At 31.6% G+C, this 288,358-nt stretch overlaps 4 protein-coding genes across 5 annotated transcripts; all 4 read left to right on the forward strand.

Annotated features, from left to right (window-relative positions):
• Nucleotides 1–249: 249 nt before the first annotated feature.
• On the forward strand, nucleotides 250–2,904 carry LOC130892238 (uncharacterized). 2 transcript variants are annotated; one of them, XM_057797501.1, is made up of 5 exons: nucleotides 529–730; nucleotides 837–1,503; nucleotides 1,589–1,856; nucleotides 1,938–2,190; nucleotides 2,264–2,904. In XM_057797501.1, the coding sequence occupies exons 3-5, from the start codon at nucleotides 1,616–1,618 to the stop codon at nucleotides 2,355–2,357; spliced, it is 588 nt and encodes a 195-aa protein (XP_057653484.1). In that variant the 5' UTR covers nucleotides 529–730; nucleotides 837–1,503; nucleotides 1,589–1,615; the 3' UTR covers nucleotides 2,358–2,904. The 2 variants fall into 2 exon arrangements, with proteins under 2 accessions (XP_057653493.1, XP_057653484.1); XM_057797510.1 differs by lacking the exons at nucleotides 1,938–2,190; nucleotides 2,264–2,904 and adding an exon at nucleotides 250–490 and having other exon boundaries at nucleotides 647–730; nucleotides 1,636–1,693.
• Nucleotides 2,905–3,839: 935 nt separating this feature from the next.
• LOC130900489 (solute carrier organic anion transporter family member 5A1-like) lies at nucleotides 3,840–81,157 on the forward strand. The gene is made up of 10 exons (XM_057811139.1): nucleotides 3,840–4,118; nucleotides 62,698–63,134; nucleotides 66,712–67,285; nucleotides 68,018–68,122; nucleotides 68,690–68,941; nucleotides 69,494–69,658; nucleotides 69,981–70,343; nucleotides 74,819–75,038; nucleotides 77,097–77,434; nucleotides 78,460–81,157. Exons 2-10 carry the CDS (start codon nucleotides 62,730–62,732, stop codon nucleotides 78,684–78,686), a joined length of 2,649 nt encoding a protein of 882 aa, XP_057667122.1. The 5' UTR covers nucleotides 3,840–4,118; nucleotides 62,698–62,729; the 3' UTR covers nucleotides 78,687–81,157.
• Nucleotides 81,158–83,844: 2,687 nt separating this feature from the next.
• LOC130900493 (ceramide glucosyltransferase) lies at nucleotides 83,845–143,684 on the forward strand. The gene is made up of 7 exons (XM_057811152.1): nucleotides 83,845–84,135; nucleotides 84,225–84,366; nucleotides 100,602–100,806; nucleotides 101,044–101,156; nucleotides 104,167–104,432; nucleotides 133,615–133,804; nucleotides 137,327–143,684. The coding sequence occupies exons 1-7, from the start codon at nucleotides 84,047–84,049 to the stop codon at nucleotides 137,504–137,506; spliced, it is 1,185 nt and encodes a 394-aa protein (XP_057667135.1). The 5' UTR covers nucleotides 83,845–84,046; the 3' UTR covers nucleotides 137,507–143,684.
• A 45,966-nt stretch (nucleotides 143,685–189,650) lies between these two features.
• LOC130900497 (homeobox protein Nkx-6.2) lies at nucleotides 189,651–258,135 on the forward strand. Its single transcript, XM_057811169.1, has 3 exons — nucleotides 189,651–190,490; nucleotides 228,800–228,984; nucleotides 256,869–258,135. Exons 1-3 carry the CDS (start codon nucleotides 189,851–189,853, stop codon nucleotides 257,031–257,033), a joined length of 990 nt encoding a protein of 329 aa, XP_057667152.1. The 5' UTR covers nucleotides 189,651–189,850; the 3' UTR covers nucleotides 257,034–258,135.
• The last annotated feature ends 30,223 nt before the right edge of the window (nucleotides 258,136–288,358 follow it).

The raw sequence follows: 288,358 nt of genomic DNA on the forward strand, positions 1-288,358 counted from the left end.
GCTTTTACACGTACTCGCTTAAAGTATTCCGGCCATTTTTTAAGCATCGTAGGTTAAACCAATGATCGTTGTTTGTTCGGATCGAGTACTTTCTTCGCCTTTCAGTCTGACAAGATGTTTGGTTGTGTTTTATCTCTTTTTATTCCACCTTAATAAAAAGAGATAAAAGGCAATAGCTGATTAATCGGGTTAATCGGCTAGTCTGGCTCTCTGTTTCCGTCGTAAAAGCACAAGGTTATTTATTTTATTATACATTATCAGATGGTCTGTGTTGATTTTGGCGTCCAGCTATATAAATAATAATAAAATGCCCACAGAATCGGATTCTTCCGTTTCCTCTGACGAAATAGACTGGTTAGGGGAAAATTGTGGAGTTTATGAAGATATAGTGGAATGTTTAATTGAAACTACAGATGAAAAGCCGCAATCACCCGTGGTGTGTGTGAACACGGACAATGACAATAATAATCACATTGCTGAGAATTATTTGGTAAGGTTCTAATTATTTTAAACGTAACTAAATTTTCAACTGCAAATAGTAATGTAATAACTAATAAGGCTTCTGTCCAGTCTATCTTGTAGCAGTGGAGGTCTACGAATTCTACGATATAATTATTGTGCTTTATATCATATGGTATTTTTTTAGACAAATAAAGCAAAATCCCCTCCAAAAAATAAACGGTCTGCTGAAGATGAAAAGACAGTGGCACAAAACAAAGGAAAAAGAGAGGTATGTGATTAAAATGCATATAAGTAGAACAACTGTTTTAAGTAGATATTTTTTTAATTGGGTAGATACTCATATATTTTGTTTAACATTTTATTTTTGCTTTTAGGGTTCGTACAAGTTTTGGTAAACCAAATACGCTGTCATAAAAGGAAATTCACAACACATGGCAAAATGCATGTTGTGGGAGTGTCAGGTTTCAAATGGCCATAATGGCGAAGGTGACATTTTAAGGCATAATAAAACCATCAAACATCTTAGAAATATTCAAAAAAACCGCAAACTCACAAACACTCAAAACTATTTTTTCAGCAAGCAGAAAGTTCAAAGTAACTTACAAATTGCTGAATGCGGATTTATTTATCATTCAGTGCAACAATCACACAGTTATTTGTCAGTAGACTGCTTGGTAAAAATACTCTCAAAACTTCTCCCTGATTCACAGACGGCTCAAGGAATCACACTCGATAGAACAAAAGAGACAAAAATTGTCACTAATGTATTGGCTCCCTATACACAGAGTAAAATATTAGAAGATTTGCAAATTCATCACCCATTCTCAATATCAAGTGATGCATCTAATCATGGGAACATAAAAACATTTCCTCTGGTACTAAGATACTTTTAAAAAGACGAGGGGATTAAAACAATACAGCCTATTGTGCTGATAATGCATCAGTGAATTTTGACAAAACCAAAGTGTTTTTACAGAAATTAAGAAAATGAACGACAGCATAACACCAATTGGTTGTGTATGCTATATACAAACCTTTAAGGTATGGCACCATTCGTTAATTTATATCAAAATTTGCATTTATCAAGTTTAAAGAAAATCTAGAGTCTAATTAAAATTCATTTTAGATACGATATTGAACTGATTGTGATTAAATGCCACAATTTTCCAGCAGCACGAAAAAAACTGAGGAACTCAAAGATTTTTTTGAATTTTGCGATTATGAGTGGAGCGAATTGTTAAAATCTGTGCTAACCAGGTGGCTTAGTCTTATACCAGCAGCAGAAAGGCTTCTAAAGAAGTTTCAACCAGTAAAATCTTATTTTTTGTCAATGAACTCACTACCAGCCATTTTACAAAATTTTTTTCAAGATGAATTTGCTGAGGCATATTTGGGTAAACAATGCTACTTTAATTAACGAAAAAAACCATTGCATTTTGGATGAATTAATTTATAAGTGATTGTTTATTTTTTAGGATTTTTAGTAAATGTTGGTTCCACATTGCAAACCACCATTCAAAAATTACAATCAGATAAAGCTTTAATACTAGAACTTCATGAAACAATGATCTTTTTAAGAAGAAGTCTACAAACTAAATTCAATCAAGAATTTTATGGAGCCATAGCAAGAAATATAATACTAGAACCTGAGAATAGTGATAAAATTGTACAGTTCAAGAGACAGGCAAATGCTTTCTTGGAAAGGACAATATCTTATTTGGAAAAATGGTAATATTTACATTTATGGTGCATATGTGGATTACCTATCTACTATTATTACGTTTTGTTTTCTTAATTTTAGGTACCAATACAACAACAATAGATTTGAAAATCTATTTTGCATGATTTTAAAGAAATCACAAATCTTGTCTGTAGAAAAATTTATTAAAATATAAAATAGACATAGATGAATACATGCTCTTTGAAGAGTTTATCAGACTGAAATATTTTATTGAAAATAATTTCAATGAAGAGGAAGATATAAGTCAAAGATGGATGGCATTTTTTAAAAACAATTTTCCCGCAAAAAATCTTGAAAAAATATGTAATACAATTTTATCAATTCCACATTCAAATGCGTTTCCTGAAAGAATGTTTAATGAATGCCGCTTGGAGAAAGGAAAGAAATAAATTAGATATTAAGACTTTGGAGGCGGAGCTTATGGTTAAAAATAATTTTAAAATGAACTGCAGAGAGTTTTTGCTATTTCTGAAAAGTGAGGATGTGGGCGCAGATGATATAGTAAAAAAGGTATCATCATGTCAAAAATAGGAAAATTAATTAAATGGTGCTAAAGCTAAATAATGTCTATTATAGTGTTATTTCATGCTTATGTTGTGTTTTATATTGTACTTAGGCGTTAATTTTGTGTGAGAAATACAGAGACATTTAAGTACATATTTTTGTAGGTTTTTGTTTTCTAATAAAATTGATATTTTTCAGTTAGGGGGTCATTTTTAAAATCTATCTTTGCAGTGCTTGAAAAGTTTGCTAAATACAATTATTGTGTAAATTGGTAAAGGCGCGCACAAAATTAACCCCCCTCCACTGGCCCCACTCAGGGCAACGAGTAAAAAAGGGCCGATTTTAAAAAAACAAAAAGTGCTTCATCGTCACTTAATGTCAAAGCGAGTTAATCGGTACACAGCTATTGGTTTAATCCACGTCGAAAGTCATAGAAAATCAAAGAAAACATAAATGTTTGCGATTTAATTCCGTTCTTTGACCAAGATGAATGTTTCAAGTACCTGTAAACAACTCAAATAGCACTCTTATGACAACACGTTCTGAATACGTTTAGCATTAAAATCGTCAAACTTTATGATGGCAATGTCAAATTTGACATATTCACATCACATCTCAAAACTTAAGTAACAACCCACGTAACAATTTTCGTTACCTCCCCACTTAAATAATAATAAGTCCTTGTGCATAAAAAACTATGTGATATACAAATTCTTCAACAAGAAAATATAGAAATACTCAGTAATTTTGTTTAATTATGCATTTGAAAAAAAAAATGATTTTTTAGTATTATACCGCCATCTGACAAAACGTTTTCCTCATCCACCACTATAAATAAAAAAAATTATAATCTTTGAAACCACCGGAGTAATGGAGTATAGAAAAAAATAAATATTTTTTATCTGGTAAATTCAATCAGTCTCGTATTCGTAACTTTACACAAGCAATCGATATAACCGTATATACTATACATTATTCATTAATGCATTGCTAGTTGCTAGCATAATATGTGAAAAGATTACTTAGTCTCTTTTTTTATAGATGTCGCATTAGGCAGTTATGAAGAAATCTACTCTGAATATTTAACTTGCTGATTCCTGTAATAAGGTGGTGTTAGAAGTTGTTGGTTTTTGTTCTCTCACATAAAGAATATTACGGACAGTCTTTTCACTTCAGTCAATTTATCGCTAGGAGTGAAATCGCACTGACAGTAGACAGCTGTGAATTAAGTGCATGTGCCCTCTGTTTATTTGGAAGGTTTAACATTTATTAATGAACGGTACAACTTTTTAGATAATTCAAAAAATGACTAAACTTTTTTCTGTGATCTTTCCCGGGTTGTGATAAATTAAAAACAGCTTTTATAAAATAAGTGAGTTTTCTAAGGCCCATGGTGATTGACCTCCCACAAGTAAGTATACTGTTTCTTTATTGTTCATTTGTAAGTCTTCGATATTTGGTGACATTTCAGTATATTATTCACATACTGTTAGGTTTATGCTAAACAATTGTTGAAGTTACTACATCACAAGGTATTACGATAACTTTTGTTGACATGATAGCAAAACCGTTCCTTTCTTTTAACGGATCTACTTTTACAATTGACCACACTTTTCCGTTAGATGAAAAATTGAATTAATGAGTTCTATAACTATATTATACAATAAACCTCTAGCATTTTCACTGTAACTTGTTCACTGTTTTTGGTGATCGTTTGTAAAATTATTGAAAATTAATATACCCATATGAAATGTCTGTATCAACATATTCATTGCTTGAATATGAAACATTCATTTATATTAAAGAATTTTTTGTTGATTTAGAAGAAAAACAAACTCGGATAACAAAAATTACAAAATTTAATTCACCAAATTTTAAATGAAGGAATTGAAACATTTATATTTTTGATAAGATAAATTGCAACAGTATTTCTAAAAACTGTGCCAATTGAATATAATGCTAATCAGACTGTATAATTGTATTCAAGACTCTTTTATAAAATCATATCTTAAACCACTACAATTTTTTTGGAAAATTTGAACAATATATTTAGAATATAATTATTTACTTTAATGCAAATTTAATGTATTTTTTGGCAGTGTGCCAAAAAATTGAGATCCTTTTCTTGTCTTGGAACGAATACAATTTACAAGACCGCAAAAAAAGATATACGATCCAAGTCTTCCAGTTTTGACCTCAACCAGACAATCACATATGAAGGATGAGGGGTATTAGTTTCTTGTAAACATACCGAAAGAAATATGGATTGCTTCTTAAGAGGTGTGAATGAAAAAATACATTTTTATTTGAACATTCTTTTAAAATGTAGACAATGACAGGTCATACTTAACTAACTTGCGACAAGAAAGAAACCGCCACTCTCGGAATGCACGTCAACCAAATCACTAAGTGGCGGATCCAGGAAGATGTACGACTATTTCATGTCATTTTCGTATACTTTATATAAGATTTTCAAGTATTATTGTCTAATTATGGTTGTTAAATGAACCAAATTTTATATAATTCATAATAAACAAACAAATTAAAGAGAAATATTATTATAACCCAACTTTATTCAGCATATATGATACAAATTTCGTGATATGGAGCTAACTTACCTAAGTTTACTTATTTACTTACTACGTGAAATCAATTATGAAATCCACTTACTAAGTTATAATTTCTGGAACCGTTGATGATATTCATACTGAATACACTGTTTACAAAACCACTACACCAACACTCACGATTATACTGTCTGACGCGTGTAAGGTAAACTGTTTACTTTCAGGCTCTGAAGACGATAACTTAGTTATCGAAACACGCATCAGACAGTGTAATTGTGAGTGTTGGTGTAGTGGTGGTGTAAACAGTGTATTCAGTACGAAATACACTGATTAACTAGTGAATTAGTACTATGTCTACCTCAAATCCATTGCAGGTTTCATTTTCTCCAATTAATAAGAAGGAAAAGGATGCTAATAATATATTATAGATTTTTTTTAGAAACCACACTTTATAAATAAAGTAAAGAATGATAACAGATAAGAGGTAGTGGCGGACAAGGTTGGTACGTATTATAATAGTACCAAGTGTTTTGTTTTTGAAAATCTAGCAGTATGTAACCGCTTTTTATCATTCATTCGATTATCCGGGGTTTCGATTATCCGAATGTTCAGTGATATTTATTAATCGAAACTACAGTACATTTAAAAAAATGTTTCATTGATAATGAGAGCAAGGCGTTGGTTGCTTGGTGAAGTTTCATTACAAATGTTACTATCACGAAAATTTGTAATTACTTTTCGTATAAAGCAAATATATTTTACTGAAATTCATTAGCAAGGCACACAGATTAAAAATTTTTTATATCAGCAATTGTTTACCTTGGTTAAACAATAAAGTTCATACCTCGACCTCTAATTAACGTTAAATTAAATTGGATTTTTTTCATAAATTAGCTCTCATGTTAAAGCATCATAAAAAAGGAAATGGGCGTTGAAGCATAACAAACAAAATATAATTGATTTCAAACAATTTGAATATAGTACAGAAAAATTAGACATTTGAAACATTATGCACAGTCGTCTTAATACTAAGTACATTGTTTTTGCTAGACATTATGTAGCTATTTTAATCTCCTTTATTTTAATCAATATATAGAAAGTATATGTACAAGTAGGTTTCATTTTTTTTTAAATCTGAATCTTTGGTATAACCTATCACGTCTTACAAGTCAAGTCAAGATACGCATGATGAAAAAAGCAGGAATAATTGTGTGAAGGCGAGAATACCTTAAAAAAATTGAGAAATTTTGTGAAGAAAATGGAAAACTTTAATACCCAGCCGAAACATGGGTAAACGCACTGAGTATCAAGTTTGGGTGGACTTTCACAAGGCAAGCATTCTTGGTTTTAGCAATAAGATGCTATATATAATCATTGAAAAAAGTATAGATTCGAATATTATCAATATCTGATTTTTAAATTAATGTAATCCTTAATTTTGTAGTAATGATTGTGCATAATTATTAATGATTTAATTAAATTAATCTGCTGCGGAATATTTTTCTTCGATAAATAGACTTTAGAATGTAAAACAGATCAAACAGAAGGATTTAAACAAACGACGGAAAACGTGAAACTACTTAGTCTATTATATAAACAAGCGGACACCAAATTTCTAGTCAATAGAACTTGAACAAAATGGCAAAAAATTGTGTCTGACTATAATCAAACAAACAATAAAACATTAAACGTTAAAACCTATGTAACAAAGGCTATGAAAATAATAAATAAAGTGAAAAATGTAACATTATTATTCACAAGACTTATTCTTTCTCTTAGCTCTATCGTTTTATACTCTTTGAAGTGCTGTTCCTGAAACTAACATACGTATACTCTCATATCAATTTATTTTGTTAATTATCCTCAATATTATCTAGGAGTAGGTCCTCATCCCAATCAAATCCAAAAGTAAATGCCATCGATATAGAAGATTTACCGCTAAGACTTGCTAACGTTCGATGGTAGTTAAATGAACAAATCAATGCTATCAATTCGAAAATTTTCGTTTGAGATAAGCCGATGTTGCACTAGGCGGTACAATTAATTTAAGTACAGTATGCCCACCATCGACCAAAAATCCGGACGGATAGAGGTAATTAAAAATCACATTTGCATATTTCTCTTAACCCTTGTATGTCCAATATAATGCAGTAAAAGTACATGCTCAACCGTGATCCCCGATCCGATTTCTTTTGATACTAGCCATTGACATTAAAAAAAGAAAATATTAAACAGGTATATAGCAAATCTCTAGTCAATCCTTCCCAGAATAGAATTTGAACAAAAAGGCACTTGAATTGCAAGAAATTGTGTGAGAAAATTTCAAAAACAGCGTTAATATATATAATAAAGTGAAGAATCGTTTGTTCACAAAAGTTATTTGGTCTAAATAAAATCAATTTAATTCTTCCTTCTTTTAGTTTCATACTTTTTAAAGTTATGATGGAATTGTCATGAATAAAAAAAATGTTGATTTTGGTAGTCGTGTTTTTCGCAGATATAGTATGGGTCTAAAATATTCCGAAGTGTTTTTGGATTACTAAAAATATTTTCTTCAAATCATGTAACACGATTTGTTAATGACACATTTTAATTTGCATCGAAAAAAAATTCTTGAAACATTTGTAACATAACATCACGTGAATATTCTAAATCTGGCACATTATAAATTGTTTAAACCGTTACCCCATATAATTGGAATAAAAATTAGTAAATCATCAACTGTATATATGTACAAAACTGTACTTACGCAAAAATCTGTCTTCGTGTCAACTATTTCCCGTTAATTTTGAATACAATAAACTTAATATAGCTGGTAGAAATAACAGTCTCGTTAAGATGTTGAAAGTTGAAAAATTATCATTTCGCATGCACCACTAATTGTACTAGGTTTATATAGTCAAGGTCAAAGAAATAGTCGAGGGGTGTGTCAATAATTTTTTCGTTGTTCAGTATTCCCTGTTTGTTCGAAGTAGTTCTAGTACAAAAATATCGTTTTAATAACCCATTTACTGTCTCTTCCTAAAAATGAATTCAATAAGTTATTGTAAGCAAAACTACCATATTTATCCTATGGATAAATCTTTCATTCCACAGATTGATATGTAGACTAAGGTCTGTAGTAAGTCTGAACTCGTGAATGTCACATCGAATAAATTTTTTAAAATGATTTTTTTCTTGATTTCCTCAGTATTAGTTCAGTATCAATTTTTGTTTTTTAGACTATATGTAAATTAGGACACCTATCGAAAAATGCAGGATTAATTTATATTACGAGGTGGGACCGCGAAATACGTGAATTTTATTGAAAACTAAAGTGAAAAGTATTTCTTGAAGGCTTCTTTCGGAAAAATTTTCATCTGCTGTTTGGTGGCCTTCTTAATATCTTCTTAATTCTCTTTTAGTACATTTCTTATATTCGGGAAGAGGCCGGAGTAGCTTGATGATAAATCTAGTGATTAAAGTGTCATGATGAAGGGTGACCCATTTTCTCATTTACACAGTTTCTGCTGTTCCTCGGCTTTAATGGTCTCATTAATAAAACCCTTATACCACATGTAAACAGTCTTTAAAGTTACTAAATTACCTTCATGGACATGTTTTAAAATTTCTTGAACTTTTTTGGCCCTTTTTTGAACTCACCCAAGATCTCACTATAGCGGCTATAATGACAGACTGACAAACAGGAAAGAGTTTAACTTGTCACCGTGTTCCAACAGATGAGGGTATGAGGAATATTAGTTGAAAAAATGTATAGATTACTTCAGTACACTCCTCATTTTGGAGTGTATAATTTATTTGGCAGACTGTTTTCCAAAAAACTAGTAGAAGGTTTGTCGTGTCTTTTTCATTGATATAATATTGGAACGGTTCCCACACAAAAACAATATTGATCACTAAGAACTATTGTAAAATTGTATCGAGGTCTTTACTACACTGTTTGATTTTACTTAGGTATCGCTTTCACCATATCTACAAAAACCAAAGATTGATACAATTAATAATTTTTGAAAATATACACCTATTCTTGCACACATTTAACTAACAACCAAAATTTAATTGACCAACAATATTTTCTTTTAAATAACTAATATGGTAGGTATTAGTATAGATTATTATTTCAATTATATTTTTATCTTTTATTTTTGTGCATATTATATGCTAGCCGTCCCTTGTTTGTAATAATTTTTTATCATTAAGTCTTAAATATTAGATTTCTGTTGTGTCTTCTAAAAACAAAATGGTTAACGCAATATAACAAGTTTTAAAACATTTATATTTTCCTCCAGGTTATTACATTTGACATTATCCAGAAAACAGATATCGTATTTTCTAAGATTTAAAACTGAATTAATTTTCCTTTGAATATAAAAGTAGAAACTAAAAACACGTGTAAATCGATTTATTTCACGTAAATAATCAATCAAGGTTAAATTGAAGGTAGGAACAGGGAGAATTTACATGTTTCCAGTTATATCGGGAATCAATATATACCTAGCATTATACAAATTGCTAATAACCGTATGTATGTGAAATGTATGTATACAATGCACGATCTTTTACTATATAATTTGAATGTAAATGATCTCACCACGTGGTTGATTATTTCAAAAGTAATTTGGGTTTGTCACATTGGTTGAAATATTCCAATTTATTTTAGGGATACAGAGAACTGTTTTTACATTTGAAGTTCAATTGAGAAAATATATGGATGAATACTTACGTAAGACTAAGTTTCAATTATAGTCATCGGACCTGGAACATTATAATTTTTATCAAAATGATGATTAAATAAATCCGAAACTGATTCCTGAAAAGCATTTTCTTGGTCGTAACTGTATTATTTAACCGATTGTAGATCAATAGTACTAGAAGTGAACAAGAATCCAATAGTAGACATATTAATTTTCTTCGCCGTTAGTTCTTGGTTGTTTGTGATGAACATGTTACCAGTTTAAGTTGAAATTGTAATTTTTCATTTTATTTGTCACTACTGAATAATTTTTCTTCATTTATGATTATTGGCGTATAAAGAATGTTTGTTCTTGCGAATAAGTTGCAATGTCTTGATGAAACACTTTCTTCTTAGCCAAATGAGGCCGTTTTGCTTTATTTCTCCGCTCAAACTTTGCAATAAGTTCGCATAATACTCGCCGATGATAGTTTTCCTTTTTCAAGCATCCCAAACAACCGACCCCATGACCTTGTCTGCAGAGGAAACAGTCTTCTTTTGAACCGGTTCTCCCTTTTCGGCCCATTGTTTTGATTGTTCTTTTGTTTCGGGTGTGAAGTCATGGATCCACATTTTAATCCATGGTTATGAAATGGCACAAAAATTCGGCTTGATTTCTGTAAAACATTGTCAACGATTATCCAGTACCGCTTTGTGAATTTTTTTCAACTTTTCTGGAGTCTTCACCTCATTTAGTGCTGGACCTCGCAGGTCGTACCGTCTCGTTTAAACTCTGCTACCCAATATTTTACTGTTGATAACGAAAGATTAGTCTCACCCAGGTTGTGCTAATGCCTTTCAAATAAAAGTATTGTAGCACATAACGTTAACCAATTATTTCCATGTTTATAAATTCACTATTGATGGCTGCCAAACAAATACTAAACATCGTGGCGTCTTCAAATTTGAAACATATACTGTATAGATTGTCTACTTTCTAATAGAGTGATATTTTTCAAGCAACTACCGCCATCTCTAGGTCAGACCAAGTACTTCTGGGACCAACCTCGTATCAGCAAAGGAAATAAAATCTTCATTGGCATACGGTGCCGAAACGGAGGAGGAAGATTAGGAAATTAGATACACGCCAGAACTACAATCGATAAAAACGAAAATAAATAAGCATAAGATAGTTAGACTGTGTTGATACTTGAAGACGACTAATTCACAAAGCATTGTTATAAGCAAAAATATGAAGATAAAAGTAGCACGAGAAGAATGAAGGATAGAAGAATTTGTCAAAAAACGTCAATATGACTCTTGGAAAGATACGAAGAATCAAAGAAAAGAGTTATTATTGAATTGAATAGTTTAGTGAATTGAATTGAATGAATTATTACTTTTATCGATTATTTTACGAAACATTTAAAAATCTATTCATGTATACTTGAGCCTTATTTTAAATTACGTAAAATTTTAGCGGATTGTATTAAAAAAAATAGATAATTCCTTTTTAAATGCTCTATATTCATGTTAAAAAATTAACATTTACCCCAACTAAACATCTCTTAGTAACATCCATTGTTTTGTTATTGAAATGAAAAACCAACAGCGTAGGTAATACTAGTCTGAACAATAAAATGTTGAAAGTGAATGTGAAATTTGGCTAACGAAAAAGTAGGTCCGTCCTTCACTTGTAACAATCTCCAAGTGACATTCAAATTGTGTCAAAACGCCCACGTAATATACAGAGTGATTAGTTTGCAATTACTTTCGAGAAAATAGAGGCATTGCTTGTAGCGTATAACGTTTTATTTAAAAAAAAGGTGTTACTGCACCGTCAAGAATACTAAATAGCGAGGTTGACCTCTGCGATTAGTAGTCGTTTTAAATCCGGTTTCGCCTGAATTTTTATTCCATGGCGACAGCTTACTCTGTTTCGGAACTACCAATCTCAGTATGAAGGCAGACACTCATTTTTCGCTTAAGTAGTACTATGAAAAATCAATGAAGCCATTATTTAAATGATTATTAAACTTAATTAATTTGATTTCTGTTCTGTCAACTAATTTTGATTCCGAACAAGTCTTTGGGACTCTGAAAATATAAGTTTTAATACAATTTGTGTATTTTAATTTGCAAACTAAGCGGACTAACAATAAGTGAAATTTAGAAAAAAAAAAGAAAATTATGGAAGTTGAAACTAAATGTATGTATAAGTAGTCACCAATTATCCATATCCATGGAAATAAAACAAACATTTGAATGTTTGAATGAATAGAAATATCATATTTCTACTTTAAACCAGATACTACTTCCCTTTCCGAATTAGTAAAACATTATTTGTACCTCATTACAGCAAAAATATGGAGAAAATCTATTCAAAATAAGATATTTATATTTGAAATATTTTTTACACAATAATGAGTAACGAGAATCTACAGAAAAACCCCAAATTTATTAGCTTGTTGCCAACAAGCATAACATTCTATAGTTATATAGTAGTATATAGGCTAGGTTCTATGGTAGGCTAAGAATTTTCCAATATATCCTCGTATACCTCCGGCACAGGTCAAAATTGTTTATATTGCTGCTTGGAAGATTATGCTTGGAACGCCGAGCCGTTGAGTCCCTTCTTTCTTGAACCGTCGCTACATAAAGCTGCTCATGATCCCAGTTCTGACTTGAACTCATCTGTAAAAAAAGGCGCCGTACTACATATCAGAAAAAAGAGAATACGTTGAACGCGTATTAAATTCACATCTGTATTAAAAGGAAACGTATCGGTAGTGGTATTATACTTTTTCTACTATCATATCCACCCACTGTCTACATTAATACTAGGAACTGTTCTTACTTATTACTGTATACATAAGTATCAAGAATCAATTATATTTCCATCAGCACAAATAGATTTTTGAGATTCCTTAATCTTCTAACAGCTTAACACCTAGACTTAGATTAGATGGATTTAATTAGAAATTTACATAAAATAATAGAAAATGTTTTGTTTGACGCATGTTTAAAAAAACATCAATATATTTTTACTGTATAAAACCCAGTAGGTCAAATATAGCAATTACAGAAAGATGTTAATGAAAAATTTTCTGCCTACACATTCTAAACAGTCCAGTATGTCTTTATGACCTTGGGATTAAACTGAAATGATTGACAAAAAACGTTGATAGAGAAAACCCTTTGGAAGCTTCTTACATTTTTATAAATAATTTTACCCTAAGACAAATCTGAGCGGAATGTTATTGAATCGCCGTTATTTTTTGATTTTATGATATATACAGAGACTTTCAATCTTTGACTGCATCTGTTAAATTGTCCTTTATGACTGTTTTGCCAAATTTCTATTGACAGATATTACGTTCAAGATTGAGAGAGTGTGCCGGAGAATCCGGTAATCGATTTCCTGTCGCTCACAAGAGTCCAGTCGTTCTCACACATGTTTGTGAATTTTCCGTTTGGACTTTGGCCTCGCACAAAATTCCAATGACCCAGAAGTTGAAGACAGGACGGACGTGTATTCGCGGAATTGGCTCTATAGCAGTTGAAATCTGTCTCTCATATTCACAGTTTTCAGCGATGAGCTGCAATTCTGTAAGAATGAGTGAATCAACTAAACTATCGATTTGTGGTCCAATACATTTGGAAAAATACCACTGTTTAGTGTTTGGTGTGGATTGGGAGCTGGGACATCGTTGGCCGGATCTAGAGGTCGATGGCTATAAACTTCTTTCGGTCCAAATTGATACGCACACAAACAACATATGGTTTCAACAGGGCGGCTAACAGCCTTATAGCTCATCCATATTGATTATTCTGCACGAGCGATTTAAGGGCATTGTCAATTTACATTGAGATGATGTCATAAATAATAGAAATTTCGATAAAAACTTTGTTTCTTCAAAATTTAAAGGTTTTGCTTATTGATAGTTTGATGAGCGCTGAGTGATAAATATTTATCTGTACCAGCCTACATAGAACTCGCTAATATATTGATTCTTTGATATATCTCATTTTACAAAAAGCACATTATAAAAGATTGTGCAGTGAACAATGTTGAAATTGATAAGTACTTGTTGCTTTGAGTACAGTTCATTTCTTCTCATTTCTCGAAGTTAATCTATTCTCTAGAATCATTAAAGAATTTATTTTCAATAATTGAAATGAGTTTTTAAATATTTTAGATATAAAAAATAGATTTTATGTGTTTCCTCACACATTCAATTCAAATCGCTTTGGATATCGTACTATTCACTTATACAGCCGCGATACTATTCTGGCAAGCTAAAATAATACAGGGAGGAACCACAATTTCACAGTTTTGATCAGAAAACTAATTTCTCATTGAAATAACGTTATCTCGTCATAGATACATAAAATAAATATTTGTCTATTTGTTTTGATTCCATTGAATGATTTTTATAGTATTATATGGTAATGGACTTTAAATAGACATTTATGGTGAAACGATATATTGTTAACAATTGTTCGAACATTGCCCTATGTAATTGAAATGTTAGAATGGACTTATGTGATAAGAATTTTGTCTATTGAAAAATTCTTCAAGAACAAATTGCTATGAGTTAACAATAGTGAAACTTTTAGTTGGAAACGTGTAGTAACAAAGATATAGATCAACGGTTATATTAAACTGGCTAATTACTATCAAAAATTATTATCCACTTTTTATTTACATGATACGTTATGTAATAGTACAATAAGCAATTGTTTTGAAATTGATTATGAGCGAAGTGATTAAATATAAATATGGCAACAATTCATAAACATAAAGTCATTTTAAAATAGTTAAATACTAAATGGAAAAAACAAAAATTCGAATGTAATAAACTGACTTCGCAAACGCAAACGCTTGGAAACGGTAAAATCAAATAGTTCAGAGGTCTATTGAAAGTGTTGAGTAGTACAAACGGTTATTGCGTTTCCGTTTTTAATAGTTCGTTTTGATTGTCTGAAGAATTTTCACTTAAGTGATAGGTTTGTTTTAGAATTCTGCAAAAAATTCATTGCCTATATAATTATTACTATACTCATTTTTCCACATCATATAGGTAAGGAATATTGCAGTTATCAATACTGATTTATAATTAAAAAGGAAGAGGTTTTCGGAAAATATAACTATCAACTCAGAATGAGATTTAGGTCATAGTTTCGGAAGGTCACGTTCAATTTTCGGTAGAAATTTCAAATTTGAAACATGATCTACAAAAACTTCTATTACTTTTTGTGCGTTAATTTTTCCATATTTACTTAGTTGTATAATAGATTCTAGATGTTTAATAATTGTTATTGAGCTGTAATTAAAGATTCGCCCCCTCTCAGAGATTTCGCTTTAAAGTTTAAAACTGATTATCTATTTTTATGCTGAAGTGCCGAAAGTATAAAAACCGCAAACCTCAGTAACCTATCAATGACAATAAATAAATAAATAAATAAATAAGTTCAAAAAAACCATAGACAACCGATACAATTCATCAACTGATTGGTGATTAAATTTATCAGTTTCTAAACAATAATGAACGTGATCCAGGTTAGTTTCTGAACATTCAGTCTTGAAATATGTTCTGACTATATGGCGACAACCAGTGGTAATAAAACTATTGAAAAATATGACGAAATTCGAACTGCAAAAAGTTAATTGTTAAATTCTTACCGCAGTTTTTACACAACTTAATCTACTATTTGGTGTGGTGTGTAATAAATAAGTCATGGCCATGGATAACCGCCTATAAACATAAATTATTTCTCAATAGATCGTTATTGAAATAACAGTAAGCAGTTTCAAGTAATCATAACAAAACGTGATTGATAAATTATCTTGATTTTAGGTCTTCTTCAATTAAAATTTCGTTTAGAAGCAAATAAAATTTTGACGTTTCGACCTATTGCGCTCTTTATCAAAATATAATTTGACATAGATTATACGAAATATCTTTGCGAAACAGAGTGACGAAATAGGCTGCAGCCTATTTATTGGAGCGTAGGGATTATGAGTAGTACTTTAGGCGAAAACAGATAACGAATAGATTCTCTAATTTTACTATGAATGGATGTCAATAATACTATTTGATAGAAAAAAATGTCAAATTGTATGTTTTAATAAAAACCGCAATAGAAACATCAAGATTTTATCTAAAATCAAGTTAATTCATAAAGAAAACTATATAAAAAGGTGTAAGAAGTAAATAATTGAAGAAATTATTATTTTATATAATTTTAGTTTTAACTTTCTTCGTAGTAAAAAAGATTTAAGCAAAACAATTGAAAAACTGTATGGATTGCCAGTAACCAGGCCAAAAATACTTGAATTACATAATCTTTTCCAAACCAGGTTCAGTATTTATAGTCTCTAAAGCCATACTGTTTCCTCTAGTATTAATTTACCATATTTAAAATTTATAACGCAAGTTAGTAACAACATTCTTTGAAATTTATGTTAGCAGGAAAAATTGAATAAAACCAGTTTAATCCTAAGATTTGTAGAGCAGTGTATTTCAAATAGGAAAAACAATTGCTACATTTTTTAACCCAGTTTTTACAGCCCCGAAAAAAAAAACATTTCAATAGGTTCTGTTAGTAAGGTCTTCGACAAATTTGAAGGACATGGCACACGGAAGGTCTTGTCAAGTAAATTTTTCAAACGACTATAAATTATTGGGAATTTTCTTATTTCTGTAAGAAGATACACATTTTTCAACGGTTTCAGACCCTCAAAATCACACTGCTCCAAGAAAAACCATTGGTAGGTTTCTGAAAATAGAAAAGTACCATCCGTATAAGATATATATTTTCCAGAGCTCCAGAAAGATCAATATAACAGGCGTATGCAATTTTTGTGAGGAAATTATGAGATGGGACGAGAAGTTTCTACTAAATATACTATATATACTATCTTTGGATAAGATTTTTTTAATTTGAATGGGGTAATCAACATGCACAATTATCGTTTTTAGAGTCAGGAAAACCTATACTGGATATCTGAATCTCATTCGCAACATCTTCTGAAAGTTATTGTTGTGGAAGGTATCATCAATGGCATATCACCCATACTACTTGGACTTGAGTTTCTCAACGAAGTAGTTCCAAGTGTCTCCAGTAAACACCATAGTTTCAATAGGATGGCGCTCTCCATATTTTAGTATTATTATTAGAGTAAATCACGATGAAAACTGGATTAAAAGAAGAGGTATAACTGAATGGCCAATATCCTCAAATGTAATCCGATTAAATTATTAAATTATCTGAAAGATAAGGTTTATCAAAATATGCCGGCTAACATTGAAAATCTAAGAAACAATTAGAGTGGCATCAAATAACATACCGGCTGGAGCTATTTGGAAAGCCATAGACAATATTCAAATGACTGGTAAACAAATTATTTCACAATGTTGTCTTAACGGAACATTTTGAATCAGTTCAAAAATACATAGATTACGGTAGATTTCAGTAATTTGTTATCTGGTTCATTGGTAATAAGCTACCGGTATCATCGAAATATGTAAATAAAACCGCTTAATCTGAAATTTGAAGAGTATTATAAGGTTCCAACCCGTACGTTTACTTAATAACTTGTGTTCTCAATACTACGAACTAAAATTAACAATTAATTAATGAGATAATTTATGATAAATTATAATACTGGGTCACTCAATGCTACATGTGAGTCACCTTGTGTTTGATGAAAGATGTCAACATACGGTGTACGCCAATTGACAGTATATAACGAACAATAATCTAGGTCATAACACACGTAGATAAAGTTTGCCGTACGAGCCGCAGGCCGCGGTTTTCGTCCGTATACTGGATTTTAGACGGTAAATGATGAAGCCCAGGTACTCAATCCATATAAAATCTCTTCCGCTACCACTGTTTTGCATGCATCATTTATTTATCCTCCCTATGTCATCATCCATATCTTCTTCTACGAGCCATGTCTTTTGATTATATTCCTATTGGGCTCACATAAGACTAAAGGGTCTTATTTTCCGCAACAACTAGCATTAGTAGGTCATGTGCTGCATATCTTCTATCGAAGTTCACTTGTAGTATCTTACCTATTGTAAAGGAGTAGCTCTCTACGATATTTTGGGAGGCCCGTTTTTCTGATGGCCGACACTACTACCATTTCTACATAACATTGCTCTGCCTGGTGCGCTACAGTTGTTTACTAAATGATTTATTCCCCAACATCCATAACAAATTTTTACACTCACCCTTAATGTATGGCCAAACTAATTTTACCAGTTTGAATTAGTCTGCTTGCAACATTCTTCGTAACGTGCGGTATAGTCGCTTGCATCTCTCAGTATTCTAGCCGCAGCAAGCTTATTCTGGCTTGTTTAATCTGGCCATGAAATCTTTTATAGCATTCTCCCTGTCTTATTTTGTTGTTAGTGCATCTACATCTTTGGTGGGAAACTGTACTCTCCCTGTTTTCTGACAGGGTATTGATGTATATTTCTCCATTGATATTTATTAGCGCATTGGCTACTTTGGAAGCATCCCCTCCTTTAGCCCTAATTGTAAGCAGTAAATCCATACTTGTGCATTCTCCTGCTTGGTCTTGCCCTTGTTTGAGGCCATCCCGTTTACAGACTTCGTTGTAAGTATCAATGATCAATGTAAATGATTCGTCAAGTCCAACTAGCAATGTTTACCTTTTAGCTTCAGTTCCTTCTGCTTCCTCGAAAAGCACTTTGCTCTTGTTTATAATATTTGCCACTGTTGGGGCTCTAGTTTATTTTCTTACGTTATCCCCTGAATTTGTGGAATTTTCTCGGCCACCTTTTTTATAGTATTGGAATTCTGTACAGTTTTCATATCCTAAAAACAGCTGAATCTCTATCGGTCAAAAGCGACTGTAGCCTATGCCCAGCCAGTTATTTTTCCTTATATATGTGTCTTTCTGCCTGACATTTCTTTTGTATATCCATCTGTGGCAGAACGAGGTACTGATAGGTTGTCGTTGGTTATCATTTGTGAACCCGAACTCTGAGTGCAAACTTCCTCTGTTTGCTTGCTTCCATCATATATTTAACTTGGTTTTGTGCTCGCGGTATTGGCATTTCTTGTGCTCCTGTACATCAATTTCAATTAACCGCTCCGTGAGTCTCTGAAGATCTTTCGAATCTGCCTAGTGTTAAAACTTTTTGTTACGGTTTATATATACGGTTTTTCTTTGCTACTTCATGCCATCTAATGTCTTGAAGAAATTTTCAAGAATTTCGTTTTGTGATCCCTAAAAATTTTTTTTCTTAAACATACATGCTTGATAGCAAAACAGCGGGATTTTTATTTTACATTTATCTGAAATTGGAGGGATTCTTTGGCAGTACTCTCTTATATTTTCGTTTTATGTCAACATAAGTTCCTCTTCATTAACCCTCATTTCATGACCGGTGTCTTGATCAATCGATCTTGTTCAACATCGTCAACTAAATGTTAAAAAATCGATAAACTGTCTCGTAGTGAATTTCAAACACGACGTATTTTTTAATTTAAAAGTATGAAGGTTTTTAAAAAATTAGTGAGACGGAAGTGTAACAAAAATTGCTACGCTGTATCGTTGACGCCGCTGAGTTTTACGACAATAGCAGCAACAGAACAAAGGAAACTTAAGTTTATCATTTGAACCGAGAATACTGTGCATTTGGTAATTTCATCTTTGCCTGTTTTTATGGAAACTGAATAAAAATATCTGTCAGATACATGCACGGCTAAGAGACGGTTAGAGAAATCACTGAAAAACATATTTAAGGCAACCTTCAAATACAGGACTTCCTTCAAATATACAAACTTTGCAAACAAAAATTTTCATTTGGATTTGTAAGAAAATAATGTGCTAAAATCCATACCCTATAAATCTCCTTATTGGCAATTTCTTTTCTATATGGATTTTGACTCGAATTAGTACTTTATGATTTTCCAAGTAAAGGGTGATCCATTGATTACAAATTAATAATTTAATATTCATTAACTCATTATCTCCATACTAGTTTGAAGATTAACGACTTGTCAATAATAATTTATATGTTAAACAAACCTAAAGTATTGAAACTTATTATTGGCTGTTTTTATTGGTTTTAAAATGGCGAATTGAATACTCTAGAAAACGGCTAACAGAAAAAAAGACGTTTAAGCCTTCATTAAGCGAAAGTTTCCAATAAAAATAGTAATAAATGAGTTTATTCATGTCATCGACAATAAAATAATCATATTTAGAATCTTAATTTATAAGATTTTTTTAAAAATTGTTTAACCGTTTGCCGAAGGAACACAGCTGCAACGAAAACCTCTTTCAGAGATAATAATTATGTTCCTCCGTGCTTCCTATTTCTCTCAATTTTATTAAAATGTTTGTCATTGGACGCTGTCGATAGTAAACATATTTGCTATAATTCTACGAAATAAACATGTAACTGTATAATATAAGCAGATTTTAAGCTTTTTCTGGAGATGAAGTGGCAACTCTTCGAATACTTCGTCCAAACAACTTATCAATTGGAATTGTAAGTCACCGTAAATGTTTTTCTCTCTCCAAATACTCGAATATATTAGTCAGCATTTGTGTGTTCGATCGCATAAATTATTTTCGTCTTTTTCACTTCAAAACCATCTTAATGGAGTACTTTTTGAATCTAGTATTTCGTACGGAAAGAATGTCGTTTGTATCTCGAAGGCGGCACTTCTGACAAGCCCAGGTACGTATTTTTGGTTAGGTTGATACTGAAAACCTCGACCTAGATTAGTCGAGGAGTAGAAACTAAACCACCCTTCCACCTTTTTCAATTTAATAGCTTTTTTTAAGAATTCTCAACCCAGTTGTCGATTTTTTACTTTTTGTAATTCTGCTATTTCTTCGTGACAAGCTCATGTCGTCTCCCAGCCTTTGACATCAATTTTCCGTCAAAGCAGGGAACCAGCAGAGCAGACGCTCCATTTTTTCTTCGTCTTCGTAACAATGAAATAGTTATTTCCATTTCTGGAATCTTGTGCCCACAGTACAACGTCCAATGATCACTCCATGGACTTCTGGCTTGAGTGTTTCGTTCTTATTAGTTTTCTCTCATTAATCCTTGCCTAAATCTCTGTGGATATCGTGTAATCACTTTTTTTAGCCGTATATTCTGATGTTTCCCTTCTGATGATGATTCTTGTGTCAATGACATATTTTTTCGGTAATAGCACTTTCATTATCTCTACGACATCCTCCTTCCTCGCCTCACTTTTTTAAACCTATCTGCTTGGCAGTTTCTCCCACTTTATAGTGTCCTGTCATCCTGTATAGTGTCCTATCACCTAGGGGATTGCATCGGGATAGCTCATTACTTCTTTAGATGTTGTCGTGGTGATGTTTCTTTTGAGGCTACCGGGCTATTATTAATTTGTTGTGTTTCTGCTTGATTCATCACTTTTCCTTATAGATCTAACCCCCTTCTCTATGTTATATAGCAGTTGAAGCTATTTTTAGGAACAATAGTAGGGATATTTTTACTCTATTTTTACATTGAATATATATTATACATTTAGATCATTTTTCCATAAAGTAGTGGTATAATACTTTTCTGATTCGATGATTCAGCAAAAAATAGAATAAAATTGCAATGCAATTGTAAGAAGCTAAATGTGAAATGTTATTTCTATTTTTGGGTGTTCCAAGATTTGTAAGGCACATCAAGCATATATATGTATATATATTTTTCCATTTTTCTAAGTCACTTTAATCTAGTTTCAAGTTTAAAAGTTCTTTAGTAAGAAAAAAGCAGATAGCTAGCGAAAATGCCTTATTATTGATTTTATATGTAAAAATAGATGTCTCAATATCAATAAATTGAAGGACCGGAAATATGGAGTACAATTATTGAAGCTGAAAGTTTAATTTGTTTATCCACGTGTTTAGTCGAGTGTCAATTGCAAGCGGTGAACTAAAAAATCAATGTTTTGCTAAATCTATCACGTAATGACACTTTCGTTCATTCACATGATTACTAATTGATTTCACAGTGCTTGCGTTAGAAATTTATTTCCAAATAAATCTGTTTGTTGGACCATTAATTAAAAATTGTACCACAATTTACTACTCAGTTTCTATATATTATTTTGTGTCACTGTTACGCATTTCTTCGTGTTCTAAATTCACTCCGCCCTTATATTTATTCTCAATAGAAAATACATAAGCTATACAAATTTATTTATTTTGCACATATGAACTACGATAATTACAAGGCATACATCGATACACATGAAAAATAAATCTTTATATATAATCTATAACAAAAATAAAATTGGGTGCTCATCCTACTGAATACCGTACATTTATTTGTTGATTGCCTGGTATAATGGTCATTATGTTCTTATCTTCCTCGGCACGTTTCACGAGTAGGTAATTTCTTAGTAGTCTGATTAATAGTATTGATAATCCAACAAAAGATTTTTTACAATATCATGCAGTAGAAGCGTAATTTCAAGTTTCCGTATCTTTTACTGATATTCATATAACGTTTAGAAATTAGAAATTTTTAGAAATTGAGACCTACCTTACTGCAACACGCATTTGTATATCCAACAGGCGCTTGATCGATTTGCATTTACTTTTCATCAAAATAAGACATTAAGTTGTATAGTTCTTCCAATATCAATTGCAATTATGCCAGGATAAAGCAATATTTCATAAATACGCACGGCACTTACACCAAATTAAATATGAAAAATAATGTTTACTCCGCGTATAAAATTCGGTAAGCTTCTAACAAACCGTCAGTTCACGTGGACTTACCATCTACAGTGTAGATTCTACACTGTTTACCAATGAAAACATCGAATCGTAAACATAAATGCGTTTCTATTGGCAGAAGCTGTATGTATACTATTTCTTCAAAATATTCCTGTCAGAGACAGTTTGCGACCAGTGGCTTCGTTTGGTGGGACTTATTAATTCGTAAATTTCTCTAACTAAATAGAAATATAGCGTTCTTTAGACCATGGGCGAATAAAGACAATGAAATTGCACAGTGTAGTGAGAATAAAGACAGCAAGTTATTTTAAATATACTCGAATGTTTAAAAAAGGAGAATATTCAAGCAATATGATAATGTAATCATAATAAGTATTGCTGAATTAACTAGAGTAAATAAATTTTCCATTTATCGCGTAGTCACAATAGGGGTAGCTGTGGATCATTCAAAGAAACGAAAAACAATTTTTAGTTTATATAAGGTGAAAAGGGTTGCGATATTAGTAGTAATACAACAAAAGGTAGCAAAAGGTTATCCAGAATACAGTTATACCAGTTAAGAAACATTACGTTTTGTCAGCATGTGGTTTTAAACACAGAAAACTAAATAAACGGATGGCAATAACCGAATCGTCAAGGATCGTTCGATGGCGACAAGATTATTTGCGTCAGATAAAAGACAACAGAAGTTCTAATAGACACATAATTTATCTAGATGAAACATGATTTGACAGTAACGATGCAGTGAATTGAATGGACCATGCTCTAAAGGGAAACATTGTAATATTAAACGCTGGAAGCGAAGACGGTTTCGTGCCTAATGCTTTATTAATATCTGATAAAAAAAATTGAAAACTGTGCAGCTGATTATCATGAAGATATGACAGCAGAATTATTTGAAAAGTGGTTTAATGAACAACTTTTACCTAACATTCCACCACAGTCAGTAATCGTTATGGACAATTTTAGTATTTGTCTGAAAAAATATTCCTATTCCTGTCGGCGCTCAAAAGACCTAACAAACAAATTACTTACTGTTACTAAATGCCTAAAGTTAGAGAAAATTTATTATATTGACAAGCTGTGTAAAGAACAGAGTCATACTCTTCTCAGATTACCTCCTTACTATTGAGTATTTAACCCTTTAGACTTAATGTGGACAAACGTAAAATTTTAATTACGAAAACGTAATCAGTCTCCGGAAATGAGTAAAGAGGTTGTAGAATTCGTAATGTAAGTTCTAGCAACAGATCGCCAAAAGCTTTGGAAAAACTGAGTTGAACATGTTATCAAAGAAAAAAATGAGTATGTGGTATCACACTCATCTTCACAACCCTTCATAATTCAATCAAATGATGACTCTAGTTCAGACGATTCTGATTACCATTATTATTCATAATTATACTTTGGAATTGGAATGTTTTTTTTTGTTTTATTTGCACAAAGAATTTATTTTCCTTTATGGGTTTTGCTTTGAAATTTCGTTTTCCAGAAAAAAAAACGAATGAGGTAAAAAAGGGCTCAGTTGACGTCTTTTACCCTGTTTAAATCAAATTCCTTTACAGACAGGTACATTTTACTCGTCTATTTACGTTTTATAATTTAATATTCAGTTGGTGCAAGTTAACGAGGTATAATATATAAGTTCCAAGTAGGACTCCAATTAAGTGCATCTGTCTAAATAATGGCGTCCAATTTGTAATGATTCGATTGCGTTTTAGCAAACACTTTCGCATAAGATATATATTTTTAAAAGTTAAAAAATTTATTAAATTAATAAATTTTTAAAATGAGGTATCTACGCCTTTGGTAGATCAAACAAAATTTTTGGCAAGGGTTTTCAAGTTTTTATAATCTGCGATTGATATTGGAAGAAGTACATTTTGAATATACTTTATTGAAATAAAAACTAAAACTTAGATTTTATAATATAAATTGTGAAGATCAAAAATGGAATTGTAACCTTCAGGCTAACGACACATATTTTAAAAGTTATTGAAAAAGCCTGTTCAAGATTATACTTTTTCATTGTATTTTTACTTGAAGGACTGTAAAAAGTATCTATCGAAGAATTCCGACGACAAAACTGATACACCGGAGCAGTTTCAAAGAAGCACCAAAAAAAGTGAATTCTAGTATTTCACGTGTTCTTGGTAAAATCGGTAAAAAAACGTGTAATCAAAGAACACACATTCAGGCTTTGAAAGAGAACACCGTTACACAAATCAATTGAAATTTACAAACAAAAAAGTAAAACTGATGTCTACAATTTTTTTTAATAGTCGAGTTTCTAAACTCAGTCAGTTTGTTAATTATCTCAATTAGGCTGTTTGTTTAAGATGCAAAAAGTTTAACGAAATCGACTCTTTAAGAAAAAGTTGAGAAATGAGATTCTTCAAGTTTTTTGGGTCGAATAGAATTATGACCTGGCACAAAGCCCTCGAGAAGATCGTGAATTTGTCTAAAACTTGACACGTACAAGTCTCCTATCCCCCTCTTTTAACGACGATAAGATTAGAAAATTTAAGAAAATGGTGCTTAAAAATTTTAAAGCAATGAAACAAATAAGATAGTGTAGGCCCCAATAGAAGTTGGGTATTAAAAATGTTAGATTGGCCAAATATACTCAAATTCTTTCACCTTAGACACTTAACGAGAGAAAAAATCAGTTTTATAGCAGCTGTGCTGGTTTCTTTCCTTTTTCCCCAATGTGCACCTAGTTGCGTCGTAGCAAACGTGTGTTCGCTAATGAATATGGATTTGAGATAAAAATCTTTGCAACAGAGGTTTTCTAATCAAGCTGCTACTTAAAGCTCATTAATATTCACGTTTGTCAAAAAAACTATTCGTGGAAGGGGCGTGACTGTATCACACTATGCAGGAAAATCACCACTTTCGTTCAAATGACTGTACATTCAAGTATGTTTTGAACAAAAAATTAGATGTGCTTATACAAAATCTCAGGCTATTGTTGACAATGTGTTGGCATCTATCGTCGGTGTAAGAGTTAGTTAGCCAGTGAGTCTAAATAGGTAGATCACCCATCAGCTGATAGCGAAGTCTCGCTCAGAACAAGATTTAGATCACAATTTCCTTTCAATTTTCGGTCGAAATTTCAAATTTAAAACGTGATCTATAAGAACTTCTATTACTGTACGTTGATTTTTCCATTATATTTATTTAATTGTATAATAGATTCTAGATGTTTAATAATTGTTATTGGACAGTTGTCAACGATTTACCACCTCACACGGATTTAACAATTAACCACAATTAACAATTGACAACCTGTTAGCTGATCACATTTACCCACCGGTCTACCAGGGTAGAAAGGATCACAACATATGACTATGACCTCATTAACTCGATCATAGTTTACGAAAAGTCTTTTTGATACCACAATTATTAGAAGTAATATTTTTAACCATAATTTGTATTTTGTTCTCAAATATGGCATCTTGTTAGCCATGAGTATCTTTATTGTAACGAAGAATGAATGATCATCAACAAAAATATCATTAAAACACGTTATGTATATTCAACTTAAACAATATATTATTAAATAGCAAAAATAAGTCGAGAGTTACATACGCCGCTTATCAAGGAAACTTAAAAGCGCAGCAGAAACATTATACTTTCTGAGAAATTGTTACTTAACAACATATGTAGATAAATCTTACTTTCTTGTAATATCATTTAATATAAAGCATTCTCTGTTCAGATCTCTAACAATAAACTTGTAATTGCTAGAATAAATATATTTTTTAAAAACGAATTTTTCGTAAAGAAAACCAAAATTGGCGCAGTCAGTAGGATCGCGCAAGTCGTAGAAATCAAAAATCACTAAAACGTTTACGGGCATACAGTGCGTAACAAAATTTCGGATCGTGCGAAATAGTTTAGTGACTTCACGGCTTTAACGTTTCAACGTTTTAAGTGCGAATACAACGAACAATATTAGACTAGCAATTATCGTGCAATAGCCCTTTAGTGGTGAACATTGGAGGTAACAGGGAATCATCGAAGGAGAAGATTTTAAAAGCCTGTTCTTCAGAAACGTAAGTGCCTTATTGTCCTCTTCTTGCCTTTCCTACCTTTTTTTTGGATTTCGGAAAGATAGTATTGATTATTAAGTTTTAAAGTTTCAAAAACGAATATAATTAATAAAAAAAAAATCAATTTATGAGTGAATTAAACTCTAGTAATCTCGATAACATAGTTCAATTGTTCAATAATATTTCTTTAGTCGAAAATAACGTAGAACAAACTGATACTAACAAAATGGCTCCTCCTGCAATGAATTGGGATCTTTTCAAATCCAAATTATCAAATATTAAACCTTTTAACGGTGACAGTGAATATTTGAATAAATTTATTACAAGGTGTGAGCATTTAATAGAGTCATATAGAATTTATAATGATGCAGAATTAAATTTACACATTATAGAATGTATTCAAGAGAAATTAGAAGGTAGAGCAGCCTTCATGGTCGGTAACAGAGTTGAATTAAATACTTGGCCAAAATTAAAAACGGCCTTATTACAGTGTTTTGCTGATAGAAGGGATTTAAATTGTCTTGTGCAAGAGTTGATCAGAGCCAAACCATTGAAAAACGAGCATCTTATTGATTTTGGAAGTAGACTTCAATTAATTCGTAGTAGTGTAATTCAAAGAATTAGCAATGACCCCAATATAACTGCTGAAGAAAGAAATTGTCAAATAAATCAATACGATAAAACCGCTTTAAATACGTTTATTGCAGGGTGCGACGGTACTCTGAAAAATAATATGCATTTACGAAAACCACATTCTTTAGAAGACGCGATGGCCTATGTGGCTGAATTCGAAAATTTTGAAAGACTGTACGGTTCTTTAAACGATAAAAATAATCGACAAAGTACACCTAATAATGCTAATAGAGAGCATGCGCATAGCCAAAATTCTCAAAGAAACAATTCAAATTTTTATAAAAATCCTAATACGTATCAAAATTTTGTACCAAATAACAGACCTGTTAACAATTACCCGAATTCTTATAGCAATCGACAAAACTACCAACCAAATTTCGTACAAAATAGAGAAAGTTGGCCAAATCAGCCGATACCTATTCAATCCATACCACAAAATAAAAGATATTTTACTAATCGACAAGTATTCGGCCCTCCCAAAAACGTATTCAAACCTAACCAAATTCCACAAAACCAATTACCAACACCTGAACCGATGTCCACGACATCACGTAATTTTACTGAACGTACTCGAAAACCTATCAATAATAATAATAATAATAATAATAGATTTTTCCGATCAAATCCAAACGCTAAACCAAACTTCGTTTCCGAAGAGTTATACTTAAATCAATATGCCAATTCAGACTATAATCACGACAATCAATATGATGAATATGACGAAATAGAATTTGATGAAAACGACGAAGCCAATCGCGATGAAAATTTTCAAGCAGCTCGTCCATCAGACGGGAAAACATAGAAATAAATATACTTTCAGTTAATCCGCTACCATATATAGAAATTGCAAATCCAAAAATTAAATTGCTAATCGATACTGGTAGCTCTAAATCAATAATAAGACCTTCTATTGCCGAAAAATACTTTCCAGATACAATTTATCATTCTGATACTACTATATCTACTAGTCTTGGAAGTAAAAACGTTAGGTATCGAGCGCTTATTCCTGCATTTCCTGAACTAAAAAATAAAAACTATCAAATCGATTTTATACTATATGATTTTCACAATTATTTTGATGGAATTCTCGGTATTAAAGATTTAATAGGTATGAATATAAATATTGATCTAACTAATCGAGAACTATTAGGACCTCACTTAAGATTACCTTTTAAGTATAGAAAAGTAAACGATATTGAATTTTCCTTTTCAATAGACCCCGGAGAAAAAACGATAAAGAAATTACCCGTAAATATAGATAATGGGGATATTATTGTAGACGCTCGAAAAATAGAAAACATAATAATTCCACAAATTTTATCTACAGCGAGAAACGGTTTCGCACCAATAGAAATTCAAAATCACACTAATAATTCGATAACGATAACATTACGAAAACCAATTCAAGTTACTCCATTTAAATATTCACAATATGAACTCTTTAAATTTGAAAGCTTTGCTAATGATTTTGATGAAAATAATTTTATAAAACCTAATGACAATATTACCGAATTAATTCGTACAAATCACATGAATAAAGAAGAAAAACAAAAAATTATTTCGTTGTGTAAAGAATATTCTGATTTATTTTTAAAACCAGGGGATAAATTGACTTTCACTTCAAATGTTAAACATATTATAAGAACCAAAGACGAGGTACCGGTTCACACTAAATCTTATAGATATCCCTACGTCCACAGAGAGGAAATTAGGAGACAAATTCAAGAGATGTTAGATAAAAACATAATTAGACCGTCCTGTTCCCCTTGGAGCTCCCCGATATGGATTGTTAAAAAGAAAATGGACGCATCAAATACCCAAAAATGGAGACTGGTAGTTGATTACCGGAAAATTAATGAAAAAACAATTGATGACAGGTACCCGCTTCCCAATATATCCGATATATTGGATAAATTAGGTCGAGCCCAGTATTTTACTACCCTCGACTTGGCAAGCGGCTTCCATCAAATACAAATGAGCGAATGTTCTATAGAAAAAACGGCTTTCAACGTAGATGGAGGACATTACGAGTACCTTAGAATGCCTTTCGGTCTTAAAAATGCCCCTTCTACATTTCAAAGAGCTGTAAATGAAGTCCTTAAAGACATCCAAAACAAAATATGCATGGTGTACATGGATGACATTATCATATTCAGTACTAGCCTTCAAGAGCACATACAAAATCTGAAATTAGTATTTTCAAAACTACGCCACGCAGAGCTTAAGATACAACTAGACAAGTGCGAGTTTCTTCGCAAAGAAGTAGAGTATCTAGGTCACGTTGTAACTCCTCAAGGGATAAAACCTAATCCGAATAAAATCAAAGCAATTCAAAATTTCCCTATCCCAAAAACCGCTAAAGATATCAAATCCTTTTTAGGACTAGTAGGTTACTATAGGAAGTTTATAAAAAATTTTGCTCAAATTACGAAACCGATGACGATATGTCTAAAGAAGGATCACATAATTAAACACACAGAAGAATTTATTAATTGCTTCAATACTTGTAAAAACATTTTAATTTCAGAACCAGTCCTTGCATATCCCGATTTCAGTAAACCTTTCGAATTAACTACTGACGCTTCTAAATATGCCATAGGTGCTATTCTATCTCAAAATAATCATCCTATTTGTTATGCTAGTAGAACACTTAATTCCGCAGAAATAAATTATTCTACAATCGAGAAAGAGTTACTTTCGATAGTCTGGTCGTGTAAATATTTTCGACCGTATCTATTTGGTCAAAAATTCACAATTTTTTCAGATCATAAACCATTGCAATGGCTCATGTCATTAAAAGAGCCCAATTCACGTCTTGTACGCTGGCGCCTTAAACTTGAGGAATTTGAGTACGATATAAAATATTTGAAAGGTAAAAGTAACAAAGCAGCTGATGCATTATCTCGATATCCCGATATAAATGCATTAGAAACTGCATCGATGGATGTCAATTTAAGTGACATCGATGAAATAATGAATGAAGAATTTGAAAGAATTAATTCCTGTACTCTCCCGAATTTAGATAATTTAGATCTTACAAATATATTAGATTTAAATAAATCTAACCAAAACGATTCAAATCTCGTAAACAATAATTTACCAATATTACCTATAACGGAAGAACCAAATCCTAATAATAACGAAGACATTGAAACAGTACATACATCTGTTGAAAATCCTATTCTATCAATTCCAATTACCGAAAAACCATTAAATATGTATAAAAATCAAATATATCTTACTAATGGTCAAATAAATACCTTTAAAGTTAGAAGAGAGAAAGTATTCGAAAATATTCGTCTATACGTTACATTACCGGTAATTGACATCGAAAATAATATAATAACCTTCATTAAAGAATATATTGACCCCAGAAAAAATTATGCACTTTATTTCCAGAACGAACCCTTATCGAGAATATTTATTGTAACTGCACAGAATATGTTTAAGAATTCTGCATTTAAATTTACAATGTGTACCAAATCAGTAACAGATATTGAAACAAAAGAAGAGCAATTAGAAAAAATTAAATATCATCATATATATAAATCAGGTCATAGAGGCATAAACGAAGTTAAAACATCTCTTAGTTGTAGATACTACTGGCCGAAAATGATCGAAGATGTAGAAAACTTTATCAATAATTGCGATACATGCTTGAAAAATAAATATGATAGGAATCCCCCTGTAGTCAAATTTAGTCTAACACCCACAGCGTCTAAGCCTTTTGAGCATGTACATATGGATGTTTTTAAAATTGCAAATAAAATTTATCTAACAGTAATTGATTCTTTTTCGCGTTACGGACAAGCTTACCCCATAGTAAGTGTTACAGGATTTTCCACAGTAGACTCTTTACTAAATTTCATAACTCACCATGGACTACCTCAAAAGATAACAACAGATAGTGGTTCTGAATTTAAGAATTTCGATTTAGAAGACTTTTGCAAACTTCACCATATAGAATTGCATCATACCACAGCGAAAAATAGCAATTCCAATTCGCCAGTTGAACGATTTCATTCAAGTATTTTAGAACATTATCGATGTATACAGGAAGATAATAAAAATTTGACACCGGATCAAATAATGAAACACGCGATTCTTAGTTATAACAATTCAGTTCATACAGTAACAAAATTCACGCCTTTCGAAATTATAAAAGGACATATAAACAATCCTGACCCGTTTGACCTGAATGATCATTTAGTTATATCTCAATACGTTCAAAATCACAAAGAAACCAGTAAACGCTTATATGAAAAAATTAAACAACAAAACGAACAAACTAAACAAAAGGTTATAGAGAAATTAAATAGAAAAAGGTCCGAACCTTTAGACTATTCAAATCAAAAAACCGCCTACGTAAAAACTAAATTAAGAAATAAAAAACTCCCTAAATTTAAACAAACTAAAATAATCAGAGATAAAGGTATTCTGCTAAAAACCGATAAAGGTACGTATCATAAAAGTATTGTCCGAAAACCAAGAAGTAATGTTCGGAAATTGTTACAGGATGTCGACGAGCACGCGAATCCTGATGCTTTACCTGATTCTTCGCGTATTTCAAGCGACCTGTAGTGTAGAAGACATACAGGTTACGAAAATTCAAAACTTCCTTCTTCCTATCCAATTAGGAAACGCTAGATTAGTATATAGTAAACACACGTTTTTACATTATTTAGATTTAAGCCAACTTATTATGCAAATAGATAGTCTAGTTACGCATTTCAATTACATAAAAAATAGTATTACAACTGTAACCACTACAAATACTATATCCTATCACGCTTTAGCACAGAACATGTTAATAAGAACCGAGTATTTGATCAACGTTGTACAGAAAAAATTCGAAAATTTGAATCCTCATATCAGAAATCGAAGAGGCTTACTAAATGGCGTTGGTAAAATAAACAAATGGCTATTTGGAAACCTCGATTCAGATGACGAGATAAAATACGATAACGCAATTACTTTATTACAACAAAATCAAAACAACATTATCCATGAAACTAACCTTCAAATTTCTCTCTATAAGAAACTCATTGATCATTACAATAAGTCAATTACTATTTTAAATAAAAATCAAGCAAACTTTAATAATGGGTTACAACTATTTTCAGCCTCTGTATATAACAGAATTGAAACACTAGAAAGTTATCTAACGTTTCAAGGTATGTTGTATCAGATTAATTTAGACTGTCAGTCAACAATAACGTTTATAGATAATATTGAGAACGCAGTTGTATTTTCGAAACTTAATTCTGTACATACGTCTATAATTTCTAGTTACGAGATACTGGACATAATTCAACATTTAGGAAAACTATATTCAGAAAAACAGATTCCTAAATTTTCTAACATTTTAACATACTATCAATTTCTTGGAACTCAAGTATCAATCATTGATTCGAAATTAGTCTTTGCTATCCACGTACCTATACTCATCTCCGAAACATTTGAATTTTACCACCTTTTTCCAATAATCCAAAATAATAAAATGTACACTCCTAAATTCCCTTACCTGGCACGAACGCAAAATGAAACCCAATCTGAAAAAGAAGAATGTCCACCACTCGAAGGTACTTACTATTGTCGTCAAAATCTTGTCCAAAGGGATAATTGCACCCTTAGTCTACTTGAAGGGAACACTCTCGATGATTGCCAAATTCTAGAAGTCAATATCGAAGAAACAATCATTCAACAAGTTACAGCAAAAGAAGTCCTAATAATGCCGATTCAACAAGAAAAAATACTTTCAAAATGTCAATCCGATCGATACCTCGAAATAGAAGAACCATCACTTGTCAAAATCCCAAAAAACTGTGAACTATGGATCAATAATCAACGATACATCAATGACGACGAAATCAGTTACGGTAAACCATTTGTCCTGCCTAAATTAGAAACAAACAAATTATCAACTTCAAAACACTACGAAAAATATAACATAACAAATCTCAATCTCGATGATCTTTTCCAAATCAACGAATTGTCAAGAAAATTGAAGCCGATCCAAGAAATTTCCAATACACAGAGTCATGTAACAATAATCGAAAGCCTTTTAGCGATAATATTCATTATTTTAATAGCAGGTGTTTTGTTCAAATTCAAATCAAAAATTTTAGTATGCAGAAAACACACAAAAGAAAAAAGTCAAGAAAACCTGGAAAGGGCCCAAAAATCGAAAAGTCAGTCCATACTTTTCGAGACTTAAGGAGGGAGGAGTTACATACGCCGCTTATCAAGGAAACTTAAAAGCGCAGCAGAAACATTATACTTTCTGAGAAATTGTTACTTAACAACATATGTAGATAAATCTTACTTTCTTGTAATATCATTTAATATAAAGCATTCTCTGTTCAGATCTCTAACAATAAACTTGTAATTGCTAGAATAAATATATTTTTTAAAAACGAATTTTTCGTAAAGAAAACCAAAATTCGAGACTGTCTCGTGATAGAAAAAGTGTAAAGTAAAAACTCACTTTGTGCCGACGCGGGGGCCTCTTCCTTGTGTTCTATTTTTTGCAGAATATGATTGTTGTAAAAACTTCGCAACTACTATTTAACTGCGTTTTTTGTCTTTGTTGGCGTTACGTTGAAATTAGATGTTTGTTTTCAAACGAACCACGATAAATGTATTTTGAGACGTCACACTAAAGGGCCCTCTACACTATCAAATTGTTTGTCAATTTTCTCTTAAACATGTTTGTCAAATGTTTTGAAAACACGTAAAGATTTGATTTGTTTGGTGGAAATTTTGATTGTCGATGTTTGTCAAATAAGATCTCAGTTATCGCCTTGAAACCATGAAGAAAACACTTGCGAGGAATGACAAATAAAAAGCGGCAAAGTTTTTGGAAAAGAATATGGCAGCTGATGCTATCAGGAATTAAATCAAAGGATTACACGGATAAACTCCAGAATGTTGATAAGTCTTCAAATGTTTAAGGTCCATGCGCAGCCAGATCGTGGTTATTTGGTACTGTCCTCACTATTTCCCGTATCAAATTTTCGTATATTTATCCCGTTATTTCAACCACTCTCTAGATTACTGATAACCTTCTTTCTTTTCCGTCAAATAAAGTGTTAGTATCAAAAAGCCTTATCTGTATCAATACTCATACATAACGATAGAAGATGAACACGCGAACGTTTACTTTGAGGCAAGTAGAGAACCGAAATATGGGCAAGTTGAACAAATTCATTCGATCTATTTGTTTGATCGTATAATATATGCTTTTGATTTTTTGTTGAAATTAAAAAACAAATTTGATCGTGTACTGTTCGCTAAACGCTCAAATGGCTGTTAATGCTATCGACTGTGGTACCGTCGAGCGCCTTCCAGTCGTTAATGTGATTATACTTGAAGACGGTAACCACCGCAAATGGATGAAATATTTTCCAGTTAGGAGTAATGTGTATCGTTTAGAACGCGTCGAGCAACGAGAGAAACAAGTAAGCTGACGCTAAGCGATCTGAAGAAAGCTGACATGCGCTGCAGGCGACTACGAACTCTCGCATTATGCACTCCGCCATTGTTGACATTCCGGTGTCAGTCGGCGTTGTGCCACAGCCACATAAACATGTCTGCCATTATTGATGTTCCCGCTAAATGTGATTCGTTCTCTACAATCTCTTCGATGATTATGTCGAAAAGTAACCGTAAGTGTACCAATCCTTTGGTAATAAAATTATTGTTTTATATGAACTATGAACTTTTCTTTTATTTATAGCCTATCGTAGGTTGAAAAAATAACGGCGGTCTTAACGTTCGGCAGTAATGACAAAGTACAACAGCAGATTTATAATGAAGATTAGAGTGCACCAATGAAAATTGTATTATTTTTACGGAGTATACCAAATAAACAAAGTAAAAATATGGCTGGCAATCATTAATAACTATGCATACATTCTATCATAATCATATTACCTAATGCTTTTTGTTTTAGTTCTAATATGAATTTAGAGAGATCGTTGAAATTGTTTGTTGTGGTTGAAGTCGGTTTCGACATAATTATTCTGAACGTTGTAAACCCTACCTAATTAGGAGAATTACAGTATAATTTTAACAAATGTAGCATTAAATTATATAAACCGTTGTTAAGATGTGCCTCATCAAAGATCAGAGGTTATAAGTAGACTTCTTATTAAATAAATTAATTATCTCTACTGCGATTTGTCATCACTTGTTTATATCCGAAATAGTAATATCATATACGTAATTTTCAACTCTGTTTTTGCCTTGATTAATATTCATTGGAAAAGGGGAAGAATACTATCTTGATCAAACAATCTTTGCGCTAATGTTTCGATACAGTTACACTCTTAAATACATGTATCAATTAAATATAACTGTTTATAATTGAAACTGTAAATAATATGGAAATACAATCGATGTGTCTCAACATATGTTAGTAGGTTCAATATTAGAGACAGGTAATGTTTCTTAAAGCACTACCACGAAGAGCTATTGTGGTTCGGTTCACTTATAGAATAGTTACGTCTACATAGCATGAAAACCATGGCGATGCAACTTAACGCCGGAATCATTTAGCTTGTCTCAGAGTAACATGTATATGAAATACGGGGGGGGGGAGTAATAAAAAACCCTTAAATTGAGTCCCCAATTGGATTGGGTACGTGTGAAGCATTGTTTAGAAATGTTAAAAAAGTCACTCATAAATGATGAAGATATAAGATTCACTGCCAATCTCAACTAGCATCAGATCGTTAGCGTTCGCATAGATTCTGAAAGTTCCCCCGTGGTTGCAATAAGAGGAGGATTAATACAAGGGTGCATTTTATCTCCATTGCTTTTTAATTTGTACTCTGAAGAAATATCTAATGAAGTTTTAGGGATAATTTCTTGGTTAATAGAAAACTTCACACCAATATACACTATGTTAGACAGCTCATTTGTACAGAGGCTTATAGACCATCTTCTTTAAGTCTGCCAGAATGAGATACTAGCTTGGAGATGATAGCAAGAATAGCCAAAACGATAGCAAGTTTCATGAATCGAAAAAAATCTTTTGCAGCCATGATCTTAACTTTTATTTGCTCATGAGGATTGCAAGATGTTATGTTTTTCCTGCACAGAGGTATGGAGACAGAAAATCTGCTAAAACGTACGAAATCGTTTGAGATGTTGGCTTATCACCGAATTTTAGATACCGAAGATAAATTGAGTCAATAGAGTTGAAAACATCTAGGTTTTTGAAATAACAACATAAAGAGACTTAAATTAAAATACTTTGGTCATGTAAAGTACGATATTCTTCACTTAGTGATGCAACGTAAAATGATAGGTAGGTAGTGGAAGCTTAGGTCACATTATGATTAAGACTTCTTCATCAATTAATCGGAAAATCAACAACTCAGCTATTCCGCGCCACAGTAAATAATGTAATGATAATCATTATGATAGCCAACATGGGAGCCAATAATCGATAATGGTCAAGGGACTCGTAAAAGAAAAGAAGGAGGTAATGCTGCAAGTATATGTCCTTATAACCAACGACGAATGAGTTTGGAAGACGAGTTCAGCTGGGTCGAGTACTTTATCCTTATGGAGATGGCGATATTATGATTTGGTCATTATTATGGTCACACTGAGTTGTATATTATGATACCCAGAATGGCCTGATATATCAAAATATTTTAAATGTCATTATTGGGTTTGCAGAACTGTTAATTGCAAAAAGTCAGTATTTAATAAAGATTCAATCACGAATAGTTTTTCCTGTGATTAATTTCAAAAGGTGAAAAAACAAAGCGTCTTTGAATTAGATAAAAAGTGAGTTACTTATTTACTTTAATTTGAACACAAGCTGTAAAAATGCTGTGCGATTGTTCAGTAGAGATACTACTTAAATACTAAGTTCAAAAAGCGTTAAATATATTTTTAAGCATAATATTAAATTAAAATAAATTGTACTTAATTTTCGTACCATGTACCTTTTTTCGTAATATAACAGCCAATGTACTCTAATTGCAAAAAAGGTGGCAAGCAAAATTACGATCACCATGTGGCTTATTGTTATTAACATTTGACTTCATATTTGTTTCAAAAATATTTCACTATCTCGTATTTTTATATAAACATCTTATTTTTATCAAAGTAGAGTGTAGTATACTCTAAACATAAATAAAAAAAGAAATTAGGTTTATAGTAGAGGCTTAAGTTCTGATTTGAGCTCATTATTATAATATTACCAGATTGTTGTCACTAACTTATTATGCCATTTTTTAACGATTTCCTCAAGCACAGAATTTTAGAAATTGAATCAGAAAGTCACGTAATAGCTCAGAGGTGGGGGATAGAAAATGAATGGATCAATATATCTCTTGGCAACTTATTAAGGCATTTGTTAACAATTTCATTCAAGCACAGTATTTTAGAAATTGTGTCTGAATCTAGAATTCATCTTGAAAAAATTAATTCATGCCTTGTATCTAATAGGTAACAATTGACGCTTAACAGCAACAACGCGCACCGTTGACAACTGGCGTATAATATGATTGGCGGATTGCTTTTTGTTTCCAGTTGAGCGTCAAATATTGTCGAGAAATTTCTGATACACCAACGCACTGTTTTCTTCGTAACGATTTTTTTTATAAAATAATAGCCAGTATTTACCGGACATTTATGGATTGAAGATATCTTACATAATAATATAATTCAAGAGAAACTTTGTTCTATTGATGAGTTTAGTTACTTGCAGATCAATAATATCCCTCAATACAATCTTCATGTTCAATATACAATTATTATTAGTTAGAACTAATGAAAAATTCATGAATGTTTTCCATGTTATAAAATTCAAAGCCCTGTAAGTTGCTAATAATGAATGAATCTAATAAATAATGTTATTACCTCAAATTCATCATTATTGACTTATTATTAATGTGAAGAGATTTAATTCTATATATGGACTTGATTACTTCATTTCTGTTTACTATTGAGTAAATTTCATATTATTTTCAACAAAAAAGATTTTACCTAGGGGAACATTTTTTCTTAAGAGATCATAAGTACAGAAGATAGAATGAAAGGGGTGTTACGCTTCAACAAAATTCGCGGTTCCTAGGCTGGACATAAAAGGGTATTCATATCCAACCCTCATCAAATTAATCGTGGCTTGCACAGATCCTACAGAAATTCCGGAATTAAAACTGACATTTTTTTTTGGGAAAAAATTAATTAATTTTCGTGCTGCTTTAGTTGGGGTAGGTAATTGAAAATAAACGCGTTGTTGTATAAATATATCTGAAAACGACATCTCTTAAACAACAGGTGATGTGGAGGTTTCATTATAGAAAATTGAAATGAGAAATTGAGAAGCGGAATAATAGTAATTTTGTACCAAGTCGCTGTAAAATATAAAATTGATTTAGATTTGATCAACTAGCCGAAAATAATAACTGTACTTCATAGTGAATGAAACAATTCTTTTCAATTCTTAGCCTAATATAGAACCTAACAAAATTTCAATTTCAAAATATTTTATCATTCAACATATTCTCCTCTTAATTGGATACATTTATTACAGCGAACCTGCAACGTCTCTAGACCTTTAAAAAAAATATTTCTTGCTCTGCAAACTAAACCTCCACAGCTTCTATTACCTCCTCGTTGGAAGAAAATTTACGACCTTTTAAACTTTTTTTCAGTTGAGGAAAGCAGCCAAATCTGGTGAATAAGGGGGTATTCTAGTAATTCAATCCCTAAATCACGAATTTTTTACATGGCAACATGAGATTTGTTTGCAGGGGCTTTGCCCTGCAAAAACAAAACACCTTTGGATAGCTTTCCGCGTTTTTTCTCTTTAATTTTTCCCGTAGAGTGGTCAGTAATGTCAAATAGTAATCTCCAGTTATTGTTCTACCCTTATCCAAAAAATCATGATTACTCCATGGCAATCCCAAAAAACTGAAGCAAGAAGTCTACATCGTTTGCAAATCGAGCACAGATCGAACGCGATGCTTCTAACCTTGCACGCTTTTGGTCAACATTCAAACATTTGAGGATTCATTTTGCAGCAATTTTTCTCATGTCGAAATTGACGTGATCTATATGATGAACACGTTCGTATGAAATAGTCTGTGCTTCAGATATCCGTTTTAGTCCAATCCAACGGTCTGATAAAATCATGTCATGCATCGATATTTTCGGGGACTGACACAGATACTGGCCTTCCCGATCGGTCATCATGTTCAATCGAAAATTTACCTCTTTTGAAGCTTGCAGTCCAATTTTTCACGGTCGCATACGAAGGACATTGATGACCAAGGGTATTAAGCATATCTTCGTAAATCTGCTTACCTCTTAACCCTTTTAAATACAGGTACTTGATGATGGCTCGATACTCCAATTTTTCGAATTTAACAATTTCGGTGGACATCTTTTTTCTTTTAATTTATTGCTTAACTCTTGTTTACTTTTTTGACGTCAAACTTTACACTGACACTTCTAATAAGTTATTGTTCGTTGCTATGGTAACGCAATATTTTGTTTATACATGAAACTGGTCTAGGCTAACTAGATATGAATACATCCTCGTATTATTAAAAACACACTTTGAAAAAAACTAGGTCACCTTTCGGATATACAAACAATAATTCGATTGCACAAATAATTCAATATACCGTTTTTCACGCTTCATATTAGCTTCGCCTGTGTGTATGTATCTATCTATGTAACGGAAACTCGATTTTCCCTCACTTCGAAACGTCGGATTGATTCGAGTGAAATTTTGCACACTTATTTAGGACGGATAACAATTTCATAAATTCGTACCATTATCGTTCCCAGGTTCACAAGGATAGTATGAAACAGAACCATTCGGTCCAAATATCTTACAAACTTATTGAGGACCGATGGCATTAGAATAATTTCATTAATTCGTATCATCATCCTTGAGGAGGTTAATTTTAACTAAATTTTTGAACTTTATTTCTTATACCCATATTAATCAATCAGGTGAATTTAGAGATTGGTACAATTGTGACGAATCAATGACACTACAATAATTTCATAAATACGTACCAGAATGACATGGAATCTTTGTGCTGAATTTTTGACGCATTTCAAACGATCAGAAATTACTATCCCTCCGGAGTTAATAAAAAAATCACGAAACTTGATAAATATTCAACGATGTAAGATGGCGCTAAATTAATAGAAAAAATTATCGGTTGTAAAATGTCGGATATTTTCAGCTGGACAAACTTATGTAGTAGCACTTAACCTATGCGAATAAAAGAATTTCGATATTAACAATTAATTTGATGGGAGTATTTCCTATTATGCTAGGTATTTGATTTATTATAATTTAAAATATATAATTTTTATAATACAAAAATCTAATATAGTTATTCTAATGATCAATATACAAGTTTAGGTTCGAATTTTGGTTGTACGCATTCATTTGTAAGAAACGTTAAATTTTATTACATTTAAAGTTTCACAAACTTAAATTCGTTGTAATTAATTTTGAAATTCCTTTTCAGCAAGCTCTCATCTTAACACAGCTACGAAATTTTTATATACGAAATACTAAAAAGGTATATTGGATCGTTGACCTTAAACCCCAGACCTGATGTTACATTTTTCAGACTAAACACACGTCAGTTTGCTTTTACACTAAATATTACTTTGTTGTCTTTGAGACGACCTTTGCTTATTCCACAATTGAAGCTTTCAATCCGCTTATTTTCAAAAGCATAAAGGATCGCATAAACCAAAGCGGGAGCAGTAGATACTTAAATAGCTATTAACACTTTTACAACCTTCTGTGCGTGATTTGGGACTCATTCCGTTTTATTTTTTCAGTTTACATTATAACTACTTTCAGAATTAATATAAATAAGTCTTCTATAGATTCTCCTAAAAAGACTAAACATCTATATACAAGGGGTAAATGTAAAAACGTGTCACCTTATAGAAAATTCAAAAATATGTTAAACCACATTACACTTATATTTAAGTGGACCAGAATACCCCCAACATGTTGCTAAAGCAATGAACTTTCTATTATTTACTCAAACTTCATTTTTTAGTATATTATTACATATGTAGGTGTATGACAATTGACAGTACAAAATGGCGGTTTTAACTACCTGTCAGAACGACTTGAAAATCTAATATGCGCGCCTTTATTTCATGGCCATTATCCCTTTATAACATAATAATTTACCGATGAATTGAGCTCCTTGGAACAAGAAGAACTAGTATTATTTGTCATTAATTCACCATCCATTGGTAATAATTCAATTGCCTGCTTACCTTGCATTAAGACAAACATAGCGATGTATAAGCTCTTTAGTCGGTGCAGTTTAAACAGCATGTTGGTAAGATCCAGGCAACGAAATTAACAATCATTCTGTCCACCTAGGGTTGCCAAGTCGCCAAATCTGATAGCCGGTCAGCTAGTTTGGCCGGACACCCTACATTATTGAGGACTGGTCTCAGTGTTAATATGTACGAGAAAAAAAGTTTGTTCTAATTGAAAACAAAAATAATCCAAAACTTTTCGTTAAGTTAAGTATAGAACAAAAAAAACTTCTTTTCTTTGAGTTACACAATAAAAAAAATTATTCATTTTTTTGGTTTACCGAAAACTGCTTTAAGAGCTCAGTTTCTTTACAAATTTCAAATGTTATAAATTAAATTCTACAGCCAACATTTTGGCAACAGTGTCAACATATAATCTGTTGCGTTCTTTCGTCCATTGCTGACCTATCAAGAAGAAATCTCTTACAACGTTTGCCTTATATAATGGGATATCAAAATAATACCAAAGCTACCCATTTTTTATATGCTAACAGCTTCTTGAAATGAACGTGTTCAGAAAACGGGCGAAGGGCGGTACTTGGGCCTACGTGAGCGACAAAAGCCGGACAAGCCGGGCACGCAATCAAAAAGCCTAAGTATGTCCGGCTTTATCCGGACGCCTGGCAATGCCATGTCCACTGCGCTATCAATCGTATCGACACTAATTTGAAGGCGAGCTTACGAGATATTTAAGTCGTTTTGTCAGGTATCTAGAACTGCCATTTTTTTCTGTCAACTATCATATACACCTGAAATAATCCGCAAAATAATATACTAAAAAATAAATCTTAATTGATAAATAAGAAATTCATTGCTTCCACGACAGGTTGGTGGTATTCTGCCTTCCTCTTAACCCCAAGAGAGTGTAGACAGTGCGTTCGTGTCCTCTCGACATTCCCCGCTGTTGCCTTCCTGTCGCTTCGAGTTGTGTCGGTTTTTGGAGCGCGAAGAACGTGAGGATGAAAATAAAGTGAATGACTAAAGTATGGATCACCCCGTTTCCACTCGACATGGCTCGAGTCAAGAGCCTCTAGAAGGCGCCTGGCGAGTGCTGGAATCGGGTATCAGAAAGGTCCAATAAATCTAGCAATGTTATCAATAATTATTGGCATGTCTACTGAATAAAATGAAGGCATGTATCATGCAGAACCTAAAAACAATAATTTTCTGATAGTTTTTGTTTATTTGCCACTAATAAATAGATTAATTAAATCAAATGAATCATGTGGATGCATTTATATCACTTACAAAGTGCAATATATAGATATTCGCACTCCTTTCTGTTTGCACATAATTAGTTTTCGAATACTAACCCAGTTTCTACTGCACCATATTATATTTCTGTATGTATGAAAAATATGACTAAAAAGTCGATAAAAAGCACATGCAAACATGATTGTACATGAACAGGTACAAATCATTTATGCGTAACTTTTAGTTTAGGTTGTTAAACACGTTATGACTAAATTAAAATTGAAAATGAACTACCTGCCTTTCTATAACAATACGGGGCTGTAATATTTTCTGAGTCAATTTCACACACCGGAATACTTGATTGAAATTGAGTTCAACAAACTTCACTTTAAACTTACCTCCAAACTTCAACCTTATTATTTACACATTTAATGTTTGAGTCATTCGTTAACATTTCTTTCCCCATATTTAAACTATCAATAAAACAAAACTTATTAATAAAACAAAAAAATAAAGCAAAAATCTTATAAAAATTTAGTTCGTACATGCAGTGCAAAAATGTAGTAGCGTATTTTATAAATCAATATATTTCAGCGTTCAGTTTTGTAAAATGGAAGAAAGTCAAACATACATTTCTCTTAACAACCAATTGTATGTAGTGTGATCAAAAAATACGGTGAATTGTTTTATGTAGAATACAGTAAATAGGTAACATAAAGTTTAAATAAATATATCAATATCAGAAAATCAGAAAAAGTATTTTAACGTTCCTCATTTATCTTATTTGGTCATTTTGCTTGAAAGTGCATAATGTTAAATATGGTGAGTTAGGTGGATGTAGACGGACATGAGGATTTTCTGCGGCCAAAAAATCCACGTGGGGCACGGTTAGTTATCATGAGAAGCCTTCGTCCCATTTATATTATCTTTCTCTTCATATAACATTCAAATATCTCAACCGCTACTATGGTTGAATGTTTGTCCACTTTTTGGATATTTTGCTTTTTTTAACTCTAGGATTCCTTATCCTTATCTGACTCATTTCTTGTTTAAATCATTCATCGTATATCACAATAGATAGATTTCAGTATGAAGTAAAAATCTGTAGCAATTTTTTGCAATAACAAATTTTATTGTTAATTGCGTGATCAGCACGATTTTATTAAAGTGGCAGCCTAATCATCCGGGACGGATTCAAACTTGTTACTATTACTAGTTAAAATAAATGCAGCGTCAATGAATAATGCTATGAAAATTAATTCAGTGTTTTTTTAATCACACTTCATATATTTATTATTTAATAGCAAAGTATCCGTAACCTCATTATCTAGCACTTCCATTCATTTGCTTTTTCTTTCTTCTGAAACTACGAGGCCCGCTTTTTTATCAATCTCCGATAGGCTATAGATGAAAGACAAGTTCATATAAAATAATAATTTTATTACCAATAGATTGGTACACTTACCGTTACTTTTCGACATAAGAGATTGAGACATTTGTAATATCTGTGGACAAGCTTTTCAATACCCTCTTCAAACAAATTGCCGCCAATGTAGCCCAACCGTTCAATAACAGTAGAGTACAAAACAGACTTTGAAACTTCTGGAAATTCTGTAGACAAAGCAGTATGGTGAATCTACGGTTTTCTCTTTAACCATTCTGTCAACTGGTTGAACCAGGTCATCTGAAACGACAGATTTGCGCTCTTGTCCCCCTTCATCATGCATCATAACGACCATTTTTAAACTTTCGACACCATTCACGCACAACTCTATAACTCATGAAGTTTTCTCCTCATACACACGATTCATTCTCCGATGGATATCTGCATCACTGTGGTCTTCAGCTTGTAGAAAACGCGTCACACTCCGCAATTCACACTTGGCGGGAGCATCAATAATGGCGGACATGTTTTCATGGCTGTAGCACAACGCCGACTGACTGAATGTCAATAATGGCGGATTGTGTAGTGCGAGATATTTGCAGTGGCCTACATCGCATGCCCGCTTTTTTCTGCCCACGTAGCGTCTACAAGGAGTGATCGGAAGTTGAAAAAAGAAACGGTCTTCGTATATTGTGAAATTTCTTAAAAGTTTTTTTGTCTTTGATAATCGACAAAACATCCCATTTTTTCTCAATTGTCTCCTTTTATTTGCTTATCGTTTGGTATAAGATTTATTACCGCCGCAGTTGCCACATTATTTATAGAAAATACTTTGCACTTACTTACTACGAATAGAAAGTAATTAGATTTTCAGGCATATCAAAACTTTTCTTATGGTTGCATAGATTTAGAAACTGGAAATCAGGGTTCGGGAATTTACATCGTCACTACATTTTTTTCAAGTGAAGAAAATGCCTGGAGTGCGCAGAATTTGTCAAGAGTCTTAGCTAAATGACTTTTTAAGTGATGGAATTATTGGGTTACGTGAAGTTTATCTATCGATTAGAAAAATTCCCATTAGGTTCAACACGCACTATACTACAGAGCTTGGCTTTTAAAAGGTCGAGAGCCAGAGATGTGGACATTGTAGAGCGACCACACACATAGTTTGCATCCATACTAGGTGTCACCTTTTAGGATTGAACATCTTCATAGCTGTCTACTCTGTATAGAGAGAATTCAATGATTCCAGCAATGAAATCCGTCTCTTGTTTAGGAATGTTGATCGGAAATAGGTAAGACAGCGACTTGGCAGGCATTGTGTACACCATTAGGTTTTAATAGAGATAACATGACGTTAATTGGAGAGCTATGGATCAACACTACATCACCCTTTTAAACTGGCAACCAATATTGCCCAATCTGTCTCCAATTAATCACAAGTTTGACTAGCGCATTATCAGCAATTTGAGGTAGCTTCGCACCGGTGAGAATTGCGAATTCAACTTGTTTATAAAAATGTAATTAAATTGGATAACCAAATATGTGTGTTCACCTATTTTTGGAATTCAATGAATATTAGAAATATGTTATATAAAAAACACGGAATTTTTATTCCAACAGCATATTTCAAAATCAAGGTTCAATACATGTATACAAAAAATAGAATTGCTTGCCAACATCGTACTCTAGGCACCTGTTTTCAACTCCTGAAATATGCAACAAATTATGTGATTCGAATTATTAATTATATTTCTAAGAAACGATTATTTGGAAATTCAGGGCATTAAAAGGGTCATATTAAAAACAGAATGAGACTACAACACGCTATTTATGCTAGAAAATGAAACCATTTCAATGGATTTTCAATAAATTGTCCCAATTATCTCATGCATAACATAAAAAATATTCAGCGATAAATACTAAATATCTACGATAATGTTTTATGAGATTGAATCAGGTCAAAGAATGTAGAAAGATTACTTAATATTTCCAACAAATAAATTTGTTCAAATAAGTCCATTTGTTATTGCGTGTTTTCCTTTGTTTTTACTACAGGTATTTTATCAAAAAAATATAATCAAATTGATCAATGACTCACATTATACCAACCAATTTACTATTACCAATCCAATTATTAAATTATTTAGAGTTTTCTAAAATTTTTGTGCAAATTCAACAGACAGTACATGGCATAACAGTTATAATTTTATAGTTATAGTTTTCAAACTAATAACTTTATAATAAGTTGTCAATTTATTATTAAAAAGATATTCAAAGAATAATATAAAACATTGAAATGAAAAGCATCTTGGAAGTAAAGAGATAAGAATATCTACTCGCCTCTGCCAGGTAGAGATAAATAATTTTTCTTACGTGATTCCCGAATCATTTTTTTTCTTAATCAATTCGTATTTGGAATTAATGAGAACAGTTTCGTTATTCTTATGCCTCATCAGTGGCGTGTGGTATAGCTTTTTTTTCAGTTACCGGTATAGTATATCTAAAAAGTCATATCTGTTACATTTATAGAGCGTAAAATGGCCAAACCTCATCTGTGACTTATACAAATCGACTTGAATATTTATTACGGCATATAACCCGGATGGTAGTTTTTTCAGATTTTAAAAATGTTTAACACAAGTACAGGTCCAAGAAGAAATATTTTGCTACGTTTTATATTAAACAGTGAATTTAATTTTACGTGAACACTATTGTTGAGAAAATCAGTGTTTATCATATTACTCCTATTTTCCGTGAAATATTGAACGTGACGTCTACCAACAAAAGATTTCTAAAAATAGGAATATGATGAATGAGGGTGAAATTGGAACAGAACAAGCACCATGAACAACAGAATTTTTTTAATATGATGAACATTGTACAAGGTAAAAACTTTTCCGAAATCGATTAGTATACAATCGATTTAGGGATATTTCAATAAAGCCAAAAAATGTTTAATAAATATCAGAGAATAATAGGTATTAAAGGCGGTTATAATGTTTCTGTAAGCGTAATATAATTAGGCTAGTTTCAGTCACTCTTACTAGTATATTTTCTAAGATGCAATCACTTTTCATTTCTATGGTATCACAATTTCGAACTAATAAGGATTACGTATAACAATTTCCAATTTCACCAAAATAAGCATCGCCAGTAATTCATGATTCTCAACTAATGATAATTGATTTTGTTGGTATTGTAACATTCGGTAATAAAACATATAACTATTCGGTTTTTACAAAAACATTCCGTCTTTTGTGAAATAACATCGTTCTTCCGAGTAGTCTCGAAAAGTTTCGGAGCCAATGACCCACAAACTATTTCCCTGTAACATCTCTAGACAAATATTCTTTACGGCATTGATTAGATAATTCAGAAAAATTTTCAAACATTTTTAAAACTGTCTCTCGCACGGATTTCCCATAATTAAGGAAAAAATATAACTATTCTCCTCCAACGTTGAATCCATGGCAGGAAGCATTTCTGGAAGACTTATTTCTGTCGTGATATTTTCAATATTGAAGGGTCTTCATTTTAACACATTTATTTTCTAGGAGTGCTAAATCTCGGTGAGTAAGGTGGATGTGAACAGGCAATAAGAGTTTTAGCGGCTAAAACGCGACTTGATGCACGGTGCGTTGTCACGATGAATAAGTCCGTTTGTCGGATGTCTTCCTTTGCACATCATTTAGCAAACGTTCCCCAATGTAAAATTCGGAGTTAAATATTGTACTCTTTAGAATGATTGAGGAAACAATGCTTCTTACGTTGATTTTTGAATTTGATTGACAGGAATAATAATTTTGGCAATGATTACGGATCTGCAGAAAGATATTATTCCCATTTCTTGAAAATTGACACATGATTTACTTTCTATTCATAAGTCAAATATCTAGAAACATATTTGGACCTTTTAGTCTCATTTTCAAATAATATGTTAAAATTCACTAAACTTTCAGTGGCATGTTTGTACAAACAAGTTTGTCCTCTGTTAGTAAATTTTCTGTTTTGAAATCTGACCATTCCTACTTAACTCTTTGTTTCAATTTGAAACAAAACTAAATGCATTGTTCAAGATTCATTTTCTACATATAATGCAAATACGATCTCACTAAGGCGCTATAAAAGTAGGGGGACATTATGAGACTCCGAATCATTTTATTAGAAATAGGTGTCGCGTTAATAATTACTGCTATAAAAATTTTTATCACACCTCGTAAAATATCAGACACTTTGTTCAAATGGTTTAAAGTTTTCATTTTTCCGAGTCACTGAATATCACATTATTTGGATTCAGAAGGTATACCAAAGTGCCACAAAACAGTACACAATAGATGGAGTTCGAGTATGGGGTCTCATCATTCCATGAGACTCAGAACACTCTGGAAAATTGGTGCATAAAAATTAAAATTTAATTACTCATCTTTAGCTATGAAACTAAACCCCATCCAATTCAATATAATATGATAGAGTGCTTGAAAATTCATCATCACATCCAAAGATCTTGGTGCAAGATTTAAAACTAAATTAAAGTTTGTTGAGTATATTAATAATATCCTATATTTTCAGGATATTTTCTAATTTATTTGGTCTTCAAAAACTAGAGTATGAGACCGTAGTTATCAATTTCATATTAGCAGAATAAATAATGTTTATATAAAATTATATTGAATATATTCAATTCAAATCTGACATTATTTTTATCCATTTCAAAGCGCACTACTACAACGATTGAACTTATCGATCAAGAGACTAGACGTATGTGTTCTTACTTGATATTTCTTCACAATATTGTGACGAATAAAGTTGACTATCTAGAATGTTAAGAATATATATGAATTGTCTGCCAAAAATATATGATCCTGTAGTTGCCATCCAGTCCCAGTCCCATTCTCTATTCAATTTTCAAATTGCTACAACTATTCTATTCAATTTTTCACTTCATTCATATAAGGGAGTTCTGCATCACTATTTCTAACATAAGAAGGAAGTTTGTATCGTTATCATGAAATTATGTACAACTTTAAGTTTACTTTGTCGTATCCTTATGTACACCAATTATCAAAATGATAGTCAACTTAGTTTCATTGTTTAGTTTTATATGCTTTTCCCACCCAATAGACCCTTCGGCTGTTAACTGGTATTACTAAATAAATAAATAATGAGTCAAGTTTGTATGGAGGTACTATGATCATGTCCACAAACAACGATTTTTCCGAAATAACAACACAGTTCAATGATATAATATCTGAAAGAGTATTCGAATTTTCTATCGTCTATGTGGCGATCTCAATATTGATTATTTCAGTGTTTATGCTGGTCAAGAATGTCTTCAGTCAATTTTTTATTCTTTTGGTATGGTCATAAAAATAGTGGCGCCAACCAGAATAAGTAAGACCAGCTCTGGTACTATAGAATATGTCGTGTCATTTTATAATCCAGAGTTCACCGACTGTACTGTTTTTAATTCAGGTATCTCCGATCATGAAGCAATGTTAACAGAATGTGCGATAAAATCCATTACTAAAAATGCTTCTCGCAAATTATGCCGTATCTTTTCGAAAAAAAGTTCTCAAAACTTTAAGCACCGCTGTCAAACAACTGACTGGAACATGCTCTCTGGTGGTGTGGACTTTGAATTTTTTAAATTCATAAAAACACCAACTAGACTGGTATCCAATTTTTTTCCCCTAAGGCGTATTAAAAATAGGCAAAATAAACTCACTACCGATTTACGTATATCTGCAAAGAACATGCGATGTAGCCTAAAATATATCAAATTCTATAACTCCTGCTCATGATCAGCTTTCATATCTCCCTAATTCTCATGCTAAACTTATTCAGTTTCTTCTTTATGCCCGTAGTTTTAGCAGAGCTTCGCAGTATATCATCTTTTCCCAGATTCCGCAATAATTTGCGGGCATATTTACTGGAAAGTCCCTTCTATTCTGTACACTAATCATAATATTTAATTCTGGGCGTCCTGTATACTGGTTTAATTTTTGGTATGGACTTATATATGACTTATATACTAATTATGACACTATTATCTATAATTTTGTTACTCATTGTGGTTTTCTTCTGTATATTGAAATTTTATTTGATTTATATCTTTATTTACTTATTTTTATGTTTGTTTTTAGTTTTTACAATCTTTTGTCTATAAATTGTAACAATTTTTTGACAATAAATAATTTCTCTTTCTGTATGAATAGAAATAAGAGAAGCCGCTACAGGTACTAATTCCTGATCTACCCTGTAAACTCGAAGCCAGAGGAGATTAATGATAACGTAATATATATAGAATATTTAAACAAATAATGTAATATGAAGTAAATTCACTCAAATAAGTTGCTTTGATCAACCTAGAACCCCACCAAGTCAATTTGTTAATTACTTAGTACAGATGATCAAAATTAAAGTAAACAATAAAAATCCTGCCAAGAAATATGCTATATATGCTGGATTAAGTTTCATGGAGCAGTAGTAACGTTGAATCGTGAACAAATATCAAAATATATGTTGAATTCCACGTTTTTTCGGAGAAAATATTATTAGCTTGTGAATTCGTCGATAAAAGCTTCTCTCGAGTTCTTTATTATGGGTCTGGAATTTGACGTAGCTTTACAATACAAAGAAAGTGCTTGAACTTTAGTCTCTCTTTAATGCATCATTCTTTTTCGTAATTTTCCACTTCGCCATTCCAACCGTCAAGTTAAATTTATCCCAAAATATTGGAAGTCTCTTGACAATTATAAATTTGAAACATTTTCATATTCTTTTTTCCGTAGATGTGTTAAGAAATCATTTAGGGGAACTTATATTAAAACTTTTAAGGTTTTATTTCAAAAATTTGCTATCTATAGAGGGTGCCTCTTAAATTATGTCAGTAATGTTCACTTTATTTAATTTTTTGTTACCAATAATGTCTTTAAAATACACGAATTTCACATTTATCGCATTTCACACTATTTATTATAATCGTCAAAGAAAGTAAAGCAGTTGTACTCTTCATAGAATTAGAGACTAGTCTCAACGAGTTAAATCACATTTAAATTTAGGCATAGGAATTCTCACATATGAAAAACGACATTACTTATGAGTACTGAACTCAATGTTTACTCTATCACTACACCAACATTCAGAATTACACTGTCTGATGAGCTTTCGATAACCAAGTTATCGTCTTTCAGACACAGAAGGTAAACTGATATCACCAACGGTTCCAAAAATTCTAACTCAATTAATTACTTATGAGACCCACTCTGTATTATGTGCCTGGTAATTGTTATAATTTCGCTTGGAATCTATAATATAGTTTCACCCTTACATACACGGGGTTTCCTATCTAAAAAATTTCAAAATAGTCTCAATTTTTATTTCAGTTTCCCCTAGAGCAATAACCCTTGAAAATCCTTGAATGGTATTTTGAAGTTACTTCTAGATTATTGTAAAAGGAAACAACTGTGGTTGTGAAAATTTAATTTTAACTAAAGTACTGTACAGAGCCTAACTCCAACTTACATGTGCAATGGTACAGCTAGCTAAATCTGCTGGTGTTTGAGTTATTGAATTATCAATTAGGTCGTTTATGTATATTTAGGTAATATTTCAAATCTTGAAATATTACCGCGTTTTCTGACAATCCGCTATTTGATACATACGATACAAAGCGATTTCTTCGAAGTGATTTCAATAGCGTTCATACCTGATAGCACGCTCGCGATCACCTTTTTATTAGATGCAGAGCCAGTTACTTGAAATGATCAAACGTTTAATATACTGATTTACTTGCTGTTCCACTTGTTTTTGGTCAAAGAATATAGAATTGACATTAGGATTTTATTCAAAATAAATAAAAAATAAATAACAGATTTTTCAGAAAATAGCTTGAAATTATATGTTACTTACCATATGAGCTTCTTCAAGCGGTGACTCTGAACGGATGAGAAAAAAAGTAATGCAACCAATATTTGCCGATCTATCTCTAATTGATCACATGTAGCGTATTATTAACAAATTGGAACTATGATAAAAAGTCTAAGCCCTGTAAGTTAAAAGTAAAATGTTTGTATTTCTTCAGAATTTGAACAAAACTCGGAATATTTGAAAGTGAAAATTTTACTTGGCTCACCCGATAAGTGCTATTCGCATGTTAATTATTAGTAAAATGTGATGTAATACGAATTTTTAATTTTCTTTTCTTTCACATTATTTTGATGTTAATAAATTTTAACATGGTTCGCTTTCACTCATTTATATTTAGGTAAATTTTAATTACGCTACAATTTATAATAAATAAAGTCTAATATATAAGCGTTATTTTTTATCATTTCCATGCAAATAACTTCTCTAATAGCTCATGTATTTTTATAAAATTGACCTAAATATAAAACAAAATTCGAAAGCTGTAGCTTATGAATTTTCTCTCTATAACAAAAGCATAATCTTTTAATGACACATTTTTGTCACGCCCTATGGTAGGAATAAGTAAAAAATTGTATTTATTTCCGACAACGCCTTCTATGTCTCGTTAACTCATTGATTCGAAATGTCAATGCCAAGTACTCGAAGAATTATTGCATAGGTATAGAAATTTTTATAGTTGATAAGATAAGAAATAAGGAAAAGCATTTATTTTTTTGGACAGACAAATCGTATTTCTCAAAACCAAAATTTTCACACGTTTACCATGCTATAATCGATGTGGTATTCCTTCTTATACCATGTTTGAACCTAACCAAAAAGTGGGAAACCAAGAATATTTACCCAAATAAGAGCAGAAAGAATGATAAGAAGAGCAAAACACAGAATCGGGGTTTCCGTAAGAAAATTCATGTGTGAATAGCATGTCTCAAATAGTACCGTAATGCGGAAATTTCAAAACTTAAAATAAACTAAAAAAAATTGAAGAAGTACAAACCTATAATATTTCGTATACTAAACATTTGGGGGTTTACTCATGGCCCAGATTTATTTTTTTTTTAATTGAACAAGGACAGGAACAATAGCTACAATGCCTCTAAACTATTTTTAACATGTGGGTGACGCTCTATATTTAGAATACAAGGGAACTACTAGACTTCTTAGGAAAATTATTACTTTTATGTTGGAAGTAATCACTATCTTCATCAATGCACTTTTGTAACTTTTCCACAACTTAAAAGGTTGAAGTCACTCATTTTTTTTGGATGTTCTCAAACTTGATCGAATCAGGCTAATAGGATGGATCCTCAATGACATTATTCTCACGTAAAAATTCAACGGTATGCAGTGCAGTGTGTGAGGATACATTATCGTGATGCAATATAAACCCGCAAATATTGACTTACTGAAGAACTGTAGGTAATCTTGTGGTATACCAGTTTTCTCTAACGGTACGTTGATTTTAAAGCTTAATATTAATTACTTTCACTAATCGTGTACTCTTGATATATCTATGCTTTTTCGCCCTTTGTTGGTGTTCATGAACCTATACACGGCTCTTCTGGAGGGTAGGAATACCATAAAATGGTATGCTGTTGCATCGTCTTTCACTATTTTAGAAAGAATATTATCTTCAATATTATTAGGTACAAGATTGGGACTATAGGACGGAAGAGGAGTTCTCCAAGTTTGGACTTGTTTTGAGCTGCTCTCCTAAGTTAAGAGTTTATTGTGATATCATGCTCCAGAAAATAATTGAAAAATACTCATTGTGTGTCCCAAATAAATCTTCCTTGTTGACAGAGTTTGCAAACATTTTTTTAGTTTTTTGAGACAATTTGTGTGCCTCAACTTAGAGTGTAATTGGCGCTTCCCATTACCAGTTACGATGCAGTGCATTAATGAATCACCATGTGTGTTGTAGGTATCCATGAATATCGAAGCCGTTTTTACGCTTTACGGTGGTTTCTAATAAATTTTCACACTCATCTTGCACATAATTTGTGGTAGCTTGGTATTCTCTTAATAATTTCAAACAACAACGTGAAACTTGTAAAAATCGAAGGAAAAGTTCCGTTGTCGTGAGACAACGAATTTCACGAATCTCTTCATCAACTTTCGTCACGCTTGGACGCCCACGTGAACGTTATTTCGGCCATATTTGAATTTATTGCACAATTTCCAGGCGGAACTTTCATTTATTATTTTGTTTCCGTACACTTCACTGACTTGCCGATAAATTTCCATGAGTTTTAAACTTTTTGCCAACAAAAACCTTATTACAGACATCGTGGAAATGTTTCTGTTGAAATGGCTGGATGCATACAGAGATGTTTTTCATGCAGGCCACAGAAGGAAAAGTTTCGTACTTTCTGATTGACTCTATAATACATATAAACAGATTTAAGTCAATTTTCTCTTATTTACAATTCTTATTTTTGTGTTTTTCAATTTTCAAATCGTAGTTATGATATTTCCCATTGTTTATTTACTATGGGACTATTGTATTGAAATAAAGAATCTCCAGATAAATTATACTTTATGCCCTCAATATATTACTTGAAATATCTCTTTATGTAAATTTTCCAAAATTTATTTGTTCAATATTTCAGCGTAATACATAAATTGCTGTATTACATATGTTTCGCAATGCAGCTTTTATAATTTAATTGTGGTGATTGTTTCCAAGACTTAAAATTGAAAACAACAATTTCTAACTCTGACATTATTGTATTCGCTTTGTGTTGAACTATGTCAACTATGTTTTTGATTTTGGCAAACCCGATGCACTCAATTCAATAGGGTAATCAAATTCATATTAAAAAATACTGAATAGAAACAATTCGCATTATATCAATAATTTCTGTTACTTCAGGCAATTACTTTTTAACGTACCACGGAAAATATTTCGATGAACATTTCTAGATATAAAATCATTGTTAACGGGTTACATAATTTTATTTATATATTCGCAACGTCGCAACCAGTACCTCGGGCCGTTCACAAATCACAAGATGTAAAATTATTCCAACTGAAATTATTTCCTACGAGAGATTTATAAAATGGTGCAGAGAATATTATTTAATACAAGGCACAAGATCTGTACTATATTTTGAAATTCGGGAAATCTCCTTTTATTTAAAGAAACTGAGCTATGTAGTTAGAGAAATACGATATGCAGAAATAAATTTTCAATGTCCAATTCCCGTTCAGATTACTTAAAGATCTACTGGTTTTAATTGTGTCCATTCTTGATCCACCACTTGTCTGTTGATATAGTATATGTTCCAAAAATGGCACTTAATTAATAATTCGTCAAATACACACACGCATAGTGGCTGACTGGTCTAGATTGAAGCTACAGAAATGACAGAAACGAAAATAAAATATTTCGATATAAACGAGTTTGTACCATGTACGTAGGAAGACAAAGCGTTAAATTTCTGCCGGACACGGTTACCTAAGATACCATCTCCATGCTATAGGCATCAAAGTCCATCTGGAATGCTACTAATGCTTGAATGAGTAAAAAACAGTAGACCACGTCATAACACTTTTACGTGCGAGGCTCAAACATATATGGGAAAGTCTTACAGTTTGCAAATGTGCCTGATTAGCTGTAATTTTAAGTGAGACCTATTTGCGCAACAGCTCTTGATTGACCACTGCCTCAACTATGAACATTAGGGAGCGGCGCACTAGGTTGGTTTTTCAAGTTACACGCGGTCCGCTTGCAATCCGCTCGTGTCTTATCACCTTCTGTCGGCTTTTTAATGTTCTGCTTCGTATGCTTGTAATTCAAATTGAAACGGTAGAGAGGTTTGTTGTTTTCCGTATATAGTAATGGAGTGGTGAGAAAAAAATTTGATTATGCTCTTCGGTGTCCATCGAAGCAAATTCTATTGTAGGTTTCAAGTTTCATTTCAAAACATAAAGGCATATGCCTGGAGAGTAACAGGAGAAGAGGTTGAAATATCTGTAGAAAGAGAAAAAAAGTTATTACTTGCATTCTCTTTGGAAATATGAGGACCAGTAAGTTCTCTAAGTTTGCTATTAAAAGAGCCGCACTACTCATTACTAACAGTGCATAATTCTCCCCACGAGACAGAGATATGATAATATTTAAATGATCGATGCATGTTTGTGGAATTGCTACGGGACGTAGAAGATTTGTTGAAATTACATATGTAACAAGGAGCAAATACACAGCGCTCCTCAAGCGTTTGTAGCGCAGCGCGCTAATGTAAATGCACTTTGAGGATTCACGATCGTCATAATACCACATTCTGAAGTTGCTAAAAGGAGTGAGAATAATAGTTCAGCCGTTAACACTTAGTATCCCTAGTGCCACAGCTCAGAAAGGGGACACAATAGATCCTTTGGGTCACAGAGTACATGTATGACTCCCTAATCACAACATACAAGGTCTCATTCTGGAATTTCTTAATTACTAATCAGTTTTTTCCTTTTCCACAATCTATAAATTATATGAATATTTTTTCTTAATTTTCATCAAAATATTTCGTAATCGATTACACCACTGTTTTCCATTATTCAAAGTAGATGTATATTAGGTGTTATCACTGATTAGGTAAATAAGCGGGCTCAATACCCAAACAATAATTCAAAATTAATATTGATAGGTATTACATAATTATTTAGTAGGTGTAAAAATGATCTACAAATCATTTAGAATGCTTTAGCAACAGAACCAAATTTATTTTGGGAAATTATCGTTAAAATTAATGGTGCCGTGCTTTATTTTAATTAATAATTTTCTTGCGTTTAATCATGATAGTATAAAGCTGTTGTAGCCAAAAATAGATAACTACAGAATATATCGTACATAATTATAAAAGGAAAATTAGTGTTGGTTTGAATGTTTTCAGTAATTACTTTTAGATAAACGTTTTTGTTATAATTTTCCGAACAAAATTATCTATATAAAGCTTTCAAATTTTACGATTTGCAGAGACCGACGTTCTAAACACTTATTGCATGCGACTGGAACGAATTATCATAGAAAATTGATAAAAGTCAAAAATCCCTATAAAACTAAAAAAAATTTTTGTACACCTGCAGATCTAGTAGAAAGAGAAAACATTTCAAAAAAATCACCGGTGATTTGCTGGAAATTACAGGGCCACTGAATATTTTGGGATACCACGAAAGTAGGGAAGTTAGAGCTGGTAACAATAAATTTTTTAATTCTCCTATCCTTGAGTAGTAAATTAATTGTAGTTGAGTCGCTGCTATTACAGAGTTTGTTCGTATTAGGGATCTATTGTATCCCCTTTCCCTGCTGTGACACTAGGAATCCTTGGTGTTTAGAGCTGATCTATTAATCTCACTCATTTCAAAAAGTTTTGAATCTGAGACGGTTCCAGCTGCCAGATATTGTAGTCTTCTATTTCATACGCTTAGAGGTGTAGTTCTCTGGAAAGTCTCACACTTCGAGAGAATATGGATAGAGGTTTCGTCCTTAGCGCAATAGGATCTGCACGTTGCATTTTCTGCTAAATCTAGTGTCTTCAGGTGTCCATTGAGACGACAATGCCCTTACAAGACTCCTGTCAGTATTCGTAGGTTGCTCTTGCCTGGGTTGATACATTCAACAGATATTCTCTAGTAACTGGTTTTATCTCTATCTACCTTTTTTTCCAGTGCTTTCTCTATTACTCTATAGCTGATACCACAAAAGGTTGAGGTCTTTTGAAGGGTTTATTCGTCCATTATTCTACTCACCTATCTAATCTAGCTTTCCTAGCCATTCTCAAACTAGTTTGGATTTTACGACATTAGAGCTTAGAGATCTATTAGCGGCTAGGCTATCGGACCATATGATGATCTCCAGTTTGCGAGTTCTTTCTAGATTGAATTGGAGCAATTTTTCAATTGGATATATTTCTGCTTGAAAAATATGTTGCTGCGTAGGCTCTCAGAGTGTTTGATTCTAAGCCCGTACACTCCTATTCCGGACATGTATGTTGTTTTGAAGCCATTCGTATAATATTTGATGGTATTTCTGTTCACTCCCTGTATGACGGCTTGATCCCATTTGCTTCCACAGCTTAGTTTTGAAGTAAATTTGTTGTCACACATCTGAAACTTTTTCGATATTTCGTCCTGAGGCATGTCCCATTTTTTGAGGACTCTTTTTTTTTTATTGTTGATTCCTTCTTTTAAATTTGTGAGTGACGTTTTTCTGCCACGTTCTATAGTGAGGTGGTAGATTTTAAATTAGTTGTAGTGCAGCTGTTGAGCAAGATTTTATGGCCCTTCTTGAACATATGAAAGTCTTGTACCTTCGAGATATCGTTCCTCGTGATTCTGACTAGTTCTAGTACCTCAAATCACTGCCATTTACGAAATAATTGGTCTCACTATTGCTGTGTACATCCACAATAGTTTCTTTGAGTTTCAACTGCTTCCTTCGAAATTTCTGCACACCACCAGGGCCTTAGTGGTTGTTATCTATTTTTCATGTTTTTTCCAGAAAAGTTTACTATTTAGTGTGAGCCCAAGATATTTTCTCTCTGTTTTCCACTTCATAGCATACCCATTTATTTCAGAGTAAATAGTGGTACATAAGATTTGTCATCTAAATATGGGTTTGTCAAGAGACCATGTCTCTTGTACGGTTGCAACAAGCATTTGGTGATGAACGTTTTTACTTACAACTGATCTCAAGCACATAATTAAGCCACTGGTTGTAGTTAATGGGACTTTAACTACTGATTAGCTTATAAACTAGAATTGCTATACTTTGCGTTATTTTTTAGCATCGTGGTCCCATGTTCATTACGGAGTAGTATATTTTTTTGAACTAAATATAAGTTTTTAACATAAAGTTTACCATTAAATTAAGTAAAAGTATATTAAATTCGAAAAATGATCTCTTAAAATAAAGTACTCAACGACAATATTTGACCTCGTTAACTCCCAATACTCCTAATATATTTATAAAATACGGTATGGTAGAGTGATATATCGATCACCGTGATCGGAAAATCACTGTCTTTACCGATGATTGAAATTGTAGTTTGATTTAAAAAAAGCGCAATCTCGCAGGATCTCCCCTTACCGCCCCGTTTTATCGGTCTCCTGGTGAACATATTAAATATTTTGAATAATCGAATGTATTGTATGTATAACGTTTTTATTTTATTCTTCTTAATAATGATATTAAAAATTATTATAGTATGATTCAATTACGATATAATTCAATAACTATTTAATGTTTTAAAATACACTTTCCATGATAAACAATCATCATTGGTGACTGAAATCATTGTTACAAATTATTTATAATTATATTTCGCTGCTCCACCGGGTAGTCGGAAATCATGGTATTTCCCCTACTCTAGTATTAATGATTAGGAGTACATAGTTGGTTGATATAATTCAACTTTCTGGAGTAAATCTATTAATATTCATGTAACATTCCTGTAAGTATTATCTACTTCCAGTAATAAGTCTCAAATCACATGAAATAAATTATTAATAGCATCTACATAATATACTGGACAAACTTTCATAAAATCAAAACATCTATGAAAATGATGATTCGGGGTATAATCAAGATACACTGCTCAAAATAAGTATATACTGATAGACTCAAGTCTTAGTAATATTCGTAACTAAACGATCACGTACTTAAAAAACAACAAGAATTATATGGGGTAAGCAATGAAACGATTAATTTGTAAATGTAGTGTACTTTGGAATAGTGAACAATTTTGACAGTCCATCAGCATTGTCAAGGTTAACATCCAAATGAACAATGAGTCATTCGTGACGTTTCTACCGAAAATAATGAAATGCATATGTTATTCATTGTGTTTGGGATGGATATGTAGAAACCCAACGATGAAAAGAATTGTGCAGCATTATAAAATTCCTATATTAGCGTTTAAGTTTCTGACCAGATACCTTGAAAGAGAATCAACTAATACCAAGAATACTAGTACGTATATTTTTTTCAATTTTCCTTGTCAACATGTCATTTATTAATTTCGACAGATTAAAAAATAGATATTGTTGTTATTCCATGAAGATTTAACTCTCAACGGTATCTCGATATAGTTCTGATGAATCGTGGCAGCTTGTGGTATGAACCCGAACTTTGTTTTTATGCAATACCTAATACTTCGGCAGCAACCATTAACTTCCATCAATACCAGTCACCTCTTTGCTGGCATTTTTAAGTAAAAATTAATTTTAAATCGAATCTTGATTTATTTCGATCAACATTTATTAATCAGACTGCTTTTGTGATGTAATGAAGAGACCTTGACGTTCCTAATTGCCTGACTAGTATTTGCAATTCCATAAAGGCTCTTAAAAATTGAAGATTCCTTCTGGGGTTGCTAGCTTTAGTAAACACTCAAACATTGAATGGAATGGGTATTTTAGCGTCTTCTTCTATTCCTGAAACTGGCAATATTGTCCAGCGATCCTGGTTGTGTTGTAGCTGTGATTACCGATTTCCGAGTACACTCTGAATAGATCTACTAAAGTTTTTTCTTCTCCTCTGTTTAGCTGCATTATTTTAGACGGCCACCACGCAATCTAAATGTTAAAATGTAAAAACACATTGAAACTAATTAATGAAATACTGAATCTATGAATACTGTTTAAACCTACAAAAACTGAACAATTAACGCGGAATCAACTTATAATAAATCAAACCTGGTATAATTAATACTTTCTGGAAAAGGTTAATCAACTTTTAGTAATACTTTTAGGCAGCGTCAAAGCTGCGCTTGAAGGAATCTACCTAGGCAATCGTTGTTTCAAAATCTTTTAGCCAAATTTTTTGCGAATTTTCTCTTTGTCCCGTTATTGACCTTAGGCCACGTTCTATTTTGATTGATTGTAATAATAGACAAGCTTGACCATTGATAATAAATGACGCCCAATTTCCACTTAAGTATATATAATAGTTGTGCTAACTTCAGGATCGAAAAATTTCTTCAGTCTATTTTTTAAATGTACAATATTTTTTGCTACAGTGTAACTTTATATAATTTGACCTATATATCAAAACTGAACTTAGCTTGAAATCAATAATGTAGAACGACGTTTACGATTACAACAGCTGTACTTGAAACTTGAAACATATTCTTGTTCTCAAATCTACATATTCTGCAGTCGAAGGAGTGGATGAATTTCAAGTGAGTTCCTTAAATTGATTAAATTTCGTCAAATTTCCATCTTGGAGCAATTACTTTGAAAAATCGCCATATTAGTACTATAACTTCTGTAATAGATTGCATAGATTAAATCAAATAATACAAATAAGGTGTTATAAAAAAAGAAACGGATGGAAATACTCGTTCAACAATTCTTTTAAAATAAGAATGCGATGCTCATGCGTTGTATCGGTGTATCTGTGGTCACGTATGCGGAATTACGATTGCCACAATTTTTGTCTAGCTAGAAAGGCAGAAACATGTCAGTTCCGCTATCAGATAGCATCAAAGACAGGGTCTACCGTGCGATTTGTTGGTCAATAAGTGAAAGCCAGTGATTCTAATGAAATGCTATGGTCTAACATCAAAGGTTTTGTTGTTGCATCATAACCACACACATCCCATAACATAATCCACAGGTTGGACTTTGAGACCCTGCAACACACTTCCTACAGGCCAGATCTCGCTCCCTCAAACTTTTATTCATTTGGATCCTTCAAGAAAGCTTTAGGAAGTCGACCGAACTAAAAACCTTCTACCAGGAAGCCATATGGAAACTTATGAATCGTTGGACCGGGTGCATTGCTAAAGATGGAGAGCATAGTGAAAAAAAAATTTGTTATACAAATGTCTTAGTTTAGTAAACTTGGAAAACTAACAGTGTGATGAATTTTTAATTCACCCTCGTACATTAAAACACTTTAGCGAAGACTGGTATTTTAGTATAAACGGGGGCTATTGTTAGATTAATGTATTTTCGTGAAACGTGCCAAGTACTTTCGAGTATTTATTGAATAATGTACGAGTTTTACAATAAGTAGTAATACTACATGACGTAATATAACGGTAATGACAATTATTGATAATTATTTTCCATTTCTATAAACAACAAATACGTTTTATGTTAGAGAACATGAACGTACAAATTTATTTCAAATCACATTTTAGTTAATAATTTTTCAATCCAATGTGCTTAACGCTTAATTTTTAAATAATAATAAATATTTTTCACGTTAAACTGTAAAAAAGTAATATCTCCTCAATGACTAAAATTATTAATCGAAGTGGATATATACAATGTTCAAGAAACAACTTCAGCTATATAATAATTTGTTATACGTTACTTTATAAACATTCCAAGTATTAAATACATTTATTTCACATTTCATCTCGTAGTGAAAGTATTATAAGTCCTTTCCTAATATAACAACTGTGGAAGTGTTATTTATCTACAATTAAATTTTCTTTTGTTTCAGATTGTACGTAGAATAGCAATGAAAGAAAATAAATGAAAGATCCAGAGCAACTGCTCAAAATGACTGGCAACGGAGGAACTACACCAACTGCAGCCTCCGGAACTGACACAAGCCATGGAGCCTCGACGTCCAGCTCCTCCGCACAAGGGGGGCACTGTAAGGGGCACCGTAGACAAGAGTCCATGTATACAATGACTGGTCTCTATTCAGAAACCATCCCAGAAACGACAGAAATCGCTGAAACAAAATGTTCAACGAACTTTTGTCATGACACAGTTATTAAATGCCACAGTAGAAATCCTTCAGCTAGTTTTGATAGAGATAAAGCTGCACATACCGCGACTTACACTGAAACACCTGTGATATTAAAAAATACAAAAGAATGCGGCATTTTCCAATGCCGGCCTTCGTTTTTACAAAAATATGCGGGAATTAAGGTGAGAAAAATATTATAATGAAATAATACTTTATAACAAAAAAAAGTAACCGCGCTTATGGAAATCGACCATTATCTATTTTTTCGTAATTATATAAAATTTACTCAATCTCAAATTCTTTAACTACTTGAACATATAGAAATAGAAACAAAAAATATCAAAATATAGGTCTCTGAATCTAATCTAGATTGCTACTTTTTCTCAAAGTAACCAACCTCTAAATATATATAATTAAATCTTTAGAGGTAGGGCTCCAGCTTAAACAGTCTAATTTTTTTTTCGCGCAATAAATGTTCTTCTTAATTACTCCGATAGTTATTTTAAGGGGGGAATGCTTGTATTTCCCATTATAACATTATCATTGACTTTCAATAATTATTCCATGGAACTACATATAATCGTTTTTCTACAGCAGCAGCTTAGGTAACATGATTTATGTTAGGTTAGATTCATATTATCATAATTTCTATTTATTATAATAATATAAACCCAACCAATCTACATCACACACAAAAAAGAATATATTTTTTGATATATTTTGATTGAAGGTAAATTTGTTTTCCCACTGAAAATATCCCTTCAGATGGGTCTTAAGTGCAAAAAAATTAGAATTAGTTTGGGTTGGCGCCCCACTTCTGAATATTTAGAAAATTAGTCAATACCGCTCCACATGGTATAGCTTTAATGGCTCCTCGATAAAATCACTATAAAACATATTGTGAACATTAGTTTTTTTCCTGATTATCAAATCAATTTTGTATTTTGTTTCTTTTCTACAATCATCTGTTTTACAGGATATAAAACTACCTGCCAAGTATTTGAATAGTTTTTCGTAAACCTAATCCGATCTATAAAATTTATGTGTTTTGTGAAAAGTTAAACAACATTACCAAATATTTTATTTATATAACATGCTCGTTTGCTCCAATTTGTTAATTAAATGAATAGAATTATTAATAATATCTAATAACCTTCACAAAAATCCAAATTATGTTAATAACTATGATAATGTTTATAAAGAAATATTTGGAAAACGCTTTAACGCAGAGTTTCAAATATTCAAACAAACTTTTATCAAATCAATAAAACACGCGTTAACGAACACGTTACAGATAAAATGTAACCTCAAAATAATAGAGAAGTATTTATTTCAATCATTAATTGTTAATCAATCATTGTTATCAAAAATTTTAAGCATCTTTGTCAAAATAACTGCTAAGTAGGAAATAAATTGTTTTATTTTTAAATAGCAATGACTTATGCAGTATTACTATTACGAATACAATCAAGTTTTACATACGAGGATGGTCCCACAAGTTCCTGGCCCAATAAAGAAAACACAAAAATTTTGGAAAAAAATATATTTATCTATTTTGCTCTCTTTTCCCAGTGATGTTAAATAAGTTCGATACCCTTTTTATAATAAAAATTGTCAAACTCCTCAAAATATCAAATAACTGCCTTCTCATTGTTGGAAAATCTTTGACCACCGAGCCATTTTTTCAAGTCTGGAAACAGAAAATAATCCGAGGGGTCTAAATCTGGCGCATTCAAACTTTAATTCATTAATTTTGGCAATTGCAATAGCGGATGTGTGAGCTGGTGCATTGTCTTGATAAAACAACACTTTTTTATAAGCCAAATACGACCGTTTTGCTTGATTTCTTCACTCAAACGTTGTAATGAGTTTGTATAATACTCGCTGTTGATAGTTTTTCCTTTTTCAAAATAGTCAATGAAAATTATCCCACGCGCATTCCAAAAAACCGACGCCATGTTCTTGCCTGCAGATGGAACAGTTTTTGACTTCTTTGGATCCAATTCTCCCTTTTCAGTCCATTGCTTTGATTGTTCTTTTGTTTCGGATGTGAAGTGATGGACCCACATTTCATCCATGGTTGTGAAACGGCGCAAAAATTCGGCTTTTTCTGTGAAACATTGGCAAACACTCGATGAAAACATCTTTCGACGCTGTTTTTGTTCCATTGTGAGCAAACGCGGGACCCATCTTGCGCACAGCTTTCTCGTGCCCTAATTTTCAGTTAATATGCGATGCATCGCACTTTTTGAAATGCCTACTATGTCTGCTAGCTCGCCCTTTTAGTCGACGATAATCCAGTACCGCTTTGTGGATTTTTTTTAACATTTTTGGTAATTTTGTCGACTAGTCGGATACTGGTCTTCGCAGGTCGTACGGCCTCGTTTAAACTCTGCTTCCTAATATTTTACTGTGGATAACGAAGGAGCAGTCTCACCCAGAGTGGAATAGAGTTCAACTTTTATATTGGTTCGGCAAACGCCTATTGTATACCATCACTATGACCAATTTTTTCCATGTTTACAAATTCACTTAAAACTTTCACTATTGATGGCTGCCAAACAAATACAAGTACTTGAGAAACTTGAAACATATGCGTATACTTTCTGATATAGTGGTATTTTTCAAACAACTACCGCCACCTCTAGGTCAGGCCAGGTACTTCTGGGACCATCCTCGTACATATCAGATAATTATGGCGAAAAAAAAAACTAATTCAGCTTACCTAATATCTGTTAACGACAGCAAATATTTGTATGAATATTAATATTACTGCTATTAAAACATTAAAAGGTAAACAATAAGAAGAATTATATTTTGTAAATATTTTCCATTTACTTCAATAAAAAATTACTATAGACTTGCTAATTATGTATTATAAAATAGTACTTTTTTATATGTATAGAGATGGGATTCCACTTCACTTCTACCTGTGTAAAAATTACCGTTTTTCATACAAGTTTGTAACCGTTTAATGGAAAGAAATTACTGAGTATATGCCTCGTTGAATTACAGTTTTCAGATTAAAGTGACATTGGTCGATTATCTTTATACACAACATACACTGTAGGAATGTGGAAGGGGAATCCCGTCTCCATATGTTTAACTAGATCATAAAGTAACTGTACAATCTTTGAATTAAGAATATACCCTTTCAAAGTAATTAAAGGTGGATTTGTTTGTATAAACTTGATTACTTCTCTCTTATTTTTTCTTCTCGCTTGTGTTTTTTTTTAAATTCCTAAAGTATCCGCAACAACTTTAAATTATTTAATTAACATTACTCTTTTTTTCTTCATTTAACTTTGCTTCGATGTTTAGTTGTGAGAGAATCTGTAATCCCGCGACACAATTTTGATTTGGATTTTGAGGTACTTAAACACCTCAAACCCTTCTCAAACTCAAAACATTCACTATAAAGGGATGTATTTTTTGTTTCCATGATTTTATTTTGTTTAAAGCTCTTTTTAGCCAGTATAATTTTCACGTGAAAATGAATATTTTTTACACAAACCCATACTTGACTAGATATTAAGCCTTTTACTTTTGACACTTAATATATATCAGAATTAATTTCACTTTGAGACGAACAGACGATTATGGTGTCATTCTATTTCTTAATATAAATCATAGTTATTTGGTCAAACCACTCGGATTGATTAACAATTCTTAATATCATGGCACATCTATTTTTAAACAGAAATATTTTGATTACAGTTTATTTTTATTGGAATTGTTATTTATATTTTTTTATTTCAGTTCTTCGTCTTACTTTTGTCATTCCTCGTTACCTTACAACAAGCGTTAAGTTCTGGTTATATAAATTCTGTGATAACAACAATCGAAAAACGTTTTGAGATACCATCGAGTCTATCGGGTCTGGTGGCATCATCGTACGAGATAGGCAATGTAATCACTGTTATATTCGTAAGTTATTTGGGCAGCCGGAGACACATTCCAGTATGGATAGGTGTTGGAGCTGTTATTATGGGTATAGGATCTTTAATATTCATGGTGCCACATTTCATAGCTGAGGAAAACAGTGGCATAACAGTTATGAATACAACTGAAGAAAATATGTGCAGAATCATCTCCGTACATGAACAAGATATGGGCTTAGGGAGGTTATCTTCGGGTCTGTCCTCACCTCCTTTAGCACCAAATAATATCAGGGGTGATAATTGTATTCAGGGTACACCTTCAACTACAGGACCAGTATTGTTGTTTGTTCTTGCACAATTATTATTAGGTTGCGGAGGATCCCCACTTTTCACCCTCGGTACTACTTACATAGATGACCACGTTAGACCAGAAAGTTCATCAATTTATATAGGTAAATATATTTATATTCATTTTTCTTTTTATTAAAAAACACTATTACAGTACAACATATCATATCACTGCATTTGTTATTAAAGTATATTAATAAGCATTTTTATTTGTCTAATTTGTTAATTATGAATGACAAATTCTGTTTTTTGGTCACTTTTTGATAATCAAATCAACGTATAATTTTTAATGCAAAAGTTACTTTATGTAAAAAACTATTTCAATTTTCAACATAATCTCTACACACTTCGTCAACCCAGTCTCCAATATTTTCACTTCAATCAAAAAATAATATTTTGGAAGTACTGCAAAATACTCTGCCATCATTTGTCTGAAATCTCTTTCCATCAAACAGTTTTTCCAAGTTTAGCAACAGAAAGTAATCGAAGGGTACAAGGTCAGGTAAATATAGCGGATAAGGTAATAAATAGTAACGCAGTTCAGCAAACTTTTGTGCAACAATAACAGATGAATTGGGAAAACTCTTCTTAAAAAAATGTGGTCGTCTTATGGAACTTTTTCTCGGTTTCTATAATTATTTTTCTAAGTAAAAAATAATGAACACTCGAATTTTTTTTTCTCCACATTAACTTAATAGTTTGTTTCAAACAGTATTAAAACTAATCTATCTGATAGATAACATAAAAACATGGCAGAGAAACTAAAAGTATAATCAACCTTAGCAAAATATAATCATCTTCGTGTATTTTACTAAATGTATTCAAATATGTTTTAGGTTGTATGTATAGTATGGCAGCTTTCGGTCCAGTTCTTGGATTTCTACTCGGTGCCTATTTATTATCATTTCATATGGATTCATTTACCCACATTATATCAATAGGTGAGACTAATTTAAGTAATAGAGATTTGATTCATAAAACCATATAATAAAATTATGACTTCTGACATTAATAGTAATGATTTTTAGTATGCTCCTTAGCTCATGTTTCTAACCATTCTATAAATTTTTAGGTGTACACTTTTGACTCGTAAACATTCCTTACTGCCTTATTTTAAGTCATGTTCTTTTCAATTCTTTGGTCGCAAATAGATTAAAAAATCTAATGATAAATAATCTTGTAACATTTTCATCATTCAACCAGTCTTAGTAAAATTACTTCAGGTTATTCTATAAAATTTTTCTAATATATAATGATATGTAGAGGAATAACAATGAATCTATAGTTTCACATTGGGACATCCCGATTTTTATCTATTCCAAATAGTTAATTAGGTTTTTATGATGTATTATATTTCATATATGTATCATGTATTCCATCCTCCATCTCTTTTTACAAATCTTACTTTATGCTATGCTTCCCATAACTTTGAGCCAACACACCTAGCGCGTAATCATATCTGTTATTTCAAATATTAAAATAAAATATTAAGTAATAAATTGTTTCAGATCCTGGTGACAGCAGATGGGTTGGAATGTGGTGGGGTGGTTTTCTGCTGTGTGGATTACTACTAATTATAGTTTCTATTCCTTTTTTCTCTTTTCCTAAAGTACTTACTCATGAAAAGGAGAAGATAAAGCTTATGGAAAAAGCTGCAGCCGCTAATAACGCTGGCACTAGTTCTACCAACACAAATAATTCTGCTAAAAACAATAATGCATCTACTAAGAACGACACGGGTTATGGCAAAAAAGTTAAAGGTAGTCTTTGTTCTATTCTGTAGTATATTTCATATCAAAACAACTATGATAACTTTACTATCTTTCAATTTCATGATTAACTTAATTCATTGTAAACATTATTTTGATCAATAACTAAATTTACCATTTTAAAATAAATTAAGTTCTTTGTTTTTTGCCTTCCATATTGATAAAATTAAAATTAGTATTCCAGAAAAATCGCAAACTTAACTGATCCTAAAATGTTCTTCATGATAAGCATAAAACTGACTACAAACTAAGCTGATTCAGCACCGACCTATTTTCAGTAACTTGCTGAGTGTTCAAAATTCATAATATTTGTTTTGGAAAATTACTTTAAATATTTTATGCAGATAACAAGTTTTATTAATGATGCAATAAATTGAATGTAGGGCATAACAAGAGAAGTTATTTTGACTACTGTTTAAGATATATTCCAAATTGAATTGAATATTTGATTTGAAGAAATCTGCAATTACAATCTGATAATTAATCACAAAAATGAATATTAAAAAAAAATTAATTCCTATATTTCTGATAATTTTTTTGTAGATATTCCAAAGTCAATGTGGCGACTTGCAAGTAATCCAGTTTACATTGTAACTTGTTTAGGTGCCTGTATGGAACTTGTAATTGTTTCTGGATTTGTTGTCTTTTTACCCAAGTATTTAGAAACTCAATTTAGTTTAGGAAAAAGTCAAGCAAGTGTTTTTACTGGTAAGTATTTTGAAATTAAAGAATGTAAAATTCAAAAAAGTATAGGAAAACTGTTTATATTGAAACACAAACTTTTTGTCTATATGTAAGAATTAGTTCTATTGAGAAAAAAGTCTGATTTAGAAATGAAATCGTTATTTTTGTATCAATGAAACGATTTCAAATTTGGATAATTTGTACTACCTGCAATGGAAAATCATTTCCCAACTACCAAATTATTTTTTAAAAAAATTGCAAATTCTCCATTGTGGTTAACAAATGAAATTCAGTAAAAAGCAACAATACTGGTTTCAAACCAACTCAGTAATATCTTATTTTTTAGGATCTATTGCAATTCCCGGTGCCTGCATAGGAATATTTATGGGTGGAGTGATTCTTAAAAAAATGGAACTCCGACCCAAGGGGGCTGTACAATTCGTTCTAATATCAAATGCAGTTTGTCTCCTGTGTTATGGATTGTTATTCTTCTTGGGGTGTGATAATTTAAAAATGGCCGGTACTACCATACCATACTTCAACAGTACACAACCATTTCAAGTCAATTTAACTTCTTCATGTAACTTTGGTTGTGAATGCAGCATCAATGATGTAGAACCTGTATGTGGAAATAATGGATTAACTTATTTTAGCCCGTGTCATGCTGGTTGTACTTCCATATTAAGTACAAATTATACCAATTGTGCCTGTAAGTTAAGTTTACAATTTACCATTATGAACAAGAAATATCTAACTAATATCATACAATTTAATAAGTATCCAAAATCTTGGTTTTTACAAATAAATATTGTATACATTCATATTGTTTGTGATTCAGATGCTGCTCATTTTTTTTAGATAATAAGGTAGTTGCATTTTTTAAAAGTATTTATTTTTTTGTTTATTTTATAATTTCTTGATATGAAATAATTTCAGAAAGTTAAACATTTAATTAAAATAGAAACAATAATATCTAAATATTTAATTGAAAATCGCAAAAATTTCAAATTTTTAACTACATAAAATGATTCCCATTGGTTTTCAGTTGTCATGTCGTAGGGTTAATAAAAACATTGAGCAGTTGTTTGCTTAATGAGCACGAGGTTATCGTTGCTGGCGAGGTAGTGTGTGCTGTTATACACTTTTTATGTATTTGTTACTATATATAAAAATCAACTAAATAAACCTTTTATATGTTAAGTTATTACATAATCACGTTAAAAATTAGAAGAATAATAAACTTAATTACTATAAAATATGTTAAATTTGAATCTTACTTACATTAAAATGATCCTAGCAACAAAAATAATTACATCTTGCAGGAACATCAAAACGACCAATACTTTCAAATATTTTTTTTTGTTGTATATTCGAATTCCTTGGCATCATAAACAAACTTTATCAGGTATTTTGGTCAAGGTATTTTCACAAAATAGTATTCATATACCATTTTTTAGATTAACCCATAACCAAGAGATTAACTGCCATATCTACTTTATATCATATATTTAGTGATTATTTTATACCTATATCGTCACGCTTATGACGGCCTTACTAAAATGTTCAAATTACTTACAAAATTTTTTAATTTTCAATAATTTTTATCTCTATAAATGTTGATCAAAGAATTAAAAAAGAGTGATAAAATTTGTATATAAACTATCCAAAACTATTTTCTCTCAAACAATGCAAATACCCTATTATTAGGGTATACTGATGCTAATATTAATAAATTATTTGAATAAAATATATCCTAGATTAAAATTATTAGCAAATGTAACATTTTATATAAATAAAACTCTTGTTAATATTTGGATGAGTCGAATTCCAAAAGAAATCGAGGTATTCCAATCTCTTGAACTTTTCTCAAACGATCCTAAAAAATCTACTTCACTCTTATTCTAAAATGGCTGGTATGTTACTGTATATCGAAGCCTTATTAAATCACATTCAATTTTTGGAATGTGATTTTTTGAATTATTGAATGATTGAAAGAGTTTGCTACATTTTTGTTATCTTTTGTTTTATGGTTTTGACATCTTGATTCCATTTATTCCCTTAACACATATTAATAATAATAAATATATTCATATTTTTTTGCTAAGATATCTCCTTGTTTCGATCTTTGGAAGTATTTCACCACGAAGTATAGATAAAAGGAGGTCGAAAGTAATTTTGAAAGAACAACATCAATTTATAGGACAGATTTGTGAATTTATCTTATTTTACTTTTGTTGACTAGTGCATAGAATACGATGAACTGAATGCATATCTCAGTTTATTATTCCATTTGACCCACCATATCAAAGTGATAATAGGTGAGCTGATATCATCAGTTCAATTTGAAATTAATCAGATCATTAGCAAAGGAAAGCTATGAACAAATAGTATTTTGTGTTGCCTACTCGATAGTGAGAAAATTGTGACTAGTGGTATTTTAACTCTTCAAATGTTACACTTAGAGTTGCCAACTATACTGTTTTAAACAGTGTTATACTATTTTTCACTTTACTATTTACTTACACTATTTTCCATTTTACTGTTGAAATAGAATAAAGTATACAAAATACTGTTTTTAGCATCAAAATGCAAACTCATTATTATTTGTTATACTTAGAGGCTTACAAAAATTTCTTTTTATTTAGTCAGAGGGCGCTCACTGCTCAGTGTATTTAACAACTTTAATAAAATTAAAGTAATAAGGTATAAATATAACAAAACTACACATAGGAACTGGCTGGCTGGCTCTCTTCTACAAGCAATTGATACAATTTTACATAATTGGACATCAATTTGTAACTACTTTGTTGGTTTGTATGTTGACTGTTTAATGGTCATACAAAATTTTTGAATGTTTGATAATAATGTAGAAAACAATATCTTCTTTATGTTAGTCATATATTAAATGTTTTCAATAAAACAATAAAAAAATTAGAAGGAAATAATGTAACAGTAGCAAGTATTTTGGCCATGGGACAAAAAAAGTATTAAATACTATTACAGTTTTCCTAAGAAGTTTTTTATTGAAGTATTAATATCTTCATACATTTTTATATATAAGGCTAAATATGTATACAAAGAAATGGTTCGATTTTAATTAGACTAACTAGCTTGCTTTAATTAGCTGTATAGACTCGATATTTGTAGATAATTTATATTCAGAATTAACAAATTTCAAAATAATTTATCAAAAAATATCATAAGACAAGGCTTTATTCAAATGAATACTGACCAAAAGTTGATCCATTATTAGTAAATACGTTAGAAGAACTTAAAAACATAACTAAAATTGTCTCATATCTACTTTTTATTCCTGCCACCTCAATATTAACTGAAAAAGTTTTTTTCAGTAATTAATGCCAAGTGGCGGAAGGATAGAAATAGAGAATCTATTAATTTGTTAAAATATGACCTAATTTTTGTTAATAATGGGGTGAAGCGTATGAAATTTTTACCAACCCCTCCCAACATTTTCTCTTTTCTTTCCAGGTTACCGTATCACTTTTTATGGATTCGACTGTTTCTTTATATTTTCTCACAAGGTTAATTAAAAGTACTACTTCATAGAAATTGCACGATTTTTTTGTTTGCTCATACACCTTTCTTCAACTTCAAAACAAATTTTTATTATATTTGTGAACTCTGGCAGAAAAATGTGTGTTTAACTATTACCTTGTTTATTCTTGATTTAAACTAGAGTTCAAACCATAGTTTGAACTTAAGTTTACTATCCAGCTCTACCCTAGGTTGTAAAATTGGTACTAAGTTACGATAGACAATTCTCCAAACATAGAAACAAATATTGGAATATATTTTTGATATATAATATAGTCTATTTTTATGAATGAGAGAGTATTAACTTAATAATGCATTTGTAGACATATCACTTTTTTTAGAAGACTAATAGAACTTTTAGAAGAATATTATCGCTAAATATAGTGTACAAATAAAAACTGATTGTTTAGAAATAGAAATACAAAGAAACTATCGAGCAAAAGCTATTTGTAACGCAAATCAGAGATTTTCTAAGAATGGTTATGCGCCATTTTGAAGTTTCAGAAAAATATTTCCAAAACTACTTCATACTGGACCTTCTTTCCCAACCTTTGCGATAATTTCTGTTGTTCAGTACTTAGATCTTCTCTTATGATTATTATGCTGTTTTTAAGTAATTTCTTGTTAAAAAATTTCTTTGCTAGTTATTATAAAATTCTACCTATACTACCTGTTTACTTTTGTTTTTATTATTACTTTTATTACCAGTTTATAACATCTTCCAATATTGTTTTGAATGCCTAACTTCATCTTATCATTTACAACATTTAAGACGGCATCGCTGACTTTTTGATTTACATTGCCATCAACACTAAGTCCAAAGAGTACAATGTTATTCTTACGGGAATATTCATTACTTTTTTCTAATGCATTGATTAATTTGCTTTGGTTATCAATGGTCTCCTCAAGTACTGTTTCATTCAGTTGCGAAATAAACTCATCTGTTGCACATATTGTTTTAAGGATTATCTTTATAGTTGCGTGCAATTTATCGTTTCCCTTATTTCTTGTAATCGACATTTTACACAATTTAGTCAAAAACTAATTTATATCATAAATTCATTACATATGACTGTTATGTAAACAGTATTTGCTAAAAGTACACTTCAACAACGTGATTCTGCATAAACAAAAATATTTTATCACTTTTTTCATACTGAAATGAAACTTTTATACAAAGAACATGTACAACACGTCTACTCAGTAAGCATATTTACTGGAAAGTAATAATATAATAAGTAATGAATTGGATCTTTTGTTAAATGTTGTAGATTATTGAATGTTCATAGTGAAAACATTGTACTCATTCCCAACACTTAGAAAACAAATAACTATTGTATAACTGTCTATGTTTCCTTAAATGTCAGAATTAAAAATCAGCATTAAATGTTATTGATTCTTATGTTAAAAATAAGTCTGATAGGGATATTGATATTCACTATAACCCTAGTATAAACTTATGTCAGTAACAGAATTTTTTATTTTCAAGAAATTCTTGAATCTACAGTGTGAATATTAGTTTAAAATTTATTATATTTATAAAATATATATCATTAGTCATACTTCCAAAATTTAGTAATATTTTCATTGGTTCATTCAAAGATGTTATAATTTGAGTTATTTTTTCAGGTATACATGGAAATATGACAATTAAAGATGGTGTAACTTCGTCCATAAGTATCACTTCACAGTTAGAAAGTGAATATGCAGAAGTTACCGTTGTGCCTGTTGCAACTGCAGGTCCATGCAATTCCTCTTGTCATACCATATATCCATTTTTGATATTATTATTCTTTATGACATTTATAGTGGCTGTCACACAAATGCCTCTACTCATGATAGTTTTAAGGTTAGTACTATGTAAGGTCACATATGCATATGAAAAAGTGTAGTTCCGTGAGCAGTTGTAGAGTGTTTTGCTTCTATTTTAGTTTTTGTTATTTAAATTGAAATATACATTATAGCGAATATGATTCGATATTGATCAGTGAGGTATGACGAAAAAACTAAAGTAATTGGGAGCATCTAACCATATTTGCGAAAATCACATGTCACTAGATGGTGCTAAATTTGACTTCTAAAGCGGAGAATAACAATACAATCTGTAAGGGTGTTGATGCCGCTTAGTTTTTTATGTGTTTAGTGATTTTGGTTGAATTTTTTTTTCATTTTTCTAATTTTCGCTATTTCCTAAACGTGTTTGTGTGGTTATAACAAAAAATTGGGTTCAAGAATCGGTCTAAAAAATGACGAATATGTAATAACTCTTTTTAACATCATGGAATATATTGGAGTCAGAAGCAGATTACTGAAAGAAGGTGAAGCAGTTTTTGAAGCGGGACATTTAGTATTATGTGAACTAGAAGGAGCAAATTCAAAAACTATTGAAAGTTTGTGTCTTCAGACGTCAGGTCTAACTCATGAGATAACAATCCATCTGAATGATTAAATATTGGAAAGTCATTTGTTCATGTAAGCATGGCAGGAAGAGACTTGAATATCTAAGCGAAACTTCCAAAAAGGGCCACAAGAGTTTTATTGTCCACTAGAATAGGATTTTAACTAGTTCATTCGTATCACTACAACTTATACCATGTTTTTATTGTTTTCGAAGTGCATCTTATGGACGTGTGGTTGTTTTTATCTCAGAAAAGCACTTTAAACAATTATTTTATTTTACTATTTGGACTAATCTTTCAAATAACACTATCTATTGTTTTTAAAACAACAAAATTAGTTCGTATTCTGGCTTTGTTGTTCACCTCTATTGAAGATTGAAAGAAAATGAACAGATGTCGCCCACTTCGTAATTTTCGCGAATTATCGTGCTTCGTTCGTGACCAATTTAAATGTGGTTCCAAAAGTTACTCTAATAGAGACTATGTAGCGTTAACACATAGTTTTCATACTGCACAGCAACTAAAAGCTTAGAAATCTCTTCAAACATTTAAGTACTTTGAAAATAGTTTTGTACAAGAAGTTTGTGCCAAGATTATGCAAACTAATGTAGTTGTTGTGAAAAAAGTAAGTTTTGTAATTGCATATATACAGGAACTCAACTTTTTTTTCTGTATTCAATGAGGTGAAAATATTTCATATGAAGTTTTACTTCAGTAATATACCCTATGTTTACAATTAGATCTTAGCATATTTTATTTTTTATTGACTAGAAGTGTTAATTATGTAATCCTCTCTTTGTTAACCTATTTGTCATACATGTTTTATTATTGTATTATATTATTGATATTTGCTCTCAAGTAGTTACATAAACTAGACAATTATGGAGGAATAGGGTTTTATCCAACAAATCATTTTTCTATATTAACTTACAATTGTTCCATTTAGAGACATATTGTAGTTAAATTTTCTGAGTGAAAAACATGTAATTTGACTTGATTTGGAAGTAACTACCTAACTGATTTAAAATATTAAACTTTTGAAAAATGCTCTGAACAAATTGAGCGTTTGTGGAAAATTCTTTACTTAATCTTCTTACAGGATTAACTTTCATGTTGGCTTTTTGTTAGTTCATTTAATTTTCACCATGATCATTTAATATAGCAGGTATTCAAAAATCCGCACTTGATCCTTTTCCTCTGTTTTAGTACATCCTACTACTGACAAAAGGGCAATTTAATTCATTCAAATTTTCAAACCATTTTTTTCTGTTACAGTAAATATGAAGTTACATTTATTTTCCCCTCAGGCAATGAGGCCACCTACCAATTACGTTATTCTTAAATAAATAATCAATTAGTTTAGCCACTATTAGTTTTTAATAAAAACATGTTTAATATCTTAAGCAGATATCATATACAAGAGAAGTGTACTTTGAAGTCTACTTTATACTATTGAATATATTCTTAAAAATAATTCTATATAAAACATATCAAACTGTTTGTTGTAGGTCAGTCAATGAAGAAGAGCGATCTTTCGCTCTAGGAATGCAATTTGTGATATTCAGATTATTTGGATATATTCCAGCACCTATTTTATTTGGAAATTTAATAGACTCGACCTGTCTATTGTGGAAAAGCACATGTGGTGAAAAAGGAGGCCGATGTTTATTATATGATATAGAGCAATTTCGATATAGATATGTAGGATTGTGTGCTGGTATAAAGACTCTAGCTCTTGGAATATTTCTAGTTGATTGGTGGTTAGTTCGACATCGTAAACAATTAGATGAGGATAAAGCTATCACCACTAACGAAATTGTCGGTTCTATTATTAGTCTAGATAAATGTAAGTAATACACCGAGATTTTTCCAGTATTTTCATAATAAGAGGCTCATGTAGTTATATGTTGTTTTCTTCAATACAAAAGGAATTGAGAAATATTTATTTCCACATTCATAAGTTATATTGCAGGTTTATTGTTTTTATATTATTTGTTGTGACTTTATACGATTATAAAGATTTGTGGACTTGACATATTGGGGGTTTGATAGTGTGAAATCATAATTTAACAAACCATATCTTCACAGGTAGAATCAATGAAACAATCTCGATTATTCTTCAGGTAATAGAGAGTTCCCCAAGCCTCACAGATACCTCCTTTGTTTTCTAACTCTTGCAAAAATGTAACTAGTACATTATTACAAGTACATATATATATATATATATATATATATATATATATATATATATATATATATATATGTATATTGATATTTCCATTTCTGTGAGGCTTGGGGAACTCTCTGTTACCTGAAGAATAATTGAGATTGTTTCATTGATTCTACCTGTGCACCTGAGACTTGTGTAGTTCATGTAGTAAACCTTGATGCTAAACAAAATCAAAAGTCATTTTTATATCCTCCTTCAGCCTCCTAATTTTGCAGCCTACGCTTGAGATGTTGAAATGGCGAGAGGATGTATTTGACGGTTTTTCTTCCAATTCAAATTGATGTGATGGAATATATTGATTTAGATTCTCACATAATCTTCCTCTGCTATCTTTTTTGAAATGTTTCCAATTACAAAGAGAAGAATGACTCGGTAGTTGTGGTTGTGGTGTTGGGCTTGGGAACAATTAAATATATATAAATTTTGCTGGCAGCTGTTGGTTTCGAATATTTTTCTTCAATGTCTGAAGATATGGTTTGTTAAATTATGGTTCCACTTATCCAGGAATAAATTGGACCGTTTTTGTGGAATTTACTTTGTCGTAAAAACCTATACCTATAGCGAGTTGATTTTGATTGAAAATTGAAATAGACTTTCCTAATTGTTGTCATCTTTTTAATTTGCATCTAAATATTTTGCAGTATTTGAAGAAAAACATGAAAGCGGACGTCATACAAGGAACCCAAGTTCTGCTAGTGCCTATGAAGTTCCCCGATCTCCAAAGCCCACACCTGAGCGTCAGGAAGCTAATAAAGAACATGAATCAGATGATTCTACAAAACAAACACTACCAGAAAAGCAAGAAGATGCCACACTGGAACAAGATTCTACAGCCGAAAATGGAAGTCTGAAACGGCGCCACTTGTAGACTTAAAAGCACCACTTAAAGTTTCATATTAACGTATTTTTTTATTTTGACACTCTGATAGTAATTAAGTAATGGGATTAGTCTTTTAAACAAGAAATGGCGCATCTGCATTAAGTGATATATTTTAAATAGAATCATATTTGCCAGTTTCTAACAGCTAATATTTTTAACATTTTGCAATTTTGACTCACATGATTTTCTCTATCATAAACAGGACTAAAATTCTAGAACAACTACTTTTTTGTTAATGAAAAGTCTATTTACTGTAGTGCTACAAAGTTCCAATCTAAAAACTGATTTATTTTGGCATCATTGATATTTCGACATTAATATGATTTCTTTAGCAATTTACTAACTCTTACAAGTGAAAATTAATTGGTTCTATGGAATATGAAACTCAAATATGCCATCCCTTCTTATTATTCTAAGAATTTAGTGTTTACATGGTATATTTTTTAACTGGATAAAATTCCACCATTAATGAAGTTTGATATTAACACAGTATCACTACATCAACATTTACTTTTTACATTTTCGGGTCCTTTGAACCTGATACGAACCAACGATTTATGGAAGCCTAAAAGGACCAGACAGTATAATAGTAACTGTTGGTGTACTGGTACTGAAGAGTATGTTCTAACACTGCTAATATTTCTTCCGCTATTTGAAAGAAGTTTTTACTTTTCCCTTCAAAAGAGTTAGTTAAATGCGCTTCATATCCGTGCATCTCAGGCACACTCTAAAAAGATGCCATTTGATTTCCAACTAAATTGAATTTAATATCGAAATTCACAATTGGTTGGCAAAAAGAGAACTTTGTCGATGGATGTGCCAATTGTGTAACTTATCATTTTCAGTAGGTGAAAAGAAAACTAATAATTCCAATAATTGTGGAAAAACAAGAAAAATTCGGGCTGGGATACTTTGGATTGTCATGGCTTGTGTAAGACGCGTGAGATTATTTGGGGGTTGCTTTGTTGTTAGAACAACAGTTTGAGATTTTCAGGTTTTAGTTAATCAGTATACAGAATAAATATTTATTTTTCCGTTTAAACAACACTTTTTATACATCAAGATATTCCAAAAATTAATCGACCTTTACTAAAGATGAAGGTTACTAGTTGTACTAACAAAAGGTTCTTTCTTTTTAAATAACGTATTGCATATAATACTTTTACTTTTGACATTTTATTGTTTTTAGTATAGAAATTTAATTTTAATTTTTGAAATGGTATGTTCCATTTGTCTAATTTGGATATATTTATTTTAATTTTATAAAGTTAGAGATATTTGTTTGATGAGGGATTGTGTAATAAATGAACCATGCAAACGCTTACAAGGGTGCCACCTAGTATGAAGGACTAATCTATCAAGTATCTCATTTGTTTAAAGTAGTGAACTAGATTATTTTAACTTAACTTTAAATGGACTTAATTATAATTTGAAAGTGATATTTGTAATAAGATATTGTTTTATGTTTTATTTTTTTCTAATTTTTTAGGTGTAATAGTTATAAAGTTATTTGTTCTACTTCTAAACAGTGATAACATTTCTTATAGATTAGGTTCATCATTATGCTAGAGCGATATTTTTTTTGTTTTTGAGGCTGGAGGGATCACATAGGTCAATTTATTAGGCTACGGTATTAATAACTGCCTTAAAAGTTATGCATGTTATAAAATATTATATTTTTAAATAAAAAGTAAACACTTACATACATATCAATTTATTAATTATACAATACAAATATAAAATGTGCACTATATATTAATTTCAATGCTTTTTAAATGAAATTTAGTGTATATCAATCCCTTCAGTCTGAAATTAAGCAAGCCACACTAGCTCTTAGTGAAACGGAATCAAAAACTTAATCTTAGATCTTTTAGCCGAATTACAATTACAGTTAGCCGAACTAGATTCTGTCTTTTAAGGTTCTGATATTTAAAAATACTCATTGTGTTAAATTTTCTACTTTTTTTATATGATTTGTTCTTATTTTCAAGACTGTTATTTTTATCACTTAGATATTTGTATAACCTAGGGACTAGATATATTTTTCAGATCGCACCTGATTATTTTTTCATTTTATCAAACTACATTGCGATAAACAATATTTTTTGTATCAAATCGTTTATTTGCTTGGAAATAAATATTATAACAAAATTCGAAAATACAGATTTTTCCTAATTTCATTTACCATATTATAATTTTTATATGTTCAAAGTTTATCTAATTTCATAAATTTAAATTAACTACTCGTGTTTTTATACATTTATTTCAAAACTTTTTGGTCAAATTTGTATTTGATTATTAATATTGAATACAGTAAAAATGTATAGCAATTTCCTTATAGTTGCAAATATATTGTTTATTGAAGGTTTCTTAATGTATTAACTTCAGCTTTTTCTTTTGTTTCTAACTGAATAAAATCTTATTGTTTTATATTAATTTCCATTAAAGGTTTTTCTCTACCAAGTGTTTTATTCAATACACTTCTGTTCCTTTGTACTCCTAAAAAACTATTGATATAAGAAATTTATGTTTTACTGTCTATTACAAAAGTCATCCTAATGTAGCTAGTAAAAATTTCTGATAAATACTGATTGATATAATTTTATCTTCTGGGAACGCTGCAGGTCTACAAAATTATGAAAGCTGTAAGTTTTTAGAATTTGCATAGATGACCATGACTGCACATATATTTCTCAAAATGCAAATTAAAAGTGATTAAGTCAAAGAAATGAATAAAAATGTTGAAAATACAATAAAATTTTAATGATTGAAGCAGTCCTATAAAACTGCAATTCTTTGGCAAATCATTTTTCAGGATTTTAAATTAAAATGAATGTGGAAAACTATTACACTTCATACAATGAATTATTTTCTACAAAATGAGATAGCCAAAACAGATATTTGCTATAACATTTGAACATTTTGTTTTCTTCACTTTTTGAACTTTGCTATTTGTTTATAATAACTATGGAGTTCTTGTTTACGCCTATTCAGAAGCAGTGCATTCTACTAAGCGTTCACGGCGCCTGACATACTCTTTTGGGCGTCCACATAGCACTACGATCGTTGTGGTCGCGGTGAGAACGTCGCTCATGTCAAGGCTAACGTTCACGATGACCCAGGAGGTGGGTCGAAGTGAGCGTTGGAAGACTCAAAATTCAAGCAACGCAGATTGCAACCATAAGAATATATCTTATTATTTGATGTGGCATGAGATATTATAAGTAATTTTGAAGCATTTTTGTGACTTAATATTTTACTTCACTTAATGTGAACCAGTTGATCAATCCCCTAAAAAATTCAATGACTTACAAATTATAACATACATTTTAAAGCTTTCACTTTATTTTTTCTGTTTTGTCATTGGTTAATATTTATCTTAATGCTCAAAATGCCTCGTACGCTATTCCACTTGGAACGGGAAAGATCGTGGTCGTGAACGTGATTGTAGTGAGTGCTTAGTGGAATGCACCCAAGTTGTACTTTTCGCCGAAAATTTCCTTTCTGAAGTAAATAACGACGAGAAAAGTAGTTTTTATTTAAAATAAAAGTAATTTATGATAGTGATATTAGCTAAACATTAAATAAAAACTACTGTAAAATAAAGCTTTCCTTAATGTTATTACTTGACACGCTTTGTCACTACAAATAAAAAAAAGAAAGAACTACCATAATTAGTCATCTATTTATTCGAACCGACAAATACGTACATAGAGATATTATATGTAACATTGTTTTCACAAAAAGAAATGCTGATCAACAAAAGAAAAATCAGATTTACAACACACTAGTATAATGGAGTCGTCGAAATCACAATAATGGAGATATTTTTACTTTGTCTATCAAAATAACACAACAACAAGAGGAAGGAGACATGAGCGAACAACAAAAAAATCTAACAGCGACAGGTACGTAGCACTAAATATGACCGAGGATCCGGAGGGAAGCCTAGTCGCATAACATAAAATTAAGGTACATGTACGGTTAGGAGTTGATTTTATTTTCAAAACATATGGACATTATTAGAAAATGGAAAAAATACCCTAAACAATTGAACAACTAAGACGTCAATCTTAACACAGATTGAATATCATTAATCATAATTCATTATTAAACAACAAATTGTGGTGTTGAAACATTATTTAATTTCTGTTATTAAGTATGCAGCGTTGTGGTAACTAACAATTCAATGTTTTGCGTGGGAATTACCCATCTTTTAATTCGTTTTTCAGAATACACGGTTATATTTATAGTATCAAGTACTATCCACACTATAATCATAATTCTTTTTCTAGCTGTAAGTTGTAATAACATACGGTGATGCCAAATTTGCTAGTTAGACTTAATCTCCATAATATTAATGTAAAAAAATGATTTCATACCTACATTCCTACATAATGTAGACGATATGTGAGCATTTTTTACATCTGTAAAAAATTTGTCACCACATCAATTTTGCAATTTGAAAATGTAATTACAATATTCTCCTTTTCCAGCTTCATAGACAATGTGTAAGCATTTTTTTGCATCTGTAAGAATTTTGTCAGCTATTAATTTTACAATTTTAGGTTCTGCTATGACAATATGCCTCGCCATTTCCAGATTCAACGAGTAGTGAGAAAATTTTCATAATGAAATTTTCACCTATTTTATGATAAAGTTCTTTGAACTCGTACGAGCTTCTCAAATTTATTAAATAGATAGTTTCTCTTCCCAAATGAACAAATAAATTTAATGTACCTATGCTTAAAACTATATTCATGTACAATGTTACTGTATATTTTTTCATGAGCCGTATATATTTTTAGAAATCCCTTATAAATCAGAATTTTGGTTGAAGAAAGAAAACCCATATATTTGTTAAGAAGTTCAATATACAGAAAGTAATTTTAAAGAAAGGATAATACACAATGAAAATAATTCAATTAAATTTTTCATTTAATTTCCAATCTCTTAACCTTCATCCATTTATTTCATTAGACTTCTAATTAAATAAATATGAAAAAATTCCATTCCTAAATTATTCTGTGTTTTTTATAATCTGACAACGCTGATATCTGCATTAGATTATTTTTCCTAGTACTTCTACGAATTGGTTCGTAGCAGTCGACCAGTTCGCAATTCAATTTACTATCGTGAGGAATTAATGAAACATGGTATGAGTTACTTTACTTTAGGATTAGAACTGACAGTTCCATGCAACATATCAAGCGTCCCACTCTTTTGTTTAGTGTACTGTGACAGTTGTGGCTGAAGGGGTCACTTTATATAGTTACATCAAAGAAATGAACGTGTTTAGATAGGGATGTTGATTGTCGTGTTTTCTAGTTTTAAGCCAATAAGACCCAATGATTTACACTTTACATGGATTTGCAATATTTTTTCTCATATATTGGTCAGGACTATGGGTACTTCATTTACTAGCGATATTTTACGGGTAAGACTTTTAAACATAACCTCAACCAAGCGCTTCATTTGTTTTTCTTCCGATTACTCTGTTGCATAAATTGTTTTGTTATGTTTTAGTAAATATAGACTGCACAGGAAGGTTAAACCATTATCCACAGATGAACCCTATCCCGGTGTGTCAATATTAAAACCTCTTATGGGGACCGATCCCCATTTGGTATCAAATTTGGAAACTTTTTTTACTATGAATTATCCCATGGTAAGTACTCAACATTTTACTACTAACGACTGTAAACTTGCAATTATATGCTTGCCAATTGTTTTTTATCTCATTGTTTTATAAAAAAGTGATTTTTTTTCTTGAAAAAGGTACATTGATCATCTATCCAAAATGATTTATTTAAGTAGGTATTTGTGAATATTTTTGAAACAAAATCGAAAGCATAACATGTAAAGTGGGTATTTATATGTAATGCTATATTTACACCTTTGGTTGTAGTGGAATTGGTATGAATCAACATTTTAAAACATGTAAGCAATTAACTTTGTATCAATATACTTTTACAGTACTTTTAATCATGTGTTTATCGTTTTCAAAATAATGTGTAATCATAGTAAATGATCAAAGTTTCTACTGATAAATATGGGTAAATTATTATTCATAGTAAATACATTTGCTTTCAAAATAACTTGAAAAATAAACAAAACTATATTGTTAGATGTCTAGATTACTCATACAGATTCAAAAATTATCTGCTTGTGAAAACCTCATATTCAGAAAGAAAATATTGTTGTTAGTTTTGAATTGTATTTAATTTGAATAGCTAGGTACATGAATAAATTTATATCATCACAGTTCTAAATGGAAATGACAGGTGGTTTTGAAGTCCAGGATTAATTAATTTTGACAATTATTGGATTAATTACACCAACTTCTACTATTGTTGTGCCTGTCTAAAAACTAATGTCTAGTTTATTTTTTGTCCTGCAAAATTAGATCTCTTCTTGCATATTTGGGTTAAGTTTTTGGAGTAGTTGGCAATAGTCACTACTCATACTACTATTGCAGTCAATAGAATTAAATATTTCTTTAAACAAGACTGGTAGATTAGTATTTGTAAGAAATGTTCAGTTGAACATTCAATTATGGTTTGAAAATGGTTATATAATTGTTAATATCACTGTTAAATCCTTGGTTATCTATCTAATAAAGAAAACAAGTGATAATGAACTAGATTTACAATGGTTGTAAAAATTACATCATGAAAGGATTGTTTGGAACCAAGCTACATATAAATCAAAATATCCCCAAAATATATTTTCCACATTGTATAGATACACTCAATGTCTAACGATTTTATAGTAAATTATAGATAGACTGAGATGTGATTAAAGACAAAAATTTTAAAATCGCAAAAACATCGTCGTTCACAAATAAAAGGATAGAGTTCCTTTTCTTGAATTAAATTATGGAAAATTTACAGGCAAAAATAAGCTATTTCCTGAATTTGTGTAATACAACCAGTTATCCAGATATAAAAGGAGAACTACAATATCTTGATCCCTTCATAAAACTGCCAAGAACTCAACTATTTGTGTTTTGTCTAATATAGCAACAAATTATTCAAAACTATTGACTGTATCAGCAGTTTCCAATGTACAATACTGAGAGCTCTTCATGATGCTAGAATCTCAAATCTTATATATAAATATTCAAAATCAGTTTACAATTTAAAGATAGCAAAAATGAGTTTTTAAATTGATTTTTTAACAAAAAGGTACTCCTTGTTTAAATCGACAAAATTTATGGTTTAGGAGATATGTATGTATATCGTTGTACATGGCAAGGAAAGCTTTCGCCATAAAGAGGCATTTTGAAAAAAAATATCATAAATTGTAATTATTTATTGAAAATACTTACAGAAGTTATTAAAACACAATCAAACATGTCTTGGAGAACTAATGAATAAATAAATAAACATTTATATTATATACTATCGAAGATCATATTACTGACATAAGGAGAAATTTGAAAAATATTGATAATTATTTTTCATCTAGCTACTACCTGGATGGGCAGGGATACTTAGAATTTCTTTAAAATACTTTCCCACCCATGCTATGTGATATTCCTCTAAACATTCCCATTCCCCACTTCCTAAATTATGTAAAAAATCATGATGATTAACATTTTTCTTAATAGATGGATTGGTCGGAAAGGTTTCTTTGTATACCTCCTGTGAGTATTTTCAATGAATAATTACAATTTATGATAATTTTCTTCAGAATGTCTCTTTATGGCGAAGGGTTTTCTTGGAATGTACAAAACATCAAAACTACTTTGTAAAAAACTATTTATTAAGCAAGAAAATAATCAATTAAACTTGGTTTTTATAATCCAACTACCATACTCGACAACTCGTATCTGTTCACAAACCGCTTTAAATATCAAAATCCCCACTCTATACAAAAGCTATAAATAATTATATTAATGGAACTTCAAGTGTCTAAGGGACAGTCATGACATGATTTCATCAGATCGTCGAATTGAGCTAAAAGGGATATCTGAAGCCCTGAATATTTCATACGAACGCGTTCATCATACAGTTCACGTCAATTTGGACATGAGAAAAATTGCTGCAAAATGGATCCCCAAATTTTTGAATGTTGACCAAAAGCGTGCAAGGGTAGAAGCATCGCGTTCGATCTGTGCTCGATTTGAAAACGGTGTAGACTTCTTAAACCGAATTGTTACTATGGATGAGACTTGGGTACATTTCTACGATCAAGAAACAAAGCAACAATCGATGGAATGGCGACACTCTGGTTCTCCAAGACCTAAGAAATTTCGTGTCCAAAAATCTGCTGGAAAAGTTCTCTCTTCAGTTTTTTGGGATTGCCATGGAGTAATCATAATTGTTTTTTTTTTGGATAAAGGTAGATCAATAACTGGAGATTACTATTCGACATTACTGACCACTCTACGGCAAAATAATTAGGAGAAAAGACGCGGAAATCTATCCAAAGTTTTGTTTTTGCAAGGCAACGCCCCTGAACACTCATGTTGCCATGCAAAAAATTCGTGATTTAGGGTTTGAATTACTAGATCACTGCCCTTATTCACCAGATTCGGCTCCTTTCCTCCACTGAAAAAAAGTTTAAAAGGTCGTAAATTTTCTTCCAACGAGGAGGTAATAAAAGCTGTGGAGGTCTGGTTTGCAGAGCAAGAAGAAACATTTTTTTAAAGGTCTAGAGACGTTGCAGGTTCGCTGTAATTGTAAATATTTTGACATTGAAATTTTGTTTGGTTCTATAGTAGGCTGAGAATTTTTCAATATATCCTCGTAAATATAAGTTCTAATTTCTCAATTTTAATGCCTATTAGTATAATCTAATTTTTTTTTAATATCAACTTTATTTTCACATTGTCATCCAACAATTAAAATTTGCTCGAGATCTTATATCTAACAATCACCTGAGATTCATCTGTACATGCTTGTGGTTAAGCCGTATTTACTTCATTTTCCAATACAATTCATGAGATTGTTTATCTTAGATGTGAGAATTATAGTATAACCGATTTCATATCGTTATGCTTTTAACGAATTAACGAACTATTGAACCTTGTAACGTTCGATACTGACTTCTATAATTATTAACATTATTGTGATAAAACTGTTTCACTTTGATAATTAGCTTTATTTTGTTAACAAAATTCTCTCCCAAATAAAAATTTATTACTACAGGCCATTCATTAAAATAAAATGAAATACAACTAATTGTTATAAATTTTGAGAAAACAAATTACAAACGCGGCCTAAGTGAGATTTTTAATTTATTTAAAATTCAAGTGTACGATTTCCTTGGTATAATTTAATTGGAAAATCTCGATAAAGGTTGAATATATAAGTATATTCAAAATCCAATTTAATTTAGACAGTCAAATTTTGATTTCGAATGATTACAAGCACACGTACCAATTGAATATTCGGTGAATGTACCATCATGATTAACATCCAAAAATTTCGTACCAAAGGTCAAGAGAACATTTAAATTATTATACTATTCTTATTAAATAAAAAACTACGTCGTAACTATTATAATTAATATAAGGGTTGCCTGTTGACTACCTCAATCTGAAGATGACAGCACTTATCAATGTAAATTAGAGTATATATTTGCGTATGCATTGATAGGTCCTCACTAAAATTTCAGCAATTTTGGATACTTATTTTCTGTTTGACAATCGTATAAGTGAGTCGTTGTGAAGATTTTTCTGAAAATACAACAAATTATGTGGCCGTATCAGTTTGACAGATAACGGTCGTTCGGGACGGTCAAAAACTGTTACAACTAACAATATATTCGATAAGTTCATATACTGGATACCGCGTTTGCTTACTTTGGACCAGTAGCGCATTTTTCAGGCCTTTTAACATGGTTTAAGCAAAATAAGTCGAATTTATAACTGTGGGGAAACTATGCAAAGACTTTTGGGATTGTTTTCATCAACTATCTTCGAATAGGTAAAACATTTCGAAATTGCTAAAAAGCAACCATATTTGAAGAAAAAGAAAGTGATTTTCCATCAAGACAACGCACCTTCTCACACTTCGGTGAATTGCATAGCTAAAATTCACGAATTGCTTTTCGAATTGGTTGACTACACACCATATTCACCAAATCTGGCCCCCAACAATTTTTTTCCTGTTCCCTAGCCTCACAGTTCCACTTGAAGGTGAAATATTTTCATCAAACGAGAACGTTTTTGCATACGTAAACTCCGTTAAGAAGATTAGAAGTTGGCAAAAGCTTTTGGACTTTGTAGGTTACTATGTTGAAAAAGTGCTTATTGATATTATTTCTTTGTTGGGTCGGGAACTTTTCAAACAACCATCGTATGTGATAAATAAGAATGAAACTCTTAATATTAACCTCAAAATCAAATTAAAATGAATTTAATAGATGTAAACTAATGTGTTAATAAGAAAAAGAACCAAAATTTCTCAATTATTAGGTTGTTGCCAAACTTTCTCTACTTCAGAAGTGCTCCATAAGCATAGACTCTTATCGCGTCAACTTCATATTTAGTGTAGTTTGAGTTAAGTGCGGCTTGAGTGACATCTATGAACACCCTCAGAACACGAATTTTTAGTGGTAAATAACAACTGAGACATACAGAAAAAACGTCTGACAGAACGTTTTCTATAATCTTATCATATATATTTACATTTTATAAGCTACGCTTCAGCATGTACAGGAAGTCATTTATCTTTATTATATTGTTTTAAGAACAATTTTGTAAATGGTTTCATATTTTTATTTTTGAAGAAAGTATTGATATATGTATTACAAATAGTATAAATAATGTTCTAAGATTGCCAGCTTCCTACACAATTTTATGTTTTTGGCATATTAGTGAACATGAAATAATTTGGATGTCGGTTACTTAACTCAGAGCTCTCAATTCTAAGAAATGAATGTCTGTTAGTTAAAATTGATTTGTTTGGGACCCAGACGCTGACTTGCACTAACTTTCTACGTTTTATTAATGCGCTGTATTCGTCGACTAGTTTCAATTCCACTGTCTTGTAAGGCGATAAGAAAATCAAGATATTTATAAATGAAACCACAGAAGCTGTGGATTAACTAAAATTCATTTTCAAACTAATTTCACAAATACCAACGAAACCTCAATTCATTTTGAAAACATGAAACTGTTATTGTTGACAAAATTTTTTGCATATGATAGAACAACGTAATATAATCCTACCGAAACTTTTTCTTTCTTGCCTATGTATTCACAAAATTTTCTATTGATCTTTTCGTGTTCCAGATAAAATTTCACGTTGAATAGAAATTATAGGTAAATTATTTAGTCTTCGCTGGTGTATAGTTAACCTTAGATAGTATTTTTTATAAATATTATTTTTGAAAATGACCTATCCACCAGCAATGTGTCTAATATTCCTTTAACTACTGCTGTGTTTTGGGATGTTGAAATAACATCATACATCGCAATTTATTAAATGTTGATATTGACCCCTTCGACTGCCACTACAACACTCACTATTATACAATTACACTGTCCGAAGGTAGGCGGTTTAAATTCGGTTTCTGAAGACGATAACCTGGTTACCGAAACATGCGTTATACAGAATTTTATAATTGTGCGTGTAGGTGCAGAGGTAGTAAGTGGCTTGGAATATAATTTCGTAGCTGCTTGGTTTAAATTTATAATAAAAACACACTTATTTTTCCGGCTTTTTGAATTGGATTTATGAATTACACGAAACGATAGAAGCTAAAGTAAACTTAACCTAATCAGAAAATGGATCCGTTTCTTGTTCTGCTCAACAATATGAAGAGACAGTTCCTAATTCGAATGCAAATAAAAGTTTAATAAAGAAAAGCAAGAACAACAATTATATTTGATTTTTTCTTTGTATTTCTTTCCTTTCTTCAGCCAAGTCATCATCTCCTGAAAATAGTAGTAGAAAGTAATCCCATTCAAAGAAAAAACCGAACTAATCCAATTATTGATAAAACCGGAAGTACTATTTTCCGAAATCTGGTACCATGATAAATGGATTTCATGTACTCCAAAACGCTAAACTTGTTTTTGTTATCCTAAACCGGACAGAAAAGTGGTGTGTTCAGGGAGGTAGCAGGAAAAAGATATGATAACACATTCTGTGAAATAATTATAGACACTACATAGTATTTTAAAAAACACCGGGTCAGGGCCCTAGATGGTTTGTATGCATAGACGATTATACGCCCGGTAACGTCCGGAAACTTTTCCAATTTAGTATCCCGTGTGCTCTTATTTTGGAAAGACGTAAAAATGGTGTTATTTGTTAATACAAATGTGTTAATACACTTCGCCACAAAATGAAGAAATTTAGATCTGTTCAGTTTTATTCAATAGTTGCTCAACGGTATATTCTTGGTGACTGTTGAGAGAAGATTAGTCCAAATTTTCCAATTATATCGCTTGTCTGTTGCTACTTAAAAAAAAGAATTTTCGTTTTCAAGGAGCGAATCGAAAATCCCCAATGGTTGATGTTAGTCCTAATAGATGTTTTATTGTAAATAGCAAGGATCCAAGAGGTTTTCGCTCTCGGACCGGGCCTCTTTCTTTTCACATACAATATTTTTTATAGAGGTTTGGGTAAAAAATATTGTTACTTATCTTCAGTGGATAGCATTCTGCCTGGTATGTCGGACTCGGAATATTTTTCATATCGATTAAAAAACCTCCTCTATCTCTGACCCCTGTTAAGACTACCGTTAGGTGTTACTATCTAGCCTATCTAGCTACGGGGCTCTTTCGTCAATCGCTTCCTCTCTTAAGATTTTGCTCCTTCCTCTTATTTTTCTCTTCAGAGTGAATTTTCTTCGATACCTAAGCGGCGAATGTGCTCGTGGCTGTCCTGGCAGTCTCCGTTGACAGCATAGCTTCCAACATATTTCCGATTAAAGCGTTTCAGATGTGTCGAAGCATGCTGAAACGCGGGTATACTAAGAATACGTGCTCCGCATTTTCGTTGTTTCCTGGATATGTTGTTACTCCTGGGATTGTCATGTTTGAACTTGTGAAGGTATCCTCTAGAGCATTCGTGCCCAAAGAACGTCTGGGCCAAGTACTAATTTACCTCTCCGTAGTAGTGGCTGAGTCAGGTGCCCACCTGCGTAATAAGACCATCTTCCTTTAGTCGATACATTCCATAACATTTACCAATGACCTATTCTATTTCTCCGCTCATCTCTCCCCACTTCTTACTGCTCAGTGCGGTAGATTTTCTCTTCTGGTAAATACATACTGCGTCCTCGGACATTGTGCATGCGATATGAAAAAACCATATACCATATATTTGCTTCAGACCTTATCACGATTTATGCAGAAAATACCCGAAACTTCAAAGGTTCGGACCGGGTGTTTTGCTTATAGTTGCGGCAGTAAATTGATTTTCTGGAAAATGCATTTCATTAAATAGATACTGTCATTGCCAGTTTACATTATGAATTAATTTATTTGTATATTCAAGTTTCTACAATGTTCAATTAACATATAAAAAAAACTTAATACGTTCAAAGATGTTTAAAGCTGTTAATGTCTAAGATTCTGAACAAACTATACTTTGTACTTTATATTGTGGTCTAGTATTATTATTCTGTTGATACTTGAACTGTTTTGGACTTATTTTAGAGCGAATCATGATTGTAAAAGAAAAACTCGTTTTTATGTTGAGAACCTGAGCCATACTTGTAGCCTTTTGTAAGATTTTCTCAAAGTTTTCATAGGTACGACGTTCCTTGGATTAAGCATTGAATCCAAATAATCAAAGATAAATATCTCTTATTGGTTCTGTTAAACTCTGGGACAACCCGCCTTTACTTCATCATAGATTTTATCCTAAATATTCTTTTGTGTACCTACCTATTTTAGCAATTGAACCTGACTAATAAAACGTACGCCTGGAAATTACGTCATTCCTTATCTAGTATCAATATAATTGTGTGATTCAACGTAACACTTATTGAACAAATACTATTTGTTAATGTTTATCTCATTTATTTCTACATTTACAATCACTGTAATCTGGTTATCTTTTAAAATTACAATGCCTTCAATGGAACCTAAAAGTATCATAAAAATTCCAAACAGAAAAAATTGTCATGTTCGAAACTTTCATTATCTAATTACGATATTATTTTAACATATAATATTTACAATCTGTTATTCATACATTGATTTCCTTCCCAAGTAAAAATAGGATCCCTCTAATGTTTACCACACTTTATTTAAGTTACTGTTAGTTTGCTTGAACGCCTGTCTGTTTTTATGGACTGTTCTAACTTTTAATCAACCTATTGACTTGAAATTTTCTTTCTTACAATACATGATTCAATGAAAAATATTTAATAATATCGCTTAAATTAGTTTATTTCAAATAAAAGGTTCTGTTATACATTTTTGTCGTTCTAGAATAAAGTCAATTCTTCTTGAAAAACTATTTTTAGTACTTATATGAAAAATCGAACTAAAAAGTTTGGTCTCAGAAACCAAACTTTATTAAAAAATACAATTGGTTTTCAAGAATGGTTTAAATTATAAATGCTGATGATAACAAGATTGGAAAACTATATTGTTTACATATAGTTATAGAAATGTAAAGGAAAATTGATCACATAGTTACTATTTCTAATAATTAGCTGAAAAATCCACTATGGAGTAAAGTTAAAATTCACTGTAGAGTAGCCTTACCTATCTATAGCATAATGTGTCAATCGTTAGTCTCTTTGGATCATATATATATATATACTTTATTAAGTACATTAGTATTTTTTATTATATAAAATTTCATAATATTTTCCATTCGTCCAATATACGAGGTTTGTCTGAAAAGCACTTATAAGTTGAGAAATATATTTGCGCATTCATTGAGACATTCTCACAAAACTATTAGCCATTTTTGATGCTCAATTTCTGTTTGCCAATCGTAGAAGTGAGTCGATGTGAAAATTTTTCTAGAAATGGAAACAATTGAGTATCTCATCAAATATTTTTTTTTGTTTTTTAAAGCAATACGCATACACACATGAGAGAGGAGTTAGATAAACTGCGATAACCAGCAATTTCATCGAAAACGTTCACCAAATGGTAATGGACGACCGTCGGATTGAGTTAGAGAAATAAAAAAGGCTATCGGCATATTCAAAGATCGCATTTTCCATATATTGATAGAAGAATTAGATATGCGTAAGCAATCCGCGATCTCATTTTTTACCAAAAGCGCATTGGAATGAACATTTCCGATTCCTTATTGGTACGGTTTAAGCAAAATAAGTCGTATTTTTTGCATCGAGTCATAACTGCACATTAAACCTGAATCCACTACTACATTCTTGAAATAAAAGAATAGTGAAGATATTGGATTGCCAAGGACCCACCTGCCTCGAAAAAAGCAATAGACGGTTTCATCCGTCATTTTAAGAGAGGCAGCAACTATTATTTGGAAGTTTTGTTATAGGTTACGGCAACAATGGACTAAGTGTATATAGACTTAATAGGACGATGTTGGAAAATAAAAATGATTATGAAAAAATTTACTTGTTTTTTTTAGTTCGGAAACTTTTCAGACAACGTTCGTAAACTCAGTTTCATATAACAAGTAGTTTATTGATCTTAATTTTGTGGTACTGTGATCTCAAGACAAAAATTTATTTGACGTCTCTGTAGCCAAATCCGCTACTGTTCATGTCTAGGCATTGAAAATAAAGAAATGAGTCGATGTCTGCTTGTGAAAAGTTAACGTTAACACGTCGGACAATTTCGCCCTTGGGATAAACTAAAATCTCGATATGCCACAATTCTACCCCTACCACCAATAACATGGTGATAATTTCGAACTCCTGGAATTTGGTATGATTAACATAAGTAGACAGACTCGCAATAACCGACAATATTCCCAATATTTTGATTTCATGAATACATTTCTTAAAATACGAGAAAAACTCTGTTTGTCTAAACATATTTGAGAAATATTTTGTTTTTAAATTTGTTGGAGGAAAGTATATTTTTATGTAGAAATATCGTTCTATAAAATTATTACGCTGAAATTCAAATAAGAGCAGGTTTCACAACTTTGATAAGAAGACTATGTGTTATCTTCCAGTCGCTTAAAAATATACTATCCTCATCGATATCGTTTTGATATGGTGATGTATTTAGTCACGCTTTCGCATTGCGCTCATCACAAGCTGAAATATATTGCAACACCGATTACCTACTTTTATAACACGAACCACTAAGTCTTTCAGTTTTAAAATATTGTATTGAGTAATATCGACGTGATTGGTTTCAGAAAGTCAGTCTACAGAATATCTGGGGTTCTAAATCTAACAAAGTTTGAACTGGATTAATTTATACCACTAAGTTACTACGATGATTCGCTGCACTTTTTGGAAGATTGGATAAATGATCATCTTATTGTGCATTGTCAAGTCTCCTTGATATTGGCAATCACAATGTTTTCAGCCTAAACAATTATTGTTCGATGCTATGTATGTCTGTCCACTCTCGGATGTTTCTCAACTAGGATATTTGTTTTCTTCCTACGCCCCCACGGTCGTCTATTTTTCCCTTTAATAAAAGTCTCGGCGGACATGACATGGGTATGATAGTTTTCGGCGTATAACTAAATTTCAAATGATTCTATAAGGTTGTGATTGTGGAGGCCAAACTTCAGCTCCGTACAAGAGCACAGACCAAATATAACATTCAATCGATCTCTGTGTCTTAAGTTGGATTGATAAACTTCTCACTCGTTGGTGTTACGCTCGGCTTCACGTTTGCTATGGGCTCAAACGCGAGCGCTGGCGTTTGTGATCACACTTCCTTCGTAATCTGTTGAATTCATGTTGAACGTAAATGAGGGCGCCAACGCGGACACGAGCGTGAAAGTTGATAAAATGATCTTTAGTTTTAAGTTCAGATTATAGTTATAAAACAGGTAGCAATTTCTGGAAAGTGACACGGGTCCATTCAATCCTGCATTCAAGTTCCTTATCCGGGTCCAGTTGCTCGGTGATATAGCATCCTAGGTATTTAACATTGGAGACCCTCTCTATGTTCTGTTTATGCGTTGAGTTATGGCGGCTAAAGACCATTGGAAAAATACTGATGTTAATTGAGCTTTGAAGAGTTGAGTGGAATGAGATTTCTTCTTAAAATGTGATATTCTTTGTCTGGGACTGAAATTATGGTCAAATACAATATAAGAAATATGTATAAATGTATAACAATTGTAAGTAAAAAAAAATTCAATATTTTTTTTTATATTATTTATTAGTAAAGATAATATCTCTTGACGAGATTAGCCTTCATTTTTGATCTATATAACTGGACTGCTAGACTCTTTTACACAAAAAGTAATAATTAAATAGATATCACCAATTTGGACATTTTTGGTTGAAAGAAATCTGAGAATACTCCTAAAATAATATGAACTCAGTCAAAGCCGTTTGGCAAAAACTTGGTAGAGAAGGTTCTAAATCACATTACCGTGGCGACCACCACGTTATGGTGGGGTCACTCCATCTTAGAATTCCTCACGCAAAATAACTGTGCTTGAAGTGGCACATATCATCCAGCTTCAAATCTTCAGTTATCATCTCGCGATAGCGAACACCATTCACAGTAGTTTAGCCGACCTCATTTTCGAAGAAGTACATCACTATTATGCCGCCAGCCGATAAAGCGCACCAAACAGTCATTCTTTATAGATCACTAGGGGATTCTCTATTGCCCAAATATAACAATTAGTTTTGGTAACTAATCTAATTAGGTGAAAGTTCTGCGTAGTCACCATTCATTTCAGACCGTTTAATCAACCATTCGGCGCATACGCGACACTCAAAATAATCAGTAAGTTTCAAGAGAAATTCAAGTCTTTATTCAAAATTTGCGTCATTGATGTCCGTGAGATGTTTAAATGTTGACGACAGCCTCTCGCGGTTGACGGATCTTCGAACTAAACTACGAGAACTACGCACATGTTTTCCAAAGAATAAATTGGTTAAGCGTACACAAGTTTTTAACACGGTTTTATTACTAGCTTCATCTGTATGTGTTCAACTGAGCTACTACTACATTTAAGTATTACAAAATTTTGCCTTATTTTATACTTCTAGTAAGGAACTCATCAGTGCTGTGGTAAAACGATAAGACCGCTATCCTCATGCATCGTTTTGTGGATTTGCAGTTAGCTCGTAGACACCTGTTGATAAAGGTTTGAATTTTGTGGAACATTTTTCTGTTATATGTCCAAGTTTTAGCCCCATATAACAGTCTTAGTTTTGATGTTCTTGAAGACCATATCTTATACAATGGCTTAAAAGTGTTTTGCGCCAAGCCTATTCTTCTTTGGATATCATTTGTACTTCATGTTTAGTCCAACTGGTGTTTGTTTTCTCCTGCATGTGATATCTATTTGTTGTTAATATATATCAACCATGAATTCAAGGTCGACCAGTTTATCAAATAGGTTCCAGTTGATTCCTGATCTTTTATCATCTGTTTTCCTAATTATCCAATCTATTACAACGGTAAACTGGGTTGGCGTAAGAACACATGCATGTCTCACTCTCTTTTCTATATCTTTGTGCTGTATACTGGCAGTGTAATTTTTATAAAAAATTGTATTCTGGTGTACTTATATATTCAACCTTTATCGAGATTTTCCAATTAAATTATACCAAGGAAATCGTACACTTGAATTTTAAATAAATTAAAAATCTCACTTAGGCCGCGTTTGTAATTTGTTTTCTCAAAATTTATAACAATTAGTTGTATTTCATTTTATTTTAATGAATGGCCTGTAGTAATAAATTTTTATTTGGGAGAGAATTTTGTTAACAAAATAAAGCTAATTATCAAAGTGAAACAGTTTTATCACAATAATGTTAATAATTATAGAAGTCAGTATCGAACGTTACAAGGTTCAATAGTTCGTTAATTCGTTAAAAGCATAACGATATGAAATCGGCTATACTATAATTCTCACATCTAAGATAAACAATCTCATGAATTGTATTGGAAAATGAAGTAAATACGGCTTAACCACAAGCAAGTACAGATGAATCTCAGGTGATTGTTAGATGTAAGATCTCGAGCAAATTTTAATTGTTGGATGACAGTTTTATCGGTTGCAAGAAAAATTCTAATACTTTTCGATTAAAAACTAACCAAATGTTAGGTTAGCTATAATTGAGTGATACACTGTGGAAAATCTAACGTTCTTGAGTAACAGATCCATAAACCATTGTTTAACAATCCCTAACTATACAATCTAAAAATAGTAAAAATTAATTTTTCAATCGAAAAGGTACTCTGCTTAACATGATAAAAATTATGGTTTATAAGATGTGTAGATTTTTAGATAGTTGTATATGCCAAGAAAACCGTTCGACACAAAGAGACGTTCTGAAGGAAATCATCATAAATTGTAATTATTTATTGAAAATACTTATTAAACTATATATAGCGTCATAATGGCAGTTTCTTGTGTTTACCGGTGTTGGATATACCAAGCTTTTAAGATATCCCCAAAAAACTGAATCCATTGTAATTAATTCAGGGGGACGTGTTGGCTATGCAAAGGGACCTTTCCGACCAATCCACCTATTAGGAAAAATGTTAATCAACATAATTTTCTACATAATTTAGGAAGTGGGGAATGGGAATGTTTAGGGGAATATCACATAGCATGGGTGGGAAAGTATTTTGGAGAAATTCTAAGTATACCTGCCCATCCAGGTAGTAACTTATTTGACAGTAGCCTACTGGATGAAAAATAATTATCAATCTTTTTCAAGTTTCTCCTTATGTCAGTAATATGATCTCCGATAGTATATAATACAAATGTTTATTTATTTATTCATTAGTTCTCCAAGAAATGTTTGATTGTGTTTTAATACCTTCTGTAAGTATTTTCAATAAATAATTACAATTTGTGATATTTTTTTCAAAATGCCTCTTTATGGCGAAAGGTTTCCTTGCCATGTACAACGATATACATACATATCTCCTAAACCATAAATTTTGTCGATTTAAACAAGGAGTACCTTTTTGTTGAAAAATCAATTTAAAAAATCATTTTTGCTATCTTTAAATTGTAAACTGATTTTGAATATTTAAATATAAGATTTGAGATTCTAGCATCATGAAGAGCTCTCAGTATTGTACATTGGAAACTGCTGATACAGTCAATAGTTTTAAATAATTTGTTGCTATATTAGACAAAACACAAATAGTTGAATTTTATGAAGGGATCAAGGGATTGTAGTGGTGACGGGCTCCATCGTGCATGAACAACATATCTCTGCGAATGTTTAGAGGAATATCATATAAGATGGTTGAGAAAATTTTTTTGTAGAAATTCTAAGTATCGCGCACCATTCAGGTTATTATAAAAAATATGAACCTACTAAATTATTAACCACTATTCGTGCCCACACATTAACGCAAAATTGATGTTGATTATAACCAACCAAATTGTTCAACATTTCAATGTTTTTCTTACGTAAGTAACACGATGTTTTCAGTACGCAGTTCAATTAGTAATGTTGATTGTGTTTTAATATATTTTGTGAGTATTTTCATTGAATAATTACAATTTATGAAAATTTCCTTCTGAATGTCTATATGACATACGGTTTCCTTGGAATTTACAATGATCTAAAAATCTATATATTCATTGAGAAATTCATTTTTATTATATTTAGATTGTACAGATTGCCCCTTTAAAAGTTACGTATTGTTAACCCCTGGACTTCAGATAGTAGTATAAAAGCATTTATTCCGTCAAACACCTACTGGATATAAGTAATCATCCATCAAAAATTCATAATGTTCTATGTTTTATTTAGAAAATGTACTTAAATACAAGTTCTGATTTTGCAACATTAAAGGTTTATAACTCAGAAACGAGGGGTCGTATGAGAAATTTTTTTCAACTCACAGCATTATTTTCATGTCATCTACTCACTCTCGAATTTTTTGCATCACAACATCGCAACACCCTGTATGTTATACTCGTATATTGGTAGGCAGAATATGGAGAGTCTCTTGACCATCACGGTGCAGATATATATGCGTCTTTCACTTATTATACGTTGTCTAGTGCGCATGATCGTGGGTAAACAAAATTCATCACAATTAGTAGATTTTAAGCTGCGAAAGGAGGTGGCCTACTGTTCTTCACCATTACAAACGCGACGCTTGCGCACGACGTATCAAATAAAAAGAAAGAGATAGAAGTAGTCATTAGCTGTCTCACTTCATGGGCTACGCTTCCATATAGGATTATTATATTTATTGTAGTTTGTAGTTTAATAGTTCTATTACTCTTTCGAAAATAATTCTAGACATAATCTTACTCGCCATGTTCGGTGACGTGATGGGTCGCCAGTTTTCTCAATTAGATAAGTTCCTCTTCTTTGGTAGTTTGATAATTGTTCCCTCGTCTGGTAAGGGACTACTAAGCAGTAAAATCATTACGGCCATCTTAAACTTTCGATACCATTCACGCACAATACCATCACTCATAAAGTTTTCCCCATACACATTATTCTCTGATAGATTTCTGCAGCCTTCGGCCTGTAGAAAACGAATCAAAATTCGCAGGTCACACTTGGCTGGAGCATCAATAATGGCGGACATGTTTAGGTGGCTATAGCACAACGCCGACTGACGCCTGAGTGTCAACAATGGCGGAGTGTGTAGTGCGAGAGCTTCGCAGTCGCCTACAGCGCATGTCCTTTTTCTTCTGTCCGTGTAGCGTTTGCACGGAGCGATTGAACGTTGAAAAAAATCGGCCCTCGTTTTTATTGATATTCTATAAATGAATTCAAGTGATAAATACTTACAAGTTTACAGTAAAATTTATTCGATCAATAATATGATGTCTAATAAAAAAAATGTTTTAGTATGAAATCCTTTTTTGTATAGAAGATGAAAAAGACCCAGGAATAGATGTAGTAAACGCATTATTAAATAAGTATCCAAAAGTTCAAGCTAAAGTATTTATTGGTGGCTCAACTGTCGGTGTTAATCCAAAAATTAATAATATGAATAAAGCATACGAGTCTTCTATTTACGACTTAATTCTCATATCCGATAGTGGCATTAGAAGTAAGTAATTTTCAAAAATCTTTTACCATAGATTAATCATAAGTTTTTCATACGTGCTATGCCTCTTTTGAAACACTAGATCAAAAAATTTGTATAAAGGATTTAATGCTTGAAAAAAATCTCACTGAATCAATTTTTCACATCCAGATTCTACCGAAATAAACAAAACATAATGTTAATTTCACCCTTTTTCATTTGTTTTATTGCGAGTTTAAGTTCTGGTTTATTTGATTTTAGTGAAAGAAGATACTTTACTAGATATGGTAGAACATATGACTGAAAAAACTGGCATTGTGCATCAAATGCCATTTACATCTGACAGAAACGGATTTGCTGCCACGCTCGAAAAGGTGAGCGCATATATAAATCTGAGTACATATATGTTTAATAAGAATCAATGAATGGAGCTGATAAAAATCAAAATGTTTTCTTTTTTTTTCTTACTTTGTATTTAGATTCCGTGAAATGTATTATGGAATATATTCAATTCTGTCATGTACAAAATTTTGAAACTCAAACTCAAACAAATATTTTTTGTCATAGAGTTAGACGATACATTTCTTACAAGCTTTTTAAAGATAAATTTTGCAAGATTTGATACGCTGAATCCAAGTATTTTTTTTTAAATAGTTACAATATCTAACTGCTAGAAATTATTGCACAAATGCTGAGTTCAAAACATCTTTCAACAACATTTAAAAAAAAATCGTAACATGTAATAAAAATAGCAAAACTTGAAGGTCGAATGTGAATAAAATGTTCCTACTTGATACTGATACGCATTGATTCTTCAATTTCAATATGCACAGAACGTGATGTTGCTGCTAGTAATTGCCAATTATGACAAGAAAGGTATAAATATTCATACTTATCACATTTCCGCTTTAATACGAGGGCGGTTTGACTTTTCAATAATAAAATCTTTGATATTTTTCAACACACTCTACCACTGCCGCTTTTCAAATCAGAGAAGCGGTTAGAAATCATTCCATGACACAAAACATCTTTATAATAATATTTACGTAACTTTCGCCGGTTTCTTCAATAATTTTCCAACGTAAATATTGGTTTTCCGTATTTACTCAACAAAAAAGTATTAAAACTAATCTATCTCTCAGATGTATGTTAAATTTTGACAGATGGCATTCATTTAATCGCTCTAGTATGTATGTAGTATGTAGTATTATCCAAATATGTTAATTATGACAAATATAGTACTTTCATCCTGTGCTTATACAGGAACGGTGATTAATTTTCTTGGTAATAATATATATATATATATATATATATATATATATATATATATATATATATATATATATATATATATATATATATTACTGCGAGAACAAGTTCGTATAAAACGGCTCGAGTTGTGGACGAATAACTTGTGGATTTTGCACCAGGACAACGCACCTGCCCATAACGCGCCATATGTGAAGCAGTATTTGGCCAGTAATAATCTTTACAATTTTATGAAATATATTAACTTCCCTACTGGGCAAAATGTTCAAACATTTCGAATGGTTACTTATATAGTTCAAAGTTCGTGGGTGTGGGCGATCGTGGAGCCGTTGAGCACATAGGCCTTAAGATAGGCCAGTCGTGCCCCACTTGACGTTACCGAAGCCCGATGTCTTTTGAGAAGCCGATCATGCGCTTTGGCTTGAACTATTTGATGCCGTTAGACAGGTTGTGGGGTGATGCCCATGGTGTGGAGGTGACGTCTTAGATGGTAGTGTCCGGTTAGAAGTCCGGTCACAAGTCTGATTTCGCGCCTATTTAGCTGGGGTAGTTGTTTGGTGAGAGACGAGCGGGGTCCATGTATATGGGCCTTTGCTTGTCTCATGCCAGGCGTCTCCATCCATATCTGCCGCATATTATTATTATTCATATGTACGTGTTAGTAATACTTTTTTGGAAATAAAACTATATGGAATTGCCACCAACGTCAAATTCTATCAGATATCATATTTTAAGAGCTTTCTATGCTACTTATGAGCAAATTAACAATAAATTACAACGTAACAAATTAAACCCAAAATATTTTGGACTTGAGATAGACGAAACTATATTAGTTCCAAAAAAAATAGCTTTGCTGTACCCACCAGCTCATGAATTGCCACCGAATTGTAATTGCATGAAATTTAATACAAAATACTGCATATGTAGAGAATCTAAATTACTGTGCTTTTCTTTTTGTAACTATAACAAAGATAACAAACACGTGGAAAAACGATTATGGTACGAAAATAGATTGTAAATACATATTGGTACTTAAATGTTTGTCGTAATTTAAAGTTTTAGAAAAAAGTAAGGTGCATCTCATTTCTTTAAAATTTATATACCCTTAAAATACTATGAACAAATTACGGTGCTTTTTTCATGAAAATTTTTACATTCAAACTTCTATAACTTCTTAGCAGATAATATTTAAAAGGTCTTCCATAAGTCAATTTCAATCTTAAACTTTAACGTTTAAAATGAGCTGCGTAAATCTTTCTACGTCATGTAGAAACCAAATAATGACCGATAAAGTGAGAAAACACGGCAATTTGACAATAATTGTGCATTGTATTGACGATAACTTTTTTAAGGATTAATTCTTTGCAAAAAACTGCGGAGACTTTTTTGTAGATCTTTTTACTTTCTTTTATATCTCTTTTCACATATCTCTTTTATAAACAATTAAATTCTGAATATACTGCTTACACCACCACTACACCAACACTCACTGTCTGACGCGTGTTTCGATAACCAAATTATCATCTTCAGAGTCTAACTTTTTACTTGGTTATCGAAACGCGTGTCAGACAGTGAGTGTTGGTGTAGTGGTGGTGTAAACAGTGTATTCAATATGAATATCGCCAACGGCTCCTGAAACTCCAACAATTAAATTGTTTATAACAAATTAATCGATCAGATTTGGGCTTTGCACCTTCGAAAAAACGATTCTACGTTTCAGAAAACGTAGGAAAACGCTCTAAAATTGAAGGGAGTATGAATGACTACGGGTCCCCCCCGTAGCTGCCAACTATTAAAGATATATGTTTATTTGTCGTTTCATCAAAAAATACCCTCACTATCGTTTATAATAAACAACACATGGAATTTACTCGTAAAATGTTTGAAATTTCCAGATTTTATTAGCTTCTGTCAAATAATTTTGCTCATTTTTCCTTTATTAATTTGTTTTTCACTGTTTATTTTTGTTTTATGGTAAAATTCAGGGTCAATGGATTGCTTAATAATCTTTTAAACTTTTAAAAGTAAGAAAAAAAATGAATTTGACTTCACAGTTTTGATAAATGGAAATAAGTTACAAAATTCTTATATGTTGAAAGAAATTGTTACTTTTAGATATATTTTGGTACGGCTCAGTCAAGAATGTACCTAGGTGCGGATTGTTTGGGCATAAATTGCCACACTGGCATGTCTACACTCATCAGGAAGGATGTTTTGGAAGAACAAGGTGGTTTGAAAACGTTTGGCTGTTACCTAGCTGAAGATTTTTTTATAGCTAAATCATTCCTCGATAAGGGATGGAAAACTGCCATTAGTAGTCAGCCTGCTTTACAAAACTCTGGTATCTGTGATGTAAATAGTTTTCAAGCCAGATTAACACGGTAAGTTTTTGAATTCTCTTTATAAGGCTTTTCAAAAATAAAATAAATGTTATCAAAACCGAATTTTCTCCTCTTTAAAGGTTTTTATAGTTCCAAAATTCGCATCAACCGCATACTGGTTATTAGCGATTAAATTTAACAGTACAAGTTAAATTTTTTTATTTTATCCACAGATATTTGTTAAATTAAGTTTATGATCGAGATCTGTCTGAGGTAATTTTTGAGGTTAGTAATATTGTATTTAGGTCCTAAAATTTCAGTTCAGACTTAAAAGACGGACATTTTGCGATTATGTGTTTTAAAGTCAATTTGCAATTGCAATTGCTACATTTTGGTTCAGATTTCGCATCAAATAAGTAGCTATGGGTCAGTCGTGTATGGCCTAAACGGAGACGCTTTAAAAGAACTTCATCTCTGCGATTTTTCGGTAGTATTGACCATGGTTTTACTGAGTCTTCCACTTCACGAAGTTTATGTGTGGGCGTTGACCATTTGTTCTCTTATTCATTGAGCACTTTACGTTTTAGTGTTGATTTAATATCGGCACTGGTTAAAAAGTTCACATATTATTACTATTTACGTCTTCCTTAGCGACCAGGTCTGCCTCCTCGTTTCATTTTAATCCAGTGTGTGAGAGGATCCAACAAAACGCATTTTTTTTGTTGTTTGTCTTTTATGTTTTGCAGTTGCTGCTTGATTTTGATTGCCAAGGAATTTTTGGTGTAAATTTTTTGAAGAGTTTGGATTAAGCTAAGGGTATCTGTAACTATGAGCTAGCTCGATATATTGCATATAATTCAGTGGTGAAAGTGGATGGGGTTGGAGATGCTCTTAGCATATATTTGGAGTTTGGTGTGATGATAGCGATACCCGTATCATCTTGAAATTTCGATGCTTCTGTTTAAATATGTACAAAGTGTTTGTATTCACCGAATATGTTACTAAAGCATCTTTTGATTAGCGGATGGTTTGTGTGATGTTTGTCGAATGAGGTGAAGTGGGTGATGAATTTGGTGCTTTTTATTATCCATGGTGGAGCTTGAGAAAATTCGATAGGAAGGGTTGAATTTCAGTAAGTAATATCCTTATATTTATCAGCACTATATGCATATATATTGGGTCCATCTTAAAATTTTACCTGATTAATGATAACATCGCATAATAAATCAGGTGTTTTATCTTCTATACAAACATATTCAAATTTAGATGATTCATTAATGACAATATTTTCTGTTCAAACAAGATTAGTTGTTATTAAAAATGACGGTGACTAAGCATAACCAGAATATTATATTACATATCAAGGGAAAACCTCCTTTCCAAGAAAATGTTCGGAGCGATCAAAGGAAAACAAAATGTTTGCTAAAATTGCGTTTTTTCTAAATCGAAACCATGTGTTCTGAATGAATGATATATTTTTTATTAATATGTTATAATAATTTATTTTTCAATCACAAAAATGTTATCAATTATATCGTTATCTCTATTTTGATTCCCAATCGGCATTTTAATCAATAAAATTTCCAAATTTCGTATTTATATCTCAAGAAATAGATAAATTACAGATTAATTGTAGATTATTAGAGGTGTAATAAAAAAATATGGTGAATGAATTTGTGTAGCAAATCTATTTTAACTAGTATACAAGGGTGCTCCGGGACTTGATGCTTAAAATTCGGGAGAGAATAGATGACGTGAAAATAATGCTGTGACATAAAAAAATTCTCATACGACCCCTCGTTTCTGAGTTATAGGCTTTTAAAGTTGCGAAATCAGAACTTGTATTTAAGAATATTTTCTAGATTATACATTGAACATTATGAATTCTTAATAGATGATAACATATATCCAAGCCAGAGGCAACTCTTACCCAATGGTTAACAATCCGCAACTTTTACAGAGACAACCTGTAGAATCTAAACATATCAAAAATTAATTTTTCAATCGGTTTTTTAACAAAAAGATACTATTTTGTTTAATTTTATTTATTTATGGTTAAGGAGATTGTGGATTTTTAGATCGTTGTACATACCAAGGAAACCGTTCGCTATAAAGAGACATTCTGAAAAAAATGATCATAAATTGTTATTATTTATTGAAAATACTTACAGGAGGTACTAAATCACAATCAAACATTTCTAATTGAACTGCATACTTTTGTGATAACTTGAGATTTGCAAAAACTGTAGACTTTCTGATAAATGGACTTCTACGAGGATGTAATGAAAAATTCTTAGCGTACTATAGAACCAAACAAAATTTTAATGTCAAAATATTTTAGTACTTAACATATTCTCCTCTTAATTGGATACATTTATTACAGCGAACCTTCAACGTCTCTAGACGTTTCAAAAAAAAAATTTTCTTCTTGCTCTGCAAACCAGACCTACACATCTTTTATTACCACCTCGTTGGAAGAAAATTTACGACCTCTTAAACTTTTTATCAGTTGAGGAAAGAGATGATAGTCGAACGGAGCCAAATCTGGGGAATAAGGGGAGTGTTCTAGTAATTCAAACCCTAAATCACGAATTTTTTGCATAACAACATGAGATTTGTGTGCAGGGGCATTGTCCTGCACAAACAAAACACCTTTGGATAGCTTTCCGCGCCTTTTCTCTTTAAACTTGAAATCAATCATGATTACTCCATGGCAATCCCAAAAAACTGAAGAGAGAACTTTTCCAGCAAATTTTTGGACACGAAATTTCTTAGGTCTTGTAGAACCAGAGTGTCGCCATTCCATCGATTGTGGCTTTTTTTCTGGATCGTAGAAATGTACCCAAGTCTCATTCATAGTAACAATTCGGTTTAAGAAGTCTACATCGTTTTCAAATCGAGCACAGATCGACCGCGATGCTTCTACCTTTGCACGATATTGGTCAACATTCAAACATTTGGGGATATATTTTGCAGCATTTTTCTCATGTCCAAATTGATATGAACTATATGATGAACGCGTTCGTATGAAATATTCAGTGCTTCAGATATCATCCGTTTTAGCTCAATTCGACGGTCTGATAAAATCTTGTCATGAACTGCATCGATATTTTCGGGAACTGACACAGAAACTGGCCTTCCCGACCGGTCATCATCTTCAATGGAAAATTGACCTCTTTTGAAGCTTGCAGTCCAATTTTTCACGGTCGCATACAAAGGACATTGATCACCAAGGGTATTAGGCATATCTTCGTAAATCTGCTTACGTCTTAACCCTTTTAAATACATGTACTTGGTGATGGCTCGATACTCGAATTTTTCAATTTCCACAATTTCAGTGGACATCTTTTATCTTTTATTGGTTTACTTTTTTGATCTAAAACTTTTTACTGACACTTCTAATAAGTTATTGTTCGTTGCTATGGTAACGCAATATATTGTTTATGAATGGAACTGGTCTAGGCTAACAAGATATCAATACATCCTCGTATTTCGATAATACGGTAATGTATTGTAGCAGCAAGTTCTTTAACTCTAATCTTAGTATGCAAATCTATCTCTGATTTATGAAATAATTCTTCCAAATCCTTACACTTAGCTAATTGTTCACACTTCGATTTGTAACATTTTTATCTGTGTGACGTTCATCATTGTCCTTTAATAAGTTCCTATGGAAAACTTCCTGTGCTAAATTATAAAACTGTTTTTCTAATTCCATTCCATTTTCTTTTCCGCATTTTAATTCTTGTAACCTAAAAAAGTAAAATCTGTATATTTTCTTAAACTAATTCTTGGCTTGCTCTGATTTGCAAATCAATTTTCCTCTCCATCATTTTCTTGTATTTCCGATAGATGTAAGCTAGAACGATTAGAAACTCCAATGTGATGAACATTATTTCCACTACAACTTTTGGTTTATTAAATTCACTGGAAGTAGTTTGTCCTCCACTATATTCTCCACTATAGCTCGAGCTATCATTACTTCTTCTTTATACCCTTTTGATTGATTACTACCCGCCATATTTATTTAACCGTATAACTATTTTTCCATTAATTTTTTCCATTATTTGTTTTTTTTTCTATTTAAAAAAAATGTAATTCCACTTTTCGATTCTCTATTGGCAGGATCGCCATATGATGACTTAAGACTCAAACAAGTCCTAACCAAAAAAACACGTCATATCCTTAACATAACTTTATTAAAAATAATCTAAAAGAATAGCAAAGTCAAAAGAAATTTGCTACATTATCACAAAAATAGTTGATTATACATATAGTAAAATAAAACAATGAATGATTACAAAACTAGCTTAAATTCCAATAAGGTAATATACCTTTTTAAATCTAGAGGGTGATAATATATTTATATTGAAATTGAAATGTAGAAAACATTAGTTGGTTAGCTAACAACTTTTTAAATGAAAACAAAAAAACGACGAGTTGTTGAAAAAGTACTGTTTACTAATGAAGCTGGTTTGTATCAGAAATTCTACATCTACAGAAATTGTCAGCTTTGGTTTATTTCGCTTCCATGATAGACCCGATCTCATTTTATAAGATACACAGGAGTTTTACGACTGCTTAATAATTTTTGAAGATAGAATTAGTAAAATTCAAAAGACCCATTTTTCCGTGCTCATGTTTTGTGATAACTTTTACATGTACTTTAGTGGTACCTTTTGATTAAAAACATCATGTATATGAATATTACACATGTTTCTCGTAATGAGAAATATATTTTCACATTTTGTGTTAACTGTGTTTATTCACCTACAATTGACTTAACTACTGGTGCTTGTGTAAATTTGCAATTACTTATCTCATTGCATAAGTAAAAGCAAAGTAATGATACCATTGTTTAAGGTATTAGTTCTGAGTAAATATTTACTCTTAAAATTTTAATAATGATCCTTCTCAAATTGATTCTTGAAATTTCATTACTTCATACTTGAATGATTTGAAATTAGTCATATTAAAAAAGAAATTAGTAAATAGAGGTAATGCCTTCTAAGATTCTAATACCCGAGATTTCATAAATGATTTAGTTTATTAAAAAAAATATAACAAAATTTGTTCGCGGACAATGAGTCCGCGTGACACTCAACAGGAGCATTTGTAAATTTCCATTGATAGAAAATACAGCAAAAATATATTAGCAGAGTTTCAACTGGAAGCAGTAATATTTTAAAAGTGGTCTACGAGGAAAATAAATTTTGACGATTCTAGTTTATAGATTCAAAAATTCAAGTTGTTTTGAAGAATGTCTCAAATTGAGTTTCGTGCTGTTATAAAATTTTCGTCTAGGAATAAGGATTAACAACACAAATCGAAAACTGAATGATCGCATCATTCTGAACCATTTATTATAAATTGAGACGATAGAGCTGATAGAGACCATAATCATTAGAAGATGACCCAAGTGCGGGAGACCCGATTAAAAACAAAAGAAAATGCAGGACAGATCGGCATTTTCAAAACAAATGGTCTAAGGGTTCTATATGACGAATTCTCAGCGCAGTGCAAAATCAGCGTCGAGTAAAATGTGAGAGCCCTTTAGAATTTTGCTGCGAGCACCAAGAAAGAGTAAATCGATCAATTGTAACGATTGGTGAAACTATGGTCTTTTACGATTCTCCTTTAATATTCTCCAACCACCAAAAGAGATACCATAGAATGGCATCGGAAAGGAGAGCTCGTGCCAAAAAAGCATAAAAAAGTGACAATAACACTGGTCAAAAGTGATTTTGTTGCCTTTGATATACGATTGCTTTTAGATAAATTAATGGTAACAATTTATGAAACTACCAATGATTTGGTAAAATTTTAGGACTGCATTGGTATCCTTTTGATTGACTTCAAGGAATGAAATACAACGGTGAACTTGGCATATTAGTCTGACTTACTTGGGCAGTTGCGTCAAAAAATTATCGACAAAATAAACCGAGGTGTACGGTTGCTTCATAACAATGCTCCAGTACACACTACACTTTTCAAGGCTTCGTACACGAATGTGACTTGACCCATTAGATAGCCCTGGTGCGGCCCCGTCCGATCAGGGCTATCTGGTGGACAGACTTTTTGTTCGCAGGCAGAGTTAAGGGGTAAAAAATACCACAGCGACAATCAAATTAAACCGGAGGTACACGATTATAAAGTTGCATCATATTTTTATAGTGGCATAGAAGCTTTAGTTACACGTTCTGAAAAGTGCGTGAAAATAAAGGGGGAATATATTGGAAAATAATCACAGTTCTCTTTCGATGTCAGGCTAAGAGGTCATGGACAACGCACTACGTATTTTTACCATGTCCTGTTGTATTCGCGTACGCAATTTCTGAAAATGTACATTATCCTGCAGTAGATATCATAGTTCTGTCAATGACTTTCTTTTAGTAGAAATTAAATCAAAATTAAGCGCTGACGATCAGGATAATTTTGATATACCTCAACAGTTGCTTCAGATGAAAGCGATGTCTAAAAATATACATTATTCTTTGTCAAAAACTTCATGAGGTTTTTCTTATTACCGAAGATTTCCTAATAGGGATAAATACATGCTAAAAAGCGCTGACGATCAGGATAATTTTGAATACGTCAACAGTTGTTTAGGCCTAGAAGCCAAGTCTAAAAAATGTACATTCTTGTGTGGCAGACATCATTCCTTTTTTACAGTATTCTCCTTTTTAAAACAACTATCTTCAATCATTTTTTGTCGCTTATAATTTTTTATGTGTACAACTAGCATTTTATACTGAAAATCTATTAACAATATTAATATTCTTATCGTGAAACATTGTAAATTTTTTTTGTTTATCATGAGGAATTAGTTGACTCACATATCGTAAGTTCAATGTCAGATTTGCCATTTCCATAAATAATTTTATATAGTTGAATAATACTGGAACTTATTGTTGCTATGATTATTAATCTTTCGATGTAAGTTTTTATTTCCTTTGAATTATTTTGATGAGTTTAACTTAAAGTTACATGGAACTACTATTTTCACAGTTATTCAATAGACAAAGTCTACATAATTAAGAATCATAACTTTTTTGTATCACTTTCAACGAATACCAATCAAACAAAAGTATGTATAAGAAAAGTAGTCAAAGAAACAGGCTGAAACATACATTTATTAAAGATTTTAACTTTTAGATTATTTATTCACATTTCATTTAATAGTTGAAACACATGAGCTTTTTTAACTGGAAGGAAATAAATTTGAATCAAATTTGTAACATTATCTACGATTTAACCCTTTTAGCACCAGTGGACGTCCGACGTACGTCTACTTGCTATACTTCAGTACGTACGACGTACGTCAGATAAACGTTGTTATGATTTTAATTTGGATTTTTTGCTTACACTGAAAAACTATTTATCAACAACTAGTATTGGTCCATTTTTAGAACGCTTAGAGAGAATTTTTCAACATAAATATCAACCAAATAAGAATGTTGTTGTTGATGAATCGTTGATGTTATACAAAGGTCGTTTGCATTTACCACAATATATAAAGTCAAAGCGTTCCAGATTCGGAGTAGAAATTTTTAGTCTATGCACCTCTGATGGATATATGTATAGCTTTGAAATTTATACTGGACAAGGTCAGCAGCAGCAGCAGTTTCTTCTTCCTGACGACGTTGATAATGCTAGATTATCGCTTTCAGAAAAAATAGTAGTTCATCTCGGTAGAGACTTACTGAACTTGGGTTATTCTTTCTATACAGATAATTGGTACAGTAGCACTCGGCTTGTTGAATATTTATTACAAAAAGAAACGCTACTTACTGGTACGATACGATCGGATAGAGGGGTTCCAAATATATTAAAAAATTCTCCACTCAATAGACACCAGTCAGCATTTGCAAGAAAAGGGAATGTGATTATTCTAAAATATTTTGACAAAAGAGACTTGTACGTTCTTTCGACAGAATATAGTGTGGAACTTGCTGAAAGAGAGAGATGTTGTAGGTGGTCAGATAGAATTTTTTATGAACCCCGCAGTAATTCAACGATAACTAAGTGTATGCGAGGCGTCGAAATCGACCAATTATTCATACAGCAGAAGAAGTGAGCGTCCAAAATAAGACGTTATTGACCTATTTAAAGTTTGTAATTGACTATTTCGTGGAAGGGCGTTCAGAAGAAATCGAAAGATTGGATGCAAATGAGCCACTTCCTAGACGACGTCGAAGGCAACAAATTGAAGTTGAACATTTCCACCTACTCGTTGTCGTCAGACGAGATGCTAGATACTTTTGTAATTTGTGCCCTACAAGACCTACATTGTGTATGCCAAACTGCTTCAACCGTTATAACCATTTTGTTTAAATTATATGTAAAATAAGTTATTCCGGCTTTCAGTGTAGATTCATTATTATGACGTACAGCGTACATTTGTTGGTATATAAGTGTGAAAACATACGTCCTATGTCTGAACTTATAATCGCTGGAATTATTTACTTCAAATAAAAATGTTAGCTGGGGCAGAAAGGGTTAAATGATAAACGTAATAATGAAAGACGGTTTTCGTTAGAACTGGTATTTATTGCTCTATTTCAAACAATCCGGCTACTGGGCTTTGCTTAAACAATCGCGCGTTCTAAATATCTTTATATCCAGTTATGCGAAAGTGATTTGACGGAACAAATGCGCTCTTTTTATTCTAAAGTCCGGTTTAAAAACACATCAACAAATTAGTATAATATAGGCCAGTTATCATTTCCCCTTTTCACAAATAATCAATAAAGATTACACCTTTGGAATCCCAAAATATTGCGACCATGACCTTATTGATCTAAAAACGGATTTTACTATCCCATGACACTAATAGTATTACATCATTAGATTTTCTTAATCTTGGATCCTATTTAACAAATTAAGGATAATTGCTTTTGAGGTTCTGGCACAACTCTTTTATCAAAAAAGTATTTGAAGGTGTCAAATAAATTTGCACTTTAAATCAATATTTTGACGAAGCATAATTATTTCGAATTTTAATATTTCATAATTTCTGCCCATTCCGCTAGCTATACGTAATTTCATTTTGTAATTAAAAATGTTCATTGCATCTTCATTTCGAAAGAAATTAATCATTTAACTTTAATGAGTTTCTGTTAACTAAATTGAATTTTACTTTGAAAGATAATCAAAGGGAATAGCATTCTTGAAAATAACTCTTCAAGAGTTTCTGTGATAATATTGTCTCTTGAATTTTATTGAATTTTATTAGAGTGGAATGAATTTTTCATTTCAACAAATTGATCCAATTAGAATGCACTTTAACCTATTAGACATACTTCAGTAAGTATACGGAAGACTGGAAATAGATTCGGGCTTAGGGTAAATGGTTACAAGATCAAAATATGGAAATGCAACGACAATGGCAGAATCAGAGGGAACCTCTCAGGATGGAAAACGAGGAATATCATTTTGAAAAATTTGTGAAACTCCCAATGATTTAGTGAGATTCACTCTCTTTTTTTTAATCTTCATTTTCATGATCAACGAAAATATGAAATATAATAACAGGTACATTTTTAATGTCAGTTTTCTTTTGAAAAATTAAACTAAATAGAAAGGAAGGTGTCAATAACATATGTTGTATATAAATAAATACCTTTTATTAACCTTTTCCTTATAATTTTCAGAAGATAACAGTTTTTTAAAGATCATTCATAATGTGACGATCTTACCGACTCAGCTACGTTCCCTCCATCACTTTGAAATCCAGGTGGCAGTGCTCCCCTTGTTCCTCATTGTAATTTACTAAATTATCCGGCAATGTATCTAGATAATTACGGAGATAGTGAATTTGATATTCATATTTGTTCTTGGAATTTCAAAGTTTGTCATCATATTTTGCAGTGTGCAAAACTTTCCAAAACAGCCATAACTTTGATATAGTCTGTATCTTTCAACAATTTCCGTATTTGAGAACCATCAAATATTTCACCTTCCAAAATGTTTCGTACTGAGTTTCGGAAATGTTCTACAAATTACTTTACATTTACATACAAAAATATTCAGCAAAAGTCTCCTTCACAAATATGCTTTACATTTTTCTAGGCACTCATGCGTAAATAACAACACTGTACGAATATTATTGTGCAACCCGACACCCATGCTATCTAACAACTACACTCTGCCGAACAAATTATGGCATCAGCAGTAAAAATGACAACATTGCTTACAAAATCAGCGTTAGTGGAATTTTATTATTGTTACACCACTAGAAATTAACAAAATACAAAAAACGGGACACTGTCGCCGGCAACTACACCTGCAGAAAATAGATTTTTTAGACTGCAAGCTTTACGAGAAAGAGATGTAACAGCAAAACAGCTTCAATAAGAGTTGGCTGAAGCTCGAAATTTAGGAGTAACTTCACAAATTGCTTTTAAAGAAATACTGAAATTAGAGCCAAAATATATGGCACTGTTCCTCAACTTACCAGGAAACATCGTGCAGCTAGGTTAAGATTCGCACGAGAATTTGTTCAAGATTGGGGTGATGTACTTTTCACGGACGAGCGCAGATATTTTTATGATCCTTAGATCGGAAAATACCTGTTTATAAAAAAGATGGTGAGAAGTATTTCCCTTGTAACATAAGACCTTCAACAAATTTTGGAGGAGGGTCTTTTATATTGGGGGGTGGAATATCTTTAAGGACTTAGATACTGGATCATTAACTGCCAATACAGAGATCTGAGAGCTGCATGTTGTTCCATATGCCCTTTTTTAGGCAATGACTTTGTGCTAATGCATGATAAACGCACGTCCATATGTTGCTAGAATAGTACATCAGTACCTTCAAGAGGTAAATATTGTAGTTTTAAATTGGCTTGCACATTGTCCCCACTCAAACCCTATTGAGCTTGTGTGGGACAATATTTACAGAAGGGTGAGATCCTTAGATCCTTTCAAACTTTTTTTCAGTGGAGGAAAGGAGCCGAATCTGGTGAATAAGGGCAGTGTTCTAGTAATTCAAAGCACCCTAAAGCACGAATTTTTTGCATGACAACATGAGATTTGTGTGCAGGGACTTTGTTCTGCAAAAACAAAACATCTTTGGATAGCTTTCCGCATCTCTTCTCTTTAATTTTTCCCGTAAAGTGGTGAGGAAATTTACGTCTTTTGAAGCTTGCAGTCCAATTTTTCACGGTCGCATACGAAGGACATTGATCACCAAGGGTATTAAGGATATCTTTGTGAATTTGCTTACCTCTTAACCCTTTTAAATACAGGTATCAATACATCCTTGTAAAAGAATCTTTCTCTTTCACGATTTCTAAGTTCCTTCAACGGACATGGATACAATACATTAATTTTAAATCAATTTCTGTTTATTATTAATTTAAATACAGAAAACAGTTGAGACTATCCGAAAACAATCATATAAATAATAATAGTTATTCTATGTCATTGTAATGATAAAAAATTATAGTGATGCGATACTTTTTTGGCAGAGTGTATGATCGTAATAACGCGTATAAAGAATGATCGAAATTGAATTCTAAATTAAAACAGTTATTGAATACACGCCAGTCCATGAAATATTCGATGCCATTCCCCAAATCATGAATAGGAAAGAGCACCTGTTAAGAAATTGAAATAAATTTTTATTAGCAATTTAATGGAAATAAAAATTAAGATTTGCTGATAAGGTCACTAATATAATTGTTTTAACATACTTGTTAGGTATACTTATTAGTACACTATATTAATATTTGCTTTTAAAAACGAATCAGTCTATATTTACTCTAAATTTTATGGACTCAATTCACAGCTTCCACTAAATATGCCGTAAATCACAACCATACACATCAACACTACTGTTAATTATGGTAATTTAAATTCTTTTAGTACCCTTCAAACTAATTAAATTATGTATAAGGATTTTTAGTACATTAAAACAGTCTCACACACTTTCAACCAATGTTTGGATTAGTTTGCTATTGAAAAATTCAGGATTTGATTCACTTCACCGAGTATGATGGAAGCTTCAAAAATTTTCAATATGTCTGATTTAGTTATCGGATTTTCTTCACAAAATTTCATAGTTTGTTTTTGATAAAAATCCAATATGTCCCCAACGGTTTCTGACTAGCGATTATTTGGAAGAAAACCGATTATCATGAAATTCCACATGGAAGTAGTAAATAGGAGTGTTTGAAAAATGTTCAACCTAACAAAGAAACAAAACATATTATTCCATAATTATTTTTCTTTTTCATTGTCTCCTTTCAACTCTATAAATAATAATTTCCGTTTTCCTCCTATCAACGTTAACGTGTGCTATAATGTCCTCGTCTGATGAAAATCTTTCTCCTGCGGTGGAGGTTAAAAACATGAAAGAGTCGTTGAGGGAGAGATCTGGTGTATAAAGTTGATGGTCAACCAATTCGGGGCATTTCATTAATTTTATCCATGGCAATCAGTGTGAGAAGGTACGTCATTCTGAAGAATTCAATTTCATGATTATTCCAAATAACGGTTGCCATCGCTTTTTCCGCCCATGAAACTGTCTGCGTTTTTTTGGAGCAGATTCGCACTTTGCAATCTACTGTATTGATCCATTCCGTGTGAGAAATGATCATTAATATATGCTTTGGTTTCAAAGTGAGCAAAGACGACACCGAACGTGCTCACTTCTATTGTCAAACAGAAAATAAGCGTCCAAAATGGCTGAAATTTTAGTAACAATATCTCAACGTATGCGCAAATATGTTTCTCAATTTACATTGATAGGTGCTGATATTGAGGTCGAAAATTTTTTTGACAACCCTCGTACCTCAATGTTTAAAAGTTATATTGTGCCGATGTGTGCTTGGGAGGAAATGCCACTTCTTCATGGGAATTATTAATTTCCAATTTATCTCAGAAATCGATAAATACTATTTTCAGTAGGCTGCTCATAGGAATTAATCCGAGATAATAATATAAGAGAAAATAAAAATTTACAAATATAAAATAAAAACGAACCCACTTGTACACTGGAATAGAAAGGATGGGATCGGTGATTCCCTTCATAGTTTCTAAAAAACCGTTTTGTCAATAATTTCGTGTTTTTTATTGGCGTACTCTTTCTATCTACCTCACCATAAGAATAACTTTTAAAATAATCCAACTTTTATTTGGTTCATATTTATTGTTAATCGTTGAGGATGTAGTCACATTGGTCTAGAAGAAAATGTTCGTCGCAGCTCCAAGTAAATCCATTGATCTGAAATTTATCGAGTATGTATCGTTAAATTAAAGATCATTAGCATTTTGCCACGTATTCTCAGCTATATTTATTTTTCAGTATAATTTCCTTAAATCTACCATAAATATAAAGTTGCTCAATTAAATAATTTAACCTGTCACCTTAAAGTTATTCTAATAGCAAGCGAGGTTAATATTATTGTTTTAATTAACGACACATGAAATTACAACCTACTAATGTGTTTATAGAGGTCACCCACGTAATTATGTTAGCAACACATCAATCTTACATAAATTGAGAATGCTATTTGAAAAAGAAATTGCCTAAAATACGGTAACTACATCGTATATACATGAAAATTATTTTATTAGTCGTTAAATCCAGCGCAACATAAAAATCAATAAACATGACAAACGTAATACTCCATTAAAATAAAAGCTACGAGTAAATATGCCACATTAGTATATGTATATGTTACCGGCCAAATCCGATTTTAGGACAAACAATGTTTGCCTAGGCTAAATTAGTTCTTATACGCGATAAGATTAACTAGTATAGCCTAGTTCAACATAGAATAAACCAGTTTGGCCTAGTCCAAACTAATTGATCCTGATATAAACACATACACTCTAGAATAAACTAGTACGGCCTAGTCTAAACCTGCTGGAGTACATTATCACGTTTTCTTCGACAAGCATATCAAAAACAATTGAGGGAAACGTTTTTGACAGATATTTTACAAAGTGAAAGTTAGAAGTATTCTCATTAGAATGTGTTATCAATGAGGTTAGGTTAAGTAATGATATTCTGCAATTCTAAGTGCCACCAAAGCACACCAATTATAAATAAATAAAATAAACAATTTTGAAAAATTGAGATTATTGCTTTTATTTTATTTAAAAAACACTTATTATTTGTTGTATGTTAGTATGATTGTATTACCAATTATCTATAGCTTTTGACGACTAATCATTATTGTTTTAATAAAATTGATTATTTTTCCAATTCACGAGTAATTTATTCAGTTTATCTATTCATTTTGACTTTCTAGATATACTAAAATGTTTAGACTAGGCTGTACCAGTTTATTTTAAGAGTGTCGTATTTATCAATTAGTTTGGCCTAGGCTAAACTGGTTTATCCTATCGGGCTTAGGAAAAATTAGTTTGGACTACTTTCTCAACAATCTTAAATAATAGTTTTGACTAGTCTTGAATAAAAGTATTAAGCAAATTATTTTTTTTTTAGAATAAATCCGAAGACCTTACACTAGAAACATGCATTTTGAAAAATCTCACGTGAGATTAGGGGTTGGGGGAGGGGGTTAAGCCAAATCTCACGAAATCTCACCAGGGGAAGGGTGGGTGTGAAAATATGTCTAAAAACCCCTCATAATTATGTTTAATTATCCATAACTGTTCCCCATAAACCCCATCTGTATGTTTTAATAGAAAATTTGATATTAAAAGTTTTGATTCTTTTAAAATAAGTGCGATTAATGGTTTCGCTATATCTAAATTGATTTAATGTGATGATAATTTTGGAATTAAAATATTTCGCTGGGTACTAAAACATTGTGAAGTCTAATTATATAGGATGAGTTGGTAGATAAAGTATCGTTGTCAACTCACTAGTAAAGATCGCATTAATAATTATTCAAGGTAGCGATAACTATATAATGAAATATTGTCTAAAAGTGATAAGCAAATAACTATTAATTATTATTCGCCAAGGTTAGCTGAGACCACCAGTTGTATAACTAGATAGTTCCAAGTATGTTCCCAAATGAATTCAAATGTGAAGTAAATATAAAGTAACATTACTTGTTTACATATTTGGCTGAAGCGGAAATGTGTTTACTTGCAAGTGGTCTTTTCCTGTCAGCTGAAAGTTGGTATTATGCATATTAACCTGAGAGATACTAACTAAAGAAAATTGAGGGATACATTTAAAACTGGACAAATTTCGCGCTGTTCTATTAATAAAACGTAGTAGACGTCAAAATTATTTGAGTATATGAAATTATTTTTGATATCTGCAAAAGAGAACTATCATACTAGTACTAAATAAACAGTATCTTATTTGTATCTAGGAATTTTACATCGATCATAGAGACCGTAAATGGTTATTTAAGGTACTATTCTAAAGTGATTTTTTATTGAACGAACTGATTTGAAAATGCGAGAGTCCGAATGAGACTTACGTTGCATGAATAGTATTTTTCCCTTTAAAATGTTCTTTCCATCTACTGTTTCAAAACAAAACAAAATAAAATCTTTCCATTCAAACCACTGTATATTTTAAACTTAATGCCGGATTTTCATGATGATTTTGATACGTTTCCTTTAAACGTTAGGTTTAGCAAAGTAAGGTAGATGGCTTCATCTACATTCCAGGCCCAGGCTTTATGCGATAATGTGTTTTGAAGGCAGAAAATGGATATATTGTAATAAACATAAAATAGTGATCGTTGAGAACGAGGATTTGTAACATAATGTTGTTTATAATATTTCTACAAAATATTTATTCTGTTGAAATCGAACAATTATTGTATTACAATAAATGTTTCAACTTCCTACATTATTGCATAATGAACCTGTTATACATTAAGTTCATTTGACTTATCATTTTAATCCATTCTAAATTCCAATTGTTTCAACGTCAGATGTTACAGTACAATAGCTTTCATTATGATACTAAATATGAAGATAAATTTCAATATTGGTGATTTCTTTAACTGCAAATTATTAGAAATGGTTAGAACAAACAAGGCTACAAGTCACAAGTCGCAGCATTTGAAAACTACATATTGTGGAGTGGAGTGGAGTGGGAAGGGAGTGCGGACAAATAACCTATTAGTTATAAAGCTCCAGTAGAAGTAGATAGTAGGATTTAGAACAAAACGTTACCAAGGGATCACACTTGTCTACATCATTTTGTCCTCAATAGCAAAGAATAAATTAGGAATGGATACACTAGATTACTAATGACACACAAATGTAAAGTTACACTCTCTGTCGGTGACGATATTCCGGATTTCATGTGGTGTTATCTTGATCGATTACCTAGAGCTTGGCCAGATCATCAACGAAGATCTTTATTGTGCCGCTTTGACAAGATTATGCAAATCCATCCGACGTAATCGCTGGTTATGTTTAGTGAAGCTTTCATCCTTTAGCAAGTATTGTTCAAGAAGCTTCTGACCTCATCCTGAAAATGTCAGCACTTATCAATATATGCTGGGAAATATATTTGCATATGCGTTGAGAGATTCTTACTAAATGAAACTGGACAACCGTCGAATTAAATCAGAGAGAAAAAAAGAAACTATCAACATATAAAAAAACACCATATTCTGACTGAAGAATAATATCACCGCATTGGCTCATTTTGGACCAAAAGCGCAATCGAATGAAATTTTCCAGGCCTTATTGACGTGGTTCAAGTGAAATATAGTCACCATTACATTTCTGAAACGAAAAAACCGTAAAGATAGTGGCTTGCAAAGAACGAACCTGTTTCGAAAAGAGAAAAGACGATTTCATCGGCCAGAAAAATATTGGCGACCGTTTGTAGTGATAAGATTGTGTTCATCGAATATTTTAAAAATGTGAAACAATAACAGAAGAGTATTACGCATCATTTTTGTGAAGGGAGAAATTGCAAATAAGCGACCACTTTTCCATCAGGACAACGCATCTTCTCACACTTCGGTGATGTCCATGGTTAAAATTTACGAATTGTTGACCAACCACCGTATTCACTAGATCTGGCCTCCAACGACTTTTTCTGTTTCCTAACCTAGAAACTTCCCTGGTAAGAGAGGGATTTTGATAAGACGAGTACGTTATCGCATACGTAAACGCCTATTTTGGGTAGAAAGACAGCAACCATTATTTGGAAGTGTTAAAAAGATTAGAGCATCGCTGTAGTGAGTCTATGAACTTAACAAGAGATTATGTTAGAAAATATAAATTACTATGGCTTGATTCTTTGTTGGTCGACAACTAACATGACTATACTAGGCCCAATATTGCTAAAACAACGGTGGGGTGAAAAATCTGGAGAGTACTTAGATCCAGTCGCTATCTCCTATTTCCAAGGTTGAAAGACTAAACTGGTATTTGCTTCCATATCTGCCTAGACTGGCTTAATGGATAGGTATTTGATTTTTACAAAAAAAAAACGGGTCAAAAATGTTATTTTTGCTCATAAATGCTCAAATAAACTTGGTGATATATAATATTGTACATAAAGTATTGAATAGAACAATTAGTTTTTAAATCTAATATTTAATCTACTCTTGGCCGACTCGACTATTCCTAATTGATATAATTATATATGTTTTTGGCATTATGTAGCACAATTCGTTTTTTCTAATTTACAGGTTCATATTTAATTTGCTTTTTGACTTTCTGATAAGCAAATTAGTCTTCTAAATAAATATATAAATTATAATCTTCAACGATACATTGTTGTTTACCGAATAATCATATTTATAGTAATGAATTTTGTCACCCAAAGAACGTGACGCCGATCAATGTTTTAATCTTTAATTGCTCGCAATTGCAAAGAGTGTTTGGTACAATATGCTGACTGGTTTCGATTTTGTTGGATCTCTTCACAGTGATATGTATATAATACCGTCTCGCTTTAATCCGTACTGATGACAACACCAGTCAGCGCGGCTGGTTCGTGTAATTGAACACGTTCTTCGGAGGGAGTGTAATTCAATATTCGTCGCGGCATTAGCCAGGAAAGTAGCTGTTTTATTTCATATATTTGCTTAGCAAACAGTCTCGATAATGACAGCTAAATATTTAAAGTTAAAAAGCCGTGAAGGGGCGGTGCTTCTAATTTATTATTGTTGTAATATAATAACTGTTTTCAGAACTATAATTAGAGGTTTCGGTCTATTTTACAACCCAATGACGTAGTTTCACGTGAATTTATCATTTTATAATATTTGTCTTGATTTTCACTCGACCTTGGTATTATTTAATTGAGTGCTAAAATGTTATAGAATGATATACATGGTAATTTATATATGGTGCAATCATAATAAAAAATAAGAATACACAAATGTTCTCATTACCATTGTTTTGTTACATAATCTATAATTATTACATTGTTTTTTTCTTCATAAATTGCAAGTAAAATATTTATTCATCATATTATTTTTAAACGGATCATAAAATTTTAACCTTCTGTAAATATTTATAAATCATATTTGGTCCATAACACAAGACTTCGATTATTCTTATTACGAAATACTATAATGCTATCTTACCAATAGACATTTCCTTGTAAAATACAATCTGGAATACACCAAGGTAGTGACCGGTTCTGTACTTAATATATATAGTTGATATACTAGTAACTAGCAAAAGTACAGTAGCAACATACAGTGGCGTAATAAAGAAGTCAGTTTTTGTTAGGTTAACACTTCGAAAGGAAACATGTCGTACTTTCAAAGTTAATGAAATTGATATCTCGCAAGCTAACAATGCCAAATACCTAGGACTTCAATTAACCTGAAGTATAACTTGGCAGAAACACATGTTTACCAAGTGGAACCAGTTAGGACTAAAACTAGACCAAATGATTCATGGTTAGATTCATGAAGAGATTCATAAATCTCATTTATGAAATGAAAACAAATTTATGCCGGAATAGACATACTGAATTCAGCTATGGGGAATATCCCGTAATTCCAAAAGGGTTATCGTTCAAGACATCTTAATTAAATATCGAAACAGAGAGTCAGTACATTCAAATAATTTAGCCAAGCAGTGAAGGACGGCATCATAATATAATGAAACATTCTAATGAGTAATTTTTGTTAATTATATGTATTATATTAGTATAAGTATGTAAAATAGTAAACTGATTGAAAATAAATATTTGGTCTATTATTCAATATCTCATAAACTGTGGGAAATTTTAGCGTATTTAAAAAAATTGCGCTATTACTGGCGTTTTGACGGCCCGTTTGTCTGTGGCTGCGATATTTCCTCATAAGAATTATGTGGCGTGCTCAGGTTCTTTGCATTCATTTCCTGTATAGCTGTGAATGGACATTATTGAGAAAAAATCAATTAAACTAACTAAAATGTGATTTTCCATAAATCTTTGCAAACTAAAGTGCTTTTTTAATTTTCATTTTTTATTTTATAAACCAATTATTACGAGAATTGTCAAGAAATAATGAATGTTTTATTATTCATAGAAATTCGTGGTATAAATTGATATTTCTGTTAATAAGGCTAACGGTAAAAAATGAGAGTTTTGTATCTCGCGCCGATTTTTTTATAGTTTTTGCTATATTAATTTCATATAACCTTTTATCGTTTATTTATTTTGACATATAAGCATTAACCAACAATCAATGGTAGGTGAGGTCAGGGCTTTAGAGAAAATTTGTTATTAGTAATCACTTTTTATTATTGCACATATTTCAATAAAAAATGTATAATTTTTGTTTATTATTCGATTAATTATGTAAAGCCGCAGGACAACAATTGGTTCTATACTACTGTTTAGGATTTATTTTTTTGATATATAATTTATTTGACAAAAAAATAAATCCAAATTTCATTTTACAAACGTGTATCATCAGGAACACGAATGTTAGACTTTTTGTTAGGTTGAAATGAACTGATGAAATCTACTGCCACCATAAAAATTTCACTGTACTATTGAAAATTATTTTTGTAATACAATATACCTAACCTAAACCCTAATTAGTACCACTTTGCATTATGCCTTTTTTTAATCGTAGGGAGTAAATTTTATGATGGTAAAGTAAATTGGCTTATATTTATAAGCAGAAACATTTTATAGAATACGTTGTTTATTCTCTTCAATTTACATTTTATACCGGGAGGGATTGGACCAGTGATTGTCCGCAATGTTCTGATTCCTGCCTTTTGACGATTCGTGGAAAACTTAAGTCGGGAAAATTGACGTTTTCCTGGGAAAAATGAGATTTTCTTTGTAAAAAATGAGTCCTGCCGTGTTTTTCTTTTTCCTGTCTTGTTCATAAAACAATAGTTTACATCTATCCACATATTTTTGAAAAAGGTATTTTTTGAAAATCTTGAAAATCAATATTAAATACTAGGAGACTTTTACGAATGTTCATACAAATCTGATTTTCACAGGTAATGAGAATTCAAAGAGTTTAGCCCGAATCGTAAGTACTTTCTACACTCTTTTATTACTCTAAAAGGCAGAAATCACGGACGAACATCGATCCAATCCCCCTCCTTCTATTTCATTTTTAAGTGAATAGTTCCTTTCAGTTGCCAGAAATTTTTAACGACAAAGCCACCATTTTCTGAAAATGTAAAATAGACGTATTTCATGTATTTTGATGTTGTACATCTTGACATCAAGACCAACAGTAAGCTCCATACGTGTGCTGTGTCCACAGTAGCGTGCCATTCAGTGGCGCAGTTGCGGCGAACCACATTTGATTGTTCAAGAGTTATATATCAAATATTATCCTTGTGAATGGAGTTTGTTCATATACTCTTCAAAATATAGTCCAAAAGCTGTATTAATATACAGATGTACATATATCTCGTTTTGGATAAAATGGCAGATATGTGGTGATTTAAAAGATAACGCAATTTTAGTATGACTTCAGGAAGGGTTTCCGAAATATTGCAGTTTTCTTTGTTTGTGGCACAGTCGTGGTATGAATGGACGCTGTGTAAGGTAAATGTGGCAGGAAAGGTCCAATCTCCAACAGGGACCTCAAAATGTTGAGTATGTGCCTTATGTAGACCCCAAAAAATGAATTTTTTTCTCCTCTTCACATTAAAATTGAACTAATGAAAAATTTGTGAAAGCTATGAATCAGGATGGTGAAGGATTTAATACTTACAACAAGTCTTTCCCCAGCTAAATGACGCCAATTTAAAGAAGAGTATTTATATGGTCTATAAATTAGAAAGTTGTTGGGCGATATTTTTTCATGGAAAAACTTGCCACTGAAGTACTTTAGCTTGAAATTCACTCGTAATTATCGTGAGGTGATTTTTAGGCAACAATATGAATGCAAACTACGAATGGCCAGTTAATGAACTTTTGATTCCTATAAGTCGCTTGGCTAACAAATTTCATTGAAATTTCCTCCATTCTCATTTATCATTTTGTTCTGAGAATGTGAGAGCTGTGAGCCATGAGCAGAGCGACAGGTTCCATCGAAATATCTAAACAATGGAAATTTGGTACCGTGGCAATGGGATCCAGTCATGATGGGGGATTACTACTGTTTTTGGAAGAGTGGAAAACATGATTATTTTGATTTTTATATGATTAATATGAATTATACGAATATATTGGATACGTAAAGTTAAAAAACCTGTATAATTGTGCGGCATGTGTTTTTTTAATATAACAAAAAACCTTACGTGTAACAGCTATTTTCTGGACATTTTCTTATTTAGATAGGTTCATTCTACTATAGTATGCTATTCATCTTTTTGTTACAGCAAGTACATTTTTTTGTTTACCAGTGTAATCATGATATCGGTAGAACTATTTCATTTGCTAATATCATATTCGTGCCATAACATTTTAAGTATTTTAGGATTTGTCAATGAATCCTTATTTCTTTTTGAAATTAAAAATAAATTCTGTTTCGTGCTTACGACTTCCTTTCATTAGTGAAACCTTTTGTGGACAATCGTCATTGAAAATTATATTTTCACTAACCTTATTTGTATAATATAATAATTCACATTTCGTTGCTCTTATGAATAATGAATTGTATTATTTGTATTATAAATATTAATTGTACGAGGGCAGGTCACGAATGAAACATATCGAGTTCCATATGAATATTAAGATCGGTTCTATACATTTAAACTTAATTTAAAAATTTATTTGTTCATGTTATTATTTTATCGTTGGAGTCGAATATGTTTCCGCCGAGACGTTTTCTTCTTGTTTAAAAACAAGAACTGTTCAAGTTCAACTAAATGCGGAGAATAGAGCGAATGACAGATCATTTCGTCGATTAATAAATGGATTTTTATCATAGACAATGCACATTTATTCACCCATGCATTGTTCTGGTGCAAAAAAACTTTTTTGAATGCGGTCTTCTTTCCAATCCTCATTGAATCGACTTAATATGATGATATTGGAAATTGACTCACTTTTTTGAAGGTTGTCAATGTCAATTATACCGCAGGGTGTGTTATGGTGAATTCAATTTCTTCAATGGTTACGAAACGTCGCCAAAACGCCAAGTACTGCGCAGTTGTCACACAATAGCGTTTTTAGTCGATTGTAAGCAAATGCTTAACCATTCTTGCGAAAAACTTTCACTTACATGCAATAATAATTGCGCGCACTTTTTTCAATTTTTTCGAATGTAAAGATTCCAACTTACGACCACAACGATATTCATGAAATTCTTTTTTAGCATGCACAGAATAGTATTTATGAAGTTTAGTCTTCATTTGTTTTTCTGCATTTTTTCCCTTTTCTCTTCAGATCATCAATTACTCTCAAACACATACTAAATTACATAGCTTTGTCAAATTTTGATTGGAAACAAATGATAAATATCTGTTATCATGAGCAGTGTCGGTATCTCCACTAAAAGGAGGGAAATTCAAACGTTTCAAACTTCGGTCGCGTATAGTATCATCGATATATTATAATAATTTCTTTTGTAAATAGATGGTCTACTGTTTTTAGTCCATATTAGTGCTATTTTTTTATATTTATTATGAATGCCGTTAATCATATTTATTCTGTATTTGTACAATCCTAACATACACAATGTATGTAGGTATATAGATGTATAGACGATGCGCAATCTTTCTTTATGTTCATTATTTACAATATTTCGCAATATTTCATAATTAAATATTCGAATAAGGAGCCTTGTGTTATATTAATGATGCTATGTCATTTATCTTATGCTGATAGAGATATTTTATTAAACGCAAAGTTTACATTCATACAAAAGAATCATTTCTAAGAACAACAATATTCTTAAACAATTATTAAAATCGACTTCATACCAAATTGGCACATTCATCAAGTTTTGTGCGATGTAGACTGAATCGCCAACCTTTTCCAGTAAATGCTTGCTAATCTGATGACATCGTAGAATTTAGTAACAATTGAGTTTTGGACAATATTTTAACCCATTGTAACCCACAACCATAAATTTTAAAATAGCCAACTTTTTGCGAATTTTTTTAAATATAAAAAATCAATATATTCATTATTTTTTCATTAATCGCAGAAAAATAGAAAAGTGGCATATCAGTCACATCGAGCTGATATTTAGTTTATTGTAGCATAAAGCTACACCACATTTCTAAATAAATAAATATTTTTTGATGTTCCTGGCTGGGAAAGTTCCTCCACGGTAGACTCTTTTAGTAGTGAAGACTCTTTAACCTAAGGAAATGATGTAGTGTGGTAAAAATATCACCATCATCATCATAGTCGTCATTTAGTAGAATATAGATTCTGGCAACGTAACTGCCTGTTTGTCCACTGCAATGCAAATAGATAACAGGGCAACTGATTTCCGCTTCTCTATACTCACACGTAGTCCCACATTTTCCTTTACATTGACACGATATAAGTTTCAAAAGTCCAGGTTAAGCAGGGTTCCGACTGTGGCGCAGAAGGTTCGTTCCCGTAATCGGTCTGTCGCCAACCCCATTTCTGAGGATCATTAAAAAATCATTAAAAAATGTTGGCGGACTGAGTTTTCCGTCGGTGGGAGTAGTGAAAGATTATCCGATTTATGTTTGGTCATTAATCATCCTTTTTGATCGATGAGGAATCGCTCCCAAGCGCAAGTTAGAACCTTCAGATCGACCTTTTCTTATTTAAAGATATTGATGATTGTAGGTTCGGATTCTTCTCGAGAGTAGATAGCGGGTGGCTGAATTGAAACTGGGCACAGACTTACCGACTTTGCGGCAGATGTCATAATTTTTGTCAAAAATAAAAAATAGAACGAATTTGTAGATTATTTATCCAATATGGGGTATCAGTAGAATGGTACTATACACCATACAGCCTGTGAATCAAATCAATTCACTGCATGAGACCTTTCCTATATTGTCGGATTCAACATCATTGAATTTTTTCTTATGGGGTGAAAGTCTGAAAATAAACGCAGCAGCTACGAAATTCGGCAACTTTAATGCAGAATTATGATAATAAAAATTTTTATAATAGATGGTGTATGTGTCAGTGAAATGAGACTTTATGCCCGATGTATTATTCAATCTAAAAACTTTGTTTCCTATTTAATTCAAACCTTGGGTTAATTTTGGAACACCTATTAAAATGGATGAATAATTCTCGATTTGTTAGATTGAGATAGGAAATAATTTTTCTTTGTTATATAATGGCTTAATTCATAAAAAAAGTAGTTTAAACTTTCCAAGTAGGTACCTTACATGAAGATTCATTTTAAAAAAAATATGCTGTCATGACACTCATCATTAAGACCATTATAGTGACAAACGATACTCTCACAACTACGTAACTAATTGGCTTATTCTGTACAAAAATGTTAGCGGTAACAGCGCTGTTAAGTTTCAAGATCGATAAATGTTACCAAAATGATATTCTGCATGGTTTCAATGTTTCTTATTACATCGATGTACAATAATATTTTCTCTATTAAAATAACAAGACCGCAACGTCGGATTGTTCAGAATACGATTTTTAACCGCTATCTTAATTTTGATTTAACATTGCGATGTTAACTACATCGATATTGAATTTACAGCTGTTACGAATAATTGTACAGAATAACCCCATTAGTTAGTCAGTAACAAATCTGAAACAAGCGTAGCTATGAATTGATGTTATTTAAATCATAATATATATTCTGTTATAATAAAAATATCTATCAAATTGTGAATACTACATTTTTTACATCATGTTATTCATTATTATTCACTCACCTGATTCCTTATGAAACCTGACATGAGGGTGGAGGATGAGATTCACGTTGACTACATATCTACGAGTATGCTATGTTCCGTAATGATTTAATACCTGCGATTCAAATGCTCGCTTAATGTATAAAACGGGAGCTCAAGCTTTTAAAAAAGCACGTGAATGCCGAATGAATCTTGGTACATACTCCATACCAGCTACTGTCATATACATACCTAACCAAGCAATGTCATTTTACAAGAATTTTTTAATGTGATTTGAATTCCTAAATATATATATTTTCATCCATATTTCTTACGTGACGTTTCCTTACACCCCCATGTATATCCAATATTCCAAAAAAATGTCTTACGTAATTTGTATAAGTTCCCTTATGAAATCACATCCATATCTTCTATATCGGTCCTTTGGATCATTTACATTAATTGAATTAAAACAACTCACTACGGGTTTGCAATCAATATATTCCAAGATAACAAATAAAATAAACTTTGAATTAGTGTTTGCCCAGTTACAGACCCTATTCAAAAACTCTATATGCATAATATTGACCAATTTGGGAAGCTTCCTTACGAACAATTGGGATGATGACCAACTTGTTTACTATCGAGGTATATTTCGTCGTTTCTTTTTAGTAATTTGATGGCTCTTTTGTCTTCTGTGTTCGTGGTTATTCCTTTCTCTTCTATTTGCTAATCTCACTACGTCCTGCACCCCACATATATCTATCATTTTCTAATTTCTTTTCCGGAAAATAACGTGTATCCTTCATTTGAGCTAAGAGTTATTTTGTTCTTTGATCCGATTTCTATCACATCAAGTCCAGCAAAACCCGTATTAATTCTTACTTTGCTTCTGACGCTCATATGTTTATTTATTCAAATTGTATGCCCATAGTATACTGATATTGTTAATGTTTTTGTTGTGCTTGTTATATTTGGTCTAGATATTTTTAAACACATGTTCTACACTCTGATCATAGATTACGAGTTGGCATCATCTACGTTCTTTAGATACTGTTGTGGAGTTTACTTTTTTTATAGTTTTGGCGTTGGAATTCAAACGAAAACTTTTTTGAGTTATCTTCGTCTTTAGATAATAACTGCATCCTCATCACAGCATATTATTTTTATTTCTTTGTCTCATATACCTATCCATTTTAACTCTATATTAACAGAATTTGGCTCAGGCACAGGATTTTTGTGCTTTTCGATTATTGTTATTGTTATGTCCTACCAAATGCCTAGGTAAGATCGATAAAGCATATCAAAGGTGTCTTGCCATGGCTTTTTCGCTTATTTACATAGACATTTATTACATTCCTGTTGTTTTTAAATAATTTCCCTTCTTCATAAATTCCAGTTGACATTTATGTGGATAAAATTTCAGTGTTTTTACACAGTACTCATAAAGTTGATGCCTTGATAGTTTGACATAAGAGAAGTATCAAACGATTTAATTTATATGTTCCTTCGTATTCAAATAATAAATTCAATCATCTGTATACTTATTAACAAATTTTATCCGGAGTTAATAACAGTTATGTTCACTCAACTATTGGAAACTATCAATAATTTCATGTTTGACATCAATAGTTTTCGAGACCACGGTTTGGTTTGTTGAACTTTATTTCAAGGTTATAACATTACAGAATTTCATATCTACTGCAATAAATAAAATGATAAATGACACAAATATTCCTCAAAATATTTTAATATCATATAATATAAGTAATTATTTCATAATTTTCATCATATTTAGCAGTAATTGATCCGGATATGGTCCTATTAAATATATGATAATTTTAAAAACAACTTTTTGATAAATGACTGTGTCATTACTCTTCATAATATAAAACTTCTTTGATTCCAAAATAATTATAATATTATATATAATATTATATTTATATATATATATATATATATATATATATATATATATATATATATATATATATATATATATATATAATATTATGATAATAATAAAAAACATAAACACAGATCAACTATATTTAGTTTGTTCACATTAATGTTACTTGTTTTGAACAAATTATCGCCATCTAGGGGTCTATATCTTGACTACTAATTCAACATCCGTCAGAAAATACTGTTAAATTTAATTTTATTAACAGCGCGAAAATTAAATGCTATTTTATGTTCTTTATACATCTGTATCAAAAGATTTTTTTTGGTTTATTTTTTTGCTCAAAATAGGTATTAACCTTGTTAATTTTTAGGCTACAAAAATATAACGAAAGGCAAAAAATATCATGATAATTATTTCGAAATATTTTAAAAAGCACTCATTTCATTATTCGAGTGGAATTATGTTCATATTTAGTAATAAAGTCAAAATCAATCTTAAAAAACTTTACCAAGCAAATTATCACTATAATCAGTAAACGGCAAAATTATTGAAAATTCGGAAATAAAATAAACACAGCACAATAGATAACCATCACAATGAATATGAATCTACAACCTGAACTGGAATCGCCAATGTACTATCAACATAAAATTATTTACTTTCGCCATCTTGATATTTATTTTCTACCATCTAGAGCTCGAAGCTGATAATAAAAAAACTTAACTTGATGACTTTCGTTTGGGACCATGAGTCAATACATCACACGATGTATTACATCTTAATATTCGACATGGTATCAGTTCTGTTGTTGACTACAAATTCTTATTTCTTCTAACTGACTCTTCAGGTTTTAGTGTAAGATATAATCTTATAATCTATAATCTTCATCCATCTTAAGGTCTGGTGCAGAGATTTCTAACCCCAAAGATTGTTTTCAATCAGATGAGCACAAATACGTTGGGAGTAATGGGCCCATGTCTATGATATAGTTTGTGTTTGATCCATCCTATAGGAAAAACTTCACAATAATGATAAATCTCCGACAGTTATTTATTCCAATTACTTTTCAGTTCAGGTGTATTGGATCTAAACATTGACACTGATATACTTGGGAAACTCTAGCTTCAATGACTATGAGTATGATCATCTGCACAGACAGTAATTCGGCACTAATGGCATTGCCAAACATGAGCATCTAATTTATGTTGAGTCTGGAATACAACAATGCACTAAATAGAGCTGCTTTAGATTGCTGACTAATTCCCTTGCTCGTGGATTAAGGATCATAGGGCCCGCGAATATTGGTTATCACAGATATAACAATGGAATGGTCGTTTATCTGGATTCTACAACGAGTGACAGGCTTTGCCCACTAGCAACCTAGGGGACTGCCCAGGCAATAAATACTTTTAGTTGAATATATTTTCACGTTTTTTTTTTGGTTTTAATACTAATAATATGTTCAGAAATATTGAACTCATTTGCTGATGGCGACATCCGATTTGAATTTATTTTGCTGTTTTAACACTATTCTCCTAATTTCATCACACTTGATTTGTTATCACGAATTTAATTGAGGTGATTTTATAATTGAATAATGAATGATTTAATAATTAACTACACTCTCATGATAGGAGTAGATAAGCGTTTAAATTTTACGTAGTTTTCATATTTTTAAAAATTTGGGTCAACATCACATTGTATATCAGTTCATAATAAAAACAAAATGAGAATTCATGGAAATATCAATCAAAGATATTGGCAAAAAATTAATTCTCATAAAATTTGAATTCAGTTTAATTCCCCTCATACCGCTGGATCCAAATATTGTTTTTTAAAAACTGTTTAATGTATTTAGGACCAATATTGTAAAAATTTATTAACAAAAACACTCATTCTTGGAGTTAAAACATTTTCAATTGGAAATTGACCGCTTAAGCTCACAAATAGAGAAAAATATTACTAGGAAAATGACCCATATCTACGAGAGGCTAACAAAACACCACAACTGTCAACATATTGTATGAGCATAATAATGAAAATAAACCGCTTTGAATAACAGTCGGTTGTTGTAAGGAAAATTTTTTTTCAGGTGCGGCTTTTGCTTGTATTTATTTTAGTTTTATTCATTTATTTTTTATAAATTATGTAATATAAGTGCCATATATTGAATAAAAAACAAATAACACGTTTATTGTTCCAGGTGGGCTAAATTACGGGTGGCGATGTTACCAACTGTAATAATTTTTGAACCACTATCTGAATGTATGGTGATTGGTGCTTGTGCCGCATGGGCAGCAAGCTTTTTGTTCCGATGGGAACCTTTAGTTTTTTACTTAGTTCATATTCTAGTATGGTTCTTGTGTGACTGGATGTTGTTGTCTATAGTACAAGTGAGTAAAGTAATACTGAAAATTCTATTTTTTATATCTTGCTGTTAATTTATTAAGAAGCATGTAAGAGGGTTGTCTGAAAAGTTTCCGACCCCAATTTGAAGATGTCAGCACTATTCAATATACGTTGGAAAATAGATTTGGGCATGCGTTGAGAGACTCATTTTAGGAGTTAAGTTTCTGTTTGATGGCCGTTGCGAAGATTTTTCTTAAAATGGAAAAAACTGATTTTCAAGCTGTTATTAAATATTTGTTTTTGAAAGGCAATAACCTAATCAACGTAAATGAAATTGGGGCTAGACACTGTGTACGGAGACTCTGGACAATCATTTACAACCCTAAAATTTTGCGTACATGAATTCAAACAAGTGTCCGGGACGGTCTAAACTGCAATATCTTCGATAGAGTTCACCAAATGGTTTTGGATGACCGTTAGATAAATTTTAGATAGATAAAAAAGACTATCGGCATATCAAAAGAACTCATTTGCACTAAACTGACTGAAGAATTATGGATGCGTAGGATATCCGCGCGTGAGTGACGCGTTTGCTCACTTTTATCAAAAGCGCGTCAGAATTAATATTTTCCGTGCCCTATTGACGAGGTTCAAGCAAAATGTACTGATTTTTTACGTCGATTCATAATTGTAGTCACCATTACATGGCTTGCAAAGGGCGAACCTGCTCTGAAAAAGACAAAAACGGTTTCAACGGCTGGAGAAGTGATAGCGAAAGTAACAGGAGAGTATAACGCATCATTACGCACCTTCCCACACTTGCATGATCGCTATGGCTAAAATTGACGAAATGCACTTGGAATTGGTGGATCACCCACCGTATTCACTAGATCTGGCCCCTACTGACTTTTTCAGTTTCCTAATCTCAAAGTTTTACTTAAAGGAGATTTCATCAGTCGAGGACGTTATCGCATACATAAATGTTCATACCGGTGTTCAGGTGAAAGACAGCAGCTATTATTTGGAGGAGTTGACAAAGAGAAACCCTGGACTAAGTGTATAAATTTGAAAGGATACTATGTTGAAAAATAATTATGGGAAAAACATCGTTTATAGGTCGTAAATTTTTTAACAGACGACCCTCGTAAATATGTTATTGTGAACCGTTTTCTTTTATCAAAAAAATAGATACCTAATCTAGTTAGGATGTCAAAACATTTCTACGAACATAACCATCCCGTAGTTCATAGTAATATTGCAATCATCACTTCGCGGTAGCTGTTCACTGCGGATAAATATACATTAATCATCAGTTTTCTACTTATACGTTAAATTAGCAAAATATCGACAACGGACTTGACTCATTAAATAAATTTACATTTTTGTTCAAAAATGCAATATACTATCAGTTGATTTTTGATAAATTTTTTAATATCTATAAGGATTTCCGAATTCTTGGTCAAGATAATATAACAAGAAGATTAAAAATTACTGTTGATAAAATAAGAGGAAGTAGATAGAATTTTTTTCCAAATTTCACGTTTCACATTATCAGAAATGAATATCCCGAATAATATTAACTGAAATCGGATTTTATTAAGTGTGGTTTTTTAAAAATAGAACATATTTAGTATTTTTTCTTTTTTTCTTAGCTGGATAGAACCATGCTTGCAAGTTCTCAACTTTTTATAAGAAGACTTTTAAATCTAGATTTGTTCTGTTTGTCCCCATTCTTACAGTTTTTACCAGTAGCTGATGTTAATGTCTTTGAATAGTTTCTACCAATTCCTCAAAATGTTTCAGGTTTCAGTAGTTTTCTTTCTAATAAGTTCACCAGTTCCTACAATTTTTTTCTATTTTTGTATGAACTGGTATTATTTGTAAGATTACTTCATTGTTTTCATAGTTCATTTAGCTTTTCTAATTATTTCAAAACCAATTTAGAAATCATATCTGTATATCTGCTTAGCTGTCTGACATAATTACTATATATGAATATCAACAATAAAAAACGAATAATTAGCTTGACAATATTGGCTATAAATAATACTTCTTGAAATTTAAGAATCAGCTACATGCTTCAGATTGATTTAAATAATAACTCAAATGCATCTGAAACTTTATTGAAATTGTGACCAAAAAGTCAGAAACCTCCTTTTTTGCATATAAAAGGGGATTGCATCACTCGCAATCTAGATTTTATGTAATTGCAGTATTATTATAATAGGTAGAAGCTTCCTTAGTTCAGTAATAATGCGATTGCATTTTGAATTATATATAGTATATATGTATACTATAACTAGTATAGGTATAGTATACTATAAATACTATAAGTATTCATAGGATAACCATTTTATATTTTGGAATACGAACAGCTTAACCACAACGTGTATTATATCTTTTACAAATAAAAATATTTGTATTATATATGGTATGGATTAAGTGATTAATAGGACACTATTCATAATGCCCAATATGAATAGGCAATACGTTGAAAACTAATTAAATAATTAAATTGAGCGGGTGTTATGAATAATGCCTGACGCCTATTGGGCAAAGTAATAAAAATATGTGCTTTTATTAATTTTTTTTTAAATTGACAACATACATTATTATTGTATAATCAATATGGCGGATTAGGTTAGTTTAAGTGCTGATTGCTGATGAAACAGCAGACGGAACTTGAATAGGAGTGTACGGGCCCAGAGCCAAACACTCTGAAAGCCTGGGCAGCGCACCAAGTATTTGTCAAGCAGAAATCTATGCAATTGAAAAATGTGTTCATTTCAATGTAGAGAGGAATAATCGCAAACATGAGATCATTATCATGTCCGATAGTCAAGCAGCCATTAAAGCTCTAAGCTTTATTGTCATAAAATCCAAACTCGTTTGGGATTGCCTAGAAAAAATGAATGAACTAGGCAAGAAAAATATTATTACCCTACAATGGATTCCGGGACACACCGCAGCGAAGGGAAATGAAATAGCTGTAAGCTCGCTAAGGCGAGGGCAGACTATGCGACCCGAACTCTTCTGTGGTATCAGCTACAGAACAATGTAAAAATCATTGGTCAAGCAAATACAATTATTAGGACAACCTACAATGGCTGAAACAGGTAAAGACTTTTCTGGGAAACTATAACCAGAGTAGATTTGCTGAATGTATCAACCTAAGTAAGAACAATCTACGAATACTAACAGGAATTCTATCGGGGCACTGCAGCCTTAACAAACACCTGAAGACGTTGTGTGATACACTAGGAAACTCCAGAGCACTACACATGGGAGCGTATGAAATAGAAGACGAAGATCTTTGGCAATTGAAGCCATCACACATTCTAGACATTTTAAATGGATTATTGGATCAGCTGTAAACACAGGCTTCTCCAGTATCGCAGTAAGAAAGGGGGACATAATAGATCCTTTGGGTCGCAGTGTATACAAGACTCCAAATCTATATATACATACATAGGTACATATATATATATATATATATATATATATATATATATATATATATATATAAAGTGTATATTTATATATTTTTGATATTTGTTTTGTTTTAGAATGGGTCTCTACCTTTCAAAAGATTCGACTTTATTATTGGGTGGCTGTTCCGTGAATGTTCTGGTCCTTATTTGTTCCTCTTAGCTCTGTGTCATCCCGAAATTAGATGGCGCAATCGTGTCTTCAAGTTGACTTGGGGCGGTATAGCACAGGAAGTAAAACCCAGAATCAAATGTTAATAAAAAACATTGAATTTGTTTTAGGTATAACTTCGATATACTGTTTTAAGAGACAATTTGTACTTCTGTAAAGTAAATACTGACAGTACAGTTATATATACTTACTGGGTATTTACTCATTTAATCACTTTTTTCAATTAGTGCGAGGTGTATTCAAAGTTTTGTATTTCTTAAGTAAAAACGTAATAAAATAGGTTGAGAATAGTAATTATAATAATAAGAAAACATTTTTGAATTGCATATTCATTGTGTTGATTAAGGAGACTGCTAATTAGGTTAAAACATATTTTAAATATTCTAAAGAAATGCCCAAAATTCAGACCAAATACACTTTTAAAAATATCAACAGCACACAATATTTTTTATGAAGAAAAGTTTATAAAAGGAATACTTTCTTCACTAAATTTTATAAATTTTATTTCTATAAATAAAGCTTTTTTTTTGTAAAATGTTTTTGAAGTTACCCTCAATTGCGGCCTTTATCAGATGAAACATCTCACAAAAACCCTTTTATGACTATATTCTATACCTCAATTTTAGTTTTACAAATATCAGGAAAGATATAGTTTAACATAATGAGATGTATTTTTTTCAACTTCTGTTTGTGTCTGAATATTTTAAAAATTTGTAGGACTTTTATGTTTACTACTGATACTTTTATAGGAGTTCCCACATTTTAAAAGTAATCCTAGTTTATAACATTTGTGATATTTTACCCATTCATTACTTTTAGATAACCAAAGAATTAGTTTGTAATTTCTTTTAACATCACCTTATGCATGTACAGTTTGTCTCAATAGTAAGTTGTATATCGAAGTTATTATATTCTACATCAAGGCTGTCATATCTCTCAAATAAATAATAATTCAACAATTACGTACTATTTTAGTGGATTTTAAAGCCAATTGTACATAAAACTATACCAGCTTTTGTTTTAATAATTAAGCTTCAAACTATGTATGTATTTTGTATGCAATTACAAAACCATATCTGTCTTTTAATCGAAATAAAAGCATTTTTATCAACTAAAACTTAAATGTCTTTTGACTTGAAGAAATCCAATGCCTTTCTAGATTATATTGAAAACAATTCAGTTCGACGATTTTTCAAAGTAAATGATTAAAATTTTCAAAAGTAGTTATCGAATAATATATTTTTATCTAATAATATAGATATATAAGATGTGTATGAGATATTGTAAGAACAAGTTTTCTACACATTCAATATTTTTATCCAACACCATGAGTTATTAAGTGATATATAAACTGTAAATCACTAGGTGTTATAAACCTTTATTCAGTGTCTTTTCCCTGTTCATTCTTTTTTGGAACCGTTTAGTACATTGTTGAACCAAATGATTTATCAAAAAAATGTCACCTAACCTAACCAAATGATTTGTCAAAAAAAACTCACAACTTTTGTCAGAAAAACGTTGAGTATTGATGAAAGAGTTATATATAGAATTTCTATGTTATTGGTCATAAGTCATTTTCAAACATAAAGTTACTGGCACGTGGTATTAATAAATATTTTTCCATTTTACATTAATTCAAAAAATAAAATTAATGGGTTACCCAGACACTGATTGTGATTACATAAAATATATGCACTTAATGACAGTAGTTTTTCTCACACTAACTGAGACACGATCCTGTAATGTAGAATTTCAAAGGTAAAAATTTCGTAATTGTTTTTCATACATTTATGGTAATGAAAAAGTGGTTATGGTTCTGAAAAGCCGTGAAAAACGATTACTCTATTAATATGAGAACAAAACCAAAATTATATCCGCTTGAATTCTTCTGTACTTGTACTACATGTGTACGAAATATTAATCTATACACAAAGCAAACAAGTAATTTCATGTTAATGTGTATTATTAAATAATGAGCATTACTACGTTTGAATTTCCACTAGGCGTTGGTGTATAGTGAGGTCTCGGAAATGCCATGTAAAATGTCACTGTTTGCCAGGGGACTTTGTTTTAAAAGGAATACTTGACCCATCTATCACTACTAACCACTGTATAATACTGGCATTTGACTCGAAATTTTCTTCACTTGCACTTTCACATTACTAAGAAATTAATTATATGCTAACTATTTTTAGGCGTGTAGTAACAAATTTTAATAGTAATTCTTCAAGATCTCATTTGCCAGTGGTTAAGATAAAACTCATAGTTCTCATTGGTACAAAATAAGGGATTTTAATTTGAGGTTTGTTCTATTTATAAGAGAAACAGTTGAAACAGTGCATTTGATTATGTAAACATTTTCTCCAATGCAAAAAGCTGAAACATAATTTTCATTTTTTCAAAATATCCTTAACTATTCAATGGTTCAGTGGTCCATTAGTCTAAGTACATATATATATTATACAATATTGTAAGCCAAAACATAAGTACAACATACTTTTTTTTAGAAAAGTACACGAGAAAATGGGACGGTTTTTTTCGTCTTGTTGCATTGATTTCTATTTTTATTTACACTACCTTCACCTCGTTTATTTTTTCTTTCTTTCTAAGTCTGGCTATATATAATATGTATATACATAATGTATACAATGTACCATTATTTGCAAACTTTTTTATTTTAGGTTTTATTGAACAATGGTTATTGTTCTAATATTTTACAGAATATCTGGCTTTGTTTAATTTTATAATTTTATCAGTAATAGAAAATAATATACTACATCCTATTGGTTTCGTTTGTCAAAGTAGATTTTTTCAAATTTTATAATTCACTTTTAAAATTCATATGACCTGTGTTCTAGAATTCTCTCATCAATTGTTCTTTACGAATTAAACAGCTGAAAGAAAACGACTAATTAAAATTTTAGGTCTATTTAAATAAATGATTTATTTTTTATACCCAAGGATTTCCTCAAATTTCCTGACTTTGGCCTTTATTCAAATATTTGACAATGAAATATAGACTCTCCGGGAAAATAGCGTGGTAATAATTTTCTTTCATTCTTTTCTGTTTCTTGCCTTCGCTTTCCAGTCCCGAACTACTTCCTTCATCAGATCTCCTTGTGCCCCACATACCATCTCATTTTAGGTCTTCCTTTTTTTCGTGTTCCTGCCATATTTATATCGATAATTTGTCGCTATTGATTTCGACATTCCTTCTATGTCTACCAGCCATTCTATTCTTCTGGATCTCTATTCTTCTGATTTTGCTAATTTCTTGTTCATCATGCAGGTTTCTTATTTCCTGTTTGTCCTTCTCTATATGTCTCCCCCTTTTTTTACCTCCTAATATCCTCCTGAGTATTTTCCTCTCCCATATATCTAACTTGTTCTCCGATTTATTCAGTATCCACGTTTCTCTTGCATAAAGTACTGTCGGTACAATGACTGTCTGATACAGATGTAACTTAGTTTTTTGGGAAATGTTCTTGGAAATTAGTATCTTGTTTATTGTTCCTGCTTATTTGCTCCCTCGAGTTGACCTTGCTTCTATGTTTTCTCCCCTATCATCATTATCTTTGATAATAGATCCAAGATGATTGTAACTGTGCACACTGTGTAATTCCACTCTAAGATTTTTCTTATTTTCATGCGTTTCGGGATTTGTCATTTTCATAAATTTGAATTTCTCTTCATTTACTTTTAGGTTCGCTATATCTGCTATTTTCATGAACGCCCTTCACGTACTTTTCAATTCCATTTCACATAAAATAACCATATCATCTGCATAGGCTAGCAACTGTGTTGTTTTTGTGTTCAGTATTTCCGTAGTGTTGATTCCGCTTTTTCGTATTATATTGAACAACTTAGTTGACAGAGGAGTCTTTTATTTATGTTAAAGCTGTCTGATGATTTCTGTTTTATTTTAATTTTTGTTTGAATATTCTCGAGTGCCATTTTCGTGAGCTTTATCAGTTTTATTGGTACTTTCAGGTCTTTCTTTACTTTATAAAGATATTGTCTTGTAACTGTGTAATATGCCTTTTGAGAGTCGATGAAAATTGGCAATATCGTTAAATTGTTATCGTATCCCATTCTCTATGTCTGCTTAATAGTGAATATATAGTCGGTTATGGATCTTCCAATTTGAAATCCGCATTGGTATTCTCCCAGCATGGTTTCTTCATATTTTTTTATTTTTCGATCTAGACACTATGCCATTATTTTGTATACTGTGTCCAAGAGTGCAATTTCTTGCACAGTCGTCCTTTTTTCCTTTTTTGTCAATTGGTACCATTATTGCATTATCAAATGGCTCTGGCATTATATCATTTATCCATATACTTTTCATATCAATTGGTGGATTTTGTTTGTTAGGGAGTCACCTCCATACTTCATTTCGGAATAAATTTCGTTTTCTCCAGGGCATTTGCCGTTTTTTTACTTTTGTATTATTTCGACTACTTCATCACTAGTTGGTGCTGGTATTTTTTCTTCGTTTTTTTGACGTAAGAGTTGCTATTTCATGTTTCTACTTATTTCTACTTTTTTATATAAAATTTCTTGAAAGTATTCATTCCACCTTTCCAAAGTTTCTTCTTCATCTGTCATTGTGTTGTCTTGTTTACTTTTGATGAGAATTATTTTTTGTTGCTCCATTCCTATATTCTTTTCAAATTTTTGTTAGAAATTCTTCATTTCTCTATTTACAAATCTTTCTTGAATGCATTTTATCCCGTCTACCATTTCCTGTCTCTTTTTCTTTTTGCTTTGCATATCTTTTTGGTTATTCTTCTTAGCTTCTGTTTAATATGTTTTCTTTTTTCCGTTTCTTTCTTACATTCTTTTTCTTTTTTGTTCTCTTTGGGATTATTTTAACTGCCGCTTTCTTTTTGGTTTCCTCGATGTGTTTCCATCATCGTTTATGTCTAGGGTCTCTATTTGGGTTAGTGTTTTCCCAATTTCTTCTGCTTATCTTGCTTTCATTGTTTTATGTTCTATAAATTTCTCCATTTGAAATCATTATTTTGTTTCCTTCTTGTAGTTTTTGTTTGATTTTCGCTATTACTAAGAAATGATCACTGTCTGCATCTGCTCCTCGATAACTACGTACATTTTTCACAGTATTCATGACCGTTTGGGCTTAGCCATGTTACTTTATGTTTCTCTCTGTGGTCGAATTTTGCTTTCCAATTATTGAGATGTATATGTTCTCATTGCCAATTTTCGCGTTTGACAATGATAACACTGATAAATGAATAAATCACTTATGGCATTATTATCAAAACACATTTTACTTTGGTTATACTATGCCTTTAATTAAGTAAGTAAAATTTATTTTGATATTTTCATTATCAGTGATCTATTGATTTATATCTCAGGCTTCTTAGTGACAAATATTTTGGTAAAAGCCAATGTCAAAATTTTTTTCTATATTTATTAAACTATACCTAAAATCAAGTACATTTAGGTACCAATTTTTACAATTTATAATGTAAATGTATTTGAAGTTTATACTATTTTATGATTAATTTTCATGGAAAAAACAAAAACTACAATAATTACTTTGTTTATTCAAAACCATTATATGATAAGATTGAATGTTTTATTGACCATATTTTAAAATGTTGATTATGATTATTCACAATTAAAATACATCTCTAAAACGAAGCATATTCAGATCTCATTCATATGAGACCTAAAACATGTAAAGGACAGTAATAATTTTTGTACAACTCCTGTATATAATCAAAGTTATATGAGATGAATCATATTAGTAATCTTTTCTTGATTTTAACCAGTGAGTTGAACAAAAATTCACAAAAAATAAAAATATATATGCTGAATAATTGACGAAGACCAATAGGGTGGATGTAAGAATTTCTGATGAAAAACAATCAATCTGATAAGACACTCATTTTGTATTAATGTTTTTGTAACAAAGGAACTCAATTATAAGTTAAGTTTAGCTTTAACTTTATATTAAATACCTACAAAAACTATGTATAAAACTAAAAAAGATATTTTTTTAACTCTACAAGCTTTATTGCAAAAGTTTTCATTCATAAGTAATCGATTTTTAGGAGTGGCAGCCTTGTAATATTTTCAATAATATTTGCACATGTAAATTGTATTACATACATATTGATTTCATACGTTTTTGCTTTTACCTAATGTCGAATTTGTTTTTTATAATTTTTTGTCACTTTTTCACATATATCGAGAATATTTATTTTTGTTTTTATTTAATAAAGTTGTTTTGTAATACATTTGTCTTTTATTTATTTCATTTTTTCCTCGATATTAGACAGGTGTTAGTAACAATTCTTGGAAACTTAAGCTACATAGGTTTGTTGTGAGCTAAATATAATTTTCCATTTTCACATCAATCAATCCCATTCTAAAAGGAACAAAACTAAATAGTTTCCAAATTACTAACACATAAAGAATTAACTTAAAATTATCTATTTATATTCAACTATGGGATCCAACTGTTCTATTGCAATTTTCTAATCTAATTCTAATCCAATTTTCTTGAATTTTTTTCATTTACTTCCTTTTAACATTTTTTAGCTTTTTCGAGATTCTCAAATCTGAAAACCCATTAGTGTGAATTTGACCGGAATCAGATGTAAAAGATTTTTTTCCATATTCATATTAAAGGGGTTAAAGAAACCTTAAAAATATGAAAAAAAATGGGCATCCTGTGAATGTAGTGGAAAACAAGATGATATTATGTATTTTCTTCTGAAGATTCCGAAAATTACATTAGTTTTTGAGCATGAGCATTTTTTTCCCAAAAAAATCAATTTTCATGAGTTTTTTTCCACTTTTCCCCTCTTAATAAATTTTTTAAAGAAACTTTTAGCTTTCTCATTATTCTCATATCTGAAAACGTTTGAATTTGATCAGAATCAGATGTAAAATATTTTTTTTACATTTGCATAACCTTTAAAAAAGTCCAAAAATCACTGTTATCATGAGTTTTCTCATGAAAATTCTGAAAATCATATCAGTTTTCGAATTTAGAGCAATAGTTTCCCAGAAAATCCATTTTTCATGAATTTATCCCACTTTTCTGCATTTGATAAATTTCTGAACCTGTTTTTAATCTCCTAAGAAAGGAGATTAAAAGAAGTGCCATACTGTTAATGTAGTTGAAAATCCATATGGTGACCGATCCTCCAGGATTACACACGGGTCTAATATCCATTCTTCCTTTGACCTGCACACAAACTCTTCTCGATCCAAAAACCTGGAACTTCAACTCATCACTCCATAAAATTCTCTCTCACTCTTAACGCGTTCAATTTTTATGTTCTTTAGCCCACTGCAACCTTTTAATTTTATTTTGACTTCTTCAAAGGGGTTTCTTCTTTGCCACCCTTCGAAAAATGTTTTCTCAATCTACTTTTCACTGTAGAAATACTCAAAGACAGATTCCTAGATTAATTGATCTTAGCTGCTAAGTCTGGGTCCTTGAGTCGTTGATCACGTTTACTGATCAATACAATATGTTCATCTTTAGCGGTTGTGGTTTTTCGAGGCCGCCTTGAACATTTTCTATCGCCAAAGCTCCTCCTAGTGGATGCATATTAATTCACGTTGTAGGTATTTTTAATTCGGTAGCAATGATTACTTTTGCCTAGACTAATTAATGCACGAGTTTCAACAGATAGTTCCTTGATTTTAGCCATTTAAAAACTTGCGAAAACGAAAACAATTCGAATACGAACAAAAAAGATATCTCGGTCCGAAAAGTATAAATCACAGGACGTTTTTGCGTCTTGCAGGGCTGACTGGGGCTAAACTATAATCATAAAGACCGAAGAAATAATTTACAGTTAAAAATTAATGAACAAATCATCCGGTACTTGCAAGTTTTATCTTGTCGGACTCACCAACAAAATATAAGCATGCGCTGGTATGAAGTAAACATGCGAACACTATTATTTTTGGTTGACAATATGAAACAGAAATTTGTTAAAGTGTATTATTTTGAAATTGAATGAATGGATTATGGGGTAGGCAAAAACTTTTAACCGGTAGTGCGAAAACAATTATTTTTTATAAAGATTTGTAGCTTTCTTGGTTTTGAGAATATATTGTGTCAGCTATGTATTGGATTGAAATTGAATGAACTGAGGAAATATGAATATTACAACAAATTGAGGAAACTATACGAGAAATAGTCAAATTCGAGAAACCAAATTTCATGAGTACAAATAGGCAGTTACAAGAAGTAAAGAAAAGCAGAAAAATATTTAACAAAGGAAGTATCATCATAAAAAAAGTAATTACACGTAAATTGAATGGTCAGCTTTTCTATTCTTGGTATTTTGATTTTTCAATAGAATTATTTTTCTTTATAATTTCTTATAATTTAATATCAATACTAATATTGTGATCGAAATCCTTATTCATACATTTTTTTTATTATAAGTCGAAATTTCGTATTTTTGATACAACGTGGTCCGTGGCAAAATGATAATAATACGCGCCTGGGCTTAAGCTCCCTTCTATAAAAGGGAAGCATCAACAAGGGGATTTTTGTCTTTACATAACTATATTTCCAAAGTATTTCTGTTATCAATAAGCCGTACAAGAATATTGTTTTCATAACATCACCATGCGTGCCGGTTACACGTAATTATAAATTACACTGGTATTCGAAATCTTGTTGAAACAATAAAAGTGTTTTGAAGAATTCGTTCGATGATAGATCAAAAATCGAATAGTGAAACTTTCTGAATACAGAAATGATAAAAAGATAAAAGAGACACAATCTCTAAATAATAGATTAGGTATATATGTCTCTTTATAGAGATGAAAGTCAGGAAATAAATAAATAACAAATAAAAATGAGGCTGCATGGAGAGAAAATAGAGTGTTCACCGTTTGATGCAAACTTTTACTCCGATGCTAGAGTCTTCCTATTCACGAAAAAGCGTATTTATTGTTACTACCCGACCGCTGCAAATGTATAGAGATGTTGGTAGATGTGTACAGCTTCCTCAATATAACCCTTTTCCCTTTTAGATATAGTGAGATCGGAAGATATAGAAGTGTGAAGTCAGGTCTTCATTTTCTGCGAACTATCCAGCAGTGCAAAAAAATTAAGAAAGCATCGTAGAGCTAGGTGCCAATAGAGCGGAGTTCTATTCTATCGCCAAATGAAATTTATGAATCTTTCATAACTTGAAGGAGTTGCCATAAACTTTGTGCGAAGTTATGTATAAAACACAATTATCTTCGTCAAGTCGCTCTAATATTGGAATTTTCAATGTGGATTTTGCAAACCCCATATATATGTATGTTAAGTTTTCAATTAAAATGGTTGGGTTATTCCAAGCTCCCTACTAGCTCTATTTGGTAGACTTGAACCGAGAGCAAAACTTTCTTCTATATATCAGCACTATCCTCAGACAGATGCGGTAAGCGTGTAGTTCTCTTTTATACTCACTTCTATTATGTTAAAACGTATAATAAACCTCTAATTAGGGGTTACATATCGAATTTGCAAGCTTCTGTTCTACAGTAGCGATGAAAAAGTAAGACTTCTTACGCTCAAAGCTTTTGTCAATTGTATTATATCCTGATGAAATAAACGGGCTTCTACACGTAATAGAAAATGAGTTAAATTTAATTGACAGTTCTTAGAGCATATTAACGTTATTTAACAAAACCACTTGATGTTAAATTCCGTTGATAGTTCAAACAAACAGTTCGTACTTCTCTATGAAACTACCCCTTGTGAACCGCCCTTGTTTTAGAAGCACACCCTTCCATGCCTACAAAATATATTTTGATATCATCGCTTCAAGGTTTTTAAGTTGTGATTGAGAATTTATAGTGGTTGATATGGCGTGGTTTTGGGGTTTGTTGCTTTATCACATTACATTATATGGCACGTGTGTCTTATTGCTTTGTCGCTCCACTTTTATCAAATTCTCTTTGAATCGCTTCTTAAAAGAGCTTGCGCTTCAATCTTATGTGTGTATGTGTTTTCTTTTTTTTGAATTTGGATTTAATAATATATATTACAGTATTTACAAGATAAGTTTTCGTTATCTAAAACGTCTTAAGATACTGTTAACGGCAGTGGAAAAGAACGAAAGCCTTACAACTCAAATGCTAATGACAGGAAAGGCAATTTTAGTTCGGTACTTATAACCAATATTCAGAGTTTATATTTTTCTAAGATAACTCGGACAGAAAAAAGATATCGACATAAAGTTTTCTACTATGAAAAATACGTACTTATTATTATCTATAAATACTACATTTTGAGAAATAACGTCTTCTAGCGTCCATGTTACTCATTAGGTTAAGTCAAAATTATTCTCTTATATTGGCACATTAGAGATGTTTTCCAGAAAATCGAGTCTCCATTGCGTAACGTAGAATCGGTATTATCGGCGTTTTCCATAACGAAGCTTCCACTTTATATTTTAATAGATACAATAAAATCCCCTAGCCTCTTTAGCAGGTCACATTGGTCCAGTCCATTTGGAATTTTTAGTTTAGAGTCCTTGATGAGCCTGCCAGTAAATATTCAACAAAATGACGAAAGTTGTTGATTCATTATCATTCTTTGGTAAAGTTTAGCCAATAAATATGTTTCCATGCGAGTCCATTAATGTAATTCATTTATTTCCACGTCCTTATAAAAGTTTTCACTAGAGTAATATTTATCATACTATTCATTTCCCCTTGCTATAGTAACAATATATCTTAAATATATGCTAAAGAGAGACTTCAATTATTCCAATTTAGCGCTATTATTGATAAGATTCAAATTTGCCAGTATTTTGTGATAGATATCAAATTATTAGTTGATGCTTAGAGCCCTAGATGGCGTTAACTTGCTTAGAAAATATAACAATGTCGAGATCCATTAAAATATACGAGATTTGTGCTTATATAATATCCAATTAAATTATGCAGAATTGTTTATTTTTAGAGTACGATGATTGGTTCTGTTATGCCCTATAATGAGGTTAATTTTGTAAAATTCTAGATATTTTTTATCCAATTACATCCTTCTATTCGATGCCACATTTGTTATAAATTCTGTATGCTCTACCTAATCTCATCGAGACACCCGGTAATTATTTTAGAGATTGTTTATGTGAGAAGTGCTGGTTATTATACTTTCAATTTTACCAAAAAATAGACATATGGTCATCTCATAAAACGAATAATAATAACAAATCATACATCTTATCCAGCTGGGGTATATTTAAATAATTCAAATAGATGCATTAAAGGATTCATGCCTGTATCTCTAACGCGTCCCTGTCCAGAGGATTTGTTCCGAGAATATCCTGGAAAATAACCTCATAGAATACAACACGTGCTAGTCGTGTGTTTGATATTAGATAAAGCTCAACCGCATTTTAATGTGTATTCGGCGTTATATACATATGTTAATTGAAGACTAATTGACTTAGAACTGGAATTACATCTTGAATACAACCCTTATCCGATATTATACGCCCTCCTTTTAGGGGAGAGAAAATTTATTTTTCCGAACGGGTTTACGTAAACAGTTTTTTAATAATTGTAATACAGATCGTTTTCGCTAGTTTGGTAATGTTGAAAGAATTTATTTAATAGTAAATAGAACTCTTTATATTTATTAAAGATATCTATTGGGATTTTTTTCATTTCCTAAGTTGTTTTTTAGATTTGCTAACTTACCCTCATTCTACTCTGCATTCTATACGAACTTTGGTCCTTCTCTTCTACTTTCACCACTATTTTGATTACCTCCCTTCTTATACATGGTTTAATAATTCAAAGACTTGACCTGTATAACAAAGCAGTTCCTGAATCGTCGGTTTGTATAAACTTTCTATTTGAGTGGTTATTGCTGATGCTAATCTTTCATGAATTGTGGTTATTCGAGGCATAGTAATACCCGAATGTTATGTTGATGATGTAAAACGAACAAATTTGCTAAGTGGGCATCCATAAGTATTTTTTAGCAAGATACTGCACGTCGAACTACTTTTTCAGGAGCTGGCGTTGATATTTTGACGTGGTTACTCAGGTCACCAGATTCAAATCACATCGAACGTGTTTGAGATATGATGAAATTGACTGAATTTTGCTACACCATCCACACATTCTGGCGCAGTTGATCTACAACGTTGCTTGTGCAACAATCCCATATTTTTTATGACAAATACCCTTGTGAAGATACATATCACCGAAACGGCTCCAATCTTCATGGCAGAAGGACTCAATTCAAGCTGAAGGGGAACAGGAATATGTTTATATTGAAAAAGATGTATATTTTTCAATATATTTATTTCGCCGGTCGCTTAGAACTATTTTTTTCATTAAAAAATTTTTTATGAAGAGTCACCGTCAGAGGACATGTCAACGTGGCTAATCTTCTAACGATTGTCAACCCCAGGGAAACAGCTGAGACCAATTTCGATTTGTTGAAAAAAATGAGGGTCACCGTAAAGCCTCCATTCTGTTTTTGATATATGTTGGTGTTAATCCCTCTAGTTAAAAACTTTAAACAGAACGAAACTCAATTTGAGACATTTTTCGTAACCAGTGATCATTCGAGCTCAACTATAATAAAATGGATCGAAACAGTTAGTTGAAATTTTGTGTAAAGCTTGTTGAGACGTGTAACTTGTCACGTGTGTAAAGATTTTTGCGAACGCATTTACTATTTGAGGCCAAGAACTCATGGACCGCACTACATATGTGCTGTATTTTTTTTTATACCGACTTATCGCACTTCCACAGCAAATAGTTTTACTGGGAAACTTTCACCTCCACTGCGTGTTCCTGCGTCGCGGTGGGGCTCGGACGGTTTGTATGTCCTCTGTTAGTCGCTTTTATCTGAACTCCGTTCATTAATCATTATGGCACCATTAACAAATATTTCTTCATAATGATGAACTGCCTTTCTTGTGATTCCTTCTTTTCTGTTTTGCTCCCTACGTCTCCCTTCCCCTGCTGCATGCAGGGATGAGGAGTTCGGGTCTATCTATTATCTTCTAATGTTGCTGTTCCTTTCTTTTTAGAATTTTTTCCACCATACTCTCAACGGCTTTCCATTTAAAATCTGCTTCCATCATGATCTGCACTATATTTTCTGGTCGTAACTCAGCACTTACTGTTATTTCAGACAAGTTTCTAATATCCGCCCACGCAGGACATCTGAAAATTGTGTGCTCTGCATTATCTATCTCCGAGCTACAGTATAGGCAGAGGTCATTTTCAGCTTTACCTATTCTCTTAACATAACTTTGGTTAGGTTATGTGCTGTATAGAAAGGATTAGATGTATGTATTCATCTAATTCTTCTTAGATGAGCGAAACCGGTTTCATCATAATTATTTTGTTGTACTATACGGTATTCTTTTTTTTCGTTCTTTATTATTATGAAATTATAGAAAACCCTAAGAAACCCCAGAAGAATTATTAATAGAAAAGTTAGAGTTGAAACGGAGAAAGAAAAAAAATATAATAATCCCTGTTAGAATGTCAAGTTTAAAGATATGGCAATTGCGAGTTGAGTTGCCCTCATATGCAAAGCTTTCATCAAAATATGCAAATTCTACTCGGAAGATTTTTTTTATCTCTTTACATTTATAGAGCATAACGACGTAAATTATGTTAATAAAAAAGTTTTATCTTCTTGTCTCATTTTGTCTCTGCAGTAATAGAAAAATTATTCATTTCAATGAAAGCAAAGGAATAAGAGTTAAATTTGAGATTAATATCAGTGTGTTTCTTTTCTTTTATAGCAACTGTAAAAAGTAAAACAACGTCATATTCAGAATATATTGAAATATTTCCTGTATTGTGTGTATGAATTATCAAATACTATTTCATATTCTACAGTTTATATTTTAATGAGAATCAACTGTCAAAATGACCAGGCCAAGAACATCATAATATCAAGACGATCATTTTTGTTAGAAATGTAACTAGGAATTTTAAACATTTGATTGAGGATGATAAATATTGTGACATATGGTTCCTACAAGGTAAATATTTACAATAATATAAATATCATCTTGGTCAAAACATGGAATTAAATCGCCAACATTTTCACACGATGATTTTCTAAGATCATAATAAATCCCACCAAAGTTGTTCGCGCACGAGCCACTTTGAAGCTTTTAACTGGTCATATCGCTACAATTCTGTGATACCAATGTAGAATGGTCAATTCGAAATGGTACATCATCATTTGTTTGTCAGAAGCGTTCGAAAAAATCTGGGAAACCAATCGCAGAAGATAAATCATTCATATCAGTTGAATCAAAAACGTTTTTGAACATTCAAAACATCAAATTGATGGATCATCCGCCGAACAGTCGTTGATTGGCATCCACGATTTCTTCTTATTCCCACAGATCGATTGCCCACAGATAAATTGCGAGGTCAATGTTTTTCAATACCTGAAGAAGCGGTAGTACGTTGAAATCACATGTTTTGGAGGTATTTCAATCATAATGGAAAAAATGTTGCGACAGTTGGTTCAAACGCGTGCAAGAATATTTTTAAAAATAATAAAGCCATATCCAATCATAAATATTTGTTTTTATTTGTCTCAAAACTCAAATACTCGTAGCTACCCTCGTGATAAAAAAACAGATGAAAGATTTTTTCATTTTTGTAAAATAAGAATTCAGTTTATTCTTGGAGTTTGGAGTAGAATTAGAGGTTTTCCAAATGATTTATTAAGTTTATCTATGAAAACTTTCATTCATTATTACTATTAGATTTATCTAAGAAGAAATTATCTATTCCGATTGTGGTTGCACTATACAGAAATGATCTCAAGATATTAACATACTTTTGGGCCAGAATAACAAGACTATAGAACACCTCCGCTTTCCATCTGGGTAGTAGAAATAGAGCTCGAATATTGACCAAAAAAGATTTCTTAGATAGAGTATCATTGAGTTTTTAAAGTAGAATTTTCCAAAAATTGACCTCAGTTAATCTCCATCAAATTCTGCAGTTTATTCTCCTCTCAATTAGGTACTTACGTAAACAAATTGTTGATAAAACAGAAGTGCTCCAAATTAAATATCACCAAGATGTATCTAATAATTTATTTAGTAAACAGAAATTGTCGTATTTGAAAATATAATCAACATGGTCTATATAATCAACTGAGTTTTAATCAGGATATGAATTATTTGTATTTTCTGAAGCCTTTCTGACAGTTTTGTGAGCGTTAATTTATTTTCCCGAAAGAAAGATTATATCAGCCGGGGAGTGATAGGTAGCTTGGTTCACCTATCAACTACCCCAAGCGAAATTTTTTATTTATAATATTAATTGGGAGTACTGGGTATCATCAAATGGAAAGGAAGAAGGTGATCATGGATAAACTATGTTGAAAGAATGATTGAGCTAAAAATAAAAAAACACAAAATGTTAAGTTGTACATCTCGTTACCAGAGGACAGATTACAGAATCGAAAGGATCTGATCCTTTGACAAGAAATATTTTGATAGTTATGATGTAATAGATGAAAAACAAATGAAAGTTAAGAGGAAATAAACATATTTGATTATTTCTTTTGATTCATTTAGTCTCTTTTGTGAACTTTATGGAATTAATGCGATATTTTCACTACATAGAAAAATCTAGTTTCAATTTTAGAACAGATTTTGTCAACTATTAGAAAAGATTAAATGAAAATGTGGAAATATTTTTTATTAACATTCCAAATAATCATTTATTTCCAGTATAATTCTGTATGGAATAGGGAACCATTTCATTTGAATTATATAATGCCCTAAGGCACGCATATTTCTTACTCTTGATCTCCTCCCTTGAAGACAAGGATGGAGTAAAAATATGAAAATCTTGAAACGACAAGCACATGTGTCGACACTATTAAATTAAATTTTCTTTTCTTTGTGAAAAGAATGGCTCTAATTTCTCAAATTCGAATTATCTACTTTACATTCATTTTAAATTTAGAATGCGCGTGGAAACTTTGAACGTTTTTAATATTTAATTTTGTTTGATTTACGATTTTACTCATGTTCAGATTCAACGCATTGGCGTTCTAAATAGAAGGGGACGCATTAAGTACCTACTTACTATTCATCAGGCTAATTGCTATTACAATCCTATATCACAATTTCAAAATAGCAACGCAAGAAATTACATCTGATAAATATTGCATGTTGTTTGACATTCTGTAAGACTCTGTAAGCTATTGTATCATAGCTTCTACTCACAAAGACTGATCATTTATACTTTTGTGTGGCTTACAAACTCTCCAAATGTAAAAATAATATACCTAAATAAACGCCAGCAACAGAAATAACGAATCAACAAGGTTAGATTCACTACGGAAGTTAATGTTTCAATCGATCAGTTGAATTAACTGACATGGTTTGTTGTTGATAGAAAAATAATTAGATTTTCCTAATCATAGTTATTCCTGCAGCGTGCATAGAAAAACAATAACGTCGAACCGATTAAGCTGCAAATTTGAGATCTTGGACGAACCAATCAGTTGAGTTTCATCTGTACCTCAAGATATATTACAAGCAGTCTTTAATAACTTGAAACTCAATAGCTTTTTCACAAGTGGAACTAAAAACACTTTCATGTAACAATAACGTAATTTTTTTGCTGTAGTTATTAGTTTAAAAGTAATGGTACTGTTATTCATAATAACAAACATAAATCAGTTATTTTTTCACTTTTACTATGGTTGCACTATGGTTGCCAACATTATAACATTGGTGGTCACTTTTTTGGATTTACGTATTTTATCGGTTTATTAAAATTATTCTAATACGAAGGATATGCAAAAAGTAAAGAAAGTAAAAGGAAATTACAGTACCTACAGTAAGAGAACAAGAAAAAAATTAACTATTTATACTTGAAAGTGTGACAAAAATTTCACTGTTCTATCTATTCCATTAGTTCGAAGGGATTCTCAATTATGTGTCACAATTTGAATTAAAAAAGGAATTAAGAAAAGCAAAAGGATGTAGAGAAATATTTTTTTAGTGATCAACAATGGATATTTCCTTTAGTTAATTGTTCAAAGCGTCTTAAAGTTGACAGAATATTGACACTAATACCATATTATAATGCACATTGTCATCAAAGAGGGTTGCTACTTATGTTTTGATATATGGCAACACTGATGTTGACATTGCCAATATATGTTTTTATTTGTCTTAAGTAGCAGCCCTCGTATATATTATAGTTGATTGTGTCGGGTGTGTAATTTTGCATAAAAACATCCAAATGCTTTGTTGTTATTTTGAGGTTAATTTTTAGGTTCCACCCTAGTAACAGTGTTTGGTCTTTCGTTCTTTTTCGTACGACAATGAATGTGTCGAGGAAGTCAAGAACATGTGAGGGTCGGGTGAGTAGGGGGTTGGGGCGGTCATGTGGCGACAAGCGCTAACTTGATGCTAATGCGAAAACGATTGAACAACCTTGCCATGAATTCTGTTGTAAGAAAATTACTTTTTCATTTTATCTAGCGGTTTTTGTCGATAAACTACGCTCGACATCCACCCATTCAAATATTCGACGTTCTTTTCTATCGATACACTTGATTTTAGGAAAATGATCGATTTCAGCTCCAGAATTTCCATAAAAACTGTTATTAACATTATTTTTAGTCGCATATATAGATATAACTCGGAACTACTACTGTTACTCAAATTTTTATATACATTTAATGGTGTTGTCATGATATTTTATTGAGAAGTAACTTGATTTGCTCCTACAGAAATATTTGGTTAGTTGCTTCTAATGCAGCTAAAATTATTTAACATAATATAATAATAAAATAGAAGACACATTAACGATAGTGGAGGACAATAAGGTGAAGAGTGTTAATTTTCCAGAGATAGAAAATAGACTAGACGTGCTGAAAGTTTCTAAATGAATGGGCACTTAGAAAGTCGACCGCAAACAGTGGTGCCAATGAGAAATAGATACTCGTATATTACAGTTTGTTAGCCGGCTTGGGACTAGAAAAGTCCAAAACTAAATGTTTAAGTGGAATCGTAATGTACGAGGTGGTTGTTCCAAGAGAGGGAATATTTTTCTAGAAATAAATGGATTCTAGCGAGAGTGTATAAATTTTGATTAGTCTAAATTTAAATTTACGTTTTTGAAATTTATCCATTCTAGAAAGCTTCAACTATGTCTCAACAGAGTATATTGTTGATTAATATAAAACGAAATATTCAGTATTTTCACGAGGTATATCTACAAAATAAATTCCGTTTGGTTATATGAAAGAAACTTACAAATAATTTTCTACTGAAACTTTCTAGGCACGTGTCATACCTCTACACAAGTTGAAACGTTGGTTTTAATTAAGCTTTCCTCAAATTACGTGAACCAGTTTATCAGTATCCAAATTTCACATTAATTGAACTGTTCAACCCATCTTCTAATCATTGAATCACTCGCAGATTTCCCGATAAATTTTACTTGGTTCAACTTTTTTTGAATTTAGAAACTGATCATAGATCTGATTTCACAAGCGGCGTCATTTTTAATTGAGGCTGACATCATAAAAAAGCACTATAAAGTACAAAAGGGCAGTAGCGATATGAAGATGGCGTAAATTTCTTCTGTTTGCGTAAGAGTAACTACAACACATGCTTGGAAATGCGGTCGCAGTGCTGTAGGTGATAGAAATAGAAACAGAACTTACATTGTGGATATACCTCGTAATACTAATACCATGTTTTTAATTTTTAAAAATGATTTTTACCAATAATTATGGCAATCAGAAGTATGATGGTGTTCTTTTGAGTTTTCTTCAATTATTTTTCATTAAAAGTGAGTAAAACATTAGGAATTTATTAATCCAATGATAGAATGACTGTGTTTTGTTGCTATTTGAAGCGATAGTAAAAGTGATGATGAGTAAATATACCCGAAACAATGTAAAAACCTGCAGCTTTGATTAGTATTAACATATTCTAATTTATATTTTTTAATTAAAAGAAATTGAGAATGAAATATCTGTTTTTGGTGATATATTTTTCTTTTTTAAGAAAGTTTGACCTCACTTTTATCTTGTTCCAAAAAAGCTTATTCCGTATGTATTTTTGACCTTTTGAAATTGAAGCAATTTTTTAATCTGGTAGAAACAGCTTTATACAGATTAACCGATTCAGCTGGTAACAAATTATTATCGGCATTTTCTGGTAGCCCCATTACCTCAGGGGTGTACATTTGAGTTTATTAATCGAAATTCGAAATGATTATTTTATGTTAATGATTAAACATACTGACATAAAGTTAACAGCTTGAAAATTTGAATTTGGAATTGTGTTTTATTAAAATATTATTCATTTTTACAGTTTATGTGAATTTGAAAGAAAATTAGAATGTTTTATTAGGAATAGGATATTTCGTGTGTGTTTCTGCTCCAATCTACAGATTGGTCATAGAATATATTCCTAGAAAAGATTTCTTATTTTGAACTTTACATCTAATTTTATGACTTGAACAACAATAATTTCAGACTTTACTAATAGAAAAGGAATTACGAGAGTTTTTACAAAAAGTGAAACAGAAACGACCAAGTACGAAACAAAGTGTTTTAATGCTTTTGGAAACATTGGCACTTGAGTCTATACATTTTTGCATACACTCAAACCAATTCTGAAAACCTTCTTTCCACTATGAATTTGATATCTTGGAAACATGGTTTTGAAAACAGCTTCTTGAGGATATGAAAATCGCTGTTCGCGCATCTTTTGTTTGACAGTGGAGAACAATAAAAGTCCTTATTATACGATAAATCGGGTGAATATATGCAATAAAACATTAATTCGATCCTATTTAATCATGTTACGCACAGCATCGATGTTTCTTGGAACAACAACCGATTTTGGCTGACCTTGACATGTATCATCGAAGGACGCACGGCAATGACGAAATTCTCTGATTGGGCTTCATAACCAAAAGATGCACGAAAGGATTCTATGCATTGTTGTTTTTTAAAATCATATAGAATCATATAAGTTTTCACGGGCGATTTCCATTTTTGCACTAACCTGTTTCTTTTAAACGTTGAATACCTATCAATAACTTACTCAGTGAATTTATGAATTGCCACTGAATTCGCAATAAAAAATACAGTGGCATCACAACTCATGTCACCTATTGTTCGATTGTATAAACTTAAAAGACAACGTATAAGTACAATAGTTTTTGTTTATACTTATTTTTGGCTGTTGTTACTACATAGACCGAAAATATTCAATGGAATTTTGTTTCTATGAGATATTCTAAAGACCATAAGTCTCCTTTTCGTTTATTGAAATGAGTCTCATGTACCCACCAAACTAATCTCAGATGGATTGAATATACCCTGTATAGCTGTATAGTTGATTGTCGTATAAAATTGATAGAACCTGTACGTTTTATTACACCATGTTTTTTGTATATCTAAAAAAGCTATAATCTTGGAAGAACACACACACCTATTGGACTTACTCCACAAAATCTACATATGGTACGTCAATAAAGTTTTATTTGATTTAATAGTCATAGGTACAACCGTTCAGCTGTTCCCTTTGAAGCCATAAATAAAAATATCTACGAAATTCCTTCCATACCTTTACGTGTGTTTTATAGTCCTACTTTCAAGCGTTTCGTATTTTGAGTTACATGGTATTGTCAGTTATACTGACATATTGAAAATATATTGTTAATTCAGGAGTAATTCAATCTTAATAGTTCGTTTTTAAGAAATATTTTGTCACCAATAAACATCGGATTGCCTCTATGTAGGTAGTTGGTAATCCAGAACAACTAATACTTATGATCCTTACATAGTCTTATCACAAGATTTTTGCCCAAATGTACCTATTAACCAATAAAGGTAAAAAATTTTATTTAATTTTAATTCCAAAAATCTCTTCTAAACAAATACGATTGTAGGTTTTTCCATTTAGTAAGGAGGTCCAAGTTTAGTATTCTTAACAGTTTAGTTCACTTACAACTTGCTAGGTGCAGTTTATTATGAATTTTAGTATGATTATTTACAGACAAATATTTATGTTAAAGTGTTGATGACACAGTGGAATTAGTTAGTAGTACGCTTGGTGTATTTTAGTATGGAGAAGAAACTATCTAAGGATTATAAATGAAATATATTTTATTTAGATGAAATATGTATCAAAGAGGGACATAAACCGAATGAATTATGGAAATATGACTTTTTAAAATATTTTTTCTACTGGTTTGAGCCCACAATCATACTGAACTGTATTTTTTGTGTTCCCTACATAAATGGAAATTGAAGAAGTATGAAATTGCATAAAATCGTAAAATAACCCAATTGAACTGGTATGGGCAGTGATAAAGAGAGAAGTTTCATAAAAAAATAATTCTTCCAAAATCAATTACGTTAAACAGTTTATTTTGAAGGCTGTAAATTATAGGATTAAAGAAGAGAAGAAAATGTGGAAGCTGGACAATATTACTGATGAAATGATCAAGCCACTCATTGTAAATATTGGTTACTACAGTTTCTGATGTGTAAGAAGTAGCTCTACTTATACTGGTGGTTTTTCTATTAAATTTATTATTTATCAATGTGACGTTCACACCATTATACCTATATAACTAGTATGGCACATCGTTCTTAACATACCTTGTGGAAAAATAATATTTTAGGAAAATTCCACTTTCTCGCCTTCAGCTGTTTAGAAGTTTTAAGCAAGTAAATTATATGAAAATATAGGTGTATACACGATATATTATATTTTTACAAATGTTATTTCATACGAAAAGTGATATGCCTATGGATTAGGAATGCTTCATTATTTTAATATTCTCTCGAGCATAAGACTATGTTATAATCAAATTAAAAGTAGAAATTGATTTTTAGTATGGGGATTAAATAACCGACAACAAGCTACGTAAATATTTACTTCATGAGATTAGTCATTAGATGATTTCAAAAAAAAGATTATGCTAATTATAATTTTCAGTTTTCGAAAATTATTTTTAAAAATTTATTTTACAATAATTGAATGAATACAATTAATCTCACAAGCGAACTAACTGATATTCATTGAATGAACTATATATTTATTGCTAAGTTGTTTACAATCATTTGTATTTATAATAGAATAATTGCTGATCAAGTGTTTACGATATTTAATACAATTGCGTTTTATATGTATAAATGTCCTTCTAGAATTTTCTCCATGTAACACCTAAGAATGAAAAATGACGGAGGTATTTTTCATGTCTTCCTTCTTCTAATTCGATGTTTTCTTTCTTCTTCTCTTCTTTTCTTCAAATTTCTGTTTTCTTACAAATTTACATTTATATTTGTGAATTAACCATAATGTTATTAAAATTACACAAATTGATAAATGGCTTTGCGGATTATAAATTTCATGATTTGGTTTTATATTTCTAGCGATTTTATTTATTTCGTATAATTTGTCAAAATCTATGTTGGTTAAATTTGGATATTTATAAATTTGATGATCTAAAAATTTTAATTTCGGTAATATGATCGATTTTCCTTTTTTAATTTGTATGTTAGTTGAGAAAATTTCACTTTCTAATTGAATACTACAGTTCTTTGGAATTTTTATAATTGATGGATAACTTATTTTAAAATAACGGTCGGAAACACATTTAGAAATCACTTCAGTTTCTGAATTTGGAATTACTAAAAGTTCGTTAATTGTCACTTGTTCCAATATAGTTTCTTGAAGGTTAATTTCACTAACAACACAATTTTCACCAGAGCGTCCGTTTAACAATTCAATAGTACAATTGTCTTTTAAATTAAATGTTTCTTTACAATAATATTTCTCTTTTAATGCTCTTCTTTAATAAAATTAACTTCTTCTTGGCTTCTGGCCAAGTAAGGATGAGGAGGGATCAATATTGTATGATTTTCGATTATAGGATATAAATGGAAAAATTCATAGGTTTTGGGTTTTAGAATTGGAACATGGGTAGCAAAAATTATTTTAGATTTGGAAAAGGTTACTTGTGAACCAAGAAAGAGATAATATGTCAAAATATTATTAAATTTTGAGATTTGTTCTTCATTATAAATAGTACTTAAATATTTCATCATTTCTAAAATTTCTTGACTAGATATTACTGAACTATGAATCGTATTTAATTTAGAAAATGTTATTAAGTTTTCAATATTGTCAATCAAACTTTGACAGTACAGATTAATCTGTGAAATTGTACTTTGAAATTTTATAAAATTATTCAAAGTTATTATTTTATTTTTTATCGAAATGTGAAATTTCTCTAAATTATCAGAAAGTTTCTGTTGATTATTCCGTAGAGTCGTAATTGATTTATTATAATGATCAATTAATTTTTTATGTTACGATATTTGCAAAATTACTTCATGAATTATTTGTTATTGGTTTTGTTGCAAAACATTTATAGCATTATCATATCTTTCTTCATCATCTGAATCTAGAGTTCCAAAAAGCCATTTATCTATTTTTCCTACTGCATTTATTAATCCTCTTTTTGATCTTAGATGTGGATAAATATTTTATGATTTTCTATCTAAGGTATTAATCAAAATTTCCGTTATACTTAGTGATTGTTCAGCTAAATTATGATATGAAATAGGATTTGTAGCGTTCGCTTGAGATAAATTATTTTTTAAACTATAATAATATTGTTTCAAATTATTAATTTGTTTATGAATAAATTCTAAATCTATATAATATATAAAAGTTTAGTATATATAAGATTACTTGTTCCTAAATTAATGGGTAATAGTAAGTTATTTACTTCCGTAATTTCTATGTCTTCTGTCTGAGTCGTCTTTTAAAGTAGTAGTAATATTAATACTGTTGTCAGCTTCATTATTCTGTAACAAATTTTCTGGTTTAGTTTTTGGTTTTCTGATTATGTTTTTGTGATAGGTTCCTCTATCAGTTTCTAACAATATACCAGAGACTTTTATGATTTCTGCCTTTTTAAATTTTGGTAATTTTTTATCTCGGAATTTTGTTTTTATATAAGTTGTATTTTGATATTCATAGGAAGGGGGATCATTTCTATTTTCATTTCTCTTATTAATTATTTTTTCTTTAATATTAGCATTTCTATCGTTAATTTTTTTATATCATAATTTAGTGGTTTCTTTGTAATTTTGTATATAATTGGATATTATTAGATGATCGTCTAAATCAAATGGATCGGGACTATTTATATGACCTTTAATAATTTCATATATGTAGTGTAAATTGCGTTACAGAGTGAATTGAATTATTATATGACAATATGGAATGTTTTATTAATTGATTAGGTGTTAAATCTTTGTTATTTTCTTTTATACATCTGAAATGTTCAATTAAACTAACTAGAGTGAAAACGTTCTACAGTTGAATTGGAGTTACTATTTTTTGATGTTGTATAATGTAATTCAATTTTATGTAGTTTGGAAAAATCTTGTAAATCGTTATTCTTGAACTCTCAACCACAATCAGCTGTAATTTTGTAAGGTAAACCGTGATGAGTGACATAATTAAATATACATATTATCAACAACTGAGGTTCCCTTCACATTTGACATTGAATATGCTTGACCGTAACGAGAGAATGCATCTATTATAATTAAATATGACTGATTTGCTATTTTAAAAGTGTCTATATGTATGTCTTCGAATGGTTTACTGGCTGTTGGGGTTAAATTGAATTTAATTACTGGGAGATTTCTATCATATATCGCCAATTATATTTTTCGCTAATTATTTTTTCGTTCTCTTTCAAATAATTAAAATTATGAATTTCATATTGGTTTGTTTCTAAAGGATAAACACTAAGAGGCTCATTCAAAATTATATAAATTGTCTTAAACGTTTCATTTGTGTTACACTGATTATAATTTAAATTTTTATATTATTTTCTTTTTCCATTAGTTGAATAAGCAAAGTTATGAATTACATTATTAAGTTTCTTATATATATATATATATATATATATATATATATATATATATATATATTCTAATTAATAATAACTTTTTATTATTATGGTTTCTAAAAGTTTACTAATTTTTTTTTTATTTTACTTATTTATTATCCATTAATTCAAAATATTATCTATTCTTATAACATAATAATAAAAAAGAAAGAAAGTTCTTTGTATAAAAATCCATTTTATAATTTCTTGAATTGCGTACCATTTTAATGAATGATAATATTTCATAATTAATCTCAACTTCGTCATTTTCATCATTTATTTCTCTTTTATCAATGATATTACTTTGATTCTGTATATCTAATATATTTGAATTTAATTCAGGTTTTATAACATAACATTTTTATAACATCAGTTATATCTTTTTCTTCCATTGTCTCATCATTATTTATTTCATTTATTTTTCTATTTAACTCTATTACATTTTCTCTTACTTCAATTCCATTATCATTTTCATTCATTTTTAATTCATCTAATCCTTTATATTTTAATTCTACGTCTAATTCTCTAATGTAACTTGCTAGTTACATGAAGAAAATTCTAGGACATTTATATGAAACGCAATTGTATTAAATATCGTGAACAATTCATTAGCAATTATTTTATTATAAATACGAATTATTGTAAACAACTTGGTGATGAATATATAGTTCAGGTAATGAATATATGTATCGTTCTTGAATATATAGTTCATTCAATGAATATTAGTTAGTTCGCTTTTGAGATTAATTGTATTCATTTAATTTTATTGTAAAATAAATTTTTAAAAATAATTTTCGAAAACCGAAAATTATAATTTGCTAGAAAATAAAATATAGTCTTCATCGTGACATAGGATTTGCCAGTTAAATTTAGATAAGTTCAAACACTATATGCGGCTAAGTGCTATTATATAAGCGTGTCTAGAAGTAAACAGTCGAAAACCTAGATTAACTATTTGGTCAACCGTACAGTTTTGCATTTTGTGGACGGTCGGTTCACCATTTAGAATGATGATAACGGGAAGGAAATCATGAAATCTGATAGGGTTAAAATTATTTAATTACTACTATGGTACTGTTTACTTCAAACTTTACAATTCGAGATTATTAGGTATCAATCTAGGTCGTAAGTCAAGAAGTAAAATATTGGAACGAATATTACAATCTTTCATATAGCACGTAACAAATTTTCATGGGATTATACACACGTAGAGACATATAAATTCTGTGATTTATGTGGTGGTGAAAAACTTGAACAAAGTTGAGTTGATACTTATAAGAAATACCATATATGTATTAACTGTGGAATATTTATGAAAAAATATATAGTAATACAATGTACCTTCTCTCAATTGTATGCTGGAAAGTTATGCTTCAATTTGTTAGAAAGTATTTATAAAAAAGGCTCAGCAGCACTGTTTTTCATTCCATTGGATATCCATATAATAAAAATAAATCACTGCGACGCGACGGCTGCCTACATACTGATATCTAATTTAAAAGTAATCTAAATAGTTGGCATCATCGAGATAGTTTCAGTCAATTAGGTTGACATGGTGGAAATCGTCCTTTATGCGTACAGTTAGAGGGGTTGGAGTATCATCCATTCATCTACCTCCACCCCTCTTGCTAAAAGCCTTTTGGATATTACATGTTAAAATGAGGGTAAGTAATTCGATTTGTCAACTAAACTACAACTACGAATAACTGGAATTTTTACGGGGTTGGATCAGATTCTTATTTATCTCAGGCTAAATATTCTTAAAGTCTCCACCAGAGATAACATAGTGGAAAATACTCAATTCGAACATATCCTGGTAGAAACTGGAAGCTACAACCTCTTCCAAACAAACAATAAGGTTGTAAGAGTTTTTAACGGATTGATAAACTTGAATAAGGTTTCTTATTATCATTTATAACAATTAGTTATATAATTTTGAAAAACGAAAAAGGATAAATTGTGATGGAAGGTAAAGAACTCAAGGAAAGAGTTAAAATTTTGAGCAATTAATGGAAGGAGAAAAAATAACAAGAGAATAAGAAAGGAAATAATACTAGTTAACTCAAAAGGACAAGAAATCAGACAACATATAATAAAGCAAGAGATAATAGGATCGATTAAAAAAATGAAGACATGAAAGTAATGAAAGAAGACAGAATCAAGAGAAATGTAGCATCATTTCATAGACCTTGTATCTAATGACATACAGCAACGACATATGAAGAATCTTAAAAAATAGCGGAGTGAATAAAACAACGATAAACGGAATATAAAAATACCACCATTGCTAGAAGAACAAGACCCGAAATGTCAACAACATTCAGGACAACATGTATACAAAAGGCCACTCCTCGTCCCTGTTTCTCTGTTCTTTTTAATGAAAGTATAAAAGAGGAAAAAATGAAGAAACACACTATAAAGTGTGATGAAGGAATATGGAAGAAGTCAAAGTATTAGAGACAGCCTATGCGTATGATTTGGTACTAGAACGAAAAAGCCATTATCAAAAAATCAGAAACGCTTTCAACAATGGGATAAAATTCTAGAATATTAATTTAAATTTTGTTACCGAAATTTTTGTTTTGTCTTGAATGTTATCACCCACCATATTTTTGATCCGATATGTACACTGATATTGTAACTGCTTTCTTGGTTGTTATTAATTGGCATAATCAAATATCCTGTTATTTCAAATTGGAAATTAAGTGGATTACAAAATTGAGTATTAAACAAAATGAGTTACGTACTAAAAATAAAAAATTAATGGAATATCCTAATTTTGCGGAAGACTTTTTATGACTACTTTTCGAACGGATCCGGTAAATTACAGCTATGAAAGAGACATGCTTATTCGAGAATAAGACTGCAGAAGCAGAGGTTATTTTGTGTCGCATTATGGAACATTTAATTAACTTGAAAAGAGACATCAGAGATATATACAGAATTCATTGCATTCGGTGTGCACTGAGTATGTTATTTGATTAAACCATTGCTTTTATTGTAACTTGTTTTGTCATAGGCGGAGTGAATAGATTCTGTTTTATTAAATTAGATTAAGTGTCCAACAGTATGATATCACTTGTTCTTATATGAAACTTTTGAGAATTTTTATGTTAATAGTAAAATTGGATTCATACGTCATTTTCAAAACTCCCTAACTAAAACTAATCATATGAACAGATCCATGGATTTCAGCTTCAACTTCTGGCGGAGATATTTATTTGAGAAAGGTCGCATTATAGATTCTATTCAAGTTTTTGAATTCAATTTTCGGGATCTCGAAGTGCACATGGTATTGGTCAGTCGCATTTGGGATTCAATTGTTTATCCTGAAAGATAGATATATCGGCATGGCCACAGGGGTATATGGAAATGGCAAGCCTCTTTAGATATTCTGAAATCAAATCTTATTGTTTCACCTGTGACCAACTTCTATTCGGCATTTCACACCAAATATTAACACTTTGGATAAAAAATGTATACTTGAAAATTCGTTATATTTTATATCTAGGGTGTTTGGTGAATCCATGTGAGCCATTTTCGAGAAACTATTATTAAAGTATCTTATGGTGACTACATATATGGGACTTTTTGTGTAATTATGTAATTATAGTTTGTAATGATATCTCAAAATAATATTACGCGCAACGTTAATGAAATACTAAATTGTCAAATGATATACGAGGTTTGTTAGGAAAATACATATAAATTTGAATAATAACTTTTTAACATTTTTAGAATTATGCAGATGTCACAATACAGCCTTGTTTAAAGTAATTACTCTGCATGAGATGCATTTCTGCCGACGCCGTTTCCACTGTTGATAACATTGCTGAAAGTCTTCAGTGGTGATGGTGTTCTGTTGTCGTGTAGTTTTTGCCTTGATAGCCTCTACAACTTTCAAGTGCCGCCCCCTAAACGCCATTCTGCATTTCGGGGACAAAACGAGGTCACAAGTGGCTAAGCCGGGAGATCTGTCACGGTGATTAAGCTTCAGGTCAAAAACTCTGAGTAGGCACATTATTGTGACGAAGAATTAACCTGCCCCTATGTGACAAATCTGGTAGGACTCGGGCCACACTATCATGTATCAATACTTCAACGTGAAAATTTCCGTTCACTCTCTGGCCAGAAAGGACAAATTCCTTCTGAGCAATGACTTTAGAATCAAAGAAAATGATCAATATTGTCTTCACATTGGACCTTGATTTTCGCGACTTTCTTGTCGTCGGTTCTCATGCTAGCTTCCATTCCTTGCTTTGAAATTTGAGCTCCACATCGAATTCGTAAAATCAGGACTCGGTTGAGAAATTTCCCTTTATCCTGTGCTTCCAACCAATCCTCATAGCACTCAACCCTCTTTGCTTTCTGTTCTGTAGTCAAGAGCTTCCGTACGATTTTCACACACAATTTCTCCATTTCAAGTTTTTGTGTCAGAATTTTATGAACGATTGTTTTGGGGATTGTCAATATACAGTCTTTAAAAGAACACAGTCCGAATTCGTTTATCATTTTCATTAGAACTCAATTTCTATCGGCATCTTGGGCGAAAGGCTCTTTTCACTTCTTCTCTGCTTTCCCGGAGACTTTTTAACCACTTGCTCGCGGTTGGTTTCTCCAGAGAATTTTCTCCGTGGACTTGTTTCAAGTACTCAAAAATCTCACGGTCATTCTTGCCTAGCTTTGCAAGACACTTGATGTTGATGCGCTGTTCTTCAATCAGAGAGAGCACCATGCCGACTGCAGGTGAAAAAGAGTAACTTTCAACAAGCAGCCTACTTACATGCAGAGCGCTCTGACTCGAACTGAGCGTTGATGGAGTTGGCTACAGCAGCAGTGCAACCTGGCGGCACCTGCAACCTGTAAAATAACGTTATTTTTTAACTTTTATATGTATTTTCCGGGCAAACCTCGTATATGACGTGATGGAATTCTAAAATTATATGAAAATTACTCAAGTATTCGTAATAATCCAAAATACTAACGCCTACATTGTGTGAAGATATTTTCTTCCAATTTAACTGTAATGAGGAAAAGAATCGGCATGCAAAAAAATAAATTATCTCTGTAAGTAATTTAATTATCCTCTTAACATTAAAGCAATTTTGTAAGGCTTCTCATCTTCGCTTTCATCCGCCCTTTCGCGGTCTTCTTATTCTAGCACTTTTCTAATTTTTGGGATAAACCAGAAGTTGTCTTCAAACAAACGTTTCAGTACCATTCGTAAAATTCCTACAGAACGAGCTCTCATTGCTCACATAAAAAAAACAAAGAGTTCTACTTTGATTTTCGACTCTAATTGATAGGTCGTCTAGGAGCAAGGTGAGCAACTCATTTCCTATTGAGAGCTCTGAATTTTTATGTCAGAATCATAGTCATAGAGACATATCTCCAGACTAGAGACTACAAACTTGGTTCATTAGTCAGTAGTTTTGGAAAGAAATTAGTACTTATTGCAATTCATCTGTTAAAATACTCTTCACTAAGCTTCACAATAGTTTTTGCGTATTTTTTAGTTTTTTGAGGTTGAAAGACGTCAAAGATCGAAGCTGCTACATTGACACTATAGACATGTTTAAAGATTTCCTAAACTTCTTTGGCACTTTTTTTAACTTATTGTTGCCTTGTTCAAGATCCATGTTTGTCAACCTATTCTACCCTAAAGCGTCTGTAGTAGCAGACTGACACTTGAAATTGATGCAACGTATTCCGTATTTCGTCTCTCAAAATTATATACTTGGTTATCGAAACGCGCTTTAGACAGTGCTATTGTGAGCTGTGGTGAAGTAGTAGAGCTAAATAGTGTTCGGTTCGGTTACAGAAAGTACTATTTAAACGTACATGAGGTTAAAAATGTAGTTCGAAACATTTTGTTCTTTGTGTAGATAGTATAACCGAATAGGGCAATATAGGAAAATCTTAATTATTGTTACGAAATATATGGAGCTAATAACTCGGAAATCCAGTACGTCTCGGAATATTTCTTAGTACCTAATAAGTGTCAGTTACTAATATAATAGCTAATAAAAACTGAAATAATACTAATAATACTAAAATTAGCATTTGATTCCTTTTATAGGCGGTTTCTACCACCCTTACAGCACCAGTAATAAAATGAAAATATGACATAAATTTCTGGAAAAATAAAATCTTTCCATGATTTCTGATAATAATAAATTTGCTAAAGTGGTTCAATATAAAGACATTCAACGTGGGGAGTGTTCGTTCAGGTAGGTTCAACGCGGGCTGCTTCTGTCGTAAATCCTCCCCAATATACTGGAATCCATCTATTTCTAGACCACATATGTATTTAGATTAAATCTCAAAATATTAACATCCATCTGTTCCTTGGATACCGACATAAAAATGCGGAGGGTTATACGTATTAAAAAAACCGTTCGATATTAATAACATGAAACTTTTCATCATTTGATAGATGTTCTCATGCATACTTGAATAGAACATCGCCAAAGTATATCGCTAATATCGTCTTTGATGGAATGTCATTCTGTTAGTTTCAATAACAAATTCTAGACCAGTTTAAATCTAATTTAGGATTTTGCAGCGATCATGTGCCAATTCTATAAATTCACGACCATTATGTATTTCTATAGGATCGGATTCCTGATAGATTAATCATTATTTGTCTATTTTAACACAAATCGTAAACGAAAATGCGAATAAAACATTTAGCGTAAGCAAACCACGTTAAAATTTAAACTAAAACAAATTCATAAACTTTTCCAACGATCTAAGAAAAATTTCAAATATGGTTAAATGCTTGTTGGAATATTGGACATTGTCGAGGATCTCGTACTATTGATGACGCATTTGAAGTTGTCAGATCTAATGTGCAAATTAATGAATTTTCATATGTTATAATTTGTGATAACCTTTTTACAAATGTGCCCCCGTTATTTAAAAATTAAAGTAGAGTGGCACAGTTAATGAGCGAACGGCACAGTGTTAATTTGTTCGTTTTCATACTGGAGAATTGCCACATTTGATATTGAAGTGTCAAGGAAAGCAGTAAAAATCAATCTAGTACATGCACTCACCATTTATCGGACTCCCTTGGATCTTCTGAAGATACTATATATCGCCATTAAAAATGATTAGGTAAGATCTATAAATGTTGTCGGATAGCGCCACACGAATTAACCGATATTCAAGCGATAAGTCGAGTTGAGTTGTGCGAACAGCTCATTGTCCTGCTGAAAGATGATAGTTTTATCGAACGCATTGCTACTTGCAAATGGAAAATGGATTTATCTAAACAAATCGAACATAGCAAATCAGTGGTTAGATAAAGACAATCACCACAACTCGTCGCAAAGAAAGGTTGAATTGAGCGGAAAGTCTTTTTGTTTGTTTAGTGGAATTATGAAGGTTTAGTGTACTTCTAAATTATTCCAGATGGTCTAGCCATCAACGTCAAGGTATAAAGTCGACAGCTGATGTGAATATTTCTTACTATACAATGATGTGCCATATACCGCGAAAGTTACGCGGATTAAGAACTTAGTGGTATGAGCTTCTATCACATCCCGCATATAGTTCGCACCCTGCATAGTCAGAATATTATTTATTAAGATCCATTGCGAAAATCATGCATTGCAAAAAATTTGAATAGAAATGTGATGTTGGAACTGCAGTACTACAATTTGTTGCATCTAAGCCCAAAGAATAGTTTTAGCAAGAACTGCTAAACGTTGGATTAAAACTACATATTACGAACATTACGAACAACGTGATTTGTGATATAATTTTGTGATAAAATATGATGGTTATTAACAAAAAATCAAACAAAAACCAATTTGATGTATAAGTAACATGGTAATAATTCACCCTTTCAAGATTTATAAATTATCGACATAATCATTTAATTAGGTTTATTTAAAAATTCAATTATGCCGAGCTCCGAACATAAAAATGAAAAGTTTCTGTCCGAAGTACTAAAAAATGACTGTGAAGTTGAAAAGACCAGTGTCGATAGATTCTGAGAAAATGCACTCGGCGAAAAATTTAATTAGAAAAATATTCTCATGGAAACATAAAAATTGATTAATGGCCATAGTAATTGGATCACAAAGGCGCGAACCAAAAAAATATCCCAAGAATAAATGGCGAAATTTATTTCTCCTATGAAGTTTAAAAAGTTTGTAGTGACAGTTTCTAAAAGGGAGGACGCTTATTGGAATTAATGACTCCAAGAGTGTAAGTGCGAGAACCGCACTTCGTTTTGAAGGGAAGTTGTTTAATATCGACAAGGGTCTTAATTCAATATGAGAGCCCTTCACGTTATTAGTTACACACACAAAATGCTATTAATATAATGAACAGCTTATAACTTGATTATTTTTCTTGATATGATATGCGCGATTTAATGAATTTGTTAAAATTTTATAAACAAACCCTAATCTTCATATAATACCAATTAATTTGTAAATTTACTAGATTTAACAGTTTTTCCACTGTTTTTAATATGCCATAAACACTAACACCTAAAATATATTACTGGTTGTCTCACGTTAACAATTTAAAACTTCAAGATTCTATCGTTAAATAATATCACCTTCTGTTTCTGAAGACGATAACGCACGAAAGACAGTGTAATTGTGTTGGTGTAGTTGTAATAAACGGTTTGTTCAATATTAATATCACAGACAGTTTCAGAAAAATGTTACATTTTTGCTCAACAGAAGAGAACAAGTTAAAATACAACAATGGAGAGTACTCAATAAAAAATAAGGAACGAAGAGAATAATTGGAAATATAACCATAATAGATTATGTAGAACAAAGAGACAAAAACATGCAAGAGCATAGTTTGAATGCCGAGTAGAAAGGAACAAAAAGGAATCGAAGAGAATATCACTGATCCCATGGAATTTTATTACCAGTGAATTAATTAAGCCAATTATTGCAGAATATTTAAATTTTCTTCCAACGTGGAGGTAATAAAAGCTGTGGACGTCTGGTTTGCAGAGCAAGAAGAAACATTTTTTTTAAAGGTCTAGAGACGTTGCAGGTTCGCTGTGATTGTAGATATTTTGACATTGAAATTTTGTTTGGTTATATAGTAGGCTAAGAATTTTTCGATATACCCTTGTATAATGCACTGCCGGGCGGTCTTATTTAGAACGCTTAATTCACTTTATAGTAAACTCTGTACCTGCTTTGTTTGTTGGTCGACTTTCAATTTGTGGCTCTTCACTTCAAAAAATATTAAATAGAGCAAGCGAATTTGAGTATAATTAAAAAAAATACATGAATACGAAATAGAATTACTAAATCAGGAAATGGTTGAATTGGAAGCAATAAAAAAGAAATGGAGTGATACAGCTAGTACGGACACTAGGGCAATAACCAAAAAAAAAACACACACACACACACAAAATGAATGCGTAAATGGGCAATAAATGAGGAAGAAGATATGTGAGAATTATATATAAAAAAAAATGAAAAACAGTGGGATATCCAATTCCGAGAAATGGTAAGATAGGTATACACACTATTTTCTATAACTGATAAATAGTTGAAAGAAGCAATCGCAATATTAAGTATACTATGTTTTCAACATCTGACTACTGGATAAGATCCATGTGGGTCGAAACACAATCTAGATCACGCAAAATGGCAAAATGTTCCTAGAATCTATTCTAGTAAGTAAAAGCTATTTTCCATTAAATCAGAGGTCTACAAACAACTTTTATTCTTAAAAAAAATTCTCCGTGTCGTCTATACTGCGTTACAATACAGCTGCAAATTTCGCGTTTGCATTTATTAACATTTGTACCAATCGTTCATACAATGTTTTCATGTTCAACTCGGCTTTATGAAAGACCACTATCTTTGATTATTTGACTAGCCGGGTTTTCACATTACGAGTTCGCTCTGACCGAGTACACTGTGACGACTACTCGGACGTGAATCGTTGTGTAAAAACATAAGCCGAGCGTACTCGAACGTCGGCAACGAATCCGTACTAGACCATCTCCTGTTTTTCAAGTCCACTTGGTCTGATTAGTAAAAACAAAATGGCGGTGAACGAAAGAGCGGAGGAAGTTTTATAGAATGTCAAATTAAAAGAGTATGAAATCAACGCATTATACATAACTTCAACCTGGGGTGTACGATCCAAGATGTCAAAAATAGAAGTAATAACATCCGTAGTATATACATAAAATAAAAAACCAAAATTAAAAATTGAACCGGGAATGGATCTGGCTATGATGATGTTTATGTACCCTCATTGACGTGGTATGAAATTGCAGACAGGTTTCTATCAGGAGTTATCAATAACAGGAAAACCTTTCAGAATGTGGTAAGTTTATCAAATTATAGAAAAAAATAGTATTTTAATAAGTAGTTTCTATTATTCAAATATAATAAAGAAGATAATGGGTAGGTATTTTAAAATATTTTGCTTCTTTGCCGACAAAGTTGTTTTCAAAGTTGCTTCTTTTTTGCTATGCCAACCGAGATGGATGATTACTACCCTGTTGCACGAGATCTGCAATTTAAATTGAAGAAGGTTCCAGTCTCCACGAATCTCCACGAATGCATAAAAGTGCAAGGCTGTTTTCATGAGCCAGTGCTCACAGGGCCGGATTAAGATTTATAAGGCCCGGGGCTGAAGTAATGACGGAGCCCCCTTAAGGAATTCGGAAACCCGGAAAAATTCACAAAATAATATCAATACGTTAGATTTGTGGTATCAACACATAAAAAAATACAGAATGATTTCCAAATGATGGGGCCCTCTTGGACCTGGGGCCCGGGGCTATAGCCCCCCCAAGCCTCTGGCTTAATCCGGCACTGAGTGCTCAGCTTAGTCATCATTATGTAGTCACAAATATATTGGATCCTGACATATTCTAAATTTCGACATCATTGTACCGAGGTATTTTTCACTACCTTTCTGGTCCGAGAAAGACGGTAGTTGAAAATTTTTTCTTCAACTGTCAGTTGTAATCTTGGAGAATATGGTTTTATTGAATTGTGTTTTAATAAAAAAACTTCATCCCCTAAAATCACACCACAAAAAAATTGTGGGTTCCAACTTCCAATTTCTGAATGACTAAATATTGGTGCATCGTTTAATCTACCTCCATTGTCAGGTAGTTGTTTTATATCTAAAGTAGCACAACAACCAGGAAAGTTCCAACGGTATTATATCCTCTTGAAATATTTATCAATTCGTCATCTGTATTTTGAATCTAAAAAAAAACAAGAGTGTGATATTAATTTACTTCAACTATTTATTTATTTATATATTTTACTATTACTATTTTCATATTTATTCTATATTTTACTATTATTTATATATGATTTATATATATTTACTATTAATTTATTTTCTTGTTACAGGAAAATTCTACTGAATGCTATTCACCAGACATACCAGACTGGTTTCAGTTTATTGCGCCGTCAAGCAAAAAAAAATAATGAAAAAAATGTTGTCTCAACATATCACTAAAACAATCGAGATACTTGAATCAATTAAAGATCGGGCATTAAATAGTCGAGAAAGAGAAGATGAGCTCTTTCATTTTTGAAGAAATATAATCAACTAAGACAAATGCCCCTTCTAGATGTTCTTGATGTGCAATAAGACATATTAAATTTAATTAAAAATAATAGACACACCTTTCTCCGAACCGAATAAGCTAGCTGTTCATCATCATATTATATTTGAACCACAGGTCGTTTTTCAGAATCAGGAAGGAACAACTACAGTTACAGAAACAAACTTCTTCTTATTGGAGCACGCGATAAGAAGCATTAGGAGTTTTATTCAAACAAAAGTAATCATAATCATATAAAAATATTAAGAATTACTTAAGTCTTAAGAATTGAGAAAGATAAGAAACCATTCTTGATTGGTTAGAGAATTTTTTTTCGAAATACAACTATTAACTAAGAATGACTTTGATTGTACTCACCTGTATAAATTTTTTTAATGCATCATAAATAGCATCTAATACCGATGGTAAAAACATGGATATAGAGCATTTGAGCACTCTAAAGTGACTTTCTAAGCTGCTAAAACAGTCAGCTAAATATCTCAATGCTATTTGAAATTTATCGCTAGTAAGTATTTCTTCTCTCATATGGGTATCAGTTTTCTATATTTTTAGAGCTACTTTTTCTACTAAATACTCAAATTGTTTAAACTCAAGTGATTTGTGTAGATTTTTGGATCTTCCTCTTCTACTCAGTTGAAGCACCTTGTTGGTTACATCATAAAACCCATTGCCGGATCCAAATTTTTCCCTTCCGTAATTTTGAACTTCATCTAACATATCTGCTACAACCTCTATACCTCAAAGCAACGGATCATTCAACATCATTTCGTGCTAGGAGACGAATGTTACTTGGACCCCAGAGAACTCGCAATGTGAAAACTACTATACGAGTGTACTCCTATACGTCAATCTTATAAAACGGTGATTATGGACATAATAAACATTCATGTATGTGGTAGCGTGGTGGGTGCTCAACTTGCAGGTTAGAACAAGTTGACGACACCACTGTAGGTACGCTTCAACATACAAGAATATCTAAGTTGTCCGTTTCTATACATAATAGATTACAATATCACATGATGGTAAATAATATTGTGGTATTCGAATGGGTCAGGGGTGGAGCAAGCAAAGGTAACTTAAGCAATAGTTTCTACGTAAATATAAGTGTCAATTTTACAGAACCAGGTTTCTACATTTGATATATTAGCAGAAATTTCACAAACATTTTGAGTTAAGATTAGAAATCTTCTATTTCATGTTTTCATTGTTTCGAACACAATCAATTTGATAAATTCGTTTCTCTACTACCCTTTTATGCTCTACTAAAAGTAATTGTATTATGAACCCCCGAAGATACTAAGATATAACTGTGGACGACTGACGTTTAATCAGAGTCAACCACTTCAATCAAATCATGAAAGTATTAGATTGAAAGTCGAGGGCTTTTTTCTGTACTATCCTTATTAAGAGAGCTGAAAGTCTCAGTTATAACAGAAAATTTATGGTGAAAAGTTATATAAGTTATATAATTAACAAATATATCTATCAAGCTATATTACAACGATAGTATTTTTGGTAAAGATAATTTTGGAAAATTCATTCTTTTACCAAATTTAACCCATAAAATGGATAATTCATCCATTGTTGTATGTACAATTCATTTATTGTCTAAATTAAATTGGAAAAAGTTTTTTTTTGACTTCAATAAACCAAAACTATTATTTGATCAAATTACAAAAAAGACATTTTCTGTCCAAATTGAATTTGCAAATAATATTTTTCAAAAATTAGATTCGGAAATGCCATTCTGTGACAAAAATAGAACCAAGAAAGCCATATTATTTTTAATTGAATCAGAAAAGCTAGTTTTGGCAAAATTGAAATAATGAAAACCCTTTTTGACCAAACTTGGAAAGAGTATTTTCATGACAAAACTTTTAAATGATATTTTTGAACAAATAGGATAAGGAAAGATTATTTTTCGAAGAACTTAAATAAAATAAGCTATTATTTGAATTAATGAAACCAAGAAAAGCAACTCTTTAATAGAACTAAACATGGAAAGGTCATTTTTATGACAAAACTATACTCATAGTTAACATGTTTGTCCAACTAGAAGTAGGAACTGTAATTTTTTGAGCAACATAAACCAAAAAAGCCGGTATTTGACATAAAGAAACCAAGTAAAGTCAGTACATAACAAAATTAAACTTGAAAATAGCATTTTTATGACAAATCCATACTCATAAATCACGTTTATAGATAAATAGAAGAATGAAAAGGACAACTTGGGGCATACTGCTCTTACTACTCTACTTTGAGAAAGAAATTGTAACTAGTTACTATTTACCAAGAAAAGGTACCCTAGAATAAAACTAACATGTAACATCCAGACAATGCTTTTTGAGTTTTCAGAAGGTCATAAAGAAGTAACATATTTAAAAGATTGTATCATTTCATAGATCCCTACCAGTGTTCTGTTGACAATCTTTGATGAGTAGTGTGTAGAATATAACGAATTAAGTAAATGACAAATCACTCTTCATCCAAAAATTACAGATACTTATGTAGTATTTTATGAGAATGACCGATCTGAGGTGTTTAGAAACAGAGTACTGCGGCTCTTCACAGTGAGGTACTATATTTGGTGCATCGAAAGGTCATAGTTCGGTTCGGGCTCCTTCGTGACTAAGGTGGTTGAGGGACTTTCATGATCCTAAGTCCAAGAATTATCTTCCGGTTCAAGAGGTGATGATTATGAAGTGATAAAATTTTGGTTACGTGGAAACCGTACTGAGTACATTTTTGTATGATCATAGTTGTTTTTTCTATTCCGTGGTCTAATATGAAAACAGTAAATATATATTGTTATGTTGAAGGTGATTGGAAAGAAAGCATTGTGAAACAGTAATATATAGTTGGAAACCAAAAAATCTCTTTTGAATGTAGGTATGTATTAGAATCGATTAGCTTTTTATCATGAAACAGTTATTGGTTTCTGGGAGTAAAATCTGCGATGTTTGAGAATTAAGGAATTAAGGTATAAATCAAGGGTGGAAAATTGCGACTAACTTTTAAGAAAGAACTTAATCGCCAAATTCAGAGCCAACTTAAAAGTGCTGGTATTAATTCCATCTAGTGACAAACTTATAAAATATGTAATACACTTGAACCAAACGCTTGTATAACCAGGGGTGAAAAATCAAATTACATAAATGAAACACATTGTGAACTTTTAATTTATAGCCTTTCAGAAAGTGGACCAATTGTATCGAATGTCCTGTTCGTTTCACATTTTATATTCTTCGCAAAGTTGAGCGAATAGCTTGGAATCAACTTAAAAATTTGTAGCTTTATGCATTGTTCGAATGAAAGAGTTTCGTTACCCTACTAAAAATTAACGGTAACGGTCGAACAGAAATTGAAAACTTTGAATAATAGCCTCAGATGAAATAAACTCTTACCAAGTTAAATATGAGTATGAAACTTGCAAATTTCATCAATCGGCTACAATATTCCTGATAAATAAAATCCTTTAAATGCCTCCCACCCACCATATACAGGGTGACTGGGTCAGAAAAGGTGAATATACATACTGTTAATTACAACCAAATTTTATTGTTGATCAATGTTTCGGGTGGGAATCTAAGAATGGCCATCGGCCATATAGTCCTGTCATTATAAGGGGTTAACCTTGGAAAATCAACATATGATTCTGGAATCATAAAGCTAGTCTCAAAATTCACATTAATTGGATGGTTTTCCTGTTTTCCCGATAGAGGGCGCAAAGCACGCGGTCAGAAAATTATCTGAAGTCAACTAGTAGTCCCGATCAAGGTTATCATTTATAGCTAAATATATAATTATCACTTTTCATTAACTCTTAGATTGAATTCAACCTTTTTTTTTAATAATTCTAATAGCAGCTGTTATAATTGGCGAAGATATAGATTTACTTGTGATTCTAATTGGGCGTACATTATTTCATAAACAAGATATTTCTTTTTAAATAGCTGGAAAGCAAATGTAGCAAATTAAGTGGCTATGGCACAACTTCTGCGCTCTTTAATTAATAACATTTGAGAAACTGTCTAATTTGGATGAACTTGCTGCAGCATTTGAAGGAGAAAACTGTTCGGTTCAGAGATTATTTGAGAGTAGAAAGCAAACCTTATTAGCAGTTTATAATGCTCCGAAATCTGTGGATAGTATCGATCATCTCCGTTATGCACTATACGTCAAGTCAACAAGTCGAATAAACCTGTGTAATTATCAAATATTCCATCAACGAGTGGAGCAGCTCACCAACATTTTAATCGCGTTTATTATTGAATTCAAACTTGGTTAGGGCATGATTTAGAGCCCCATTAATGGCGTTAGACAATGTGTAATGGAGCCTATCATGACTATTTTACGACTTACACCAGATTAATTACTCAATACAATATTCTGTAGCTACAAAAGTGACTGTGCTCAAGATGTGGATGCTGGAAAGCGGGGTTACCGTTCTATTTAGCTTGAGGCCAGTTTAATGGACAAGCTTGTCTCAATGTTGTGCCACATCAGACCGATATTAATGACACAGAAATCATGAATGACTTGGCAACAAATGTCGTTGAAGACAGTAATGAAGAGGAACTTGAAATTATGTAGGAGAGGGACGACGACGACGACTATGATGAAGAAAAAGAAAAATAAGATTAAGAAGAGAATTGAAATTAGAACTTTTTCTCGAATTTTTTATCAATTTTGACAATAATAAATCTACAAAATGACACGTTTAATGAAAATATTAATTGAAAATTTATTTATTTTATCTTTATTTATATAGAAAGTCATGAGTATATATTATTGGATTAGAATTAAAATACAATTTAAGTATTTTTCTCAACAATTTCTTAATTACATGGCTTGGGTAGTAAGTGTTATTCAATAAATTGGCACTTAATTAAAAATAGATAAGTAACCAAAAAAATCATGATAATTATACATTTAGGAATAAATTATAACCTTAATATTACAAGTTTTTGATCAGGACTACTGGTTGACCTCAGATAATTCTCAGACCGCGCACTCTACGCCCTCCATCTCGAAAACAGTTGAAGGTATAAAAAATAGTTTTAAGATACCAAATTAAAAGTTTTAACGTGGTAATATACTGGGTATATCGATTTTTCGAGATATTTACCAAATTTGACCTAAAACGACTAGATTACATATCACAGAGAAAAAAAAATCAATTTCGGGACAGAAAAAAGACAGACATGCGGTTTTTTCGCTATTGCTATGTTATATCAGTTTATTTTTAAAATACCTACTTAAATTATTATGCGTCTATTCAAATTTGTTGAATTTAATGAGAAATCCTATTATCTAAAATATATGAAACAATGCCCTCTAGCATTCACCTTGCTTATTAAACTATTTAGATTCCACGAGCCCGGACGAAATTATTTCGTTTTGAGCACTTTATATTTTCTATAACCATTTCAGAGACTTTTACAGGAGTTACAAGTCTTAACATATGTTATAATTACACACCAAACAAAAACAAAAACCAATCATGTAATCAGAAAAGCTTAAATATTAAACATACTTTTAAAAGTTACCATTGCGTAACATCCACTTTATTTTTAATAACAGCCGTAATTCTTTAAAGCATGGTGTCTATTAAATTCTGGCAGTATTCGGGAGTAAAATCATCCCAAATTTCTTGTAGTCTTTCTTTTAATCCATGACAGTTCTAGCTGGATTTGCAGGCAACTGCTTTTTCATTTCAAGCCAAAGTGTTTCTATTGGTGATAAATCTGGACTTGAAACCCACTCTAAAAGTGGAATATTGTTGTCTGAGAACCGTTTTAAGGCCTTTTTTGACTTACGGCATGCTGCTCCATCTTGCTGAAAAAAGGATTTCCAGCGGTTAAAGTTACTTCTCTTGTTGGCAACAATGATTCTTCTAAAATATCCAGGTACTTTTCAGTATTGACAATTCCGTTTATGAAATGCAGTTTTCCCACTCCTCTTGCAGATATCGAGCCCCACACCATCACAGATGCCGACAATTTTACTTTCCGATTCAAACAATCTCGATGAAAAGCTTCAATTTTTTGTTGAATAACTCTACTTCGATTGTCACACACTCAAACTTCAAAACGAGACTCATCACTCCAATGTATAGGTATAGCTTCACTGTTCCAAATTCCAATTTTTATGCTCTTTGGCCCATTTCTTTTGGATATGAGTCAATAATGGCTTTTCCTTAGCCTATTTAAAGAAAATTTAAATTTAGAAAAATATGCATTAGACTAAGGTGTTACAAAATTCACCTTGTATATGCGAAATCCTAATTTTTGAGCCTCTATGTGACATGTGGATCTTAAACCCGCATACCCACTGCATTACTCCAAAGTACACTTAGTTGACCATAGTTAGCAAGTCTATTTTGTTGAACTATTCTTTTTAACGCTCGTTCATCTATCTGCCACTTAAAAAAACATTTTGAGAAAATATGACTTACACAGCCTACCTACTTGATTATTTGCGTATTTTAGACCTAATGAAACTTTGAATGCAATTTTGGAAACAATGAAGCCTTGTATATGTATAAAAAATTATTATCAATAAGGCCTATCTATTTCCATCATATTTTTACTAACAGCTACTTTTTGACATTTTTAATAATTTCGAATTTTTCTAAGTGGGCCAACTGAAATTGGACGGGGCTCGTATATATTATGTATTGTTTAACAAAAGCTCTTTTAAACAATATCAAATTTATAAAAATCAGCAAAGCAGAACCGGACTTACAGGTATTTTGTCATAACAAGGTTCCCACTCTTCCCCACCTCTTATTTGGAAAGACAGACTAAACCTTGTGATGTTTTTCAATATTTTATTATCAAATACGCCCTCTAGTAGTGGTCTTAAAATTCTGAAAATAATTTCTACGTGTTTCTCGGGGTCACTTTTCACGTAATATTTTTTCCCTCGAAGTTCATGAGATATGACAGATGGCCGTTCTTAATTGCCCACCCGGTACTACAATGTGTATACTTGAAAGAAAATAGTATATAAATCATTTAAGCCCAATTAAAATATAATTGTATCTCAAGCAAATATGAAATATTTCATCTTTCACTCTTATCTGCGGTTAATTCAATACAAATGAAATTCTGTATGTCTATCTAAAAAGAACTTTATTCACCACTTAGTAGAAATGCATATTATCCTGGAACGTCCTTAAAATAGGCACGATAACTAAATTCAACTTTAATTAAGATTAATGATATGCAGAATAGTCGTATCTTGAGACTAGAGGACGCTATTAACGCCTTCCTCCATTAACATCATCTACAGTTTTTACCTCGAATCTCATCAAATGCTGCCATTTGCACCACACAAAAACGTATTATATGAAGTTGTATCAAGTAGGCTGGAGACCGAATGGGATTTATATGTTACTCCTGACTAGCAGTTTGGATTTAGAATGGGTCGTCCTAATGAATACGTGCTGCAGATCGTATCAAGATTTATGAGAATAAATCCTTCTTGTGAAATAATATTTAAATTAGTACATGCCAGTAGCTTAAGATATTTAATGACATATGTAAATAAAATACATGCACCAACAACAGCTACCGCATATTAAAAAAGTCCGTGAACTCATTTGTAACTATTAGATAGATAGTTGAAAATGTTGGTCTTTTATTTCAAGCGGTACGTATAAATTTACTGAGAAAATGAACATGGAAAAATTACCTGCCCCATGGTACCCACGAATGTTAACAAATGGACACAAGCAAGCTCAAAAATTGCAGTCGTCTTTTAACGCAGTATAGACATGAGACAAAGAAAATTTTCTTACAAATTTATTATCAGTGGATGAGTCATGGATCCATCATTTTAATTTAGGGACCAAAGGTAGATTATGGACAGGTTCTCCACCAGCTGAAGATCACACTAATTATTGTGGATTACCTGTAAAATAGAGCTACAATTACAGGTCTTCATTATGACAATTGGTGTAAGTTGTATCACTATAATGCACCCAGTCACAAGTCAATCCTCATACAGGATTAGAATTAGTTGAGCATCTGCCATATTTCCCATTTGCCAGAGATTATCGGCTGTTTCAAAACTTAAACAGTCTGAATATTTGTTTTTTCCAGGCACATTAGAAATGCTAGATTATCAGTGGGAAGGATGTAATGAAAAATAAGAAAGATATATTTGCCAATTTCTTATTTTAAGGGGCGTAGCAAAGGGATCATCCCTCGTACTTAAGATTAGTAGGATTTTCAATATACTTTATATATATATATATATATATATATATATATATATATATATATATATATATATATATATATATATATATATATATCTTCATTATCAACAATATGGTTATAATATCATGAAGAAATTTAATTTCAAAGGTAGGTAATCCGCCAATGATGTGGTAAAATACGGAGGTAAATCAACAAATCTGTTGTTAATAACATATGAAAAATTGATAATTCCAAATTTTTATTTTATAAAATGTTGAGTATTGCTAGAATTGGTTATTGAATCTTGGTCACCTACTGTTGTTTGCTTATTCCATACAAGGATATTGTACTACTATGGACGCTAGTTTTTGAGTCGAAAATGGTGAAGAGGTACCACAATAATCAAAGTTTGATAAATACTTTAGCTTACTATATATACATATATCCCAACAAAACAATATACACAAAAATAATACGAAAACGTGAAAGTCGCGCGTACCGAATTCCTCGTTTCGCTGTTTTTAACTATTTCGATCCAATGTGTCTTGCCAGGAGTGATGTAAGTAAGAAATAGGAGCACACAATAGATTTTTTGGGTTGCAGTTTATCTGATACTCCAATATCTACGTACACATCAAACAATGAAAGAGTGTCATGAAAGAGAGTAGAAGGTATCAGGACGTAGTTATCTTGGTGTTTCTAAAACGTGCCATCAAGTATATTGGAGAGGATTAAGTTAATTGCATGCTATCGCGAAATTAAGAAGATTATAAAATAGAAGTAACTTGGAACTCCCAAAAGAAGACAACTTGGAATTTCCGGGGTCAAATGATTATTGTTTTATTAAGGAAATTGTTAGTGGAAACGGTCGAACGATGAAAAATGTCGTGAATGAATGTGTATCTGAGTAATGTATTTTTAAATACGAGGATACATGGTGTGGTTGCCTCATTACTTGATCCAAAACAGTCCATTTCATAAGTAACGACATAAGCAGTGAAATGCAAGTGCAAGAATTAAAAAAAATGCAAGGCTGTACAGTAAGATAAGCATAATTAATAAAATAAAAAAACAAGGGCCGAAATAGGTTGCTGGAATATGTTCAGAGGGCCCCGACGACTGACCCATCCATTATGGAAAGAGTACATGGCTGACAAGAGGCTACTAAAGAGACATTGATCTGAGAGGCCTAAATGCTCATGGTGATGAGATGGATCGAAATAGATAGCAGCAAGTCGTACTTACAGAACAAATCTAGATTTGTGAAAAGAAAGATAGATGGAGAAAGATTGGGACAATAGTCCAGTATTGTAGACAATGATTACAAAAGAGTGCAACTAAGTTTTTTATTTTGAATATTTGATTGTCTGTTTCAGAAAAATTTTATACTTTTTATCGATTTGTTCATTTTTTTTTCCTTTAGCGTGAACGTCTGTTAGTTATAAATTTTCACGTAGCTTTCACCTTTGGCTATAAACTTGATTTTTATCGAACGACAGTACATCACGTCTTACGTCTGAAAAGACAAAAAAAATATATTGGTGCAAATGGTCACCACCGATTTTATCGTTGCCGGGTATTCAAACGATTGGAATAAGGGTATAGATAGATGACGGAGTTTTTCACTGGCGTTTCTTTGGGTAAAGGTTAGTTGGCAGAAAAAAAAATATGTAAAAATTGTGAAAACATTGGGAAGTGTAACTTTACACGAAACTTTTAAAATTTTTTGATTAAGCAGTGGTTAGGTTAGGTTAGGTTAGGCTGGTGGTTGAACCTGAACGATTCTGAGTGTTATCAGCAACGAGAAGTCTATTTAGGCATCAATATATTCCATTCTTCGATTGAAGAAATATGAAATATAACTTATTAATGGTTTCCACGCAGAGAAATAAATCAAAAAATTATTAGTTACAATTTGTAATACCTCTAGAGTCAAATGTTTATTATTTACTTGTTGATAATAATCAATTAATGTTGCTCTATTGAATACACTTACAAAATGGGATTAGGATTGGGAAGCGAATACAGCATGGATCTTAGCAAAAGTCATGATTATTTAGCATGGTATACTATTATTTGTTAGCTAGTTCACCAACTCACACACGTTGCATGATACAAAGTAAGAGTATTTAGATAAACAAAATATCGAATTGAAGAATCATATACCACGATTTGTTATCCAATGATTTGTCACCAGTTAAAAATAGACCCAAAAAACGTTTGTTGCTTTGAAAACATGTTTCATACTCGTACCTACCATTTTCGATCTGCTCCATAGAAGGTTGGGAAGCCCTTAAATATTTGGATTTATGTTAAAAATTATTAACTATTATTAGAGTTTTATTTGAGAGGAGTTATGGAAATTCTCCAAGTTAGTGAAAGTGTCATAACGTGTTTTCTCCTTGATAGAGCAACAGAGCAACATGAAACGAGAAATAAATGTCCAAAAATAGACTATCCACGGTTACTTGACGTGTTGGATAAAGGTCTGTATCATTCACATCACATCAGATTTGTGTATTGGCTGTCTCTTCGTCGAATTGGAGAAACATTTCTCGTTATATATATACTATAATGATCGTAGTTCGGCCAACTATGAGACCGAACTACGGTATCTCGTAATAAGTACTGCTCCCTGTATCTTAAGACCTCAATCCCGTACAAAAAGCCTAGGATTCCCATCAAGCAAATTCAGAGACACTCAAAGAAAATAAATTTTTATTTTGCAAAAGGGCACACAAATACTTTTAAAAAAATGTTGATATAGAGTCTGACTTTATTTTTCTGGAGTAGATTATATAAACACTACCGGTGCATAATAAATAGCAGCACATACAAAATAAGATTAAATTTTTCTGTTTAGGAAGTGGAAATATTTTTTTTATGATAATTTTTACTTTGACACGTCTATGATTTCGATTTTCAATGCCAATTTAATCTTCGAGATTCGATCTCCATGTGCTGCAATATATATTGAACAAGTATTTGAATATCAATTTCAGATGACAAGAAATCGACTTTAGGTAACTGTTATTCGTTCGACTTGACATTTGATTAATTTTAAACAAAAATAGAAAATAACTAGAGGTATTAAAAACCTTTGTAGGTGATAAGACTGTACAATTAACTTCTGACGCTCTATGCTGGATTCGAGAGCTGAATACAGCCACGTGGTACGAATTAGACAAGAACACCATCTGAAATAAATGTAGCGTCAAATGTGAAGAACGTTAATTGTCACAGCTAAACATTGTATAGCTTTTTACCGGGTATCATGAACATGAAGCAGTTTAAATAATCGATACATGTAGTGAAAAAGGTTATGTCCGCAGCTGTTGGTTTGTATTTCTAAAAGTGTAATAATGAATGAATTATTTATAATTGCATTGAAATTTATAAAATGGAATCATTATCGAAATAGAGAAAGAGTTCAATTATACAGGAGAATATATTTATACTTTGATTATCGAGACTTGACGCTTGACACTCTAAAAATTTGACGTTAGGTACATCAGTTTCAAAGGACGTTCTAGCCTAGTCGTACCACGTGAGCGAATTTTATGCCCAAATATAGGTACCTTTACTCTGAATACCAGTCCTTGACTATGGTAATAAAACAATAGTCCCACATCTCAATCTATACTTAAACAGTGCTTAATTTTGGCGTTCCGGCACTTCTCGAGTCCACCTTCCACTTAACGGCCCCTAGGTCTCATCAGCGATCGCTGAAATTACCGTTACACTACTGCACAAATGACCGCGCATCTAGAGAGCTGAAGGCTCACAATGTGGCAGTTGGAATAAATATTTTGCATGGTTTGGGACAAAATTTAATCTAAAATAGATTCCCGTAAATTTATGGTGATTTTTTCTGACAAAGATGTTGTATTGTATGCCGCCTCGTGTTGACAATAGTCCGTTACGACTCACCAATATTCTATAAACCAAGATGTTACGAACAGTGATGTCCAGCAATCGCGACAACCCTGGAACTATACATGGAGTGTTACAATCGTTTCAGGAGTTGAGTGGCACTATTGCTTTATGTGGTCGGCAGGACGAGAAGGCTTAAACTTATTTGTTTCTAAGCTATATTTTTATGTACGAGAGAGATAGAGAGAGTTAAAGCCTCATTTCTAATGCAAGATGTGAGGCCATTTTAAATATTATTAACAATTTGAATATTTCCTAAATGTATCTGAGGTGATACCAGTTTTCGATCTTTTATTGGTCTTTTATAACCATAAGCTGTACAGAACAATAGAAAAAAATTGGAAATGCGAAAAAACCCTGTGTACTACTAAAGTAGGTATATGTGCTACGTTTAAAGACCGAAAACGGTTAGTGGCTGTTTAAAACAGCCACAACGCGTTCTGTACGCTTTGTGTTTGCTAGAACGCGTTGTGATATAGCCAGAACCCGAATGAAATTATTTTAGATTTGAAAGACGTCAGCTCACGTATTATAATGATTAATAATCATTTGGTAATAATACAACACTCATTATTTGAATAGATGTTTAATGACAACGGTTTTATATATGTTTTATATCCATATAGTCAATAGTTAATATAACCAACCTAACCTAACCTAACCAAATCTAACTGCGTCAAACATAAAGTTCAATGCAATTCATAATGCTACAACAATTCCTAATGCAATTCAAAATAGGTGGATATGCAGCGAAGATTGATTTTAGTTATATTTATACTTTTTTACATTAAAACGACTGTTAATGATTTATTATATTAACTATTGACTATATGGATATAAAACATATATAAAAACGTTGTCATTAAACATTTATTCAAATAATGAGTGTTTTGTTACCAAATGATTATTAATAAGCAGCATTATATTACTTCTTCTAAATATAAAATAATTTCATTCGGGTTCTGGCTATATCAGATCAGTCACAACGCGTTCTGGCAAACACAAAGCGTACAGAACGCGTTGTGGCTGTCTTTTCGGTCTTTGATCGTAACATATGTACCTATTCGCTTAAAAAGGCTGGAAATTTTGTTTAAATATTATTCCAAGAACCTCTTCCCAACAAATTTCACTGAAAATAAGATTTTAAATTCTTCCATTTAGTAAGGAGACCCAAGTTGTGAGTTTTTAACAGTTTAGATGCAGTTTGCAAGATGCACTGTGCAGTCTACTTCGCATTCTTGTGTTAATATGAAAAATTTGGAAAACGCCGAAAAATTGATCCTTTAATAGTTACTTAATTAAAAATCATTAATGTAGCAAGTTTTAAACAGCTCTAGGAAAACCAAAATCTCTAACAGAAACATAGACCAATGAGAGATATAAACCAAATGAGTTTTGGTAAGAGGAAACTATTAAGAGTCCAAGATAGGCTTGTGTTAATAATTTATCTACTGGTTTAAATCCAGGGGCGCAGACTAATAACAGTACCTACACATCGGCAGTTCAAACGGTTTATTATTCGAATCTGCTCGAGCCGATGACTACCATGAGGACATGAATGTTGATGACTTTTAAAAATGTCTTTCCAAAATGTTTGCCCGTTAGTTATTCTCGCAATACCAAGAGTTGAACGAAACCTATTGAGGAAAACTGTTGTACTATCTTCAACCTCTTATAAAAATGAGTTACAGGAACGAGAACTACTTAAGTAAATTGAATGGAGCCAAAGCCTTAAGCCAAAGTTTGTCTGTGAATGATACAATGAGAACCTATAATCTTGGGATTCTTTTTCTTGGCCAACTCAATAAATTCTGTTTGGCAATCTGTCATAGCTTGTGCCCCATCAGTGCATATTCCAATAACTGTCTCCTATGGAAGGTTATTCGCCACTAAAAAATTGTCAAGTGCAGAAAATATATCAATAGCCTTGGTGGTTGTTTCCAGTGATTTTGAAAACAATATTTCCTCAACGATTTTTTTTCCTCAGTAAATTCTCAGTAAAACAATAACTGGGCATATTTTGGAATATCAGTCGTTTCATCATATTGCAATGAAAAGAAAGGAGAGCCCTTTAACTTTTGAACTACTTGAGATATCGAATCGACGGATATTTCATTAATTCGACGTTTAATTGTATCGTTTGACAATGGAATTTTTTATATCTGACGACAGCTGTCTTCTCCGAGTAAATCACTATAAGCAGTAATGAAACAAGGTTTTAGGAGTGACTCACCGATGGTATGAGGCTTTTTATCTTTTGATATCAACAAGCCAATCTTGTAAGAAGCCTCAACAGCTTTATCATTGTTTAATCGATGGAGATTTTATAAGGGTTTCGTAAAACGAAATAAGAACGTTATTTTTTTACTTACTTCACCAAAATGTATGCTAAATGATATTGTAATGTGTAACCAAGGGTTCTGTTTAGCAACAAGCTCCATTCCACAGAACAATTGAACATTCTTGAACAATCATCAAATGGATAGAGGCCAAGGCCGCAGATTGGCTCACAAAAAAAATAAAATTATCAATATTGAAAATCTAAATAATAAACTTTCATGAATATAAATATATGAAATATGTAGTGGTGAGAATTAGGCGTAATTATTGCAACCCTCCCATTATGAGTTGAGAGCAATAGAACTTGTATGCGCTCAACTGTAAAATTAAAAAACAATCAACAATGTTTCGTCCAAATTAAATGACGTCACCTGCATAATACTAACCGTAAAAATTTTTCACAATAACCGCACGCCTATGAATCCTCTATTTCCTGTCCCTCAGACCCACAATGCTCTATGTTGAAAGTATGAATTACTATTAGCAATTGTCGTCTTTGTTTAAAGTTACCTACCTATTTACGTACCATTTCTCTAGTTTAGAGGACTCCCTGTATAATATTATTTGAAAAAAAAGGGATATGTTAAAAATCGATGCACACCGAGAAAATTAGTTTTAAGAAACTAACATCCTGTAAAATGAAAATACGATTTTGTTTTGATTCCCCCATACCTATGTGAATACATGAATAACTCCACGTTTTTTCGTGAACGGGAATAGTCGAGACAAACCCAAGGTAAGCAGTTAACTAGTCAAAGCTTTCTTCCACTGACAACATGTTTATGTTAGTAAAATACCTCCTTACAGATTGAGTTCTATGTATATTGCGATAATACGTATTCGACTGGGGGTAGGGCGGTCTGGCAACCAATAGCGGGCGTTGCCGGGGAAGTAGAATCTCACCAATAGCGCGCCTCTTTCCATCACGACGTCCCTCCTTCCCGCCAATGAAAAAAGCATTAATCTCTTTTAAAAATAGAGCAGATAGCAACCACGCAGCCAGGCGACACGCACCGAATCGCTAACTGCCATAGAGGCCCCTGTAATGAGCTTACCAGTAGCACATATTTAACATGTAGTTCAGTTTATAGACATCCCCACTAGCTATCACCTTATTTCTGGCCACCGCCCACTAAACTCACCTCACTCAGCAAGTCTTTTCTACATACGAGTTCAGTTCATTGTCAACCTAATAGTGACCAATACACGGGAAGGACTATATTATAAATTGAAAAAGACTAGGCGCTCGCTATACGATAACAGTGTTTATGTGATGTGTAGTGAGGGCACGTGTAATTCGTGAAAAAATTTTCGTTCTGAGCCCTGAGACATTCCTCGGCGACGCGGCTTGATCGCGTCTTCAAGTTGCAACCACGGCGTCTCCAGTAGCAATGACGCAACACAGCGACGCGTCCAGCGACCGGTCCGAAGTATCAGTAACTCCACCACCACCAGTTTCCAAAATGCTTGAATTCGCCAGTCATCAGAATCTCAGTTTTCTCAACCTGGAGCACCGTAATATGTTAGCAGCTCCGTTGGCGGCCCTTCATTCTATGACCGAAATGAAAAATCATCAAACACATCTCAACTCCGAACATCTTCATGGCCAAGAAAAAAGTGATGCCGACGTCTTGCTAGAACGTACAAGTTTACACGTAGAACGGTCAGGCTTGACGTCGAGAAGTCCCTTAGGTGCCACAAGCAATAGCAACAGTTCTCAAGGGGCTAATCCTCATGGCATTGACCATATATTGTCAAGGCCTTCTCAAATTACAACTGGCCCCTTGCATTTCCCACATAATCTCGGTTTTACGCAGAATACACTAAGTATGGCCTCTAACAGCGCTCAGAGTGCTTCTAATTCTGGACTGCGTGGATTTAACATTGCCGCCGCTGCCTTTTTCCACCATCATGCCGCTAATTCTGTCAACAAACCTCCTGTAGAGCTTGCAAGAGGTGCTGGAGGCCTTTACTGGCCTGGTGGAATACAAGGTCTGAATCCTATGTCATGGAGGGATCGTCTTAGTAGCAGTAAGTAATTTTGAAAACTGTACAAAAATTCTAATTCTACTGTAATGTTCGGGATATGTATCAGGACTATTCTTGGAACAATATTAAATGTATTAATATAATTCATAGTCCTTTATTTTATGTTATAAATTTATTATGAATTATCTCAAATTTGTTTTAACGTTGAGCTGCAGGTCCGTAACAGTACAATGCAGTTTATTCGGAAGTTCCACGAACCGATAAAACGCACATAAATGTGTTTTACAGTTGTGCTAGACCGACCTTGAAGCTTTAACAGTTTAATTTTCTTACCATGGCATCTACATCATAGTAAAAAACTCACTTTTCATATTTTCAAATTCAATGATTATGAACTATAATTTCAAATTTGTGCTACTTACGTTTACATTTCCTGTTTTTAGTAAAAAGCTTCCCAAACATATAGAAATAAAACGAAATACAGAATTTTGTATTTATGGAAAAAACACTACAAAATGTTAAAACTCTTTTAACATTTTCAGTTATTTTTTCTCATTTATTTCTTCTTTAGACAACGAATTCTTTTCGATTTTGGTATTACAATCGCTTGATTAGCAGCTTCCATATAAGTACTTATTATTCTACTAGTAAATTATTTGCAGAATAAATTAACATTCAAATTAACATTCAGTAGACCTTTTTATGACAATTTAAAATAAAAACATTTAGTCTGATAGATCTACTAGATTTCCTTCATGACAGCTCCCGATCAATTGTCAATGTTTGCTGTTTCATCAGCATGTTTGGTTGAAACCCATCACACTTGTCTTTCCACTTAAGTAGCTATTTCTCTTTTGTTTTCTTTTGTAATCATTTAATTTTCCTCTATTTTCTTCTACTCATCATCTATGGGTAATCGTTTCATACTATTTTTTCTCAATATATACAATACATAAGTTAGATTTTATGAAAGTTTTATTGCTAACTAATAAAGCTCAAAAAATAAAGAGAAATTGATTTCAAATCAAATTCTAATAAGAAGTCTAAAAAATTACCAAAACCCTACTCTGGAGCAAAAGTTGTATCGAGAAACTTTCACTTTGGCCCGGAGCCCACAAAAAATATGATTATTATGCACTTCTTATTTAAAATTGATTTTTTCATTATTTTCTCTGGAAATATGAAAAAAAATTTGAAAAAAATTATTGGATAGGGGGAATTTTATCAATTTTTTTAGATGAGCTATGTATTTAGCGAGCATGCATTTTTTCAAACAACTTGTTTCATTAATTATTATTCAAGTGTTCTGTTCTGATTCTCCTGCAAGAACGAAAAGTATTTAATACATACAAAGAAGTTGACAAAATTTTAAAAAATGTAGAGCTGTTTCGTTCGTTACAGTTTTTGTAGACCTCTAAGATTGTATTAAAACGCTAATAATAACCTCGTTATCATTTAAATGCAATTGAAGTGAAATGTTCATTAGTGGCCTTAAAATTCAATCAAATTATAAGGCGTGATCTAATCGGCGCACGGCAAAGCAGTTTAATTACAAGTACACATTTGATGTTTCAATCTACCTCGATCTTTATCGAAGTTTCCATATTTTAAGTTAATTATCAACTGGATCTATATTTCCAGGACATCAGAACCCATTCCAAATTAACCCTCAACCTATTTTAAAAATGAATTTTGTTCCTTAGTGGTGTCCAAAAACCCCAGCGTCCAAAATAAAGTATGTGATTTGATATTTTTTTTTAGGTTCCAAAGGGACTTTCACTGATTCAATTGAACAAAATCTATCTAATTGTTTCTGTGTGTAGAAATCTATAAGACATGATCCTTGATTATGTGTGAATTGGAGTGAATTGTGTTATGGGTATTAATAATAATGCGTGCATAGAGAGATGGTGACTAGCATGTTGATCATTTAACGTCCTCATAGGGTTTACCTATACGACCATAATTCCTATCGTAAACAGCAATATCTGCACGTTTCCCATAACACTCCACAGACCAAATTGTTGATTCTCATTGTTTACTCTGTCACATCGTACAAACAATACGAAGGTTGACTTAATATGTTTACTAGGCCCTGATAATAATCATTATATTGACACCTGAGAGAATTTTCTCCTCAGATGAGAATCAGATTAAATCTTTCGTTCAAATAAACACAAAACCCGATCTAATTTGATCCTAATATTTCCAATTGATTCGTTTTAGTTTTATACAGTGTATTCCAAAAGGTAATTATGCTGCAGCATGAGCAAAAATTAATTTTTCAAATTAAATCTCTATTCCTGAATTATTGATGACATGTTCAATATATTAATAGTAAGATAGTGGGCGGCCAAGAGTCTTTTAGTACAAGTAATAGTACAAGTAATGGTAACAGTTTTTGCTATTTCAAGAATGGGTTGTGGGCCCATTAGTGGATTTGCGGATGTCAATCTGGCGGGCGAGTTCGCTTCTTCGTTGCCTTTGATGTTAGAGTTTCTATCACGTTGATCGAATATCGTGTGTACAAGTTCCTTCACAGGAAATACCTTTTGTTTGAAAGAAACCTGCTTCGGCCAAGTCTACTGCTCAGTGATGTTGCTTCCAAACCCTTATTACTAACGGTCGTACGCGCAATTTGAACATTCACCCGTGGCCTGCATTCAGGGTTTTACATCGTCAGTTGCATCCAAAGGTGGAAGAGCTAGTAGAACTTCTAGGGTTCTAGTTGGGGTCTTGTGTATAGGCCCTGTGAAGACGCGTGACGTGATAAACTATGTCGACTCGCACTCTTGCCTTTGCTTTCTCAATACAAGGCCCCAGATAATTGATGACATGTGAAAAATTGTCAATATTGCACTTAAATTCAGCTTTGTTTATAAGCCTTTTTGCTTGTGGTTCGAATTTTAAAGATTGATATTTCTCCATTATATGTTGGAAACCACGATAAACTATCGTTTTCAGAAAAAAATTTAACAGTGAATAAGTAACATGTGCCGATATCTGTTTATTAACTCTTAAAGTAAACACGTTATTGAAACGAAACATGTTTATGGACTCTTAAACCTAAACAAATCAATGAATGGAATTGGATATTGTAGTTCGATTTCATTTCGCTTTCTTCAACAAAAGTTTAACTTTGTAACGTGTAAGAAACGTATAGTTGAAACTCAATAGGATTGCCAGTATCCGATTCAACAAACGTTGAGCGAAGCGAGGTTAACGACGAAAAGGAAGTATTCTTCAACGATGTGAGCTCTAGCCTAATCTTTATGTTGTTATGTAGTAATAATGGGTTCGGTAAGAATTTCGACATTCCATATTTTATTTTCTTCTTTGTGCGAATCTTCTGCGTACTTAGTAATTAAAAGCTATAATTGATATTTCTTCTAAATAATGGTTTTGGTAGAGGGACGACGTAAACGAATTCAAACCAATTTGTGAACACCCTGAAGCACTTTTTATGTAGGTAATAATGAGACGTCTTCCTCATTTACTCAAGCTTCGTTAGTATGATATTTTTTGTTGCTAAAACGTCTATTTATACGATTTTTTTATAAAACTTCGCGGTATTACAATTCATTCAAAAGAAATCCCAATTTCATACATCAAATAAAGATACTAGCCGAATATCCAATCTTCCATGAAACGTTGTAAACGCCTTGTATAATATTATCTGTATCTTTAAAAAAATGTATATATATATATTTATATATCCAAACCTACCATAATACCTTCCTACCCAAAAGAAAGATACATTGCAGGAAGACTTCTCTACATCATCTCATCAAATGGAATCGTCGGTCTTCTTTGTAGGTCGCTCTCTTCAGTGGGTTTAGGGGCAGTATCCAGCTATCCTCTATTTTTCTTCATGAACATTCGTCTTTTTTTCTTTAACGCTCCCGTAGGTGTGTTTTTCGTAATCTCTTAGATAGATCCATTTACTACTTGAGGTTCTGGCAACTTTCATATATTAACAGATTTGCAGACACCCTAATAGGTGGACTCTTCTCGTTCTGTATTTTGTTTGTACTACTGCCCTTGGATTCCTAGCGTATTCTTCTTAGCTTGATGTTAAGATGGGTGGAAGCACTTGTAATCTTCTTCTAGCGACAACCTTCATGATTTCTTTTTTCTATTCATCTTTTGTTAGATCTGCTGGACCCTGAGGTATCAAAGGTCATTTACTGTTTAGCTAAGAATAATGTTCTGGTGAGTTTGGAGATTTTTCACAGTGTATACCCGCGATGTAGATGCATACAGAACGGAGTAGATAAGGGTGGTATCGACTCACCCTATATACTAAGGTATCTTTCCTATTAATTCCGATATCGACTGTCGGGTAGTTTTCATAGCTGCTGTTGCCACATTTCGTCACTATAAATTAGAAAATGCTTGTATGTAGACAACAAAATCCATCACTCAAGTTTCAAATGTTTAATAGGTAATGGTCGTAATATTGCATTAAATATTTTTTGATACCACCTCGTATGATGATTTAATTTGTGTATATTTGCTGTCGAATTTAATGAATGATATCAATCATTGTATATGTGTGAATATCATATTATTCAGAAATGATTACATTTCAGAATTATCCAAGCCACATTGTAATTGTCTCGTTGATATGCTGAACATATGTCAGTTTGATAATATCGTATTTAATTTCATTACAACATGCTCGTTCATTAGGAAAAAGATATAACATTTGATAACGAAGAACACATTTACACCTTATAATTAGCTCCGTGGCAATTATAGTGTTTAATATCAAAACCTACATGGATTTATCATGATAAAAAATATTGATAGAATTGGTTCAAGTCAATTATGGTATGTTTTATCTCTCCTTAAGGTTTAGAACATATGTGTTATGACAATATATCAAATTTGATTTTTAAACAACGTTACTTTCATAAATCCATAGTGTACTTCGACTCCTTATCCTTATCATCTCTAACTATGACAAGAGCTTTGGCCATTGTCGGAAATTTGTGTCTAAAGAAGAGCGCATGCACTTTCCTTCCAAGTTTTTCTTTTAAATGATTTTCTGTTTGAAATTTTGGTTTCCTGGAGCTTCTAGTGCTGTTTGAAACTCGTCACATTTCTCTTCTTTAATAACTCTGTAAATCGTAGTTTTACCAACAACAAGCGTACCACTAACTAATTCCTCTGTGTTATTAACATTTTTACTGTTTGTCTGTAAATTATTTAAAAGAATTAAATATTAATGTTTTTTCATTAACTGTTAAAGGACGGATTTTTCGGCATTTATCCATGATTATACTAGACTGCACATTGCACTTTGCAAGTTGTAACTACACGAAACTGTTAAGGCTTGGACGTTTTTACTAAATGGTAAAACTTAAAATCGTTTTTTTTTTGGTTAAATATGTTGATAAGAGATTAATGGAATTGAAATAAAAAAAAATTTCTAGCATATATTAAGAAAAATCTTACGATAAGCTATCTAATTTTCAATAGATAAGGCTTTTGGCCTGCCCGAACCTTTTTATACAGCTTATGGTTAAAAAGAACCGAAATTTTGTATTAGCTCAGGTACATTTATGAAAATTTTGGGATATATTCACATTATTCTGTAATAATATTTAAAATGACCTTAGTTTTGTATTAAAAATTAAGTTTCATTACTCTCTCTTACATAAAAATAGACTGTAGGATTTTCTTGTTTAACGTAATGTATTGTAGGGTAGATGATGTAACCAAAGTTTCAACTGGCCAAAACGAGTGTTAATTTGTAAATTTTAATTTCAAATTATCCTTAAAAATTAGCAATTGAAAGTTTAGAGAGATATTAACTTTAGTGAGGGGTACGTGAAGCATTATGTATGATATAAATACATTTACTTATATTGCATATTTTGAACAAGTTCATCAAAACTCATAAAACGGTAATTGGACACTGGCATGCTTTAAAATTTTAGTGCTTTTTGATGGCTACGTTGGTGTTACCTTTAAGGTTATTAATATGTAGACACAACATTTCGTGAACTTGACAAGTCGTTCGTACATAAATTATGGTTAGTCGTTTGAAAATATCTTGAGGCATTGTTATTAAAAATGAATCATTCAAGTAGAAGTGTCAAAAAAAAAAAATACAAATTTTCTACATATTCCTCAGGATACATTCATGTTTACAGTTCTTCCTATATTTATGCGGTTTATTCGGTACACCACAGAAATAGCCATAACAGATGTAGGGTTGAATAGCAGGTAACATTGGACAAATAAGTTATACGAGGTACGATCAAAAATACTACCAATTATCTATTTATGCTGTATTTGTTTCAACTAGTGTGTGTCATACTACTATGACGGCAAGTCATATTTTACTTTTGACGTGAAACAGCGAATAATAGGCGATGAAGTGAATTCAAAATTGTATTTCAAAAGACAAAAAAGTTCAGTTGTATAAAATAAAAAATAAAAAATTTAATAAATTATTTAAAATATTATAAACTTCATTTATTCCTATTATTTATTTTACAAACAATGACGAAACTTATAGTGGTTTATTAGATTCGAATAGAAGTAGGTAGCATATGCGTTTCTTCATTAGTTAGTTGATTAGAAGATATCAATACTAATTCCCTTATCGCACAAAGAGGCACATATGTTTGTAACATTATTACATCATATATCGTACAGATGATTGCGGGCAGTTGACTTCAAGCGAGAACCTCTCCTACGGCCAATCAGGGAACGGCTTTAGAGCGCGGATATGTAATGACCGGTGACGTATGTGTTATTTGTTTGGCGCCATCTGGCAGTAGCGATATTAACTTGGCAAATCAAACATGCCTGAGACATTAATTACCGAGATCTGATAGCTGACGTGCGAATCAAACTTTGTTATCAAACAAGTCATATTTTATTTCTATGATTTCTATACGTACAAAGTAAAAGAAAACAACACTACGTATTTCAAGCCTGTTCATACATAACGTAATTTTTTTGTTTTTAGTACAAATTAATACATATGTAATTATGATGAGAATATGAAATGAATTGATTCGAGAATTGCGATTTTTCTTATCGGACAATTTCGAGGCACCAGACAAACAGCACCAAAGCCTAGAATTTAGTATTTTCCACTTTTGCTCGGAGAGTAATACTTTTTCGAAAAATTGATAGACACTATAGTTTATTCTTAAGACTTTGGAGTAATAAATCAAACAATTTATCAAGTTTTTTCATTGATTTATCATTTCTTGTGATACTCGGTAGCGCAGTCATCTACAATCCACAGATCAATCTGTGATGTGAAATTTGTAGAGATTATTGGCCAGCGTAATTGTTTTAGAGTATCTGAGAATACTGATAGATGTCTTTAGGAATAAGTACGTATAGTAAATCGTTAAAAAAATTAAACAACCAAACAGATATTTAACAATAAGGAATCATATTAGTTGAAAAAACTATATACTTAGGATCTAGTGATAAATGCTGTCAGCAATTATGTTATAAATTACATACTATTTGCTATTCCATACTGGCAATATACCGGGTGGGCAACTAAGAACAGCCGTCGGTTATATCTTAGAAGCCTATTATATTGCAGCATCAGGGAAAAAAATAAATGGCCCCAGAAACACGTGTAATTTATAATAAGAATTATTACGGGAAGGCTTATTTGAAAATATGAGGATATATAAGATAATTGAAATCTTTAACAAATTCTGAGCATTTTCCGGCGGCTTTAAGGAAAAATCCTGAAAGCCGTTGATTTTTATTTTAAAACGGGATACCTTTTTACTTTTGACGTCATCTATGCGAGCGTGATGCCGTCATCGATAAAATTTTTAAATGGAAATGTGAGTGTTGTAATACATTATTTGAAAGGTCTTTTAAATACTATTAGCCATATCAATATGTACACTAAGTGATTTTCGTATTTGTTTAAAAAATTAATAAAATTTTATTGTTACAATAAATATTAAATATGTATTACTCATTAAATACAACGAAAACTGAATTAAATGCTCCGATTGTTTACCTTCAGCTGAAATACAATGAGAAAGACGTGCCGCGAACTCTTCTCGAACCTTCTCTATTACTTCCGGAGTTATTTGTGCAATTTCAATGAGTTCATTGATATTTTGTGGTCTATTTTGGTATACTTTACTTTTGTAGTAGTTTTGAAGAAATTCTAAATATCGAGAACCTGTTTCTTCGAAAAAGTATGGCCTAATAATCCTATTATCTATTTTTCCCGCCCAAACATTAACTTTATCTGGGTATTGAGTACGGTACTCTTGTATCCAATGTGGATTTTCTGTAGCCCAGTACCGATAAGTTTGACGATTGACATGACCGTTTAGTAGAAATGGAGCTTCATCCGAGGAAATAACCTTTTTCAAAAACTTCGGATCTCAGTTATTTTGTTCCATCAAAATTTCACAAAACTCAATTCGTCTATCAAAATCATTTTCCATAAGCTCTTGTACCAAACTTACTTTGTAGTGATGCCACTTTTCCTTCTTTAGCTTTCTAAGAACTGTTAAATGGTCCACGTCATTATCTAATGCTACTTGCCGTGAACTGGTATGGAGATTATCTTGAAAGACTAACAGAACATCTAGTTGTTTGTTTTCTGATATTGGTTTTCTACTACCTTTAGGGAGGTCTTTGACAAGACCCTTTTCTCTGAATTTCTTCTCAATTTTGCTTATAGTGGATTGTGAAATTGGTTCTCGGTTGGGGTATTTATTATCAAATAATGTACATACTTCTTTCTTCGTACGTGCTTATCTCCGCAACCAATCATTATTAGAATTTCAATTCTTTGCGTTTCAGTCAGCTTCATGTCGATAGATACAAAGACTTTTTGAATTCGTCTAATACAATAATAGTATCAATCATTTGACAGAAAGTTAATTATGTCCAAGTGTTAATGTTGATTTTTAAAAAAGGTAAAAAGTAGGTAGATAAGACATTTCATTACCAGTAACGGCCTTTACAAAATTTATTTTTGCTTGTCAAAAAATACATCATACCAATACTTAATACATTTTATTAAGGAATCTGTTGAAATTTCATAAATAATATTTGTGACGGGTTTCAGGATTTTTCCTTAAAGTCGCCGGTTTACGAAATAACGAATTTATTCCTTTCATTTGCACCATACTGTATATATATATATATATATATATATATATATATATATATATAAATCTATAATATAAATGTGTAATTGAGGAAAATCTTTCATCAAACGTCTATTAGGCTGGCTCGCCCAAAGGGAAATAAAAATTTATTTTGGATGGATGATCAGAACGAATAATCAAATAAAACATGATTGATTTAATTTATTTAATCTATCATATAATTGTCCACCCTAAACATTCTCGATGAATGTAGATATAAATTGATATGCTCTATAAATACCGAATTGATTTAAGAAAGGAATTCTCTATACCAAAAATAGGAAGAATTACTACTCAATAAAACTGGAAATGAATGTTTTAATAGCTGCAGGTCTATAAAGGTATATTTAGGTAGATTGTAATAAAATCTTTGAAAAGATTGCAAATCGTATTTCGTTAAATCCATTCAGTGCGATTTAAATTTTTGTATCAAAAGGAAATAAATCAATCTAGATATAGCTTTTGAAATTACATACTCATAAACATAACAAAAATAATATCACCTACCTACCTTCAAAAGCTAATGGCCTCGTTAGAGATGCCTTTGGGTTAACTAAACAATGAAAATAACTACTTCATTATTTTTCAATCATTAATAGGTAAATTAGTTTAATAATTTTAATTATTTCGAGCTGAAGATTACCCTCGCTTTCACAACGTTAGTAAATTTACCATCCAGCATTCAGCCTCCAACAACAACAACAACAATCAATTTCTAAGATTCATGTTTTTCACTCTAATATTTCTATTCCTTCTTGTTTTATAATTACGCAATATGTATATATATATATATATATATATATATATATATATATATATATATATATATATATATATATATATATATATAAAGCGCACACCCCAACTTCTTTCCCCTCAAAATATTTTTCGTTTACGGGCTTTTTCTGTATAATGGAAAAATAAACAATGAAGTAGTAAACACTAAATCCCAACTTTGATCACTGATGTCGAAAAATGCTTATATAAATATTGACAAAAAGTAACATCTACGTACAAACGAACTATTAAAGAAAACAGTGATGGATTTAGGCTTATTGCTGCCTAAGGCCCCGTTCGATGCGCCGCCCTTTTTGATAAAATGGATTTCATTAATTTTGATCCTTGATTAATTTACTTTATTGAAGTCTAATTTTTAAGTATTACTAATAAACATGAATATTTTTTTCAACATTATTTAGTTTAGAAATTTCTTTTTCCTGGCTTTGGTCTGCTGAAAAATGAAGATTATATCGTCAGAAATAATTTCTTGGACTATTTGAGATTCAATAACCTGCAAGAGAATCAAGTATATAAATTTGCCCATGTTTGGGCCTAATAGATTTTTACTCTTTTTAAAGTGAAAAAGATCTAACTTCTGAACGATTTGTTGCCAGAATACTCAAAAAAACTGAATGCAATAGATGTAAATTATTTTTTCTTTTGAGTCGAGTAACTTATTTTTAACTGTATATTCCATAGAAAATATAATAGATTATAAAAAATCCGTGCAGTCCAACAGAATGATAGAAAAAAGTCTAATGGACAGAAGAGCTGGAAACGGAACAGGTGGTTGGAAATCTACATGTGACATATCAGAAGGCCATCTGAGTCGTAAGAAATAATCTAAAGGTAGATTATTGCCATTGGTATTAGACAAAGCACTTTAAGACGCAAGATGCTTAATGTCTATGATGCATAGGTGAGGTGGGGTATTCGAGAGGACAACTGGGAAGATGCACATCAAACTGAAGTAGGCTTCTTCGTTACCGCATGAGTAGGTTCTCATATTCTGTACTCCAAGTCATGAGTTTTCTATCCTTATGCCCTGGCACAATGACTGAGTAGCTGAGAATCATATTTCAATACCTACATTTCATATATTAGCTTGAGCCATAATTATATAACCAGCATCAATTTTAAACCAGTTGTCTTACTCAACTTCACTAGTTCATTTCCATGTGGTTGGTGTTATTGAGAAGTAGATTACTTGCAGTCGAAGACCAGCTTTTAGTGAGAAATAGTAATCCACTTATTAACATTATCCAATTATACACAAACTGGATTTACTTCTTAATGCCCAAATATCTCTTAAGATGATCATTTCCCCATTTGCAACTACTAAACTTCTGACTATTAGAGCTATGAAAGAAATACTAGTACTAAATTTTGATTCCTCCACAAATATTTGCTAATTTCCTATACATTTCTATCTATTTAACAAATTGTTTTATTAGCTCTCTCTATATTTTGTTAGAATATATTGGAGAATAACGATTATAGAGGGGAATTCTGGCCTTATTAAATTGACTGAATAAATATTCTATCGGGAGTTAAATGGTGTGTGTATAATTGAACGTCCCATTAGTCTACGTCGCCTTAATTAAATTTTAACGTTACGTCCTCACTTAAAAAACAATGTCAAACTGAAATACTGTTTCCCTGGAGTGTAATATACTGGGTTATGGTTGATTTCGTTCAGAGAAATTAATGATATTAGTGTATAAAATGAACATTAAGTTGAAAAATATACATAAATATAATTACAAGGTCGGATCAATAAGTATTTGACTTCAACTGACGGGACAATACCGCTCCTGTTGACAGACACCTATCATTAAAGCAAACTGTGTCAGATTTCCAGATGATTGGGAGAGAATGGTAGTGAGCGGTATAAAGTAAAGCACTATTTTTCACTCAAAACAAGGCTAAGTTTGATGAATATTAGAGTATTAGAGTATTATTAATAAAGTGGTTTACTCAATTTCGTTGTGGGTGTACACACACCGAAGCTGCTGAAACTTCTCAACGCCTATTAGAGATCTGATCTAGATCTAGAACAATTATCAAAATTTAGAATATAATGTTAGTTGATCGAATATGGAAAGTATAGGAGATTGTAGAAGTTAAATAAATCTGACAGGGATTAGCGGCTTCAATTTTAAATGATTACCTGGCTATGAGATAAGGTGGATGTCACATTTGTAAAATCAACCATAAACACAATCATGTGGGAGCTTCCTAGTAGTTTCTACGTCGTTTTGTAACCATATATAAGACGAATATCTGCCACAACATATCAGAGACCAAGCTAAGTTTCTCAGCCGATAAAGTCATGTTCAACCTTTTTTTGGCAATAACGACCACATTAGGTGAAGACAAAAGCTCTTTTGCAATGCAAGATTTGACACTCTACTTTCTGTATTCAAGTGTCAATTTTTTGTTTATTTTTTTGAGACCAGCAAAGTGAAGAAATGTTAGACAAAGTGGCAATGATTGGATGGTAATGATTTTATATCATGTAATTATCGACTTGCCTTAGCATATTATTATTTTTCTTCAATTTCTTATTTCTTGGACCTTTCGATATATTTATTTATGTTAATCAAATACGCAAATTGTCAGTGTCAATATCATATATTGATAAAGACTTAAAGAAAAGTCGAAACGTCAAATTTATCTATATTTTAAGAATTATTAAAATACTAATTTTGAAACAGAAGAGACCTAAAATCAAGAAGATTTAGAAACATAAATAAATATATATATATATATATATATATATATATATATATATATATATATATATATATATATATATATATTAGATTGAGCTATTCATTTAGTAAAACGGCGTAGAAGTAACACCATTCTAGTCACCAATAAATCATGTTATTAGCTTTACTATACCGAATAAATGTATGATCCATTAGAGAATGCATAGAGGAGCAGCGTAGGGGCCAGCCTTAAGTGGTTGATACAATTTTAGCAAATGACAGAAGCAGTAAAAGCACTAAAATTGGGGTACAGTAAGATGACATACTGTTAAATGCTGCTATGAACTAGAAATTTACTAACGGTCTGCAATTAGAGCATTTGGGTCTAGTACAGGATGATTTCGCTCGATTTTATGTATTATGAGCAAGAAATTTATTAGATCACAAACTCGTCATAACAAGTTTTATTGTTTAATTTGTATGATTAATGTAAACTAATTAAAAATTGGAAACAATATACAAAATCAAAAAGAAAATTTTAAGAGGACATTTATATCCAAATAAAAATACTTTGCCTATACGACCACGTGGATAATAAATGCTTTTGAGACTGGTCTAAAGAACTAAATTAAATAATCTAGGGACTGGGAAAACAGAAGAGGAGACAAGTTGATGGAAGCTTACACATAATTTTAGAAAAAAGTCAAAATTTATGGTATAAATTTGTTTAAATAATTGAACTACAATGTTTTATAATATAATGTAATGAGCTAGACTAAGGTAAATTATAACGAGCAACAGATGAATTAGTATATAAAGGAATGAACTAGGTAGAGTGAGAACTTACGAAGACAAAAGAAGCGATAAGAACAAATGTGAAAACAAATCTAAAAAGACGTGGCAAAAACAAATACAATTACGAGCCAATATGATCCTATTAGTAAGATTGACTTATGCTTATATCACTTAAATCCATGGAAAAATAACCCTCGCACAAAATTATTTTCCGGCTAACCTGTTCTGCTTTGGATTAATAAATATACGTTGAGGTATCATCCTGTAGAGGTCATCATATCTTCCCTGTTTCCATAAAGCTGGAAATATTCTGGATGAGTGTTTATTATAGACATAAGGTACTGAATGTTCTTAGCTAGGTTTTGTTGCCATGTGATATTTCTCTTCGGTTTATTTACAAATTATTTCATAGCTTTGTCATTTTCGTGTTTCCCCTTACTGTCGTTTATATTTCATCGTGTTAATTGCTTTGTTATACTATTATTAGCTCTTAACGTCTTTGTTTGTATACACCGAGAAAAATATTAAATATTGGGATTCATGATTGTTTTTCATATAAAATTGAATATATATCATATATGAACTATCCTGACATGGAAATGGATGATATGATTAATCCATTACTGTCATTTGATAATATGTAAATATATTTTGAGTCATGGAACTATTTAAAAACAGCGCTTAATGTACCTCTTGTTTTACACGTACAAATAAGTATGTACAGTGCAAATGTCATTTTTCAAACACAAATAAATTGTTGACTGGTAAATTTTTCAAGTGCGCAAAGAGCATGTGTGTGCTTATTATATTTCAGAACCAAGAGTGGAATGATTAATAGCAGTTATTAAATGTCTTAAAATGAATAAAAATTGAAATTGCAACATACATTATTCTTAAATGAATATAGTATTAGTAAACAGTTTACTAGCCATAAATAACTTTAATAGTATTTCGCTTGTGTACGTTTACGGCTAACTTCGAGCGATTAAAACATTTAAGAAGTATTAGTACTCGCATGTATATATACGAGGAGATTGAAACATTTTGCATCAACTTGATTCTGCGCAAATAAAGTTTAGATTGTTCAATTACAATCACAATACATTTGTTTGTTCTCCTTTCATCTATTAGTGGAATTCGAGCATATTTAAACTTTAAGAAAATTAATTAAATATTTATCCTGAGAAAACGAACTATGAAATCGCAACATAGGCTTAAAATACTTCTTTGTACCTTTTCCAGTATATATCATTATATCATGCATTTTATTTCATAATACTAGGCAATAAAAATATTAGATATTAATTTTTCCTAGAGGACAAGATTATGTGATTCGTAATTCGTATAGAAAAATTTGAGTCACGTCATATTTTTGTGAGAAATAAATTTATTGTTTTGAAAAATCTCAAGTAATAAAGAAATTTCAGTTTTATGTTTTCTTAGACCGTTTCATGTCTCTTATATTCGGAGTCCAGAATGTCTAAGGACCAACAGTAGTGTGCAAGTATTGCCGGCTCCCAATTTCCTTGGTAGCGCTTTTAAATTGTGGCTATATCTTCTTCACTTAAAGCGCCCCTATTTTCCGGAAAAAAATTTAGGTGGAAATGTCAAAAGTCTATTTACATAGACATATTACATCCCAATTTATAAAATGCATTGATATTTTTTGATAAAGTCAGAATATTGAGGAAATCTGTAGTTACCCAAAAAGTTTTCAGTAACTTTGACAAACATCATCCAAGTTCCTTCATTTTCATTTAAGGTGGTAATCAATGTAGGATCTAATTTTTTGACGTCGGGTCCAACAAATACATCTTACTTTATTTTAGCGTCATTCAAAGAATTCAATTTGTTTTATAAATTTTAACCCAGCTCCATCTTTGTCTAAGGCTTTTACAGCATTTTTTATAAGCCCTAATTTGATGAGCAACAGTGGTAATGTTAAACTTTCGGGGCTAACTAAAGGTTCATTTTTGACATTTTTTGCCCAGGAACGTAAACACTTCTTAGCGGCCATGTTGCTCTTACATAGTTTTCTGTGTCGGCTGATCGATTTGCATGAAAAGCAACAGTATTTCGTGTAGCCAGTTTGTAGTCTTTGAACCAAAGCAACAACTTTCAAATCTACAGAGGTTAACCATTGGTGTTTGCAGTATTCTATTTTTTCTAGCACTAATTTTATAATGTCGAGTGTTTTTTTTTACAAATGAGATCGGTAAAGTAGTGATAGAAATTTATTTCCGTTGTGGAGCAGTACACCGCTTAGACTTAATTTTGAGGAATCAAAGGTCTGCATTCCTCTGACCCATGTTTATAATCCAGTTTTAACTTTTACTCTAAGTTGTGCTCTTTAGAAAACAAATTAACATATGAACTGTGATGTTTATGGTAGACGGCAACTTTAACTCCCGTCGTAAGCAGATTTCAGTCCTCAACTTAACAATTCAGCTTTTTCCTTGCGCAAATCTAAATCTCTTATGAGATAATTAACCTTCAATAAATTTATCAAATTAAGGACTGACAGTAGCTGTGAGTTATGTTCCAATTTCTTCGTTTACAGAATCGCTTGAACTTTCTTTAACACTATAAACTGGAGAAGGTACAGGAACTTCTTTTTGTTATAGAAGATACCTCCGCGTATTTTACCGTCTTGGAAAGCCTTTGATATTGGTCAAGAAAAAATAACAGTAGCTTATGTGATTCGTAGATTCCCGCCATATCCCTGGTTTACCAAAAGGCATTGTTGAATATTGTCCATTAAACCAACCGGTCCAATTTCGGTGACATGATATACAGCTGATGTGTGGCACCCGATATTTATCCGGACTGCAAATATCCATTTGCGTGACATTTTACACAATTTAGCTGTTAACTAACTTCCAAAGATAACTTCGTAAAAATATTTGATATATATATATGATAACTCTGAGCTACTTACAGAATTTAACGAAAAAGCGACAATTTGGTAAAAAACAATAATGAAATGATGCTAGACGTGAATGACAAAAACTTATATTTTTCTGTTAATTTTTGAGGCTCTACCAATAAAATGCACAACAGATCTGGTTCGAGGAACTTTGAGTGTTGCCTAGTCTAATAAGAGATAAAGTCGGCTAATTCATTTACATCTCTGCTCTGATAAGATGAGGTCCGGTATCATTGACATCCAGAAAACGTTTCTATATGCGAGACACATCACTCTAAGAAACGCCATTTATATTGACTGCAAATTATTTCTTCAACAAACGCGATCAGCTGCGGATACAACTTGATTTGCATACTTCGAATGAGGAAATTCGAATGATCGGCTATCTAAAATCAATACTCTAAAACTTGTCAAGATATGCCTTGAAATAGTTCTATGTAGCCAAAAAATATTTCAGGATTTCTGTTTTTTCATCTTTTAAGAAGAAGGGAAACCTGTTACCGTAATAATCGAACGTTTGCTCTCTATCCAAACCCTATACGATTAATCTTTCCTTTGGCTATGGACCATTGTCTTTACCGTTTGAGGCTGTGGAGAGCATTGTAATATTGAGCTTGCAGGATCTAGATGTCTTGATGATAATGTACTACAAACTACCTTAACTTACTTTAGCGTTTGGCAAGGAACCTCACGTCAAAGTATAAATTGTACAATTAGCACCACCATCCACAGACGTGGTTGATTTCAGAGCTGAAGTTGCTTGAAGCCACAAGCAGACATCGATCACCTTATATACAGTAGTTTATTCAGCTACTGAGTCATCAAATCCATTATGAATTTCATTTTTCTTAGTAGTTATGTGTTAATTAAATTGGTTATTAAGTTAAAGGTTATTGTATCATCAAAAAATCAGTGATGTGTAAATGATATGATCAACCCATATTGACGTTGGATAATTTGGATATAGTTTAGGTCTTTGTTGTATATTATATGTATGTATATGTGTGAGTTTTTCAAATAACAATAATTTCTGTGAGACATTTTGTCAGTACCTATTCATATTCCATCAATATTCGGTTTGAGCAATAAAAACTTTCTAATATACAATAACAACGAATCGAAGGCTGGAAATAATGGCGTAGACTCCCAAATCTTCATCGATTTATATGATTTAGAAGGATGTGTTCACTATTCTCGCTCTAACAGAATATGGGAACATCATATCCGGTCAGGGGCTTGTTGCACGAATACGAGAATATCAGTTCGTTCGCCGAATCCAACCTCCTGTCTCCTCTCCTTCGCCTGGAAGATGTTGTATTATTGAATTTGTCCAGAGCTTATGTATCCCGCGAGACCCATCTCATGTTCCATCCTGCATTGTCAGCATATATAGATTATTATATAGACATCTGGTCTGTTCACTGTGGAATCTTTCAGATATAAAAGTATCGACTGGTCTCAGGGGCGGAAAATATTATAACTTCAAATTTTTACAAAAGTACATTTTATAGTGCTAAAAATTATGATGTGTAATGAGAACAATAAGTCCAATGAATATGTGAATATTCAGTTAATCCTGAGTATTTGATATATATTATGTTTCGACTGTACAAGGCGCAAAAATATGTAGTTGTTCATGGAATAATATATATATATATATATATATATATATATATATATATATATATATATATATATATCCCAAAAGAATTCTCGAAACTTCTAGAAAATAAAGTAACAAAACAAATGAAAAAATAGATCTTGCTATATTCAAAAGAGACAAAGTAAAGGAACTGCTTGCTATATAACAACAAACATCAAACGGATTCCGCGGTTTATGAGAAGTATGTTAATGGTGCCGCGCACCTTCGCCGAATTTTAGAATTACAGTGCATCGTTTATAAAGATCCAGAAGCTTTTCTGTAGCTGCGACCTGAGCTTGGAGCTGAGCTGAAGCTCTAATGCTATATATTTCTAGTCTTTTTCTATGGTATAGAAACTTCAAGACTAGAAGCTTTGTAGATTATCACGGACTAGTGATGGACCTTGAAGTGAAAAGAATTTAACCTCAATATCTTAGCCACATCATGATAGGTCCAGAATATGAGATTCTACACCTCATAATTCAGTAGAGAAGTGTAAGAAAAAGATCTAATGGAAGGATAAGAGTATCTTGGCTTAGATCCTACGAAAATGGCACCGAACATTTTAGGCGAATTTTTTTAACTGATTATTGAATGAAAAATGTGTAAAAATTCTTGTCTAAAATACAATTGAAAGAGTCTCAGACTCTTTTGAATCTAATATGATATTCCAGTGACCATAATGCAGCTATATGAACCAAAATAAACCAGTAAAGTATTATACATAAAAATGAGGTTTATGTGTTAGGGATTTATACCAGCGCTATAATTCAATAATTTTACTTCAATATTGTACAATTTTACTGAACCATTGAAACAAGGAACCTTGAGCATATTGATAATAATTTTCAGACAATTCAATTTGAATTAGTTTGATATTTGATAATCGTAATTACCCACTTTTAAAATTGTTAGTGTTAGTTCTGAAAGATATGAAAATAGTTGATCGCTTCACATGTAAGAGATAATAAAAACAAAATTTGGAGAACGATATTATCTGGAATCCGAAAAAGAGAACCGAAAAGGGCTGATATAAATAGAAGGATAAAAGCTAACAGATATAATTGCTGCCTGTAAGAGTGTGTTAGCATTTAGACAAATGAAATGGGGCGATACTAAAGTGGATAATCTCATGATCCTGTTATCTAGAGATATAATTATTCTAACAGGGTGTCTTGCTTAAAACAGCTTGCTTTCGAACGCGGAAGGCAGCTCCTACCCTTCCTTCCTTCCCGTTGCTAGGTTACCGCCTCCGGAAACCGCAGAAACACTGCTACAATGGTGATGCTTGTAGAACAAGATACGCACAACATGCGATACTGAAGATGAATTGAGATGATAACAATCTACCCGAACTTGAAGTTTTATCGCAATATATTTGCATTTTTACCACTTTTTTATTAAATACATGTGTATACATGTGATGTTTCTTAGAAAAGTAGGAAAATTGAAGACTACGCTAACAGGGATTGTGTGAATGAAGCTTTTAATTTCAATTTTTAATTTTTTTTGTTTTCAAAAATAGAATAATTTAATTAGGTAATGATAGTGAAACTGGACCTTACCTAAAGAGGCCAATACATGATTTAATGGTTTCTTTTGCATATTTTAAAAGTTTAGAGTGCACATTATAAGAAATTATAGCAATGATTATTTCTTTTTCTAATTATTTTCATTTATGCAAGACATTGCTGCTTGTTTTGCTTCAATGTAAAATATCTTATTAGTAATTACTCCGTCGTTTTCTAGAGTTTCTAATATTTTTTATCCAACTTGTTTCGTTTATTGTTTTCTGATTTTCACCTACGCACTCATATTCCCACACATATGTCTTGTTCCTTTAACCCAGCGATTATCAGCGTGGATTTCGCGGAATCTGAACGTTATGTACAAAAATTATAGACAATTTTTATGCACGAGATAATAATAAAACCTAATTTCTAATGCAACATTGAAATATTGTTACAGAATAACTCAATCTATATCTATAATACAGAACGTAAAGACACGGTTTTCTCTATCGCCACCAATCCCAATCAACTTCCTGTATGATTTTTAAGTACCTATTTGACAATAAAGGTTAAAAGTTTTGTCCTATTTTGATTCTAAGAATCTCTTCTCAACTTTACCGAAAATACATTAGGAGGTTTTTCCATTAATAAAAGAGGTCCATTTTGTGTATACTTAACAGTTTAGTTTAGTTGCAATTTCCAAGATGCACTGTGCAGTCTATTGTAAATTCTAGTGTGATTATGGCAAATAAATTTTGACAAAAACCGTTACATGTCGGAGATAGGCTTTTTTGAATAATTTATCTATTGGTTTAAATCCACATCAGAAAAGGGGCGCATACTGGACATGAAAGCTGATGCCTTTGAAGTATATCTCGAACAAATGGTGGATCTTCTTCTTTCGAACTCTATAATAGTAATGGGTAATGGAAATTATCACTTGAGACCTGTAGGAAAATTACCCACAACCAAGTGGTTGAAAAAGATTTACAGAATTGGCTAATTTCAAAGAATATAAAGATTAAATACCATTCCAGTTCTGTTATAAAAGTTTTCATTGTGTTCAAATTAAAAAAAAATATATAAAATTATAAAAAATTGTGGAATGGCGGTAGCTAGATCATTACGAACTATGATATGGACACAGATAAAGGGAGAAGTTTCAAGAAAATATAATTCTTTCAAAATGAGTGATGTTATAAACCTGTTTTTGTAGGCTGAAAATAATGTGAAGTCTGAGAACTGATTAAAAGAGAAAAGATAAATAATCGAGACACCTATTGTAAATGTTGATTGTGACACTTCATCTTTCTGAATCTGTTAGGTATGAATATTATTTTGAAACTGGGACGACCACATATATTATACAACCTCAACAAACAACTGACTGAAACTGCAAAGTAAAATGAGAACTATCACAAATGAACCTATGGTGAAATTCCTGAAATCATTTTCAGATTACTTACCAGACAGATATGTTGATATTGAAAGGTTGTAAAATCGATTCATCAGTAAAAATCAACATATAATGCTAACCAAACTGGATTATGAAGCAGGGATAGATCTACAAAGTTCTGTATCATTATATATATATATATATATATATATATATATATATATATATATATATATATATATATATATATATATATATATATATATTTGTACCTATACCTATGAATGAGCTTAGATTGGATTTAGGAGAAAACACGATGAAGTAGACAGAACCGTTCTTCACTTTGCATCAAAAAGTATGGTTGAGAAATGGTTCACATCATACAATAAACCATTTCAGATCCAGATTGGATGCTATCCCAGATATAAGGATTAAATCTTCTTCCATTCTTCCATCAAAACTTGACAGCGAAAATACTGTTTCAACTTTTGGAATATTCCTAATAAAAGCTTATGTTCATCAATTCAACCATGGGTGATTGAAATAAGTGTATCAATTGAGAAGCTAAACCGTTAAACTTTACAAAATTTTAATACAATTCATCTTTAAATCCGTTTGCCTAATACCTAAAAACGGTTCCTCAATTTTAGAAAGATCACTGTACAGCTATCCACTTAGAAATGCGGAGCAAGACCTTTATCTACCTACTCCACGTTAAGAATTAGAAGGGCTCAATACGTACAATGAAAAAAATGCACAATCATTTGCCAATTGATATCTAACCAATAAGATCTTTTCCGCACTTCGCAAGAATTTGAGGGCGTATTTACTGCAAACTGCTTTCTACGACTTAAATTCTAATAATAATATTTAATTTGGAGCGTAGTACACGGTTTAATCTATTGATTTTTAATACAAATTATTACATATTTTATGATTGCCGTATAGTTAGGTTTATTATCTGTATTCACATGTATATTTTGAAAGGTAATTTCGTTATTCATTGTAATATTCTTGTGTATACTTTATATTTAAATTTGACTTGATGTGTATTTATTTAGTTATTTGTGTATTTCTTATTTTTTTACACGCTTTGACTACAAATTGTAAACAATTTCTTGACAATTAAGCATTTCTCTCTCTGTCTCTTACTCTCTCTCTCTCTCTCTCTAGAGAAACAGCGTCTAAAATTATATCTGGTAAAAATTTAGAATTTAGTTTATAACCAAAATCTGATTCTTGATATTATGTAATACTATTAAAAAAAACGTACTGTACTAGGGACCACCTACGTTGAATTTAACAAGCCATTTGAATGTAGATACATGCAAAATAAAATAAATGCTTGTGTTCAGCAGGCGATCTTATCTTTATCCAATTTTTATGAATTCTAAAATGGACGTGACTTATTTCTTGATTTGGGTACTGGGAGAGGAAGTTAGTATTAGGAGTAATAGCAATATATACTATTATCTGTCTTTTTATAATAAAGAACTTTTGTATTATACCTTGAACAGGTAGTTTCCGTTAGAGTTGTGGTTTTTGGGGGATGTAGGATGACGGTAAAGATTCTTTAGAAACCGAAAGGAATTACAATTGATAATAGGTGAATGTGGAATAGGACATGCTTTCAAGAATTAGTTATAGTATATAAATCAAGTTTTCCGATATAGCAAAGAATGTAAATATACGACGTGTCTGAAAAATAACTAGCTTAAGCTTAAAACATATTATAGGTAAGGATACTCCTCTTTTTGACGATGGAAATGTCTATTAACTTATTTTTTTATGGTGTAATGAATTAATTAACATTATAAGTTCACTCTGACGAAAACCTATTTGTTTATATAAAGACAGGAAATATTGATTTAAGAAATTATTGAGGAAAATAATATTTTTGCTGTCGGTTATTATTTTTCTTTCATCACGCCCGTTCGCATTTGTAATCAACGGCTTAATTACTTTTCAACCAAAACAGTACGTAATATCATTGGGCGAAGAAACATACACTATTATGGGGGATTTGGAGAATAATTTTGTTGTTTTCCACCCTTTTCAATCTTGCACGATTCCCTTTGTTATTAGGTTAGGCCTCACAGAATTTTTGTTGAGTATTTTCGAATATTATGACGAGATTTTGTATGTCCTTTGTACGTATTATAATCGTTTATTTGACTGATTTCCTCAAATATATTATATCGTAGTTGGCCACTAAAATAACTTTTCATTAATTCAAAAATATAATAAATTTTAAAAATACAGTATGACGTAAATTGTTCTAAACGATTTCAATTGATTGATGTTCAGGTATCTTTTTCTATAGAATTAAGTAGAGATTTACATTTAATATCTTAAAAGAAAATTAAAATATTAAGAAGAAGGTGGAAAAGTGTTGAAGATCTTATAAGCGTCTATTGAAAAAATAATAAGATTATCATTATTATATTATAATTAATTAAGATTAGAGGACTAATTTGGAGGAAGCTGGTGATCTAGTGGGTTTAGTGGTTGAATTATTCTATAACCGTGGACTAACAATAATCCTTATATTTTTTAGTCATGATGTAGCAATGATTTTTGTGGAATCAGTCGTGGCCTAGCGACTGAAGAGCTGCGTCGGAAACAATAAGAAAAAAACGAAATATAGATGAGAACAACTAAAGATGGAAGTAGTAGATAAAAAATATGGCTAGAGAAAAATTCGTTTCATTCTATTCGTTCTCTTTTCCAATTTTTTTTTAAAAGATAATAGAGAAAACATGAAAAGCAAAGTGAAAAATATAATATAAAAATTTAGCAGGGAGTACCTATTAAAAAATATCTCTGCAAATTTATTTCAATTATTTAATTATTGATGCATCTAGAAGTTGGTGGAGGAAAGAAAATAATTAAAAACTGCTACTCGAATAGAATCTAAATGAGGTAGGAAATCGACCAATTAATTTATTCTAGAAAGTGGCTTCACAAAAGAATTTAATACGTACAATACTTAATTGACGAAATAGGGAAAACATTTGACGTAAACCGTCAATTGCCACGTTACAAATGTTTCCTAAATTTTTCTCTTACTGATTTTTTCTATGTCAACCTACTTTTCTAATATGTAAATGAGCTCATCTAAGTACTATTGAATTAATTCTATGATTAATTTGATTTAATTCGTCTAATTTAATACATAATTCATGAGCTTTTAATCAAAATTGTTATTAACTTACCAATTTAATAACCAGAAATTACGAGGATTATAAACATTACTTTTATTATTTTTATGGTGTGATTTATTGATGGTAGATTGAAAATGTGAAACTGAAATTAGGAAAGAGCATAAAACACAGAGGGAGAATAATTTTATGGTTTCAATTAAAAGATATGCAAGCTAGATAGATAGCGAATTTTAAACGGGGGTTTAATACATAAACTGCTGATAGGGTGTCGGATTATACTGTAAATAATAACAATACTTATTTGAAAATTTATCGTTTTTCGAACTGAAGAGTATCTGATTCATCCAAACCAACATTTTAAGCCGTTATCAATATTGAAAATATAAAGCTTCATGTTATAAATATAATTTTCATCGGGTTTTTCAATATTCTCATCATATGTTACTCACACTATAGAAAATTTATTATATTATTTATTTTTTTTACTGAATTAAAATGTCACCTTTTGTTTTGTTACTTTTAAATCGGAAAAAGTGCTTTTTGAGAATATGAATTTGACTGTGCAGATTGATATACCTACACTATTTATTTTCAAAGTAATTGATTTTTGAATATTCAACTAAGAATATAATATAAAGGCAATTGTGAATTAGAAATGGAGATATTTTCAAATGGTTTTATCATAAATGAGCCAATAATGCGGATTGTTGTCGAGACTTTCCAATTTTAGTCAGGAGTCAAGTTGATGTGGCCTTAAACTATTTAAAAGAACTCCATACTCCTCTGAAGAGAACGAAAAAAACAGAAATATTGTTGATTCTTATGCTAAAGACCCTCAGAACAGAATTTAAATGATTCTAGGTAAAATTTGTTTGGTCCTTCATGTATAGATAGAAATTCGACAACTGTATAATACCTAAATATTATTAGAAATGAAGTTATTCCCATTGCAATAGATCCGAATCCTCCAAATAAAAATGTTTGGATCCAGCAGTATAGGGTGACTCCTCATTATGCTCTTAGAAGAAGTTTTTCCCTATAAATGAATTGAAAGAATACTGAGAGGCCAGCGAGTTTGCCAGATTTTACATCGTTGAATTTTTGTCTCATGTACAAAGTATATGTATTATCCCAAACAAGCACTGCAGATTCCAAAGAGAGGATGACTATTAAAATATTTCACTCCAAATTTTAAATCAGGTTTAATACGAGCTTGTTTTATTTTCACAAACAAGAGACTAAATTTTGAGTACTAATTTTAATGTATTTTATATCTGCATAATAGTTTATAATTGAACACAACAGTGATTCCTCGTTGTAAATTCAACAATCTTTAGAAGGTATTCTTTCACTAAAAGATATATTAACTTTATTTTCAGGACTATAACTGAAGAACCATTTTCATGAAAGGTTTATTATTTTCTGTCTGTTCCTTCAACTATTGAAAAGATTCGTCTAATAAAATTTACCACAAAAGATTGAAAGTTATAGTCTGAATGGATTCTCCTATTGTAGGTCTTTCACGAATGGAACTGATAACAGTGCCATTTCTCATTTCGGGTTGATTTAATTACACAGTAAGACTCAGGAGTATTGCCACTAGTTATAATTAAAATAATTTGTGTCATGAATAATAAACATTATCATCAAATAAAAGATACTTGCAGGAGTATTTATGAATACATATAGTTTTACCAAACGTGGTTTCCTGTTAATTTTAGTCAATAGAAACAAAAAAGCGAACATTGTAATTAGAGAAAAATCATCAGAATTTCATAATTCTGTTCATCATTTTCAATGCTTGTATCTACATATATTTTGAAATTTCTATATTGTAATATTTCCTAAAATAGTTCATTATAATAAAGTTGTTATCAAGAAATTGTTAATTCGTGGAAAATCGGGTTTATCCAGTTGATTTATGGGCTGGAACATACATTGAAATGTTACAAAATGTCGCCAAAATTTTTTCTTATTGATTTAATTAATTTTATGATTAATTTGGTTTCATTACGTCTGGAGTGGAGCACAGATTATGGAGAAAGGTCGATATCCTCTCCAGGATATTTTCTCGAATTCCTGGAAAAGAGCACAGTGGAACAATACGTGGGGTGAAGTTTCTTTCCACCTCTGCATTTTGTGAAATGACATTTTCTTCCAGTACCTTCAAATCCCTTCTAAATATGGTTTTGGTTTGTACTTTCGGTGTATTATATGTCCGGCAGAGGTCGGAATTGCATATTTCTCTACTTGAAAAATTGGTGGTACGGAGCTAAGGAGTTTCCTCCGTTTTCGGTCCGTTGCTACAAAAATCTGCCTCTGTTTCCAGTTGTGTCTTGTACATTTAAAGTTTATAATAATTGTTTTCATCTGATTTTTGAATCGTTTTCAGGATTATTTTCTACATATATGACCATTGTACAATGTTACAATCTAAATATGGTGGTCATTGCAAATCTTAATGAGAACCCGCTTATAAAAATAGTACAATAAGCCAAATTACAAGAATATAAATATGTAATATATGAATAGACAGAGAGTCACACAACATTTTATAATATTTTATGTAATACTCATACCAATGAAATAATTTTAAATCAAGTTTTGATATAATCTCCATAGAATAATATCGATAATAAATAGTTGCTTTGACTCGTTCATATTAATTTCAATTTTTACTGTGGCAAAAGCGTCTGTATACGACCGTTAGGGTGAATACTACAAGGGCAACTGATGCTATCTCGTAACATAATCATAACAATATCGTGTTCTTTTAATATACAGATGACGCGTTGTATCAACGAGGAAACTTTCAGCTTTCTCTCCGTAAGGGTCCTTTTAATTTGATTCGTTTTGCTCCAAACATTAAGTTACTGACATTAGAAAAATGATCTGTTCGATGAATTGCTTAACGAACAGGAGTGCAAAAGAATGATAATTAAATATTTAATAAACTGTAATTATTGTTTTTATTATAAATTATACTAAACTTCAATATATTTCACGATAAAACTGATTTTACTAACATTCTCGATACTTTAAGTGATTTTATGCGATCGTGGGATTTCTAAGGCCCACGTTAAGATTGTGCCTTGATACTTTTGACCCAAATCTGTTCATGGCTACCATTTTACTAATCCCCACAATCAATCGACGGTTGGAATTGATTCTGAAAGGCTTTCCTCTGATCTGTTATGGCCTTCAGCAGCATCAAAAATGGAATCAAAATGTTTCTTTTCATTTATTTCATTTTTGAAAAGAGCTGGTCGCATAGTTCTGAATTTTGGTAGTGAGTCAAATTTGGAGAAGCAGGAAGACTTGCGAATTGTACCTCGGCGTGGTTGTCTTGATTAAAAAGAAAGCCGTTTGCCTTTGCTTTGTAATTCTTTCTTTACACATTGTCCTACAAACCCTCCGATACCTTTTTGTGGAATTCGTAGTTTACAGTTGCTTCCCTTGGAAAAAACTTTGGTCTTACTATCTCCTCACAATAGAAAAGAAAAAACAATATTTGGACCACGATGTGCCACTTCCATTTTTGCGCTTTATAGAGCGAAGTAAATAACTGTGATCGGTAAGTATTTAATAAACTGTAATTATTTTTTTAATTACGAATACTAAATCGATTTCATGATAAAACTAATTTTACCAACCTTCTCGATACTTCCATGTAATATTTTCAGTGATCGTGTGACTCGGATATATTTGTGACGCCTATGCCCCAATTGAAAGTTATGACTCGATATTTTATTTATAAACCTCGTATAACATGAAATGAACTATTTTAGAGCTTAGTATTATAGATTTCTCATGAATTTATATCTAGAAAACGTTAAATGATTCAATTTAAGTGAGTATTCATTAGACATTCTAATTTATTTTGATTTAATTCAACCAACCGAAAATTGATGTTAATAACGGATTATCTCTGTTTTACATCAATCATAGCATAAGATGACATCCTTTTAAAGCCAAAAGTTTCATGTTATACATCTTGAAATAAAAGAAAATTAATAGCATCTAAATCTTTAATAAAATATGTTTACCCAGAAGTGTGGAACGATATAAAATTTGATATTTGTTTCCATATAAAGCGATTGTTGGGTGCTTGTAAAACGAGTTCAATAGTTAACCAATAGAAAACACAAAGAAGGCAAGAACGCCTGCTGAATACGAAATAGCGTTCGGGAAACAGGAGAAAAATCATTTTCTGACAGAAATCTCTTCATCTCGCTTGCTCAGCACATGTTACAAGGCCTTACTAGTCACCGAGACATGTTGTTTCGGTGATTTTTCTACCACGTTAAAATTGCGGTGGGTTGATTATTAATTTGTGCGATTTTGATATGATATATCAATAATATTTTTTTTTATAAATAATGCAAATTTCATACAATAAGTAGTTGCTAATTTGCTATGTTCAGGAAAATTTTGAAAGTGTTTCGGCACATTACACACAAAATTTAAACTGAATTACATTATTATCAGTACTATTACATCACTCAATAAGTCGAGTGAATCACATACAGATGGAGCTGCCATCGTCAAGTCCATATGACGTTTATGTAGTACCAACTTCATCAAAAGACTATGTGTAAAATTTCATGATATTTCGATTAGTCAGACATTTAAGAGAAGCTAATTTTATTATTTTCAAAGCAATGGATTCTAAAAAAATACTGCACAAGCTCAGCAATGGGTTCAAAAGGGGACTCTGCTCCATCGACGAAGGGCCATTTTTTATTTGTTTGCTGAATTTAAACGTGGTCGTACAGACACCGATGATGATGGTGAACGTTCTGGTCGTCCAATTGAGAGACTCCAGAAAACATCAGAAAAGTCCGTAAATTGTTGATGATTAAGAGCAGTGTTTGGCCATGTTTAAACGTAATAAATAATAGTTTTTGCGTCTATTTGTAATAAAGGATGAAACATGATTCCATCACGTCAATTAGACAATCAATAGCGAATACTACATTGAGTTGTTGGATCCTTTGAATGGGAAAATCATGGAACAACGGCTTTATATTACGAAGAAAGAACCACTGTTTCATCAAAACAATGCACCGGTTCTCAAGGATGGTTAAATTAGCGAATTACATCGCGAATTGCTTCCTCATCCACCGTATAGTCCATATCTGGCCTTCGGTGACTACTGGCTATTCGTTGATCTCAAAAAATGCTCAACTGAACTAAAAAATTCAGCTCGAATTAAAAAGAAATTGCTGAAACTGAAACCTATTTTGGGGCAAGACAAATTCTTCTATAAGCACGGCATCGAGAAGTTATAGAAGCGTTGGAATTATTGTATAGCTCTTGAAGGAGATCACATTAATAAATAAAATAGATTTTTGGCACATCATTTAAAGTGCTGCAACCGAATATGAAGAAAACCAAGAATTTTAATTCAAGAATGAGAGTCCATAAGAAAATTATCGCGTGAATATCATACAAAGAGTAGCGAATCGTAGGAATTAGCAAAAAATGGTCAATAATAATATACTAAATATACTAAGCCTAACTGATTAGCACGGATACCAAAATGATGTCGTCAACTAATGCGGATTTATTTTGCGAATGAGAGAGTCATATTGTTATGGACGATGAAAAATATAATTCACACGTGCCAATTTGGAAATGGTTTTTATACAGACAATATTCAAACCTTATATGAGTCAAATAAGGCGGGGAAGCTGTACAAATGCCACACTAATCTAGATTGTGTACGTAAACATCACGCTTGACACGATATAATGTTTTGGTCGGACTGCCATTATGCAAGGTAACTCCAAATTGGCTACAGATCTTTTGTAATCAAACAAGATAACCGCCCAAATTTACTCCAGGCTCGACTAGTTGCAGATTTTTAGGCACTTAGAATTTTTAGAAAAATACGCGAAATAGATGTTCAATTCGTCCAAGACCTAATGAGAAATGTTTACAGCAAATTATGCCTAGTTGGGCAACACTGACCCCTCCATTTGAGTTATTAACTTTGTTAGTTACCAAGCCGTTTCATTAAAATTATTTTTAACAAAAATATATGGTTGAATGGTTAGTGCCAAAACGATTTGGTCGTAAGTTATCTGCATATTTTTTCCTACCATAAAAAGTTTGTTTGTAATTAATTTTTTCCAGTGTAGTAGTTTAAATAATTAAATAGTCCGATGACAGCAAGAACATTTTTTTAATCCGCATAGTAATAAAACAATCTGTACGGTAATGGCTCACAATTTATTTTACATCACAACACGAGAATGCGTGGACTTTATATCCCTTTGCATCATTATTTTTATTGGCTGATACAATAAAGCCATCAAAAACCTTTAGATTTTGTACGGTAGTATAAATCTCTCTATTCATGTGTTACAACAAAATTACGATATTATAACAGCTAAACCATCATCAATTGAAGGTTCATAAAATATAATAATAAAAAGCTAACGATGTAAAGGCTACTAGACAGAATTTTTAAAAGACGTGTCACATTTTGTTTGCAATTAAAAAAAAAACAAGCGCCTCGAAATGCATTCAATTTACCACATGTATTTTCTAATCATGAACATTTCATATTTTTTATAATAAATCTCAAATTTCATATCTTTTAGATCAAATAGAAGTACGATTAGAAGTAAAAATGAAACATAAAATGTTTAGAGTACTGCTCATTGCAATAATGTACTAAGCCTCACGTTCAATCCATTGCTAGAAGTATTTCTGGAAGACTTACATCTGACCTGTCACAGCTGATGTGGAGCAACATGAAGACTTTCAAAAGCCAAAAACTCGCGAAACAAAAGCGAATTCTATTCTCGCGTGGCTGTCTTGATGAAGAAGAAAGCAATTGTCTTATTTCTATGTCTCTTCCTTCCAATAGCTCTTTATGTAGTATAGTAGTTTATAGTTTTTACAGTGGGCTCCCTCGGAACAAACTTTGGTCTTACTATCTCGGGCCGTCTAGGGTAAAGTGAATTACTAGTTTTTCATTGAATATTTGAAATTTGGTCTCTAGGTCATAGCGATATACTTTCACGTAACAAATTAATTTCGTACGAAAAGCTCTTCATTTAGATAAAAAAATAGTCAACCGCCTGTATGTTTATCTACTTACTGCATATTTTTATGAACTTAACTAAACTTAATGTTAATGCATTGCTTAAGATCCATGTTTCACGATATACACTAGAAACACTTTCACTAAAGTAACTACAGCAGCATAACGAGTCAGCTTTTTTTAATTCATGATTATAAGATACAAGTATTTTTTATCGCAGCTTATAGCTATGTTTATATTATATTTTCTTCGTGATAATCATCAGATTAATATATAACATATATATAACATGTGAAAATGGTCGTTTTACCCTACTACCCGAAAAACAGATAAAAAGCTCTAAGAAGTAAAAAACAGTGTTAAAAGAGAGATAAGTACGCAATTTTAGGAATAAATAACGTTGTTTGTTTTGTAAAATCTCTCTGTGGCTTCTCATTAAAAACAAACAGACTTGAAAAATACAAATAATGATTTGTGGTTATAATTTCAGTCTACATAACACATTCATTAACTGATAATGTATAATAGTTACCATGAACAAGTTGAAGCGTATAATTTATTGAATATTTGAAAGTTTCTGGCTGATGCCATATTACAGGTAGGTACTAATCATCGCTAGAATAAATCGATATAATAAAATAGCTATAATTACTGGCTTTATGAGCTCCATCCATAGCATCCAACAAGTTTTTGCCAAAAATCCACTAGGTATTCTTGTTTAAAACTCAACTACACCAAATCTACCAATCCAAAGCAAACGTATCAATTTTTTTGATCCCATTACGCAAAAAAACCATTTGAAATTTTAAGACAGTCATTCATAAAAACATTTACAGAGATAGCAAATATAAACGAATCTAATATGCATCATCTTCTAAAAAAGATCGAAAAATTTGTATGCAGAATGTATGGTCTGAACACAATAGATAATGTGAATATAGCACGAGTAGCGACATTCATCAAATCATATAAACTTAATAGTCAAAAAGACCAATTCACACTTAAAAGTACAATTGACGGTGCAATATTCCTCCATGTCAATCAGAATTATACCAGCATGTATTACGTACATCCTATATAGCACATCTTTGGAGTCATGCTCATCAGTCAGTTCCGTTAGTATAATCTCCATTAGACTACGGATGGAAGGAAGAAAATAATAAATACACTTTTAAATGGTTCAACGGCGACCAAGTTACACCATCATTAACTGGAATTACAATCATCGATGAGAATCCTGTGGAGAATGTGTTGTTTTTTATATTAAATTGATATTATACTTATTGAATTCGAAGTATAAGATGATTTAAATATTAAAAAAAAATCATGGTCAGCTGATTGTTTATGGGTGTAAAGATTATAAGTTTATTTTCAAAAAAGCCTATGCAGCGCTCAAATACATTGTAGCGCGAAAAATGTTTATCAGGCTGACTGACGGTGTTACCCCCGTCAAAAATACGGCTGACGATTTTCTTTATTATTTTAAAAGTATGAAAATTGAGATGTATAAATTTCATAAGGTATAAAATTAATTGGTTTGTCAAATTTTCAATGGAGTTCATGCACGCGACTGACATATAACCCCCCCTCGTCAATACAGCTGACGACTATTTTTTGAAAAAATGTGATTAAAACAATAATATTATACATTTTTGCTCGGTATAAAAATCATCGGAGCTGATTTTTTTCCAATGACTTTTTCATGCTTTAGCTCCACCGTTAGTGCGACAACTGACGCTCACTTTACCGATTTCTGACCATTAAACAACTATTTGAAAAAAAATTTATTCGGTATAAAATTCCTAGAAAAACTGCAGCGCTACCTCCCGGTCTAAAAGGGATAATCAGAATAAAAATTCAGTGCAAGTGACACGGTGAGTGGAACTGATCGCAGTCGATATTGAAATCTATAACTTGAAACATTCATTGTTAAACTGTTGAAAATATAAAAACAAAAGACTACTTAACAACTCTTTAAACAATATAATCTCCCTACTAATTTATAACATTGCAAATATAATTAGGTATCTAGAAGATATTCAATTGTATCACAAACTATCACAAACCTTTACATTTGATGCGAAAATAAGTTTATAAAAAAAACCAATAAAATGTTCATTAAATTTGTTAACAAAAACGGTGCAGAAGTTCTTCAAATTATTACAGACAGTGTTGTTCCAATTGACTATAAAAAGAAACATCAACTACTCATATTTCAACATAATATCTTCTAAATCCAAGATTCCTATGTATATTTTCGTGCATTTTCGTCTTGAAAAATTTCAATTTTTGACGAGAAACTTGCACATATTATATATTATATGTATACATCGATAGATATAGAAACCTGAAATGCGAAAATATTCAAATTATTTGATGTTACTTTTGCATAATGTGGATAAATGCAATAAGTTTATAAATATTTTCGTACTTAAGTATTTAAAATATAAAAAGATTGAAATGACGATCGTAGTCATACTTGAATTTCCATATCATAATATAAATCTTCTCTGTCAATTTCAAAATCTATAGTCTCATCATGTGCTATAAATCTTTACAAATTGGAAACTTAAAGAATATTTTTAATTTATCATATTTTCTGGATACTAAAACTTTTCCATAGAGATGGATATTTTTTGGATAAGCTCCAAAGTAAACAAATAGGCTATAAAATATTTTTGGTGTTATTGGTTGATAGTTCCTTTTTTTCGCATCCTATTTTGTGCTTTCGAAGTGTTTTGCAGTTAAATCGTTGACTGTCGAAAAGAGAAACTCGACCCCAACTGTATTTTCGATATATATTGTTTTGAGGCGAGCCTAAAACTTTGTGGTGTGAATTAAATTTCTCATAAAAACTGTTGAGAATGAAATACTGACCACAGAAATTCTCCAATAACTCGATAGTGTTTTTGCTAATACCGATCCGACAGTTCTTTTCCCCTTCGCCATTGACTTTTCGGAAAGTTTTCTTTTTAAACTTCCTAATAACAGACATATCAGTCATTTTATGTTTAATGAAACTTAAATCATTTTTGGCTTCTTAAATGAAATTAGTTAATGATTCAAAAGCAAAACATGTATACTAGTCATTCCAAAATAATCTAGCATCATAGGTTAGGTTCAAAAAAGATGAAAAATTGTACAATTACATGGAATAATACAAGAATATCGTGTAAAAAGATCCTAAAAATTATCTCACCGAATCCTCATGGAATAAATAAGATTATTTTCAGGAGCAATGAAATTACGTATAGTTTTGGCACCTTCCCAAATCTTAACGTAACTCACTAAACCGTACAAGAGTACAGCACAACAAAACACTCGCCGATGACATCTCAATAATAACAGGTATTAGACAGGGTGACCGTATGAGTCCAATGAGTTCCAATTTGTATGCTACTCAGATGATGTCCTCGTAGCAGAAGACGAAGACAATCTACAACGAATGTTTTTCAGATTCACCCAAATGGCAAACTAGTAAATAAATAAATAAATAAATAAGTAAAAACCCAGTACGATGCAAATTACTAATAGACGATAAAATAATTTAACAAGTTATGAACTTCAACTATCTAGGAACTATAACATCAAGCAATGGAAACATCTACGAGGAAACACGCGTACAAGCCAACAAGGCCTCTAGAATCTCCAGAAGTTTGCGTGATGTTATATGGTGCAACAAACTCATTTCCACTTTAAGCAAGGTGCGTTTATAAAAAAACAGCTGTAAATCCCACATTAATCTATACAGATGAAACGAGAGTAAGTACAAGCAGAACAAAACAAATAGTCCGTATAACACAGAATAAAACCCTTAGATCACTAACCTTCTAGGACAGAAAACGATGTTCCGACATTAAACAGGCCTGCGACCAGACAACAGATGTAGTCAGATAGGGACGGGGGAAAAGACGAGAGTGGAAAGCACATGACGATAGAATGGAGGAGGATTAGCTGGCATTCAAGGAAAAGCTAACTACCAGAAGATCAGCAGGTAGACCTCCAAAGAGATGGGCCAAATCATGGATATTGATATCCCTAGATCGAATCCGGAGAAACTAGAGAATACAGAGCAAGCCCTTAAATAAGTGGAAGAAGACCTTTCCTAATCGATATTTGTATCTCTTCATAAGCATCTCTTTTTCATTTACGAAACAATCGATTGTTAACCAGAAACACAGTCACGGAATACATTTGTCACCTTGGGTGATGGTGATCTCTACCTTCACTGATTCAAGCTGAAGCGAGCGGCATAAAACTTCACGATTCACTCTTTGAACTACAATAAAAGTCTTGATCTCATGCAGTGAGGGTTTGAGAAAAAGTTACGGAATGTTTGAAAATTGCATGGAATCTTTTAAACTCATGTAAAATTGATGGTACTTCTCTGTATAAAGTAACATTTTTCCGTGCGAATGATTGATAGGTAATGAAATATAAAACTCTAAATCGCAGTAAATATGCCTAGATGGATATTCATTCTGTCAAAAAAGGATTAGTTTTAAGCCTTATCTTTTTTGAAATGTAATAATCTTTTGAAAGTCTAAATGACAAGCTCATGGCAGATAATATACTGACAGAATTAAGAGTTCTTGATATAATAGAATTAAAAACAGATTTAAAATTGGAGCCAACCAAGAAGATGAGAATATTAACATGGGTTAATGTATACTTGCGTGCATAGAAATCGGCCTACTGTAAACTTTTGACTTTAACTATACTTTTTAATTATTCATTAGATAAATAAAGAAATGTGTTGTTTGGAAGAAAATTTAAGATTCTTTAATATGAGTATAAATCTATGAATCAGGAAGACTTATCGTTTATATGTCTAGCAACCGGTAAACAAATGAATAGTGTTTATATGATGATTGTAACGAATATAACAAATTTGTCAAATAATAAAATTATTGCGTTTGCAACAAAAATTCGTATATTATTGGTTTTTTATAATTTAAATATTGCTCAAGTTTGTTAGTTTAATATGTATACTACACCAAAGAGCCGCTTAAGTTATTGCTTAAATCGGAAATGGACTTGTTCAGCGAGCTGTTGCTAGACAATTTGATATGATCCGCGCAGCGGTTCTAAGAGTGTGCCAGAGTTATTAAGTGTCTGGATCCTTTCATAGGCAACCTGGAATAGGCAGAAGGCGATTTACAATCGCTCGTGATGACCGCTTTATTGTGTCAACAGCATTAAGAAATCGTCACCTTAATGTCTTTAAAGTGCGACGACAGCTCGGCGAGGTGCGAGGAGTGGACTGTCAGTGGACAGTAAGACGAAGACTGCAGGAAAATAACGTGATCCCTAAAACACCTGCGATTGATCCAAATCTTACTCCAGCTCATCAGCAAGCATGCCTGCGTTTTGTACAAGATTTTCTGAATATGCCTCCATGATAGCAACCAAAGAAGGAAAGTGTACCAAAGACCAAGAGAGCGATTTGCAGATTGCTGCTTTGCAGAGCAGACTGCTTATGAAGGTGGTTCCTGCATGATCTGGGGTGCAATTTCTATAGGAGCACGAACAAACCCTGAGTTCATTCATAGGGGCGACCGTGTTCAAGGAACCTGGTACCTAATGTTGACTACAATGGAGACGATTTTACCTTTATGCGTGACAGTGCAAGGCCGCACACCGCCTGAAACGTGCAAGATTACATTGCAGAAGTTGGTTTTCGTGTTATGGAATGGCCAGCAGACAGTCCTGCCATAGAACATTTATGAGATGAGCTGAAAATCACAATTCGAGCTACACATCCTACCCCAAACTCGATTCCAGAGCTTATTGTTGCAGTAGAAGAAGAGTGGTTTAATATACCACAAGAAAGAATAGCTTGGTTTGCCTAGTCGCATAAAAGATGTTATTAGGATAAGAGGACGTCATAACCGTTATTAGGAAATTGAGTGTTGAGTTTCAAATTGTCAATAACCCTATTTATGTTAATAATAAAAAAGCTTAATGCATTAATTTTATTATGTTAAACATAGAAAATCGTTTTCATTTATACTCACATTAAAACATATTAAATTGTCTTTCAAACAACATATTTTTTGATCTGATTAATAATTTAGAAAAATATAGTTAAAGTCAAAAGTTCACAGTGGGCCGATACCTATGCACGCTAGTTATAAATGTGTTTTGAATTGTCGTCTAGCTACAACATAAGCATGTCAGTTCCGCTATCAGATTACGCCAAAGAGAAACAACGAGGAGTGATCTAATTTTTGTGGCGAAAGATGATGAAATCCACTGAAGAATTATAATAATACGGACTTTATCAAGTAATAGCTTTTGCACGGATAGAAATGTTTAAAAGTGATAGAACCAACATCACACAAAAACGAAGAGTTAACTTCGATCACTGACGACTAACATTCAGCAGGCTCAAGAGAGTTCCAGCAGATAGAGGCGAGTTATTCTACAGTCGCATATTCTTTAAACACTAGTCACAGCTCTGCCTATAAAATTATCTACATCGAGATGAAATTCGGTAAAGTGTATGCGCGATGGGTACCAGCAAACAAAACCAAACGTTTGTACATCTGCCAACGTGATTTCAATTCAACTGTATAAACCCGAATTAAATCGCCAGAGTATGGAGTGAAAACACAACCAATCCCCAAAAATTAAAAATTATGGATATCGTTCAAGAAAGTGGAACTAACCCTGTTAGTACCACTAACATTCCTATACGGAACGTATACTTGGATGAAGGTAAATAGTGCAGGATACAGTGATTTTTTTGGCGAATGCTCTGAAGGTAGAGGTCGGAAAAGAGTTACGTTACGTTACGTAAGTTAAAAAAGTTATAGAACGAAAAGTTAAGAAAATTTATAACTTGCTACAAATTACTTCGAAAGATACAGCTCAGTGGGAATAATGTTGATGCATTTTCGATTGATTTATTGTTGATATTTATATATCTTGATTTCTATCTAAATGAATCTAAATGTCGTAAATGTTTTTATCATAATAATGGCTAAAAAGTACACGTATTTGGGTATTTGGTCGTGAATACAATGGTTCAGGTTACTATTCACTCAAACAATGTGTACTTTATGTATCATTTATTATGCAATAAAAACTTTTAGTGGACGTAAATATTTACTTAGAATGTCCATTATAATTATGGTTAATATTTTCCTTGTTTATAATTAAATTAGGAAACTACTTATACTATGTTTTCTTTTTATAGTGAATCAAGGTAACATGGGCGGTATAGGAGGTGATAAAGATACGAAAAAGAAACACACGAGGCCTACTTTTTCCGGTCAACAAATATTCGCGTTAGAAAAAACTTTTGAACAAACCAAATATCTTGCCGGCCCGGAAAGGGCGAAATTAGCGTATGCCTTAGGAATGACAGAATCACAAGTAAAGGTAAGTTGTAGATAACATTTTATATCAAGAGAGCAAATGAATTATAACGGTTAAGTCTGATTAGCAAGTTCTACTTTGGTTGATATCAAATGTATAAAATTTGATCAATCTAAACCAGCTACTGATCTTCCTGTATTAAAAGTTTAATTCCAAGCTAAAAGCCTTATTTATATATAAGTTGATTCTTCTTATTTGATTGGTGGGGAACTGTACAGTTCACATCAGGTGATGAAAGAGCTCTTTTGTCGTAATATTTTTCTTAATAGTGACTCTCTTCTGATAACACTTGATGTTACAAAACGAAATCAAAAGGAGACAACAGACGAAATGAACACGTATAGAAAATGAAGAATAGAAATGTCCCCGGAAAATATTAAAATGGATACAACAAGAATGAGGGGTTGGAAAAGCGATTTGAATCAGAAAATGAAGGCAAAGATCTGAATGGCGATACATAAGCTAAAACAAAGTGGATAAACAGCATTATAAATATAGAATTATGGAATAATTTACAGACAACATAAACGAACAGATACATTATGCGAACATAACAATTTTTTGAGATATTAAATGAATATATATATATATATATATATTTACATCGTTTATGATACAACTATATATTTATACAGGATTTTAAAAATTTATAACTTCCACTTAAAAAATAATTGTAATAATTATGATAATTTTCAATTATATTCTGAAAATTGATAAAACCAACAATGCCGCCTGTTCAGCTAAAAATAACGAAGTGGGTGAGTGAAACAAGAGATTACAGAGACCTTCGATATAAAAACCAATACATCACTCATATTTTTGCTAGGGATAACGAAATCAACTAAGCATTAATATCACTTATGCTATATTTGTTCAATGACATTAGGATTTAATTGTGTACGTAAATATTGAATTATAAATTTAAATAAGTTGGTGATTACTGCGGTTCGTCCAAAATCCCAATATAGACCTATTATTTTTGTCAACATCCTGGCTTATATTCAAATCTCCGCGGCTAGAGATTCAATAAAAATGCAAATTTACTGAGTAACAAAAGGGGGCATTTACACTTGTCAAAAACGTTCTTCAAAGAGAATGAAGTTTCCAGAGGCTTTTGAGCGTCGCGGCGGCAGCGCACGACATCGTTTTCATTAATTCGATTTATATCCGGGAAACACCCGTTGTTACAGGGTGCTCCAATTTAACGATTACGACGAAAAAAATAATTTTATAGATTTTCATGAAATAAATACTTTTTGATTTTTTTTTCTAATTTTCACCGCTATGCAAGTTAATAGTTGATATCATAATATAACAGACTAACTAAACAAATCTGAAGATCGGTAAGTATGAGCTTGATAAGGCTTGATTAACCAGGTTTTTGTAAAATCGTAAAAACAGTTCATTCATTTAGGAACATTCAATTACTAGGAGAGTATAAAAAAGTGATTGTTGATTCAATTAAAGGTAATAGTGATTACAAAAAGGACCTTCAAGTAAAAAATATGCTGTGTCCAATTAAGTCTAACACATACGGGAATCTTTGTTATTCTCAGTTTTATGAAAAAAGAGTCATACTTTATAAAAAGTTCTGCAAGATATAAAACTTAAGATGCAACAATCAGATACTAAAATTTACCAATAAACATTTAGTAACACTTAGGAAACACTGACGGCTAGTTAGAAATGAACACTCTGTTAAGTAACAAGTGAAAAGATGATGCTACATGCCATACCACATTAGCTTTGAGGGAATACCTTGAAACTATTGTTAAATGTCACAGTAATACAATATTATTTCTTATGGGGCTATCTTCTTTTCATAGTAGATGGATAAAATAGTATAGCCCGATATAAACTGTAATGAACGTAATTATCTTATTGTTTTGATAAATAGATATTATTGACACTTCATTTCATGTTCTAAATGTGCTTAAGACTTCATACCGATGTTCCAAGTTTCTCGTCATGTTATGGAATAAGGGTTGTCCCAGATCCGCGAAAAAGACTCTAACGGTGTTAGATTAGGTATCAATTCATCGATGGTTTGTTGTGCCCATTTAAAAATGGCAGTTGTAGTCATTTCTCAAATGTATATGGCTGAAAATATGATGTCTGAAGAATGTGAAGGATAAGGAAGGTCAGTAAATGGTGGAACGCATATGTTTGGAATATGTTTCTGAAGAAATTGACGAACTACGGCAGCAGTATGGCTAGTTGCCACGTTTTGCTGGGAAATTTGGTATCGAAATGTCAAATTACCAGCACGACAGTATGACGTAGATTTGTATGTACCTCTATTGATACTATTCGCGATAAAGTAGGGACCAATGATTCTGTGTCCTAAAACTGCACAGAGAACACTCACTTTTGCACTATGTAAAAAACTTCTTGAATCTCATTTGGTTTAGGAAATCCGAGAAATCTATATGTGTAACGATTTACATGGCCCGACAAATGAAAATGTGCTCCGTCTCAAAACCATGCATTTTCCAAAAATTCAGGATTTTCTTACTGTAACGTAGGAATTCTGGCATAATATTCCACTTTACTGTGATAATTGTTGATGTACCTGATTCACATATGAAACTGCACCCAGCTCCTCCAGGATACTTTGCAAGGAAGTTTTTCTCGAGCCAAGATCCAACGCTGTCCTTTTCGGGCTGTCTTTCGGATTTTCTAAAATTCGCTCAAAAACCGGTCATGGTTATTGTTGTTAACTCTCCTCAGACGCCCCGAACTTCCTTTCCGTTGATACATCACCCGCATTTCTGAACTTCTCAATAATTTTCAAAATTTCAGCATTACTTGAAGAACTTGATCATACACGTATCGCTGACGTACACCATTACGTCGGCGTAATTTCTTATGAACAAAAATAATGCACTACCAGAAATATCCTCTCCTCTGTACTTAACACTATTTTTAACAATTAGACCCTACTTATTAATTGTTCAAGGTTTTGTTGACAGGTCTACACTAGTAAACTTGGTAATGATACCGCGCATATAGAGACATCTATGTTTCAGTTTCAGCACTGTTTATTTCGGGATTTACTGTATTGGATAACTAGTGGTAGTTTTTGCATCTTCATATTTTTTATTCAATAGTGTTTGTCAATATTCTTAAAATAAGAGCACTCTACTCTTGAGTAATATTTTTTGAGAAATCGTAAATACGGCACAAAAAAATTAATAAAAATAATAGGTCTATCGCATGTTCCTTCTTCGATATCTTTCCTCATCCAAACTCTAGTTTATCACTCAACTTCTTTCGTGGTCGACCTCTACTCTGTGTTTCAATTGAAGATTTACCACTTGCTATTTTACCAACCCATCGGCTGTCATTCGACGATAAGATGATTATTCCTTACGCTGTGATATCCTTTTATAAAGCTATCTACATCACGTGATTGTCTGATCTGTCGTGTTTTTTCCATGATCTGCCTGAAAATTTTCATTTTTGTGGTCTCCAAGAGCTGTTTCGTTTTGGATGTCACTTGCCTTGTTTCTGATGTATATATAGGTACGATTGATGTTGCTTCGTAAATTCGTGCCTTTGTTTCTTGTCTCAGGTGTTTGTTTCGTCATATTACATTCTGAAGACATCCCGCGACCTTGTTTGCTCTGGCTACTTACCTTACCTCGTCTTCTACTTCTTCATTACTGGTTATGTCAATTCCAAGGTACTGGATTTTCATTCTCAGTGGTAAGTATTATTCGGCATTCTAGCTCTAATTTGCATTTGATGGACTCTTTTCATGATTGTAAGGTCAAGCTGGTTTGTTATGTTCGATGGATTTCCCAATAATTTGTCTGAGCAGGATCTTATTGATGTGAATCCTTGCTGCTAGTCTTCTAGTGTTGTGATCGACCTCATTTTTTCGATGATAAGTTCCATTGTTGTATACAGCAGATTTATCTCTCTGTAGCTAGAAGCATCTTGTTTATCTCCTTTTCTAATCATGAGTATAATTCTACTGTTTCGCAACCTGTCTGGTATTTTACAGTGTAGCAGTATTTTACGGTTAAGATTTGTATGTTCTTGTGTGAGATGTTTGTAGTTTTAGTAGTTTATTGGAAAAGAGAATACGATTTCCAAAATTGCACAATTCATTTCAGAAAAAACATATTGTTTTGTGATTAAATTTGTAATAGATTTGAATATTTCAACTAGTTCATTGATTACGAGAAATATGAATTGTTATAAAATGATATGTAACTGTGCTTATTTTGAAAACTTTTATATTTTTATACCATTATTTTTGATTATTTATCTTAGTAAAAATAGTTCGATTGCCTGGTTTCCAGCTACTGAATGGTGCCACTGAATTACTCATAGGTGGGGGACTATGATCCGGTCTATTTTAACCCCCGTTATAGCTATACTTTAAGTTAATCGGATTTATTATTCGGAATTGTTACTATCCGATCGTATCACGGATGTTGAGAGTGTCGGCACTAATCGCTTGGATGACAGTTTCCAATACGGACGACTTACCGCAACCGAATATTTAACATATTTGTATTAGATTTATAATTGAAAAATTAGCATACTGTCTACACTGAGAAATTTTATACTAAATCTGAATTAATATCTGGTATTACGTATAAACATACAGGGTGTTTCTAAATTCATGCGACAAAATTCTAGCTCGTATGAAGTTAAGATGGGTCTTTTCTATTTACTCAGCCCAACCCTTTTCGAAATATAACCATTAAAAAGTGGTCACTGAAATTGAGTTTCTATTTTTTTCTTTAAAATTTCAATAAAGCTAGAAATTCTGTAATGTTCGTGCACTCGTACATTATACGGGGGTGAAATTAGCAACCCATACATTATTCCAAAAACTTCAAGATGAAGTTCTATGAAATAAAATTATTACTTAAAATATTTTCATATGAAAATATTTTTTATCCTTAATTTTTTTAAAAAAACCAATAACTGCAGAGAAAAAAAAATAAACACTATAATTTATAATTTTTTCCATAAATTGAGATGAAAACAATAGATATCTTAAAACTTCATCTTGAGAAAAAGTTTTAATATGAAATGAAGTAAGGGTTGCTAATTTCACCCCCGTATAATGTAACAAGCATATTGAAAAAATACCCGGGGCTAGTCCTTTGCGAGTACACGAAAATTGCAGAATTGAAGTTTCTAGCTGAAATGAAATTTTAGGAAAGGGGTGGTATGAGGAACTTCTGTTAGGTATAGGAACAATCACCTCCCGAATTTTGTCGCATGAATTTAGAAACATCCTGTATATCGGATAAGTCGCATTTCTCAAAAATATGTCATTTGAAACATTGTTTTTGAAAAATGAATAATAGTTTTTTATTATTATTATGAACTGAATGGAGAAAATACTAAGCAATGAAGCGATGTGAAGCACATAATAAGATAAAAATGTATTTACATTGACGAAATATAAAAAAAAATCATAGAGGAATAGTTTGAGGATTTACTTAATGTAGAAAAAGGAGAACAAATTAGAATTCGTAGGAGAGAGACAGTAAGAAGTAATTAAACAAAAAGAGAATATGTGAAGAAAGATTGTTTGACCACTTGTTTGAACAACAGATTGTAACACTTCACTGGCCGTCAAGATTTTTGTAACAGAGGCGAGACCTTTATTTTTAAAATGGAAATACCCGTCAAATAATAGAAAAAAATATTTAGTAAGCTCTCGCATGTATCATGTATCAAAAATTACTATTCTGTTGAGTTTCATAGTAAGTGGTTCTCTGTTCATAGTGCAAGAAGTGATAAAAACGAAAATGTCGAGTCAATCTTACCGCAGTTTCAAAACCTGTCCTGACAAATTTTACTATATTTGTAGAGAATTTATGGTGAAATCGCAAGCCAGGCCATTTTCAGAAAATGCGAAAAAAGCCCTTTTCCAATATTTTGGTACTTTAATTGGAGACCAAGACAAGCAGTGGGACCCCCACGTGTCCTGTGTTAGTTGTAGCATGTCATTGGTGCAGTGGATGAATGGGAAGAAAAAAAGCATGGCGGGAACTTACTCACCATTTTGACGACTGCTATTTTTGTCTAACAAAGACTGAAGGTTATTCTAAGAAAGGAAAGCACATGATCGAGTATCCAAATTTGCGTCTGCTATACGAAAATTTACCAGTACCGATTGCGCCTTTAGATCCGCAAAATATTGTTTTAGAAGATACTGGTATAATACTGATCCTATTTTAACGAGTTCCAGTTCTGGCGAGCCATATTTGATTGTTCAAAGTGAGTTAAATGATTTAGCACGTGATTTGGGGTTATCTGACATTTTTTCCCGAAAATTTGGGAGCTGTTAGTGATGAGCAGGGTGAAAGGTTCCACCAAGATATTAGAACAATGGAAATTCGGTATCAAGGATGGTGGGATTCGGCCATGATGGGTGATTACTGTTGGTTTCTAAAAAGAGAAAGTGCAACTCCTCATAAAAGGAAAAAGTAGAGCTAATTGATATTTAATAGATATATTTTATATAGACGCATGTTTATTAGATGTAAACTTTAAATATTGTCAATATATACGATTCAGAAAACGTGAAATTATTTTTTTAATAAATATTAAATATTTTACCTATATATACTCAATATAATCAAAGATGAATTATCAAGTATTATAATTAATTAATAAACAAAATAGATATCAAACAGCAAAATGTATAACAACTTTTCTTGTTCAAGCAACTAAAAAATAAAGCATTATAAATTATTTTTCCGAGAGCTATAAATATCCATGTAAAAATCCGGAAAAGCCTTTCAAGAAAGCACCGCAATATTTATTTTATACGACATAAAGTAAAACTCTCGGTTTTCCTGTCTTTTATCTCATATCAATCAGATGTGGAAATCCTAATAGCCATCACGATGTTTGTTATAAACAAGTGTCGCCCCCACTGTGCATTGCGTTGCCGCTTGCCGCCCTAATTCAATTTGTCAGAAGATTATACGGCATAGCCACACACCCTCTCTTAGACAATATATCATAGAGAGTACAGTTGCCCCCATGGTCTCATTGACGGTGAAGTTGGAACACAATCGGGCACTCATCTGCTACACTATACACTGGCGGAGCAGTTCTTGACTTTAAAAGTAATTTAATTCCAAAATTTAACATGAAAGAAATGCAAGTTCGATTGTACATTATTTCTTTGCGATTTAATGATAGACTATCTTGAATAAAAGCATTTCTACACTTGATATTTGAATGAATTCAGAAAAATCCTAGGAAAATAAGGTAAATTCCAGAAAGTAGTAGAAAAGATAGTTTAAAAATTGAAAGGAAATATAGACCTTGTCTAAGAGATGAAAATCGAAAATAAATGCAGAATTATTAGAAAAATATTAGTAAAAATATGAAAAATTGAATTAAATGCACTTCTACAACAAAAGTTGACACATATTAATGCTTTTGTTTGAAAAATGGTCTGTAAAAACTCTGGTACGCAGCGACCACATCCAACGTCAAAATTCTAGAAAGATTCTAGTCTAAAGTTCTTTCTTGGTATTGTAAACGCTACTTGGTATGTACCTGATAATAATATTGCTCAAGACACCAAAATGAAATAGTGTAAAAGAATAAATGTCCAGTCTATCCCAGAAATACGCTGCGCTGTAAACCTTAGCAGCTATCCTAACTATTTGACAAAGAGTAAAATTATTGAATTTAAAAAGACTCATAAATTATTTAGTAATTAGTCTATTATAGACCCCAATATCCAACTCAATAATTTATGTAAAATTGTAAATAAGAAATAGTTACTGGACTATTTCCTATATGTCCTGTTGATTCCAACAAATAAAGATATTAAAAAGGATATTAAAAAAAATACAGTCAACCAGTCGGACTATAAATATTTAATGAATTATTTAACCTACGCTCCTGATTTTACAGGACGGACATAAAGAGGCATTTACTATTTACTTACCCAATTAAATCGACAAATACGGGATTAAAGGTTCATAGACAACTCACAAGCTTGCTACCAATAGGCAAACCATTTTTGAGAAGGGGGAACTTAAGAGACAATGTGCACCGGATATAAAGGACAAATTTTAAAAATAATTAATGAAATAATAAAAAATACTAAAATGTAGGAGTACAATCAAGATAAACTTTGATTGCTTTACTCAATACATACGAGGGTTGCACTTAAATTTTTACAATCGAACAATAGGTAGCGTTAATGAAATGAACAGTTGCACTAATGTACTTGTGAACATTGAAGTTTGTTATTGTGAAGCCAGCGGTAATTTAGAAATTGTCCGAAAAGTGGTTGATAGAGAACGTTTAAAAGAATCATTCGTCGAAGTTCTTGATGATTTTTCATGATTTTGAATATGTCCTTACTTCAAAACAATGAATAGAATCGCTTCGTCTAACTTTTGGTGATGAAGCATCATCAGAGAAGACTGTTTAAAACTGGTTTGCAGAATTTCGTCAGTGATGATGTCGAGAAACATGGATGGTGTGCGCAACTTTATTAAAGAAGATAAGCATGAACTGAATAATTGAAGGAGTAAAAAATCGAAATAATGTCTTATTGCCCGTATTAACCCGATTGTTCGCATAGTGACTTTTTCTTGTTCCTCATTGTCAAATAAAATGCAAACAAAAATTAAAAGGCAACCCTCGCACATCATTAAATATTTGAGCTTGGAATAACCATATCATTGAATATTTTGAGTTATGAAATGAATTGTCCAAAGGTCAAAGCTACCAAATGAGTCTGTGACAAATCCACAAGGTCTCTTCATTCTCTTCCCTCGTAAACAGTACGGTCGAAAGTTATTAATTCTCTAGAGAGCGCTTTATTTAGCATTTTTATTTAATCTTAACGTAGTTTTATTATCGTGAAAGAATCCCCATTTTTTGAATTAAATCCTTCATCTCGAAAGAACAAAAAATCAGTCTACGCGAGTAGTGCGGAGATATCCTCAGGGACGGAACATCCATATTTTACATGGATTTTGTTAGAATATTTTGAGATAATATGAGTAGTCGAAGTTTTAACTACAGATTTTTTTCTGTTTGATTAATAGCTAAAATGTGAGTTCGAACTGCAATATTGCAAAGAACGTTTTTCTTCTGAATGGTAGTTCGAATATTCATTAGAAATTTTTCACTTCTGGTGAGACATCTAGCTAATAGCTAGAATGTAAAACAGGAACAGATTATTGATTTAGAATTCAAAATCTACAATATTCATGGAAATACCCCCATGGAATAGAACAACACAAGCCAACAAAATCAGAACCGAGTATATTCAAGGAATACTTATAACCGATCACGGAAAGAATTAGTTTTTTCATTATGCTCGATCACCATTTCCAACCATAATGAAATTTGCAATCGATAACGAATTTTATTTGATGAATTTGATACATCTGAAAACGGTAGTTGAATGAGGTAAGAATCCTAAATAATCGATATCGGAGATAAGTAAATAAAATACATTCAAAAATTATGTATGTTACACCACTGGTAGTTTATTTTGGAAACCCCGTGGAGCGTTTTTGGCGAAACGCTTCGTTAATCTAACGCATCCTTGGAGAATACAATAAAAAATAATCTGGACCGAATACTCCCCATGCTACAGTTTTACCACCAAGAAAATCATTGTAAACATCTACTTTTTACCGTCTCCATACCTTCATTACCTTGGATGCTTGAATTAAAAATTAATTTTATTTTTGTTACAAGTTTAATTAAATTAAAATATGAATGACTCTCGCAACGGGTGTCAAATTTAAAGTTGAACTCTTTTAAAGATTATCTGAAACCCCAGCGACACAAAAAAATTATAATTAAAAATCTCCCGGGGGAATTAATTGCAGTATTCTATGACTAAACTGTAATTAGGATCTTCTCAAAATAACCACGCGGTTTATAGTGTTCACTTGAGTTTACTTCCTCTAAGCACAACTATTTAGAGTTGAGTTAATTAAAAATCAAATACGAGGGCTGCTACTTAAGTTTTTAGATATGGCAAGACTGATGTAAATCTGACATTGTCATCTTAAAGTTTGATATTTTTAATGGCGAACGTACTCGGAACGTGTTGTCAGACAAATACTATTTGAGTTGTTCACAGATACTTGGAACATTCATTCATCTTGGTCAAAAAATGGAATTAAATCGCGTGCGAGTGTTTTCCAATACTTTCGACGTGGTAATCCAACAGCAGTGTGCCGATCAACACGCTTCGACTTTGACTTCGACAAAAACGTTTTTGAACAGTTAAAACATCGCCGTACAGTCCCGTGTTTGGCACCCAATGATTTCTTCTTATTCCCACAAATTAAAAATAAATTGCGAAGTCAACGTTTTCCTTTACCTGAAGAAGCGGTTGATGCTTTCAAACAATATGTTTTGGTGGTACCTCAATTGGAATGTAAAAAATGCTTCGACAATATGGCTTTCCTTAGACCATGGGCGAGTGAAGACAATGAAATTACACAGCGTAGTGAGAATAAAGATAGGTATGCATTTAATAATGAAGATTTAGATATAAAAACACAGCAGATTAAATATATTTGAATGTTTAAAAAAGAAAATAACCAGCAATCTAATAACGCAGTCATAATAATAATTGCAGAAGTAACTAGAGTAAATAAATTTTCCATTTATCGAGTAGTCACGAAAGTGATTGCTGTGGATCATTCACAGAACCGAAAAACATGTAAAGAAAAACTGAAATCAGTCGACAAAGTTACTCAAGATTTTATACGTGGGACATTTTATAGTTTATATAAGGAGAAAAGGGTAGCGACATTAGAAGTAATACAGTAAAAGGTAGCAGATTATCCAAATACAATTACAGCAGCTTAGAAACATTGCATCAGTTTTCAAGTTTTATCAGCATGTGGTTTTAACACAAAAAACTGAATAAAAACGAATAAACAATAAATGAATCGTCAAGGATAGTTCGATGGCGACAAGATTATTTGCATCAGATAAAATACTACCGAAGCTCTAATAGACGAATGGGGTTCAAAAAGGACTCAGTTCACGTCTGTTTAAACCAAACTCCTTTACAGGCAGGTAAATTTTACACGTCTATTTACGTTTTATTATTTAATATTTAGTTGTATTGAGTTAACGAGATATAATAATGATTTTTTCCTAAGTTCCAATTAAGTGCATCTGTATAAAAAACGACGAATAAGGCAGTCCAATTTATAATGATTGCCTTTTAACGAATACTTTCTCTCATAAGATTTATACATTTTTAAAAGTTTTTGTGAAATTAATAAATTTATAAAATGAGGTATCTACGCCTATGTTAGATCAAAAAAATTGTCGGCAAGAGTTTTTATATAAGTTTTTATAATCTGCAATTGATATTGGAAGAACTATACTACATGCACTAAAATGTGTAATCCTAATTATTCTTAATTTTATTTAAAGAGTGAGCTGACTTTAATCTAAGGCTTGAGAATATGGGACGATAAGTTTACAAGTATTTACCGATGTGAAATAAAATGTCAAATTAGATTTAACAGTAATTACACGTCCAATCCAAAAATTCGCTAGAATAAAGACAGAAAACAAAGCTCACGTCAAATTCAACTTCAATATTGTCAGTTATTCACGATAGATTAATATATCGTTGTCTCTTTTTACGATTACTACCGAGAATTTAAAGAAACTATCACGTATTTCTTGTAGTTGGTCTTGTGGAAAAGTTATTATGTTGTTATGTTTTATTTCTATTGATAGAAGATAGTTTATAAAAAATGAGTTCGATAAATCATAGATTGAGTCACGTGATGGAAGACCTCCGCCGTTTCTACTTTATGTCTTTCTGTATTTGTCAATTTCTTATTCTCTTTCTTGGCTACTGGCAAAACTTCAACTGGCCTTCATGAGTATTTCATTTGGTTGGTTTTTGAAGAATGCACTGTATGTTTATTTTATACTGTCAATAACTTGCCACCGTAATTTCACTGAAATAAAAAAAACAGTTACAAAATGTTAATCAGAAACTTTTTTAATTGGTAATGTAAATGCTAGAAATTTTTCCATTTATTCATTCAAAAGAGTTTTTTTGTGTTCCGAAGCATTGATTATGAAATATAATCAAAAAACAGTATCGATTAGTTGAAAGAGCGACTGAAAGTGTAGCCAGCTATAATATATTCGAATGACGTGACAAGTGATATTTCCCGTTTAATGTGATCAAAATAATGGGCGGACATCGGCAAAATGGGATCGATGAGCGCGTCTATATCCAAAGGATTGCTGTATTATAAACACCGTTAAAATACATAGTCACATTCATATTTACAGTCTGTTCCAGCTTTGCTGTATTCATGTTATCATGAGATAGTATTATAAACCACCGAGTATTCCAGAATTAATAGCGCGACTCTAACTAACTCAAACTAGAATTATAAAAAAGTACTTTTGTTTCTTTAATTCGGGAAGTTGAGTTGATAATAGAGTCATAGCTGTATCAAGTATCAATATAGAATGTATCAGCTACAGTTATTACGCTCATAAACTTGAAGCCAATATTATGATAGTGTATTGTTGCACGTATCCTCCCCCATATCCTCTCATGTCCACTATTATCGATTCATCACTATTGATGACTTGATCCAGGAAAAATTCATCGTCATGGAGCAATACTTCGTTAGCATATAAATTATGATAAGTACGCTCTAGACCCTGAATTGAAAATCATCACTAATTGTCCGAACCGAGTTCTTCGGGCTTTGCGTGAACTAATTCTTCTCTAACAAATTTTTATCAAGTTAATGATATATTTCATCCTTATAGATATCAAACATGCTCGGATCTTGACTAGAGATTAGAAATGTATAAAGAACTTTCTTCCATTTTCGGAGCCTCTGTAATTTCATTCTACATCGCTTTCTCTTCATTTAATTTATCAAAAGTATTTTTCAGCAATGGTAAGACTGTTGGTTCAATAGTAAAGAACACAGAAAATTATCGAAACTTAGCTTGTTTTTGCCGCGAGTTTCACAACTAATCACTGGTATTTGCTTTTTTCTAATATTAATTAAGAATAGTATCTTGTGGGTAATGTGATAAATTCACTAGATAATTTAATTTTAGTTAAATCTGAATAATTTACTGATTAATATCTAAAATAAATCTTCCTGAAAAATGGGGTATCGATTTTCCAATGTTATATCTTATAATTACGTTGGGTAATTAATATTCAGTAACTAAGTTTTTTAGATTCGGGTAAAGAGCCATTTATCAGATAAATTGACATTTGGATACAATTTTAGGTTGAAAATTATTAGCACGAATAATTATTGAACAGAGAATCACCGAGAATTGGTTCGATACAAACTCTGTGATAATGATAACGATGTAATGAAATTTATTATAGACCTGCAGTTATAGCTTCAACTAATAGTAACAAAAAATGAATCAAAATATATAGTACATACCTTTCGATTATTAAGGAGCAGTAAAAATATTTTAACAAACGACAAACTTAGAGGAAGATGATGTTAATAAAAATTAAGTTCACTCTCTTTTTTATTCAATTTAGAACTTAAAGGAATCAATACATAGAGTTAAATTGGACATGTAAATTCCGAAAATAAAAATACGTAAAGCGGCATGATATGGTGTTTACTGATATTCACTGAAAATGGTGTAAAAACTATGACCTCACAACGACAGATGGCAGATGTTTCTACACTTATGGATGACGAATTCAACCAGATAGAAGCCGAGAAGTCCTAAAATACGGAGACCTCTGTATACAAATCAAAAAAATGTGGATTGAAAAAGTTCGAATAGTGCCAATTGCACTGGTAAATACTGTTTTTGTCATAAAACATCAAGAAATAAAAGAATTAATATTATATATCAAGTGCCTTGTACTAATTGTTACTCTGTCTAAATAGGGCAGACATCTCAGTGTTTAGAAAATAGACAAGAGGTCATCAATACGTCAATACATCAACTGCATTAACAAACCATCAAATATCAAAAAAACATAAATTCAATTATAAAGATTCAAAAATTCTTGAAACGGAATCTATTACACGAAAAAGAGAATTTTTGGAAATGATTCACATTCATAAGAAGGAAAAAGCTGTAAATGATAAAAAAGACCTAAATAATTTAATTCTAATAAAACTACAAATAATTTAATTGATTACTGCCATATATTTGAGATATAAGAACTAAGGAAAAATTAACTTTTCTTATTAGAACAATGCTCTAGTTTGATTTTATTGTTATTTTGATATTCACTTACTATCTCCTGATAAAAAAATTATTGTTTTTGATATCGTTATGATGAAATAAATAAAAAAACTGGGACAGTAGGGATAGAAAAAGTCAATATTAAGAAAAGTGTGGTGCATGCTTCAATTATACGCCAGACCATGAAAATGTTGAAAATGATCCTTTAGTTAACCGTGCACATAAAGTTCGGTCTGATAAAAAATTTTGTAGCTATGCTTAAAGATTGTAGGGGGATTTGTATATCCGAAAGAGAAAAATCTCAACTCAACGAAGCAAACATTGAAAAGGGAGTAAGTATTTGTAGATCGACCACTGCGCCAACTGATTTCAAGTTCCCAGTTATAAACATTTATTGAGGATTCAAGACTATCTCAAGAAGATATCTCTCCTATTTTTTCACAGTTTTTTTTTGTAATAAAGTCTTTTTTACCGGTTGCCATAAGACTATTACTACATACAGCTCTTTTATCAGGTAAAGATTTTATGTATCCAGTGCTTGTACATTAAAGGAACCCCACCAGTAACAACTTTTTTAGATTTGTCTCTCTTTGGTACGTTTCTATTTTCTTTACTAATGACGTCGCCAAACAATGCTTTCTTGACTAATTATTTTCTTTGATCAGGCTCGTCTTAATAATTTTAACATCTATGTCTTAGGACTTAGACTTATAATATATATAAATTATATAAATCTGTGGGGTGTAATATGCCCCTTAAAATATATATGCTGTACTCTCGTCTGGATTTTTTTCCCGCAAATGTGGGTGCTGTAAGAACCGGATAAAGCGAAAGTTTCCATCAGGACATTTCTTAATAGACAAGAACATTTATATAATATCTATGGGATTTGAGAGTGTCGTCGGATTGGCTGCCTATTTAATAGATTAGGTTATTTTCAATAGTATATGTTATAACAATCTTTTGAAGTACTAAATATAATTGAAAGAATACTTGTACGGTCAAGTTAAAAGTTGTACTTAGGTATTACAATAGGTTATTGCAATAATGATCTTTATATTTAGAAAATTTCGGGCCGCCTATGGTTTCACACAAACCAGAACCAGCCATGTTTCACAGCACGTAATCATTAATAAAAGTTTATCAGAATGAGTTGAAGGCACAATGGAGTCTTTAATTTAATGTAGCAGTCGTAAACATCTCCTTGGGGAGGGGTATTAGGCGAAGGCGGAGCCTATTCCACAGACAATCAAGAAATGTTAGTCTATTAACCTCATAGAGAATGTGTTTGGCTGTAATTAACAATGAGTCAATTGAATTATTCTCATATTCCTGCAAAAACTATAGGAATGTTTGAATCAAAAAGTTTTATTATAATTACAGGTTTATAGGAAAAAAGTTGATTGTTTACAATCAAAAAACAAAATAAATGTTATGGAAAAATATGTTCGTCGATAAATTTATCAAATCGAATTTCGACAGCTTTTTTTATCCAAGAAGTACTTTTTTTGACTTTTCAGCTACTCCAAGGAAAATGTGTCAATGGACCTAACTATAAGATATAAAAAAGGTGGCAAAACAAATGCGGTGGGTGAATGATAGTAGAATAAATAGTCTATAAACGTAATGGAGGAAAAAGTAGAGCTATTGGCATTTTAAGAGCTCTACATGTTCACATAAAATAAATATATGAAGTTGTATATTTTTCTTTCAACTTTTATTTCGATATTCTTCATCGTGCTCAATTTTTTCGTATCACTTTAGTAATTTTATCTATTATTATTTACGTTATCTTACTATTACGCCTGTTCCTTGTTTCCTGAAGCTTACTATATGTAGGATCTTTCACTTTTACGTACCATTTTTTTGTTGCTTTTGCTAATTTGAGTTTAAAATTAGGTGTTCAAAATTGTGATAGAACATTATCTAATATTTTAGGGACATAAATCTGGTACTTCACTATCCTCAGAATCATCATGTATTATTTTTATAGTCTATTTTTATGTACGAGGAAGTAATAAGACCTACTTACTAATCTAAAACTTGTATTGGCATTTTGAATATTATTACAAGATATTACCAAAATTTTTTATAAATGTACCTGAGCTAATACAAGTTTTCGGGCTTTTATTAGTCTTTTAATAACCACAGTACAGAACAATAGTAAAAGGTTTGAACTGTGTCTAAAGATTACATAACCGTATCATAAGATATATATTATTAATTAAGTATATATTAAGTACCTATTCGCCAAAAAAAATTGTTTTATTCAAATTATCTTTCCGACTTTCCGAATTTTAGGATTTTTCTTGTAGTAGAGAGGTCCAAGTTTTGTACTCTTAACTGTTAAGACTCAACTGTGGTACTGTTAAGACAGTTTAGTGACAACTTACGAGGTGCAGTAGGCAATCTACGAGTAAAAGCCGAAAAATCGGTCCTTTAACAGTTAATTAAAATTGAAACATTATTATTTAATTGTTTTAAATCATTTACAGACAAACATTTATAGAAAAGTGTTGATTACAAAGTGGAATTGGTAGAACTCATGGTGTTGGGAAAAATCCGATTTACAGAGTTAATAAAAAAGAGAAATAAATGTAGCGAAATTCATAAGGCACGTAAAGCTTCACGAAAATCAAAATTTCAAATAAAAAATAATTTGAAAGAAAGTATTCAAAGGGAAGTACATGCGTTTTTGTTTAGAAAAGAATTTCTGACAGTAGACTTATGTTCTTATCGAGGCTCTAGATTATACGGATTACGCTGAACTAAGCTTTAGCACAGTAAGGAAACTTTAAGAAGAACTAGGTTTTTGCTGGAAAACGCATTTCAGAAAGTCTATTTCAATAGAAGGAAACGATATTGCATTGTGTATTATGGAAGAGAAATTATCTAAGGACTATAAAAAAAATGAGAAACCAAAGAAGAAATATTTTATTCAGGTGAAATATGGATCAATGGGAGACATACACCAAAAAAATTTGTCAAGATGAAGATTACAAGTCGAAAAAAGGTATTTTCAAATAATTCCTCTACTGGTTTAAATTCACCCATAAAGAGACGCAGACTGATAATAGTCCACATCGACAGTTCAAACGGTTTTATTAAAGGTGGTATTGAATTTTGAATCTACTTGTTCCGATAACTAGCATGAGGACATGAATGTTATGTTTTTGAAGAATGGTTCGAACAAATGCTGGATCTTCTTTCCCAGAACTGTAAAATACTATTGGATAATGGAAGCTATAAATCGATAGAAAAAATATTTACGAATATATAGAATTGACTAAATTCAAAGATCTCGATTCTGTAAAAATAAAACTATATTCTTTGTGTTGTCAACATAAAGAGAAATTAAAAAAATATGAAATTTTAAAAAATCGTGGAATGGTTAGATCTTTACCATACCATTGCGATCAAATGATAAAGACACTCATCGTGAATATTGGTTGCAACAGTTCATCTCCTGATTCCGATTCTGATTTGATGTACCTCTACTTAAGTCTTCTGGTGAGTTTTTATATTGAAATTATTCTTTATGAAAGTAAGGTTGCTCAGAAATCAAAGTTTAAACTCTTGTACATATATAACCAGTATGACACCTTGTGGAAAAATTTAAAATTTCAGGTTTCAGGTCAAGTTATAAACGGGTTAATTAGGTGAAAATATAATTGTATAATTGATATATCCATTATATTTATATAAATGTTATTTAACTATTTACTAAAAGTATTACGCCTTTGGATTATGAATGCTTCATCATTTGATTACTCGTTCGTTCATAAAAATAGACTAGAATAGAAGCATCCTAATAAAGTTACTTTTTATACATTATATTCTAAATGACTACTACCATTTCTTTTTTCATCAATCAAATAATCATATATATTTCAACAATTTCATCTTCGGTTTTACAGATTTTTTTACTTCTATTATCATTTTATCATGCTTTGATCTACAATACAATAATACAACAATAAATTTCTATTTTAGCAAAATTTTGTTTTCGCCATTAATCTCGTTTGATCATTGCGTCAAGAAATTAAAAAGTTTACTCAAGGAATTGTATTATGTTCTATGGAAAATTGAGATATACGGATACGTGTAAAGAGAGATAGGGTTGATGTAGAAATCGAAATAAACAAGATATAAGTATGGGAAATGAATAGAAACAGTTAGCATTGCCTTAGCATAAAGAAAATAAATATTTTTGATTTTAGTTATAAGTTGTACTGTGCTTTAATTTTTCCAGAAAAACGTCAAGTAATCAAATAATTTAGTGAAAATCATTAACATTTTATCATTCAATAGTCATTTAACAAGTATCAGAAACTGCTTTATTCTGAGCAACAAAGTTGATCTATTTATCATCGAGTATCAGCCGTGTCTCAGTAAATAGCCAAAAAAGTGGATTGGTGGTGGAAGGTTTACAGCGCGGTTTTGTCGACAGTGTTGAAAACAAATTGGAAAAGAGTGTCCCTTAATTTTGTCGGTTAGGGGAGTGCAGAGATTGGAAAGGCAGAGGCAGAGGGTCGAAAAGGGGCATTCCGCAGCATATACAGCTAATTACGCAGTCACTTAGCGTTAATCGATTCGGTCGCCTTACGTTAACGGTTAACGACACACTAATGACCTGGCATTTACATAGAGATCGGTGGAGAGGATGGAATGGGGATTTTGCCGAACTGCCTGCTATTGCAATGCCGTGTTATTCATACAGATTTCAAGTGAAATTATTAAAGTGGAATTGCTTATTCTGTTCAGTTGGATTCATCACAGTATTTTCTTTTAATAAAACGAAAACAATTTTAAACGATCTTTATTTTAAATAAAAATTTATTAAAAATTTGAATGCATTCACAAAATCTGGATAATTGTTGGAAATTAAATATAATTACCCATTTGTAGGTACAATCAGAGCTAGAATAAATGATGTTGGTTTCCAATGTTCACTTTGTTTATTTAATAATCATATTTCATGGTTTTAACCCAATGTTATATATATATATATATATATATATATATATATATATATATATATATATATATATATTATTTATAATAATTCTTGTTTTTCAGTTCATAAAAAAATCACGAGCTACCTGCATAATCTTCCGTCACGAGTTGTCTAATTTTTATGACAGCCACGATCACGAGTTGGCACATTGTAACAGAAGTTGAAATTTGATGGCGGGTATTAAAATGATGAATTGGCGCACACCCACCTGTACTAGGTATTTCTCTTGAATCTCGGTTAATTAGTGTGGTAGGTAGTCCCATAATCGGTGAGTTATTAGGTTGGTGTTCTACTGCTTCTCTTGGTACCTCCTTACCCCACATAGGTGGACGATCTGAGTGCAAACGATCTTCAAGTATCACCTCTCCTCTATTAAAACGAAAGCAATGATGTACCGTTGGCCTTCATATTTATCGCACAGTTGATAATAATGAGTTACGACAAATTTGAATTGAGTCGTTGGAATTTTAACATAAGAAAACTGATATTACTTGTGAGACTCCCTCTGTATTTATGAACAAACTATAGAAAATTGTAGTTATTATCTCTATTTTACACTTAAATTTTTGGTGCAATCAGACTGTTTTCTTATCATGAAAGTCTAACGAATCTAACGTACATTAGTTTGCCGACATTGCACTCAAAAGCCTAGTCACCAACAGTTGTTCCATTGAGTCTCAGATTTTCATTCCACGTGATATGGTCTATTTTTATGAGTGAAGGTGTAGTGAAAAGATGCATTCATAATTTTGATAGGTCAAAACCTTTTCCTATTGCTTTGAAAGCTTATGGCTATAAAAGACCAATGAAAACCCGAAAACTTGTATTATATAGTTCAGGTACATTTATTTTAGTTTTGGATAAGTAAGTAAGTTTTATCACTTTTTCGTATATAAAAATAGACTATATTTAGCAGGCACACGCACATTGAGTGCAGGCTACCGCAAATCAACATCATCTCAACCTCTGTAGAGGAAAAGTTTTTTCTACCAGTGCCATTCCACGAACAAAACCATCATTTGAACTATCACATTCGAACAACGCACCTTATCAAAACTTAAGTAATCCCCATGGCTAAAATTCACGAAATGAACCTCGAATTGGTTGACCACCCACCGTATTCACCGGATGTGTCCCTCAGCGAGTTTTTTCTGTTTCCTAAGCTCAAAGACTTTATCGCCCACCTAAAACTCTATTCTGAGGATAAAAACAGCGACTATTATCTGGAACGGATAAAAGTGTGTAAGAATGATTATAAAGAAAAATGTCTTTTTCCTTTGTTAGATTGAAAACTTATATATAACAACTCGTATATAACATTGAGATTTGCGTGAAGGCTTTGTGCATTTCATCAAATTCTTGAATAGATTTTATTGTCGTTGTCGTCGCAGGGTTTATGTAAACTATATATTACACAACATCATGGCAGAAAACTGAAGTCATTCAATATTGTTCACATCTCCATATTGCTCACGAGCTTAGATGGAGATGTTTTATAATAAAAAAGTGTCAGTAATATAATAAAGATTGATAATAACAATTTTTAGCATTTATTATGTTAATAATATGTTATATGTTTCAATCAGTAAATAAATTAAGAAATCAGCAACTCAAAAGCGATTTGTTGTCAAGCGTTGTCGAGAAGAAGAAGCCCCCATTCAACATGTCTCTTTACATATCATTTTGCAAACGTCCCCTTGTATATTTCTTTCCTCAAAATTATCCTTGATAACATCCCCAAAATCGACTGAAACATAGATGATAATCTAGACTGGCTGGCCCAAATGGTCTCAAGAATGGATACAAAAAGAATTCACATACTCTTAGACGATCAACGACTTAAACCAAAATCGTTGTTATTCCAGACATTCTATTCTAGACATTCCTATGAAAAAGAATATGTGAACGATCCTACACGTATCGGTTTCTGATATTCGAAGTATAACGATTTGGTTAAATATGATAATTGCCCCGTGTATAAATGCGATGTGTCCGGCGCTGTTTCAAGCGCGTCCGCGGTGTTGGTAGTGGCGAAATGGCCCCAGACGGGGACTGAATTGGTATTGGGGCTTGGGGATTGGGACGCCATTGCTGTCTGTCGTGCCCTCGATCCATCATTCCTATGACACATATATAGAAATTTATTTTGCGGTATCGATGCATTGGCTACGAATGTCAGTGATCCGGGGTCCAGGGATAGGGTCTAGGGCCCAGGGTTTCTCGCGGCGAAGTGACGCTTTGATTTATTGCTGACGTTGCTAATCTACGTGACATATATATATGTTTTTATTGTTTGCGATCGTGGACCATTCTGTTTTAATAATTTCAGATAACGTTCCGATGAATTTTACGAGCAACCCTAGCTGTTAGTATGTAAATCAAAATATACTTCAAAACCATCATGATATTCACTAACTCGATCTGCCAAAACCATTACAACTTTTCATTCAACAATACTTATTCAAATACAGTTAGTAATCGGTTTCAAGCTTCAATCATTACAAAAGTTTTGTAATATTTCAACTTATTGCTTTCGTTTATGAGCTCTTATTTGATAATTACTTTCCAGTTTTTTATGTTGCAATTTCATTCTGATCTATAAAATAAATTTTCCATTTTAATCTAGTTCATTAAATATTATATTTAAGTGAAGCATTACAAATGGATGAGCCTTTATGGAACTTATTAATCTATTTTCCTATTTTCGTCCATTACGTAAAAAGAAACTCAATCCCAATATGGTAGCAATAAGGGGTGAGAATATAACAATATGCAAATGATGATGCACTGACTGCGCCATATGGGAATGGATTAAAACGGACCCTTCGGCCCTACTTGTTGGTTCACGAAAGAAGCTCGTTTGCCAATCAAATTGCGGCGTTATTAAAATTATCCTCCATACATTATGGGGCATCGGTTGAACTTGATGAATTACAAATTTTGAGTCACCAAAATTTCTCGAAAATGTGAGTTTGTTATACAGGGTGTTTCAATAAAGATGTCTCTAGGTGTCGTCTCTAGGATAGATAGAAAACTGAAAAATGTTTGAGGTTTGTTCAGTAAAAAATTTTCGTGACGCCATCCGTATTCAAGATAAAGGGCGATATATAAATTATACACGTTTTTTACGTTTTTTACGCAACTAGTAGCAACATTATTGAAATTTTATACGCATATGTTTTCCAATTAATTTGTTTTTATGTCTGACTCTAATAGATGGCACTAGTTACACGGTTCGTACCAAGTAGTATTGTACATAACTTTTTCAATATTAGATTTCTCAAGCAATATTTCAAGTAAACATAAAGATCATTCAATTTTACCCCAAAAAGGTACTCCTGATAAAACTCAATACTGTACCGTTTTCGGAATATTTTGGTTTCAAAACTATGAAGTAATAACCGATGCTGGGATGAAGTAATGATAAATGTATTTATACAGTTTCCCATGACAAACTTTGAGAAATTGCTATTATCGTGCAAAATTCAAAGTTAAATAATTATCGGTACTCAGCTGTTGGGGGCCTTAGTAGGTCTTAGTGAAACAAACAACAGTTTGTGGCCCAGAACCGCAATTCATGATCATCAAATTGTTGTTTGTTTCATACTAAGGCCTCCAATAGCTCAGTACCCATACTTATTCAACTTTAAAAAACAAGATCCTATTTTGATTAGACTGGATTTTTGTCAAACGTTACAAGAAACGAAAGCCCTCAGTCCCAATTTTTTTAAATGTATCCGTTTTATCGATGGGGTCTCATTTAAGCGACAAAAAATTTTCAATTCATATAATACTAATTAATAATAAAAATAATAATCATAATTAATACCTTCATCAATACTTATTACCAACATCGGTTATTACTTCATAATTTTGAAATCAAAATATTCCGAAAACGGTACACAATATCAAGTTTTATCTAGAGAACCTTTTTGGTGTAAAATTAAATGATCTTCATGTTTCCTTGAAATTTTGCTTAACAAATCTAATATTGAGAAGTTATGTTCAATACTACTTGGTACGAACCGTGTAACTAGTGCCCTCTTAGAGTTAGACATAAAAACAAATTCATTGATGTATCAACTTCCAAAAGATATTCGTCGTAAAATTTCTATACAATGTTGCTAGTAGCTGCAGCAACATCGAAAAAAATGTGTTTTTTATTTTTTTCTTCACGTCCTTTATCTTGCATACGGATTGCGTTTCGAAAATCTTTTACTGAGTAAGACCCAAATATTTTTCAGTTTTCTATCCGAGAGACGGGATCACCTTCTTTTCAAACATCCTGTAGATATAACGATGCTTTAAAATGCTATTAAAAGAATATAGTACATGACCTAATAGATCTGATTCATAAATGACAAATATGTAGGATATTTCAAATGGGAAATACTGATTATTACTTTTAGGTTTAAAAAGGTTTAAAAATAGAAAAAACGATTTAATTGTTTAAGACGTTTGCCTCTTGTCAATTTCATAGAAAAAGACTACTACTTGTTCACCTTAAAGAGAACAGTTTGTTGATTTTTTTTAATTGTTGCTGTTTTTTCTTTGATCGTGGACAGCCATTTAAATTAATTGATTAAAGGATAACCTCTTCTATGAGGTACCCTCCAGTTTCACATCATCGGATTATGAAAAACCATGCAAATCTGATGTTATAACATTCCTTATGAAGCATAAAAAATGCAGTGCTGTGGCATTATTATTATTTTAGATAAATGACTTTGCACGCTTATATTTCATCTTATTCAAAATTCGAGGGAGGCAAAAAAGAGTATATTGTCGAAAGCTGATAGTTTGGTGAATAATAATATCCAGTCATCTTTTAATTGATGGTATTTCTCTGTTGTCCTCATATTTTGTTGCCGTTCGCGTTTGGTAAATATCGAGCTGAACAGCTACAGCGTTGCTTACGCCTGAATTAACTCCGAGACCCTATTTGCATGATTTATCGTCATAGAACGCCTCTAAATACCATGTAATTCGCAAATTTAACGTAAAATGGGCATGTTATACATAAATATTCTAAAACGTAGAACCCTTTACAAATATAAAACAAATATTATAGAAAATACGAATACACATAATCGTTGTACTTATGTGATTGCCAATAACGTGCATGACACGCATTTTTCTTAAAAATTAAGCAAACAGAATAGTTTATTTCTTAGTGATGATCCACTAAAAACAAAGCGTATACTTTATGTAGGGACTCAGAATAGTATACTAATTGTGCTTCTGAGCAACTTAAGAATGACAGCTGGAGAATCAATCGAACCCAGATGAATTCTACTAGAAATTGGTTCGTTTTAGATTATGGAAGAATTATAATTTTGAGCTTTATCGCTTAAGATATAGTCAGAAAGAAATTTTCATATCATCGTATCAAGAACTAAAAAAATGAACTGTCTAGTGACAAACCTTCTATTTGTAGACGTCTGCTGTAGGCTTTATTGGTTGTAGGTGGACACGTACCCTTGTGCTCTTTACTAATAGCTCCCCTTAAATTACAAACTCGATATAGGTTTATATCAGCATGTCAGCATAGTCTTTTGTATGTAGACTATACAATCTTAGAAGTCGATAACACTGCTCACGAAATACACTCTGCTTGTTCTCTGAAGTATTTTGGTTTTTTGTTGAGAAGTATCCAACACTGAATTTAGATTATGCGATCTTATTTAAGTCAGAGCCCATTACGTGTCCACAACTCTTAAATTTGTTCCCAAACAAAAATTTTCTGAACAAACAAGAAGTACATGAAGTGAAGTTATTAACAAATCTTCTTGTAATCGGTGGTCCTGATCCAACTAAAAGAATAGATGAATGACTCTTCGCGTAAAAAAATTGTTGGTAGGGTAGGTACTTGGAAATTAAGACCACAAAACTGTCACCCACAGCCAAAACTTCATAGATCTGGCCCTTGGCGTACATACAAATACAGTTGAGCGAATATGAGGAGTCGCTAATTCCAGTTTTTGGCGTCATTTCGGTAACCATTCCCAATTATTGGACAGTTACTTGTGCGAATTTATTTGGCATCAACGGTTCTCTCGACCAGCTATACTTACTAAACTATTACGGCTTTCTGCCCACCTTAGTAATCATTTCTGTTTTTGTTTGTTTTTTTGGAAAATTTATATATTATGTGATTAAGAAACTTTTATATTTCTAATTATCCAGCACTTACAATTGATCATACAAGCCTATATAGGTAAATGGGTGATTCCGTTCTAACTGTGATTTTTTGTATTCAAAATTTCAAGATTTTAAAATTTAACTTTTCTAACTTTTTTATGCATATTATTCATCTATTTTACTGTAAAAATAAAACTCTAAGAGGAATTTACTACAACTTCAAAGTATCACGAGCAAGACACAAATGTCGGATTTTGAGTTCCACGGTACTGACTCATTTATCCACGGTACTGACATGGTAACTTAAGATATTAAACAACAAGTGCATCAATTTTCCTCAGTTTGATCATAAACATTAGAATTTATAAGGTAATTAGTTTAAATCATTTGTTACGACAAAAAAAATTAATAATTTATCGGTAAATTCTAGGAATGGACATGACACGGTACTGACATTCAAGTGATGTAGTATAAGTTTTCTTTAAGTGGCAAGTTATATTGTATAAAAATAATGTTTAAATATCTTAAGAATTATTCAATTAACACAAAATTTTTATTAATTGATTATTAATTAATGACTAGTACAAAAAAACAATACAGGACATTGAATATCACAGTTAGAACGGAATCACCCAAATAGATTTGTTGGCACTTAACGGATTTGACACAATACACGTGAGCTTGGAAGACTCAAATTATAGAATTTATCACCATCTAAAAAAATGTTTTTGCTACCTAAACACATATGAAATATTATAATACCTTATAGTTTGAAGAGAAATTTTAATTTTATAAAATTTATTTGATTTCAATACAGGGTATATTTGGTTTACATTGTTGTATTATTAATGGATTTGAAATTTTAATATGACGAGACTGTTTAATTTCAATCTTAAATCTACTTGATGATAGAGAATATATTAATACATAAATACATATATTACATTTTATTTATTACTAGACATTATCTAGTTCAATTCCGCTATCGCTACTATCGTGCAAACCAGTAATAAGTTTCTTTACGGGCTCTAAATTTGTGTACATACATCTATATGTGTTCTTAAATTTTTCACGTGTTGAGTGCAATCAATCTAGTTTTCAGCGGTTATATTTTTAACTTCTGTCTTTATCAACTCGATCACACTACTGTGGAAGCCGGATCACTTGGTGATCTGCTTTCTTTGCAATTTTGTCACAAACTTATATCCTTGAAAAATTATAACTTTTTACAGTTTCTAACAATTGTTAAACATTATAAATTTCGTGTGAATATATGTCACGTTCCCACAAAAAGTCTTGTATTTCATTTTTTTATTACTGGAACCTGGTATCTTATTCTTTTGGCAACTATGGTAGAATACATTATTCATCACCATATAGCTATTCGGTAATATATTCGGCATTAATTTATTCTGAAACGAATCTTCGAAAACGAAAATCTCATCTAGGTAGATTATCGTTCGGTATTTCGATCTAGCTATATTTATTTTCCACTTTGAGCTTTTGCGAGCGCTATGACTACCTTTTATCCATTCTTCTGAATAAATATCCCAAATGACATAGAGTATGCTACAAAGTAGTAGTGGAACAATTAATGCCACCATTAGTTTCCCAGTTTAACGTTGGCACTTTTTGTTCTTCATACATTGCATAAATATTGTAGCGAATTAAGTCTACTTGAAAGAAATCACTTTGGTACACTATTGTCTTTTCGTATTTTTTTGGAGCTATAGAATTATTCACAATTTTTTAAACTATACTTTCAGGGATACTCGTTAGAGCTGAGGTCTGTTTTATTGAAGCGTATTTTTCGTAGCCTCGCCTTAGTATCTTTAAGTAAACACTTTTGATTATAATTATTTGCCTCAATGAAAAAACATCTGCGTTATTTAGTAGACATTTTAAAAGACACTGTCCAACTTTATAATATATACTGTTTTATGGCTCTGAATGAACTGACAAAAAGAGGCGTAAGGACCATAGATAATTCGACCAGGTATAATTATAAGGTTAGTCTATTCTATTGCATCGTATATATTAACTGTTAGCTAGTCACTTTCTTAGATCGTGAAAAATTCTACACTCCTCAGGATGAATCATTGTTAAGTGCCCCGTATATTCAGTTTTCCAAATAAAAAAAAAAGAAGACAATATTAAATTGGATCATCATATTACTTTTGTAGTACGTCAACAGTGTTATCTATTTATTAGGTAGATATGTTTGCTTACGTGTATGTTTATCAACATGCGGTATCTTTGGTCATAATGTTTGTTAATAACCCCTTCATTTATTTTATGTCATGATGTTACTGTTTAATTAGGTCATTAATGAATGTTGATTAAATTTCATACCATTAATGTTAGATAATTATGAATTAAAACAAGGAATCTGAAAATAGTCTCAGGAACAGAAATATCAGCTGAAAATTATCTATATTTAAAACTTTGTCAATTCCTTATGAAATCAAATATTCCTGAAATAATTATTGTACGTAATGACATTCTTCTGTTATAGGTATGGTTCCAGAACCGAAGGACTAAATGGAGGAAAAAACACGCGGCGGAAATGGCAACCGCAAAGCGGAAACAGGAAGTGCTCGATAACCAAACAGATGAAAATAGCGACATATTATCAGATAATGAAGAAGAACATGTATCAAAACGGCAGAACTTACAATGAGAATTTTATAACTAATGTGAAGTTAAGACTTGTTTTGTAAATATAAATTAGTGATCTCAATGTTTTGTGACTCGTACGGCGCGGACGTTATGCGCAATTTGTAAAAATGTTATATATAGCCAAACGATATGATTGTTTTAGTTCGTACAGCGTTTGTATCTTCTGTGTAACTTAATTTGAAATAAAATACAGTTAAAGACAAATAGAAATAAAAGCCGCATTAAACGAAACGTATATTTAATGTCAATGTACAGAAAGATATTTTTAATTTTTAATGATAGCAAACGTCGCCCAAAAGCGCCAATATCTTTGATAAATTCGATTGTGGAGTAAGATTTTTGTTTCAAATATAGGTAGGTTAAAATTAGCAGTAAATCTGTAAATAATGTTTAATTAGCCAGTCACCTTAAAATGTATTTGCCTTGCAGGAACCACGGGAAAATATGAGATTTTCTTACAAGAGAAAAAGATTCGATAAGTCATGTTAGTAACAATATGTTTTTATTATTTTTGCCTAATAGTTTTTAGAAACTAATTTTTTAGAAGTAGAAAAGCATTTTTCGTTAGTTTCTTCAGTTTTTTTTTACTTTTTTTCATCCAGATTGAAAACAAATTTATTTGAAATCAATTTACTGTTGTATATATTCAAACTAATATAAGTGATACTTATATATCTAAAGTATATAGATATAGTTTTACCAGAACAGTAAACAGCTTAAATAACTAAGCGACTTGTGAATGCCGATTTTTATAGTGATATGCAAAGTTATTTCAATTCAAATTCAAATTTTGAAAGCCTTATTGCTAACTAATAGATTGACGTCATGAACTGAGAGTTTACTAAATACAGGATAACAATTATAGTGTGAACTTTCTAATTTTGAAAAGTACATCTAACAAACTTGCTTTTTTATTGACATTAGATATACTGTACATAATCTGCCTAATGCGTATTTTTTTCGTAATTAAATAGATTTTAATAATATTAGTCTTTCTATCGATTTATTTTTTAATTAGCTGAAACAAAATTTTATTATCAATATCAATACGAGGGATGTTACTTAATTTGTGAGACAAATAAAAACATATTCATAATTGGAAATTACTTCATTGTTTTTCAAAATATTTTCCATTAAGATCAATACACTTTTGCATTCGTTTGAACCATTTTTCGAAGCAAGTGATTTGAACGCATCAACCGCTTTTTTAGGTGTAAATAACCTTGACCTTGCTATTTATTTTGGAACTGAGGGAATAAGAGCAAATTGGGTGCTAAATAAGGACATTATGGCGGATGACCCATCATTTTGATGTTTTAACTTCAATTCGACGTTTTTGTTTGAAGTGGTGTACGAGAGGTAGCATTGTTGTGATTTTTCGAAACGAATACTGGTGTACCATTCAGAATTGATCATTCGACGTTGCTCTAATAGAACGGTGGTGACATGTCCAGTTATTCTGAAAAAACAGGCGACCATTTGCTTCAAATTACTTCGTGCGAGAGCAACTTTTGTTGGATTTGTCTCTTCATAAAAAAAGAAAAAACGAAAAAACAACGAAACACGGTGACTCGAGATGGGGCTTCATCACCAAAAGTCAACTGGTTTTGATGTAATCTAAGTACGTTTAAAACACTCGCACGCGATTTAATTCCATTTTTGACCAAGATGAATGTTTCAAGTATGTAAAGAACTTAAAAAGCACTCGTAAGGCAAGATGTTCTGAGTACGTTCACCAATAAAATGTCCAACTTCATGATGGTAATGTCAGAGTAGCCATACCTCAAAATTTAAGTAGCAACTCTCATACAACGTAAACGGTATGTGAATATATTGAAATGGATTTAATAGAGAAGATACTAATGTTTTATAAAATGAAACAAACACATCTCAATATAACTTTATAAACTAATTTTGTTACTTAATTTATTAATTTTTAGTATTTATACAATTTTTGTATCCTTGGTTGGTAATTGCCAAAGAGTACATTTATTTTAATCTGTATGAATTATTTTTAAAAAATGTACAAAAATCCATACAATCGGTAAAATAAATCACCATGGATTTAGAGCTTCAAATTGTATATTTTAAAATAGAGCCAGCACTATGGTATCATTTTCAACAGCACTTGTTAATAAAATTCAAAAATCTGGAGCTATAAAAAAAGATAATATAACACATACACCCTTCAGTAGTCAATCTAAATTTTTTAGACTCATTATTTTTAAATTTGAATGAATATTTACTTGTATATGATAATAATTAATTTCATACGAATTACTTTCTTTTCCTAGCCGTGGCTTAGCAGAACTGCAAAAAATAAGAAAATTCAGGTAACTGAGAAGAATAACTTAGAAATGAATGAATATATATCTGGGTTAATACTGTAACATATATAGAAACTGAAATTTTGTAGTCGTTCTGTGTATAGTGCTCATTTTTTCCAAATTCTGATTTTATTTGCCTATAGCAAATCGATCAACCTGATTTTGCCTTGATTTATCAACAGGAAATATTGATAAATACAAATTTTAGACATTATATTCTGTGAATGTTGGAGTGTCCATCAACAGATAATCATAACCTAAATTGTTTTTTAATAATGGGTGGGATGAATTTAGACACGAGGTGTATGTAACTTATGTAATTTCTTTAAGCACTAACTATTCACTAACATTAACCGTAAACTATTCATTAATATCCATGCACACAATTCACATCTAATTTATATAATTCCACTGTTCAGTTAAATTTATATTAATATGTCACTGTCCTGAAGTATTCAGTACACCATCAATTTCTATTACTATCCTTCTAGAATCTTCGATTTTGAGATCTTGAGATTCGTAAACAAACGAAAGCGCCCTCTTAGAAATTGTCTCTATAAAAAAAGTGAAGTTGAAGGGGAACAAATCTTCTGAAAAAAAGAGAAAACAATGCCTGGCGCACCCGCCAAACTTTGATAACATATCAGAACAGGGCCGACTTCACGGGGCTTAACTATATAATAATAAAAATAACAGTTGAAGATTATCATTCTGTCTATGTCTTGAAAATAAAAGAATTATGGTTTTCTTCGGCATATTGTGGCTGACACGTTCAAATGCTTTATTGAATATTACGCAATTTTCTTGTAATAATGAAATAGTAAAAATCACTTTCCATTTCTGAGTTGTATGTTCGTATTCATAAAATAATGGAGAAGATGGTTACGGTACAATTTCAACTACCTACATAATAACAGTAAAAACAGAGTTGTTGTTGAGAAAACGTATTGCGTTCAATACCTCAGTCAACAAGATGGAGAATGATCTGATGCAGAATGGAATTTTGAAAATAACGATTGAAATATCAAAGTTATGACTTTTAATGAAATAAACATTTAAAGACTTGCATAAGCAAATAAAATTGAATCACACATTGACTTCACAAGCTTGTATCATTTCTACAAATTCATTGGTTTAATTTGAATTATTCAATGTAACTACAATTATTATAAAAATTTGTGGAGACTCCTGTTTTTTGTTCAATTAGGTAGATTGCAAAGTATCTACAATTCACTGTTTTATAGATGAATATATTGTTTTATATTCTGTTCGTGTGAAAATTTTCTCTATTTTTTCAAATTACACTAAGAAAAAAAGAAGAAACATTGAATTTAATTGATGAATTGAGAAATTTATGCAACTTCTTTCGCTCAACTATTTTTCTTAATTTATTTTGTTTCAATCGGGTGATACTTTTAGTTTCTAGTGATTCTGTATATTTCTGATTATTTATTAGTGAAAACCGCGTAATGTATTATTTAATATAAGCTAATATAATTAATAAAGATCCAATTGTGTTAATTTTACTCTATTTTTTCAAAAATTGGCCGCTCTGATAATCTAATTATTGTTCTTACAAAATTGCAGTGATTCCCACTACTAATAAAAGTGAGAAAACATTTATTCTAATATTGATTCGTTAGGAACAACAGGGTATTTTTTATAATAAGACCTATTATGTATATTTTATTTAAACATTCTGAATAATTGAAAAATAAGATTGCTTTTTCCCAAAAAGACCTGAATTTGTGTAGTAGTTATCAGTTGATGCCCTTTTAATTATAAATACCTCCCGAGAAAGATAATTTATTTTTCTAATATGAAAAGTACAGTAAATGTCCGTTATCTAACGCCATACTCAATAAATCGTTATCTTTATCGTAAATTAGTTTAAAAAAATTAACGGTTCGACCTATTTCGTTCTTTATCAAAATATAACTTTACATTTTAATAGTTATATTGATTAATAGATCACCTGCAACTTGAATATCAAAATACTCGTAAACATAAAAAAAGATGTTCAGCTATTCAAAATGAAAAAACCGCATTTAAAGAAATCAATTGTCCTTAAAAAATGATAAATAACTTATCCAAGAAAAGGATAAAAAGATAATATATTCAATTGAGGAAGGAGATAACTCATTATCGAAATATTTCTCTAAACTTAAATCTAAAACACCCAAAAACAAAAGACGTATTATTATATGTATATCAAGTACCTTTAAATTTTATGTGACGCTATGCTATTTACATAGTACAGAAAAGAATCATCAATACGATAAAAATAATATAAATTCATGTTGTAGATGATGTATTAATAATATTATTATGCAGCTTGTTAATGTCAAGTCATATTCTGATAATAAATGGCGATATAGGTCGAAACGTTAATTTTTACCTGTTTTTTTGAATTAATTTTCTATCAAAAGAGACAAAAAATGCAGACCATTCATTAAGAAAAACATATAATCTAAGAAATAAACAGTTTCTATTTATCCAGTTCGATCGTACACGATCATAAAAAAATCGAAATTGCTAATCCTTTTATCGTGTCGTTCACTTCTTGCAAACAATGTTCAGTGAAGATTATAAAACCAGTTTTTTAATAATGTAGGTTTTTGCTTTTCGTTATGATAGAAATCTTTTATTCAGTTTTTTAGTATGACTTGTCGTTTGGAATTCAATGAATTGTGAAATTATATTCTTTGGGTCTTATTATACATTTAATTTCTAGATTCTAGAGAATTTTTAGATACCACTCCTAATAATGTTATTAAAATTTTTACAGTGTGTTTACTGGAAAACGTACCACCCTCTATATTTCGACTCGACATCATGTTATACTTATTTTTCTTGTCTGATTTTAACTTAATTCTCTGTCTAAATGAGCCGCACACAAAACTCGAAATCTCAATTAGTTTTACTACCTTAACAAAAATAGCAAATTCTTGATCTTCCGTCTCCTCGAAACTCCCTCTAACATTTCGGATAACGTTCCGAAATTCGTTTCCGTGCCTGAAATCCGCGGAACACAGCTGTTGTTTTCCCTCGTCAAATATTTCATTTTTTGTGACCCTGTTTCATAGGTAGTCAATTTAAGATGACTCCCTAGAAAAAAATCTTCAACCCGTCCACCACCAGAAAATCGTACTATTTAGCCATTTAGCCAGTGGATGGTGGTTATCCAGATTGACTACCTATGAAATAGGATCTCAAAAAATGAAATATATCACGACAAAGTAGTTACATCTTTGTCAACTAAGAAAGTACCAATGATACTATTTCCAAGAATACCATACAAATTCGAGGATTTTCATCTCCGCAGTAGCAACAATTTTGCTTGTTAAATGTTTTGGTTTCTTATTGCTTAACAAAGTCTATTCTTTTCTAGTTGGCGTTACCCTCTGCAAAGGTGTGGAAGTTGCCTGAAACATCCCTTTCTCTTGCTTGCATGCATGCTTTTTTTATTAGAAATCTCCCACTATTCGCATTGAACATTGTGTACTCTCTTTTTGCGCACCTTCAATATTTCCCACGCGTAATAATGATTTCAGTTCTTGTTGGAGCGTAGAAAAAGGGTTTTTTAGGTAAATTACTTACAGGAAATCACAGGAAATAAATAAATAAAATAAATTACAGGAAATCTGATACATAAGGGACAATAAATCAATCGCAAGCTCAAAATTCATCTCTCTGATATATGGATGATTCTAAGATAGAGCAAGGAGCTGGATAATATTTCTTGGATAGAATACAAGCTTTCCATATTACACACTATTATTCAGAAGGAGCTTCTAGCAATAAGCATTTGTGCTTAGGAGTGTTTGAACAGAAACCTCGCTAAACAGCATATTTATATTTTTCAGATATCTAGTGGCCTTAAGGTCTATTACGTGCACGTCTAAGCTAGCGTGGCACTGTAAACAAACCTCAAAAGCACTAGCTAATAGAAACAAAATAACCCTAACGTTACTACCAGGCCATCAGGGTGTAGCGGGCAGTGAGGAAGCAGAAGAAGCCTTGCCAAAAATGGGGTAACGACTCCATATTTTGGACCAGAGCTCTACTGTAGCCTCACGAGATGTCAAATAAACAACGCACTGAATGAATAGGTTGAAGATCAGAAAGAGTCGCACTGGACAAACCCCCTTCAGGCCGAAGACAATCCAGAATATTAATTACAATTTCTGAGGAACTGCTCGAGATGTCAATTAAACTGGTGGTTGCTCTTTTGTCCTGTCAAATATCACTTTGAGACAATAGGCCTAGTAGAGGACTACAATTGTAGATTTTGCCAGCAACGGCAATGTCCTGCTTATTTAAGCAAAAGTCTTGGGAACCCCAATTAAGAAGTGCTAACATCTTGATAAAATAGCCTCCTTTAGGAAGGAGTCTTTGTATTCGAGAGACATAGTCACGCACAATATTTTTTAGGTTCAGATGCAGATCGTCTCCAGGGTCAAAACGATTTCTCAAATAATCTAGAATCTGAAACTTGTTTTCAATTTTCACCAGATTTTTCCTAAAAAGACCAAGTAGTATATGATATTACTCAAAAGGATTTTTGAGGATATATCAATCTCCAGTAAATGGTTGATGTAATTTAGTTTCAAACTAGCTTATAAATTGTCCTTTTAAAAAGAATTTTTCATAGGGGTCGAGATATATGGAGTGATACGTTGTCAACTTGAATTATTGTGAAAGCACCTTTTCATTATAATAGAAAAATATTTTGTCAAATTTACGCAAGTGTTTAGTACGTCATCAAATAATAAAAATGGTATTAAATATTTATTGGTGGAAATCACTACAATTTGATGTACAATTTTTAGTTAGTAAAAGGGCTGCAAATTAAGATTTGTGTAAAATAATGTGCAATCTTTATTATAATAGTCCGTGGCAGTTTTGCAGCTACTTATGAATATAAAAAAATGTATTTGTAATATTCAAATAAATATGTTCAAGTGATTTCATACTATTCTTTACCTACCTTAATTCTTTATCCTGTAAAATAGAACAGGTAAGTATTGAAATTTTGTTTTTCTTAATTCTGAATCTGAAACATCCAAAGGTTATTTGAGACTATTGGAGTTCAAATGGTATTTTGATGATGATCTTCTCCTGAACTTCGATACATAATGAATATAATGAAAACCACAATACTTTGGAATGTAGAAAATAATTCAAAACTGCCAAAATCCACTTATTTGAAGATATCTCATATATGTATGATTTAAAACCACTTATGCCGTATTTGCAATAAAATTCGATGGATTTGCAATTAACAATTCAAATTTCTAGCTCAGTTGCTAAAAAATGTGAACTTTTCGGTTTTCTTGTAGATATATGAAATGTAACAAATATAATTATTTTTTTAACTATTTATTTAACAAAAATGTATTCCTTTGAAACCAAAAAACATATAGTACCTACTGTCAGCAGGTCCGATTTATTGATTTTGTTTTTGAAATTACATAAAAGTGAATTTTGTGAAATATACAAATCATACTAATTGCTAAAAAATTATAAGTATGCAAAAAACCTTCTTTTTGGTATTGAGTTCAAAATCGGCCAAAACTTTAATTCCAAATGGTTACGACAACATTGAAGAAGAATACGAATTTACTGATCTAATTGTATAGGATTCAATCCGTGAAAAAGAAGGTAAAGAGCATGCTCTATTCCAGCTTCATCGCCTCCCTGAGTCCGCAAAAATATTAGGTACGGTGGCAATAACGTGGTTAATAACGGACCCTATGCAGAAATGCACGATAGTCGAAAATCGAATATTTCAACACTTTTCAACTGTCATTAATCGGCTTGAAAGACCGAGCGTCGTGAGATATGGCGCAACGTCGTCAAGGCAACAGCCTGGCGCCTGGCTACCTATTTCTCCACCCCTCGATACAATTTAGATAAATCAGCAACGTATCTTACACGAAAAACTTGGGATTTACATATGTAAACAACATGACAGAGATGGCTTCTCACATTTTTATTTACAAATAAAGTTGTATCATAAACCTCGACGGTACGTTTTATTTTGTAATCGAGCGTATAATGTTTATTAAATTATATCATAAATACACGTCTTGAGAAATATTCAAACGAATTCAAAGAAGGGGCTTTAATATAATCAATAAAGGTTGGAAATTTTGTTTTATTCTAATTTCAAGAATCTTTTCCAGACAAATTTCATCGAAAATACGATTCTAAGTTTTTCTATTTAATAAGGGGGCCCAATTTGTGTATTCTTGACAGTTTAGTCTAGTTACAACTTGCAAGGTGAATTCAGTGTGAATTCTAGAGTGATTATAGAAAATTTGGAAGGGCCATATAAACACCGAAAAAAAAATACCTTCAACAATGGAAGAAAAAATATTAATTGCTTCAAATCATTTTTAGACAAATATTTATATTAAGTGTTGATCACACAGTGGAAATAGTTAGTAGTATGCATGATTTTGGAAAATCAACGATTTACAGTTATTAAAAATGAGAAATGTTGCGAGTTTCAAACAGCTTGTAATGGAGCAAGAAATTCAAAATTGAAAACAAAAATCATTTGAAAGAAGGACTTCTTTGGAAAAGACAGAAGACAATGCTCTTGCCACGGTTCGAGATGATAAAAGGATTGCCTCGACATGAGTCGAGACACACTATGGAAACTATCAACAGATATATGTTTTCGGTGGAAAAAGCATTCCAGAAAGTCTATTTCAATAGAAAGATGTGATATTGTATGGAGGAGAAATTACCCAAATACTACAAAAGAAATGAGAAACCAAAAAGGAAATATATTTTATTTAGATTCTGTTCTGGGTGACACTGATCCTTGTCAACAATTCAATATTTGATAGCAGAGTTTAAACGAGGCCGTACGACCTGCGAAGACCAGCATCCCAGCGATCAACCAAATGAGGTGACGACTCCAGAAATATTGACGAAAATCCACAAAGTGGTATTGGATGATGGTCTACTGAAATTTCTCGAGCGGGCAGATATATTAGGCATTTAAAAAAGTGCGGTACATCGCATATTAACACAATGGAACAAAAACAGTGTTGTGAAGATGTTTCAATCGAGTGTTTGGCAATGTTTCACAGAAATAAAGCCGAATTTTTGCACCGTTTCATAACCATGAATAAAACATGGATCCATCACTTCACACCCAAAACAAAACAAAAAACATTGGACTGAAGGCAAGGCTCTGGTCTTGAAAAGAAAAAACCGTCAGCGGCAAGTATTATGTGAACTTATTGCAACGTTTAAGCGGAGAAATCAAGCAAAAATGGCCGGAGTGTTGGCAAAGTGTTGTTATATATAGACAATGCACCAGTCCAAAATTGATGAATTTTGGATGTGTGAGCCTCTCGAAATATTTTCTGTTCCCAGACTTGAAAAAATGATCCGGTGGTCAAAGATTTTCCAACAATGAAGAGGTGATGTCGGTAATTATTAGCTATTTTGAGAAGCTTGGTGATTCTTATTATAAAAAGGGTATCAAACTTATTGAACATTGCTGGGAAAAGTGTATGAGTGCATATTTTTTCAAAATTTTCTGTATTGGGCCAGGTATTTCCTGCATCTTCTTCGAATATAAGAAATATGGCACAATGTTCCATGAATAACTTTTAGAAACTTTTTTATTACAACTGTTTACTAAAAAAATTGAAACGCCTATGGATTACGAATGCCTTATTATTATAATACCCTATGATTCATGAAAATAGATCATAACTTGTATATAACTCTATAGTTTCAGTATTTGAAAATTATATCTCCCATCTTTGATCAATACGCTGTTCGTAAGGTCAAAAAACCGCTACCATATTGTCCAGATGTGGTTAGATCTGAGGTCGGCAACCTGCGAATCGTGAGCCACATGCGGATCTTTGGATGTGAAGCTGCGGCTCTTTAGTTGTATATGCAAATATTATTGATTTTATAAAAAAGAATATCAAAAAATCGTTCTGAATGTATTAACGATGATTAGGCATCGATTCTATCTCTCGGCGTCTTCTTTTTTTCGCCTCCTCCCCCGAGACACACATCAAGGATTGATTCATACGTGCATCTGAAAAACTGTGATTTCAAAAACATACCAGAAATCTAGAAAAAGATCAAAGATTTCTATTATCTGCTAAAACAATACAAGATAGAATAACTAAAATGTCTTCTAATGTGGCATATTTGCAGTTGAAAGATACTCAACTTTCTACTGTCTTATCATTTGCTATCGACGAGTCATGCGACGTAAAATACATGGCACAAGTTGATCTTTTTATTAGATGTATATCTTCTTAAGGCCCAAAAGAAGAACTAAGATTGCTACCGCTCTCGGGACAAAATAGAGAGGGAGACAGCTTGTGTCGTGCAAAAATGGCACAGACAATGACATCAGTTTAAATAAGATCGTTTTAATAGCAACTGATAGAGCCAGAAGTATGACAGGGAAAAATAAAGGGACAACAACAAAATAAACCACGAAATTTCGAAGTTTCACTGGATAATACACAAAGAAGCGCTTTATTGAGGTTATAAATTTGGTAATTGTCATTTTGTCAAAAGGACCATACCATCACCAGTTCAAAGAATTGATAAACAAAGTGAAGACTCATTATAATAATAAATACACATCTAAATGATAGGAAGCAATCACCCCAAATTAAAGAGCGACAAATAGTTGAAAAAATCTTACTTTATGGTGGATAACATAGCGAAATTAAATGATCTTAATCTAAAATTGCGAAGAAAGGGATACTTAGCCTATGTTTTGGTAGAAGAATTTGTTTATTTCAAAGAAAAATTAATTCTGTTTGCAGAAAATATTTAAAGTGGTAAATTACTTCATTTCCAATTTTCAAAGTAATATCGTATTGAAAGCAGTTCAACTGTTAACACCAATTATTTTAGCACACTTATAAAAAAAATTGAAGATGAATTTGCTGTCAGAACAAAACTACTCTAGTATTCATAGCAAATCCTCTCAACACAAATAGTAACGAAATCTACATTGAGCCATTTAGCATTGAACCTGGATCACTAGATGTGCACTTGATCGATTTAAAAAGTAAAGGTTTGTGCAGTGGAAAATTTACAGATTAAAAAGCAAGTTAGTTAAGTTGGAGATCAAGAAATTTATGTAAGTAGCGCAACTAAAATGGACAGTTTTGAAAGAAAATCCCCCAGCTGATGCCCCTATAATGGTCAGGGAAGGAATAGGAAGTTAGCATTTGGAGTGCTGACTATCTTCGGATCGACATTTTAGTACGAGTGAGCGTTCTCTAGCATGAATATAATTAAAAGTAAAGTAAGAATTCATTCAACAAATGATAATTTAGATGATAGAGTCATGTTTGAAACTTAAAGCAACAAGTTTTGAGCAAAATTTCTAAAACCATGCAAATCCAATGCTTCCATTGAATTTGTTTGCTTAATTGTTTGTTATTGAGGTTGTGAGTAAATGTTTTATTTTTTTTCACTTAAATGATTGGTAATTATCGAATAATTCCATATAAATCTATTTTATTGTGAAAAACATTATAAATATATGAATGATTTTTCTTATAAAAAATCTTTAAAACTTTTGAAATTTTGTAAATTGTAATTTTTGGACCTCCTGATTCAAAAGGTTGCCAAACTCTGAGTTAGATGTCCGTGTAAAGCTTAATGCACCATTATTTTTTGATAAAAATTCAATTGGAGTGTTTTTGTGGGGTTATATGCACAAGTATCAAGCAAGTTGTGATTTGTAATATATTGGCCGATAATATGACTACAGTCAGCTTTAAAAAGAAGTAAGTATGATTAATTTTTTTAGAATACTTTCAAAAGAGTATCGCCCAAATTCAGGGAGTATTAAACAAGATATGAAAATATACAGCTTATCATGTAAATTTTAGGGAGTAATTCGTATATATAATAAAATATGTGAATATTGAGAGAGAATATCCTATAATTATTTTTTTGTATGCCCTAAAATTTGCACGTAACTGTAGTTGTGAAGATATTCTAACAAAATTTAATCAAAAATATACTTTTAGTTAAATAAGGACATTAATCACCAGGAATGAGAACTATGAACTATGTTTATCAAGAAATCGGTAATAATCTTCAATAAATATCAAGTTAATGAAATTTGTTTATAATTAATTTTGTTCACGCATCTTTCATAAACTAACATGCTAAACAATATATTGTCTAGTATAAAAAAAGTGTAAAGCCGATGTCTACTTCATATTTATCATAAAAGATGCCGAATTGAATGGAGAGAGGAAATGACTGTCAAAATGTTCAATATAAATATTTCATTCTTAATCACTATACAGCCACTGAATTGATTCAGTAAAAAATTTATCATAAAGAAGCTGATGATTTCGGTAAATGTCAGATGGACTGAAAATTGAATAATTAAAAATAAGTACCAAATACACTGAATTATTAAAGAAACATTTTGAAATTTTTCAAAATATGTCAAATTCCAATTTCCTAAAAAAATTGTTTTGAAATGCATCGGAGAGACTTGCGTTTTGATTATTTTTATCATGTTAATTATTTGGTTCCATCATCATTCTAGTGTATTTGACAATTAACTGTATTTTATTTTAGAATATAACATAATAAACCGTCTTAACTAACTGAACTGAACGCAACTTGGTATGTGGATGGAGGTACAGTGCTGGAATGTAAATGTAAAATATTTTATTATATTTAATTACTTCCCATTGTTTCAATAGAACTTCGCTTCCACTAGAATCTCTCTACACTCTTCTTATTTATTAGAATCGAAATCAATCAATATAAAAACCAGATAGAATTATTTAATTAGAGCACTTATGATTTTAAATGTAAATACAACCAAAATAGATCTTTTAAGGTTAAATTTCTTCAAACTCAAATATTTTCGGCTGATTTTTAAAAATTCACTTACCTATAACTTTTATGAATTAAATAAAATATTCTCAAAAATTTTTATTTATTATAAAAATATGTTTGAATACGCTGACACTTTCTATATCTAGTTATTTTTCTTAGTTTTATTCATTATCTTTAACTTTGTTTCACTTTCTATAATATTTATCTCAACTTTTCATATATTTTCAAAATGTACTTCTTGTCTAAAATCCATAGCTCATTAAATCTCAACCACTATACAGTTATCAGATCAGCTGTTGAGGTGAATGTATGTGTGTGTTTATCTTGTAATCTTCAATATTCATCATTATCAAGCTTGTTCTACTGTCATTAAATAGTGGTGAATTCCATCACAACCTCTCATTACTTATGTCAAGTTGAATATCAATGATTTCACCACTTCTACAATCGACAGACAACGATAAATAGCCACATAAACGTATTCTTTTATATTCGATTATGTACGAGGGTTGCTACTCAAGTTTTGTTAGATTAGACTAGTTAAGTTTTGAGACATGGAAACTTGAAACATTCATTTTGATCAAATAATGGAATTAACTTTTTCTTGCGATGATTTTCTATGACCTGGATTAACCGACAGCAATGTGTCGATCAATTAATCATGGTCGCACTTCGCTACAGGATTTTATGAATTTTGTCTAAAATTGGCTGTTGTCTCAGAAAACATCGATGCTGTTCATAAACTAATATTGCAAGATCGTTATGTGACATACCGTGAGATTGAGGTATATTTGGGCATTAGTTCCACTCGCATACATTCAATGTTGCATGATCATTTGTCTGTTAAAAAGATTTGTTCGCGTTGGATAGGGCATAATTTGACAATCGCTCAGAAAAAAGCCCGTGTCGATTGGTGCAAATAAATAATGAAAAAATTCAATCGCGGTCTTTCAAGACGAGCCAAATTCAATAAAAGTGTGAGTTCTTGCCTTATCATGATGGAGCACTAAACCTTCCCCATTTGACAATTCTAGCTGGTTGTTTTTAATTGCTTCATCCAGTTTCATTAATTGTTGACAGTCAATATCAGAATTGATCATTTGGCTCCTTAGAAGCAGCTCAAAAAACACAACACATGCTTTGTAATCCCACCAAACTTACAGCATGAGCTTTTTTTGTTGTTTTTCAGCTTTCGATGTGAAGGTTCATCGAATTTGCTCCATAATCGTTTTCGAACTATGTTATCCAGCTTCTTAACTAGCACAAGATATTTTAAATGTTTTCCACTTATTTTGTGCTATATATTTAGTGTGTTCGCAACCTTTTGAACAGTTATATGACGATCCTCTTCAATTATGACTTTGATTTGGTCATCATCAACTTCAGTAGGCCGATCAGAACATTGCTCATATTTGAATGAAAAATCTCCAAAACGGAATTTTTCGTACTAATTCTGACACGTGTCCTCTGTTAAGTAAACAACACCGTACACTTCACATATTTCTTTGTGAACCGCAGCAGCTTTCTCTCATTTACGGAAATAAAAAAGTAAAATATGCTGAAAATGTTCGTTTCAGCACTCCATTTAAAATTAACGCACAACTAATAGGCTGCAGCTAATAATGCACTACTTGCTTCTAAAGTTACGAAAATGTGACCAGTATCAAGTGACAAATGGCAAAGTACTGCTCTTACATAAGTTATTTAAAAAATAAAGCGAAGCTCTCTATTAGTATAAAGCGACAGTACTTAGTTGTCAACTTTATAATATATATTTCGAGTAACCTCTTGTCGTTCTACAAACACATAAACTTTGTAAGTATAGAATGAAAGGGATGTTTAAATTTTCCACTTTCGAAGGCAGTCGCGCAAAAACGAGGGTGTGAAATAATTACTGATAAGAAATCTTATCAAGATGATGTGGTTGAAATAGTGGGGTGTCGCTGTTATCGCAAATTTAACATGGTGTAGACGACTATGATTACATGAAGTTTTAATGGGAAATAAGGCTTTTTAGATTTAAGATAAATGTTTGAAATGAACAGATCAGTTTCAATAGTCCTATCTTTAGATTTACATAATTGCATACTGCAAACAATGGTCAAAATGAAGCCCTAAGTTTCGAAATAAATAACGTGTGAAGATATGTCATATGTATAGTTATATTCAGAAGGAGTAAAATGAAGAAAGTATGTAGAGAAATGTAATCAATGAAAAATAGAAATGAAAGAAAGATGTAGAAAAGGTATAAATTAGATTAAGAAAAAGGAAAATAATTAATTATAACAAACTGTTCAGATAGTATAGTACGGGTTCGAATGTTTTATCGAGTCAAGAAAAATGTTCATATATTTAATTTATATGTTTTCATTCCTTTTGTGAATATGCTATTCGACAATTTTGTCGATTCGAATAAAACATTTCAATCCTCAGGGGAGTTTTAAAGAAACTGATTTTCTCTGTAATTCTATGTTATCATCTATAACTACTCGGAATATTCTAAAACGAAATGGTTACGGTTACTTTAAAGTACAAACAACTCAGAGGGATGGAATTTTGTGCAATTATGATAGAACATCAAATCAGGCACGAAATTTACAAAAAAACATGGATACTTGGTAAATATCTCCGCAAAAAGATAACGTTTAGACTGAAAATTTAGGAGACTCAATCATATCTCCTATATGGGTAAATGAAATTTTACAGGAAATAAATATTCGAAACTTCCACGAAGTATTACTACAATTGTATGAGTTCTTGTGAGATTTGGTTTCAGCAAGATGGTTGCTCACAGTAAACTTAAGGTGCAAAATTATTGGGAAAATACTTACAGTTCACATAGCTTTGAGGATTTACAAAGGTCATTCTCATTCTTTTAAATTATCGTTTAGTCTCATTAATTTATTAAAAGAAAGGAACAACAATCATTTTTTTAAGTTAATTATATTTCACAATAAATTCTCACATTTAATGAATTATCGTTTGAAAAATCTGTGTAGACTCGACATACACTCGCTCTCTTATTTGGATTCTAAACGATTTCTATTCTTATCACTAGAATACCCTAAGATGGAAGTGAGATTCCAATGGAACAGTGAATTTTGTTCAATATTTCTACAATACTGAATAATATTAATATATATAATAATTCGCAATAGTAATACTGTTCCGTTTTTATTTACTTACATTTTAGATAGATACTTAAATTAACAGAAGATAATCCCATGCGAAACATTTAGTTTTAGATTTTGGATTATTGAGTATTGAAAAGTTATATCACAGTTAAAATATTCCTAAATGTAACTGGGTCAACAATATTTATTTTTTTTCTTTTCATTTTTCTCTTCATAATAAACATTATTATCATATAATAAACTTTATTATTATCAAAATATATTGTTGTGTATAATGTTAAAGTGTTTATTATATAAGTAATATTCCCCTAAATTATCAGCAATGCAGTTATCAAAATTTATTAGCTAACATTGAATGTACATAAATTCTAACTACATTTTTACTAGACTTGTATAGGGCACAATATATGAAAGGGCATTGGATATCAAAATTACCAGTAGCGTTCTATTATTCTTCATGTTTGAAATAGACCCCATCGTTTAGCGTTTCAAAGAAGTCAATTTTTATAATTGATCAGACTAGGGGAAGACTTTTACTTGTAATATTACTGCAATAAGAAAATTTTTGTTGCTAAAAATGTTTTGTTGTTACTTACACTTTGTTACACTTTGCTTCGTTGTTTGTTTGATTGTGATTGAATATTAAGACAAAATTGGGTTGAGGTACTTTCTATCCTTTTCAAATTAATAACACTTGAAATGAATGTATTTTGTTTCCCAATATTCTATTTTATTGAAAAAGCCTCACTATGGAAAAAATAAAAAATAAAAATTAGAAAGAATAATTATATATAAACAAAAGAAATAGATTCAATGGTTGACAATTTTGACAATATTTGACGATTTGGCTCTCAATTTGAAGCCATTTTCAACAAAGGAATGTAAGTAGAGTGGTTTGGTTATTTATTCATTTGCAAGAATTATTCCCATTCGGTGGTCTCAATCTGCCCACTTCACCCAACGAATTTCTTAAACCTTTTGATATGCTTATGTTTCTAAATGTTCTTGAGTTTAGGTCTCTTCTGTTGTGAAATTAGTTTGTTTTAATAATTTTTGAAAGATAAAAATTGATGCTTCGACTTCTATTACTTACAGAATTTAACGGAAAAGTGAAAATTTGGTAAAAAAAATTAAATGGATTTTAAACGTGAATGATAAAAACTGATATTTTACTGCTCATTTTTGAGGCGGTACCAACTAAATGCACAACATATTTGGTTCAAATAACTTTGAATGTTGTCTAGTAAAGTAAGTACCTACTCAGAGATAATTATAGGTAAGTACGGTCGAAAAGAACTATCTCGAAACGAACTACACATTTAACTTGTTAACAGCGCATAGGTAGTATGGAATTTATGTAGGTTAGGAATATTGAAAATGATCCCAAACGCAACATGGCCAAACACTCGATGGAAACATCTTCACGACGCTGTTTTTATTTCATTGTGAGGAAACGTGGCACCCATCTTGCGCACAGCTTTCTCATGTCCAAATTTTCAGTTTCTTCAATATTTCTAGAGTCGTCACCTCATTTGGTCCACCACTGCGTTGCTGGTTTTCGCAGGTCGTACGGCCTCGTTTAAACTCTGTCATCCAATATTGAATTGTTGATAACAAAGGATCAGTCTCACCCAGAGTAGGATCTGGTTCAGATTTATATTGGTTGGGCTAAGGCCTTTCAAATAAACGTATCGTACCACAAAACGATGACCAATTTTTTTCATGTTTAGAAATTTACAAATTCACATACATGGAAACATTGACTATTAACTACCGCCATCTCTAGGTCAGGCCAGATTATTTTAGCGAGAAAAAAAACTAATACGGCTTACCCAATAACTCTTAACGACAGAAAATATTTGTATGAATATTAATATTACTGACATTAAAACGTTAAAAGATTCTAGGTCAGGCCAGGTTCTTCTGGGACCATCCGTACCTAATATAGTGATATTCTTTAGCGAATGCCCGACAAAACAAACATTAATTATTCGGTTACCAACTTTCACTTATTCTTTCCGTGAATTTTATTTGAAGAATATTAAAATAAGTCACTAGAATAATTACGAAAATATTAACAGTTAATTTTTTTAATCACGGGAACTGTAAATTAAGCTTTTATTTTCATTATTATCACAGTGTCATACAAATGGTGTAGTCAAAATTTTACAGAATGTACACCACACACTTAAACTCTTGTAATTAAGTGAATTGCTTTGGGAGATATGGCTCCAAAAATGACCATTTATATAAACTGTATGTGCTAAGTGAATTTATATGGGTCATTTCTTTTGCGATGACTTTTAAAGGGATCCAATTTACAAACCATAGTCGTACGCATGGAGTAACTAGAATCTGACTGATGAATTTACAATAAATTTTTGTTTTTTTTTACATAAAAATTCTATCTATCAACAGAAGTATAAAAATCATATTTTTCCTTGGGTTTCATCTTCAATTGTAAGCAGTATCTTCGTCATCATACGTTCAGCCTTTCAATTCAAAAATCAATGGTATCTTCTAACATTATCGTCCTGTTCCACTAGGATGCAAGTCAGATGAGTACCTATAAACTGGTTAATATTCAATGTTATTTTACCTGATCTGGCCGTCCATCAATGTCTTTAAAAGGATTATAACACTCTAACGTACCACGAGAATTGCTATTTATATTTCGGGGCACTAATTAATACATACACTTCCGGTGTAAACTTTATATTGTTAAACATAATTTCCATTGCAACATTTTGCCATTTTAAGGTGAGTGTCAATCCCTGAACCAAATGCAATATAGAACAATGAAAGAGATGCCCACTACACTGTGAAATTCTGGTATAATGAATAGACGATGTACAGTCCAGGACGAAATCCGTGAAGGCTATCCAAAATCAGCCGTTGTACTTGAAATCCGGCCGATGGTGCTTGAGCAAGATCGTCATGTAATTTACCGTCAGATTGAGGTATCCTTTGGCATTAACAAGATTCTATATGATAATTTGGTAGTGTTTTTGTTAGTTCCCACAAAAAAAGTCTCGCGTCGAGTAGTGCATTGAGATTTGGTATAATTGCATTATAAGCCGCGGATAACATTTACACAGAAAACGAATCAAAATCAAACTGCATGGTCAACGAATTTTAACTAGAGAAAAAGTAGTTTTTTCTTTTAAAATTTGGAGCTACCTGAATCAGATTAGAAAAATTTATTGAAAATTAATTAAAATGCGTGAGTTTCGTTTATGGATACCCTTTTTTTAATTGTTATATTGATAGATTGTTAGAATACAGATAGCAGAATCAGTCAAGTAACATTGTTTGACCAATTGGATATAGCGCGGAACAAAATTATCCACCCCTTCAAGAAAATTGTCCGATACGGTATTGCAGCTTTGCAAAACGGTCCAATTAAATGTTCGTGTTGGTTTGGACCCTACGAAACATTCGGCAAAACTTTTATTTAAACAGATTCAGAACTCTAATGAACTTTAATTACACTAAGTTATCTCCAGTTGTTCTCTCATAAATCACATATATAATTAAATAGTTGGTCGCCAAGGCAAAACGTTAGAGTGTGTCACCCCAATTATATACTCATACAAACATAGACGGCACCATCTCCCATATTAAGAGGATCATAAGTACAAATTTAATTTTTTCATAATCCTTATTTCTTGATTTCGTGAGAAAAAAGTGAGTTAACAACATCAATCTGTACTAAAAATCAAAATATCTTGATCAATTGGGGGGAGATATAATCAAATATACTACTTTATTTTTTATTGGAAAGAAACCAAGTGACAAACTTTTGGCAATAGCTTGTCCCTAAGAATACATTAACGTCAACTATTTTTATATTGATAAAAATTTCTCATTGTTTGATGTGTTCTCTGTTATATTCGGTCAAATTAAAGGCCTATGAATGCCATGGATATCTACGCATTTATTTTATGCGCTATTAACTATCGAAGGAATTGGAGGTAGGGAATCTTCACTGAGCAAGGAGAAGAAAATAATTTTTTTGAGGTTTTACACATAAAACTAATAAAAACTTTCCAAGGATCCATTGGTTATTCAAATATCATTCAGTAATGGTTTACTAATATTATGTTTTGGATTGTTTTCAACTATTTTCCAAAGCAACAAACTTGCAAATAACATTGTTTTCATCAGAAATTGATCTGCTTGTGACCGATTTTCATTATAATGATACTATATCTGGATTAACACACTTAGCTTTTGAACATGTACCCCTTTTCATTGGTACTAGTCTTGGGATGTAATTGTGACATATCACCCTTCTCCCCTAAAATAATAATTAAGTTAAAAAACCGGTTTAGATATACAAAAGGAGTTGACTTTTATAATAAAATAAATATTTAAATTTGGTATTACTAAAAGCGACCCATCATTTTGTAGTGGTTCTAGGAGGGATGACTTATGGAAAGTTAACTGACTCTATGAAACTAATATAATGTGAATATTATACAGGGCTGCACGTATACTTTAATCGACGGGGTTGAAAATGGTATACTACGAGAGGTTATTGAATGTGTATTTTATGGGGTGTCAATATGTCCAATATAACTACAAATATATAAATTACGCTGATTAAAAACCAAACTTTCAGGGGTAGTACAATTAGGTAGAAAAATGAAAGTGGTATTTGTTAAAGGTAGAAATTTTTTTCGGCTTTTTTATTGACAAATAGTGTGTTAAAATGTAATTTAGCATTAGACTTGAGCGGAACGAAAATCTTAATCACCAAATAAATTTAGTTGAAAATTGGACGAACTACCTAATAAATGTACTACGAAAAAAATCAGCTGAAAGTTGATTATTGGTACATTGCGTTCCTCTTCGAGAGAACATTGTGGGAAAAGCGCTTGCGAATACATCGGAATCAAATAAAGGAATATATGTAAGCTTTTTCGCTCAGCCCAAAAAGTAGGTCTCCATTATCTGTACTCCAATTCATGATTTGTCCTTCATAGGGCCCGGGCACAATGACTGAATTGCTGAGCATCCAGCGCAATCAGAACTAAATTTCAATAAATTTACTAGTACAATGGTTCGATGGATATATGGGCTTTTAGCCTTCACAAAACAGTTCAGATGCACCAAATGGAAAAAAAGTTTAGTTGAATTTACCATCCCCAACAGACACATACAAGCGATTAAAGGAATTTATTTGTATGGATATATTTTTCCAAATTTTCTTCCAGTTCGATACAAATTTCGAGGCCATAACATTTTGGTCCTTTATTGGAAAATAATTTTACTGAATTCAGAAAGAATTTTCCCTTGTTTAATGAACATTCTGAAGAAAGTTCCACCGCTCTTCAATTAACACGAAGCCACATAGAGTGCGGTTCTTAATTATTAAATTACTGCTATACATATCTCACAGTTGAATCTCTTTTGAACTATGGTAGTTGTCTATTTCCGTTACCTACATATATTTTAATTAATGTTTAAAGAAGTACACATAATAAAATAAATGATAAACATTAGACACTAAATTAAATTACAGGATTATTTTGTTTAAAATAATAAATTTCTTAAGGAACTGATAATATTATAACGTATTAACCAAATACAACATAACAGTTTTGTCTTTCGTGTAATAAACTATGTAATTCACAATTTTTTTAATAGTTTTATAAAACAAAATTAATGTACGAGGAACGCCTAATCTATAAAAAACATTTCTCATGTCAGTTCATTAATTTTAATCCTTATAATTTATAGTACATCATTTGTTCATCTTTAAACAATAAATTGTAAATAATAACCCGTGGAACATTAGAGAAGGGTCGGCAGAGGTAATTTTAATAATGAGACAGATTTGCAGGGTCACACAATAGACTAATATTTGTGTCACGTATGACTTAACGATGCAGAAAATAAGCTGGGGATGCATCAATCCATAAAGGTGTAAAGTTAATATTGTAAAAAGACCTTTTAGCAGCCGGCATCGCACCTGGGTAAGAATGTGTGTACCCCTACTTAGTATCTAAGTCAGACCAACAATACAGGTATGGATTCTAAATAATTATCAAAGGCAAAAAGGAAGATGTGGTGTATATAATGGAGACGAAAAAACTGAGAGGTATTTACAAATCAAATCACTCAATAACAAACACCGAAGAACACCTCAGAATCATCTCGACTGAATCAGTATTTAAAAAAAAATGAAATTCATGAGAGCTCAATTAAAAATATGGAAGGGTGATAGGAATAGTTGAAATTTATCAGCTTTTACTGTGTTATACAATTAGAAATTTTATCAGAAGATTGTTTACTCGTAAATGTTTCTCCAATTTATGGCTATTAAAAAAACCATGACATTTTGAAATAGTACGATATAAATTCTAATTAGGTTTGGAAGCTTTGATCAGTTAATATATGCAACGGCTTAATGAAGGTCTAATTCAAGTCTACACAATTCAGAGGTTGGTCTTCTTGCTCTCTTCTTAAAAGTGTATTATTTGATAAACGTCAACTTGCTGTAAAGTTTAAACTACTCATTGCCGTCAGATCTAGGTATTTGCTAATAAACTGATTCAATTTAACGTTTACTTCAAATCATACTTAAAAACATATTCATATTTTTATATGATACAAAAACAAAGTAAGCTCTGAGTTCATATATGTATAATTTTGTATGTTTAGAAGACTTAATAATTATTTTCATATTGTAGTGAGATTCCGTATCTCCTATAGTAATTATAAAATTATTAAAAATTTTTACAAATTTGATATTCATATTGAACGATAGTATAATATGAATAGATTATAGAACTTTCTGATAATCCGGTCCTGTGCTCTGACAAGTTGAATGGAATAATATGGGTCCGACTTAGTACAGGAATACATTGTGGCTCATAGAAAAGCGGCTAAAGTCACCTTTGGATGGATGGTTTTTACACCAACTTCCTGTTTTTGATGCAATTTGTCGTTCATGAATGAGTGCATTAACAATGACCTTTGAAAAGTGACTTTTACAGTCACATTAGATTTAATATGAGATTTCTATTGTGTTCTTTTCGGGGGCTATAGATACCTGGTACTGAAATAGATTATTTCGAACGTTAGATCTATTTTGTTACACTTCAGAGTGTTATTAAAAGAGTACTGGTTTTCACAAAAACGTTTTTCTTTTGTTGGTATAATGATCTGTCTTTCCTATTTTTGATGTACTCGCTGAAAGTCCTGCTTGTCATTTAAAAAAACATTTACAATATATTTCAACAGCTTAATAAAAAATATGGTAATGAAAATCTACTGTTACTATTTCTATACTATTACTAGCTTCAATAAAACAATGGGAAAAATGAATAGATAAATATTAACTTCAACAAAATCGAATTTATATTCTTGTTTTGATATATAAATATTGATATAAGAAGAAAATATGTGGGGTAATACACTGCCGAGCATAAGATTAGGGTCACCCCAAAATTATTTGAGAAATTGATTCAGGACGAGGTAGGACTACAATAGCTAGAGCTAGATATTTTGAGAAACCGAACGATCACGGCAAGTTCCCTTCGAAAACATCTGCAAGTGAGAAATGTAAACATAAATGAGTAGAGACGACTTCATGTTATAGATTGTCTTCTCGAACTAGAGCTACTGCTATTGCCAAGCGACTTCCGTTTGGTTGAGGATCAGTTATGGTATGTGGAGGCATAGACAAAGGTTCTAGAAGACCATTCATGGTTATTCTTAGTGACGTTTATACATTATAATGCACGCCCCCACTTTTCTCGAATAGATCCCGAGTATCTTGATGAGGTTCAAATCGGGCAGTTTATTTGGCCTGCTCGAAGTTCAAACTCCAAACTCCAATCCAACATATTTGAGATGAGATAGGGAGACGTTTACAGAGACATGTGCCAGCCCCCAAAAATTTTAGAGAGCTTCGCTACATACTGGTGCAGGGCTGGGGCAGTCTTCCGCAGAATGGGATCCAAAATCGTTTCTAAAGCCTGCATCGTCATTTGCAAACTATAATCACTGCCAAAGGAGGAAATACTACTACTGAAGGCATTAAAATTCATTTCATTATGTTCAACTAAAGGACTTCTTTTTTATATTCGAGTAATCAGTCAGCAATTACATGTTACAACCGAAAAAAAAAGTAAAGCAATTCATAGAATTAGGGACGGGTATTGTTACAATATGTTTAAATTAAGCTGTAGGAATACACATATGAAAACCGAAAATAGTTATCATACACCCTCTGTATATTAGTTATTTCCATTGTTTCTTAAAGCTTTAAAAACGATTTGGATCTCAAATGAATACTCTTTGTAGTTAATTTAGAGTTACACTGTCTGACACGCGTTTCGATACCAAATTATCTTCCTCAGAGAACGAAAAGTGTATAGTATGAATTTAACCAACGGCAAAGCAACGGTTCTAAAAATTCCAATTTAGTTTTAAAAGTATCTAATCGATTCAGGGGGATTCTCAACCAATTGGAACAAATTTTAAGGAGTATTTTCATAGAATAACGCTCAGTTTTGCATAACATATATGGAAAACTAGAGAAAACAAGACAAATAGTTAAAGTTAGAGGGTTTTTTATCTCTTTTGTACTGATAATGTGTTTTGAGATTAATATCTCACTGTATTCAACTCCCTATTGATAAGATTAAACATATGCTTGTACCAGCTGTAGTTTTTTCCCAATTGGTTTTAATCTGTGATTATTTATTGTACGCCAATGATGGTGTCTCAAAAACCCCTCTAACTTAAGCACATTTTGCATTACTCCCTAAGCCCAATTCCTTAAATAAATATTTTTATAGAAAGAAATATTGATTCAATTTATCATGCAAATTGGCTGGAAGTCAAATCATTTGTATTTCTGTCGTCGAGTTATATGATTATTCTAGATTTAGAAGAAATGACAGCTCATCAGCTTAGAGCTAAATAGCACTTAATAAGATGCAACCGTAATTTCATACTTAAATCGAATTTTAGATTTTTTGGATCATTCACACCTGGGTATCTCATTATTTTTTTATTTGCGAAAATTTGATGTAGGCTTTAACATTATTCACACAATTTCATCATGGTTTCGTGATTTTATTTTTATACAATTTCATATTTGATTTGAGTATTTAATTGAGGCAGTTTTATATATGATTGAATTTAATAATTTATTGGATATACCAAAATCTATTCTCAATCTTCCAAAAGACTGATAACAAAGTACAGATATATAAGTATTGATACATGTCGAGGTTTGATACTCACATGCTTACATTTATTGCAATCTTAAATATAGCAATTACATTAAAACGATAATGGCTGTAATTTCTTCATTACCTCTTTCAGCCATTTTCTCGAAAAGCACATATGCAAAAAATTTTGTCAATAAACCAACTTTACCTACGGTACAGTACAGTACATATATACCGTATTGATTTAGCAAATAATAAGGAGGTATTTAGTTGCGTCTATCAACCACATAATCTTTCTTGTGTCTTTCAAATCTAGATCAATCTCTCGAAAACATCGATTTGCTCATTTCAACTATTCAATCTTTTGTTGATTAGGTTTCCATTGCCGAATGGAGTTATCGGATTCCCTCGTACATTTCAGTTATTTGGCTCCAGTTTGTCTGGCGTAAAATTTGAACGTATCTACCTGGGTACAGGTCTTTTTAATTGTTCTATTTTACTTCCAGTCATTCATTCTTTCTTGTGGGATCGGTCATTTCAAAATATAATATGGTAGTAATTCATAGGCTCGCTAAAGAGGATAAATAGCTGATCTAAAAGGATTAATCGAATTGAATATTTGCTCTCGTTTAGGAAACTTTATATAATATAACAAATTTTTATAACAAACTTCTGCCATTAACTTAGAGTAAGTCATTTCTATTGAAAACTGTAAAAATGTAAAAAATAATGAATGATAATATTTCTCTCTAAACTGATTCAAATTATATTAGATTATATTTGAATCTTCCAAAAAATTATAGTCTTCCCTTTAGTTTATAATTGAAATGTTGAAAGTGCTATAGTATGTTTCTGGAATCTACTTTTCCAAGGTTCTTGAAAATTATAATAGAAAAAAAAATAGTAAAGATTCCAAAACAGAAATTGTTGTTTCTAATGTTGATATTTTTTTCCAACTTCAATTAATTTCAAATATGTAAATAAATGAAACATATTTCTAAATACGTTTATAGTATTGGAACAAGTTTTCCAAAGTTTATGGGTCTCCACCCTTTCTCTGTAACTTTCGTCCATATCCCTGTCATGAAAATTATTCGATATCGTAGGCATCCACTTCGTAAGGAGTTATCATAATATATTTTAAAATTATTTAGTTGGAAAATTCAGTCGCATGTTTCTATCCTGCCCGTATTTTGACAAATTCTAACTATAAACATTCAATTAATTTTCAATAGTTTTCATAATGCAATAGTGCTCCCCAAATAGTTCTTGCATTTTCATATTTGGAAATAATCACTGATTCTACAAATATAGAAAATAGCTGATGTTAATCTTAGATAATCAAGTTTCATGAACGAATCTATAACAAACATACAAGTATCTTTGATGAAACTTTCCTTTTTTACCATAAATAACGGCTTAATAACTGAAACAGTTGATAACTGTTATTGCTCTTCAGCTAGGTGTAATTTTCTCATTAAGACTTGGACGAATTGACGTACAAAATCAACTAATTTGGTCAGGCAGTTGTTAATATACCTTTCAGAATGTACAGCTTCCTCACAAAAAAAAACGTGATTCGACAATGCATCCGAGAATCAAATTCATATCTATTACGAATATTTATGGCATAATAAACTTCATAATGTACCGAATTTCTATTTAATACATTATATTGTTATCTGCACCCTTTTTAGAAACTAGTTGAAACGGCAGTGACTGAATTTATTAACTATATCCGGTGAATTGTAATGTTCTCGCACCTGCGATGAATAAGGCAGATCGTGCCTTTGGTTGGTTATTGTGATTAGATATTTTATAATCTCCTTTAAAACATCAATAATGTCTTTATGCCAGAATTTGGGCTGTAGTTAATGATGGTGTTAATTCTGGTACCCTATACCATAAATTAAGCCTCAATAAAAATTAGCCAAACATAATTGTAGGCTTAGAACTATTTTATACATCGTTTCTACATACAATAAGACTTTACTTTTTTTAATATAAAAGATTTGGAGACAATAAAAGCATAAACAGAACATTATAGTCCATTCGCTTAGCATGCGAAGCAAATTAACTTTAGTGAAAGCAGTAGAAATAAGATTAATCTTTCTAAATTACAATATGAATTGATTTATTGTCCACATTAATTTCTTTCCGGGAAACAGAGTTTTTGATTAGATAGGCAGGAAAATGATTTAATTTCTCACTAAACACCTAGGAGCTAGGACAAGAGAAGTAAACAACGAGATTATCTCCGCATTAGTATCATGAGATGAAGCCAAAAGTCGCAAGGAGCTAAGACAGGACTGCACGGAGGCTGTTGAAGCTTTGTCCGCTAGCATTTTGTCATGGTGAAGCAGCCAATCACCGCTTATTGAAAGATGTGGCCGACTTAAATTTTCTACAAACTGATCTACTAATTACTGGTGGTACTAATTACTAACTGGTAGAACCATCTCTTATGTTCCATTGAATAACATTGTTAGTGACTCAACGACGACTAATAAGTGATTCGCGTAAGTAATTAGTTTCAAATGTGTCGTTCCGTGTGTAGAAGGCCTTAGAATTATATAGTGGTCATATAACCTCTAAGACCATATACATTTACACATAATCAAAGAAAATCTTTATTTGGCACCAACTTTGACGTGTTTGTTAGTCTCTTACTAGTTTTCTCAAAGTCGAAGCAAATTTGATACAAAGCCAGTTCGTGGATCAACACTGGTAGAAAAAGAAGATGTAACCTGTAACTGCTGGAATTTCCGAAACAATTGTCAATATTCATACTGAACACTATTTATGGCTACTACTAAACCAACACTCACAGATACACCGCTTGGCGCGCGTTTCAATTACCTAGTTACCGTCTTCAGAGACTGAAGTTAAACTTTCCCAACCGAGAGCGACTTTACAGGTACATCTTTTATAGACTTCAGACTTAAAATAGCTTATAGTGCTATAGTATCACTTTCGTGATATATTTTTTTCGTTTTCAATAGATTTTCCCATACTAGCTAGCCGTAGATTATGATTGCCGTATACAATGAATATATTACCTTTGACTGTAGTCCTAATTTTTTGCCACATGCTAATGAAAGTATTTGATGGAAAAGAGGATGGGATGAATTGATTAGTTCCTTGAAATTGAGGAATACCTCATATCTAGACGTATTTTAGGATCTTTTCGATCACAGGGGCCTCATTTTTTACGGACACTTTCAATTCATCTGTTTTGAAATTGGGTTTAATGGAATAACTTTTCCTTCAAGCACTTCATTTTTTGTAGAAAAAAATTTCTTACACTATCGATTTTCCCAAATGTTCATTTTGCAAATAGCTTCCATTTTAGTTTAAATTCTTGTAGGTGCATGCTTTATTTATTATCGTGGTATTCGTAATTCCAGTTACATTAAAGACAATCCAGTGAATATACGATTGTTATAAATCTTTTTTCTCTCAAGACACTTTGAGATCGTCTAAAAAGCTTTTCTATTGTGTTATCAGGGACCGTTGTCCACTCGACCCCAATTTGTTAAACTTGCGGTTCGAATCTATCCGGCCTATCGGCTCTTACGAACTACCTATCGTTTTTATTTCAATTGGTTTTTGTAGATAACTACTGGGAGAATCCACAGGCTGCTATAATCAGATACAGAAAATTGAATAAAGTTGATCCTGCAATGATGAGTATGTAGAAATATTCATCATTTAAAAATATTAATCTGATTTCATAGAAAAACCATAATTTTCTATTAGTTTCATTCATTTGATCAAATGTTACGCGTCCGTAACTTAAAAGCAATAAAAACTAAATTAATTTACAGAAATCATAACATAGAGGCAAAAGTAATACATTTCCTTACCATTCATGACATTGCCAGCATTTGCGCGTTGATTACTGAAGAAAGGACTCAAAATTATTGAAGTTAACTCAATTGATTAGTGGAAACGTATTACTCCTACGCTAAATAACTCTTTACCTTCGGTTTTTTTAAACTTTGTACTCTGCATATAATATAATATTTAGTTATGTAACTGTAGCCCTTTCTGTGATTGATTTCAATCAGGTAATGGAATGTATTGAGCTAATTAATAATTAAGGATAAAAATTTTTAACATATTATTTGAAATAATAGGAAGCTCTAGTGGCTGCTGTTAATAAATTAGTGGACTACGAATTATTAATGTGAAATTCCATAGATTCTATCAAGATAGCAAATAATGCATACTTTTCAACAATTAGGCAAAACAATTCCAGTAAATTACATTGATATATTTTTGAGCTATATGGTTGATTGAAAGCGGTACTGATTACCTAGTGTTTGTTGAAGTAAGTGTTTTTCGTTAGCCTTTGGAGATATTTCTTCTGATAACTGGGCTAACCAATATTTTATTTTTTCCTTATTTGAAACCCTTGTGGGAATAAATACAAAATTTATGGTGACACCCTTTGCAACTCAATATATTTTTTCTAGATCATTTAATACATAATACATTTTTACACCTCAGGAGAGCTTTATTTAGATAATTCAGTTTTTACAAATATTCCTAAATATAAGCTTTCTAATGTCATGTCAAGTCTGAAATTACAATGTGTACAGACTACATCGTATCTGGGTTTAATTCAAATAAATATTACGAAATCAAATAATATCTCTTAACTTTAGGTTGAGATATGGCTCTAGCAAGACAACGAAATGTATAAAATTATTTGTAAAATATTTTTAAAATAATTTATTCACATTGTTCCTTCCCCGATCATCAGATTTATCCCCAAATGATTATGGGTTATTTATAACGAAATTATTATCTACATAACTTTTTTTTTCATTGATATACAGCACTTTTGCAATCTACTCGATAAGCAGAGTAATAAGTAGATTGTCTATAAGTCACTAAAATGAGTTGGTACTTTCAGAGTATTTCTTATGAGAGATCTTCTGGTCACATTCTCTTCAAACTTCTCTTTGCAAGTGGCTGGTTGAATAGATTATTTATTAATCGATTGTTATGGTCATTGGATCAATTTTTGTATCTTGTGGAATAGTTCTTTATCGCATCTTTGATTAGTGGGAAGTTCAGATCGTTAGAAATTGTTTGGTTAGTAACGTAGCAGGGGACTTAACATACAGAGTGTTTTGGATTGGAATGTTTGGATTATCTTCGTATTTGAAGAATTACTGTAGCTTCATAGTTCTATTCCATATGACCAAACTGGTATGAATATAGTTTTGTAGATGAGTAATCTATTTTTGAGTCTTAGTTAAGACCTTTTGTTAAGAAGCCAGTGCATATTTTTTAGTTTCAAATCTAACTGTTTCCGTTTCCTCTTGCTCTGGATATGTGTTTTTCCTGTAAGTTTTCCATTTAAATGCAAGCCTAAGTACTTGACAACTGGTTGTATCGGAATTGGGAATATTATTGATGAACATTTGCAAACAAATAGATTTTCTTATTGTAAATGTTATTTGCACTGATTTACTGGCATTGACGTCAATTTTCTGCTAATGTAGCCAGTTTTGTAACAAATTTAAATAATTTCATACTTTTCCGTTGGGTCTATATCTATTGCCATGATTGCCGTGACGTCTGCAAAGGTTGCTATGAAGGTATCTTCTGTATTTAGAACGTCTACTGTAAATATCAGATACAGAATTGGGCCTAGAATGCCGCCCTGAGGTACTTCAGATTCTATCGTATGTTAATTTGAGTAGGTATCTTCAATTTTGACTTAAAAGTAGCAGTCGGAGATTTAAGATTTCAAAATAGTTGTTCCGTTAAATTTAGTTTCAG

Source organism: Diorhabda carinulata, chromosome 1 (genome assembly GCF_026250575.1).
Source record: "Diorhabda carinulata isolate Delta chromosome 1, icDioCari1.1, whole genome shotgun sequence".
Classification (NCBI taxonomy): Eukaryota; Metazoa; Arthropoda; class Insecta; order Coleoptera; family Chrysomelidae; genus Diorhabda; species Diorhabda carinulata.

What these genes read in the sequence shown, in the direction of transcription:
- LOC130892238 (XM_057797501.1), top strand. Translation starts at nt 1,616, where the DNA reads ATGCCACAATTTTCCAGCAGCACGAAAAAAACTGAGGAACTCAAAGAT. An exon ending in ATTTGCTGAGGCATATTTGG is followed by an intron (nt 1,857 to 1,937) that starts GTAAACAATGCT and finishes TTTATTTTTTAG; the next exon opens with GATTTTTAGTAAATGTTGGT. An exon ending in ATATCTTATTTGGAAAAATG is followed by an intron (nt 2,191 to 2,263) that starts GTAATATTTACA and finishes TCTTAATTTTAG; the next exon opens with GTACCAATACAACAACAATA.
- LOC130900489 (XM_057811139.1), top strand. Translation starts at nt 62,730, where the DNA reads ATGAAAGATCCAGAGCAACTGCTCAAAATGACTGGCAACGGAGGAACT. An exon ending in AAAAATATGCGGGAATTAAG is followed by an intron (nt 63,135 to 66,711) that starts GTGAGAAAAATA and finishes TTTTTATTTCAG; the next exon opens with TTCTTCGTCTTACTTTTGTC. An exon ending in AAATTATACCAATTGTGCCT is followed by an intron (nt 70,344 to 74,818) that starts GTAAGTTAAGTT and finishes TTATTTTTTCAG; the next exon opens with GTATACATGGAAATATGACA.
- LOC130900493 (XM_057811152.1), top strand. Translation starts at nt 84,047, where the DNA reads ATGATTTACACTTTACATGGATTTGCAATATTTTTTCTCATATATTGG. An exon ending in TTACTATGAATTATCCCATG is followed by an intron (nt 84,367 to 100,601) that starts GTAAGTACTCAA and finishes AAAATGTTTTAG; the next exon opens with TATGAAATCCTTTTTTGTAT. An exon ending in TTGCTGCCACGCTCGAAAAG is followed by an intron (nt 101,157 to 104,166) that starts GTGAGCGCATAT and finishes TGTTACTTTTAG; the next exon opens with ATATATTTTGGTACGGCTCA.
- LOC130900497 (XM_057811169.1), top strand. Translation starts at nt 189,851, where the DNA reads ATGACGCAACACAGCGACGCGTCCAGCGACCGGTCCGAAGTATCAGTA. An exon ending in GAGGGATCGTCTTAGTAGCA is followed by an intron (nt 190,491 to 228,799) that starts GTAAGTAATTTT and finishes TTCTTTTTATAG; the next exon opens with TGAATCAAGGTAACATGGGC. An exon ending in TGACAGAATCACAAGTAAAG is followed by an intron (nt 228,985 to 256,868) that starts GTAAGTTGTAGA and finishes CTTCTGTTATAG; the next exon opens with GTATGGTTCCAGAACCGAAG.